General features: G+C 44.9%; 3 protein-coding genes across 9 annotated transcripts; all 3 read right to left on the reverse strand.

The window, feature by feature from the left end:
- Positions 1–1,353: 1,353 nt before the first annotated feature.
- Positions 1,354–17,443, reverse strand: Leprot (leptin receptor overlapping transcript). 2 transcript variants are annotated; one of them, XM_057784371.1, is made up of 5 exons: positions 17,339–17,421; positions 8,457–8,532; positions 4,706–4,892; positions 2,959–3,120; positions 1,354–1,815 (listed from the first exon to the last, which is right to left on the reverse strand). In XM_057784371.1, the coding sequence occupies exons 1-4, from the start codon at positions 17,352–17,354 to the stop codon at positions 3,004–3,006; spliced, it is 396 nt and encodes a 131-aa protein (XP_057640354.1). In that variant the 5' UTR covers positions 17,355–17,421; the 3' UTR covers positions 1,354–1,815; positions 2,959–3,003. The 2 variants fall into 2 exon arrangements, with proteins under 2 accessions (XP_057640354.1, XP_057640352.1); XM_057784369.1 differs by having other exon boundaries at positions 1,355–3,120; positions 17,339–17,443.
- A 6,086-nt stretch (positions 17,444–23,529) lies between these two features.
- Positions 23,530–174,992, reverse strand: Dnajc6 (DnaJ heat shock protein family (Hsp40) member C6). Of its 5 annotated transcripts, none has more exons than XM_057784115.1 (20): positions 164,080–164,413; positions 141,321–141,408; positions 73,835–73,985; positions 72,779–72,828; positions 72,536–72,684; positions 62,111–62,233; positions 58,379–58,512; positions 56,556–56,750; positions 55,338–55,455; positions 53,802–53,881; positions 52,604–52,797; positions 52,415–52,495; positions 49,763–50,194; positions 45,110–45,244; positions 42,664–42,732; positions 40,826–40,945; positions 32,610–32,873; positions 30,416–30,558; positions 26,671–26,847; positions 23,530–25,872 (listed from the first exon to the last, which is right to left on the reverse strand). In XM_057784115.1, exons 3-20 carry the CDS (start codon positions 73,966–73,968, stop codon positions 25,771–25,773), a joined length of 2,700 nt encoding a protein of 899 aa, XP_057640098.1. In that variant the 5' UTR covers positions 73,969–73,985; positions 141,321–141,408; positions 164,080–164,413; the 3' UTR covers positions 23,530–25,770. The 5 variants fall into 5 exon arrangements, with proteins under 5 accessions (XP_057640098.1, XP_057640096.1, XP_057640094.1 ...); XM_057784113.1 differs by having other exon boundaries at positions 140,997–141,408; positions 164,080–164,411; XM_057784111.1 differs by lacking the exons at positions 141,321–141,408; positions 164,080–164,413 and adding an exon at positions 174,814–174,992.
- Positions 174,993–188,065: 13,073 nt separating this feature from the next.
- Positions 188,066–241,481, reverse strand: Ak4 (adenylate kinase 4). Of its 2 annotated transcripts, none has more exons than XM_057785285.1 (5): positions 241,224–241,481; positions 209,405–209,521; positions 195,548–195,720; positions 192,781–192,899; positions 188,066–192,233 (listed from the first exon to the last, which is right to left on the reverse strand). In XM_057785285.1, the coding sequence occupies exons 1-5, from the start codon at positions 241,366–241,368 to the stop codon at positions 192,119–192,121; spliced, it is 669 nt and encodes a 222-aa protein (XP_057641268.1). In that variant the 5' UTR covers positions 241,369–241,481; the 3' UTR covers positions 188,066–192,118. The 2 variants fall into 2 exon arrangements, with proteins under 2 accessions (XP_057641268.1, XP_057641267.1); XM_057785284.1 differs by having other exon boundaries at positions 209,405–209,524; positions 241,224–241,480.
- Positions 241,482–288,358: the final 46,877 nt, after the last annotated feature.

A 288,358-nucleotide genomic window follows, 5' to 3' on the forward strand; every position in this document is an offset into this window, starting at 1 on the left:
AGCACTCTACCCCGGCGGCCTGGCCATTTGAAAGCAAATCATAATTCATGAGTGTGGACTTTTACAAAGGCATTTTTGTGGCAAAAATGGAGAAAACAGAAATACACAGGTTACATTCATCCACAGGATACTGTGTCCAGGCTCTAATTGACTATGCCTGGGAAACGCTGGTATCATAAACATTTTGGTTTTATTAGGATACAAAATTTAATCTAGTAAACTATGAGAAAGTACATTTTGTGGCATCATCTGAGCACTTCTTTATAGAGTATCAGGGGTGTTATTAACATAACAAAACAGTTTAGCTTCTAGAGAAGTCCTCAGCAAGGAGATAACTAAGAGGTAGATTTCGGGAGATTTCGAAGAAACACACGGGGTTTCTTGAGTGGGGTCAGATAAGCCCCCGTGAATGTGAAACACCTGAGGACCTGGGCCTCAAGAGGGGAGGAGTTGCCCCGTCCCAAACACTCCCATGCTTCTCCACATGGCTGGACTGCTTGTCCGTTTTCCTGTGACTGAGCAGGGGTCAGGAGGTCGGGGGCATTCTCACAAGCATGTGGCTGCAGCTGGCGGGGTGCAGTTGGTACTGACACCAGCTTCAGAAGCGGGAGGACAATAGACAGCATCCATTCCTGCTGTGAAGAAACTGCACCAGACGACTTTCAACAGCAAGGGATTATCAGCTGAAGCTGATTAGTGGAAGATGGCGGGTGTGTGTGTGTGTGTGTGTGTGTGTGTGTGTGTGTGTGTAAGTGCCCACAGAGCTACAAGGCACTGGGTCCTCTGGAATTACTGTTGTAAGTCAGTTGGTGTAGGCACCGGAAACTGAACCCAGGTCCTCTACAAGACCAGCAAGCACTCTTAACCACTAAGCCATCTCTCCAGCCTCTCAAATACTCTTTAACAGGTACCTTTCATCATTCTGGAAATCAAATCCAGAGACAATTCTTAAGCCACGTGTGGTGTACATGCTTGTCATCACAACACTCACTCGGGAGGGTGAAGCAGGGGTATCAATGAGCTTGAGAGCCGCGTGGGCTACTGAGTAAGACCCCATCTTAAAAAGAGAAAGGGGAGGGAAAAAGTAACGCTTTAAGCTTCTACATTAAAGTCATGGTGGTTACTTGAGATGTGTATAAACAGCCAATACCCTTCTGAAAAAGAAGGATAAGTTGATGGCTATTGCCTGCCATCTGAGGGAAAGAGCAGTTACTGCAGCCAACTGGACACTGAAGGCAGCATCACAGAAATCACAGCAACTATTCTAAGAGCATTACTGCTCAAAAGTGCCCTTTCCAAAACATCAAGAAATCCTCACTCGTCTTTTAAGCAAAGTAACAAGAGATGAAAGACAAGAAATTCAACTCTCCGTCAGTGTTTAGAGTCCAATTTATTACAATAGCAAGTGTCATGATTAAAAATGCTGGTTAAAATGATCAAGTATCTAAATAATTTTTCTAATGTAAATACTAGAAATGACAACAATTCTATAAGTGCACAAACTATTGAAAACGTAATATCATGCACAAGGCCAGAAGGTAACATTGCACGCTGTCCGCTGTCTGTCTGTCTGCTGGTCGGAGTGTCGCACCACCTGGAGACGGTGTGTTGAGTCCTCAGACCACAAGCCACAAGGGTCTAGAGCTCTGGACACTCGCCAGCTACCAACACTAATGCTGCAGCTCCGCTGACCGCTGTTGGCGTCCTCAGGAGGTGGCTGTTTTCGCTTCCTTCTCCCGATAGGTCGCAGATAAAAAAAGGATGGGCTAGAAAAATGGTTTATAAGATCCAACTTGAAGTGGATCCCCGTGTTTCCTGTGGAGGCGAAGTCAAGTTCGACACAAAGGACAAAAAGTGCACCAACATAAACCCAAAGAAGCTCTCACCCTCTGCTTGCTCGTGACTCTCACACACCTCCAGGACAGACCAGAGCCAGCAAGCACAAGTGGGAATGGTGAAGGGGGTGGGGACAGGAGACACCTGAAAGGGACAGGGAAGTACAAAGTTTAAAAGGAAATTTCAAAGAATTGTCTGTGTTCTCCTCCACTTAAAGCAGGAACGGGTTCCAGTCCAGCTTCCCTCCCTGCACCCCAGAGGGGCTTTTGGGTTATTTTGTAACTTATTCTGTGCACACAGCTATTGCCCTTTAAATGATGTGAGGACCTGATTGTTCCCTCCTAAAAAGAGATTCCCCCAATGTTTTGTTGTTGCTTGATTTTGGTTTTGTTTTTATTTTCTGTCTTTTGTTTGTTTGTTTTTTGAGACAGGGTTTCTCTGTGTAGCCTTGGCTGTCCTGGAATTCATTTTGTAGCCCAGGCTGACCTCAAATTCACAGAGATCCGCCTGCTTCTGCCTCCTGAGTGCTGGGATTAGAGGCATGCACGCCACCACACCCTACCCAGGTCCCCCAAAATTTGAGGAACATCACAGATATTATAGGTTTAGACATTTTAGAAACACCAAGAGTCTGAACTTGTTAACAAGGGGCAGGATTTTTTTTTTTTTTTTTTTTTTTTTTTTTTTTTTTGCAAATGAGCATGAAACCCCCAGAGATGACATAGTTGTGTCAAGGAGAAGACGGGGAGCTGGATATGATGCTTACTCCTCTGGGACAACATGCATGTGACAAGGTGGAGTCCCATCAAATGCACCTGGTCTAATGTGGGCTTCAGATCCCTCATCCCCGATAAGCTCCTGGCAGATGTTGATGCTCTGTGTGGATGAGACTTCGAGATTAGCCTACAGTGTATACGAGAATGCCAGTTCTCCTGGGCTTTAACACATCTGCCCCAGCACATCCCGAGAAAAATCGGAGTCGATGGAGTGATCTGTTTGCTACAAATAAACCTCATCTTTCGTTTACAGCATCTTCCCTAGGATGATCATGACATAAAGGTATAAAAAACTCAGCGTATTAAAATCCGTAAGAAAACACCACATGTGCACACGTATACGTACAGTACAAATACTAAGAGACTCAATGCTTTCCATCAGAATAAAGTGCTACCACTGTTCCCAACTGAAATCATCTCCTCTTCCGAAGACGAGGAAAAAGCCTTGAATTGTGAGGAAAATGACAGCATTGCCAGCCAGCACAAGGCCACAGGCTCCCCACTTGATCTGAAATGTAAGAGAAAGGGTAAGTCGTCTTCAGACTGGACTCTTCGTAAGTCTCTCATTCTCTGCACCAGAAACCCCCACAGAAACGCCACACAAGGCTGAGTCACATCATGGGTGGAGGACAGGGAACTTCTCAGACATTAGTTAATTGGGTCCATGATGCTTTTTAATTAAGTCTAGTATCCTCCTTAACACTGTCCCTGTAAAAAGGTCTCTGCTTCTTGGTTTAAGCTGACAATAACTGCCTCAAGCAAAACACATGTAAGCAAGATGACTGATGATCAACTCCAACATCAGGTGCAAACGCTCGGCATGCCTCAGCCCCTTTCACAGAGAACGGGAACCAGAAAGTCCCGCATGTTTGCTGCTTTCCTAGGCAAGGACACTTTACACAATGATCTGCATTCATACGAAAGCATTCTAGCTGGGCATGTCAGTTGATGGAAGCATAGCTGGGGACGAGAGTACCCTCTAGTGGGCATTTTTTTTTCTTTTGGCTTCAAATTAACCGACAGAAACATCAATGAAAGTTTCTTCACAACCATGGTGCTGAAAGCGCAAACAGGAATCCTTTGGCTGAAGAGTGAGAACAGGGCCAACGTGTGTTCAGAGCTTCAGAGGCTGCATGGCTTGAGTAAGTTCAGGCTGAGGCAGCATTAGGGGCTCTGGCTCAGTGGCCTCAGTGACATTTCTGGCCTTACTCTCAGGGCCTCCTCTCTGCCCCATCACATCTCACTGTTCTTTATTCCACACGCTGCATTTTCACACTTGGGGGCCACCCCGACAGCCTTCTCTACTTTAATCAAAACCCTATTTGGCTCTAGAGGCCCAAATCAAGCAGCGACCGGCATTTCTCTCTTCCTGGTACTTACTGTATTATGAGTTTCCCTCCCTATATGTAGTATCCTTTAGCACACATCCTCACCAGGACATGGCTGCGCTCTATGAGAGCCGACAGTTCGGACGTCATTAATCCTGGCATTTCATAAATGGTATTTAGTGCTGAATGCATAAACAAGATTTGTATATATCTGTACTGTTTGATAGCCAATGTGGTTGGCAGAATAAAAACAAAGAGTAGGAGAACTGGAGAACATCAAGAAACTGAATAAATTATACCCACGGTGTTTGTTTTACATGCCAAAAGAATTTTTAAAAAAAGCCTACAATGGTTGTGGTGATGTCAGTCACTAGAGATTCCTCAGTATGTCCCAGAGTACTGAGAATAAGTTCCTGGTTCCAATTTGATGTGACCTTCACTTTCTGTCTGTCTTAGCAGTGTTTCTATGGTCTCTATGGATCACCCTGCGGTATAAGAGGCAGGAATCTAAGAATGATTGAAAAGAATGGCTTAATGTGGAAAAAGCAAGAAATCACATGATTTGACTAAAAGTAGTAAGAGAAATAAAGAAAGCATTTTGAAAATTTGATCACGACACTGATGAATCTTAAGTAGGAGAGATGAACTCAAACTACATCTGGCTTCACGGAGAGTCGGAGTAATGGTAATGAACTTGAGGTCTCAGACACAGGCCTTTGAAACAAACCCTGACTGCCGAGTAAAACAATAGAAAACAGAACTCACCACAGACACGCGAGCAAGAATAACAGGAAATCCAAAAGCAGAAACAACAATCCCAGTCGTGAAGAAATACGCCAGCTCCCGACAGGCACTGCTGGTCGCATCGGAGTCATATGTGACTCGCTTGGCAATGAAGTAGGGGATGGGCGAGATGACGTAGAAAATCAAGACGAACAGAGGCCAGTAAACGCTGTCATCAGTGGGACCAAGATGAAACCCAAGAAATGTTACATCTTAACTCACAGCATACTGTTGTTTTAATATCATTTTATAGATCTAAGTAAAAACACTAATCAACTATGAATATTATAACATGAAAATATTTCTATCAGGCATAGAAATAGTTAGAAAAAATATTACTTATTCACTAATACATATGTAGCTTATATTAAGAAACAACTATAGGGTGTTATATTACAAATCTATAGTTTTTTGCAGTACAGGGGACTGAGCCCAAGACTCTGGATAAGCTAGGGAAGAACTCTATCACTGACCTTTATAGCCGGCCATGACCAGCAACTCCAAGGACAGGATCTTTAAAAGCCACCTCCACTTTCCCTACAGAACACAGTCCAGTGGTTTACATATACTAATTTCATGAAGATCTTTTGAGGGCATACAGGCACGAAGGCATCCAATGATTTAAAATGAAACCCAAATCGCACTTCATATCCATTGCTTTCCATTACTTCTATTCATCCTGAACCAGCCCACCCTCATTCTCTTAGCCTGCAGCCACCACAGCCTCCTCCCTGCTCCTAGCACACTCGGGTCTCATGCTTGCCTTGGGCTCTTCTCACCACAGTGCAGTCTAAGCTGGGAGATCCCTTCCTGGAGGTGACCCCAGTGATCCTTGCCTACAACGCCCCTTCCTAGCTTTCTGCACAGCACCACTTGGTATCTTTGCACTCATTAGAACAGAGATGTGATTTGTCTTAGTCGACCTCCACTTGTTAAATAGGTTGGGGGAAAAACAAAAGATGTTAGTAATGAAGGAACAAAAATGCACATTTGTTCACTAGATGTACCCAGCCCTACCTTCTATTACAGTAGATTACAAGTGTAATCCCACACAAAGGAGCAAAACCACCCATTAAGAATAGCCATAGCCACTGAATTTCCCATTGTTTTCCCTGTAAATACTTCCAAAATAATCTATCACCCTTGTCGCCTTTGGTTAGATACCTATTAAAGAACAACATACCAGCCAGTCATTATCATAAACACATGGCACAATAACACACACCATTGCCAACTGGTAATCATACAGATCCACCCACACAGCAAAGCACCCCTGGGGTGAAGTCACAGATGCAGGAAGTCGGGGTGATAACCAGGAAGCAAGAAGGGAGTGTCCTTCAGCAGGCAGACTCGGAATGGAAACAAGAATGCGGGCTCCTCATTTGAAACTACAGAGGTGATTAGAACATATTCCAGAAATCACCGGAAAGGACTGCTAGGTAACAGCAGGACCAAGACAAGAGGAGCAGGGACCTAAGTGCCACCTACAGTCTCCCAGGAATACTGTGACAGTTTTCTGAGGCACAGTCTAAGAGACTGTCCCCTGCAGAGCAATCCTCTGGCAAGGGAACATCTCGTGTGGAAGCAGCCTTTTCATATGTAAAATTTAACATGAATATAACATGATTCACTAAACAGGAAGCCCCAAAACTAGCAAACCCTTTTCCATAAAAGACCAAATAGAGAACACGCGTGGCCAGGCAATTGCAGGTCTCTGTCACCTCTACACTCTGCCACTGGGGAGCAAAAGTGGTGACGGTGGTCCCAACAAGGCCTTACCCACAGAAGTGGGCAGCGGCTATACAGGCCAGTGTGCCAACTTCTCATGCAGATGAAAATCCCACGTTACTGTCACAAACGAGTCTCTTTGTGGCAGCAGTGATATGTGCTGCTCTCATCCCACGGAGACATGCCACATTACAGAGAATCCAAACACCGGGACTCGGTTAGTCATGGAATGACACACAGTGCCAGGGCCGAGAGGCAGGGCAGAGTGCCACATCACCCATTTACCACTGTACAACCAGCAAGGCTTTCACTATGCTGGGCTTTGGCTTCCCAGGCAGGAAAGGGAACGACATTACCCCTCTACAAGAATACAGTGATAGCCGTGAAAACTCCAAACAAATGTTCCTGCTTACATCATGTTTCAATAATGTGTGTGATCACTTCTAACTCCATGGTAGATTTGAATCAGTAATGTTTTCCTGGTTAGTTTTTTGTTTTGTTTTGTTTTGTTTTGTTTTTGCCAACTTGACACAAGCTAGAGTCACTTGAGAAGAGAGAACCCCACTTGAGAAGAGAGAACCCCACTTGAGAAAACACCTCCATGAGACTGGCCTATAGTCTTGCCTGTGGGGCATTTTCACGATTTATGATTGATGAGGAAGGCGCAGTCCACTGTGTGTGGTACCACCCTGTGGTGCCACCCTGAGCAAGTGGTCCTGGGGATATAAGAAAGCCAGCCATGAGGAGCAAGTCAGCAACCCGCATACTCGAGACCTCTGCTTCAGCTCCTGCCTAGACTGTCGCCCCTGACTTCCCTTCCTGAAGAACTACAACTATAGACTGAAATAAACCCTTTCTCCCTAAGATGCTTTTGGTCATGGTGTTTTATCCCAGCAATAGAAAACCTAAGACAGAGGTCACAAAAACTGGTCCCAGCTGGTCTCAGCAGCAAATTTTTAGGTCAAGGCATCCAAGCCACTCACCACTCATTCGAGCTCACAGGAACTTGCTTGAGCCCCAACACCAGTGAATAAAGACTCCTGCCACCTACACAGTCCATTTCCTTCCATTTCTACTGCCCTGGGCCCCAGTTTTGCTCTAGCTCTGGTAGGGGCCCCTTAGGCTCCTCCTGGACTACAGTCTCAGCACAGTCCTAGCCTCATGGAAGGCTTTCCCAGCTCTAACCTCCTCCGTGGGACATACAAGGTGGCTCTACGTGCTGGATTAATCCTCCCTGAGTGGGTTGTAGGATAAAGGCTACTTACTGACTGTTCCCTGTGTCTGGGATGCAGAGAAACTCTGGTTCATCCACTAAGTCTCCGCTCAGGAGAACTGTGCAGGTCTGTCACCTGCTCCCCCTGTCTCTACACTCTTGTTACCTCAATTAATTGTCTCCCCCGCCCCCACACTTCACCCGCAAGCTCCTGAGGGCAGAACTCATTCTCACATCCCCATGCTCCAGGCTCAGAGCTAAACAACAGTTTATTAAAGGAACACATCCGTTTTTTAAAAAAAAAAAACAGCTTTCTCCACATAACTACACTGGTGCCTGAAGGCGCTGAATTCCTAATCTGGACCTCACCAACTTGTGCATTACAGCAGGAGCCACACTGATCAGACTCTGATAGGAACAGTAACAGAGACAAAGAGAAGACTCTTCGAGAGCCGAGGAAACAGCTCAGTAGGCAAGGTGCTTGCTCTGCAAGCATAAAGATGGGAGTTCAAGCCCTAGTATTTATGTAAAAAGCCCGATGCAGTGGTGTGCATCAGTAAACCCAGCCCCCAAGGGGGGGAGGGGAGATGGTGGTGTAGAGACAGGAGGATCTGCATAGCTTGCTGGCCAGTCTAGCCAAACGAGAAAGTTCCAGGTTCACTTAGAGACCCTGTCTCAAAAAAAAAAAAAACTGTAGAGACTGGAAGACATATCACCTCCACACTACATACGCTCCCTGTGTGCGCACACACACACACACACACAGAGCAATTTCTTTTCCAAACAACTTACCCATAGTCCTCCAAGGCACATCCCAGCATAAGAAAAGTCAGTCCAATAGCCCCGCTGAAGGACAGTGCCACGAGAGCTGTGGAAAACACAGGTAAAGGTTAAAGGGTCTACCATGGTTAATTACGGGCGATGGGTCCAGAAGCCACTAACAGGTACAGTGTTTTGTTTAAAAGATGGCAAATGTCATAATCAATAGAATACAAGAGATAGAAGAAAGAATCTCAGATTCTGAGGACACCATAGAGAAAATAAATGCACTGATCAAAGAAAACAGCAAAGCCAACAAATTCTCATCACAAAACATTCAGGAAATATGGGACACAATAAAAAAAACAAACCTAAGAATAATAGGGATAGAAGAAGGAGAAGAGTCACAGCTCAAAGGCCCAGAAAATATTTTTAACAAAATTATGGAAGAAAACTTTCCCAACATAAAGAAAGATATTCCTTTGAATATTCAAGAAGCATACAGAACACTAAATAGACTGGATCAAAAAAAAACATCCCCTCGCCATATAATAATCAAAACACAAGATATACAGATTAAAGAAAGAATATTAAGAGCTGCAAAGGAAAAAGGTCAAGTAACTTATAAAGGTAAACCGATCAGACTTACACCTGACTTCTCGATGGAAACCATGAAAGCCAGAATGTCCTGGATAGAGGTACTGCAGAAACTAAGAGACCATGGATACAAGCCCAAACTACTATACCCAGCCAGGCTATCATTCACTATCAATGGAGAAAACAAAACATTCCAGGATAAGAACAAATTTAAACAATACATAGCTACAAATCCAGCCTTACAGAAAGTAATAGAAGGAAAATCACAACCCAAGGAATCCAACATTGCCAACACTGCCTACAATAACTCAGGCATCTAGCAACCCTTCACCAGCACAACTCAAAGAAGGGAGACACACAAACTCTACTACCAAAAACAATAAGAATAACCAGAGTAAACAACCACTGGTCATTAATATCACTTAATATTAATGGTCTCAATTCACTTATAAAAAGGCACAGGCTAAGAGATTGGATATGAAAACAGGATCCAACATTCTGCTGTTTACAAGAAACACATCTCAACCACAAAGATAGGCATCTACTCAGAGTAAAGGGTTGGGAAAAGGTTTTTCAAGCAAATGGTCCTAAGAAAAAAGCAGGTGTGGCCATACTAATTTCTAACAAAACTGACTTCAAACTAAAATCAATCAGAAGAGATCGAGATGGAGACTTTATACTCATAACAGGAACAATTCATCAGGATGAACTCTCAATCCTGAATATCTATGCCCCTAATATAAAAGCACCCACTTATGTAAAAGAAATATTACTAGAACTCAAGGCAGACATCAAACCACACACACTAGTAGTAGGAGACTTCAACATACCTCTCTCACCAATGGACAGGTCAATCAGACAGAAACCTAATAGAGACTTAAGAGAATTGTTGGAGGTAATGAAGCAAATGAACTTAACAGACATCTATAGAACAGACATCTATCCACCCAAATAGGAAAGAATATACCTTCTTCTCTGCAGCTCATGGAACCTTCTTGAAAATTGACCACATACTCGGTAACAAAGGAAACCTCCACAGATACAAAAAAATATCAGTGTCCACCTGTGTCTTATCAGATCACCACAGATTAAAGTTAGAAGGCAACAACAATGCTACCCCCAGAAAGTCGACAAACTCATGGAAACTGAACAGTCAACTATTGAACCACACCTGGGTCAAGGAAGAAATTAAGAAAGAAATTAAAGTCTTCCTTGAATTTAATGAAAATAAAGAGACAACATACTCAAACCTATGGGACACGATGAAAGCAGTGCTAAGAGGAAAGTTCATAGCACTAAGTGCCCACTTAAAGAAAACGGAGAAAGCACACATTGGGGACTTAACAGCACACCTGAAAGCTCTAGAAAAAAAAAGAAGCAGATGCGCCCAGGAGGAGTAGAAGACTGGAAATAATCAAACTGAGGGCAGAAATCAACAAAATAGAAACACAAAAAACAGTCCAAAAAATCAACAAAACAAAAAATTGGTTCTTGGAGAAAATCAACAAGATCGACAAACCCCTATCCAAACTAATTAAACGACAGAGAGAGAACACGCAAATAAATAAGATCAGAAATGAAAAGGGGGATATAACTACAGACACAGAGGAAATTCAGAGAATCATTAGATCTTACTACAAAAGCCTGTATGCCACAAAACTGGAAAATGCAAAAGAAATGAACATTTTTTTAGATAAGTACCATATACCAAAGTTAAACCAAGATCAGGTGAACAATCTAAATAGACCTGTTAGTCGCAAAGAATTAGAAACTGTTATCAAAAATCTCCCTTCCAAAAAAAGCCCAGGACCAGATGGTTTCAATGCAGAATTCTACCAAGAAGAGCTAATACCTATACTCCTTAATGTATTTCACAATATAGAAACAGAAGAGTCATTGCCAAATTCCTTTTATGAAGCTACAGTTACCCTGATACCGAAACCACACAAAGACCCAACCAAGAAAGAGAATTACAGGCCTATCTCACTCATGAACATCGACGCAAAAATTCTCAATAAAATACTGGCAAACCGAATCCAAGAACACATTAGAAAAATTATCCATTATGATCAAGTAGGCTTCATCCCAGAGATGCAGGGCTGGTTCAACATACGAAAATCTATCAATGTAATCCACCATATAAATAAACTGAAAAAAAAAAACCATATGATCATTTCATTAGATGCTAAAAAAGCATTCGACAAAATTCAACACCCCTTTATGATAAAGGTCTTGGAGAGATTAGGGATACAAGGGTCATATCTAAATATAATAAAAGCTATTTACAGCAAGCCGACAGCTAACATTAAATTAAACGGAGAAAAACTCAAAGCCATCCCACTAAAATCAGGAACACGACAAGGCTGTCCACTCTCTCCATACCTCTTCAATATAGTGCTTGAAGTTCTAGCAATAGCAATAAGACAACATAAGGGGATCGAGGGGATTCGTATTGGAAAGGAAGAAGTTAAGCTTTCGTTATTTGCAGATGATATGATAGTATACATAAGCGACCCCAAAAAGTCTACCAAAGAATTCCTACAGCTGATAAACACCTTTAGTAATGTGGCAGGATACAAGATCAACTCCAAAAAATCAGTTGCCTTCCTATACACTAAGGATAAGGAAGCAGAGAGGGAAATCAGAGAAGCATCACCTTTCACGATAGCCACAAATAGCATAAAATATCTTAGGGTAACTCTGACCATGTAAGTGAAAGATCTATTTGACAAGAACTTTAAGTCTTTGAAGAAAGAAATTGAAGAGAACACCAGAAAATGGAAGGATCTCCCTTGCTCTTGGATTGGGAGGATCAACATAGTAAAAATGGCAATTCTACCAAAAGCAATCTATAGATTCAATGCAATCCCCATCAAAATCCCATCAAAATTCTTCACAGACCTGGAGAAGACAATAATCAACTTTATATGGAAAAACAAAAAACCCAGGATAGCCAAAACAATCTTATACAATAAAGGATCGTCTGGAGGCATTACCATCCCTGACTTCAAACTCTATTACAGAACTACAGTATTGAAAACAGCTTGGTATTGGCATAAAAACAGAGAAGTCGACCAATAGACTTTAACCCACAAACCTATGAACACCTGATTTTCGATAAAGGAGCTAAAAGTATACAATGTAAAAAAAGAGAGCATCTTCAACAAATGGTGCTGGCAGAACTGGATGTCAATCTGTAGAAGAATGAAAATAGATCCATATCTATCACCATGCACAAAACTCAAGTCCAAATGGATTAAAGACCTCAATATCAGTCCGAACACACTGAACCTGATAGAAGAGAAAGTGGGAAGTACTCTACAACACATGGGCACGGGAGAACACTTCCTACGTACAACCCCAGCAGCACAGACATTAAGGGCAACATTGAATAAATGTGACCTCCTGAAACTGAGAAGCTTCTGTAAAGCAAAGGACACTATCACTAAGACAGAAAGGCAACCCACTGACTGGGAGTTTGTGGTATCTGAATATATCTCTATAACACATTTTCTCTTCAAAGGAAGCACAGGGGGCTGACAGGATGGCTCAAGAGATAAAGGCGACTGCAGCCAAGCCCAACAACCTGAGTTCAATCTCCAGGACCCACACTCTGGAAGAAAACCAACTCTTTCTCACCCCACAGGTGTGCTATGATATGTGCACACCCACAGACATTTTTTAAATGAAATTTAAGGAGAGCTTTTAAGCAAATTTAAGAAATGTAGCAATGTGCTTACGTCATTAATTGATGTTATATCTGACTATCCAATGAGTACTACCATGTGACTGAAGGTCTATGTACCTTCTAAATTCACATATTTGAAATCGTAATTCCTGGTGAAATGGCTTTAAGAAGTGAAGCCTTGGGCTGGAGAGATGGCTCAGTGGTTAAGAGCATTGCCTGCTATTCCAAAGGTCCTGAGTTCAATTCCCGGCAACCACATGGTGGCTGACAACCATCTGGAATGAGGTCTGGTGCCCTCTTCTGGCCTGCAGACATACACAGACAGAATATTGTATACATAATAAAGAAATAAATATTTAAAAAAAAAAAGAAGTGAAGCCTTTGGGTTTGCTTTCTTTAAAACAATGCAGTCCAAGCTGGCTTCCAACAGGAAATCCTCCTGCCTCTACCACTCAGGAGCTGGGATAACAGGCATGCACAGCCATGCATTTAGAAAGTCAATCTATTTAGATGAGCACATGACGGTAGAGTTGACAGGATCAGTATCCTTGTCACAAGAGGAAGAAACTACAGTTCCCTTTTTGACTCTGTCTGCTCCTGGATCTTGGACTTCCTGTCCCCCAGTACTCAGGATTAAGCCATTTAAACTACCCAGTTTGTGGGTGCTTTGGTGCAATAGCCCAAACTGAGAACAACAACTGCCTGCGTCCACCCCTTTAAAACCAAAGGTGAAAGGTCTCTGGCCACTCCAGCAACCTGCCCCTACTTCCTGCCTGCCACATGGGTTCTCTCTACACTTGCCAGCTTAAGACAGTCAGGCTTGTCACCACCCATGGGGAGCTCACAACACAGCTTCAGAGGAGACCGTCCCCAGCTAATGGCCATTACAGAAATCCCCACAAGCACTGGAAACTCACATCAGAGCATCCAGACCTTTCCATTTTTCTATGTGACTGCCCTCGGGTTAACTCTCAGATACCAAATGGGTCATTCAGACATCAATTATGCAACCAGATGGTTGTATGACCTTAGGCAGCTGGAACTCTCTGCGCCTAGTTTCTTACCTGTAAAATGGCTACTTCATTTGAGTTTATGGAAATTAAATTAAATAAATAAATTAAATCATACACATTGCTTGACAAAGGGGACTCAGCTGACGCTGGCTATGGCAGGTCTCCACTCACCTAATTATGCTATTTGATAAAATAACAAATCAAAAGCACAAGACACTGAATCATCCAAATTTCCTTCCTAAAATCCCTAATTAGTCACTGACTAATGAAGATTTATTTGGAGAGACGGTTCAATAGAAAGATACCATTATGCTTTCCAGGAAACCCGGATAAATACAGACGTCAGGGGATGAGGAAGGATTTCTATCTCAGTTTCTACCTTTTCTATTAATACGGTATTGTTCATGGACAAATGTCTGTGAGTTTAAAAGTTGCCTGGCCTTTTCCTTGCAGCCTTGTCCTGCTCCTCAGTGACAAACGGCCTGCAATGTTCTCTCTTCCGGGAACCTACAGCATGTGAACCACAGACCTACTTCTTCTTTCTGTTCCCAAACCATCTCAAAGTGCACAACCGTATTTCTGCTCAATGCCTTTAAGCTCTCTGTGTGTGTGTGTGTGTGTGTGTGTGTGTGTGTGTGTGTGTGTGTTCAGGAACTGCATTTTCTGCCTATTCCCTCTCTTTTTAAATCATGTGTAAGAATGATGTGTGTATGGAGGGGGATATATGTGTCACAGCACATGTGAGGACAACCTGTGAAGTCAGTGCTCTCCTTCCCCCTTCCCATGGGTTGCTGGGATTGAACTGAGATCACTCAGCTTGCACAGCAAGCACCCTTACCTGCAGAGTCGTCTTGTCACAGTTTCTTAATTTCCGTTGGAGCTAACCAACAACTCAAGTCCATTCCTTTTGACTTTACACTTGACTGTCAAAAAGTTAAGGCCAACTCAAAGTTCTCAGAACAAGGTTATAGAGCCCAGCTATAACCAAAGCTCCGGTCCACAGCAGATCCTAAGGACTCCACTTCTCATCTGGACTACTGTGCCCACAGAGCCAAAGCCAACAAGGACCTCAAATTCAACAAGTAAAATGACCTCCCATGCCTACCCCATCTCCACCCTTCCAAACACATGCTTCTTCTCCTGAAGACCAGTCTTTGAGGGCTGAAACCACAGCTGTGCTCTCCAGCAAATTAAAATAACTCACTTTACCCAGCCCTCAGTCAACACTACCGTCTTCTCTTGAACGCTTTGCTACTGCGTCAGGGCGGCCCCTATGCTCTCCCACTGCTGCCAACTGAACCTCTTCCTATCATCCTCCCCCCAGATGACCAGGTGCCCACGTGTCACCCTTTGCATTCTGGTCACAGGCTGCAAGTTGTTTTATCACTAGAGGCTCACTATAATCTGACCCCTAACTTCTCCAGCGTCAATCCTCAAACACCCCCCACCCCTGTCACCACCAAGTTCCTGAGGACAAGAAAAGATGTGTTCTTTCACGACCTCTGCCCTGGCCATATGTTGTGCTCTCCAGTTGGAATATATTCCGGTCTCAACTCACCCCTTACAGAGCCCTATACATCCCTGAAGTACTCCTTCTAGCACCTTCCCCCACGGTGGAGCTTCACAGTGGAGTACCACAAACGGGGTGACTGATAATTCTCCTAGTCCTGGAGCCAAAGGTGTTGGCTGGGCCATTCTCCTTCTGAAGGCTGAGGGAACAAGCTGCCTTCCTAACTAACGCCCAGCACGGCTGGAGTCCATACTACTGTTTGGCTTGCAGCGACACCACCCCAATTTCTATTATTGCTTTTGTTTTAATTTTTAAAATTATTTATTTAGGTTTATCTAATTATGGGAATGTGCCATTGTGCATACACACGTGTGGAGGTCAGAGGTCAACTTGTAAGAGTTGGTTCTCTCCCTTCACCATGTGGGTCCCAGGAATCAAACTCAGGTCTTAAGGCATGACAGAAAGTGCCAGTAGTTCCCAACCTGTGGGTCATGACCCCTTTGGAAGACCAAAGACCCTTTCACAGGGTCACCTAAGATCATTAGAAAGCAGATGTTTACATTACAATTCACAACAGTAGCAACATTACACTTATGAAGTAACAACGAAAATAATTTTATGGTTGAAGGTCATCACAACATGGGGAACTGTATTAAAGGGTCGCAGCATCAGGAAGGTTGAGGACCACTACCTTGTAGCCCTCAGCTTCCATCCTTATGTGGTGCTTTCCCTGTGAGTCTTCGCATACAAATTTCTCTCTTATCTGAAGGACATCATGCAAGGCAGGACTACCTTGGGTTGGGAACATCTGTTGTTTGCAAATAAGGTCACACCCTTATTTGACATTAGGGAGTTACAACTTGAACATATCTTTAGAGGGACATGATTCACCCCAACATATTATCTCTATGCCCCAACTGTCTCCGAGCATACCTCATCTACTTACCCAGCAATAGAATTAGCTGCAGTTGTCAACTCAGTAAAAAAATTCTCACTTATCTTTTATCCTAAGTCTCCAATATAATCTTTCAATAACAGTTGAATTACCTGCAAAATTTTTTACTTTGCTTAGTTTGTGTCCACTTCATAGCCTGTGTTCCTTTTCACTACTTGATCTCTAGCACACACACACACACACACACACACACACACACAAACTGCTACTGTTTTGTACTTTCTGGCCATGACCAAACACTATAGCGGTGAGACACCATTTTTCCTGTTTTCAGCACTTCCTTCATATGGATATATTATATAGTGGACGCTGCCCAAGTAAACCACTGTCACTAAGATAGCTTCTCACAAGATACATTCGTAGTGCACCCAAAGCTCACACATGCGTATACACTGTGTTCATCTGTCCACATGTTGGTAAGTGGGAAGGTCTTAGTGGACACTTTTCAAAGAAAGGAAGTCCAATACAGAGACGAGTTAGTCTACTCCGTGCAGATGATCAGAAACCCAAATAGCAGGAAGCCTTCCAATAACTACGTTCCCACTCGGGATCCCCATTGCTCTTCATTCATCGGGATGGTAATCTGGGCACGCCCTTTTATCACTACTCAAAAACACAAAACAGCACACCCTCTGCTTTGTCTGTTCACAGTCGAGTTAAAGAAAACACTCAAGAAAGTACGAAAGTCTTGTTAAAAATCCCACCTAATCACAGCCCCAAGGTTGCGACGAATAGAGTATTTCTGGTTACTTTTCACTGTCAAACGCCTGGAATTAATTCTGCCCATCTAGAAAATCTTAAGAAACAACAGACCCAAGTTTCCAACACCCAGCCTGGAGACAAAGGCTTCTCTGTAAGCCACAGGAAACTGCGGAGGAGCAGGAAGGTGAGGTTGTGGGACCCTGGTGAGACCCGCGGGGATCTGACAAGCCTAGGAGGCGACAGGGGAATGCACATCCCACAGGGGAAGACCCCACTTGGGGTCTGGCGGGCGTGGGCACGACCGTTTATAGGGTCCGCGAAACACCGCTGCAGCGCACCCGGGAAGCCGGGGCCTGCAAGAACCCGCACGCTCACAGCACGCTGCTCGCTGCACAGCTCGGAGCCGAAGCGACCCCAACCACCAGCCGCGAGCGGGGGGTCGCGGTGTACCTTTAACGCCCGCCATGTCTCCGGAGCTGAGGCCGTCGCTGCTTCCGGCTTCCTCCAAAAGCCGCCCCAACCCAGACTAGCAAGGGCTGGCGTGCGAGTCCTGAGCCCGCCCCACCCCGCAGGGTCCCCCCCCCATGACATTATCCTCGCCCCAGACAATCGGGCCCCGCCCCTTTCTACAGGACCCGCCTCCTCTTGCTTTAGGCTCCCACCCCCCCGCGGTGTAGCCACGCCCACGAGGCTAAAGCCCACCCCTCCAAATAGGTCCCGCACCCTGATTTTTGGGGTTCCATCCTCAGCTCGCAAATTCCCGCCCCCATGGGACAGAGCCCGCCCCACGATGCAGAACCTGATTCCTACTGGGCTTGAATTCTGCCACTCATAACCTCACTCCTAGTTGCACCAGATCCTGCCCTACAGGCACTCAGCACCTCCTGTGGTGGTCCGGCCCACGGAGAACCTCCCGCGGCGTCTCCCCACACTTGGCGGATCTATAACTCCTCCCCCAGTTCTCAGAGCCCCGCCCGGACCTACGACTCCACCCCCAGTTTTCAGAGCCCCGCCCGGACCTACGACTCCTCCCCCAGTTCTCAGAGCCCCGCCCGAACCTACGACTCCTCCCCCAGTTCTCAGAGCCCCGCCCGGACCTACGACTCCGCCCCCAGTTCTCAGAGCCCCGCCCGGACCTACGACTCCTCCCCCAGTTCTCAGAGCCCCGCCCGAACCTACGACTCCGCCCCCAGTTCTCAGAGCCCCGCCCGAACCTACGACTCCGCCCCCAGTTCTCAGAGCCCCGCCCGGACCTACGACTCCGCCCCCAGTTCTCAGAGCCCCGCCCAGACTTACGACTCCTCCCCCAGCTCTCAGAGCCCCGCCCGGGACATACGACTCCTCCCCCAGTTCTCAGAGCCCCGCCCGGACCTACAACTTTGCCTCCAGTTTTCAGAGCCCCGCCCGGACCTACGACTCCTCCCCCAGCGCTCAGAGCCCCGCCCGGACCTACGACTCCTCCCCTCAGTTCTCAGAGCCCCGCCCGGACATACGACTCCGCCCCCAGTTCTCAGAGCCCCGCCCGGACATACGACTCCGCCCCCAGTTCTCAGAGCCCGGCTCCTACCACGCTGATCCTGCTCCGTCTTGCAGAACCCCGCCTCCGTTGGACTGTTAGTGACTCTGCCACTCAGAGTCCAGACACTACTGGTCCTAATTCCTGCCACTCAAACTTCCTTTACGTAGTCGCCAAGTCCCGGCACAGAACTCGGATCATAGTCTCAGCACCCCTCCCACTTTCACTACATCAGAGTAACCTCTTAATTTTAACTTCAGGGATTCTAGAAATCCTGAGACGTCCCAGCCCTGCTCCTCAATCTGAGGACCAAACCTCCCTCACAGTGGTGAATTCGGATCCAGATGCTGCCTCAGGATATTCTAGATGCTTTAACATTTTGTATAAACTAGTGTGTCCGTCTATCTCCTTCCTTCTTGCTTATTTGTAGCGATAAGTACCATACAGACTCTTTCGGTCCGAAGTTCTCCTGAATCCTTAAATAAAGAGCTATTATTTTTGTAATGCGAATTTGCAAGTAATTAAGGCCAATTTTCATTCCCCCAGAGCCACTTTTTTCTTAACCTCCATCACCGGAATCTTCATCTTAGAAACCATCTAGTCGAAAACCTCTCCAGAAAGGGGTTCATAAAGGATAGGAACTGTGCCGAACAGCTCCTTAGATAAGGTTAGAAAGACAAAAACCACAAACACATTTTTGAGAGACACATTTGCATAGCATATTACAATATAACCTTTTCTAATTTATACTGTTAATCATAATGTAACCATTACAAGTGAAGTCATTGTGCCACTGTATGTATAGGATAAACAGTGTACATAGGGTCTGGTACTCTCTGCAGTGTCAGGCATCTGCCAGCATCGTGGACAATACAGCTGGTGACAAGGAGGCATTGTGGCACCCGGGAAAACACTCAGGAAGTTGCTCAGTCGAAACTGTTTTTAATTCCTCCATTATAACCACTGAGCCACTTTACTGAGGAGCTAGGATATTTTCCCACTTTAAATGATTAGGATACATTCTCCTCCCATCCTCAACCATCCAGTTTGTCCCCGAAAGGCCACATAGAGGGGTTTGCCAGAGACTTCTATGCCAGCTTGCATCTAATCCCATGATTCGAGAGAAACTGACGTCAGAGATACAGTGTAGTGTGAATGCCCAAGGCTTGGAAAGAAAATACTGGAAAATGGTAAGAAGAAGGAAAAAGAAGAGGAGGGGGAGAAAGAAAGAAAGAAAGAAAGAAAGAAAGAAAGAAAGAAAGAAAGAAAGAAAGAAAGAAAGAAAGAAAGATAGAGGAAAGGAAAGGAAAGGAAAGGAAAGGAAAGGAAAGGAAAGAAAAGAAAAGAAAAGAAAAGAAAAGAAAAGAAAAGAAAAGAAAAGAAAAGAAAAGAAAGTTATTGGCCCCTGGGTCGCATTTGGAATAGAACAATTCTGAGACAGTGGGTGTTTATCTCCAACTGCTTTCTGCCACACCAACTTTCAGTTCACTGAGCACCTTGCCAGAGGCTTTGAGCATCACCTGAGAAATCAAACTGTTCTTTTGCCAGACATTATACTGCAAAGCCATTGTGCTCACCCATTCATTCCACATTTCCACAAGAACTGCCAAAACCTGCATTTCACCCCAACCAGTCATTCCTATGTTGTTACTTAACTGTCGCTTACAAGACCTGAACCTCTGTCTCCCTGCCTACCACTAGAGCACTTAGGATGAATATTAAGGTTTCTTCCTTGAGTTCAAGTTTCAAACGCAATGAACTTGATTTTATTATCTCCATTTTATAGCCAGTAAAACCAAGGCTCACATGGTGGCCAGGGAACAGGAAAGCTGAGATCAACCCCTGAAACACTCAATTTAGCCACTCACAACTGTTCTCTTCTTACAGTAGATCTTATGCTCAGAGGAGGCAGGAGTTGATAATAATACCTTACATGTAAGAGGGTTTTCAAAGCAATTCATTGATTTCATATCAATCTGCATATTTACTAGTGTCTTGCCTGGGGTATATACCAAAGGTCGGCCCTATTAACTGTGGGGGAGCAAAAAAAGGTGTGATCCCTTTAACATTCATGAAGTTTGATGACCAATGCCACCATACCAAAACACAGGTTACAACAGAAAAATCTCAACAAATTTATTTGATCGTAGTTTTAAATGACACAGGGAGCCTGCAGGTTGAAGAATCAAGGAGTCTGTGCATGCTATGCATTCTTACGTTTAGGTTTGAAAACACTGACAGCCACGTAGAAATATGATCAGTCGAATAGAATCTGGTCTAACAGTGAAGACTGCGGGGAAACCTGTCTATTCACATTCTTCTCAGATGCTCCGTGCAGCACTCCTCCTTCCAGAGACAGTACAGGGACCCTTCCTGGGCTAGTGAGCGTAGGATCTAAAATCAAAGAAGATGAAAGAACTTCCAATAGTTAACTCTTACAGCAAAAGGGAGGAGAATGAAGGTTTTATGCTGTGGGATAATGCTCCTGTCCATTGTAAAGATTTGTCACTCATATTGGTTTAATAAAATCCTAATAGGCCGGTAGCCAGGCAGGAAGAATATGTGGGGCAACCAGACTAGGAGAATTCTGGGAAGAGGAAAGGCAGAGGCACAGTCATCAGCCAGATGCTGAGGAAGTAATATGAGAATGCCTTACTGAGAAAAGGTACCAAGCCAAGTGGCTAAACATAGGTAAGAATTATGGGTTAATTTAAGCTGTAAGAGCTAGTTAGTAATAAGCCTGAGCAATAGGTCAATTAGTTTATAATTAATATAATCCTCTGTGTGTTTATTTGGGACTGAATGGTTGTGGAACCATGCAGGACAGAAACTTCCATCTCCAGTTTTATATCTGGCTTTAAAGAAAGGGCATGAGTTCTATGACCTGGCTAGGCAAAAGTGAATTCTAATCTCTATTATCTGCCTAGTAAAGAAAGATGGGAAATCAGAGAAATTTGTCTTCTGAGGTATTCAGTTTGTAGTCACTTTCTGAGCCCTGACATAGCAAATATTAGTAAGTTTACTATGAAGAGTAGAGCTTCTCCCTATCTCATAGAAAATACCATTTTCAAACCTCAACTCTTACATGACCATACCCATAAGATCACCACAAGGTATCATATGTGCCCTACAGCAGGCTCTAAGGTCAGTGTATCAGTTAAATGGAAGCATGCTATAACGCTAACAGAAACCAATAAACAGATTTGTCTTCCTTGCCCACAGCTATCCCATCTACAGAACCTACTAGCATCTGCCATTTTCCACATCCAGATCATACCCAAACCCCACCCCAAGAAGACAGGAAGAAGTGTTGGGGAGGAGGAGTTTCCAGAAGACTTTCCTGCTGTGGGACAATGCTCTGTACCCTGTCACTTGTATTTTAAATAAACGCTGATTGGCCAGTAGCCAGGCAGGAAGTATAGTTGGGGTGACCAGGTAGGAAGTAGAGATGGGGTGATGAGAATTTGGGGAAGAGGAAATGGTCAGTCTGTAGTCATCACCTAGAAAAAAAAGAGGAAACCAGACAGAGAAAACAAGATGTGACTGCCTCACTGAAAATGGTACCAAGCCACGAGGCTAACACAGACAAGAATTATGGGCTACTATAAGTTACAAGAGTTAATAAAAAGCCTGAGCTACTAGGTCAACCAGTTTATAATTAATGTAAGCCTCTGTGTGTTTATTTGGGACTAAACGGCTGTTGGACCTGGTGGGACAGAAACCTCAGTCAACACTTTCCTACTCCTTTGCCCATTTCTCAAACTTGAGGGCTCCCTGTAGTTCCAGCTTTAATACTATCAGTGCTACCCTGTCTTATCTATCTGTCATGAACAGTAGCAATATTATTGGTTAGGATCCATGTGATAACAATTTACATACACAGTCTCTAATTCTTCCACAGAGGAGCTGTGAAGAATCTATTTTACAAATGATAAAATCAGGACTCAGAGAGTATAAAGTATTTGTCAATAGAACAGATATTAAGTAGAAAAAAAATCAGGATTCAAAGCTATTCTTTTAGTTTCAAACCCATACGTAGCACTGTGCTACAAACTGTATGCCTTATTTTTAAGATAATAAAAACCTCTTGATTTGACCTACATTTTCTGGTCTGGTGCTTCCAGTATGGGAACTGACCTGTACTATGAAAACTTGCTCTGGAATTCAACTTTCATGATTTCTTACCAGGTGGTCTTACCAGTGGCACTGGTATTGACTTGAGCCTCTGAATCTAGACGCACAGACACAGTAGTGGCTCAAGTACTCTGGTACAGCATATCTACAAATGTTTCTGTCCTGTGGTAAAGTCCCAAATTATAGATCAGTCTCTATGACTCAACACACACACACACACACACAGAGCTGAAAATGTATTCATATTCTGGTGATGAGAATGGGATTTCTATGTTGATTCCTTTTTGCAACACAGTATCATTAGGCATGACCTCTGTGTATGTGTGTGTGTGTGTGTGTGTGTGTCTGTCTGTCTGTCTGTCTGTCATTTTGTCTCAGGGAATAAATGATACTGGGAGATGGAAGTGTAACTGTAGAATCTTGTCAGGTTACATTTTGATGGAAATGTATTCTGCACTTTTCTCATTCTTTATTTACCCTTACTGGTCCTTAAAAGCAAATCAGGTCAGCCGGTGGCTCTCAAGTTTGTCACTGCACTCCTTATCTCACTTGTTTGTTTCATTTTTTTAAAAGATTTCTTTTATTTTTAATCAGGCGTATGGGGGAGGTGGTGTGTGCACATCAGCAAAAGGGCCTGTGGAGACCAAATGAGGGCGTCAGATCTCTCCACAGCTGGAAAAGCCAAGACAGGTCCTGTGCAAGAGAAGAGTAAGAGGCACCTTTAACCACTGAGTCATCTCTCTAGCCCAGCAGTTCTCAACCTGTGGGGTCACAGCCCCTTTGGCAAACCTTTATCTCCAAAAACATGTGCATAATGATTCATAATGGTAGCAAAATTACAGTTATGCAGTAGCAACAAAAATAATTTTATGGTTGGGGGTCACCACAACATGAGGAACTGTACTAAAGGGTCAGAGCATTAGGAAGGTTGAGGACCACTGTTCCTAGCGTCTTATATCCCAGGTACAAAAATAACGTATATTTCCACAAGTATTTTTTATCCTTTTTAATATACATTACAAATATTTTAGAACAATGACATTTTGTGTTTACCGTATTTACAAAACAAAAATATATTACAATAAATATGGATGAGACAGTGGGTCCGACCAACAACAAGCTGTCACAACCAGGTATTTAAAAGGCATGCAGAACCTACCGGTCTGCACGTGTTAAAAGTTCTGAGACAGACAGGCGTCCAGACTCATAATGCATCTGGGAAAAAGAGGTGGGAAACCCCCAGGCTTAAGGAGGGGTTCTTTCTCATTGCTAATTGCATAACATTTAGTTGTATTGGAACCATGAACATTAATGAGCTATGCAAACATAATACAAAGCTAATATAGTTCTATTGTCTCAAAATGTACGTGACAGCCACATAATATCCTCTTAATTATTGTCATTATATACTGTAGTTCACACAATATCTACAAATGTGAATGAAGGAAAAAACAAAAACAAAAAGCTCAAAAAAAAAAAAAAAACAAAACAGGTCACAGCAACATTGTCTCACATTCCAATCTTAAATAGGACAAGCACATACTGGGTAAGACATCATTGTATACTACGTTAATAAATAACACCTAGGTTGTTATGGTTACTCTGAACAGTTTACAGCTGTATATTTATAAGACAGCATTTTTTTTTAAGAATTTCACATTATCAGTAAAAGGTAAAATAAAAAGAAGAACTTTTATAATTTAAAAAATAAAAGAGAAAGGAGAGAGATCTATACAGGACAAAAGTATTTCCGACATGCTGCCTTTCTGGTTCCGTTTGTCACAAGAATATTAAAACAGAAACAAACAAACAAAATGATTGTCTTCGAAAAACAACTCTTGGAAAGCTTTTCACAACAGTGAGTGTGACCTTTTTAAGATTAGAACGAATGTCCTTGGACCGCCTGCTCTGTGACTGTGCACAGTCTACATCTACATATGCATGTATGGACAGACAGATGCTGCACATGTGCTCACCAGGAGACCTAGTGAAGTCCCAGCTGTCCAAGCTGCTTACCCTGCAGAGCGGGAAGCACTGAACACAGGGCTGAAACGTGACCAGCTGTAGCTCTGAAAAAGCTTCATTCTTGCATATTCCCCCCTACAGGCATCCAACAGCAAACCCAGCGGATATAATCCAGGGAGGAGGGGGGATTCAGATTCACTGGATGGGTGGGAATCTGGTTCCCCAAACTGGCAAGCTATCCGACTGGATCTGAAGGCACACGCAGCTCTCTCCCCAAGGGAACCCTTCCCCTGCTAGTACTCAGCGTTGTCCTCTCTGCTTTACCCATAGCTCGTTACAAACCCCCAGAACACCAGATCCATCCAACTGTGAATGGGCCAAACCCGCCTTACAAACGGTCGCCCATGAAGAAGGTTTTCTTGATTAAGCAAAAGAAAGAACACTAAGCCAGGTGGCAGCCATTAGAAGGGGCTTTCAAACCAGTTTGGAGTTGTGGCGATGGTGGAAGTGTCCGAAGGTTTGTCTTTAGTCAACCACGGATTTTTTTTTTTTTTTTTTTTTTTAAGGGAAAGGGAGCCAGCAGCCCAACATCTGTGATGGGAAGTTGAACTTTGACATCTGAAGGCTCCTGGTTTCTTTAGCTATCCCGTGCTTGGGTTTGCAGCTCATCCAGGAAAAGTCAGGGGTAATGCCTAGACCTGCGAGATCACATTCCACCATTTAACCACTTCTTTCATTGTTAACTCTCTAGAGCAAAATACACACTCTAAAAGAGGTAGGGGCTCTAGTGAATTTCCATTGAGAAATGCTCGGTTGGTGATATCCATTGTTCACATTACATCTTTTAAAAACAAAACGCAAACAAAAATATCCCTAAATTAATTCCTTTAAACCATTACGTAGTCCAATCATCAAAACGTCCACTCATAAATCGTAATCTCGGACAATGAGAAGGATGTCATGCCTTCACCTTGGGTGGCCTCTGCCCCATTTCCCCAGGCAAAATGCTGAGGAGGCTTCCCAGAGGGCAAGCAGGAACGTCCTAACTCTGCAAGGTCAGCTTGCCAGAATTCCTCTCGGTGCTATGGACTTTAAGAAACCAAACTTTCACATTTCTGACCATGAGAAATGAATTCGTGAGGAACTTAACAGTTTAGGACTGGAAATACATTACTGGAATTTTTGGTTCATCTGTGAAAATCTCAGAACTGTGATACACATTAAGCATTAACACAGGGCTGCAGCCAGCATAGAAAAAGCTCACAGATTAATACAAGGGCTTCTGGCCTTGGTTTTCAAATTCAGACCAGGCATCGTTTAGCTCCATGAAAATCATCTTTGCATATTGTTCATAGGGTTGCCCAGTAGCCTAAAGAAAACAGAAAGCACAATTAGATGTTTAGCATTAAACTTATACTAAATTCACTAAGAATGTGGATTGTAATTAAAAATGTTCTTCCATTAAGACATTTCTTTTTCCAGCCTTCCTATATGAAATTCATTGTCAAGCACTGCTCTGGAGACTCACAGAGACTAAGAGAAACCTACCAGTAAGGAGAAAACAGGGAGCTTGTTGGGCAGCAAAAAAAAAAAAAAAAAAAAAATACATCTCATCGTTAATGAAAGCCCTATCTCTAGTTGACTGTATTTCCAAGCCCCCTTTTTCCAATTTCTATAAAGTTAAGGTCTTTGAGACTCATAATAGGGCAGTTTGCCCATTTCTCTGGACTCCAATTTCTCTTCTGACTGATTGAAGTCCAAGTACTAATGCTGTTTCCCACGAATTATTGTGTTTGGTCATAAGGAGTGCCGAGAGATGGGAACTGAACACGATTTCAAACATGCCGTCCCAAAGGCACCACAGTCATGACTTCATGTCACGCATCTGCCACCGTTAACACGCCAGCAGCGTGGGGTGCTTCAGTCTGAGGTGAATTCAGCCCAGAGGGAGCTAAAGTTCTGACCCTGTGGAGCCCTTATATGCACTCAGAATTTATTCAAACCCTAAGTATCAATGGTCACACACACTGACATTTTAAAAATAGTAAGTTTTGTTCAAGAAATGTCTTTACTCAATCAGCAAACGGTGAGCATGCTATTTTACCCCATGCTTCTCAACCCCAAAACAAGGACCGGACAAGTCTCTGACAGGGCAGGCCCTACCCACCTTGTCGGGGTGCACCACCAGCACAGCCCTCCTGTACACTTTCTTCACTTGCTCTGGTGTCACCAGGTCGGCCATGCCCACCGGCTTCCACTTGGTCTCCCCGGCCCACAGCACCGTGTGCATTGTAGAGAGCAGGGCTCTGATGTTTCGCTCTTTGCCTTCTATCCACTCCAGGATCTGCAAGCAGGAAATACGAAAGGGTTAAGACAGTCAAATACTTCCTGTCTACCGGGACTCTGAAGATCTACCCTGTTTCAGTAGAACTGAACAAGCGCCCCCTTCTAGCTGGAACACTCCCCACCTCCCACCTCACCCTTCCGGTGTACATCACTGTTCAAAACCTGTTCATGGACCTCAGAGTTCACCTCTGTGCTTTGAACTCCTTTCTCTCTGACTTCCTACAGATAATTATACACTCCTAACATATGAACTTCATGAGGTCACACCCGGACCTCCTTTGTTCCACGAACTAAATAAACCCTCCTTGCATGCAGGCCAACATTGTGCGAGAATGTAGCTCAGTGGTACCCTGGGTTTGACTCCCACCACAAGGGGGAAAAAATGTCACCTGCCCTACCATAAGTGGGCCATATTTGTCACACTTTATTGAACTTGTATGTCCACCTTTTCCTGCAGTCACATGGAGTTGTTTACAGAAAGGTACTGTTTATTATCGCGGTAGACCAGGAACCAAACACCAGCATCTCGAAAAGTTTATTACGTGACTTATGCAAACTAACAACCTTCATGATGTGATAAAGGAAGTGATTTAATGGCAGGTGCGGTGGTTTGAGTGAGAACGGCTCCCATAATCTCATATATATACACACGAGTTCTTGATCCCCAGTTGGTGGAAATGCCTGGGGAGGATTAGGAAGTGTGGCCTTGTTAAGAGAAGGTGTGGTCACTGAGGGAGGGTGAGTCTTAATTTTTTGAGTGGAGCCTATGCCATTCCCAGTTAACTCCTTCATTCCCTATTTCACACTTGTGGATCTGAAGTAAGCTCTCAGCTACCAGTCCAGAGCCATGCCTGCCTGCTGTTGGGCTCGCTGCCATGATGATCATGGATTCCACCTAGCCCTCTGGAACTGTGAGGCCCAATACACGCTCTCTTATGAAAATTGCCTTGGTCACGGTGTCTCTTCACAGCAATAGAAAAGTAACTAAAACAGAAGGAATCACGAATTGGCATCAGCATTTGACACGTGCCAAGCTTCAGTGGGTGGTGTTGGTGGACAACCGGTTCAGCTGTGGTTACTAATGGCTACCTTCCTCAGCAATGAAAATCCCATGCCAACCAAACAATCAAGCAGGGCTTTACAGACAACATGCCTTTCTCTTACAGAAAACTGTCTCTGTTTGCCTAATGAGCAGTGGTAATGGAAGTAGACAGCAAGAGAAGCAAGCAAAACCACAGGTCCTTCACTGCATTCAAGAAGGTCTCGAAGGATCCTTTTATGTACAACTGGTATTTAAATTTGCCAAGACATGAAGCAAAAGCACTGTAGTCTGTTGTTCTGAAGAAAATGTGAGTAGTCGCCCTGGGAGATGGCTCAACCTAGAGACACTGTGTGATTTTCAGCATTTTTAATGTCCTACTGTGAATGATTCAAGCTCTCCAACAGAGATAAGCCTTAGAACACTGTTGTTTTTAACAAAATCTCAATCGTTTGATTTTATCAGTAAAGACTTTGGAAGCCAGATGCTGGGGTGAACGCCTGCTAGCTCAGAGAGGCAGAGAAAGCACCCAGCTGACCTTCCTCCTCACCTGGCAGCCCAGGAGCCTCCCACCTTCTCCACACTGTCTCAAACAAGACTCTTCAAACTGAGTGTACCTCCCATCTACTTCCTGTGTGCTCTCTGTCCGTCCTCCTGACTCCCTCTTACTCTCTATGGCTTTTTTCTTAATAAGCCCATGTTTACTTCTTGCCAACTGGTTGCTTGACCTATGGTTGATTTATTTAATCCTGTTTGTGATATTCAAGCGGAAAGATCTTGGATTAAATGTGTGTACTAGGGCTGAGCCACACCACTACTAGAAACAGGTTTGCTCCAGGAAATAACACAATCTTCGGGTTCAAAGGGTGCTCAGATGTCCTGCAACATAACTCATTGATCTTTATGTATTCATCAATAACCCCACCCCATTCATCTTCAGAACCACCTTCTGCCTCCAGGTTGATCTGCATCCAGTTGTCCACGCTACAGCCTCACCCGTGAAGAACTCCCTTATCAACGAGTTAAGGAACTGGATTCACTGAGTGACAAACCTCTATTTTAAAGTGCAAAAACAACAACAACAACAAAATCATTCTCCTTTCCCTCAAACGAATTCTCACCAGAACTTTAGAATCAAAAACAGATGTTTTGTTTTGTTTTTTGTTTTAAGAACTTCTTTAGCTTAAAAATGGGAGGAGGGTATAGCAGAGGTCACAGTCCTCACCATCATCAGCCTTCCTTTCCTCAGTCTATACAAATCTCATGCCTGATTGTCTCCAGAATGATAAATCCTGAGCACAGGAATATTCCTCTCCTGATCACCAGAGAACCGAAACCTGGTTTTAGTCCACCAAGAACAACAGAAAGTTCTCAAGGTGGCAGAAAACACAGGGTGAATTGTTCTTACCAAGCTCTAATGACCCATATTTACAATCTAAAGGCTTCTGAACTATATAAAGTCAAATATCATTGTTCATCTGGTGGGCAAATATAAGAAATCTGTATTACCAAACCACAGACTAAAATGTGTTTATTGAAGCAATTAAGCATCGTGCACAGACCTTCCCAAAGCTACTTTGCTACTGAAGATCAGGACTGTCTTCAAACCACAGCTTCAGAGACCTACAGTAATACAGTGACTGCCGGAAGGAAACACCCTTCATAGTTGATATGGTTGGTATCCCACTCTGGAGTCAATGTTGTGTTTTAACGCTCAAAGTAGTGCATGGCATTAGGAGGCAGGACCCTTATGGGTGTTAAGATTTAATTGTCCTCCCCAGGCTCTTGTTTTGAGCACCTGAGGTGTGGGAGGTCCTTCTGTCTATGTGTTGGTTTTATTGGCTAATGAATAAAGAAACTGTCTTGGCCTGTGATAGGGCAAAAGAATAGAGCTAGGTGGGGAAAACTAAACTGAAGACTGGGAGAAAGGAGGCAGAGTCAGAGAGAAGCCTTGGAGTCGCTGCCAGAGTCAGACATGCTGAAACCTTGCTGGTAGGACATGAGCCTCATGGTAAAATATGAAATAATGGAGATGGGTTAATTCTAGATTTAAGAACTAGTTAGCAATACACTTAAGTAATTGGCCAAGCAGTGATTTAAATAATATAGTTTCTGTGTGATTATTTTGGGAGTCTGGGCAGCCAGGAAACAAACACGCAGCCTCCTTACTACATACCTGTTCACCAGTGGATGGTCTTTGGGAGACTATGGAACCTGTAGAGGGCTTAGCTAGTAGAAGTAGCTCCCTAGGAGTGGGCCTTCAAAGGTTCTACCTGTTGCCCTCTTGCTTCAGTACTTCTCTCCGATCTTCCTGTCCACTTCCAAGTGAACAGTCACCCTGCACACTCCCACTGCCAGGCCTTTCCTGTCACCATAAACTGAAATCTCCATGAGGCAAAACAAGTTGTTTCTTTCAAGTATTTAGTCCCTAGTGACCAACACAAAGGCAACAAATACAGAGGTGAATGGACAGACATGACTTCGTTGCACATCTTTGTCCTATAGGATAACCAAGGGGCTCACTCACCTTTAATTTCTCAGGATCCATTTCCTTAGCCATTTCTTCCTTTCTCATCTCAGCTATTGTCCGAGGCCCCTTCTTGTCTTTGTGGGCATTGAACCCTTGACTAGAAAGCAGGTCTTCAAAGTCAGCAGCCTTTTGTTTCCCTTCTGTAACACAATGTGTGGAAACCATCACAACTTTCATTCTTAAACAGGTCAGACCCTCACTTCACGGGAGAACGGGGCTTCAAAGTAGCTTTTCATACTTCCATCCTCTTCCCACCTGCCTCGTGCAGAACACTAAAGGCTCTGTGTAACAAATGAGGAAAATGGAAGGCTAGGGAACCAAAAGAGCCTGTCCAGAATCACACAACATGTCCATGGAAAGCATAGGACTGGAGTCTGGAAATGCCTATTTCATCTCCAGTGTAACCTTGCAGACAAAGATACTCATGATTCTATCACAATTACAACAAACTGGTGTCAGAGATTAGACAAGAGCATAGATAGATTCAAGTCCTGGACATCCTCCCTGCTATCACTTCCCTGTCTCTACCCAGCTGATGACTTCACTGGGTCATAGTTCCCTTCCCCAGCAAGTCAGGTTGGGAACTAAATCTCTCTCGGTCTTTCCTGGAAACAATGCTACGTATCTGAAACCCAGCTATGACCAAAGGGGCACTGGAGATATCTATACCTCAGTTTCTTAGGTATAGATATCTTCTATACCTTCATTCTAGAGAATGAAGATGGTGTTAACAATACAGTGTTGTCATGAGAAAGAGCTAAATGCGTGCCTGGTTATCTCAGTGTTCATTTGAAAACAAAACTAAACAAAACCATAACAGCCCATGTAGTCAGTAGTAATCAACCCAAGGTATTTTTGTTCCCGGTTGGGAAAGTTCTGCCATCTATATTCTAAAGAAGCCACATTCACATGTGTGCACACCAAAATTAAATGCTCCTAGGAGACACTCACCCTCTAACTACTCAAAAACAAAATGAAGGGGATGCCATGCGGCTCAACAGAATTGCCCAGAGGATCTCCCTGCTAGCAAAAGGCTAAACATGATGTCATACATTCCCAGCACGTGCATTTCCGTCACAGCAGTGCTGTGAGCAACACTGGGGTTATGGGCAGCTGGAAGTGACAGCAGTGCCAAACGACTGGGAATCAAGTCCCAGCTCTCACAAGTTTCAAGAAACTGAGAAATTACTTTAGAGATCTACCTCACAGTTCCACGTCTGGAACAGAGGATTGGTTTTGAAGATACACATGGAACTGCCTGGGAAACCCCTGTACGTAGTACGCTCTCAATACATGTTAACCACTGTGAAGAAAGAGGGTCACCTTTATCCATGGTCCTCGAAGGGAATCATCAAATTAACTGAGATGCCAAGTGTACTGACACTATCTGACAAACTCAATTGTAATAGATACTATTTTTACCTCAATGACAAGAATCTCATCTAGTGGGGCTAGGGAGACAGCTCAGCAGTTAAGAGCATTTGCTGCCGTGACAGAGGACCTGGGTTCGATTCCCAGCACTTACAATGTGGTCCATAACCACCTATAACTCCAGTTCCAGGGAATCTGAAGCCCTTTCTGACTTCCTTGGACAACTGGCATGTACCTGGCATACATGCATACACATAACCGAATATCCATACATATAAAATACAATAAATCTTTAAAAATATGTTTTGCTTTTAATCCAATCTAGGACATCTTCCGGTCCTAGGCAGTGGCACCATCACAGGTACCCTCAAACTCAGGAATCTGCCAACCACCTTTCTCACAGAAATCCAAGAAGAAAACCGAATGCGATTTTGACAGGTTCCAATCTTTTTCTCCTAAGAATACTTTCTTTCTTCCAAAGGCTATAGTTCTCTGTTCCATTTATCCATTCAATCAACATGTATAAAGATTTACAATACAGCAAGTGCTATGCTAGGTTCAAAAACCTATGACAAATGTCTTCCTTCCTACTCCAGCATGGAGAAGGAAAGACCGAGTGAGCCACAGTCACATGACACCTACATGGGGTCATGTTAGACCCAGGTGCTCCACACACAGTACTGGGGGTGTGGATCACCTGATATCTCTTCAGCTCTTAAGACAGTCCCATAAACAATAGGATTGGTTTTGGTCTCTTTCAGACATAACGTCCCCATCACGGGCAGGTCACCAGACACCAGTTTCAGCTCTTCATCCTCACCTAAATTAGAAGATCCTTTCCCACGTTCGCTCTGTCCCGCAGGCATAGCTGAGAAGCTCACGTTGTAATTGGGTCGGTTCTGCGGGGAGGAGTGAGGCATACCGGATGGAGGCTTAGGCTGCGCCTGTTGCCAGTTATAGCCCGCAGGCTGCTGCCACCCTCCACCCATCGGCTGGGGGGATGCTTTCTGCGGTGAGCTGAGAGGTGGAAACCCTCCGCCTAGTCCAGTTGGTGTGGTAGGTTTGCTGGCAAAGGAAGAGCTACCTATGGAGGAAAAGGGAGAGAGGCGGTAAGGCTCTTTGCAGTAGCTTCAAACTCACATCACGAGGCATTGCTTGCAATGATATCAGTGGAAACGTCTTTGGGTGGTAACAGAATTCACCTCCCTAAGAGGTAAAGAAATCACAGGCGTGTCTGCATATCCATTATTTCCTTATTTAGCCCAGTGAGACTTTAAGGTAGTATCCTTGCCTCATTCATTTCTTCACATGAACAAAAAGCAACCAGGAAAACTTTAGTGGACTTTTTCTACAACAGCCAGCATACAGCAGAACACTCAAAATAGACCATTGAGTCCAAGCCAGAAGAGTCAGACTGTGTCACTCTGCTCAGCCTGCCCTGCTCTAAGCAAGTTTTATTTCTTTACTAGAGTCAAAACTACCAAGTGACAAGAACAGGGGATAAAACAAACGGCCTCTTTAAGGTTCTGCTTAAATGTCAGTTATGAGGATTATCATTTGCTATAAGGAAAAGCTGGGTTAGGACACAAGAGCAACACAAGTTGAAAATTTACAGCTAGGTTCCAATTTCACACTGCTTGCCTTCCTTTGCAGGAGGGCTGGCATTGGTGGAGGTCAAATGAGAACCTGAAATAACATGTTCTCCACTGATCCTTCAAAGAGCCGAAATCGTGATGATACTAAAACAATCAAGACTCACGGAGCTCTTCAGAGCACACAAGTGTCAGCCAGAAGTATCCCTGGATGGGTTCAAAGAAGAGGGACTCAAAGCTAAGGTTCGTGGGCAAGCTCGCGATCACACAGCTGGTTAATGGAATGCCCTGACCGCGGGCATCTTACCTCTGCGCCTCTGTACCCAGAGTCTCAAGTTCCTCTCAAGGCTCTGAGCTGCTACGAAACTCACCCCTTACTTTGTCTTCGTTCTACAGCTACGCCCTTTCATCTGGACCCTGAAACTGCTCTTCCCTTTCACGCTAGGATGCTGTGTTATAGCTACTGAACTTTGAGTCAATCTGTTGGAGTCCGGCAGTGGCACTGGTGTCCCATCCACTCTTGGACGCATGTATTCTGAGTCACCCACCAGCGGTTGTTGGATGGCTGCCACGTGCCAGGTACTGTCGGGAACTGGCGCTATCCACAAACAAGGCTCTCTGCTTTTCTAAAGCTAGATGAATTTCTTTTTATTTCTGTGAGCTTCCATTTTCTCAGCTACAAAATGACTACGTCTTTATCTGATGTACAGCATAAACATACAACCAGTTCCAGGAGTGCTTCACGGTCCCTGAATTAAGTAAACTCAGGTACACTACACGTCACAAAACAAGGTCAACCACATGTATGACACACTGTAAGGGACTCAATAAGCATTTGGCCATAGAACACAATATTTGCAGGCTGTTACGCTATCATATCACTGCCCCTGTCATTTTCTGTCACCACCCCATTTTCTGAGGCAAAAGCTTACTATGTAACCCTACATGGTCTAAAACTCCCTATGTATGCCAGGCTGGCCACCATCCTCCTGCCTCAACCTGGAACGCAGCCAACACCAGCAGGTTCTGCTTGCTGCTGTCATTTGACAACATACAACAAGAAGCCCTCTTCAGGGGCCCCCTGGACCCTCTTGTCCCTAGCACATCAACGCATATGTAAGGCTAGGCATTCATTCTGTATTGTGGCTTATTTTATATTTTAAGAATGCTCACTTGATTCTAAATACATCTGTTCATCATTTTAACATTTGATTTATCTCCTACACAAAGGAGGAAAAACACCCATGAACTAAAGGCATCTTCCAGATTCTCACTCCAGCCATCACTTGTCCGTTCATTTAGGAACCACTTTGAGCATCTTCTACACGCCAGGCTATGGACCCAGCAATGAAGTGGTGGGTGCTGATACCGCTCTCCTGGGGCCTGTCAATGTTGTGTGGCTTTGTAACACCTAACCTGGCAAAGTAAGTCATGCTTACATGCAACAACAATTCTATATCCTGATGCTATCAAAGCAGTGAGCTGCCTGAGACAGCATAGCTGCTGGGCCCAGATCACAGCCATCCCGCAAGAGCCGAAGAAGGCACAGCTTTCAACCTTGGCTGTGCATCACAATCATCTAGGAAATCTCTCATTCGATGTCTCACCTAGCACAGCACCTACACAGTGGTTATTCTATCTCTGATTAACGTTTCTCTGCCCTATCATACTGTAGGATTCCCTGGGAAGGAATGCTGTCTGCCACCAGTCAGCATTGCATCCAGAGTGCTTAGCGGAGGGCATATAATCACAAATACCCAGCAGATGAGGAAACTGAAGCTTATTGGTTGAAAATGGAGGTGGTCTCTCTCTCTCTCTAGGACCTCCTAGCAAGTCTGAGAGGATTAAAAATCCCCCATCTTTCATCTTCTCTTTTGACCCACCACCCACTTCTACTCGTTTCCTCTATGAAATGGCAAGTGGTTTCCACCATTACTGAATTCAGACTGTCTTCCTTAAAGACAAAACTAACTGCTTCCTGGATTTGCACACAAGGTACAGTAAAACAGTTCTGAAGTCTTTCTTGGGTGGGCCTTACCTTCCCAAACCCCACTTCTCCCACTCCTATCTCCACAGAGCCTTACCTTCCCAACCCCACTTCTCCCACCCCTATCTCCACAGAGCCCAGGCCATCTGACAAGCAGTCCTTTTAGATATTTAGATATTCCCTCCCCTCTGACCGGACGCCTTTCTCTGCCCACACTTAGAAGCCACCATTGTCACCCTCTCCCATTCTTGGACTCTGGCTTGAGTGATCTCAGATCAAAGGTGAACTTCTTCAGTCGCTAGCTCCTTTCAGAGAGCCACCGTGTACCCCAGAAGGGAGCTGCTGGACCTCACCAGGCTTCCTTCCTGACACAGCCGCGTGTAGGCCAGTTACATCGGAATACACAGTGAGGAGTCAGGCAATGATGTTTGCATTAGAACTGGTTCAGTCGAGGCCTCTGTCTTGTTTTTTTCTGAGTTAGTGCTGTATTTTTTGGATGCTTACTTCTTATTCTCAGAAAACTCTTCTAATGAGCCCAAATTTTAGCTTATAAATATTGCTGCATTTCCAAAGTAACAATGAACTCAAGCTGTGCGTGCAGGCTCCTTGTTGGTGGTGATACAGGTTTGCTACTCTGAAACTAGCAGTGCTGTCTAATTATAAACTGCAATCCGAGGAAATGCAAGGAGAACTAGGAGAAGGCAAGGAAGAACTCAGGGAGGTGGATTAACTGTATACACAGAGAGAGAGACACCCGCATATATGCACACACATGTGCACACACATAACAACAAACCTTTCTCCTGGAAGGGAAAGAAATAACAGGCCACCAATGATCATCCTTAGTACTCAGATCTTGGTTTCTAAATTTTATCCCCCAGAGGAATGAATACAGACACCTTACAAAAAGCTAGAGTTTGGTGTAGAAGCTCAGGAAATGCCTGAACATCCCTCTATTTCATTTAGGGGTGCCTCTGCCTTTCACTTGATAAAATTGAGTGAAAAAGACACAGAAGGCAAAGTATTCCTAAAAACAAACCAATGACAGGAAGACTGACAAAATAAATAATGTTAGAAGTGGCTGATAGCCCACTGAACCAAAAGAACCCATTAGTCTATCCTGACGATAGCGATGAGTGACAGAAATGATAGACAGATAAACAGAAAGTAAATGGGTGGAGACAGACAGACACATACATATGTACATACATACAAAGACAGACAGACAGAGAGACAGAAAGGATAAATAGATGGATGGGAAAGGGAGGAGGAGAGGAAAGAGGGAAGAAATAGGGAGAGAGAAAGAGGGAGGGAGCGAGATGGAGGAGGGCGGGATGGGGATGAGGAGGGAGGAAGAGGGAAGGAAAGGGAGAGAAAGAAGCAGAGGGATCCTTGCAGTAAAATGTCAGCTCATTAATACAATGAGAGAAGCTCACAATGGATGATACATGGTTTTTTCTTTTCTAGAAACTGCCACACCAACTTCCACAGTGACCACTAGTTTATATTCCCACCAGTGATGTCCAAAGTTCCCTTTTGTTCATATCCTCACCAGCATTTGCTTTTATTTGTCTTCTTCATGATCATCCTGCTTAGGATGCAATGTATGCCATTTTAGATTTAATTCCTCTGATGCCTCGTGGGATTGAACGTATTTCCATATCTTTCATTGGGTATTTTTACCTTATCTTTTGAAATCTGTTCATTTTTATTTGGTCCATTTACTGAGTCTGCTTTATTTTATGTATAGAGTTTTTTTAGTTCTTTGCATATTCAAGATATGAATCCTATGTCAGATATAAACCTAGCGAAATTGTTCAATTCTGTAGGCTGTGTCTTGATTCCACTAACTTTCCCTTTGATGTACAGAAGCTTGTCAATCTCTTAAGGCCCCACGGTAAAGTTTGGGTAATAGTCCCCAGCAACTGCAGTCTGGAGAAAGTCCTTATCCATGCAGATATCTTGAAAAGAAGTTTTTTTCTACTTTTTTCTCCTAATAGTGTCAGAGTTTCAGGACTTCTATGAAGGTCATTGACCCACTTGGAGTTGGTTTTTGTGGAACCTGAAATATAGGGATTTATTTTCCTTTTTGTATAGGTGGAGATCCTGTTTTCTTAGTACCATTTGTTCAAAACTCTGTCCTTGCCACAATATGCATCTTTGTCATCCTTGTCAAACAAAACCAAAACCCTGTGGCTGTAGCTCCGCGGACTCACTTCTTGGCACTCTACTTCACTGACTCACAGTCCCAGCTCTGTGTCCGCCCCAGGCTCTTTCTATTACTATGGCTATGCAATATAACATGAAATCAGGTATGGCTATATCTGCAGTAGTATTAGTGCTGTTCAAGATTTCTTTGGATATCTGTGTTCTTCTGTGTCTCCATATGTGTTTTATTTCTGTGAAGAGCGGCATTAGAATTTTGATTGGGGTTGCATTAAATCTATAGATTGCTTTTTGTAGGATGGCCATTTTTGCATTAGTTCTTTCCAGTCCATAGGCATGAGAGATCTTTTCATCTTCTCGTGTCTCCCTCAGTTTCTTTCACAAATAATTTAAGGTTTTCATTGTGGATATCTCTCACTTCCTTGATGAGTTTATTCCGAGGGTGTTTTGGGATTTTGTTGTTGCTCTTGGGGCACTGTGAGTGGGATCTGTTCCCTTTATTTTTGTCTCAGCAGGTGTGGTGGTCTGAAAGAAAACGGTCCCCAAAGGGAGCGGCACTATTAGGAGGTGTGGCCTTGGAGGAGACACGTCACTGTGGGGGTGGGGTTTGAGGTCTGTTTCGCTCAAATTTCCTTCAGTGTGATTGTCAGTCAACTTTCTGTTGCCTACAAGATGTAGGGCTTTTGGCTATTTTCCAAGCACATCTGTCTCCACACTGCCATGTTCCCCATCATGATGATAATGAACTGAACCTCTGAAACTGTAGGCGAGCCCTATTAAACGTTTTCCTCATAAGAGTTGCCATAGTCATAGTGTCTCTTCATAGGAATAGGAACCCTAACTAAGATAGCATGTATATTATTGGGATACAGGATGGATATTGACTTTATTTGGCATTTTTTTTATCCTGCTATTTTGATGAAAGTATTTATCAGCTCTAAGAGTTTTCTGGTGGCGTCTTTTTGGTCTCTAATATATAGAATATAACAAATAAGTATGCTTTGACTTCTTCCTTGTCTATTTATATCCCTTTTAACTCATTTTTCTGTCTTATTACTCTGGCTGAGACTTCAAGCACTATATTGAATAAGAGTGGAGAAATCAGACATCTTTGTCTTATTTTTGGTCTTAGGAGGAATGCTTTGAGTTTTTGCTCTATTTAGTACTGGCTACAGGTTTGTCATATAGACTATGTTAAGATATGATTCCCTCCCTTCTTAGCTCTTCAAACACTATATCATCAAAGGATGTTGGATTGTATCAAGAATCTGTAATTGAGTCCATTTATGTGAAGCATTATATTTATTGACTTACATATGTTGAACCATCCTTGCATTTCTGGAATGAAGTTAAATTGATCACAGTAAATGATCATTTTTATGTGAATTCAGTTTCCAAATATTTTACTAGAATTTTTTTCACCTAACTTCATCAGGGAGGTTGACCCATAATTTTCTTTTACTGTTGTTGTTGTGTTTTTATCTGATTTAGATAACAGGATAAAATTGGTTCCTGGGTGTGCACCTTTCTTTTAATTTCACAGAAAGCTCTGAGCAGAGTTTGCAGGTGTTACAGCCCTGGAGAGAAAGGTACGCTGACTATCAGAAGTCAGATTCTCCCCGCAGGTGCTAGAGATCTAGAGGGAAAGGTATCCTGACTCGTCAGGAAGTCAGGCTACCTAAAGCTGGGTTATTGTGGGAGATGGTCTCCCCACAGGATGTGGCAATCCTCCTCTCTGAGAGAGTCACTACAGCTGAGCTCTATCCCAGTCTGCTAAGAGAGTTTCCCAGCAGAGATTCTGATCTGCTCTGGGCAAAATAAGGTCTTCACCCAAAACTCTTTCAAGAGATTTGTTTGAGAGGAAGGAGTCCAGGAGAGTGGCTGCCTCTTCCAGGGTAGAGAAGGGTAGTTGCCAACTGAACAGGCACGGGATATATAGGGTTTCTTAGGGGTGGAATTTTTCCAGGGAGAAGATTTTCAGAAAGGGAATTGGTCAGATTTCAACCTTTTTGAGTTTGGACAAGCTAGATTGGTTAGATTTCTTGCTCACGGGTTAGTTGGTTTTCCTGCTCAGGAATTGGTTGGCTTCATGCTCAATTGGTTAGGAGCAGATTTGGCTCTGATTTCAGGGCCAAAATAAGTTTCTTTCATTGGCTCTAGTTTCATGATCATGATAGGTTTCTTTGGCTGGCCCTTTTATCCTACAGGGTTGGTACTACTTACTCTGCAATGATATACCGGTATAATGACATAATTTTGCCATGAATACATGTGGGCCTGAGTTTCTCAGTTGTAGATTGTTTGTTTTTGGATTACTGTTTCACTTTCCTTGCTTGTTAGAGAGCTGTTGAATTGCTTCTCATCTTTATTTAACTTTGTTAGGTCAAATCATCCAAAAACCATTTCTTTTAGGGTTTCCACTTTAGTGGAATACATGTTTTTAAAGTATGTCCTAACGAATTTATGAATTTCACTGATATCTGTTATAATTTCTTCCTTTTCATCTCTAACTTTACCAATATGAGTCTTCTCTTTCTCTAGTTTGGTGAATGTCTAACCAACTTATTGATCAATTCTTCTCTTCATTGATTCATTTCTTGTATTACTTTGCTCACTTCTATTTTCATTAATTTATGCCCAATCTTAATAATTTATTTCCATCCACTGCTTTTTTGTATTTGGCTTGTTTGGGGCTGAGAATGAAGAATTCTAACATAATATTTATTCAAAGCCTTTCTCTCTTCCCAGTGGTAAACCATCACTTTTCTATGAATCTCCCCAGAAAATCTCCTTTACAATAATAGTGTGTGCCCTAAACCCCTTGCATAGCACTAGTGGCTCCTGGTTTGTTTTTTGTTGTTGTTGTGTTGTGTTGTTTTTATCAAGCTCTAATCTCATCCAAAGTACCTCTTGAGCCACTCTATAACCTCATTAATTGAAAAGGAGGCAAAAAAGTTTCTAGCAACTCTTTGAGACAGAATGTGAAAGAAAGCCAGTCTATATGGCTAATGTTAAGACAGATGTGGCTCTACTTTGAGACTCCCACACCCATGCTCTCAAGCGCATCTTAATCTCGTCTTTGGTGCCTCCCTTTCTCTTAACACTGATGCTTAGACTCCAATTCTGCTTCGCACTGAGGCCAAGGATCCAGTTTTACCTGAAATAAAGTTCCGCAAAGGTTAAGGGAAGTCTCGCACTGCTATAGGAACAGTGTGGCGCTGTGGTGCTGTCCCTGCCACAGGTGACATTAGCATCAAATATTACTCAGATCTTAATCTGATAAGTTCATACCTAGTGTCCCCAGGTCAGCGAAGGGATCCAGAGTCTGCGGCTTGCTCTGATGGGTAGGGGTGCCATGTGATGAGCCTGTTGGGCTGGTTGCGGCTGATTTGCTTCCCATTCCAAAACCCCCTGGAAAGGAATGGAGACCATTGAAAATGAGTTAGCTCCCTGAGGCAGGATGCTGAGAGTTGGGGTTTCAGATCACCTGCTCGGCTAACCCTAAGACAAATTAGGATGGAGCGTGAAAATGTGTGCAAGGTCCCTAGATGCTGTTACTCTGATTGAGTGGTGACCCAAAGCGAGGTTAAGACATGGGTCAGGCACCTGCTCTTCTCTGGCCATGCATGTTATTTCCTTTAATTACCTCTCCCATCTTGACCTTCTCTTTCTTCAGAGAGCAGGAGTCAGGCTTTATCTGAACTACCCCGGCCGCCCTGAGATCTTGCTTATCATCTTCCAACTGTAAGATTTTTAACTTAAAATTTTTTAATGAGTATCTTATATTATGTGTGTGGATCTTTTGCCTGTAAATAAGTCTGTGCACCATGTGTCTGCAATACCACAGAGACCAGAAGAGGGCATCAGTCCCCTGGAACTAGAATTACAGACAGTTATGAGCCACCATGTGGGTGCCAGGAATCTAATCAGGGTCCACTGCAAGAGCAGACAGTGTTAAAAAACAATTCAAAGTCACGGGCAATAAAAGCAAAATGTAGACAAATTGAACTAGAAAAACCTATATGACAACCAAGAAACAAGTAAAGTATACAATGGGGGGACAATATTTGCTAACCATTATTCTGATAAGGAGCTTGATATATGTGTGTGTGTGTGTGTATGTATGTACGTACATACATATATATAAAACAACTTAATTATAAATTGACAAATAACTTGATTTAAAAATACGCCAAGGACTTCTTCTCTCTAAAAAAGACTTGCAAATGACCAGAACGCATAAAAAGATTCTCAACATTGCTGGTCTTAGTTACTTTTCTATTGCTGTGATGGGACACCAGGACCCAGGCAACATAGAAGAGAAACAGTTTACTGGGGCTCACAGTTCCAGAGGGTTAGAGTCCATGCCATCACTGTGAGGAGCATGCAGCAGGCAGGCACAGTGCTAAAGCAGTACCTGAGCGCTTACATATTATCCACAATCACGGGGCACAGAGAGCTAACTGGGAATGGGGTGACATTTGGAAACTTCAAGCCCACTCCCAGTGATACACCACCCCCTTCTCAAACAGTTCTGCCGACTGGGACCAACTACTCAAATAGAGGAGCCTACGGGGGTCATTCTTATTCAAATCACCACTGTCACTGATTATTAGGGGAAATGTGAATCATGGAAGCAATGAGATATTACCTTAGACCTGTCAGGATTGACATTTGTCAAAAACTAAGTATTTGAAGAAAAAAAAAACCAGGAGATTCTAAGTGGTAGGACTAATTCAGATCCATCTAATTATATTGTTGAGACAGATATAAAGTAGATGATCTTGTAAAGTTAAACCACATATATATATCTTTATTAGATACTATATATATTATACATTGTAAATTATTTATTTACAAGACTTATTGCAGTTGAATTTTATAAGTTAAATATATTACTATATGTAGTATATATAATATCTATTTATAAAAATATAATACATACTTTATATAATATATATCATGTCATCAAGTGCATTGGAAAAAGTGCTGGCTAGAATATAGATCATTAGGAATAATCAACTACACAGCAGACTATAATATCCCAAGTATCCACCTCAACTTGGGTGAAGGACCATGTATTTGCTACGTGGTCACTTGTGTACGAAAAATAACCTGCTGGCCCTTACCTGGTTTGGTATGCCAGTCCCAACCTCCAACAACATCTGGCTGGATGTTCACAGCAGGTGTGCTCGAAGCTGCAAATAGGGAGAAGATGAATGAGAACAGGACGGCTGGGAGCCCATGGGTCTGAGTTTGCACAGGACAAAGCTGTCTGCTCCAGCCTGCATGGCTTCACATGGCTTCTCAGTATCTAATGGATTCATTCCTCCTCCCGGGCATCTGCACATGCTCATGAGAGCTGGGTAGAAACCCTAGGTTTTCTCAGTTCGTTCTTTGGCTCACCTTCTGTTACCTCCATATCCACCCACTAGGAATTATAAGTGTGCATGTCTGTCCTCATTTAATGCTGAGTTCCTTGAATGCAAGAACTGTCTTATTCATCTTTGTGCACCCCACTAATATACTTAACATTCTGGGCCACGCAGAAAGAGGGAAAATATCCTTAAACTCAGCCCAGCTTAGCTTAGCCTTGACAAGGGCACCCAAGTATGGGCCACTCAGAACTGGGATCTTGTTTTTTCCTCGGCTGTGGCAGGGATTGAGAAGGAGGAGCATTCTGAACACTAACTGGGCAAACACAATGTATCTCCCACTATACTGGTGGCAGATACGTGTCTACTGTCACTCAAAAAGAAACCCATTAGAGCTTTAAGAGAGATCATTCTGACCGCTAAGAAGTTCTGAGCAGAGCTGAGATAAAATGTGCTGTGACATGAAAGGGTCCTCCCTACAACTTGGCCATAAACATCGGCAGGTAGACCTCAGTCACTAAACTAGCATTACAAGTGGGACTGGAAACACACACACACCCACACACCACACACATCACACCACACTACATACAGACAGACAAACACATCACATCACAAACACACACACTACACACATCACACTACATACACAGACACACATACTACACACCACACACATACCACACTCAGACACCACACACATCACACTACACTACATACATACTACACATACACCACACTACATATAAACACACACATCATACCACACACTCACACACACACACACATGCTACACACACCACACTACATATACAGACACACACACATCCCACTACACACATCACACACACAAACAAAGGACCCAAGGCACCAGGGTCAGCATCCAGGCTTCACAGTCATCTACTGTCAATAGCTCACGTACCTTCCCATCGGGTAATTAATTAAAAAGCACACACCATCATCAGTGACGGCAGCTCTTTCCTTTCTGCTTTCCCCTGCTCTGGCTCCATAGCAACCCATGAAAAAGGTCGAAAGTAGACAGCTTTGTCAACATTTGCTGTCTGGTTTTCTTAACATTTTATGTTTGTCTTGTATCCATCAGGATAAAAATGAGGCAGAGAAAGAGAGAGAGAGAGAGAGAAGAGAGAGAGAGAAAGAGAGAGAGAGAGACCCAAAGGGCTGGAATGAAGATAGTACAGAGGAACACTGGGAAATGAGGCCCCAGGCATGAGGATGGTACAACCTCATGGGTACACACAGCCATGAGCAGGGCACACAGTGCTGGCTCTTATGTTGGGTGAAATAAGGAGCCATTATGACTCATGGGTGGCCTGGATTACATGTAAAAGGGAAAATAGTGATAACATTAATCATCACCCCTGAATTTGAAATGTGGAAAAAACAGGATTCTTAAATAAGCAAAATATGATGTTAAGTTATTGAGCAGATAGCCCAGATGATAGGCTAATGATTGACTGCTATAAAAATACTAAGATTGCTTGTATTCTTTGATTGCGCAGTAAACTTTGGGATTTGTGTTTGCTTTATGCGTGGAGCACATTTCAAGTCGGAGTAACCATGTCTCGAGTGCTCTGTAGCCACGCACAGCTAGGAGCTGTCACATTAGACAGACGTGCCCCGATACATCCGGGTGGCGTGTCCCAAACTCTGCTCTGACAACTGATAACTTTATGGAATGCTAACATCATATTTTACTAACTTAAGAAGCCGACTTTCTTACATTTCAAAGAGATCTGTAACTAGGACACAATTTCCAAATGATTTGAAGTGGGAGCATTTTTTTTCTTTTTTACTGGTACACAAAATAATAACATATGTTATAATCAGTGATGCCTTATGAGTCTGGGTGTGCAGCTCTAGAGTAAAAATAAGCAGAAATCCACAGCCCAGTGCTTTCAGGACCATAGTGAAACCAAATCCACAGCCCAGTGCTTTCAGGACCATAGTGAAACCGAGTTAAATGTTAAATGAGTCTCTTTCCGGTAAGAGTTTTTAAATATGTTAATAAATTGTCAGTTTCTAAAGGCTTTACACACACACATACACACACATGTGCACGCATGAGCACACGCACACACACACCCCCACACACAGATGCATTTACATCTCAGTACTCTGCGTTGTCTTATGAAAAACCACTCTATTATTCCATTAAGTGCCATAGAAAACACTTTCCTACCATGCACTGTAGGGGAAGGACTTCTCGTGGGCTGTAGAAAAGGGTCGCTAGAAGCATTGGATGTGTTCAGAAAGGAGCCCAGCAAATCCTGACCTGGTGGCTTAGCAGGGGCACCAAAAGGGTCAAAGGTGGTACCTAGAAAACAAAGGGAAAAATGCGTTTCTTTATACTGCCAGCTCACTGCTGTATAGCTACCGAAGGGCTGCCGCTGCTACCTTGTCAAACACTTGAAAGACCAGGCTGAAGCTTGCCTCCTGACCTCTCTCACCCCTTCCTAGACTTAGAACTTCCTCCAGAACTAACAGTGGATCACAACACGACAGGAATCATCCCACCCATGTAGATGAAAGAGACTGGACTTATTTATTAGAAAAGTCATAACTTTAAATGAGGATCCAAGTAACTTTTATAAATCCTGTGTGTACACGTGCATGTGTGTGTGTGTATATGGCCAGGGGGTTAGGAGTGTGTGATGTATATTAGTGTGTGTGTGTATGTGTGTGTGTGTGTATTGTATGATGTGTATCATGTGGGGGTATATGGTGTATGTGGGGATGTATTGTCTGTGTATATGGTGTATATCGTGTGTGTGTGTGTGAGAGAGAGAGAGAGAGAGAGAGAAAGAGAGAGAGAGAGAAAGAGAGAGAGAGAGAGGAGAGAGAGAGAGAGAACACCAAACACACACACTCTCTCTCTCTCTCTCTCTGTGTGTGTGTGTGTATGCGTGCATGTGTACAGGACACCACAGAGTGCAGATATCTGTCCTCATCCTCTGCCTTGCTTGAGACTATCTTGTTTTCCTGCTGCATACATCAGGCTAGCCCGCCTGGAGCTTCTGGGGTTGTCTTCCTTTACTTCCCATCCCCTTGCAGAAGTGCTGGGATTACAGATGTTCATACAATATGTCCAGCTCTTATGTGGGTTCTGGGGGTTCAGACACAGGTTCTGTTTTGCTCAATTAGTCATCTCCTCAAGACAGATTTTGATAACATAAGAGCAGCAAATTATAGCTACAGACTAGCTAGAAGACAAGATCAACACAGATGAATCCATGAACTGCCCAAACTAGGTACAGGCTACAGGGGTTCGGTGATGAATGACTGTTCATGTAAAAGGAATTAATGGGAGAAAACAGGCAGGGGGCCCTGCTATAAAGACAAATAGCAGAAACCCCACTGACTGGACTAGGACTATAGCTCAGTTGGTAGAGTGCTGCCTACCACACATGAAGCTTTGGGTTTGATCCCCAGAACCACAAAAGACTAGGCAAGGTAGTACACGCCTGTAATCCCAGCATTTAGAAGGTGGAAGTGGGAAGATCAGAAGTTCAAGGTCATCTTGGGATACACAGGGAGTTCAAGCTCAGCCTGAGTTATGTAAGAGCCATGCCAAAAGAAAAGACCAACCCCACTAAGTAGGTCTTTCTTTAACTTTGTTCCTAAGTGACCTTCAGCTCACTTGAAAGCTAAAAACAGAACAAAATGAGAGCAGCGAGTGAAGCTGCATTCTCTTGAGTCCACAGGACACAAGCATTTCTAAAACACTGACTCAACAGCCCGCTAGCAGCTAGAGAAAGCTGGGTGGAAACTAGGAATGTTGAAGGCCTTGCTTGCCAGCAATAGTGAAGTTTCCTAGGGCTCTACTGTGTTATGGAGACCTTGGCGGGGGGAGGGGGGAGCTCAGTTTCTCCCTGTCACCTTCACTCAACCCTTGTGAAACTGAGGATCAGAAACTTGCCCTTGTTTAAGTCCCGGAAACACTATACTAGACCCACATTCAAATCTTCCGGCTCCAGGTAATCCCCACAGGCGTTAGTCATGAAATGAACAGGATGCCTGCCAAACACTGAGCTGCATGGAGACAACTGCTCTCTGATTTCTCACTGTTGAGCAAGAACCAAAACCTCCTTGAGCTACCTAAAGTGAGATGTCACTTCCAAATCGGTAGGCACCAAGCCGACGACAGTCTGCTTCGTGGAGCGGGGCTGACCCGTTCTAGAAATAGAACCTGAGGACCAAACCACTGAACAAACACTTCCCACTGTCACGACGTAGTGGGGCATGTGGCTCACAAGTTCACAGTTATGACGTCACTGGCATTATGCGCTCCCAACACCACGGGGCAGCAGATCAGCTTCTTGTGGCAGTACCTGCACCGTTTCGGACAGTGGAGCCCAAGACGCACACCCCTTGCTCTACTTAGTGTCATGAGACCTCATGCTCTCTGACACAAGAACACTGGAATTAGCAGGGTGACTGGAAGAGGACAATGGGTCAGCCCACCTGATTCTAGTTGATGCTAACCAGTGGAGAAGATAGGAAAGACTTCTTAGATTACCAGAGCACTTTTCATAATACCTTGTTCTAGAAATTCTCAGAACCAAAGATGAAAGGTGGATACCACAGCTAAAAACTCAAGAGTCAGTCTTTACCTTTATGCCCATGGGTACTGTCTCCAACTAAGCAAAGTAAGAGGGTTTTCGCTGTTTTATTTTTGAGACAGGGTCTTACTATGTAGTCCTGTCTGGCTTAGAACTCCCTATGTAGCCCAGGCTGGCCTGAAACTGCCTCTGCCTCCTAAATGCTGTGGTAAAGGTGTATGCCACCATACCTGGCCAAATTAATTTTTTGGGGGGGAGGCAATGTTTCAAGACAGGGTTTCTCTGTTTAACAGCCTCGCTGTCCTGGAACTCATTTTGTAGACCAGGCTGGCCTTGAATTCACAGAAATCAGCCTGCCTCTGCCTCCTGAGTGCTGGGATTAAATGTGTGCGCCACCACCGCCCAGCTCAAATTAAATTTTGAACAGGCTACCCAGATAGTTAAATGTTAGTTCTATGATTAATTCTAGACGTGGTGTTCTGTTTCTTTTTGGAGGGAAAGAATACTTACGTCTAGGTCTGCCATTACTAGCTGTATGCTCAGATAGCATTTCTATGATTTTGCAGACAGAATTAACTAATGTTGACGGTGCCTTCTAGCTCTGACATGAATACACTCAGCAGCATGGGACTATGAAGGGTTAGATTATCAAATATCCTTCAGATAGCTTGTCTTAAAACTTGGCATGGAACACTGCTGATTTCTATCTTGGGGTTTTGTTTCCCTGATGGACCTTTTATTCATCCTGATAAACTGGAACGGGATGGAAGAAAACAAAGCACAGAAGAGCCATGATGAAGGATGCCAGCTCCCAGGTTCCCATCCAGCCACCACCACTGGGAGCTCTGCACCTGAGCTCTGTAATCTGTTCCCCTTCTCACAAAAGAGGCATCCAGCAGAACTTCACAAGCCAAGACCAGCCCAGAGCCCAGAAAGGGTGAAGGATAGCATTCCCCAAGCCTAGGTGGGTACGATTCATCTCTTTACCCTTCCTAATGCAGTATCATCTTAACCGTCACAGTCATGGGGAGCTGGTGTGTGCTGGTTATTCTGAAGTCATAATGAATCTCTGGTACCCAGCTACATCCTCTTGCAAATGTTCATGCTTTGGCTGACCCGGAAAAGGAAGTCTGAGTATGTACGGTTCAGACTCCTTACGAAGACCAGCCGCACTTCTCTCCCCAGCCATGCTGCTAGCCTGAGCCCCTCAAGCATATCCTGACATGCTTCTCAGGACAGCCGGGGTATATCCAGAAAACTAGAGTTCCAAAAAGTGTTACTGGAGGCCTGAGGGCGAGCTCCGAGTCCACAGGTCAAGCTGGGACCCCATCCCCATCAATTCCCAGCTGTTTGAACAAATGCTGCTAATTCAACTGGAAGCTTCTATTTCCTCAACTACGAAGTAGAAACAATGATAGCATCTGTCTACAGATTTTTATAAGAACGGAGTCATGTTTAATCGTGTACTCTATATCTGGCAAGCGGCGAGTATCACACAACTATCAGCTGCTGTAGTAAATAACAGCTCATCCATCTCCATCTCCAAGCAGAAGTAACTAAAGTAGACTCGAGGCTCAAGTCTGGAGAAAAGGAAATTAAAAGGATGGAGTTAAGCCAGAGGATCGGGATGCCTGCTGCGAGACAGTGTCTTCTGGATGTTACAGGAAAGCCGCACCAGCGACATCTCAACAAAATGGCTGGTTAAACAAGACCTGCGCAGTGACAGACAGCACCAGGGGACACGCAGCACAGAGGAAATTTTACAAGGCTCCACCCCTAGGCAGGTGGAGAGCTACAGAAAATCACTGGCTGTGGAGCTAGGGGACTATTTTCCCCCAGGGATGAGCTCCCTGAGAGGTTAGCCAATTTCAGTACGTCAGTCCTGAGCACATATGAGCAACACTTAAAGGGCTCAGTAGGTTGAGACTGATGTAGCAATAATAATTAATAAAGGAGAAATTATGAATTTGAGAGGGGTATGGGAGGAGATGGAAGAGGGAGGGGAAAGGGGAAAATGATGCAAATATAGTACTCATGTACGAAGTTCTCAAAAAATAAAAAAATGTAAATAAAAAAAGAGTATGGGGTACAAATATATCCCTACACCTTTCTACCAAAATGGACAATTGTTGTATTTTCCGTATGCTCTCCCAAGGAACTTTCAAAGAAACCAGAAAAGTTCAGCTTACTAAAACATTTGAGTTCTATGTGCTTGGCCCGCCCAAAAGTTTATTCCCGAAGTCTGGGATAACAGAGAAATATGGGGAAATTACCTTCTCCCACTCTTAGGGTTGGCGACGCAGAGGCGGAGGTGGCAGCGCGGCGTGGTGTGGATTGCGCTGATGCGGGCCCGCTAGGATGAAAGACATCTTCTACCCCAGCCTGCCCTGCCTGGGCAGGACCTGTGGCACCTCCACCCCCAAACAGGTCACTCAGCAGTTCCGAATTGCTGGGAGGCGCTGCCAGCGGGGAGAAGTTCCTGCTCACATCGGACCCTTCCAGGCCCAGGAGGTCCACATCTTCCGGAGGAGGAGGGGCTGCTGGCTCCTGCTCCTTGCTGTGCTTCTTGGCTCCATGAGGCTTGTCACCATTGGCGTTGCCGTGGGGGCTCGAGAGGGTCAGGAGTTCATCATCCGACTGCTCACTTTCCTGATTCACCAGGGCAGCGTGGTCCTCCTCGCAGAACGACTTTTCTGATTTCTGATCTAAGAAAGGCCAATGTGCAGATAAATGATTGGATAACCAAAAGCAGGCGAGGTTTGCTACCATACCAGTACATTGTTCCAGAACGAGAATATAGACCAGCTCTGAGCAAACAGTGCTCTCAGACCCCTCCCAATGCAATAACTGTTTAATTTCAGGTCATTCTCAACTGTTTGTCCACCATCTGCAAGGCAAGATAACATAAGGACTAAGAGGGAAAGCAATCTGGCCGGCCAAGGATGGAACCCAGCTCCACCCCTCACTGGCTGTATAACACTGAGCAAGTAACTTTACTTCTCTGTGTTTTGGTTTCCTCCTCAGCAAGACAGGGATCATAAATACTACACACTGCATAGGCTGCTGTAAGAATTACATCCAATAATAACAAAAAGAACTCAGATCAATAGCACGTGGATTTCCAGACACTACGTGGGTGCTACAGAAAATGCCAGTAACACCTAGTCCTTTGCGGACACCTCTCACTGCCCTCTGTTTCTCCACACGACCTGAAGCAGAAGCAACACACCCTAAGAAGCAAATTCAAGGGCTCGGCCTCACAGTCCTCCCACCATCCTGCAAGGAGATATTTCCCCACCAAACGGACTTAGGAAAGGCGCTTCCGCTGGGAAGAAATGGAAGGCTTCTATGCGCCTTTTCAGGCCCTGCTCGAGAGCATCTTCCATAGATAGCACTTTGTTATCTCACACCAGACAGACCCACAATCTGAATGGGGGGCTGGTTCACACTTGTGAACCCCAACTCTGAAACATGCACATCTGTGGGAAAGGCTAGGTTGATCTAAGTTTGGTGGAGTGAGTTCAGCAGGAGAGCATGCTCAGAATGGGTAGATGAAGCTACCTGCAGGCTTCTGCTGCCTCACACAAGTCCCTATTTATTTATATGTCCCACTGTAGAAACATTCATGTTTGATTGCAGGTTGTCATCTGAGATGCCACCGCAATGTTAAATAATATGTTTAACATACCTTTGCAAAACGTAAAGGCCCCAAGCAAATAAGAGAGTGTACCTGTGCTAAAAACAGAGATTCTTTTAAAAAATATTTTACATGTGAGTGCCTGTCTATATGTCTGTGTATCATGTGTGCCTCCGGAGGCAAGAAGAGAACATCAGATCTCCTGCAATTGGAGTTACAGAGGGTCCTCTGCAGAAACATCAGGTGTTCTTAACTACTAAGTCATCTCTCCTGACGCATGCAGAAATTATTTCTACATATTAACATGGCAAAGGGAAGGTGAGAGTAATGTTTTATTAGAAGTGGTTACTGGGAGAAAGATGCAAGATAAGGACCAAGAAGGGGCTGACAATCCATCTGCAAGTCAGGTTCGGCTGGGCTTCCAAGTCTGAGAAGCTCTCATTGCCTTGTTCAAAAGGAAATTCCGTAAGCAAACCTTTAACCCAAAGGACCCAGATGAATATGTTTTAACTAACACTGAAAACGTCTACAGGATGTAGGAATACTGTGCTACGTTCACACATCAGAGGAAGGTCAATCAAGAAAACGTTGCCTAGGCCACCTCTGAAGCTGAATCCCCATTCCTTTCACACACAGTCTTGTCTGTTTGGTTCTGTACCTCAGTTTGTAGCTAAAACCTCTGCAAACTGCAAAGCAAGAATGGCCAGTATTCATAACTAGAATGCCCATGACTGTCTCCTCAAGACAGTAATGTAAAGTGCTAGGTTGTGAAGGGACCTGGAAATGTCTCCAGCTGTGGGGACAAAACCGCACAGTGGGAGATTCCTGTCTGGATTAATGATTGCTAAAGCAACTAGCTGAGATACGGGCCAGGTGACCGCCTTCACCATGCCAGGGCAAGACCCATCCTGCCTTGCTAGAGGTACGGTGCTTGAGATAGCACTCAACTTTATATCTGAAGGCAGGCAATTCTTTGTGAGTCTTTCTGAGTTGTCAACTGCCTAAGGAGAGATCTAAGAACATGTCACACTTCATCAGTCTTGGAAAATGTGCCTTGGAAACACTGTGCAAACCCAGGAGGTAGAATTTAGCCTACACTGACTTTCTGGTTTGTCTGAACGCTCATGAACGTGAAAGCAGGCAAGTTGCCTGATTTGAAAAACAAATGAAGGGAAAGGTCTGAAATAAGGCAGAAATTAAGATTGCTCCAAGAAGTGTCTTAATAAAACCACTAGACAACTTAGTCACTTAATCACCCAGTCATTCTAACTTAGAGGCTTTACCATACCTTGCCAACAGAGGGAAGCAAAGAAGCCACCTTGCCCGACATTCCTGGGATGGTCTGGAGGGAGATCTGCTGTAGCCTGACCTGCAAGACAAAAGGTCACACAGCGTCACCTTAACATGGGGAACAAAGTAAAGCAGTAAGCAACCCAGAGGCTTCATCCGGGAAACCCAAACCAACCGTGACTCATACCTCCTAAGGCCAGAGTGTCTTGATGTTCCTGCTGAGAGGAAAAGAGGATGCTGGGGTTCACATCTTTTGAGCAGTAGTGCTCCCATGGGGGAGTCAAGTCGATCACTTTGTCTTGGGGCTGCACTTCTATATCCAGTGTCACTTGGAACAGCTGAGGATATTTTTCTGGTACATCACATGCGTCCAACTCGGGTCTAATGGAAAGAAAGACACAGCGTGCACAGTGCCATCAGCAGGATGCTCAGCACGAGGCTGGGCCCACGCAGACGAGTCCAGCCTGAAACTCACTTCTGGATAGACTCAGCCAATAACCAGGTGTTCCTTTACTCTGCTATGCCTGAGTTTCCTCTCCAGAGAAAACCGAGTAACACTTGCCCAAATTGTTTGGCTGCTACCAAGCACACTAGTGAAAGTACTGTGAGAAGCAGGGTTGAGACATCTGGCCAGCACGCACTGGCCAGCTAAACGGGTCATCAAAATAATGAGATGGACCCAAAGCCACCTTTTCAGCCTGGACCCTTGAATCCTTCGTAGCTCCCTGTCTCCTGACTCCGGCAACCCCCACCCCCCCAGATTCAGTCACACCCTGAGATCCGTAACCACATTATGTTATAGCAACCGCAGGTCAATATTTGGTACAGCTGGGTTCCCCAAAACCTCTTTTACAGTGCTCTAGCCAGACAGCGCCTGATAAGGGACCACTGTTTATGCTATTCTATAAATTCAACTGCCATTCCTGTTGGACATAAGCATCCACAAACACAAAGGATAGAGAATTATGTTCCCTAACAGGGAACTTCAGGTCTTTCTAATTAACTCTGTGATCCATATGCACTTCTTTAAAAGAAAAAAAGAGATTTATTTATTTACCTTATGTATATGAGTGTTCTATCTGCATGTATGCCTTTATGCCAGAAGAGGCCATCAGATCCCACTATAGATGGTTGTGAGCTACCATGTGCTTGCTGGGAATTGAACTCAGGACCTCTGGAAAAGCAGCCAGGGCTCTTAACCACTGAGCCATCTCCCTAGTCCCCCCCACCCCCACCCCACACGCACTGCTTAAGATCAACTACACTCAACCAAAAGATTTCAAATGCTTGCAGCCTGTCTGCACTCAACAGTCCGCAGTGTGGGACTTTGGAGGTGGCAGCATGCCGCTATGCTGGTGAAGACGTCAGGTCCACAGGGCACTTACTTGGTGAACTTTAAAACTGTCGTGTCTAGTGGTATAAATCCAGAATGAAACTGGAGCTGGAATATCTGTGTGTTGGTCACCTGAAAAAAAAAAAACATGTGCAAGAAGCATGATTAGTAGGAGAAAAGGGAGTCTACACCAAAGACCGGGTTTGGGGAGCCAGTACCTTCCATTGTTTCTTTATCGGATGCTTTGTGAAATATGAATTTGTTTCCAGTTTCTCTTCTCCAGGAGAGCAGGCCAATTCCTTACCCACCAAGGTCCCATGTTCTTGTATATTCTGTCTTCCCAGGGTGTCCTCCTACCTGACAAACTCATCCTTCAGGGCCCGCCTCCATACTCTGCTTGGCCGCCACTGGCTAAAGCAAACTGTCCCAATGACAGTGCCCCAGTGATACAGCAGAGTGGATGTTCATACATGCTTGACCTGCCCCCCTCCTCAGATCAGTTTTGGAAAGCTAAAAATACAATATTGCTCTTGTTAATCTGAAACACCTAGGCAATGGGTATAATATGTGATCTTAGCAAATATTTGATTAATTAAGATATAGTTACTTGTGCCAGGCAGTGGTGGTGCACGCCTTTAATCCTAGCACTCGGGAGGCAGAGACAGGCGAATCTCTGTGAGTTCGAGGCCAGCCTGGTCTAGAAGAGCTAGTTCTAGGACAGGCTCCAAAGCTACAGAGAAACCCTGTCTCAATATATATATATTTACTTGCAACATCTTTCCTAATAACCAAAGAGTAGAAATAATCTAAACATGAAGAATCAATAAATGTGGTATATCCATTCATTGGAACATTACTTAACTATATGTTCCAATGAAATATTGATACATGCTAAAAACACAAATAAACCTCCAAGATATTACAATGGTGAGAAAAATCAGCCGGCATAGACGACATATTGTATGATTCCATTTATATAAAATGTTCCCAAATGAGAAAGTCTTCAGAAACAGAAAAAAAGGATTCACAGTGGTCAGAAGGCAAGCAGGGAAGGAGGGATGGGTTGTGACTGCTAGTCAAGGTTTCTTTTAGGGGTAAAGAAAACATTCTTAAATAAGAGAATTCTAACAGTAGCAATATCTTTTGAAAACACTAAAAATCACTGCTCTTGGGGGAGGCATTCTGAGACCCGAACTCAGGCCATCAGGCTTGGTGGCAACACTGTTTACCTACTGAGCCATCTCTCGCGGGGGGGGGGGGGGGGGAGGTCCTAACTATACACATGTTTAATTAAAATCTCTTGCTTCATAGTAATCCCCTAAAAGAAAGACTCGGGTTCTCGGGAACGTGCTTTGTTGAGGTTCTGGGGCTGTCTCCCCATGATTGTGTATAAGTCACAACCTGCCCTGGTCTCCATTCCCTCCCACAGTGATGGAGAAGATATTGAGAAGACATCAGCAGGTGTTAAGGGTCCTTCTCACTCTAAACTCACAAGGCAACCAAGCCCAAAATGCCAGAGAAAAGACCCAGTAGTACTCCCATTACAAATGCAAGCGGGCTCATAGTCTGAGTCCCCCTGAGCCCTTACCTTAGCCTGCAGCCGGCTCCCGATGGTTGACCGCAGGTGGTACATGGAAACAATGACATCGCCTTGGGCTGTGATGTTCAGGGGGATGAAGATTTTCCCATCTTGGACTCGGTATTCTCTTTAAATGGAGATCAGAAGAGACATGAAAGTGTCCAATCTGGTACTACCACAGACACAGGAATGCACCTCTGTGGCTCTAAGAGACATGTTTGTCCAGGCTTGGACCAAGGAATTACTTCCTGTCTTGTGCAAAGGTAGGAATGCAGCCAGTTCACACTGGCTGCAAACTTTCTGAGCTGGTAGAGCACTGATACAATGTAGGCCTTCTCTCTCTGTCTCATCTGGACTCCTGGACAGATCTTGCTTTCCTCAACTCACCCTGCCTTACACAGTAAAATCCAACCAAAGTCAGAATAGAGAAAGGAATGTTATACTCTCCCAGGGTCTAGAATTCTGACTCCTAAATTAACCTACTGCCAACTAAGTCTATGTTGTGTTACCAGTCACTCCCTAGTCTCCTAAACCCCAAGGACCTTCCACTGGTGCCTCTTCTTCTTATAGATCATATAAGTACTTTGAGTACATCATTATGGTGGTTTGAATGAGAATGGCCCCACTGGCCATATTTGAACAGTTGGTCCCAAGTTGGTGGAACAGTTTGGGAAGGATGACGTGTGACTTTAATGGAGGAGGTGCATAACTAGGGGTGGGTTTGAGGATTCAAAAGTCCACTCTATTCCCAGTTGGCTACATCTGCCTCTTGATTGTTGGGTCAAGATGTGAGGTCTCAGCACCATACCTGCCTGCCTGCCTGCCCCCATTCCCCCAGCATGATGAACTCACCACCTGAAACCATAAGCCCCCAATAAACTCATTTTCTATACGTTGTCTTGGTCATGGTGTCTTAGCACATCAATTTAAAGTAACTAGGATAATCATCTACCCAAATCACTGAGTCTCCTTTTAAAATATCCAGGTCCTCTGTGCCCACCCACCCCTATCATCTGGACACCCCAAGCACCGTCCTTCAGAACTCAGTACCACTGTGTATAAAGGAGAAAAATCCTTGGGTTCAATTGTGCTTATCTTTCATTACTATATGTTGGGCTTTAAAAAAAACAAACAAACAAACAAAAACTACTTGTCCCAGCAATAAGCAGGAAGAATCCAACTTACATGGGAATTCAGCATGCAAGAAGCAACAACATTGTGACTTACTTCATCCGTTCAAAATCCGTGCATGTGGAGTATATTTTAGTTTCCCCAATCAGTACATCACAGTAGGGGCGACACCCATTTCTCTGCTTATTGAAGAAGGGAATTGGGCTGACAGTGATTGCCTTGATCGTGAGTGGCTTGAAGTGAGGGCGGTAGGGCTTGTCTGCAAGAAGGTCACACATGTAGCCCAAATACCTGAAACAGAAGACCGCCGTCCTCTGAGCCCATCGTAACAGGATGATTAGACAACTTCTGCTGTGGAGTCTGTCTTTGTAAATTAAATTACAGTAGAAAGGTGCTCTACTTATTCCTTCACATTAGCCACCAAAGGGGGATGCAGACAATGAGGAAAGTTTGTGGATCAGAGCTGGAGCCAAGGCTCAGTGGTTAAGAGCACTTGCTGCTCTTACAGAGGACCCAGGTTTGGTTCCCAGCACCCATATTGTTGCTCACCCACTCTGTAATGTCAGGTCCAAGAGGATCTGCCACCCTCTTCTGCTCTCACAGGCACCAGGCATGTATGCATAGTACATATATACATGTAGGCAAAACACCCATATACATAACATAAAGATAAATAAGTCTTTTTTTAAAATGAGAGGAAGCTTGTTTCCATTGACATGCTGAACTGATAGAAGGGTGTTTGCTCAGTCTAAAACCTGGGGCAGTGCTATGCTAGCCCAATATTTGGACATATATTTCTGTTATATCTAGCAGATTAAGCATGTCAGCAAAAGGCAGATTTAGATAAGCTTTAGAATTTATTATCAGGAATTTTATCCAAAGAAGTGAGAAGATAAAATTTAAGTAAGAACAGAGAAACTAATTCCAACTCTAGGGAAGGCAATAAACCAGGTATCTAAAGAAGGGATTTCTTTAAAGTCATTTTCACATTATCTATTCTAACCTAGATCTATTTATTACATCCCCACATCTCAGTCATGAGAAAAATCAAGCTCTAAAGCACATACTCTCTCTGTATTGTTGCATTTTCACACAGTGATCACCAGTGTATCTCAATGAAGACCTAAAGCACAAATCGGAAGGCACTGGGAGATGGGACTGGAGAGAACGCTCGAGCTATGTCCAGTGGGTATTTTTAGACTGGTGCTTAGCACAGCCTTCTTGTCAGTCTCACTCATGCTTCCTCTCCTCTTAAAGGAGCAAAGCAGAATGTTAAGTCTCAAATCCTAGGACAAACGGCTGAGCTACCTATGTAACATATCCAAGCAGACCTGGCCACCAGGTTCTCCCAGGATCCCTCAGTCCCTACCTGTTACAAAATATGGCTGGCATACCCCACCTCTACCCCCTGAACCCTCCAGCCCAGGGGCACCAGACATTTTGGTTACCCCCCTCCCCTGTTTTGTACCTTTGCCCTCTTGACTGTTGCTCCCAGTTCCTCTCTCTCCTCTCTCCATACTCCTCCCCTTCTCCTCACATGGCCCAGCTCAATGTGGCCAGTTCACTCTGGATTCTCCCAGATGTCCCTGCCTCTGGCTGCGCTCTTCCTTTTATCAACAATAAACTCTCTCCTCCACCCTACCAAGAAGCAGTCATGATCTTCCTTTTTTATTTCCTTTTTTCATTCAGTAAACATTGACATTTTAAAAAGTTTTCTTTCCATTACAAAATCACAGACTTTCAAATGAAGATTCATGAATCTGCATGAAAACTCAACATTCTCATCCATCTTAACTGTCGTCATTGTTCAGGATAACACCAGATCAATTAGAAAAAGATTGAAAGAGAGCTCCCATGGGGCCAGCCTCCCGCAGTGCCAGGCACCACTTAAACCACACCCTGCACCTCCAACTCTGTACCTCCTATGGGACGGAGACAGTCCAATTCCTGGTCGTTTTGCATAGAGCAATCGAACAGCGGGGCCAGGAGTAGAGTAGAGATTGCAGAAAATGAACATAGCACCAACCAGAATTGATGACGCGGCCCGTCCATCCTGTCAAAGAAGACCCACAGACTTGTCAGAAACATCAGATCCGGGCAAAGCCCTCTTGCAGAGAAGAGAGAAAACAGAGGCACCTCCTAACTATCGGTGCCTTTCACTTCAGAATTGTTCATTTCAAGACCAAAAATCTGGCCCTGCTGTGAAATCAGACAGCAGCAAGGAAAGACTTTTCTCAGGATAAAACTGACTCGATGTTCACCAAGAAGCTCAGCAAAATAAACTCCAGTTGCATATACTTTCTGAGACCTAGACCAACTCTGGACTAGAGGCACTGTCATGAATAGTAAGCAAGTAACTAAAAGTAAAGAGCCTCAAGTTAGATGTCACCTCTGGAAGGTGCTATGTATGTACACCACTCACACTGTATGTTCATTAATACAAAAAACATCATTCATTTTACAAATCGATGTATTATAAACTGACTGTCTCCTCCTGAAATTCATGTATTGAAATGTTAATTCTTCATGTAAGGGCACCGGAACTGGAGGCTGGGGTTCTGGTATAGTTAGGTCATGAGCAAGAGGCCCTTATGGGTTCTTTCTCTTTCTCTGTCCCCCTCCCTTCCTGGGAGAGGACACCTATGTGCATGCCCCCTTGGAAGGAAGCAGACCTGCTAGATCTGCAAACAGCCTGAGCTCGGCTTACAACCTCCATATTCTCCATGAGAAACGAAATCTCTACCACTTAAGTCACCTAATCTATGATTGCCTTGTGACAACATCTGGCAACCCAGAGAGGAAGAAAACTAAGCCTCTCCTAGAACAAGTAAAAGGGAAATTGCTTCTATTCGAAGTGGCTCACACCAGTTTACAAACTGTTTCCTATTATGGGTGCTGAGTTAAAGTCTGCTCCTCCTCATTTTGTTTGTTTATCAGGCAGTCTCACCATGTAGCCCTCACTGGAGCTCCTTGGTAAACAGAAGAGGTAGCCTCAACTCAGAGATCCGCTTGCCTCTGCCCACCAAGTGCTAGCACTTAAAGGTGTGGGCCACCACACGCGACTTTTCCTCTACAACTTCTAGTCAACACCTTTTTTAATGTTTCCCTCCGTGAAGGGAGAAGCCCACTCCTTTTGCTCAGGCAGTCCTTCGCATATCTGACATGCCTTTCCAGTCCATCAGCCCTTCTGAGTCCAGATTGAAGCCAGATCAATCCCTGCCATTCTTCTTCCTTTGGATTCCATCCTAAAAGACGTTAACATGTGGAATGCACATCTCTGGACCTACCTAACATATCAGTCTTTGGTGTGCCCAGCCAGCAAGACATAGAATGAGCTCTGGTCAAACTGTCTTCATTTAAGCTCAGCCAGAAGTGGAAAAGATGATGGCTCTGCCTCCAAGAACAGCTGTTGATGCTGCCCAGAGAAGAATCTATGCCTTGGAGAGTCAGGAGTTCTGAACACTATAGCTACCCATAACAAGCCAGACTTCTGCCCAAGCCTTTCACAAGGGTGGCAGCCAGCCTGCACCTCCTCCAGGCACTCATCATAGGCCCTTGACACTCTTTTTTTTTTTTTTTTTTTTTTTTTTTTTTGCTTTTTCGAGACAGGGTTTCTCTGTGGTTTTGGAGCCTGTCCTGGAACTAGCTCTTGTAGACCAGGCTGGTCTCGAACTCACAGAGATCCGCCTGCCTCTGCCTCCCGAGTGCTGGGATTAAAGGCGTGCGCCACCACCACCCGGCTGGCCCCTGACACTCTTCATGGGGCTTCACCGTGATCACACGGGTCGGATGCTTAGAGCCTGAAGCTGCACCCAACTCCACCTTAGATAAGATATCCACTGAGCCATCTCTCCAGCCCCGTTTTATGTCATCCTTTTTTCTAATTTTTTTATGTGCATGGTTGTTTTGTCTGAATATATGTTCATGTACCACATGCATGCCTGGTACCTAAGATCAGAAGAGGGCATTGGATCCTCGGAGCTATAGTTACAAGCAGATGTGGGTCACCAGACATGGGTTCTGGGAACTGAACTTGGGTCCTCGGTAAGAAAAGCAGGGACTCTTAATCATTGAGACACTTCTCCCGCCCTCTTTCATGATTTTCTTGAACTTGCACATGGTTACAAGAAGCCAGGGACTACACAGGGGTGACTTAGGGTGACCAACAGTTCATGAGAAGTGTGCTCACCATCGTAACGTCTCAAATTGCATGTCAGTCTCTTTATTTTGGTCACTGTAATGACCATGGCAATCACATCCCCAGATGAATCCACAAAGTCTTGGATTTTTAATTCATTGTGATTGCATTATGAGAGCTGGGGAGCCTCTAGCCTCTCTTAAACTTTTGGAAAAAAATGTAAGTAAAAATCCTCAATGCACTTAAGACTGCCTAGGCCCTAAAAGTAACCTGCTCTTTGAGTGATCCATTGTAGCTCTAAAAGCCAAGCCCCATGGCCTCAGACATTAAATGCTTACAGACACCGAGCGTTTTGTATCGTTTGCCAAGGACTGGGGAGTTGAAACAGAAATATAAAAAGGTTCTTCAACTGGCTTCTCTTTTTCAGCCAGCTGGCTCCCACAGAGGTGAAAGTCATCCAGTAGCCTCAGCAAAACAAAACAACAAACAGCGTCACTACAAACCAATGGATGTTTGCAGGAGGAATAGACTATTTCCAGTGCTTATGCCCAGACTCACTGTGTTCATAGACACAGTCACTTGCTCAGATCTTCTGTGGCAAAGTTCAGAGAAAGTTTCTCCCCACAAGAGGACAGACCAGTGGGAAGTGGGCAGGGAACGGCCTGGGGTGATGCTATGTGTTAAATGTCATAGGTGATGTTTAGCTGCACAGTGGGAATGTCTGTGCTGTGAAAAACACCCAAGAATTAGAAAGGTTTTGCAGGAAGTTGAATTTTAAGAAACTGTTAAGAAGCCTGAGAGGAAGGACTAGTGAAAGGGGCTGGAGGAAACCCAAGCCAACAATCCCTTTGGGAATTATTTGGAAATGCAACTGGTCCATGAAATTACTCACAAGGGCATAAATGTCAATTTCTCTTATTTTTATTTTAACACAACTTGTTGAGAAAATTGAAACGGTTTATATCCATCATATCCATACAGAGCTGAGTGCACTTTTTTTTAACCCGTGTATCCACAACTCTTTTCCTACCTCTTTTAAGATACTCAGCACAGTTTAGAACCCCTGCATTATATACACTGTGAACTCAGACCTCTCTCACTCTCTCTCTCTCTCAAACATCAAGCCAAGAATAAAGTCAGGTTCTGTGGCAAACACCCGTAATCCCATCACTTGGGAAACTGAGAGGCGGGAGGATTGCCACGAATTCAGGACCTGTCTGGACTACTCAGTAGGAATTCATCTCAAAACAAAATAGGGCACCATCAAGAATAATAGATTCTTCCCTCAATTGTTTTACCTTTAGGGGGCTAGGGGAAGGGTCACAAATAAGAAAATAGGTTTTCAAAGTAATACATCATTTCTTCCCTCCCCTCATTTTTTAGCTGCCTGGCATTGCTCTACCTCCAAACAGAGGCTCAGTAAATGCTGTTGAGCTCAGAGGTCACAATTCTGGATACAGCTGCCCATATTTCACCAAAGCCTCACCAGGCAGAAGGACCAAAGAATACTCACCAAGCAGTGGACAACACAGACATTTTTGGGATTCTGTAGTAGCCAGTTGTACATATTCCGACACACAGCAAACAAGTTGTGTAGACTTGGGGCCTGCCTGATGGGCCAGCTGCATTCTGAGACCTGAAGAAATGGAGGAAGGAAATTAATTTTCCCGTCTCCATAAACACACATCACACACAACATCTGGAAGCAACATCCTGTCCTTTCTCTGTATATGAAACAGGGTCTAAATGCAGAACGACAGGCTTAATGCAATGATTTGTTAAGATCTCCATAGTCATGGGTTACACCACTGGAAGTCGCATTGTGGCATCTTTTGATGCAGACAGAGTTGGAAAAAAGGATCTAAATGCAGAAAGAGAAGCATCACACAGTCATTTTTATAATACAGGGTCTCAAGTACATAGCCCAGCTGACCTTGAATCCATCCATCACCCTCCTGCCTCAGCCTCCTGAGTAATAGGATTACAGGAGGGCTAACCTGATTTAATACAATAGTTTTTGGTTTTGTTTTAATTAAATAACTCTGTTTTACTAAAGATATTAAAACACATTTAGAAATATATTTTTAAGTCAACTAGGCAATTTATGCTAGCACTCTGATTTTTTTTTTATTTTTTTTATTGCCTTAGGTGGCACAGAATTCAGTTTCCAGTATCCTTCTTCTAGATGGTGCTCTTAGATCCTGTGGTCTCTACGGTCATCTAAGCTCTCCTCATAACATGAAGAGTCCTGCAGAGTGAGCCAGGGTGGCTTATGTGTCTTAGTTTTCTCCACAGGGGAACTATGTCCTATCTTCATTTAACATACATATTGGATGTGTTAGAGTCCTGCCTTGATGCTGCTTGGCCTGATCTGGAGGACAAAGAAGACATGTATTGATTAAATGCCAACTTTGTTGATGGGAAAATTGACTCTCAGAGGTGAGTTGTCTGCAGTCACACTGTTAAGCCCGGGTCTTTTGAGTATTATCCATCAGCTTCGGCAGCCCTGGCTAGATGACCAACTGCCTCACTGTGCAGGCACGTGCCCAGACTGACTGCATATTTCTAGTCTATCTAATATTAAGAAGTTTGGACTTGGGGAAACTTTACATCTTTAACCCTTTCTGTCCTCATACAATGTGCTGGATGGGACCTACTTCCACAGCCGTCGGTATTGTGGGAGAATCAACTGCCAGGGCTCAGTCTGTTGCTGACACGCACAAGTTGATCGATAAAGGTCAGCAATCATTATTATTTTACCAAGCCATTACCAATGCAAAGCTCTGGGATCGGACTGAAAACACTGAGCCTGTGAGGTAGGAGTGTAGGTGAAGGGCAGACCACAGGAGGCCTAAAGAAGAGGATTAGGGGATGGCTCAGTTGATAAAGGGTTTGCAGGCAAGAATGAAGACCAGAACTGGATCCTATCCCCAGAGCCCACAAAACCCCTGGGCCAGCTAGCTATGAGCTTCAGGTCTATCAAGAGAGACTCTGCCAAGAAATAAAGTGGAGGTCGATCTAGGTAGATACCCAGTGTCTCAGCCTCAGACTGCACCCATCCGTGTACACACACCTACATTCACACCAGGAGGAGGAGGGAGAGAAGGCTGTTTGAATAGACTTACTCTGGGATCTGCATTTTCCAACAGAAGGAGGCAAAAGAATCATTCAGGGGTCAGTAAGATGGTGGGAAGGTGAAGGAGAGGGTGGTGGTGGCTTAGCTCAGTGGCAGTGGGGTACAAACACACCTCAGCAACTCAGGAGACAGTCTCAGTAAGTGCTCATGGGGCTGCAGTGGCTGTGCACAGGAGTGCACTTAAGAGAGGTGACAAGGGGGACACCCATGCTTGTGGCTTTGAGTGGCCAGACAGAGGGAGGGAATCAACAAGGTATGCAACGTGGCATAGAAAAAACTGGCCTAAGAAAACTCAGACACTTCCAGCTCCCTGTGCTTGACACTGGGAAGGGAGGCGGGAGAAATCTCATTGACTGGCCCTTTCCTGGTCACCAGATAATACTCATAAAAATATAAATGAGAAATTATCTGTGCGTGCTGACCTTAAGAAACAAAGGTGGGAATTCCCTTTCTGGTCTGCCCAGACAGTCTGCTCTTTTTTGTTGACCTGTAGCCCTTTTGCTATACAATTATCGTGGGTGAAGAGGAGCTTCCACGTTACCCATTTTTCTACACCCTTGGCAATAACAGATGTGGCATGTTAAACCAAGCGTGTGAAACACTTCACATAACTACCCTAAGGTCCAGGAGATGAGATGCCAGCTCAGGTCTGTCAGCTTAAACTCCACAATGGCTAACCCCTTCTAACCAACACAGGTCAGAGCTCTCTGGCCCACTGTTTACTTCCTAAGGGCTCCCCGCTGATGACTTCTCAAGGAATAGAAATGACTTTCCAAATGAAACAGTTGAAAAATTAGAAGAATAAATGTTGTTGCCAGGGGGATTATAAAACACAGGTCTGCCGATCCTGTTTCCTGTCTGTGGTGTTTCTCATCCTTGGAAAACTTTAGTACCCCATTCAAAGCCCAAGTTCAGTGTCCTCTTATCTCTGACCCTCACAGCTACAATAATCACAGTTGTATCCATATCCTGGCCTGTGTTCATCTATTCCAGTTTTTATTAGTAGAACAGCACAGCTGCAGATTCAGGAGGGGTTTGCTCGTTGCAGTTCCCCTTGACCACCTGCGCTGACCGTCTCAGGCTTTCATTCTCGTGGGTGTTGGGTCTAACTCAGTATTTGAGGATCGTTGTGGGGATGCGGGAAAGTTTATTGTCATCTGTATTGAACCGACTGTTCTGTCTCCCTCCCTAGCTTCTGAGTTCCGTGAAAAGAGAAAGCATGACTTCTCCTCCTCTTGGTCACCTCACTGCCGGGTGTCTGTGTCTCAGATGGGTTGTTGCTGAGGGGATGGATGAATAAAAACTAAGGGAATAAGTCCTGCTTGGCAGTCTCTTTTTTTTGTAATAGAATTTGTCGAATATCATTTTTAAAGGATTTATCCCATTTTCATTTATATTATGTGCACACGTGTGTAGGTACACACAGGGGCCAGAAGAGGGCATAAGATGCCCTGGAGCTGGGGCTGGAAGAGGTTGTGAGCTGTCCCACCTGGGTGCTGAAAGATGAACTCCTCTACAAAACCAGCAAATGCTCTTAAACACTGAGCCACCTCTCCAGCCTCTACATGAATATCTTGAGAATGAACAGGTGGATCAAATTTGTTGGGTTTTTTTTTTTTTTTTAGACTACAACAGAGTGAAAATACAAGATTTCTTTTCCCCGAGGCAGTATTTTTATAGCTTTTAAAAACTGTACACTAACCACCCACACATCACCTGTCAATACCTGAAGTGAATCTCAGCTAAAAGCTGGCTAAACTGTTCTTAGCACAATAGGCCAACAGCTCTAGAATCATTAAATCAATCAAGCAAATAATATTAATTTAATGTGCTCCGTAATTATATCTTTACTTGATATATAATTACATAGCACTAGGCAAACACATAATTAGATTTTTTTTTAAAAGAAACATGTTCTCTGTCTAAAGTAGGAAAAACATTAAGACAGAAACACCTCCCCTCCAAATGAATTTGATCAGTGCCAGTTTTTCTGATTCTCCAGGTCACACTCAATACAGTAAGTCTGATCCTAGACTGCATGGCATTTCATTACACCGTCTTCAGCCTCCCTGGACACTCCTGGGGTCACTGAGCATCAGAGAATACCATGTCAGTTACAGGCCCACCGTGATACTAGAAGAAGAGGCTAAGGCAGCTGAAGGGCTGGAGCTAGGTGACACCCATCTTGAGCTAAACGGTGTGCTAAGCACAAGAGTCAACAGTGAAGCGGAGCGACAGACTGGCTCGCCCTTTCTGGTGTTTCCTGATTAGTTCATCATTTATGGATGAAACATTTACTACTGAAAGACAAGAGTATTTCAGTCACCAGTCGTGAAATTCTACTATTGCCAGTGTCAATCTTGGCCACCACTTATGAGTTACTTACTCCAGGCCAGGCACGCCTCATCAAATTTATTTCTTACAATAAGCACATGGTAAAAGACTGTGCAGATTAAGGATGGTATTCAGTTGGTAGAATGTTTGATTTCCCTACATGAGGCCCTGGGTTTGAGCCCCAACACTATAAAGAGAGGAAGAGGAAGGAGAAGGAAATGGGTGGATGAAGGAAAGGAGGAAGGAAGGCGGGTACAGGCAAAACCATGAGCACCCATTTAAAGGGGTATCAAGGATTTATCAGGATACACTCAGGGGTACACAACAAGGTAAACAGCCACCATGGTCTTTTGTTTTGCTCAGGGGTGAATGGAACCAGCTGCCCTATCTCTGACCACCACAGAAGAGAGTGAACAACTGTCTTTTCCTTCCCTTTTAAGAGGTCATGTCTACAGACAAGAAGCATCACCTTGCCACTCTCGGGCCAGACAGCCCAAGGTGATGGGCAAAGCAAATACCCACTACAGGAGGGTACTTGAGAGATGGGTACTGTTATTGTCATAATCACCTTTTTACAGGGGAAGGATTCGAGACAGGGTTTCTCTCTGTAGCCCTGGCTGCACTGGAACTATCTCTGGAACTAGACAGGCTGGCCTCGAACTCACAGAGATCTACTTGACTCTACCACTCAAATGCTAGGATTAAAGGCAAGCCCTGGCTGCACTGGAACTATCTCTGGAACTAGACAGGCTGGCCTCGAACTCACAGAGATCTACTTGACTCTACCACTCAAATGCTAGGATTAAAGGCAAGCACTACAACACTTGGCTATTGTAATCATTTTATACATAAAAGAACTGAGTCCAAGTAGCCATGAAAGGTTTCGTTCAGTAAAATGAACAATTGAGACATGAGCCTAAGGTAACTTTTAAAGCTTATAATTTGTGTATAATATAGGATTTCATCCCAATAAATATAATAAATTCCACTGTGACACCCTGCCTATAGTTTTTAGCAGTAGCTTCATAATGCATTTGTAAGGCAGTAGCTGCCCTTTCCCTAAGGGGAGACATTCAGTTCACCGAAGGTTGTGCAATTGCACTTTGTGAGCCTCTGGCCCCCAGTCCAGAGATCTGTTTCCTCCTTCCCATCTCCTGTTCAGACACTAATGTGTGCAGTCAAAGAGAGGAAGTGGTAAGTTCTCTCCGTGGCAGGGACGTCTTCGGTGGACTCTAGAAGGAAGGAGGGAAGACCCTGACTTGCAGTCAAGGGCCCTGTAAAAATCCAAGTCATTAACACACCTTCCAAAAACTGAGCTGTTTTCAAAGGCAAAAATATAAATCCTACAGGATTTGGAAATAACACACATGAACAAAGAACATAAAAGAACCAACTGGTTTCCGGTTGGTGACTGGTTTCTACACTACTAACAGGACCGTTTAACTACTAACTACTACTAACTATTAACCTAGTACCATCCTTCATAGGTGGACAGAGAAGGGTGGGCATGGGTGTGGTGGCGCAAATGAATGCAGACAGATTATATAGATATATACAGCTTTAATAAGGAAATAGACTTACAGGACCACAGGTTCCCGCGGAGCACAGCGGAGCAAAAGAAGAAAGGGGCTGCTGGGATCACGCCCGGCAGATTTATCCGTAAACATTAGCCCGAGACGAACACGCCCCCAATGGGTGGGGCTATATCCCTACACATGGGCAGCACTGAACGACATTCTCAGAACTTCAGAACACTGGGCAAAGTTAGACCTGATCTCTATTCATCCAGATTTTTAGTTTTTCCAACAGTATTGGCAAAAATGAGTGATGCAAAGATTCTTGATATTAAAGGGCCTAGCTACAAACCTGCGCAGACACCCAGACACACATACACACACACACACATACACGCTGAAAGAGAGCGGGAGGGAGGGGAGGGGAGAGAGAGGGAGGGAGAAAGAGAGAGGGAGAGAGAGAAAGAGAGATGGGAAGAAGGGAGGGGGGATGGGTACATTGTTAACAATGGGGATAATAAAAAGGGTTTAGATCTAGATAGCGGTGATGGTTATACAACATCGCTGAGTGCAATTAGTGAAACTGGATTACACACTTCAAGTGGTTAAAATGGCATCATTGCTATATACATTTTCCAGTAATGTTTTTAAAGTACAAGCGCCTGGTTAAAGCTCTCTACATCCCACCAACTGGTCTAAAGATACAGTGTATCTATTAGTGTTTGTCATTCAGGTTAAGAATATTTGTCTCAGGGCTAGAATTGGCTCAACATAACAGCATATACTGCTCTTCCAAGTGACTCGGGTTGAGTTCCCAGCACATATTTTGGGCAGCTCACAGTCATTTGGAACTCCAGTTCCAGGGGATCTGATGCCATCTTTTGACTTCCACAGGCACCTATACACATGTTATATAAAAACCCACACAGGTATATGAATTAACATAACAAAATAAATAATTTTCAAGAAGAGTATTTGCCTTAGCCAATTCATCTTATGCTTCCTCAAATGTCATCGACAGCATTGATACTTTTAATCCCCAAGGGTAAATATTTTCTATAAATAATAATAAAAAATTATACCTACTTGGCAATCCTGAATGGGCATTCTCGTGCCTTGATTTCAATATAAGTTTATTTGCCAATATTAGTTTTGTGTAAGCCCCTTTACTAACTTGAGACTACAAAATTCCTTTCTTATGTAACTGCATCCTGCCACTTCTGAAAATACTATAAAAATGTCATGTGATTTTCTCATATGATTTTCCTCACTTTATAATGCTTAAAACTATAAAAATGTCATGTGATTTTTCTCATATGATTTTCCTCACTTTATAATGCTTAAAATCATGGAAGTTCATCAAACCACAGGAGAAAAAAAAAACCCTCAGAAAAGTTAAAATTTTCCTGCTACCACCTGTCTCCACCACTGTGACCTCTACCCCAAAATTCAACCACGTAAGGGGATGTGACTGAGTTCAGGCTTCACACAGGCAGAGCTAGAATCTATGAGTCTATGAGTAACATCAGTCTTGCAGCATGTCATTTCCGATGATGCTTTATGGAAAAATATACCTACGTTTATTAAAACGAGGTTAAGGGGCAGACCTAGCCCTTCACTAAACTGGAAACAGGAGGGCATGACTCTAATCCTCACTGCCTGGAGGATAGGAACCACGGAGTCAGATTATCTAAGCATGTGTCAATGAGCTGCCAATCAACTCATAGAGTCAGTGCTGGGGGAGATGAGCAATGGCTTTGGAAAGAGATGAACCAAAAAGGTAGGGCTGAGGGGAAAACACAGATCTGGGGACCATCTTCCCGTAACTAAGGACTGAGAGACACAGGCCAGCAGGTCCAGTTCCCTTCTGACTAACCCTGCTGGGACTCTCGGGAAGGTTTATAGATGCCATGACATCCACGGTGTGGGAAAGAAGTGCAAAAGCCCGGGGTGTGTGACCTCTCCCCTTAGTGAAGAAAGACCAGCAAAGGAAAGGGTGGGGGCTCAGGCGGCTTTTAGGAAGAAGGCATAGTCCATGCAAAAGTACTGTGTGCAAGTGCACTGTGAGTGGTGAGAGTGTGTGAGTGTGTAAGTGTGTGTACATCACTTGTGCACCCCTGAGTGGCACACAGACTCCAGTAATGAAGGGCAGTGCATGACGAAGCTAGAGAAGCAAAGCCCTCATGACAAGAAGACACACTCTACCCCTGCTTAGAAGAGAAACAACACCACTTCTCCCACGTCTGCTGTGCGTCCCACTCTGGGACCGGCTGCACGCCTGCCTCCCAGCACTGAGCATCTCCATGGGCTCCACAGTTATTCACATTCACCTTTAGAACGCCGTGCATTCTCTTTTGAACCAGGCTTAAGTGCTTTGACAGCAAGAACCAAATATTTCTATTATCGCTCCAATGTTTAAGAATTCTTGGCACATCTGTTATTTTAGGAAACATTTATTAGGCATGCTGGGCGCTGTTCTGTAGTTCAAATTAAATAAACAAGGTCCTGCTCTCTCAGGGCACGTGAAAGCAACTCAAGGTAGATGTTCAGTATGTAATCCCTGCTCCAATTAAGACCAGTAGCAAGAGCTTGAGCTACACTATTAGGTGCCTTCATTTATAAATACCTTTATAGGGCTCAGCAGGGAAAGTGTTTCTCATGCAAGAATGAGAACATCTATAACCCCAGCACTGAGGAGAGGAGATGGCAGGTCTCAAGGGCTCACTGACCAGCCAGTCTAGCTGAGACAGCAAACTCTGGGTCCAGTGAAAGACCATGTCGCAAGAACTAAGGGGGAGAATCAATTAGAGAAGATGCCCTGATGTCAGCCCCTGGTGTCCATGTGTTCCTGCACACACACACACACACACACACACACACTACCAGAGTGATGAGGGGGCTTTTGAAAAAAAGATACTCAAGCATATCTTCACATATATAAATACTTCTGTGCCAATCTTACAAATTTACTTCTTTCAATAGAAAAGAGGCTGTCACAAATATATCAAAAACAAATAAAATTTCTATGAAATACTGTTTAGAATATTCCATTGTCCTTCAGTTGTGAAAATAATGGCATTCACTTAGTCTCCAAATGAGGAAAAAAAAAAACTCAGCCTCAAATATTTAAGCATAGTGCTGCATACTTGCAATCCTAGCACCCGAGAGCTAAAGAAGGAAGAGTGAAAATTCCAGACCAGTCTGGGCTATGCAGCAAGAACCTGCCTCGATAAACAAAAAAGATAACTGTGTTCCATTAGAACATCGGGGTCCATCAATGTTTGAAGTTCACTTGCTTAGAATTATATAATAGAGGAAATAACAATAGGACGGTTAGCTTATTGTGATAGATTTTAAAGAATTGCATACAAAACTCTTATCACAGAGTGGCTATTTCAATCCAACCACTTCGAGATGGTTTTTGTTTGTTTATCTGTCTGTTTCTGCTTGCCTGCATGCCTGTCTGTCTGACTGTCTGAGATAAAGTCTTGCTATTTATTTATCCCAGGCTATCCTTGAACCTGATGTGTAGCCCAAGTGAGCCATGAATTTGTTCTCCTCCTGCCTCTGCCTCCAGAGTGCTCAGACTACAGGTCATACCAGCTTCAAAACAGCCTTGGGAGGGCTTCTCAAAGAGAGATCCCCGCAGCAAGGGTAGGAGAAGTGCCCAGGACAGCAGGGATAGGAGAAGAGTCCCAGAAGTAGTTAGAAATGCAGACTCCTTGCCCCACCTTTATCTGCCTAAAGCAGAAGCCCTCTGAGCGGTTCTGATGCACTAAGGTTCAAGAGTGTTCTAAGATCAAGTCGAAAAGATCCTTAGCAAAACTTTCCTGTCTTGTTGATCGGTAGGGCAGAAGGGGATTTGGGAGAGCCCATGGAGCAAAGTTTTGTGTGTTGGACGGATGTGGAAACTAGACCCAGAGATTGTCAAGAGCGACCAGAACCTTAAGCAAAAACGTGGTCTAGCATAAAAGTGAGGGTCCATTGCTTTGCATAACCGAAATCAAAGTTCACTTTTTTTTTTTAACATTTACTCATTTATTTTGTGTATGTATGTGACCACATCTATGCCTTGGCACATGTGTAATAGTCAGAGGACAACTTGTGAAAGTCAGTTCCCTTCTTCTGTGGGTCCCAGGTACTGAGTTTAGGTCACCAAGTTTGGCAACTAACAAGCATCTTTATCCACTGAGCCATCCCCCCCCCCCAGTCCTAAACTTCTACTTCCTAAATGTCCATGCAAAAAAAAGTCACTCCTATTTTTAACAGATCCAGATGAAGTTATAGAACTAACCATATCTAAAGGATAAGCCACAAATATTTGAAGATAAGAGAAACAGGCAGGCAGGCAGGCAATAGACAGACAGAGAGCAGCAACGCCTTATTTCGGTAAGTCAATCAAGAACTCAGAAGTCAAAAGTATCAGGCATGATATCAGGTTTAAACCTAAGCAGGCTCCCACAGTGCCCTGCCTAGTTAGAAACTAAGAATATTCCTTTATCTTGTTCAAAAATCTTTTTTAAAGGCTAATTAAAATTGAAAAGATAATCTAGCTTTCCCAGTGTCAGCTCTCAGCCCAGGCTCATGATCAAAACCAGAAGCAGAAAGCCACTTGCTAGCTCGTGGTTTGGGGCACAACCCCTAATCTCTCTGGGCCTTTTTATTCTGCTGTGTATGGCGTCACATGTAAACTTCAGCGTGCCATGTAAATACTTTATAAATGTTGGTAGCTGATCTCTCCATTATGAATGTTTGAAATTATATTACCAAGGTGAGATGTGGAAGGGCAAGCATAAATATAATAATAATATATATATATATTACATATATATATAATATATATATATATCCAGAACTTGAGAGACAGAAACAACAGGATCTCAGCAAATTCAAGACCCCCAACCATACAAATAGTAATGCTACAGAACCCTTCCCCAGGGCGAAAACTCCTTACCCGACTGTGAAACTTGGCAGTTCGGTATGACTTGGGTGACAGGTTGTATACTGTGTAATGGTCAAGATGTCTGGAATCCAAAAAGCTCCGGATATCATCCACCTGATTCCTGAATCCTATGTCAACGTTGTCCAGAGGAAAGGACATCACTAGGAGAGGTCACACACAGAGAGAACAGGTTCAAACGATCTGCTGTCGGGGGGAACGGCACTAAAGAGCAGCTGATAAACACGAGACACTTACCGATAATTCTGGAGGTGACATAAGTGAAGTCTAGGTCTCCCTTTGTGTAGCTAAAAGTAAGACAGGAGGGGGCACTCATTAGAGCAACCTAACGTGACAATTTCTCTCTCCATTTAAACATCATGAACTGGAGCACTTGCGTAGTGGGCATATTTTTAACCTCTCTGCAATCTCTTCCCTCTACCAAGGAGGCATCGTTGAGAGAAGGCAGCCTACATCCTCTGGCTGCACCACCCACCTGTGCTTCCTGCCACCCTACACATGCTCCTTGATGTACCAGGTCAATCTTAGAATAAAACTGCTCTGTCTTCCCTAAAGCCAACAGTCCCAAAGTGTCTGACCCCCTGGAACTCTCTTTCCTAATTATGAACTGCTCAGGGGAGAGAAAGAAGAAGCTGAGAAAAAACAAAAGTCCCCTTCTCTCCTACCAACGTCTTAGATAAACAATAGAAGAAACAGGAAAAGTTTGCCTTTGAAGCAAGCTTAAAATGCCAATCAATATATTGGATTTGGTATTTGATTTCCGATTCAAAACTGAATATTGTAACCAAAGATAAATGAATAAATTTTTAATTATTAAGAATATAAAAGCTACTATATTATTTATATAAGAATTTTCATATAGGGGAAGAGAAATTAACTTCCTCTGCTAAGTAAATGTTGAGGGACCAGCAGGCTCCTAAAGTTCTGCTTCAGTTCCCATCCACAGACTGCTTGTGCATGACCTGATATAATCCCCAAGCCACTCAAAGACAAATCCTATCAGAGAATTTATTACCTTGCCTTACACCACATTGCTTATAAGCACAGATATTGTATTAGAACCCCCAGCATTTGTAAAGCTAAAGATGGTGACCATCCCATGCCGGCATACCAATGAGCTGAGTCCCACAGACTGTGCTTGTAGCCTCAAAGGGACTTAGCATTATGGTTTCAGTGCCATTTCCCTGTTGGTCAGCGTTGGCGATTATGTCACCAAGTTGACACTATGTGAATCCAGTAAGCAGTTGGCATGCAGCCGGATCCCTCTGGGAGCCCAGGTGCCACCAGCCTCACCTGCTAACAGACTGGATGACTCGAGAGGATGTGTCTTTGAGGGTGTCCTTCAAGTTGTCCTTCAGGTTACTGAATAGCCTCCCAGCACCACCTTTTACCATGTCAAAGAGGCCTCCCCCATAGCTGGGCTCCATGTCTGGAGAGGAGGCACCTGAGAAGGAGAAGCAGAAGGTTAAGCTTAAGACAACACTGAACCCCAGCCTCTCCTCGTCCCATAACACATGCATCGTCTCTAAGAGGCTGGGACTGTCCCAGCAATTATGTACGCCTCTCAGGATTTCCGAGTTTTAGCAATGCTGCTGGGCCCCAGAGAATACAAGCCAAGTTGTCATACATGGAGTCTTAGGAACAGGGACCTCCAGAGTTGTAATGCCCAATACCATGGCTGCTATCCAGAGGTACCAATTGAGCGCTTGAAAGACAACTGGCCACACTGAGTTGTTCTAATAAGAATACACAGAAAATTCCAAAAACTTGGCACAAAAAAAATAATAAGGCACCTCCATATTTTTACACTGATTACATTTGGAAATAATTCCATTTTAGAAATATTTAACTAAATATCTAATTTTGTCCGTCTCTTTTTATTTTATTTTATTTTATTTTTGGTTTTTTGAGACAGGGTTTCTCTGTGGTTTTGGAGCCTGTCCTGAAACTAGCTTTTGTAGACCAGGCTGTTCTCGAACTCACAGAGATCCGCCTTGCCTCTGCCTCCCAAGTGCTGGGATTAAAGGTGTGCGCCACCACCGCCTGGCCGGCCGTCTCTTTTTAATGTGAATAATAATGTTATGGGATAATGCTCTTGCACCTTGTAAAGATTTGTCACTCATGTTGGTTTAATAAAATGCTGATTGGTCAGTAGCCAGGCAAGAAATACAGGCATGGCAACCAGACTAGGAGAATTCTGGGAAGAGGAAAGGCAGAGAGACAGTCACCACCCAGATACAGAGGAAGCAAGATGAGAATGCCTTACTGAGAAAAGGTATCAAGCCATGTGGCTAAACATAGATAAGAATTATGGGTTAATTTAAGTTGTAAGAGTTAGTTAGTAATAAGCCTGAGCAATAGATCAGCCAGTTTATAGTTAATATAAGTGCCTTTGTGTTTCTTTGGAACTGAACAGCTACAGGACCAGGTGGAACAGAAACTTCCACGTACATACTAAAATTATATTTTATTGTATTTCATTTTATTTCAACTTTTTTTTTGAAACAAAGTGTTGTCATATAGAGCAGAGTAGCCTCCAGCTTGCTACCTCCCCACCTTAACCTCCTAAAGCGGGGTTACAGGTGTTCACCATCATACTTGGTTTGGAAAAGTTGAAAATTTTAAATTATCTATATAACCTGTATTATATTCATTGTTTGGGACTGACACAGAGAGACACCAGGAGGGAAAAAACATGCAGCTTAGGTTGGTTCATCCAGGGCCTGCTCTGGCCTTCAGTGGACCTGACTGCTAGATCCCTCGCAGCAACAGATCCTTCTGTCATGGCTGAGAGCTGCACAGTGACCACTGCTGTGACTTATCAGACACTTCCGTGTCTCTTCCCTCGTGACTACAGGAAATTGTACCCCTGTGACTAGCTCCCCTCAGCACTAATGATGTTTGGGTCAAGTACTTCTTTTTTGAGGGACCACCTGTACCATGGGGTGCTTAGTAGAATCCTTTGCCATCATAGAGTCTAGGACTATCTAGAGATCCAGGAATCCTCTGGGGACTTGGAACCTAGCCTCTGCCAATGCAAGGAAGATGATTTTATTTTATCATTTGTACTGAACTCTGATAAGGTAATTTCTTTGTGTTTTCTAGTCAGAAAGTTTCTGCTTTTAATTTCAAGTACCTCCTATCCTCTTACATGCTACTGGCATGTGTCTATAAATCCGTGTCTACTGCCACTTTCCATTCTTGATCACGAAAGCTGCGGATGCCCGAGGCATCATTAAGCATCTGTTTCCAAGTGGAACTCTATCAGAAATCACAGAGAACAGGGCATGCTGGGGAATACGGAAATGGACACGTGAACAAATGTCAACCGTGTCCTCCACTTCCAGGGCTTTCCCATCAGCATTGAACCTTTCATGGTGGTACAGTCCCTCATGGATGGAAACTGTTTATTATTCCTACTGAGAGGCAGTGAGGCAGGGTCTCAATCCAAGGCAGACCCAGAATTCACAGTGATCATCCTGCCTCAGTTTTTTACATGTTAGGATTATAGGCACAAGCTGGCCTATTACACGGATGTTTACACTAGGAGAGCAGGAGTCTCTAAGAAGAAGGCAGCTCATTGACAGCCTCAGTTAACTAGAAGAGCCAGCCGTTCACACCCATGTGTGCAGTTCTAAAGTCTAAATGAGAACCAGCCACATCACACTGTGCCCCAGGCCCATACCAATCCATGATTCTGCCAGCTGTGGTTAAGATGGTCCTTCTGTGTGTGTGTGTGTGTGTGTGTGTGTGTGTGTGTGTGTGTGAGAGAGAGAGAGAGAGAGAGAGAGAGAGACAGAGAGAGACAGAGAGAGACAGAGACAGAGACAGAGAGACAGAGACAGAGAGAGACAGAGACAGAGAGAGACTCTCCTCCCAGACAAGAAATAACCATTTGGGGGAGTTCAATTTCTCCTAATCCCAAAGGATCATCCCAGCTGAGTTTGTGGATTGTTTAGATTCTCTCTTGGAGGGTCTTGGAAAAGACCCTCACCTAAGTACTCGGCCTCCTACCTGTTACAGCACCTTTGCCTGGGGTATGGAAGAGAGTATAGAAGCAGGGAAGACTAGCGGAAGAGGTGCCATCTCTACAACCAGAGAGAAGCTCTCACCCCTGATGAGTACAGGCTTTCCAGGCGTGCCTGCTGGGGGACTCACAACCCTCACCTACACACTGTAAGGAAGCTCAATAAACTCCTTGGTTCTCTGCAGTGAACTTTGGAGCAATCAAGCTTCAGTTTGTTACTGGGGCCTCAGGAAGGGAGAATGGGTGTTGCTTATGTCCTCCTGAGAAGGAATTTTAGCAACTCTGCCTCGGATCCAGCCCCACTAACTGTTCCTTGATCTTCTCACCCTCCTACTGTGTGCATTTCACCTGGCAGGTCAGTGACGATGGCACTATTAGGACGTGTGGCCTTGTTGAGGTCTCTTTTGCTTGAGCTTCCCTCAATGTAGCTGTCAGTCAACTTCCTGTTGCCTCTGAGTCAAGATGGAGGACTCTCAGCTCCATCACCACATCTGCCTGCAGGCCACCAAGCTCCCTGCCATGATGATAATGGGCTGACCCTCTGAAACTGTAAGCAAGTCCCCCCAGTTAAAGGTTTGCATTTATATAGTTGCCGTGGTCATGGTGTCTTTTCGCAGTATTAAAAACCCAAACTAAAAAAAAAAAAAACCAAACTAAGACCCCAACCAAACTATAGCATTGTGTGGGCAGCCTGAGCGCTGATGACCCCTCTGCCCCGCAGCTGGAGCGAAATGCTGGCACCTGGTCTAACCACAGTGAAGATTAGTGCTACAAGCATAAGAAGGCTCTCTTGTGTTCTGTTTCCTATTGTGTTAGTTCCTTTTCTATTGCTGTGATAAAAACCACGATGACCAAGGCAACTCAGAGAAGGAATGGTTTATCTGGGCTTATAGTTCCAAAGGGTAAGAGTCCACCGTGGTGAGACATCAGGGCAGCAAGCAGCAGGTATGTGGGCTGAAGAAGCATCTGAGAGTTTATACCTCAAACTGAAAATTAGGAAACAGGGAGAGCTAACTACAAACAGCAAGAGTGGTTGGGCACCTCAAAAGCCTGCCCACAGTGACTTACTTCCTCCGGCGAGGCCAAGCCTCCTGATCTTTCACCAACAGTCAACCACTGAAAATCAACTATTCCAATGTCTGAGACCCGGGGGGAACATCTCATGCAAACCACTACACATGTGAAAGAGGGCAGATTATCTCCCTTTAAGAACACGTGTGTATAAAAAGTGGTATCCTGTTTTCGTGTTAAATATTTTGAGACTAGAGAAGCATAAAATGCACCCCCCCACACTTAGGCTCCAAAATACTCTGTCTAAACCCTCCTGATATACCACTTCTCAGCAGGAACATCAAGTTGATTATCTAGACATCTTGCTGACTCTCAGCTTCATGCTGGAGCAGAACACGGAGGCACGGGCCTATTAAAAGATGCGACTGCCTTTGATCATCTAAAACTTAGCCTCGCTCTGCTCGTTAAAAATGCTGCAGGAGCCAGGGTGACTCTCCAGAGCCATTTATAACACCCATGACACAAAAGGAGAAGGGGGGCACGGTGTGATTTTCCCCTAATGGCTCATTTGGGTGAGTGTGCCAGCTTTTCTTGGTGAGCCACACTAGGAGTCAAAAGTAAAGATTCTGCAAAAGGTATTCTTGCCGCAGCTAGTGAAAAGAAAGGGAGAGAGTTTCAAAATCTTACAGAGCAATAGCTGTACTCTGGCGGGACTGAATTCTGGCCTGTGACCCAGATCCAGTCACTTGTCTGTCTTTATATACTCTGAGATTTCAATGACTTTCCTGTGTTTTACCTGTTGGGGGGGGGTATCAAAAGACACTTGAGTTCATACTACATGCTAATTACATAAAGGCTGATTTCCAATGTCTCGAAGTAAATAAAATGTTATTGGAACACAGGGCAGCAGAGGTAGCTCAGTGGCGTATCACTTGCCTGGAATGCACAAGAAACAAAAGCAGAATGAGACTTTTGTGTTTATGTCTGGACTGTGGCTGCTTCTGTGCTGCTCGGGCAGAGCTGAAGAATTGTGAAACATGACAGTCCCAGAGCCTAAGCATTTGCCAGCTGGTACTTTAAGGGAGATTTCCCAACCTCCGCACTAGATTGTCCACCTTAAATGCTACCTGTAGGAACAGTGCTGACCAGGGTCCTTGGGGGATCTGAGGATCTAAGAGGCTGTCAAGGTCGGGACTGAAAGTGTGTAAGAGCACCATAGAATAAGAAACAGTCTCCGTCTGTGCTTCAGGCTCCAAGCAGACTCTTCTGGCATTTTGTCATTTTAGAACCTAACCCCCAGAAGGCAAATATCAGAACCGCACCCAGTCTCCCCACTAACCAGCCCTGTGTAATTCCCAAAAAAATGTCAGAAGTGAGTTTTCTTGGGGATTGTTAGCATTTGGAAGAGCATCCTAGCCCTCCCGTTATGAGACCAGCGCACTGGTTGCCCGACTAGTTCTCCTAATGCTGCTGACTGCCGCGAGCGCATCTGTCTCCCCACTGAACTGCTCACTGTCGGCTCCCTTGTCGGTATCCCCTTTTCAAGGGGGACTGGAGGCAATTCACAAGTCATTGGGAAGATGTCCAGGTGGGCCTAACTGCCTCACTGTGTGAGAAAGGCAGCAAGGACAGGTGAGGCTGCTCTTAATAGGCATCTTATCCACCTGTGATACCTGAGTCGAGACACTGAAAGGCGCTGAGGAAAGAGATGGAAAATATGGCAAGGACATCACAGCCCAACGTGAACACTGTCATCCCACCCATGCTCTCATGGCTCATACATCTGTCAAGGGCACCCTGGACTGCAGGCAGTGACTTTAAGACTCTAAGAAGGCACCCTCTCCCTTCCATTTGGTACTGTATCTCGCAAAGATTCAGTGAATAAAATAAATAAATAAAAAGAAAACCTACAGGGACAATTCTCATTCAGTTCACCACGGGATGTCATATGCATACCCAGGGCGGCCATAGTGGTCAACAGAGGACATTAGGTCACTGGAACTGTAGTTACAGATGGTTGTGAGCCATCATGTGAGTGCTGGGACTCAAACCCAGGTCCTCTGGAAGAACAGTCGATGATCATAATTGCTGATACATTTCTCCAGTCCCAAATGATGTATGTATGTAATGGCAAAGGAATTGGTTGAGTATTCCCAACTATGTTCTGTAGCAATTATAATTAGCTCACATATATACATATATATTTATACACATGTAATTAACAATTAAATTGCCTTGTAGAAGAATATAGACACTTATAGATACTTATGACTAAGGACAAAATGAAAATGAAAATATAAACATTGCATTGCATACTTATAAGAGAAAAACGTGGCAAGTAGAGAAAGAATTTGGAAGTGTTATATATTTTGGTGTTTTTTGAGACAGGATGTCATGTAATCCAGGAAGTCCTTGGGCTCTGTGTATAGCTGAAGATAAGGTTCTACCTCTCCAGCGCTGAGGTTATAGGCATGCACCACTACAGTTAGCTCAGAAACTATGATTAATATAAAAGAATAACTACACTAACCCAAGCTTACCGGATGTGTTCTATGTACCAGACACTGATCCAAATGCCTAGAGTGCAGTGATGTTTAATCTTCAAAGACAATTCCACTGTTCTTCCCATTCACATGGGAAGATGAAGATTCACAGGCCCACCAGGAACTCACTCAAGCTACCGCGGTAGATGCTGGGGTATGGAGCCAGTCAGAGTGTTCCAGAGCCCAGACTTTTATCCACTACATTTTCAAATGAGCTATAGCAATGACAATAATTATAAAATCATAAATGGTTTTTTTTCATTTTTTAATATGACTGCTTTTTCTAGATTTCCTACACCTCACAGCTTCACGGTTAAAAACACATATCAAATAAGGACAACAACCAGGTGCTGCACTGTAGCCGTCCAGGACATGATTGCTGGACGGCTGTGGGGCCCTCTCTCTTCTGCACATGGCAGTTCTCCAACACAGAAGCTTCTTGATGGCCTTTGAGAAGCAGCCATGTTTGCCACAACATTGGCACATCAGGGGCCATCAGCCTTCCTCGGTGGGCCCTCTATGCCTACACAAAGACACCTCCACAGAGTCTTCTGTCTCTCTTCTTTCCAGAAAGCCTCTATCCCCGGTCCTAATAACTGACTGCTACCATTCGGGGCCAGCCAGCTTAGGGTAAATCTGATGCTAACAGGTCATGTTCACACTCTTCTCCGCCAAAGGGCGTTTTCCTTCGTGTCTGTTTGTTTCCTAGGTGTCACCATGCTATACTGTTGCCTGGCATCTACCAAGTTGATGGGTGTAGGAGTGAAATCCTAGGCCTCAAAAGGCCTTGGCATGACTGCCAGCTCCTGCCCCAAGAACAAGAAAGACATGCCTTTGCCCAGAACTTGGCCAAAGGCAAAGAAAGCGATGTCATTACCAAGAAAGGCTTCCTTATCCCAAGGTAACGGATTTCCAGCTCTTGATTTCCCATCAATTAAACAAATAGATCATGCAGGCATAACTAGCTTCCTTATTAAAGAGCCCACTGCTTTGGCTTCCAGAATCATCTTTCCCCATTCAGCCCACTCCAGGGAATGTTCAAAGAGAGAAGACGGACTCTGGGGAAAGATGCCTTAGATATGAGGGTTGGGTTTCCTACTTAAAACCTACATAAGCTTGAGCAAATCCTTATATTCCTCTGTGACACCTGCTCTGCTTAGAATGGAACCAACTAGAAACAAAAGCTTTCCCGCGCGCCTCATGGGATCAACAGGATCAAAGGAGACCGTATATGAAGATGCTTTTTTAGGTGATAAGGCCTTTTTTTTTTTTTTTTTTTTTTTTTTTTTTTTTTTTTTTTTTTTTTTTTTTTTTTTAATGAGCAGGAGCTTTCATTTGCAGCCTTGGAAAATCAGCTCTCATAGTCGATGCTTCCAGGGAGGGCCCACAACACACGCCAGCGAGCGCTGGTGTCCAAGTGCACGAGATAAAAGTTTAAGCACACGCAAAAATAAATAAAATTAAGCAAAAAGTACTCAGCGCTCTATGCCCAACAAGAAGGCAGGGTCTAAATAAAGCTGGCGGTATTCAAACGCAGGCCGCTTATTAGTCAGAATGGCTTCGGATCCCAGAAGCACCCTCAGCCTACAGCAGCTGTCCACCAGTCTCCTGGTCCGCAGGAGGGAAGCGCCCACAGAATACATGCAGCTGTGGGAGGACCGAGAGAACTAAAGGTCTGCCATGCTCTTAGCATATGCCTGGCAGATTGGGAACACTTAGTAAGTGACAGTGAGCAGGGGCTGTGGAGAAAGCCAGGACCGATGCAGCCTGTATCACAAAGGACCACATTGTTCTGACTCATAGCTGGCCCAGCCAGACTGGAGAGGGGTAGAGTAAGCGAGGGATCCCTTTTCAGATCTTCTAGATGTCGTGTGTAAAGGTTTCGCTGTGGGGATGCAGAACTCTCAGTATCTCTGAGGCTCTGGTTTCCATCTTGTACAGCTCTGGATGTGGGCAACTATGACAAGCTATTGGCAGAACCATTATTAAGGTACACACGGATTTAAGGTCTATTTTTTAGTACTAAGGGATTTCTGGGTTATGTGGTCCATAGTGTGAGCTGTTACGTCACATTGCTCGACAGCATCCCTGACAGGTCCGGTGGCTGCTCCACAGACCCAGAGGACAGAAGCGGAGCTTGTGGTACACTGAGCCCAGGGCGGCAAGGGCCCAGAGCACCGGTGCTGATTCAAGTTTTGTGGGTTCAGGCTGTGCAGAAAGCGGGTATGAACAAGTGCAGAATGATTCCTGTAAGCCAGCCTAGCAGCAAATCAGTTCAATGAGAGACTTGCTACAAGGATCTGCTTCTGTTCTGTTTATTCAACCGCAGCCTCAAAACAGAGATAATTCAGCTGACAAGGAGATCAGTCTTGAAATTTTCCAAAATTCAACAAGAAAATATTGGAAGTTAGTGATAAACAATTCATGTTACATCACCTGACAAGTAGTTATAATGTGTATGTGTTTATTCTTTGTATTTTCACAGATTAAAAGGGGGCTATACTTTATAATGCATATGTTGAATCAACTGTTAAATATATCACTACAGACACTGTAATATCCACAGATACACGGGTCACATGGCAATTCTAGTTGTAGGTTTTAATGAAGCTTCACGTGTTCAAACTGTAAGATCCAACTACATAACCCTTCGTGAAGTTTACAAAATATGGCAAAGAAAAAGAACAAACCATCTTATCAAGTGTTTGCATGTCCTAAGGCATAAGTTTTACAAATTTCCAAAGTTCAAAACAGCACATATTTCCTGGTGTCTGCCCAGGCTCACTGAAATATCCGACGGCATAATAAGGGGGCCACGCTGCCCAACGTGAAGTCACAGGCAGAGCAAGCCACGTCCCTTTGCCATACCCTTAACTGGAGCCTAGACTGGCAAGGCAAACAAGCACATCAATCAACACAAAATGCCATACCTTGTCCCATAATCCTCTGCCTGACTGTTCTCTGTCAAGAATGCGCTGTACTGAAAACTAGGAGCCAAGGCCCAGGGCTTGAGGCAAGGCAGAGTGAATTGTTGTGTATCGTCAGTAGTACGCCACTGAGCTCAAAGCAGGAACTGTGGACGTGTACAGTAAAGAATTCTGGTATTTGGGAGATGGGAGTGTAACTGGTTAAGCAAACCTCCACCTATGCTAGTACAGGCATGCACATACACATGTGTGTGCACATGTGACCATGGAGTCGAGGAGAAGAAAAGAAAGAAGGTACAAGGCAGAGATGGAAACTTCAGGGTTGATTTTGATTTGTTTTTTGTGTTCATTTTTCTTTGCTTTTTGAGACAGGATCTCACTATGTAGACCAGCTGGTCTAGAATTCACAGAGATCCTCCTGCCTCTGACTCCAGATTGCTGGGATTAAATGTTTATGCCACCATGCCTGGCTAAACTCCAGGTTTTTTTGGGGAAAATAAAACAACTCTGTTGGTATTTTAGAAACAATATATCCTTTCATTCTTAGTCCTGGGTTTTTATATACAAACGTAGACAAATATTTGGGGATCCTATAGGTATACACATAGAAGTAATAGTACACTGTCTCGAACCTGCCAATTTTCTTACTTAACAATGAAAGTTAGCATCGAAAGTTATTAGTACTCAAGCATGATAGTGCATGCCTGTTCTCTGGACACTCAGGGAGATCACGACAAGAAGATTGAGAGTCTGAAGCCAACCTGGTCCACCTTGTGAGACCTATCTAACAAAAGAAAAGATGCCAAGCTGGGGTGATGTCTCAGGGGTAAAGTGCTCGCCACACCAGCGCCAGAACTTGAGCTTGGACCCCAGAAGTGACATAAAGATGGGTGCATTAGTAACCTACAGCAAAATGGGAGGTGGAGGCAGGAGAGTTCCCAGAACTCATGGGCAAACTAGTCGCAGCGCAAGCAAAAGGCAAGAGCACGAAAAGATACCCTGTCTCAAAAGGAGAGGGAAGGTGGGGGCTGACACCCAAAGGTCGTCCTCTGACCTCCACAAATGCACCATAGACAAATACACACAACCATTAGGTCTTTTCCTCTAATGTCTCTCACTGGGCTTCATTCTAATCATTAGCTTATTCCAGGATGTTCTGCTCACCAGATGCTCTCCATGTTACTATAGAAAGGACTAGAGAAGAGAGCTTTATCTAACAGAGGATACCTGAATGTCAACCTGAGTGAGGGTGGACTGGAAAGCTTTCCAGGCCAAGCCAGGAAACAAGCCAAGGTCGAGAGAACACAGCATCAAGGTGAGAGCCCTCATGTCAGAGCTGTCACAGCAGGGACCCTGCCAAGCTCCATCAACACTGAAGAGTGGGCATTCTGGTCCCTCCTGAACAGACGCAGAAGCAGGGGGTGGTTCCAAGACGGCAAACCTTATGCTCGGCTATCCACTGGCACCCCCTGCTATTTCCTCAGGGACCAAGAGGATGAAAAGGGCATGCTAGAGACGGTGACCTAACCCTGGAGGGCAAAGGAGTGTCCCTTTGGTTCCAGAAGACTTGGAAGTCAACCCGACAAGTGTGAATGTTTTACCAGACTCGCTGTGGAAATGCTTACAGAGCTCAGTCCTCATACTCACACACAAATGGCAAAAATACAGGGACCAGCAGATTTCCAAAGGGCTGTTCATAGAGCAGGTTGCTATGGTTCCGGCAAGGGGATTTCCGCAGGGACCGCACATCCTTTACTGTACATTTCAAAAGCCAGAATCCCACTGTAAGGCATCTGAAGGAAATTTCAAGGCAGTTTTTTTTTTTGTTTTTTTTTTTTGCATCTAATGCTCAGATAAATGTGGAAGTAGAACCCAGTAATAGTCTATGGTAACTTGTACAATGCATAAAAATATTCAAGTGGGCTCAGGGAGTCGCAGAAGCACATGCCCACGTACTGACTAAACGCGGAAGGTGAGATGTCAGAAGATGAATCTCGGGACGGAAAAAAACACACAGCAAACACTCGAAAGAAAATCAGCAACTTAACTACGAACAGAACTGGCCACAGAGCGGGTAAATGCACCGGCCACCAAGACTGCGGACAGAGTCCCCTCCTGGAAACCCACGTGATAGAAGGTAAGAACTGACTACTTCGAATTGTCCTGTCATGCGCTCCGTGACCTATGCATCCACACACATAAGTAAATGTAACTAAAAACATTTAAGGTAACCGGATACTGTTCCAGGTCACAGGTCTCAGTTGCAGAGAAAACCACCATTATCTCTGCCCAACTTTTGGCGTGGGTGCAGTTTATGGAGATAGTCTAATAAGTATAACCTCTTCTCCTCTATAAGGACACACCGTTTGCTGAGCAAATTCAGTCAGTGAGCAGGCTGGTGGGCTTCTATGCCTGGTCAGCCTGAGTAGACAGCCAGGTCTAAACTCCTCCCAGCAGCCAATGACACACCCTCACCTGCTGGATCACGAAAGGGTGGTTCCTACCTCCTCTCCGGGCCCCTCCCATGCAGAAATTACATTCTGTGGGGCCACTTTTCCAATGTCAGCTCCAATGACAGCTCCCTGAGAACCAGGAAAAGAGACAAGACATTTGCTACAAGGATAGGGATGACTGAGAGGGCCCAGGCCAGTGGGCTTGGGAGTACGGGCAGCTAGGGAAGCACTGGAGATGCTGGGGACATTGAGGAGTCGAAAGCGAGAGCCTGTGTTGAATTTAAAAAAGAGAGAGAGGAAGAATGAGAGAGAAGGAGAAAGGGAGGGAAAGGGGGAGAAAGAGAGAAAGAGATTTATAGAGAGGGGGAGGGGGAGAGGTTTTACACTGTGTGGATTTGAGAAGAGGAGCCACACACTCCAGAAATGGTCTTGAAGGAGGAATCCTTCTGTGATTCTCATCCTGCCAGCCCCGCTACCAATCGAGAATGGCGTCGCTTTCCCTGCTCTTGCTGTCAGCTAGCTCAACTGGTGCTCTTCCTTGTTTAATTATGCTCGGATAACCCTGACAAGGCTGGCTGAGCCTCGCTGTAGATCATGACAGTGGAAATCCTAAAATAAAAGCAAGATTAACGACATGACCTCAGTCTTGACAGGAAGGTCTATTAATTGGAAATCATCGCCGTAATTGAATTCCAGGCATAGCGTTGCCATCTGGATTAAATTTTCTGAAACCTGTTTCTTCACCTCTATCAAGATAACTGACATGTGCCAATGACAACTAAGCCAAGCAATGAGCTCTGCAGAGGGAGACAGGTAATTGATTACTTCCCTGGCATGCTAGTTACCCGAAGCATCGGATCAGTCTGAAGTCACGCTTTGAAGGGGCCATCACCATCGCTTGGACCACTCTCCTTTCTATATACTCAACCATGAGATGTAATCTCTCTGGACCTTTGTTTAAGATAGCAGGTATTAAAAGAATGAAACACACACATACAGAGAGAGAGAGAGAGAGAGAGAGAGAGAGAGAGAGAGAGAGCACTCAATAAGAATTTCCCATTATCACTCCATCTTCACTTTTTTTTAAAAATGGGGAAGGAGCTATGCGACCTGTTTTTGCTACAAGCTGCACCCTGATTGGCTACACAAAGTGATGCCACCAACAGAATAGAGGAATCAGTCCCACGCAGCACCTCCATGAGTTCAAGGCTTCATCTGTCTGTGGTTGACATTTGATTCGATGCCAATGTGTCTCTTCTGTTTCCTGCCGTCTGCCCGTGAGCTTGTGTCTGGCTTTGAGTCAAAGACACACATGCCAACACGGAGAAGTGAGGAAAGAGGAGGAAGGCTGGAGGGTCTCTGGGGATGCGGCACATGACCACAGCATATACTGAAGCCCAGACGTCACTGTTTCTTCTCAGAATTGGGCACACTGGGGCTGGAGAGATGGCTCAGCGGTTAAGAGCATTGCCTACTCTTCCAAAGGTCCTGAGTTCAATTCCAGGCAACCACATGGTGGCTCACAACCATCTGTAATGAGGTCTGGTGCCCTCTTCTGGCCTGCAGGCATACATACTGACAGAATATTGTATACATAATAAATAAATAAATAAATAAATATTTTTTTAAAAAAAGAATTGGGCACACTGGACATGGATTAGAAGCAGGGGAGCAGAAACTGGGAAATGCACAGGTTCTCAGGCCCTAGAAGCTACAAGGACAAATTGACCTTCAGGCAAGATAGTGTTTGGCACCATTGGGAAAGGTGTGGAGATGACATGGTTGAAGGCTTTAGGACAAACTGGAGAATTGGCAAGAGGGCAAGTGAGACCTGATGTATGTAAAGCATTCAGCACAACGCATCCCAGAATGAGCAGTATACAGGATATGAAACTGAACTGAACTGATGCTGTCGAGAAACCAGAGGCTCCAATTCACTCTTCTTTCTTCCATCCTTCCTTCCTTCCTTCTTTCCTTCCTTCCTTCCTTCCTTTCTCTCTCTCTTTCTTTCCTTCCTTTTTTCTTTTTTTCTTTTCTTTTTCTTTCTAACTTTCTTCCCTTTCTTCTCTTTCTTCCTTTCTTTCTTTCTTTCTTTCTTTCTAACTTTCTTCTTTCTTTCATTCTCTTTCTTTCTTTTGTGAGTGTATATGTGTCTGTTGTATATGTACATATCTGTATGGGAACAGGTACGTGTGGGAATACATCACACCTGACCTTAGGTGTCTTTCCCAATCATTCTCCACTGTTGTTAATTTTTATTTCACTTATTTGTTTGTTTGTCTGTTTATGTGAGGCGGGCATGTGTTTGTTACAGCGTATGTGACCAGGTTAGCAAACAATTTGGAAGAATCGGTTCTTCCTTCCACCGTGTAGGACCTGAAGACCAACAAGTCACCAGGCTTGTCCACAAACACCTTTATCTGATGAGCCATCTCACCAGCCTTGGTCTTTTTGAAACAGGATCCCTCACTGAACATGAAACTTGTTGATTGGCTAGGCTGGCTGACCAGTGAGCTCTAGGGATCTCCTTTCTCTACATCTTGCAGAACTGGGGTTACAGATGTTGACACTATGTCTGGCTTTTATATAGGCTCTGGGGATCTGAACTCAGGTCCCTGTGTTTACACGGCAGGTATTTTATCAAGTGAGCCATCTTCAATTTCTTTTCTTTCTTTTTTTTTTTTAAAGATATATTTATTGTGTATAGTGTTCTGCCTGCATGTATGCCTGCAGGCCAGAAGAGAGCACCAGATCTCATTATAGATGGTTGTGAGCCACACTATGTGGTAGCTGGGAATTGAACTCAGGACCTCTGGAAGAGCAGCCAGTGCTCTTAACCTCTGAGCTATCTCTCCAGCTCTCAATTAATTTTCAAACCAACCGCAGTCATGCTCAAGGGTAACTGTGTGCTAACAACATTGCCCATTGCTTATTCCCCACATTCTCAGACCTGGGGGTGTGGCCACAGGCCTAAATCCATCATCCATTATATTGTCAGGTACAGTCTTATCATTCCCTTTTATAGACCAGCAAACTGAGGACCTGTCTTGGTCTATTTAAGCTGCTATAACAAAATGCCATAAACTAGGTGGCTTACAAATAATAGATTTATATTCCTTGCAGTTCCGGGGCTGGGAAGTCGAGGATCAAGTGAGAACATATAGTGGCAGCGAAGGCCTTTCCCCTTTCCCCTGTGTCCTCACATGATGACTGAGCCCTCTAGAGCCTCTTTCTAAAAAAAAAATAAAAAATAAAAATAAAAAGTTTTTTATTTTTGTTTTGTTTTTCATTTGTTTGTTTTTTATGTGTGTGGGTGTTTCACCTACATCTATGTCTGCATACCACAAGCATGCCAAGCCTTCAAAGGGCATAGGAAGGAATCTGACCCTGTAGAGCTGAACTTACAGATGTCTATGGGTCATTATATAGATGCAGGTAATTGAACCCAGGATCTGGGGAAAGCAGCCAGTGCTCTTAACCACTGAGCCATCTTCGGCCCCAAGAAACTAATTCCACAGCTTTGTTGTCATGTTCCAATCACCTTCCAAATGTCCCATCACCATAGCCTACCAATTTCAACATACAACTTTTGAGTCAGGGAGCACAACTGTTCAGTCTGTAGCAAACAGGACATCAAACAGAAACCCAGGTCCCACAGCCACACCTCTCCCCCATGTCTGTCTCTAAAACCCATGTTCTTCTCATACCATCACAGCCGCCCTGTGTATTTGTTAAAGACCTGAAACACAAAGAGACAAAGGCAACCCGAGTGGTCTGCCAGCAAGGGGAGAAGCCCTGATGTCTGCCCTGAGAGTGATCCAAGAGTATTTCCAAGACCAGGCACCCAGCAGAGGGGACCTGCTGAGCAGCAGCAGCTGGAAAGGAAGACACAAATTAACAAAACTACCAGCTAGACCTTTAATAGAAGGAGAAGACAATGGGGGTGGGGGTCTAATCATTCCCCCCTCTTCAGGTTCACAGAGGGATAGAGAGCAGGGCAGGAAGCTTTTCCTAATGAATCTCCTTGAGCTGCATAGGCTAACCCCATGCACATGCGCGCACACACACGCTTGCACATCACACACACACACTCCAAACTGTCTTTAGGGTCTGCATCTATTCATTTTCAGTCTTGTGTTCACCAGACGCAAGCCTGAACGAGGCCAGTGTGGCAACAGAGCTCAAGACGGGAAGAGCGAGGACCCAGAGAGCAAGCCGCAACACACGACTCGTTCACCCCACAAGCAGGCTCTGGAAAGTGCTCACTGTCACACTTCTTTGAGGTAGAAAAGCACATTCTCACCGGGAAACCCAAGGTCAACATCACCTCAAAGGAAGGTGGTTGTGATTGAAAAAATTCCTAAGTCATTAGAGGAATCTGGTCCCCCTCTGTGTCCCTTAGATCTTAGACGATGTGGCCAGGATTCACAGGCTCTGAGGTTTCAAAGGCTGACACTAACGACTACAACAGGGGTCTGGGTAAAAGGGTGGACAGCGGGCACAGTTGAAAGCCTGTGCTTTTCCATTTTGCACAGAATGTCCTCTGCAAAGAACAGCGACTGTGGGTTGCCAAGCCTTACAAAGGCTTGGAGTCCTTCAACAAGAGAAAGTGAGATTTCTACAGAACCTTTGTGCACACTGAGAAGGGTGACTCAGCCCTTGCATTCAGGACCAAGCCTATGCATGACTATAACTATACACGGTCAAGCATGGCGGCCCTGGGGAAGCTAACCTTGCCTGGGCTCCTGCTAAGTGTCAGGTAGGACAGGAAGCTGCTCGCCCAGCATCTTCCTCCACCCTTTCAAAGGCCTGGGGGCAGTCCTAGTTTACAGGTGTGAAATCCAGGGCCTTGTAGAGCCTACCTAAGCTAAGAGGTCTGCAAGCAAAAGAGCAAGGCATTGCCAGGATCGAGGATCACACCTGACTCCAGATGGCCAGGCTTTGATGAAGCCAGGTCTCTATATCCAAGCAGCCAGAGTTCCAGCTAAACATGGGGGGGCTGAGGGAGCAGGGAGGTGCACTGCCATTCCAGCATTCAAGAGGCTGAGGCAAAAAGCGTTCAGTTGAGGCTACAGAGTAAGTTCAAAGCCAACCTGCACTACATAGTGAAATTCTGTTTCTAAATAAAATGTGTGTATGTGTGTGTGTGTGTGTGTGTGTTTCTGAATTAGAACAATGTCTGCTGCTGCTGCTGACCAGGGAGCATGATTACACAGCCTCAACTCTGTTATCTTACCTTACCAAGAATAGCCAGTCCTAAGTGCCGCCGGTCCAGTGGGAGCAAGGGAGAGCTACAGGGGAATTACCATTTACTCTGCACTTTCAGTCAGCCGGGTGCGTTAAATCACATTTAATCCTTACAATACCCTGCTGAGGCAGCTCTTCTGGCATCTGATATATGAGGAGGAAATTTAGGTTTAGTAAGGTTAAATAATTAGATAATACGTCGCACAACTAAGAAATACAAGGTCAGAACAGACCCAGGTCTGCCCAGCTCTAAAGCCCTTCTGCTATCATTCTGTTCGGCAGAGAGAGACGTGAACAGGCTTCCTATAGCCATCAGCTATGAATGGATGGCTGCAAAGAAGACTGCACACGGTGAATCACATCGTGGAAATGGCCGCGTGCTATAGGCATCCATCTCTCCCATCACCCAATAGCCAGCATCGCTGTTCTGACCCCAAGTAGCCCAGGGTCAGCACAACTGTGCAGCCCCAGCCTTCCTCCCAACACTTCCCATTAGATGTCCACCATTCCCAGGCCTGAGTCCAGACACTGGGGGTATACACCGTCTAACCCATGAGGGTAATGCACAGATCCGAACCCCAAATGCCGAGGTACCTGAAGTAAATGACTCCTTGGATTATCTGCTTACCATGTCCCCCTAATGCCCAGTCACCCTGTGATTCCCAAACTGTGTGGCCCAAGGAAATTGTGACTTAATCAACTACACAGCAAGCACGGGTAGGGTCATAGCTGGAATCTCCACAAATGGCAGCATTGTCTATGGAACAAGAACATTCATGGCTCCATGGTGGGTTGTTGTTCTCTCTGCTCTGGAAGCCCTGGCGACGACTATTATATAACGGGTTGGCCAGCTGCAAATGCCTTCTGTCCTTTCTCTGCACTTGGCGTTGACCTCAGCTGACTGCCTGCTGACTGACCGCTGCCCAAGGGCCCTGCTTGTAACCTTTAACCACAAACATCTTGTCTGTAACTCCTGGAAGAGGGGTAAGACGAACACAGTGCAAGGTGTGTGCACGGTGGTTGGACAGGCACGAGTACACTTCCCAGCCTCTTGAAAGGGAGCACCTGGGAAGCAGTCGGGCTGAGCAGCCTTGGCGTCAGGCAGTGTGTGCCCGAACTTCAGTTCAGCACTTTGCTAGCTGTTTCTTCCCCTCCCCCTCACTTTTTTGAAAATGTTTTTTTTTCTTACATGATATATCCTGATTATGGTCTCTCCTCTCTCTGCTCCTCCCAGATCCTTACCACCTCCTCACCCATCCAGACCACCCCCCCTTCTGTCTCTCAGAAGAAAACAAACAGGCTTCTAGGGATGATAATAATAACAAAATAAGATAAAATAAAAACTAACACATTAGAATTGGACAAAACAGACAGAAGGAAAAGAGCCCAAAAGAAGGCATGAGAAACAGAGACCCATTAGCTCTTACAGTCAGGAATCCCATAAGAACACCAAACTGAAAGCATAATATACATGCAAAGGACCTTAGGCTAAAAAGAAAAAATAGTGTATATATAATATATTTAATGTAATATACACAATAAAAATAAATTTTTAATGAAAAAACGTGACATGACATTATGATACAGGGAGCCTCTAAAGATGCCGTTGAGTCTGTTTTCTCTTGGCCATCTACTGCTGGCCGTGCAGCCCACCCTTAGTGAGGCTCCCCTGGAGGACACTAAATTTTCATTTGCAAGTGGTTATCAGTTGGAGTTTGCTTCTGAGTTAGGGATGGGAGCCTGTCTCTGTTTCTCATTTCAGTTAGCTTCTTCTTCAGATAAACTGCATAAACCTTGGGCTCATCACAGGGCCTGAAAGATGGGACGACATTAACTACCTCATGGGCTATTCTGAGGATCCGAGATGAGAACATGTCAGTGAAACCAGTGTTGGGCTGGGAAGGGAGCTCAGTGGGTGATGTAATCCTTATGCATCATGAGCTCCATCCCTGGAGCCCGTATGAAAAAGCCTCATGTGCTGGCACAGTCCTACAATACAGTTCTGGAGAGGTGGAAGCAGGAGGCTGGCCTGCTGAAAAGGGGACAAGCTAATGAGAGACCCTGTGGTGGCTTAAAAGGCCCATAGGGAGTGACCCTATCGGAAGGTGCGGTCTTACTGGAGAAGTTGTCACTGGGGGAAGACTTGGAGGTTTCAGAGTTCAAGCCAGGCTCAGTGTATCTGACTCTCTTTCTGCTGCCTGCTGATTCAGATGTAGAAATCATGACTACCTCTCCAGCATCACCCCTGCCTGTGTGCTGGGATGCTGCCCACCAAGATGACAATGGACCTCTGAACTGTAAGCCAGCCACAATGAAATGTTTTCCTCTGTAAGAGCTGTTGTGGTCATGGTGTCTCTTCACAGCAATAGAAACCTTAACTGAGACAGACCCTGCCTCAAAATACAAGTGGATGTTCCGTGAAGAGTGACATACCAGGGTCACCAGTGGCCTCTATATCCATGTACACATGCACCTGCACACATGTGTGCTCACATAAATGTGCACACACACACACACACAAAGAAAAATATCCCACTGCTCTACTTGTCTATTATTCGTTTGTATCACTGAACCCCTCCAATGTGGGAGGCCTTCGGTAGGAAACACAGAAGAATTCATGGCTGCTACCTTCAAGCTTGGCATAATCTAGCAACTGAGAAGCATAAACAAAAAAAGGTGTGCAATGCCATGTAGGGAGGACAGTGCTGTGCACAGCGTATCAGAGGAGCTCATCAGAGGGCACCGAGGACAAGGACAGATGAGTGGAAACATCAGGATGAGATAAAGAGGCGGACCAGGTTGTTCCATTCTCTCAATCAGTATGTACCGCTAGGTACCAACCTTGATCCTATTCTCATGTCTGGTACCCAACATTTCAGAAGATGCTGCCTGTTCCACTCTAAATGCTGGTCACAATCCAACTCCATACAGAAGTCTCCACTATCTAAAGAAAGCAGAGGAAATGGGGACTGACAGGTTCACATAGTAAAAAGACAGACTTAACTAAAATTAGCCACGCATGAGACAGGGACCAGGGTAGGGAGATGAAGCTACAAGTCAGGTTTCTTTTTAATACAATTGCTATACAATAGAAATCTGGATATATATATATATATATTCTGCATCTTTATAAATGTAAGGTTTAAAATAGCTACCCCAAAGTAAAAGAGACAGGAAACAAATGAACTAAGTGCATAGTGGATGATGTAACATTTCTCATGCAGAGAAATGATCTCAAATGACTTGATTAAATAACCAGCTAAAGTGAAATCCACTGATCCTCCCAGGGAGTATGAAGCGTTTTAAACTAGCTTGAGTTGAGCTGCTACTATAGTCTATGGCTGTGTATTACTGAATAAAAATATAAGTAGTTATGTAGCTTTTTAATAAGATGGGGGGCTGGAGAGATGACTCAGAAGTTAAGAGCACTGAATGCTCTTCCAGAGGACCTGAGTTCAATTTCCAGCACCCACACGGCAGCCACAGCTGTCTGTGACTTCAGTTCCAGGGGACCTGACACCCGTGGCAAAATACCAACGCACATAGAATAAAAATAAATAAATTTAAAAAATATTTGGGATACAGGGCATACGAGAGAGCTGTATCATTAGGATCCAGGAGGTATTCTATCTTTTAAAAAGTTATTTGTTGTACTGTCCACTAAGAAGATCTAGACACTGCCGCCCAGGAGCAGTGAGCACCCCTCCATAGAGACTGCGAACACAAAACACCACCTCCCTCTAAAAGGAAAGATGACTCTTTGAAAACATGGTTAATCCGGAACATTGTGAAGGAATTTGGAGCCAGCAGAAGGGGCTCTGACTGGCCAAGGGTGAGTATTTTTGAGTATCAATGAAGTGCTAACTGCCATTAAAATATAGGCTCATAATAATTGTAAGATAAAGAAACTCTCAGTCACCATCAGAAAAGACAAAAGAATCTGTTTTTAATTTTTGAAAATGTAAAGAGAAAAAAAATCAAGCCTTTTTCCTGTCTTTGCTAAATAAATTGCTCAAATATCTGATAAGGAAGAATTTCTCCTTATGGAAATATTCCGTCTGTTCTAGTTTTGTTTCTGTTGCTGTGATAAACTACCCCAACAAAGAACAGCTTTCGGGGAGACAAGGTTTATTTTAGCTCACAATCACGTGCCCATTGTTGCTGGAAGTCACAGGCGGCAGCAGGCTGCTCACATTCACCGTCGGGAGCAGAGAGAAAGGAACGCAAACATGCTCACTTGCTGCCTGCTCACGGCACGGCATCATTTCTCCAACCTCACAGTTCAGGATCCCTACCCCTGCCTAGGGGACAATGCCACCCACAGTGGTCTGGATCTTTGTATAACAATTATCTCCCACAGACACACCATAGGCGAGGGCAATGGTGGGAGAGATGCTTAGGAAAGAGTCAGTTTCAGAACTAAAGACTTGCTCTTGGGTAGCAGTGAGCCACCTCCCTGTGAACTATGGGCCAGAGCAGCTCCTGGAGCTCACACAACAATGCAAGCTATTGCCACTGCTGGCAGCTGCCAAGTAGACTGCTAAGATTATTGCTAAAGACACCGCACACTGGTTGCGCAACATAGAAAAAGATCAAGCAGAAACTGGGCTAGAAGCTTCCTGTCTGCTGACTGGCCTTCGTAGCACCAGAAGCTGCTGCACAGGGTACTGAAGGAAAAGTCTTTACCAACCTTCTTCCTTGTTGATCCCACAAGTTGCTTTGTTGACCAGCTAGGCCAGAAGGCCTGTTGGTGCAATAGTAGCAAGAGTATTATGGGGGAAACTAAATTCTTTCTGACTGGATGTGAGAAGTGCTCCATAGGAAGGAAAACACATCTGGTACAGTAAGCGCAGTCCAAAACCTCCGGCTAGGGAAGTCACAGACCTGAGGGAGAACCTGCTACTGCTGTTTTGTCTGCTAGACACAATGAGCCTGCCAAACGGGCTTTAAATATTTTGTGTACATCCATGGTGTCATTGCCAGCTTTGCTCAGAGGTTTGTTGTTACTGCGGAGACTCGACTTATCAAAGGGCTGAGAATAACTGATTGTTGAAAGCTGGTCCCTAAGATGAATCTGTATAGCCCTCCCACGGCTCAGATAGCATCATGAAGAGGAGACGGAAAGAATGCAAGAGTTGGAAGAGTTGCAGAGGAAAGCTTTCTTCAGGACAAGATACGGCCACTGCATTCCTCAACCCTCAGCAGCTCTGATATGGGTACAAGGTCTATACAAGATCAGGCCTGTCAACACGGTCACAGAGCGAGAGGGAGTCATGCGGACTCATCACTCTCGGAGGCTGTAATACAGTTAATGGTAGCTAGGCAAGGAAGAGACATTTTCTTCAGTTGTGTGGCTGATAAGGTGCTCCTGAAAGATAACCCCTCACCCATGCTCCTGGAAGGGAGGGGATGGGGGAGGGAGGAGAGAGAGAAAGAGAGAGGCAGGGATGTTGAGGAATAGAATATCTGTTTAAACTACGTAAAGATGTATTACATTTGTTTGTGTTGCAGAATAATTGTTTAACTATGCAAAGATGTATTGCATTTGTTTATGCTGCATTTAATGATGTAAAGGTGTGTTTCTTTTTTGTTTATGCTGCATTTGTTTAACTATGTGAAAGTATGTTGCTGTTTCTTTGCCTGCCTAGGGCACCTGATTGGTCTAATAAAAATGTTGAATGGCCAATAGCTAGGCAAGGGGAGGGATAGGCGGGGCTGGTGAGCAGAGAGAAAAGGGGAGCCAGCCAGGGGCCAGCCAGCTGGTGGCCAGACAGACAGACAGGGAGAAAGCGGGAAAGCAGACTGGACAGTACGTAGATGAGGGGGAAAAAATAATCAGGGCAGCACATAGATTCATAGAAATGAGTTAATTTAAGTTTGAAAAAAAAAAGCTAGCTAGAAACAAACCTAAGCTAAATCCCAACTCACTTTTTTTTTTTGTATGCTGCATACTCACTACTAACTAGAACCTCAGCCCAGGCCACTGCCCTTTCTTTATGCCTACTACCTCACTCTAAGCCCTCTCTATGTCTATAGACCCAAACACTCAGTACTTCGGTGCCATTCCATACATACCCACTCCCAATTAGAACCTTAGTTCCATCCATTTCCATCCCTAGCCTCTGATTGGCCAGCTAACCGGCCCCTCCACCAATCACTTCCCAGAAAATTCCAAGGGCCTATCATCCTTCAGCCCTTTGCTTTAACCCCAGGAAACCGCGCAGAAATGTCCCCCATACTCTCCCTTTCTTCAAGAACAGCAGTTCCCAACCTGTGGGGTCACAACCCCTTTGAGGGATTAAACGATTCTTTCACAAGGGTCACTTATCAGATGCCCTGAATATTGGACATGTATACTACGATTAATAAAGTAGCAAAACGACAGCTATGAAGTAGGATTGAAATAATGTTACAGTTGGGGTCACCACATGAGGAACTGTATTAAAGGGCTGCAACATTCGGAGGATTGAGAACCATTGCTCTAGAACCTTTCACTTGCTCAAGTGCTCTCCATGGTGACAGGAGCATCACGCAGCATCCTCTGCAGCAGCAGTTCTGCAGGTAGCATGCCTCGCATTCCATGCTCTGCCCAAAAGAGGCATGAAAGAACTCACGCTCCTCGGCCTTGCCAAAGACTGTCAAGATTAAAGGTTTTTTCAGCCTGTGTTCTGACTCCACTGCTAAATGTGGTTATATCTACTATTTGCAGTCTTCATGTTCGCCTTAAATATTTTGTGAGAACAATACTGCCTTAGAAATTTCCTTTTCTTTTGACATGGCTTTGCTATTGTGCTCTTCCAAAGACGTGACAGTTGCGTATCCTAATAACAAACAACATCGCCCCATTTTTCCCAATTACGTTGTCTGAGAAATTCAAAATTATCTTGATGGGATGAGTTGGTAATTTTGTATAATGCTTTTGGTTATTTCTCTTCATAAGGATGCTTCTCATTTGAAAAGGTCATAGCAAACAATCCATAATGATTTTTTAGGCTCTACCTTTAACATGATATACTCCGGCACAAGATAACATTGACTAATAAAGCCTGTGGGAAAACATCAAATAATCCCAAGGTGTTCTGGTTTGTAGGACATTCTGGAAAGGGTAAGGGTGGAACGAAATTTGTAGTTTTTTTCCTTGAATGTTTAAAATAATACTGATGGAGAAAATGACCCCAAGCCATTACTGTAATGATGACTATGGTGCTTCGGCAGATGTTAAACTGCTGTTTCTCAGTAGTACCAGCCACCTGCACAGTGCATCTGGATAGGACCACTGATCCAGTCACCCGCTCTGCTATGACCTTGGGTAGGTCACTTAACCCTGGGAAACTTGGTCTCTCTGCCCACCAAATGAATACAATCATACACTGCTCACGCACCAGCTAGAAAGTTGATGGGGAATGATGTCCATCATTTTATAAACCAAAATCAGGGCATGGGTAGTGTTTTTATTGTGATCACTGCCGAACAGTAATGCAATCAGGAGACAACGCTCTCCCAGGCTTCAGCATTCTACCTGAGAGTCTGTTCATCCTACCCAGCTGGTGTTTCCATTGGGCTGGGAAACACATCAAAAGGCTCTCTGCGGATCCCCTGGCAAGGAGCAAGTCCAGAATGTACTTTCAAATTCTTACTGTTAATTTTAGGCTTGTGTTCTTTTTGCTTGTTTTTAAAGAGCCTGTTGATTTGTTAAAAATCCTTAATGTGAACAGCTGAATTAACATTAGATTAAAAACCCGAGTGCCCAAACTGAAACAATGTCCCAATCTGCCAGTTATTGGTGGCCAACAGCCAGCCAGGCACATCTGGGAGGCTGCAGCATTGAAAGTGAAAGAATCTGCCATTGTTTTCAGAACAGCTCAGCTCCTCTGTCAACAGAACACTTAGGGTTTTCTATAAATTCTAGGTTTAGAATTCTGATGCGATCCTTTAATTTCCAACCTAATAACTCTTTAAATGGCTTTTAAGTGGAAATAAGAATCCAAATATTTGTGTAAAACATTACTAATAGTGAAAACACCACATCTTTTTTATAGTCAGAGACCCTCGTGGTCCCTAAAGAAGTCCCGAAGGAACATTGTTGAGTCAGTCACACCCAAGGTGAATGTAGTTAAGTGAAAGAGACCAGCCCTTCATCAAGACAGCTGATGAGCATTCTTCCAATGCGCCCAAATGGGATGATCTAGACAAGTGTGACAGCGTTTACTCCCAGTTACACTGAGGCCCTAAACATCCGCCGATGCTCAGAAATGGACGGCACAGTCGGCAACGTGCCTCGCCTTCCGCTCTGCTGCAAATGAGCTCTAGGATCCAAGTCTCAAACCTGTAGTGAATTACTTGTCTCTTTCCCATCTCCTAGGAACCTGTGTTTGCTATTCCTTTCAGGGTCCTCTTTCTCACTTTTTGCATAATCAAATCCTTCCTGATCTCCAGCAGCCGATCCCCTGTAAATGCCACCACTCCCAAAGGGTAGCACTTCACACACACACACACACACACACACGCACGCACGCACGCACGCACGCATGCACATACACACACACCAGTTACCCCAGACTTTTGTTATTCTGAAATATCTAGGTTTCCAGTGCCCCTCCTGGAGACTACCTAATCCTGATTTGGGTTGGAAAATCCAGTTTTCCATAGCAAAGTATTTTCTTCATAGAGTGTCCCCACTCTTGATTTTGGATGCATAACCCGTCGGCCATGCAAGTAAAGAAAAGGATGCAAAATTTTAAAAGTAAAGCTGTCATCAAATAAAAGTCTAGAAAAGTCCATGAACAATCAGAGTCTATGATCTCTAACCAGCGCAGCAAAGCCAACACAGATCTGATACCTGGTCCCAGGACACGCTGAGAGGCTTGTTCATAAGGCCATCCCCACTGACGTTATGGACGTGAGGCATCAAGCAAAGTAATGCTGTGTGATATTCTGATCGCATTCTGACAGTAAAGTTTGCTTTGAATCAGAGGGTAGAGATACCCACTAGCTGACCAAAATTAACTATAATGGTTTTGGAAGACTGAGGACAGACAGAGAGACAGGAAGTAGTAAGGTGGGGCTTAGAGAAGATCTTAGCCCTTTTAGATGGAGGCACAGAAGAGATAGGAAGTTGCTTCTCCACTGCTTCTCTGACCTTTCATTCAGGTTCTTACTCCGATATCTGACTCCCAATTTTTTATTGCTAAAGAATAATTAGATAAATGCATCAAAGTAAGACTTCCAACATGGCATGACACCGTGTGGCCAAATCCCAACTATAGTCATGTAACTATGACATGCCTGAACCCCAGTTTCCTCACGTTCACAAAAAGAAGTATCTCAGTCTGGCAAGGTGTTTCAGTGAGTGAAGTAAAGATTACCTAGGTCACCAAGCCTGACCACCCTAGTTCTACTCCCAGAACTCACATGATTGGAGGAGAGAAACAGCTCCGAAGAGTTGTCCTCTGACCTCCACGTATCATGGCACGCACACACGCACACGCACACACACACATATCACCCACATAAATAAAATATAATTTTAAACATTTTTATAAAGAAATATCCCAAGGAACAGTGTACACAAGGTAGAACAGAGAAATGATACACCGTTTGCCAACCTGGTCTTATTTCATTTGATCTAAACTCACACCCTGCAAACAGGACACAAGATATGACCTTTCAACTTGGGCTCATGAACTATTTAAACAACACCTCCTGTTCACGTTATAATTGAGCGGATCTAATTATTGTGGGTACACAAGAAGGCTTTTTGAAGTGTTAAGGAGCAATTCTGAGTTATCTGGCATCAAAGTAAGTGAGCAGAGCCCTCAGGCTCCTTTCATCAACACGGAGCAGTTTCTTCACGCCCCTGGTCAGTGAACTTGGGAAGTTTATCTCTCAGGGAAATTTGGTCTGTAAGTTAAGGGTTAAAAATGGCAACTACCCTTTAGGATCCCCCCTAACATAGACATCTTAAGTATTAAACAAACCCAGTAAATAAATAGTAAGCCCTAAATAAATTACAGGTGTTCTTAACACAGCAACCCCCTCACAAATTATTCTGAGTTCTTATCTTTTGTAGAATTCTGAAAGTTTCTGGAAGGCCCTGCTTTGTACTTTTTCTAGAATTCTGTAAGACTGAAATTGGGTTCTTCTATCAATCAACCAGGGTGTGTGTTCCCAGAACTGACATAAAAAGGATATAGAGGAGACATCTCTACCAACCCACATCCATTCTTGTCAGGTGCCTTCCGACAATAAAGGACTACATTTCCCAGGCTTCCTTTTGGCTTGTTGTGGCCATTGTAATTAAGTTTTAGCCAATGAAATGTAAACTTTCAATTTGCGAGCTGTTTCTATGTGAGAGGAGGTGTACCCTCCCCTGTGTCCTCACACTGGCTGGATAACAAACACGTTGGCTGCCCATCCTAGATAAAGATAAAGAAAGTAACAATTTCTGGGTCAAAAAGTGTCAAGACAGGAATCTGGGACCCTTCCTGCTTCATAGCTGGTAGAGCATCTATTCAGACCAGACATTTGCATAAGCAAGAAACAAACTTACTTTTGTTCCAGCTACAATCCTGATGGCTTTTGCTACATGCCGTCATACCTACAGCATGGCCAACACAGTGGACAATGTGGAAAAGGGCAAAGCGTGGGAGACGGTTACGACACCGCCTTGGCACGAAGTAGGAGCTGGTAATATGTGCAGATGTTCTATATGACTCCCGGCCACCAGCCCAAATTTGGATAATTGAGGTCAGTTCCAAAGGCTGGAAAGTAACGACAGAATGACTAGGGTGACAAAAGGTCAAAAAAACCCATGTCGCAGAGGAGGACTGGAGAGACGCGGGGAGGTAAGCTGGGACGGCGTGATAAGGTTGCAAGTCACCCAAGGGTGGTAAGTTGAACAGGGCTCCTCTCTGCACTCAAATTTCCTCATCTGAGATAAATAGGTAAAACAAGCGGGAGGGGTGGAATCCCTTTTAGGTATACTAGGAAGGATCAATAAACACAGAGAAATTGGTTTTAACAAAGACTTGAACAACTGGCCTGGATACCACACTGAGTGTGTGTAGGGTGGATTTCCACTAAACACCTAAAATCAGGCTGGGTCAGGAGCTGAGTGTGGGTTCAGGCCCCCTGAGCCAGTGTTGAATATTAAAAGTTCAATGGAATTAAGACATTTCCAGAGAACCAGCTCCTTTATGCAGACAAGGCAGGGTAGTGACTAGGGAATGGCATTCCTGAACTTGGATCTGTCAATTTCCTGGCTCTGTGATCCTGAACAAGGGCTCGCCTTTTTATCCCCCAGTCTGAATTTCCTCATTTTAAAAGTAGGGTTAATAAAGTAAAATGTGAAGTAAAAAGATAACTCATGTCAAGCGCACAGCACAGTGAAAGGCTCATGGTTACTCAAAGCACTCATCATGGTCTTACTACCTTTGCTAATGGAGAAACATGTGATTGACTCAAAAGATAAGATTCGGGCATTCTGCTAGATGTATGAGCAGGTACAGAGCTGGAATTTCTGGACTAAGTCAGTAGTTGTAGCCAGAATAAGTCAGAGCCTACCACAAACATGCCTTGGTAGAGGAGCAGGCACAAAGGATGGGAGATGTAGTTCAGCCATAATAGGTTTGCCTAGCAAGCTTGAGGCCCTGGGTTCAATCCCCACTATGAGACACAGAGTGAGACACAGACAGACAGACAGACAGACAGACAGACAGACAGACAGACAGACGAAGATCAAAAACTACTCACATTAGGAAGGAGAGGAAGAGCTAGCAGTTTCAGGCACACGTGGGGAGGATGGATGGGCAAGAGCCACAAGTGCCATGGTATTCGTGGGAAGAGGACAAACTTGGTTGTGGTCCTCACCCTCCACCTTGTTTGAGACAGAGTCTTGTGAATTTGGCGATGCTAAACTGAGGTCCTCAAGAACTTTATCCACTGAGCCATTCCCAGTCTAGTGTTTTATCTATTAGCCATCTCTAAATGAAGGATGCACCGCAATAAGGAAGATATGGAGTATAAGCAGGGCACCTGACCTAGACTGAGGGGATCAGAGAAGGACTTCTAGGGGAGGTGTGGGTACAAAACTCAGGCTGGTGTGTTTCTGGGTAACAGTGGGTTCTATTCACTTTAAAACTTTCCCATCCTAAGTGACCACTGAGATTTCAAATCCTTTCCCTACTCTAAGGTTCTAGAATTTTTGGCTTCAGATGAAAAGCTAAAATAAAGTGCCCGATGTATCAGTATTGAGGATGAAAAATAATAAAAGAGAGAATGTAGGGGTGTGGGTATGGTTAGAAAAGAGCAAGCCGAGGTTTCTTGTGGTTTGGGGAATATTTAATATTGATCGTGGTGGCAGGCTTTGGAATCCTCAAATGAGATATAATATAGGACTTAACATACACTCAAATCAAGTAAAACCAGGAGAATCTGGTGTCAGACAAATCAGTGTCAATGTCCCAATACGGCCTTATACTACAGATTTGTAAACTGTCACAGCTGGCAGAAAGAGGCAGAGCTTACAGGGTCTCTGTGCTGTTCTGTGGAACTGTAAGTGAATGGGTAAACATTTCAATAAAAAACTCCATTTGCACAATTAACTGTACCAAAACACAACTGCATACAATTTTGTAGTATAAAATATAATTTCACTGTTGAAATAAGCAAAACACATACACAAAGTTTCCCTTACTGGTAAAACCCAAATATGCTTTTAGAATATTTTGAACTACTTTCATCATTTTTTAAAATCAGAGATGTACTTTTACAATGATATTTTTACAATGACTTATATGTGTATGGTTGGATTTAATATATAAAGTTTGTTTCTGTATTATATTTGGAGATTTTATTAGTTACAACTTGCTTAAGTAATTATTATAATGGCTATTTAATAAGATTCTGTAAGTATATTTTAATTTTTTAATCACTCTCCTTTTGTAGAAATGTTAGACTGCTCTAAATGTTCCTATTGTAAATGATTCTGCAACGAATTACATATAGCTGCTTCCCAACATAACTGGAATGAATGATAACAAATCCAACCTTGATACAAAAGTAAGAACGGAGCTTAGCGTCTGACCAAATGTTTCCCCTAAAACAAGCATGTGCCCCCACACAAATAATTCTGTAGTCGCAGAAATTGCATGTCTGTTCTCATTGCCAGGAGAGCAGATTCAAGCCTGAGCGCCGACCTTACTTGGGGCTATAGTTGACCTTGTGAAACCAAACAAGGAAGACAGAAATGAAGGAAACAGTAGGAAAAACTGTTTAGAACTTTGGAAGATAAACAGGGTTTCTATTCCCACTTTCTAAATTGGAGAAGTGATTTAACTATTTCGATCCTGTTTTCATCTATAAACATAGGACCCATTACTAGGCCTTCAGTAAGTGCCTATCATCTAAAGAAATTCATGAATGCCTGGCATGTGCAATGCCACTGTCCCTCAACACTCAGTGCTCTTCGAGTTGCCATTCTCCCCATCCACTTTCCCACTAGAATCTCCTGCCTACACTTCAAAGTGAATGCTCCTGCTGTCTTCAGGACACCTCCATCAACCCCTTCATTACTTCTTGCCCATATTATCCATCTCATACTTGGTCACATCCACACAAGCATCTGTCTCAACCATTTTTTTCAAAGGAACAACTTGAGGGTCAATATGTTCCATTTTCAATTTTGACGAGTGCTCTGCCAACCACTGACGTCCCAAGAGAGGCTCTACACCCCTGCTACTCCAGCTACAACTACTGGGAAATAAATATACAAACACTGCCTAAAAGCCCATCAGATCCCTTTCTTCTGGGACAGGCAGGTGATCAGGAAGGACTGGTTGCAACATACAAGCGAGGATCACTGGGGCAGCCACATATACAGAGAAGAAAAGAAAGTCCACAGAAAGAACAGAGGACGTAGCAAACGTGAGGCGAGGGAAGACAGGAGCCATGAGGCATGCCAGCAGGCTCTTTGCTCCGGCCATCAGATCCACCTGATGCCAGGCTCCATGCTCTCTCCGCCTCTGGGATTCCATTACAACTCTCCTCCTTTGGTTTAGAATTAAGACGGCTCAAATACTTGTTACTTGCCCCCAAAGATGATTTCCTAAGACATGGAAAAGACTCCGTGGCTTTTTTTTCTTCTACCTTGCCATTCTATCCCTTCCTCTTAAAATATTCTTTCCAACTTTATCAGAAGTATTCTCACTCAGTGCTTCAACTGACCCCAGTAAAAGCATAGCCAGAATGGGCTCTGACTGTCAAGTTCCTCCGAGAGCACCGTGTCTGTGCTTAACGACTGCTCACTGGCTATTCTTGGACTTGCCTTTTCATCCCAGCCTCAGCTCCCCATTCTAATCCACTCAAACAAATCCACTACCTTACATGACCTAGATCTTATAAAAACAATGATGGATGAAAAAATAAACAGAGACGGGAACACAATACATAGTCCATGCTGGCTTAAGAAAAACAAGCACTACCCTGTCACTCTTATATTAGACACCACTTTCCCTTTCTCCTACACAGGACCTGGCTTCAAAGGCAGTGGGTTAAAAGGGTGGTGGTCAAACTGGATCCAACCAAACCCTGAAATTTTAGAGCCATACACTAAATACTGTTGAGGAGAGTAGGTCCATGCCCCAAGAGCAGTGTCTAGCCCCACACCTATTTTTTTGTTTTGTTTTTTTTTTTTTTTTTTTTTTTTTTTTTTTTTTTTGGTTTTTCGAGACAGGGTTTCTCTGTGGTTTTGGAGCCTGTCCTGGAACTAGCTCTTGTAGACCAGGCTGGTCTCAAACTCACAGAGATCCGCCTGCCTCTGCCTTCCGAGTGCTGGGATTAAAGGCGTGCGCCACCACCGCCCGGCCCCACACCTATTTTGTCAACCAGAGTCACTCAGTTTTCATAGACTGTTTACATGCAAAGGCTGGGCAAGGCTTCACTGAGAAAAAGAATCGATTAGCAACCAATCAAATTTGAAGACCCTAGACAATCCATGAGACCTCAGGGCAGCAAGAGCAATGCAATAGATAGATAGATAGATAGATAGATAGATAGATAGATAGATAGATAGATAGATAGATAGATAGATGGATACATGGATGGATGCGTAGATAGAAAGGTAGGTAGATAGAAATGAATAGATATATGAATAATAAATCCGGAATTGTATATATTTGTTTTTATCATAAAAGCAAGTAGACTTGAGGATCTGTCTCAGTGGTGACCCCTTGTCTAGCATAAGTAAGGGGATACATTCTACCCTCAGATCTAAACAGACTAACCAAAAGGCCCTGACTCCAGAGAACACAGATCCACCTATGAACTCCTGAGCCCCTTTGGGGCAGACAGTTTGGGTTTTGCTTTGTTTTTTGTTTGTTTAATCACTGTGTAGCATTTGGGATTTTATACTTATGTTTGCTAAATGAATGAATTTGTAAGTGGAATTTGTAAGGAGGAGTCCATCCTGGGTCTCATAGAAGCCATGAGCTTGAAGCTCCAGAATCAAAGCTGCCTCCAAGTGAGAGCCCAAGCCAACAGGACTGAAATCTTTTTCTACATGAGCTCTGTACAAAGAAAGAGACCATCTTGAAGCCTCAAAGAAATTCTTTGTGAGTAGGTTTTAATGGGCAGTCCCGTTGACTTGATACATCCAAGGACACACCCTTCACCAGGGTCCTTACCTTCAATTCATAATCACCCCTTTCCTCTTCTGGGGGTTTCCAGACAGAGTCGGTGGTTTGAACAGACTCTCTTCTATGAGAAGCTTCATCAGTTACCAGAGAATGTTTACTAAATCTCAGTCTCTCACGTAGCACATGCTGGCTACAGTGCCCCCACTATTATAATGACCAAAAGTGTTTTCAGCTATTTCCAAACATCTCAGGGAGAAGGAGAAAAAACAGAAACGCCCCCTCCCTGAAAAGCACATAGTCTCAGTATATAATCCAAGCTGATTTAAATGTGTCCTCACAGGTCGCTCACATGCTAGGTTACGGGTATGTATCTAGCAATAAAAGGAGAGGGTTGTAATATCCAGCCATACTTAAAATAGATGTTAATTTCCTTTGTTGTTGTTGTTGTTGTTGAGTTGTTGTTATTTTTTCTCCAAGACAGGGTTTCCCTATGGCTGTCCTGGAACTCACTCTGTAGACCAGGCTGGCCTCTGCCTCCCAAATGCTGAGATTAAAGGCATGAACCACCACATTTGGCTAATTTCCCTTTCTTCTGGAAAGTTTCTGACTTCTACCTTCAAATTTTCCCCTCAGCTATGCCATGCTGAACACCCCATGACATAGCAAGCATTATTACTGGTTGAATGCCTAAGTCTACCTTGGCTACCTATTGACTTCTTCAGGCGAGGGTAAGTATGCTTCAAATTTATAGCAACCCAGGGTATTTGTAAAGTTCCCCAAAGTTTACAAATAACCTCAGAATGACCATAACAAAGAAAAGACTCGTGTCCTTAGAGTAAAGCAGCCCTGGAAACCCTTGGAAGAGCAAATATTCCCCACCCTGCTGAAGTTCGCTTCCACCTCTTGCTCAGTTAGCATTTACCAGTGTCTTGCACGGGGCAAGGAATTCACTGGGTCTTTTTTCACTTGAACTTTCTGGCAATCTAAACAGTGGTCATATGTCCTTTATGGAGTAGGAAGGAGCAACTCAGATGTAAAAATTAATCCCCAAAGCACAGGACAAATGCCAAACACAGTCACCATGGAAAGCCCAACTGTGCCTGTCTGCATTTTCTAATCTACCTTCCGTGACTATGCAAACTTGTGAAAATCCACACAGATGTACACAGATTCCCTCATGTCACATATGTATGTACATCTATCCACTCACGTGTGATTTACTAACACAGTAACTAGCAATCATAAACAACAAAAATATTTCCTGGAAATACCGACATCGGATGACAGTTTGAAGCTAACCATTATGACTCACCACAGACTGGTGGAGATTAAGAAGTTTGGGGACACTCAACTCTGAGAGGGATGTGGGAAGGCAAACATCCTCTTTAGAGTTGCTATTGGGTTCTCAGCAATATAGGAAGCCTGTGTTCTTCTGGTTTGCAATTCCGTTTTCAAGAATTGCCACAGGTACAGTGTGCAGAGGCGAGTGATATGTCAGCTCCACAGATCCCATTGTCAATTGTATATGAGTATTCCAATGTCATACTACACTCCATAAATATATAGAATAATTGTATAGAAATTTAAAACATTTTTTAAGTATTTCTGTCCAAAGATACTTGCCTCCCACCCACAGAGATCAGAGAAGTTACTAGAGAAAGCAGGGCACATCCTTAGGTCCTAATATGGAAAATTTCCCACAACATTAAATGAAGCAAAATATGAACTTTTATAGCAACACATATGAATTCCAGAACACACACGAGTGAATGGAATTATGCACATACATAGACGTGAGGGAATCTGCAGTGTTTGTGGGCTCGCACACTTTTGTAAATGCATGGAAAATTTTCTAATTGAATGCAGAAACTAGTAATATTGGGAGCAGAGCTGGGGAGAAAGAAAATGGGTTTTTATTTCCACTTTTACATAATTTTCTGGATTGTTTTAAATTTCCCTTTCATGAACATGCATGTGTCATACAATAAAGCAAACCGGGCTTGTTGGGGGCTGCAGGAGGGAGTTGCGTGCCAAAAGGCTTGGTTCCTGTGCACCCGCATACGGTATAAAAACAAAGCCAAACATCAAACCGAGTGCATGTCTTTTACAACTGCTCACAAAACAAGACAGTGTGTGAAGTCCCCAGCCTCTGCGTGCCTGTCTCCTGGCATATTCAGAGACAAAGCCAGACTCCCGTCGTGCTTGGGGGGTTTGGTGGCTCCATTTTAAGATCAGGAAATACAGTGAATATTCAACTATACTTTCTGGACAACCTACCAATTTCCCTGGCAGTTAGAACCCCATTTTCTATGCCTCTAGCTGATACATCATAGCTGCAGGGTGCCCGGGATCTTGACTCTCCTTGGCAGACCTCTGTCAGAGCTCATTATGTCCTAGGACCCAGGCTTCCTCCTCTTACATTATGCCCACACCACTTCGTCCACTTCCCTACGGTAAGAGCCAAACATGACAGCTCACAAACCTGGTGCTGATGAGAGTAGAGATCCTGCTAATGGGGGTTGCTACACACACGGTGGGGGCGGGAACTGGGTGGGACGTCTCTGTATCACCCTCTCAATTATGTAGTAAATATGAAACTGCCCTAGAACAAGTCAGCCTTAAAGTTATATCTGTGCATAAGGAGAACAATGGATGGAGATAAAATAAAGGCAAAGGATAATGACATTTATGGATGAAGATGCCACAATCCCATTTCTTTATAAGCCAAACTAAACAATTCTAACCCTAAAGGCTGTTATTACAGAACATAGCTCTGATCCCAGCATTCAGGGGAGTGAGGCAGAAGGATCGTGAAGCTAGCCTGAGCTACACAGTGAGACCCTGACTCAACAACATTACTTCAGTCCAACTTCTTTTTTTTTTAAATTATTATTTCTTTTTAAGTCCAACTTCTAAATGTGAATTTGTGTAAGTTACTGGCTGTCTGCAAACCCACAAGTTTGTTAGTCAATCAGCCAACACACCCAGAGCCTCACGTATTGGCATCTCTCCCTAGCTCACCAAGTATCAGCTACTCTGCCATATGCTCCTCCCTGAAAGCCGTGTTGTCCTCCAGATCACGCATTCACTGTCATATACAACAGTCGTGAGCCACGTACTGGACTCTGGGTAGCAACAAGCCAGATCTACGACAGTAGCCTCAAAAAATCATACACCTCATGACCATCTTAGCTTGGGTAAGCACATTATGATATTCACAGTGAGGAATCTGCCTAACAATGCATCTCCCAAATTGCACACATAAAGCACAGGGCAGCCACTGATTCCCCTCCTCCTGCTATTTTTCTTCCAGCCAGTTTCTTTATCAGTTAGTCCAAAGTTTGTCTCCTCAGAATGGGCCTTCCCTCCTCCCCAAACTGAGTTCTTCCAGGGAACACCATATACCCAGCCCAAGAAAAGCCTGTAAAGCCACAGTCTTATCTGTCTCAGCCTCTTCTGTATCTTTAGCTTCTCCATGGCAAATGGGAAGCCAGGGGATTTCTAGGGATGGGCAAATGAGGAAGCACTCGCCGTAGATGAGCTCATGAGCACGTTTTACATCCGCACGTTCACCTCACCAGCGGCACACAGGTCAGTACAAGAGCCCTTCAGTGAATGAACTGCCCAAGGGGATTGCTTGTAAACGGCAAAGCCGGAACTTAAATTGGGAGTTTCTGACTCAGAACACACTGGTGTATCCCTTCCTGTGTAAACATCACTAACACACACACACACACACACACACGTACCCACGGCATTCACATATCTGAAGTTTAAGAAACTTGAAAATCCAGAAAATCCAGGCCTTGGCCATGAGGGAAGGGAAGACAAAGGTTTGTTTTCTTGCAGAGATGAGGAAAGGGAAAGGAAGGGAAAGTGGGCAGCTGTGCTCTTGCACGCCTTCTTGGAATGAGTAAGTACATTTTTTCCCCTTCCTCTGATTCAACACACCAGCCTCTGGGACACTTATGAAATTGTTCTTCCCCAGGTCGTAATGTGGAACATTTTGCTAATGGAAGCAAGGGAAACAGTAGGGAGGCTAGATGCAGTTCCCCAAATTGGAAAGAGATGCTCACGTTCACACTTATCAGGCCACGAGCAGCAGGCTGGGAGCTAAGTCTGTCCGTCCGTCCGTCTGTCCGTCCGTCTGTATCTCTCTCTCTCTCACACACACACATGACTGCAGCCATTCATACACCATCCCATGCAGTAAGTCTCAAACACGCTGACTCAGGAGGAGACACAGATAGGAGGAGGGGAGGGGAGGGGAGGGGAGCGGAGGAGAGGAGAGGAGAGGAGAGGAGGGGAGGGGAGGGGAGGGGAGGGGAGGGGAGGGGAGGGGAGGGGAGGGGAGGGGAGGGGAGGGGAGGGGAGGGGAGGGGAGGGGAGGGGAGGGGAGGGGAGGGGAGGGGAGAGGAGAGGAGAGGAGAGGAGAGGAGAGGAGAGGAGAGGAGAGGAGAGGAGAGGAGAGGAGAGGAGAGGAGAGGAGAGGAGGAGTAGAGATGCAGGGGAGAGGAATGAAGAAGTCAAAGATGGAGGATGGAGAAGGAGGAAGGAAAAAATGGAGAGTGAAGGGCTGTAGAATATGGAGAGACAGAAAGAAGAATTCAAGGAAAGAGAAATAAGAACAACTGCCCGACTAAGATTTTGCTACAAAGCTTCAGTAGCCAAATACTGATTGTACAGGCAGTCCTTGACAATCTCTAGGGCCAGGGTCTGTTTCCACGGAGATCAAGCATCCTTATTCCCCAATTATCATCTTCCATGTTTTTCTGGTGTTTGACCTTTCTTGCTGTGACTCCATCACCAGGCAAGGAAGCAGAGCCCCGAGAACAAACAAGGGACAGCCAGCCACCCTGCACCTGCCCGGCTTCAGTCAGTGCCACAAAACTCAACTCTGGCATCCCTGCCTAGGAGTCCCAGGCCCAGGGATTCTCAGTTAGTGGGCAGGGTGAGCAGAGGTGCTCTGGAAGGTGAGAGACCTGTCAAGGAGCAGGTTAGATGAGGGCTGAACTCCCAAGCCAGGGCAGTGCCAGCTGGCCTAGGAAAAAGAGGCAAGACCTACAGTCATAGCACAGGAGAACAGATACTGATGACCAGGTTGATGGGGAGTTGTGAGGGCTCAGGAAAGGCAACAACTCCAGCTGGCCTGGCGGCAGGAGACAGGGTAGCTTCTGGTCTGGGTGTTCCTTGCCTTCTTCACCCACTGATGTATGCTTCGGCTGTCACCTTCAGCTGCGGCCCTGGCTAGCCCTTCTCTTAAACGGTGCGTCTTTCTTTGGCATTTCTTGGGCAAGTCTACGACTCTACCACATATTCCCCTCCCAATTCTTATGTAAAGTCAGGAGGCGGCGCCATCTGCACCAAGCACTCCTGTCAGCTCCCAGATGCTCTACCCTGTGAAGCACCAACAGTCAGTCTCTGCAAGTGCAACCCTACTCCGCCCTGGCCATAAGCAGTCTGGTTATGTCCTTGGCAGTGGCCGTCATATTGTTAACACTACATAGGTTGAATTTTCATTTAGTTTCTATCTCTCATGCTTTTTAAAATTATATCTAGATTACTGCCTGTGATATAGGGCAATTAGAGGCGGGCGAATGCGCCAGATCCCATGACACAAGTTATGAACTCTCCTAATTCCTTAGACCTTGAAGTTTGTACTCCACAGAGACTGAGTTCCCCCATCAAACTCTCCAGGAAGTCTCAGCAAGAGTGGGTTCATATAAAATAATGGGCATTCAGTTTCTACCTAACTTTAAAATATCGCAGCAAAGAAAGGCATGATCTTATCTCCAGGATTCTTTCATTTATTTCAAAGTCACAGTTTTTCTCAAGAAAAAAAAAAAGAAGGAAGGAAGGATAGAAGAGCAGCTGTAGAGGTGGTACAGACTGTAAAACAGTAAGTCGAATCTCACTTTGATGGGAAACAGGGATATGCAGAACTTCTAACAGGAAATGTGAAAATGGCCAAGACGTAAAGTCTGTGCTAATGGCTAAGACATATTCCAATCTGTGGATAAAAGTCCTCTGGTTATGAAAGAAAGTTAAAAGGGAGGGGGCAGGGAGGGAGGGAGGAAGTAGGAACAGGGGATGGAGAGAGGGTGGGAGAGAGGGAGGGTATTTTGAGTTGCTATTTTTCTGTTAAAAAGAAAAAGTCACTTGCCAGGTGGTAGTGACACATGCCTTTAATCCCAGCTCTGGGGAGACAGAGACAGGTGGATTTCTGTGAGTCCAGCCTGGTCTACAGAGCGAGTTCCAGGACAGGCTCCAAAGCTACAGAGAAATCCTGTCTCAAAAAAACAAAACAAAACAATGCCACCTTTAGGATAAGTCAAGCAATAGGCTGCAATTTGTAATTTTTTGGCCAAGAAAACAGTCTTCAGATGTAGCAAAAATAATTTAAGAAAAAAATCCAGAGACAGATATTGGGGTTCAACCTGAATATCAGAAAAGGCAAAGCAGCCAGTCACTGGGTCTTACCTCTACCTCAGAGCTAAAATGGGTAAGATCCTTTCTCCATGAATCCTAAAGACTCTACACCCCACACTCCACTGAGTTCCTGTCTCTTCCCCTTATATTCCTCTCTCGGTCCAGCCATATCACTCCTGTCTCCATCTCTCTGGTGCTGGGATTAAAGGATCCAAAGTGCTCTGATCACCTTTATGTGAACTCTGTTTCTCTTTCAGTCAGATTCAATCCTGTGTAGCCCAGAGTGGCCTTGAACTAACAGAGATCCATCTGACTCTGTCTCCCAAATCCTGAGATTAAAGATGTGTGCCACCACTCCCTGGCCTGTATGGCTGACTAGTATGGCTGCTTTGCCCTAGATCTTCAGGCAAGCTTTATTTATTAAAATACAAATAATATATCAACTATATTCAGATAAACTATTTACTTCCCTTTCTGCATTAAGAGGCTCTTGAGAGTCAGGGTGCATCTTAGCTATCTCCCCTCTCTGGAACACTTGCACATAAAAAATGTTCATTATTGAATTGATTGAGCTTTCTGCCACAGTTTCATTTAAGCCTGGCCTCATTTCTGATCAAATCTAGCCATATACTTATTTTTAGGTTTGGCTGGGCACTTTCCATTATAAATGCCCTTTTTAAAAATTCAGAATCTGTTCAAGCTTTCTTTTATTCAACAAGTATTTGTCAGGCTGCTAATAAATGCCAAGCAGTGAAAAGAACACAGAGGTGACTAAGACTAAGCCGCACTCAGAACTTTAATCTACAGCCCAACAGGCAGCGTACCCCAGCTCAGTATGACGAGAGCCAGGCTGATGAGGAGCTGCGACCATTACCACCACAGGCAGCCCCGGGGCGAGGAGCACCCAAAGAGTAGCAGGGGTGCCAGAAAAGAGCATCCAGGTGGCTCTGCACTAAGATGCTCCAAGCTGAGGGGGAAGATGCTTGCAAAAGCACAGAAGAGGAGGGAGGCATCCCCTGGTCTAGAACAACAGCAACTGCCGCTGTGCCGGTGTTCAGAGGCCTCACACTGGGCTGCTGGAGTCAGTTCAGAAGATCCTGGCCTTCATCCCAGGAGCACTAGGGATCCATTTTCCTTGGCAAGAGGTTATTCCATAAATTTTAGGAACCCGCACCAATTACACTGTTCCCAAAGTGCCGTTTCAAAGCTTAATCAGCCTTATTCCACACTGCTCCGGCTCTGACGCCCTTGCTGCTGCATTTTAAGAATTCTTTATGTTATATAGAAATAAGGACGACATGTCTGTCACGTTGGAGGAGATTCAAAATGAGAAACAGCTACATTCACTCCGGTTCCTTCAGTCACTCGTATTCCACCTCGCCTCCGAGAAAGAGGCAGACAAAGAGAATCCACCGCAAGCCTTCCTTTGCAATTTGAAGGGCCTTCCTCTACAGTGTTCTGCTCTCTAAGAGAATAGGTGAAGCCTGTGTAGCCAGAGACAAGTAGTTTAACCTCTCTGCACCTCGTTTTCAAATGCAGGAAAAGGAGGTAACTATTGTATTCTACATTAAGCTTTTTTATTTTATTTATTTATTTTGGTTTTTCGAGACAGGGTTTCTCTGTAGCTTTGGAGCCTAAGCAGTTTTTTTTTTTTTTAATGCATTTTTTTCCACTAGCTATTTTGTGAGCAAATGGTGTTCTCTGTGACATTTCCATACAAACATACTATACTTTGTTCTTATTCCCTGCTCCAGTGCCCCATCTTGCTAGTTCCCCTGCCCCACACAGTTCCCTCACTGGCTCCACAGATGTAGTAGCTGCCATGCTCTCTATTACCCATCAGGCATTCCTTTAGACACCTTTGTTTCCCATCATAGTCTACCTTGTCCTTCCACGTCCTGCAGCTATAGAAGAAAAACATGCAAGATTTGCCTGAATCGGACTCTTTTTTGCTTAACAAAATGATCTTCAGTTCCATCCATTAAGCTGTAATAAAATCTCCCTGTAAAATTGACAACTTTATTCTTCTTTACAACTAAATAATATTATATTTTGTATATATTTGTGTGTGATGTGTTATCTATGTATATATACATATATGCATATATATACATACATATACATGATGGAGGTGGGTCATTTTTCTATCTGTTTCATTGGTTAAGTAATAAAGAAAACTGCTTGGCCCTGATAGGACAGAAAATTAGATAGGCGGAGTAAACAGAACAGAATGCTGGGAGAAAGAAGCCAAGTCAGGGAGTCGCCATGATTCTCCCACTCCAGACAGACGCAGGTTAAGATCTTTCCTGGTAAGCCAGCTTATGGTACTACACAAAATATTAGAAATGGGTTAGATCAATATGTAAGAGCTAGCCAATAAGAGGCTGGAACTAATGGGCCAGGCAGTGATTAAAAGAATACAGTTTCCGTGTAATTATTTCGGGGCATAAGCTAGCCATGCGGGCAGCCGGGTGCCGGGGATGCAGCCCCGCCGCTCATATTACAACATATACATATATACATATATGTATATAGTAAAGTGCTTGCTTTACAAGCATAAGGACTTGAATTCAAATCCCCACAACCCCCTTTTTAAAAAAAGCTGGGCAGAGCGGTACATGCAATGGCAAGGTAGCTAATGTCACTCACTGTCCTGGAGTTTGACTAAGTTCTTATTAGTTGTTTGATCAGCAAACACAGAAATAAATTTCACTGTGACACTTTCATACCTACATATTATACCTTATTCTTCTTTCCCTCATCACCGCCCTGCCCCCAAGACTCCTCTCCCTCTCTTGCTAGTTCCCTTACCGCCCCCAGATAGTTCCCTGAAACTTAGTCAAGAGCTAGGGCAGTGAGAGATCCGGCCGCAAAAGGTGGAAGGCATCTGAGGAATGACATCCAAGGCTGTTCTTTGGCCACAACATAAACATGCACACATGTACAGTACATGTGCACCCATCCATGCACAGCCACACGAGACGAGTGCAGCCATAACATGGCTATGCAAACATCTCTGTGACCGGCTGATGTATAGTCTACACCCAGGAGTGACATATCTGGGTCATGTGGTAGTTTTGCTGTTAGGTTTTTGAGGAACCTCCATACTGATGTCCATAGGAACGACTCCAGTTTTCATCCCTGCCATGTGGTTATAAAGGCTTCCTCTTTCTCCATTCTTGGCAGCGTTTATTGTCTTTTCCCCCTTACATAATTCTTATGACGATTAAGAAATACCACATGGACAGTCTTTAGCATGACACTTGCAGGGATCGCATCCATTTTATTATTAAGCATTATTGAAGACACATGTAACAGGAATAAAATGTGAATTCGCATTTATTACGATTTTAATATGCATAAATACATGCATAGTATATATTTTATGCAAACATACATTATATGTTGAATGTCCCTTCAGAAACCTCTAATTTTAACTGTGTGTGTGTACGTGTGCATGTGTGTGTGTGAGTACAGGAATGTGTGTGCCATAGCATGTATGTGGAGGTCATAAGACAACCTTGAGGATTTGGGTCTCTCTTTCCACCTTGATTCTGCCATATTGCATACTCCAGGCTACCTGGCCTGCGTCCCAAATGCTGTGTTTACAGATGTGTGCTACCAAATTTGGTCTCTTTACCTGGGTCCTGGGGATTAAACTCAGCTCATCAATCAGAGTGGTGTGGCAAGAACTCTCACCCCCTGAGCTACCTCGCTAGACACCCCCAGACACATTCCATAGGGGTTATTTCTGAGATGAGAGCCGAAGGCACCGGAGAGGACAGGCTATTTTCCATTCCATTTTCTTCTTCTCTCTATTCTTTAAATCTTTGTTTGACCAAGAACGCCAGAACCTTTTATAATAAAAACTGATAAAAAAAAAAAAAAAAACCTGTTGCGGAAGATCAGAACTGTGAATTATTCTCCAATCTTAGAATAATAACATGAAAATGACCAGAAATCAAATGGAAAATATAAAGGTAAAGAAAGTACTTTGGCCCAGAAGAGACCAGGCCGAGAGAAGTCTCTGCTCTCAAACTGTCCAACGTAGCCATGCTAAAGAAGGATTGAATGTGTTTGTAGCTAAAGAACAGAAAGGTTACTTTTGCCCCCAACACAGAAAGGACTCTGTTGACACTTCCTCTGAAGGTAGGGAGCTTTCTATTGGGGCTACAGGGCTATGGTCGGAAAGTCTAGTTCCTTGAGAACCTGTTTGGGGGTTCCACCAGAAGCATGCTCTTACTTACACATCCTTGACCCTGACGGAAGACAGGTCCTCCTCTATCAGGGAAAGCCACCCTCTTTGACTGAGCATGTCACTTGGAGAAGGATGTACATGGAGAGGTGAAGGAGGATGGGGGCGCCCGTCTAGCCAGTCAGATGGGATCAATCAACCACAGCGATCAACTGGGTGGAAGATGTCACAGTCAGATCACATCCACAGTCTAGTTCCTAGGATTCTCCTTCCAAGTTCACGAGGTCTGGCATCCTCAGCACTGGAAATCTGAATGTATTTTGGTCGTTACCTACTCCATAACCAGTGTGTACTTAGCCACAAATTAAATAAGTTACAGAGGTGAAATTTGCCTCCAAACTATAAAATCCCTAAATGGAATTAAACAGGAAAGGGTTGTTCCATGTACATTTATTTCTGTGAAGCATAAAGTTACCCAAATCAATGTCTCATGCCACTAAAACACAGTTCAAGATGTGAATACTACATTTAAACACTCTTAACATTGTATTTTCCAAAGATAGTTCTTATTTCCAAACACATTCTCATACTCAATTTAAAAATGATTTTATCATTCTTCCTGGGGCAACCATTCTGTGTCACCATGACCAAAGATCTGATAGAAACTACTTCAAAGGAAAAAAGTTCACCTGGGCTCATGAGCTCATAGCTTTCAGCCTGTCCTAGCAAGGAGGACGTGGTAGAATAGAGCCCCTTCCCCGTGGCAATCAGGAAGCAGAGAGGGGGAGACAGAAGGCCCAGGTGAGACACCAGAGGCAGGAACATGAAAGGCACCTTGGTGACCCACTTCCCCCATACAGGCTGTGCCTCCTGAAGCTGCCCCCCACGCTCCCACAGAAGTGTCAAACACATGAGTCTGTGAGAAACATTTCATATTCAAGTCATAAAACTTATTATCCTTATTCCTTTCAATTTCATTAAGATTGTCCAGATTTCAAATGGCCTGTCTGTATAAACTTGGCAAAGTAGCCTTAGATCTAAGGAGTCTGAACTTTTGTGTGTTTCATGAATTCAACCCTCCCTGGAAAGCAGACTATACACAAGAAAAATAAGAAGTGTGCTGGGATAGCCCAGTACTTCGGACGTGATGGGATAACTCTTAAATGTCAGCCCTTTCTAGGCAATAATCTGAATGAGGCAAAAGCCCCCACCCGCCAGCCAAAGCAGAGAGTTCTCTAAGACACATCTGGCTAGGAAACGGCTCTGGACTCCACACTCCGAAAACTGTTCTGTTAGAAAGTTATTACCGTCCTCAGAACAGCTGTCCCTCTTTCCTTTGAAATCCGATGGGAAACCTACTTTGATAAGATGGTTTGATTTCAACAATCAGCTGACACAGTGCCTACACATAAAGTCATTTTAGTTCAAGGAAGGAAAACTCAGCCCATGAGGACAGAAGACTGAATGGGTGTGATGCCACACGCTTGGAAGCTCAACACGAGGCTGGGGCCAGAGGATCACTGCAAGTTCAAGATCAGCCTGGTCTACACAGTGACTTCTAGACCAACCATGGCTATATATGGAGGCCCTATCTCCAAACTAAACAGGATCAGCAAGACGGGGCAGGAGGTAAAGACGCTTGCTACGAAGTCTCAGGACCTGAGCTTGATCCCTGGGACCCACATGGTAGAAGGAAAGAACTGACTCTTGAGAGCTGTTTTCTGACATCCACATATGGAGTGCATGGACACATATACACATGCACACACACGTGCATGCACACACATGCGCACACACATGCACGCACACACATACACATATACACACATTTATTCATACACAAAAAAATTAAATAAATGCAATAACTGCAGGACAGAAAAAAGAAGAGCAGAGTCTGGCTATCCCGAAGTCACTCCTTTTCACTAGACAAGTCTCTAACAACATCATCCTCTTCCTCCTCAGGCCAAAATTGGGGGGGGCGGGGGGGACAGCAGAGTAAGGGAAATTTACAACCTCAACCTCACATTGCTTTGAGCCTCTGCTAAAGCTCCATGCTGGGAGCTCCTTCTGAAGTGAGGGGTGGGCTTAAACCCTAGGGTTTCCAACTGGTAACAAGGGTCCTGAGGTTCCATCCCCCAGTCTCAGAGCATGCAGGCACAGGCTGCTACCTTGCTCTTTCATAGCATTCTAGAGACTGAGATAAGGGAAGTGTCCAAGAGCTCTATATAAACTGTCACACATGTGTAGGGCACTTAAACTTCCCATTTTCTACAACGATGAACGCATGGTTCCAATTCAAAACCATTCCTGCTCGAACAAAGCCCCATGAGCCTCCTATCCAGTCCACCACATCATACACAGTCAGCTGGATAAATGGGCAGATGACTATCACATTAGAAATGATCTACGAGTTTAATTAAATATTCTAACAAGTGGGTATGTTTACACAGCACGGGCCACACTTTGAATCTCTCAGAAGAAAGACTCTAATTAGGCAAGACATACAGTTGCACGAGGAAACCAATACGGTTCTCGGAATCTAATCCCTCATCCAAACCAAACATTATCACCCTAAACTATGTTCCCAATTGAAAATATGCATCAAGTCGTCAGTTGTACCAGCCTGCTGCAGCCCAGCCATAGCATTCCCCTAAGCAGATGCAGGAGGGAACAGACAGGGATGGCATGGGGGCAGGGAGCTGCAAGGAGGGATGGGGCTTTTGAAACAGCACTAGTTTGATGAAGTTGAAGAATCAGCTCCTGGCAACAGCACTTTAGAGATAGCTGTACCTCCCTTCCCACCTCCACACTTTAACAAGGCAATTCATTGTTCTTACCACCTCCAGAAAAACCTCATTTAATGGGGGAGAAAACGCCAGTCCTCAAGGGTCCAGGACCTAACTAGGCCTTCTGTGTTAGAATGGCTGTCCCTATCAAATGACAACCCACCAGAGGCCCAACAGGCTGCATTCTCAATTAAATTCTCCCACAAAGTTTAAGCTTGTAAAGTTGGATACCACTGGACCCAGGAAATATATATTTTTCTATTAAAAAAAAGACTGTGGTTTTCCCTATAATGTAATGTACTTTAAAAAGCAAAATCCCACTCCTACAAAGCTTGTTATGAAAAAAGAGAAAGAAAATGCATGAACTCATTTTTCCTGTCCCTGAAGTGAGGCTTCTCCACACTCGTTTGGAAATGTGCTCATTTCAATTATTTCCCCAAATGACTATAGGTCTGAGTGCAAGAATCTGTTAATGATTGAAGGAGGGCCGCGTCCAGTCAAAAGATGAATAATTTCCATGTAGAAAAGCGCAGCTCCAATCACCAAACACAGCATCACTCCCCAAACCCGGAAAACGGCCTCCCCTAAGGAACAATGACAGCCATGTGTAAGTCTGAGAGGACCTCCCACAGCACCCTCTTCAGTTTAACCCAGAGCTTATAGTCAACTCTCTTTCCTCCAGCATGGCTGACCATCTGTGTGTGGAGAGCATTTCATGTCACTTTCGGGATGAGGGAAGTGGGAGATGACAGCCCCCGGAGAGACACTACACAATTAAAATCCACAAGCAATTCTTTAGAAAGTGAAGAAATAGAATCCAACTTGGTTTCATCCCAGTGTGGCTCCCAGCAGCCTCAGTTGCCCAGTACTAAAGTCACAAAGGTAGATCCAGCCCCCTGTGGTTCCCATCCTGGAAAAGTAAACAAACAGCGCTTCCACAAGTCTTTGGCCAGCAGGGATTCCTGGATGACTGTTTTGATACACACATCGCTAACTCTCACCGCGTCTAAGGGGTCTCTAACTCATCACAACACTTTCTGAGACTTGCAAACACAGATAAGAAAGTTTAGAAGCCTTTCCTTCCCCCTGTCTGAGAAGCCTTAGAAACTATCAGCGTGCCAGCGGATAAGATCAAAGCCAACAAACAGAGCAAACACATTGCATTTTCAAAGCATAAGAGCTGTGTTGTTTAACAGGACTCTTGATCCCAGGTAAAGCCTTCCGTGGGCGAAAGAAACCATTAACCCTAGCAGATCGTTTAGAGGTAGCAGAGCTTTACATAATTAGAAATAACAGCAGCATCAAGAGAACAGCTGGAATAAACGCGGTCTGCAAGCTGCGAAAGCACCAGGCAGGCTCCACTCCTTCACCTCGGCCCCTGTAGCTGGGCGGAGAAAGCAGTCGGCTTGCCTGCCTCGCGGAGCAACCCTCCCCTGGCTCCCTCCCCTCCCCTGGTCTCCCCGCCCCCAGCCGGTGTATTCAGCAGCCTAGGGAGATTAAGAGGTGCTTGCTAATGTCACCGAGCCTCCAGACGGATCTAACGTTTCTTAGCTCCCTGGACCAAAGAAATTAGAGACGTTACACCCTGTGGTATTAGATGGCGTGGCCTACAACCCAGCCTCTCCCAGCCTGGGCCGGGGACCCATGGGGGGCCCGGAAGACTGCGCCACCGGGGCTGCTACCTGAGCTGTCCGTGGTGCTGGCGCGGTGCGGAGGATGCCGGGCGGGACTGCGCGCCGCACCCGCGGTCACCCTCTGCGTGCCAGCCGCCGCGCCCCGCGTACTCGAGTCCCCGTGACTGTCCACCAGCTGCAAAGATTCATAACCATCGCTGCTGGTTTTTTTCCGGTAGCTCCCGAGGAGGCTCATGGGCAAGTCCGGAGAAGAAGGGGAAGAAAAAAATAACCTGGGAAAGGAAAGGGGGAGGGGAAGGCGGGACAGAGAGGGATGCAAAAATAATAATAATAATCAAGTGCCCGACATGACGCGAAGAGGAGGGGAAGGAGGGAGCGGCCACCGGGAAGGGCTCTGCAGCCGCCGCCCCGGGCACAGCGTGCGTAGCCGGCTGGGCCACCCGTAGGCTGGACAGCGCCCGAGGAAGTGTAGGTGTAGCCAGGCAGCGGCGGGGCAGCTCCTGGAGTGGCTGGAGGGGGAGGGAATAAACAGAAGCGAGTAAAGGAGGGGAGAGTCGAAGGGAGGGAGGCTGAAAGCGGAAAACGGGGCGGGGCTGAATGGGGAGGGGACCGCGACAACGCGGAGGGAGGGGTGTGTCAGCGCGCGCGCTTGCTTCAGAAAAATAAAAGGGGGGGAAGGTGTCTCAGGCCTGGTGAGCCTTGGAGACTGGGCACTGTTGGGGAGAGCCAGGCACGCCCATTTCATGTAACTCAGCTTGTCTTTGTTGGAGAATTCGGCAAGGGAAAACCGCCTGGATGGTGGTCAACCTGGTAGATTGGCTGGTAACTCCAGTAGGAGGGGGGAAAGAATCGTGTTGATGGCAGACCATTTGTGTACTCAGAGCAGAGCGGCCTCTCTGCACGTTCCTGGCACGGGATGAGCTGAGGACATGAGAGAGCTAGCTGTGAATGTGGCAAGAAGCTAGGGCCAGATCTGTCCAGCAACTATTTGTTGAGGGGATAGTCGGGAAGGGTGTGTTAAGTCATGGGCGCTTCTAGGTCTGTTACTCTTTAACTTGGAACGGAGGGAGAGAAAAGACTCAGCTGACTTGAGGGATTTCTGGGAAGGAAAATATACCAGATTTCCTTTCCATCCCGTAACCTTGTTTTTCTTTCATAGTTGTAGACAAGGGGGAAATGGCATTGTCAGCAGGGATCTGACACAAAGTTAATTAAGGTGGAGGAAGGCTCTACAAGGCTATATAAATGTCCACGTGTGATTTTTGTATTCTTCAAGAGGCCCCCAGCATCATGGGAGTTTCGGATCTCCACGATCTAGATAGGAACTCTGTTCAGTCTCAAGATACAATCTCCCACTGTTTGTTTTCACCTGATAGTGTTTCAGAGGACTCCCGCCTCAGCTCAGGTGAAAGTCTAGATAAAAATGTTGACTTAAGAGTATTATTTTTCTCTCCTGGTACTTGGATAAAGTGAAATGAAATCCTTTTTAAAAATCACTTTGACTGTTTCCCGTGATACAAGAAAAAAAAGTGCATGTGTGTGCAATGTGTTGTGCCATGGGCTCAAAGCCAACTTGACTCGTTTTCTTGGATTACGTAGGTTTCTCTTGCCGTTACTATTTTGATCACGTCTGTACACAAAAATCAAACAACAGCAACCCAGAGTCTTCCATCCAGACCCTCTGATACCTGAAGTCCCTGGACATGCCCGCTTCTCATAGACCCAAACACAATAAATTAACTGGCTTGACAGGCAACTCTTGATTAAAGATACACAGCCACACATCCTGTGGGTAGAGGAGTCAGGGAAGGTCCAGGAAGCTGAATGCTAGATCTCTTCATTTTTTTTTTCCACTCGCTGTCCAGTGTGTCCCTTCTGCTGAGGTGGAGTATGACCAGAAACTGTATCCATAGCTAATGCTTGCTTATAACAACTTTGAATGGTGGCAGGAAAAGCTGAAAAAATGAGTTTCGACACAAATGTTTTACTTTCAAACTTGCAAGTCTGTAAGCTTGAGCTATTTTGGTTACTTCACTGAAGCAATAACTTTTAAAATCTAGTAACAAAGTAGTTCTCGATGGCATTTAATAATCTCTTCCTGCACTTTCTCAATTCATTACTGACCCGCAGGGAGAAGAGAAATCTCATGTTCATCGTGTGTGTTGGCAGATGCTGGCTTTATAGTCACTAAATTTAGAGAACTCAGAGATGGCCGTTTCTGAGAGTGAAAACTATTATTTTCAAAAGGAGCACTTTGGGATATTTTTGCTATGCTTCAGAATTGCAAACACACTGGTGAAAGAAAACTGAGACATATGCCTTTGTATTTTTGGGTATCTATCGCCCAAGTTTGAAATTTTAAAGAAAGACATGAATGGGCTAGACAGTATCTTTTTTTTTCTTTTCTGGAATGGAACCCAGAATCTCAAATATGGTAAGTAAAGGATGCACCACTGAGCTACACTCTGAGCCAGATCATGCTAATTTTTTTTAGCTTTGTAATTAACACAGACTAAATCAATCGGAATAACTATTAATATTTCTCCAAAACTGGGACACAATGAACACAGTAGGACCACACTATCTAGATTAACTGCCAGCAGCCTGAAGTCTAAACGTTGAAGACTAACTTGGAATAGGCACCAGCTTAACCCTAACAGATTCCTAAAGAGCTCACTTCCCCCATGGAGATCTTTCTGCCCTGCGCTACCAAGTGTGCAGGATACGACTAGCATGATGTAGCTGAAGAAATAGTTAAATAGCGTCTAGCATTTCTACACTAAGCATATCTATACTAAGCACATAAACGCTTCCTGTTGTTATACACAGTTCTGTCTTCACGAATGGTTCTCTCCTGTGCTTTTGCCATCCGAGTTCCTCCCATGAGCACAGCCAAAAGGAAACTAAGTGTTCTTTTCCTGAGAAGTACTGGCTAGAAAGTTGCCTGTGCTGCTAGTGAGAACTTGGTGAGGGGTGGGGGATGGAGAGATGGTTCCACTGGTAAAGGTTTCCTCCTGAGCATGACCACCTACATTTGAGACCTAGCTCCAGAGTGGGGTGGGGAGGGAGTTAGGCATTCAGATGTGGTGATTCAAATTTATAACCCCAAAACCAAAGAAGTGGAGAAAGGAGGAAACCCGAGACTCCATGCCAATGAGAAACCCTGTCTAAATAAAAACAAAAAATTGGGTGGATCACACTTAAGAAAACACAGCGGAAATCAAAATCAACTACTGATCGCACATACGCGCACGCACACACACACACACACACAATAACGATGAGAACCTGGACTTCATAGAGGGAGGTAGTACTGGTGAAAGCCAAGGTGAACATGTGCACCTACTCTGCTGGTTTCCAAGATCAAGGCTGATGTTTAGAGGCTGGCCACACAGCTTAACGCTCAAGAGAACTTGATACTCTTTCAGAGCACTGGAGTTTCCTTCCCAGCATCCATGTGGGCAGAAAACAACAGTCTATAACTCCAACTCCAGGAGATCAGATGCTGCCCACTTCTGGCCTACACAAACACCACACACACGTGATAGATAGATAGATAGATAGATAGATAGATAGATAGATAGATAGATAGATAGATAGATAGAGATATAAATATACAATTGCCAAATGTGGTTGCACACACCTTTAATTCCAACATTTGGGAGGAAGAGGCAAGTGGATCTCTGTTAGTGTAAGGCCAACCTGGTCTACATAGTGAGTTTCAGGCCAATTAGGGCTACACAGTGATAGCATACCTTGATATAAATAAATAAATATTTAATGAAAAAGTAACAGCTTGCTCCATAACCTATTTTATCTCAAGAATAAAATATCTTATATAGGGGACAGATGCAAAGGACTGGCTGCCCCCTCAGTGTGACTCTTCAGTTGATCTTACTCATTCATGACGAGTGTCCATACTGAGAGATCCTCTCTCTTCCCCCATACTCCCAACCAAAGTTCTCTCCTCAGCAAAATCACCCACATTTGACAGTGAAGTTACCAAGTGAAGGTAAGCTATGGCCATAACACCCTTTCACTTCTGAGAACAATGGTGAAGAATGAGGTTCTGGAACCAAACCTCTAAGCAATGAGTTCGAGGTACCCAGGCTCTAGCCAAATCACTTAATCCGTTTTACTTTTCCCATGGAAAAGGAACACACTACCATTATAACTAGGTTGAAGCGAGAGTTAAATAGATTTTAAAAGGTTTTTTTATGTGGGTATATGTGTAGATGCCATGTGAGGTCAGAAGAGAACCACAGGTTCCTTGGTGCTGGAATGGGTTTAAGCTTCCCAGTATGGAGCTGAAAACCAAACTTGGGGCCCCTAGAAGACCAGCAAGCTCCCTTAACCAGTGAGTCATTTCTCCAGCCCTTAAATAAATTCTTTCCACATAGAAATGCTTAACAAATACTATTATCATTACCTATTATTTCTACTACTACTATAATATTATGACTTATAGCTATTATTTCCAACTATTACTGCATTTTATGTCTCATTAAATCACTTTTTCAAAGACGCAAATAATTTCCTATCTTTAAGATTAAGCTAAAACCTGCCGCACCTTAGAGATTTGTTATCATTATGATAGATGATAATATAAAAAGCATTTTGTACAGTGCAAAGTGATTTTCAGCCTTGGGTTTTTTCATGTTTGCATGCCTCTTTTTCCAATTATATTTGAAGTATTTATGAAGGAAAGTCCATATTTTCCCTGTGTTCCATGACGTTCAGAGAGCACCCGAACAGTTAATAAACGAATAAGGCCCTGGGTTCAATCTCCAATACCACTGAAACAAACAGACTAATAAAAAAAAAAAATAGCGAGCAAATGCTTACTAAATTAACCAATTACTGACCATGCAAAAATAATGTACCATCACCTTCCTTTTTGCATCTGTGTGTGTAGTGTGCTCGTGCATGTGTTTGCATACATGTGGGCACAGATGTGTAGGGTGTACATGCAGAGATGCAAGGCTGACGTCAGGAATCATCCCAGCTCACTCTTCCATGCAATTGGTTGATGCAGGGTCCCTCAACCAAACCCAGAGCTCACAAATACAGCTAGTTTTGCTAGCCGCGTTGTTCTGGGGATCCTCCATCTCTGTCACAGAGGCTGGGATCACAAGGGCGCTGCCTTTCCCACTGGGCATTTTGTGTGGGTTTTGGAGATACAAATTCAGGCAAGTATTTTAACCACTGAGCCGTATCCCTGGCCCGAGTCCAATGATATCTTTTAAAAAAACAAAAACTATTCATATTGTGGCCTAGTGATAGATTGTAAAATAAACAGTAGTTCACGCTATTATTTTCACCAATGGGAAATAAGTTTTAAGAAATTAGTTTTTGGAATGTGGGAAATGATGTCTCTTAAAATACTGTTTAAGGTGGTGTGTGTGTGTTTGTACACTCCGTAATGATACAGATGCACTCCTCACCATAGGCTCTGATGGCAAATGTCTGTCTGTCCCTCTGATGACCACAACCTCTACTGCTGAGCAGTGCCGGTGTTCCTAACTCTGACAACGGTGACACTGTGACATCTGGGTTCTTCTGAACAACTGGATAGCAAAGAATTCTTAGAAAATGGAGGGTAAATGGGGGTCGCGTTCCTGGTGTGCTCTTTATGTTATACAGTCGGGTCTCTGAAACCCGGCCCCTTGGTTTTCTGCTGCGACCAACGTAAATCAATGAACAGCACTAAAGCTTCGCGGCAGCACAGCTCAGAGTCTTAAGCAGGCTGTCTCCTTACGGGACCTGACCTGTGAACACACACAACTGAAGCACTGAGCTGGGCAGGTCCTAGCTGTATCCTAGACGCGTTTGGTTTGTCTGGACTTTAGAAAAGAGAACCTTTCAGTTTATGTGGCTTCTCAGAAGGCTCCCAGGATCTAGTTTGAGTGCCACATCCCACCACCATTCCCAGCCTACTGTCCTAGTTCCCGCCAGCCCTCACTGGCATTTGGACCTGAGACCTGTAGTGTCAAAGTCTCACCTGAAGGACCAAGACCAATGACAAAATCTACATCTTTGAGCGAACCACAGCCAAGAAGAAAAGGGACCAGGCTGGGAATCTTTCCTCTCTGTTCTTCGACATCAAGGTGGACCCAATTCATTCTCCTTCTGGCAGTAAAACCGAAGGTTCAGATTTTCAGGGGATACTTGTGTTCAAATTTCCTATCTTCTCACAACTTGACTTGACATTTCCCTCTCCTCCTCCAAGCGATGTCCAGAGGGGAAATTCCAATCATTCAAGCGTTCCCATTTGCTATGCCCCAGAAGATCAAGGTTCCAGCAAAGAATCACAGGTGTGACTCAGAGCAGCTGCCGAGAGTTACATACGACAACACACAAGAGCAAGCAGGCAGAGTGCTGGAAAACTGTGAGGGCACCATAGCATCACCAATCCAAGGAAATTCTTACATAACATTACTTTGATGTGGGATTCCCCTCTGTATGCTGTGAATACCATGGGTTAATAAAGAAACTGGCTTGGCCTGATACGGTAGAGTAGCTCTACTCTACCTAGGTGGGGAAAACTAAACTGAATGCTGTGAGAAAGGAGGTGGAGTCAAGGAGAGGCCATATAGCCCTGCTGAATGAACAGACTTCACCCAGTAAGCCACAGCCATGTGGCGGTACACAGAATAATGGAGATGGGTTAAATTACGATGTAAGAGTTAGCTAGCAATATGCTTAAGCTATTGGCCAAACAGTATTGCAAATAATATAGTTTCTGTGTGATTATTTCTGGGGACTGAGCAGGCGGGAAACAAACAAGCAACCTCCCCCAACATTACTTGGGAGTGAAGATGTCTGCTTTTGGTGCCTGACCAAGAGCTGGGTCTCCTGGAAAACAAGATCAATTTTTCAAGTAGGGCATTTTTTTCCCAAGACAACTCATTCTGAAACCTGTGCTCCCTTCAAGATCTAGTGTGAATAAAGGTAACTCATTAGTTATTTCCCATTTTTAGGTTCCCTTCCTTGCTCAACTCTCACACACCAGACAACCCTGCAAATGCTAGCTCACTTTTAAGCAAACTCGGAGTTCCTATGTCTCTCACCTAAGTTCACACAGATATCAGGACTCAAATGTCAAATTTTCTGGTCACATTTGGCCACTGCACAAGACTACAGTGGCAACTCCACTCTAAGTGTGATACTTCAAGCCAATGGGGTCACCACACTTATCTGGCGTTCCTTTCTCAGGGTGACTAGTGAACAAGGAATTGCCCTGGCTTTCCTGTCCATGTGGCTGCCTCTGCTCAGTGAAGCCTGAAATGTTCTGATTGATACAGCTTCCCCATCTGCACGCTTGCTTTATAAACGACTGGTTCAAAGAATGCTTTGGCTCATACACCTAAAAACTGATGCTTGGTTACCCTTTAGTTCAATTCAAAATTCATTAGAAGAACTACATGGTGATGGTGCATGCCTTTGATCCCAGTGCTGTGGAGGCAGAGGCAAGCAAATCTGAGTTGGAGGCCGGTGTGTTCTACAAAGCCAGGTCCAGGACAGTCTGGGCAACAGAGAGGAACTCTCTCAAAAACCCAAATGGGGAAGGAGATGACTAGAAGGGAAATGCTTTTATTCTCATCAAAAGCAAACTCCTAGCCCACCCCATACTCTCTTGGTCATTGTAAATTAAAACTACTTAAAATAAAGATTATTTTTTGTAAAGTAAATGGGGTATGGTGGCCCACACTCAGAATGCCAGCACATAAAAGGCTGGGACAGGATAGAAAGGTCAAAGCTGGGCTAGGTGACTTTATTTCAGATAAATAAATTTTTAAAAATAAAAAGCAGGGCTGGAGCAATGGCTCAGAGGTTAAGAGCACTGACTGCTCTTCTAGAAGTCCTGAATTCAATTCCCAGCAACCACATGGTGGCTCACAGCCATCTGTAATGAGATCTGGTGCCCTCTTCTGGCCTGCAGGCATATTTGGAGACAGAATGTAGTATACATAATAAATATTTAAAAAAATAAAATTAAAAAAAATAAAAAGTAAAGCTTGAGACAGGCTTGGTGGTGCATGCCTGTTTCTCCAGCACATAGGACACAGATGCAGGAAGATGGCGACAAGTTTGAAACCACAGAGATTAAAGAGACATGGAGAAAAGCCATTGACTTGAAGGAACCTGTGCTTGAGGGCTGTCCAAACGTACATATATACAAGTTTTCTATGACCTGGCGTGGACTCTCGGCCACACTCTTTTTCCTCTCACAGGATGAGACAAGTCAGATGCAAGAAATTAGGCATTGGGACAATTGCCACCAAGCCTGACGACCTGAGTTCCGTCCCCAGAACCCACATGGAAGAAGGAAAGAACAGACTCCCGTTGAGTCGCTCTCTGACATCACACACCCCTACCCCACGGGCACAGACAAATAAGCCTAACTTTAAAGACCCTGAAAGACGCATGAAAGCACATAATTAAGAGGAAGCCTTCCACACGTTGCATTTTATCAAAGCTAAGAAGCCATGTGAAGTCACAGCATCCAGAAGGAAAGCATGCTACAGACGCAAATATGGCCTGTCAGTTTTAAGATGCTTTGAGATTTTATACATGTTTATATGTTAAAATGCCCTAGAATTTTCATAGCATTCTTAACTATGTATTAGCCTGATACTGTCAAGGCCTCATGCAAGTATTTTATGCAACTCTGACAGTTACATATAGACAATCACATTTTACCAAGCCCTGTATGGTGCCTGCTACATATTAAGTAAATGAAAAGGCAAAACATTATTTGGGGATTATCTTTAGCCTGCAGAACAATACACCCTGTATTTCCTTAATGAGCTCACTTATTTAACACATAGTTACCAACATCTCTTCCTAGTATTTATCCATTTTGTTTTGGTTTGGGTTTTGTTTTTGACAGGGTCTTAATTTATATTGCGGGGGCCCACAGAAGCGGGTCCACTCCAACTTGACTGAAGGTCAGAGGATTTAGGCCTGCTCTTGCTCTTTCAAAGTTATTAACAAGAAGTCTGACCTAGGGTGTTGTTACTTGGTGTTTTGGATATTAAGACGGCCCATACAGGTGAATCCACCCCCAAAGGTCAGAGAATTCAAGCCTCTTCCTGCTCCTTCAAGGATAAGACAGGTGCTTTGACCCAGGGAGTGACTACTTAAAGCATATTTGGTCTAAGGTATTGTCGCTGCATGTCCTGCCTAAAACACCAGAATGCTATTCTGGAAATAGTGGCTTGATGTCTCAGGTATTGAAGCAAGTAATTGTTCTATTTATCCTTTGGGTCATGTTAAAGTAGCCTTCTGCCTTCTTTCCCCCACCCCCCACTTTTTTGGATTAGGGTATATAAGGTATATGGAAAATAAACATGGGTGGATTGGGTATTCAGGATTCACGAGGCTGCCCTCCCGGTACTATTCTATGTCTCTGTGTTTCTTTCTTATCTCTGTTCTCCTTGCCTAGCATTTCTAACCCACACACCCCTACCCTGGAACATATGAACCTATCAAGGTTGGACCCCGACAGCTGTCACCCCAACATGTAGCTATAACATCATATAACTGGCTGGCCTGGATATTTGGCATGTCTTCGACTTTCCAAGAAAATGTTCATGGCATGACAATACGTCTGTGTTACCATTGCAGTAGTAATCCGTGGGGATCAAGATTCAGAACCACATGGTGAAACCAGCGGTCTAAGAAAGTGTTGTATGCAAAAGAAGGATTGAAACATAAGAGCTAGCGATAGAGAAAATGATGCCGTTAAAAAGCAGGAAGCAATTCTGAAAGAGTCCTGGACGATGAGTGCAGCGTGCCAGCACAGGTTGGAGGCTATGTCTACACCTGTCTTCAGTAGATATTAGAGTGTGAAGAAGACTCAGAAGAAGCTGAGGATAGAAAGAAACACAATTCAATTCTAGATTCAGTGTCTAACCAACCGTCTAGTATAGAGAACGTATGTTTCATTTGCCTCTCATGGTTTGGACCTGCCTCATGTAGCTCTCTTCAATCTGCTAGACGTACGCACAGAGCTAAGCCGTAGCCTCTGTAATATAGAAAGAAGCCATGTGAAGAGTTTCTGGCATTGGTCCTTAAAAACTAATGAAGGCATAGCATCCTGCTTCTTATCTTTTGCTTTTCCTTCTGGTTGGACACTTAAGCTTCCACAGGCGTCTTAAACCATGACGTGGGTTTTAGGATAAAAGGCTTTGTGAAACAAAAGACATAAGGACCCTGAGCCCCAGCAATCCATGGCAGTCATGTGATAATTATCTCCAGATTAATTAAAGGAAAGAAAGAAAGAAATCACCTGTAGTGAACCACTCGTTTGCTTTGTCCCGCTACATGCAACCGTTCTAGTCCCCAAAGGGATGTAACGTTCCACCAAACCGCTGACTCTCAATGCTTCATTCACAACAGTTACTGGGAATTTCAAATCCATATGGTCAGAGACAAGTTTTATAACTTAAGACTCTGTTAGCTCACTCATAAAATCGTTTTATCTAAGTAATAAAGCAGCTATTCAAATTGTGTGACATCAAGGACATAAAGAGCTTTGACATCAAGGAAACAAAGGACACCATAGTTGGTGCCTGGCTGTGGCGTTATCTGCTGCACTTCAGCAAGTACACAGCTGTGTCTACTACACCTGACTCCAAGGCCAGTGATTCATGTGTTACCCAAAGACTCCTTCAGGACAGAACTGCAGGCCTGGTTCATGTCACCAGCGCCTCCCCTAGTCGGTGCCCTTCCTTTGTACAGAATTATATTTCTTTGATCTACCTATGTAATTTCAGTGTAGTCTAGAACACTTGAAGCCGTGCATGTGGATAATGTAACTTAAAATAGTTTGCTGCTGTTTACAGAAAAATAGTTTAAAAACTATCTGGCCAAGTCAAAGTCTGATTCATTCTCTATTTGTATAAAAAAAATAGATAAATAAATGAGAAATTTAGGTAATTGAGAGGGACACATTTCTATTTTACTATTTTATTTTTCACATTTTATTATAGAAGTTATCAAGCACACATAAAAGTTGATTAAATTATGTAGTCAATTCCTTTGTACCCACAACTCAACACTGCCAATACCAAGACATAATCTTCTCTCATCTGTGTAACCCAACTTTATCCATCACGCATTCATTTGTATACTTTGCCTTCTACTTGCAAGGCTGGGAATCAATCCCCAGCCTCACGTACGCTAGGCCACTAAGCTGTAGCCCCACCCCACCCCTCCAGAATAATTTAAAGTACATTTCAGGCTTCATATTATCTATCATTAAATACTTCAGCACACAGTATTTTACACTTAACCCATGCCAGAAGCGGAGCTAGATGTACTCCACCTGCTTCTCAAGAGGCTAAAGCTACCCACCGGCTCCTTGTCCGGTGACTCATGGAGACACCTGCCACCTTCCCATTGACTAACTTCTAGTGGGAAAGATACAGCATCCATTCAGCTTCTTGTCCCTGTCCACTCCCGTCCCCACACCACATGCGCCCATCCCCACCCTGGTTAGAGATCTGGAAGCTAGCATGCGTTTAAGGTTTCTACAGCCACAGACGACGTGTGCAGAATGGTAAAGGAGGAAGGAGCTGCGGAGGGCAGGAGATCCCTTTCAATCTAGAGATAAGAGAATGAGTCAGAAGAGTGAGCAAATTGGTTCACATCTAAAATGCAAATCCAATTATAAGACTGTGCTGGCTGGTTTCTGTGTCAACTTGACACAAGCTAGGGTCATTTGAAAAGAAGGAATCTCAATTGAGAAAATACCTCCATATGACTGACCTGTGAAAGTCCACAGGGCATTTTCTTGATTAGGGATTGACGTGGGAGGGCTTAGCTCACTGTCGGGGCTGCCACCCCTGGGTAGGTGGCCCTGGATGGTATAAGAAAACAAACTGAGCAGGCCAGGGGGATCAAGCCAGTAAGCACACTCCCCCAAGATGAAATAAACCCTTTCCTCCCTGTGGTGACTTGAAAGATAATGGCCACTATAGGCTCATATATCTGAATGCTTAGTCCCCAGCTGGTAGACCTGTTTAGGAAGGACTAGGAGGCATGGCCTTTCTGTAGGAGATGAGTCATTGGGATTGAGCTTTGAAGTTTCAAAAGTCCACATCAGGCTCAAACACCCCCCCCCACCTCTCTCTTTCTCTCTCTCTCTCTCTGTGCCTGCTGACTACAAATCAGGATATAACCTCTTAGCTACTTCTCCAGTACCATTCCTGACTGCCTGCCACCATGCTCCCTGCCATGGTGATCATGGACTAACCCTCTGAAACTGTAAGCAAACCCCAATAAATATGTTTTCTTTTATAAGTTGCCTGGCCTTGGTGTCTCTTTACCACAGTGTGATGCGTCCATCACAGCAAAAAAAAAAAAAAAAAAAAAAGACAAGGACTCAGCCCTCTATCTAGATCAGCAGTTCTCAACCTATGGGATTGTGACCCCTTTGGAGGCCCAATGACCCTTTCACAGAGGTCACCTAAGACCACCAGAAAACACAGATATTCACATTATGATTCATAACAGTATCAAAATTACAGTTAAGAATGAGCAATGAAAATAATTTTATGGTTGGGGTCACCACACCAGGAGGAACTGTTAAAGGGTCACAGCGTTAGGAAGACTGAGAACCACTGCTCCAGGTATTTAACACAGTGTGCACCTAACACTCCAGGACCTGCGGCTTCCGCCTCTGAACTCGGACTTCTTCCTTCACCTTGCTGCCATCTTTTTATTATTGTTATTACATTTTATTGCTTGTGTGTGTGTGAGTGTGTGTGTGTGTGTGCATACAACTTAAGGAAGTTGTTTCTTTCCTTCTACCATGTGGGCCCAAAGATTGGACCCAAGTCAGTAAGCTTGGCCCCAAAGTGCCTTTACCCTAAGTCACCTCGCAAGTATCTCTACCTCAGTCCTTAAGTCCAGACATTTGACATCCCTAGATCTCCCACTAGCCCAAGTCCAGCCTGCTCTTCAAGTCTCTGCATGGACAGCCCTTCCCCAGGGAATCCTTAAGATCCCAGAGCTAGAATACAGAGAATCCCCTGAGGTCCCATAGAACACTGTGCATCTTCTAACAAATCCCAGCACACCACACTGAAACTGCCGGTCTACGTGTGCACCTGCCCATTGCAGACTGCTTACTCTGCCATGGCAGGGCCACGTTAGTACACTTGTCTGACCCGGGAAATAAGTGAACAACTTCCAAGGGAAGTCAGTGAAGCATCTTTAGGAAAAGCTCTGATTTAGTACCTCACAGCCACGGCCTTCATCCTGTACTGGTGAAGACCATGGAGCTATGTACAGAGGGAGGCTTTCCTGAGAAGTTTCAGGTCAGACTCAGCATTTTTACAAAGGATTCACCCAACAAAGCCGCCACGTACTGTAATCTTGTATTTCTCTGGGATGGAAGAAAACAGATTTTTTTTTGCCTTTTTAAATCATATTAGTTTGAATTTTGTTTTTATTTTTGACCAGAAAGGGAGCTTCATGTCCTCCAGACTCTCCCTTTTGAGTGATGTATGAGCCAGCACTCTACAAGAATTTCCCTTTAGACCACATATTGTTTGTGGAGGACAGAATATGATGCTTACCTCTGTTGCTACAACTACCATGCCTGTGAACTGTGGACCACAGGGAACCATGTGATGGTGGAAATCGTACATACACATACATATATGTAGTTCTAGCAACATCTGAAGCTCAGCAGTTGAAATACAATAACTGATTACTTGCCCATTTCCTCCCAGGCTTTGGCTACAAGGTTGCAGGGCCCAGTGGTACCCAGTCCCAGTCCCGCTGTTACCAGGGGCCAGTTCCTTCATCTGCAGTCCCACCATCAGGTTCAATGGGAAGTAATCTAATGGGGGTGGGGCAAGAGCTAACTCCATCAAATTCAAGCCAACACAACCCAATTTACTAGAGTTCTCTTGGCATATTAGTTTAAAATCTGGGCTTTAAAGAGACCTGAGCATCAAAGTCTAGAAGTTTGAACCTGGGCAGAACACAGAACTCCTTTGAGCCATCATTTGCTCTTGTCTGAATGAAGTTTTCCAGTGGACTTTTTGGCTGTGCGTGTTCGCTACCACTGTGGTCCTGGCATGTTTTATGTTGCCATAATAAAGGATGTGGGTTGAGGTCCTTTTAAAGAGGTTATAAGGCTTACAATTCTGGTGACCAGAAGGACCAAACAGTACGGTACAGTTGGCGAAGGCTCCATGCTACATTACAGCATGGAAGATAAGTGTTAAGGAACCAGAACACAAAAGGGACGTTAGCTTGACAGGGAACCAGGAAAGTCAAGGCCTGATCTTGATAACGCCTTACAGGAATAAACCTACCTTTTGTGTTATGGGAATTAAACCTAGGGTTACTGTATCATAAAACTGTATCCCTAGCCATCTTTTTATTTTATTTTATTTTATTTTTATTTTGAAAAAGTATCTTGCTAAGCTATTCAGGCTAACTTTGAACTCACTCTGTAACCAAGGCAGGCCTTGAACTTGGGATCTTCTTGTCCAAGCTTCCTGAGTAACTAGGATAATAGACTTATACCAACAGGCCCAGCATGAGTTCACACCCAGGAGCCACTACCAAAAAACGTTAATCCATTCAAGAGCTTGGAACCCTCACGGCCTAGTTTCTTTACACTAAGCCCACTTCTTAAACGGTCCACTGCTCTCCTGGTGCAATACTGGGGACCAGTCTTTCGGCACACAAACCTTTGGAGACAAGTCACAGCTGAAACAGTAGACACAGTTCACATTTTCTTTAAGCGTTCAAAAGCACTCTCTGTGGCTGGAGTTGGAGCTGCCCCAGCCCTGCTCAGACCATTATCTAAAATGAAGCTAGGCCAACAGGTGCTCTGAAAACCAGAAAGTAAGTCAGACTGAATCCTGGCATACAGCAAAGAAGACAGACAGCAGGCCAAAGTCCTGTGTTTCTGACACATGGGGACAGGAGATCTGAGAAGAAAATTTTGCCAACAAGAAAGATGTAAGTTTGAGAGAAAGAGAGCGATAGGAAGACAGCGTTCCAAGTGCGGCAATTCAGGAAACCCACTACCTTTCCATACTCATAAGACGCCTAGTTTTCTAACTGAATTGATTTGCACTCTATCTGTGGTGGATAGCCAGAAGAATTCTGCTCTACTGCAGGACACAGTGCTCGCATCACTGTGATTCGGTACACTCAAGTTTGTTCCACGTAAATGAATTCTTTCTCCCCTACTATACATCAGGAGGAAAACACCAAGATGTCCACAGAAATTCTTACATTAAAAATGTAGTGAATGTTAATAAACTTTAGGTGAAAACAGAATCCCAACCTACGCAATGACATCTTCTACACATGTCCAGGCTAGAACTAACACTTATACAATGCTTCATGGTCACAAAGCATAGCACTGGTCTGTGGAAATGGGGTGCAAGCCACTGATGAGCACTACTGTGTGTTGTTTAGTCTTCTGTCAACTTGACACAAGCTAGGATCATCTGAGAAGAAGGAATCTCAAATGAGAAAATGCCTCTGTCACATTGGTCTATAGGCAAGTCTGTGGGGTGGTTTGTTGTTGTTTTTGTCTTGTTTTGTTTTTTGCTTAATGGTTGATATGAGAAGGCCCAGGCCACTGTGGGCAGTGTCACCCCTAGGCAGATAGTCCTGGGGTGTTTAAGAACAATCTCGGTGGATCAAGCCATCAGGCAGCACTCCTTCATGGTATCTGCTTCAGTTCCTGCCTCTAGGTTCCGCCATGAGCTCCTGCCCTGGCTTCCCTCAGTGATGGAGTGTGAACTGGAAGTTATAAGATGAAGTAAACCCTTCCCTCCCTATGCTGTTTTTGGTCAGTGTTTATCACAGCAACAGAAACTAACATAGGAAAAAAACCCATAATGTTCAAATGTCTCGTGGCCACATTAAAACTAAACGGAAACAAAAAAAAATCAGTTTTGTAGTGCCTCTCGTTTATCCCATAGACACAAAGTATTGTTACACTTCAATGAGGAGCCAGTAAGATTTTCTTCCTGCTACATACTTGACAGGCTCGGCATTTTATATTTACAGTGTATCTCATTTTGCACTAGCCTTTTAGAGTGAGCAGCCACTGTGTGGTCCAGCAAGCACAGATATAAAATGTTTCCTTTGTCCTAGCAACCTGAGAAGACAAGCTTTTTGTAGTTGTAGAGAGAAAAAAAAACTAAAACTCAAAGACATAAACATTTTCTCCAACAACAGCTAATGAGTGCACAGCCTAGACTCCAACCTCGGCCTCTGGCCTCCGCTTCTGAAGCTCTGCACCTCACTCTGCAGTCTGCGGAGGAAGACGTGTTCAACATGATTCTGAAATACAGTCACATCAAAGGAAGGCATGCACCAAGACCTCACCCATACAACGACATGACATAGATATGTCAGCTCTATTTTTTCTCAAATCATAGAGAGCCTTTAATGAAAATAATCTCCAAGTCCACACTTCTCTGTGAGTGTGTATTTCTGAGTGGGGTTAATTACTGTCAGTAACATGTGCCTTCCCTCCATCACATATTCTCTAGCCTGCAAGGCACCCTGTATGTTCACAAAACCAAATGTATGTGTGCATGCATATATACAGTATACATACACCCACATACCCACACAAATACACGGAGTTTCCATGGCTCTTACTAGCCCCAAAGTAGCTAGTAAGTTAAAGTGTTTGGTCTTTAGTTTCTAAAGCAGGTTTAAAGCCATAGAGGATAGAAAGTGCTTTTGTTATGATGCTGAGGCAACTTATGCTTCAGAGAGAACCTCTCTCTCATCTTCCATTCTCCTTTTCTCTGCTCCCTCCTCTCCTGAAGGCACACTGTAGTAACTAAGATCGCTCTTCCCCAAGTCAGATTACTAAAACCAAAAGCATAGTATAACCTTCTCCTGCTTTTCCTGTCTTACATCTTACCAGGAAGACAGCCTTGGCCTACCTTATCCAATAATAGATCTGAAGGCCTTCATTCCACACAAATTCCTGCCCTGTACCAGAAAGGAAGGCACACTGGACAACAGGGCCATGAAGAATCTGAACAGACAGGGTGTGCTGGATGTCCCTGTCTCTGAGCGTTAGATGAGACCCTTCTGTCTAGTCACAGCCGCCCATGCTTCGGTCATATCTATGCACTGAAGTCTCCATAAAATCCCAGGGGAAGAGTTTGGAGAGCTTCTGGGTAGCCGAAACCTGCAGAGACTGAGAAAGGTGAGGAGGAACTGATCCACATCCCCGGAGCAGCCAAGCCCCTGCCGGAGAGTTCTTCCATGTGTGTCTTCATCCAGATCCTTCTTTGTGCCCTTACAATAAACCAACAAATGTGTTCCCCTGGGTTCTGTGAGTCACCCTAGCAAATGAACAAACGGGAGAGCTGTAAGGAGCTGCCTGTAGTCAGGGGTCAGAAGCCTGAAGCCTGGACTCCAGACTGATGCCTAAATAGTTCTGTGCAACTGAGCCCTTGGCATTTGAGAACCCACAAGCAGGCAAGGGCAGAATTAAATTCTACTCTAGACCTGATTGCTTGCTAACTGATGGCAAGACATAACCATGCACTTTGAGAGCTCGGAAGTGATGCATGACAGAAGGAAAGCACACAGTACAGTCACGGAAATGGGGTTTGCCTTGCCTCACTGCCATGGGACCTCTCGGAGTGCTCAGGTTAAAGCCCTAACCCCCTAATATGTATATATTAAAGATGGGGACCTACAGGAAGTCCTTGGGTTAAGATGAGGTCACGTAGGATGAATGCTCAGCCCAAGCAAGACATTTATACTGTCCCATCTAAGGCTTAAAGGAAAATGCAGCGGGGGTGGGGGATGTAAGAGCCAGAAGATAGGGAGAGGAGCTTCAAATCAACCACTGCAGGCATGCACTCAGAGCAGCTGCAGTTGCCTGCACTGAGCCAGCAGAATCACCCTGTTAGCCATCAGGCAGGGATGCAGGAGGACTCAGGGGCCTCTACCACCCGCTACTGTACTGCTTGCTAGTAATAAGGTTCAGGAGGAGTGGGAACCATTTCCTTCAATTTTGTGCCCACTGATACCCCCACCAAGTTCCAGTGGATAGTGTCAATCCAATGGTCAAAGAGATGACCTCTAAGCAGATGCCAAGACAAAACCAAAAGTCAAAAATCCAGGAAGGGGACTGCAAGGGAGGAGGCGGAGTGGATGGGAATGGGAAGGAGATAAGAGAGGATGTGGAGAGAGATAATCAGGATACATTCTAAGTGTGTATGAAATTATAATTAAAAAATCAGTCCATCTTTAAAGTACTATTTTATAATAGCGAGGTCATGAGGGCAGGAGCCTTGTGAAAGGGTTAGTAACTGTAAAAGAGCAAAGAGATTAGAACTTTGCATGAGAGGACATAGAGAAGGTAGCTTCCTTCAAGACACAAGAGGGTGGGTACCAGGTACTAAGTCAGTCAGCGTCTTGACCTTGGCCTCCACGTGCTTAAAACTACCAGAAATAGACACCATTGTTTGTGCCGCCCAGTCTTTGTTTTAGCGGCTTGAGCTAAGACATTGCAAGTGTACTGGACTGTCTCTGTGTTTGAACCACAGAGCTCCATGGACTTCCATCGGCTTCCTTGGCTCCTCTTCTCCTCCAGAAGCATGAGCCCAGGCTAGCCAGCTGTGAGGTGGTAGCCCCTTGGAGAAGTTGACCTCAGCATCTCAGCTGACACCCCAGGCATGAGAACAGCTGAGTGTCGCCCAACTCAACACCGCCGAGCTGATGCACCTAATTCCTGCCAGAAGTGTGAACTACGCGTATGCTGTCTCGAGTCACCCCGTTCAAATTGTTCCTTATACAGCAAAACCTGAGTGACAGACACATGAACATGCTTCAGGATAGAGGCGATAAAAAGTGTAATACTTAGGGCGAGAACGTGGGCTGAACACTGCCTTCCTATGTCTCGGTAAGGATGGGTGGCAGGCACTTTTAATCCCAGCACTCAGACGGCAGAGGCGGCAGGATCTGTGTGAGTCCAGGATCTGTACGTACCTAGACTACATAGTGAGTTGCAGGCCAGCCAAGACTACATAGTGAGATCCTGTCTCAAAGAGAGAAAGAAAAGATACATTCTGTTTCATAGAAAGTAAGGACGAACTTGAGGAATTCACGGAAGGAATGAAAAGATAGCTGGAAAATGCAGAGATAGAGAAAGGAAGCGGCTGGAAAAGGAGAGGAGGGGAGTGGGAAAGAAACAATAGAGATCTGAGTTCAAATCCTAACTGCAAATGCCTAACTGTTCAAATCCAGTAGCTGTGTTAGTTAAATCACCCGAAGCTGATCAAACTTACACCTTTCTCCCAAAACACCCTTAAAAATGTTTACACTACCCAGCAGAGCAACCGCCCTGTAGTGGGCACTCGGTGCATCTCAGATCCCTTCTTCACCTTCTCTTGTACCTAGCAAGGCCTATGTAATTACGCTCAGTTTTCGTCATATTATATACAGTACCATCGCTACGCATTATTCTTAATTTGTTCGCAGTTCCTTTCCCATACTGAACAAGTCAAGTGACTGAAAATTATCCACTTGATGACGTTATTAAATACCTTGTGAAGACTGCGCTGTGGCTCAGTCCAAGCCCTAAGGCCTCAGAACAAGGGAAGCAACGGTACCACTCTCAATGGGCGATCAACGTCCTGAGGGCAGTAGGCTTCTGGCGTTAAGTCCTGAAGTCAAAACTTGGAGTGTTGATGCCCAGGAAGGAAGAGTTGTGAACCCCAGATCCAAGAGGCAAAGACCTAAAATCCTCCAATCATTCTGTATTGTCTGCTTGCCTTTGGCTGAGCGGATGGCACCTGCCTACATTGAGGGCAGAGCTCCCGTGCTCAGTCAGTGAGTCAAATGCCAGGCTCCTCGGGACACAGACATACCCCCACAAGAGAGCTTTCTTTACCAGATCTCCGGGCAATCCTCACTCCAGCCAAGTTGACACCATCTCAGAGATGAAAGATCTTTACACTGAAAAGAAATTGGAGAAGACACAAATAAATGGAAATAAATCCTGTGCTTTAATGCTGTTAAAGTGTCCACCAATCAAAGCAAACCACAAACTGTAATCACCATCAAAAAACCAGTAACATTAACCACAAAAAGAGAAAAATAGTCCTAAAATTTATGTGAAATCATGAAAGACCTCTAAATAGACAAAGCAATTGTAAGCAAACAGAACAAAGTCAGAGACGTCACACTATTTAATTTCAAAACACACTACAGAGCTACAGTGACAAACCACACGAAACTGACAGGAAGATCAACAGGACAGACTAGAGAGCCAGACATAAACCTGTACAGTCAGACCCTCCTGACTGTCAAGCAGAGTACCAAGAACACACAGTGAGGAAAGAGGAAGGAAACAAATGACCAGTTAAAAAGAGACATTTCTCAAAAGAAGACATACAAATGACCAACAGATATATGAAAAGGTGTTCAATATCTCTCATCATCAGGGTAGGACAAATCAAATCCACAGTGAGCTCATCTCATCCTGAGGATAGCGTCTACCCAAACAACACAAAAGGTACATATTGACAGGGATGTAAAAAAAGGACATACAAACACACACACACACACACACAATACCCTGTGGGTGAGAATATGTTAATGTAGCTATTGTGGAAAACTTTTAGAAGTTCCTCAAAATTAAAATTACAACAACTACATGACCCAGAAAACCCCTGACTTGGTGGTATGCACTCAAAAGAAATGGAATCAACGTCAAATAAATACCGTCACTCCCATATTTACAGAAGTATTGATTACAATAGCTAAGATACTGAATCAAACAAAGTGTCCGTCATTATAAAACTTGAAGAAGAAAATGCGGTATGCATATGCAACAGAATACGACTTAGCCATGGAAGGAGGAAATCCCACGATTCGGGACAACACAGATGAACCTGGATGATGTTAAGTGAGCCAAACCAGGCACAGAAAGACAAATGCCACATGTCCTCACAATCTGGCATTTATACAGGTGATGCAAACAGAGAGTAAAATGGTAACCGCCATGGACTGGCTGGTGTGGAGAAATGTTAGTCAAAGGGGCACAGTGATAGGGATAAGCTTAAGAAGCCGACCGAAAGGCACCATCACCGTAGTCAATGGCGGCTTATTATGCTATATGCTTGAAAAATATAGAAACAGTAAATTTGTGTTCTTGTCAGAGAGTAATAACCATGTGAGGCATTCACCTGTTAATTAGCTAGATCTGACTGTCCCACAGCACAGACACACGTGTAAATATATATTTTTAATATATTACAAATATATAAATAAATGTAAACATATAGCTCAAAATGTCACGTTGTACTATATATATATAAACACATATCTGTAAATTTCAAAAGTAATAAAAGAACGTAGAGATGTATCTTAATGGCAACGCATTTGTTTAGCACATGTGAGTTCCTGGGTTCAGTCACTGGCACCAAACCCACTTTTCATGCATGCGTAGCAAAGCCATTATTCAAGTCTTCCTAAGTGTTTATTTTCAACAGATCAAATTCACTAAAAATTTTAAAAATCGAGTCAGAGGCCAGCCTGGTCTACAGCATAAGTTTCAGGATAACCAAGGCTACAATGAGGAACCCTGTCTCAAAAAAATAAACAAAAAAAAATTAAAATCAACATATTCTAAAACAAAGCTTTAAGAAGAAAGTATAAAATAATATCTTTATGACATTGAGGAAACTAGAATTTGCCAAACAGAATTCAGAAAGCAGGAATCAAAGTGCAAAATTAGCAGACAGCATTCAAGACTGTTATGAACCTGACGTTGCTGGGCACAGAGCACATACACACACAGCAGGCATGAGACCTTAGGTGCAATCCCCAGAAACCCTGGCCCAAAGAAACTTGCTTTTGTTCTTCCATAAAAGGCATCATTAAGAAGCTGGATATCATTGTACATTCCTATAATCTAATATTCATGAGGCTGAGGCAGGAGTATCACAAATTTAGCCTAGCCCAGCTGAAAATCTATTTGGAAAAAAAATCCTTAAGAGAATAAAAATGTAAGTCCAAGCCATATGTATATATGTATGTATATAATCTATAAATCAGGGCTGGTGAGATGGTCTAGCAGGTAAAAATCCCTTAACAGTCTCTCAGCTCTGGCAGCCTATCACTATGCCTCCCTCACCATTATGGACTCTTCCTCTAGAACTGTAAGGCAAAATAAGCTTCTTTAATTTGCTTTTGATTATGAAATTTTTATCACAACATGAAAGTAACTGATACAGCAATAGAGATTATTTTCATGTAGTATCAGATGAGAATAAGGATTCTATTGGGAATTGGGCTAAAAGCCATTCCTGTTTCCATTTTGGCAAAGAACTTGGATCACATTTTATCCAGGACCTGCATCTTGCCAGGAGGCTGGGTATAAAGATGATAAACTAACCAATCTGATTGAGGAAATTTCAAGTTAATCCAGAATTTATTCTGTGGCATGATTATTGCTGGTTTCTTCTAGCCAAGTTTACAGTGAGAATAGGAAGCAAAATGCAGAGTAGGAAAGACCTGGGAAAATTCACAATTCGGTCATAAAGGACAGTGCAAATCAGAGCCAAGAAAGATTTGGTTTCTAAAGGAACTAGGGTCATTTAAAAGAAGTCAGGTCAGTTGCATCAGAGAAAATGTGTCTTTGTATGCTTCCGAGAACTAGCTAGAACTCACTCGTGGCAGACACAAGAATGTGAAATACAGAACACCTCTGAGTACAGAACACCTTTGAGTCACGCAGCTCACACAAGCCCACCTAGAAATCGTTTCCCCGGGACTCTATGGTTCTGCAATCCAGGCACACGAACCTCAAGCTGCAGCACAACTTGGCATCTGCCGCCTGATGCCACATTCGCAGGTATGCAGAAAATAAAAACGACAGGGTTATGAATACTTCCACATAGACTTCAAAGGGAGACCTGGGAGGCCAAGTAATGTGTGACAGCATCAAGACCACTGTAGGCAGCCCCCCCCGGGGGGGGGGCAATGTGTGAAACTGGGAGCACAGAAAGGCAAAGGCACAAGGGTGAACACAAGAGGTTAGCAATGCTAATGCCAGGAACTTGGAATGCCTGCCGAGGAAAAGCTCAGGCAGCAAGCAGAGGTAACACAAGAAAGAAACCATGTGGGCTCTGGCCAGCAAGGTCATAGGGATGGTGCTCCCTAAGCCACTGAGAGCTTATATTACCACACAGTGTGCTCAGACACCAAATACCAGAAGGTGCTGCAGGGTTTATGTTGGCCCTGATGCGTTTGGGTCTTGCTTTGGCCCCATCCCTTCTTTTTGTACCACCATCTACCCCGTTTGGGATGGAATGTGTATCCTGTGCCACTGGATATTGAAAGTATGGGATTTCTTTTTCCATTTTAGAAGGTTCTCATTACTCAAGAGTTTCTCTTCCGTCTTGGGAAACTTTGGATTAGAACTTTGGAACAATGTTGCAGATGTTACTACGGGAATTCTTGGAGATGGACTGAATGCATTTTGCATTATGAGACATACATAAGCCTTTGGGGGCCAAGGATGAATGTTGTGGTTTAGTGTGTGTGTGTGTGTGTGTGTGTGTGTGTGTGTGTATGCATGACGAATGTGTGGACATACATGGCACAAGGTACAAGTTCAAGTCAAAGAACAACTTTATGGAGTTGGTTCTTTCCTTCTACCTCTATGTGGGTTCCAGCATTAAACTCAGACGGCCAGGTTTGCACCACCTGCTGAGTTTTCTAGGAGTAATGGGTTGGTTTTATAAATAATCATTACTTTTATTTATTTTGTGTTTATATGTGTGTACACATGCTCCACATGTTAGAGCATGCATGTGGAGAGCAGAGGACAACTTTTAAGAGTCAGTCTTCAGGGGCTGGAGAGATGGCTCAGTGGTTAAGAGCATTGCCTGCTCTTCCAAAGGTCCTGAGTTCAATTCCCAGCAACCACATGGTGGCTCACAACCATCTGTAATAAGGTCTGGTGCCCTCTTCTGGCCTGCAGGAATACATGTAGACAAAATATTGTATACTAAATAAATAAATATTTTAAAAAAAAAAAAAGAGTCAGTCTTCATTTGTCACCTGGAGGGATCAAGTCACCAGGCAGGCTGGGGAGTTTTTTTACCCATTGGGTCATCTCACAAGTTTAATACTTACTCTTGATTATTACCTTCACTGGATTGAGGAATACCTAGAATAATAAAGGGTACGTCTGTGTATGTCTGCAAAGGTGTTTCCAGAGAGTATTAACAAAGGGGAGAAAATGTCCTGAAATGTGGGCAGCAACCATCCCATAGGTTAGGGATCTCGACAGAACAGAAAGGATATGGGAGCCAGGGATATGCATAAAATGGTACAGCTCTTTCCTCACACGTAGAATGCCCTGAGTTTGATGCCCAGCAGTCTATAAATCCAGGCATGGTGGTACAGCCTGTAAGTCCAACCCCCAGGAGGTGGAGGCATAAGGATCAAAAGTGGAATATTATCTTGGCTTTATAGGAAATCAAAAGCCAGCCTGGGCTACATAAGACTCTGTCTCAAAAATAACTAAAGAAAATAAAATAAGCAAAGAGAGAAGACCAGGCATTCTCTCTCTCTCTCTCTCTCTCTCTCTCCCTTCCTCCCTCCCTCCCACTATTCCCTGTCTCACAGAAGGTGGGCACCTCTGCCAGGGGCTCCTGTTGCCATGGTGTTTGCTTCTTCCTATAGATCCAAGAACACGGAATAAAACCTCTGAAACCATGAGCCAAAACAAATACGTTTTCCTTCGGGTTGTTCCTCACAGCGACAAAAGCTAACATACTCTATGAACTAGCAATTACACTCTTAAGTATTTAATACACAGAGATGCATCCATGGGCGGGACCAACGATGCATGTGTGTATGTTCAGAGCAGACCAAAGCAGCGTATCACCAGAGCACTTGTGAGCACTTGTCCAAATACTGCAGTCGTGTGTTCACTTCAGAGAGCCGTGTGGGAATGAGAATGGGGGTTCCACACACTGCCGACGGATCTCACAAGCAGAGCTGAGTGAAAGAAACTGGAGCAAATGACACACCGGATCATTTCCTCCACACAACACTCAAAACCACGGCACTAATTTACAGCGAGATCCCTCAGACCTGGAGTTAGGCTGTGCATATGGGAGACAGTGAGGACTCAAAGGGGATCTCAATGTCACTTGGCTTAGAGTCAAATTACATAAGAACAAAACAATTCATCAACCTGCATGCTCAGAAGGTATATGTACTTTTTTTTTTTTTTTTTTTTTTTTTGGATTTTCGAGACAGGGTTTCTCTGTGGTTTTGGTTCCTGTCCTGGAACTAGCTCTTGTAGACCAGGCTGGCCTCGAACTCACAGAGATTTGCCTGCCTCTGCCTCCCGAGTGCTGGGATTAAAGGCATGCACCATCACCGCCCGGCTGGTATATGTACTTTTCAACGCTGAATTATTATAAAGTTTGCTTTAAAGGCCAATTTTCCTTTGGCATCAACACACTCAAAAATCATTACAAAAAAGTTTCCAAAACCAAAGTTTGGCAGTTTGCCTCCCAAGAAGACTCTGGCTGGGCCCATTTCCACGGTGCTCTTAGTCACTGGTGCCTGCCACCTGTACTGTCTCCAGATGCTATCAGGAGGCACGATCTGTGATGGCCACTTTTTCGCCAACTCGACACAAGCTATAGTCATCTCAGAGAAGGGCGCCTCAGTTTAGAAGATGCCTCCAGAAGATTGGGCTCTAAGCAGACAAGCTTGCGGGGTATTTTCTTAATTAGTGACCCATAGGGGAAGAAGGCCCAGCCTATTATGGGTGGGGCCGCCCCTGTGCTGGTGTTCCTGGGTTAGCAAGCTATGTGGGTAAATAGCACTTCTCCACGGTTTCCACATCAGCTCCTGTCTCCAGGTTCCAGCTCAGTTTGGATTCCTGCCTTGGTTTCCCTCTCTGGACTATGATCCAGGATAAGTGAGCCAAATTAACCCTTTTCTCCCCGAGTTGCTTTTGGTCACATTGTTTCATCGCAGCAACGGTAACCCTAAGACAGAATCTCACACCGGAAATGAACTTTTTGGTTCTGCCTTTCCTTCTACTGTATCTTCAAAGGTAAGCAGAAATAAATTTTAGAGGAGAAAACCAGACTAAAGGAAGCTAATTCCTGACCTGGAATCCTCTAAGGACTCAGGATTTGACAGCACAGTGCCTTTCTGTTGGTGGTTCTTAACCTGTGGGTCGTGACCCCTTTGGGAGGTTGAATGACCCTTTCACAGGGGTTACCCAAGACCATGAAAAACTACAGATATTTATATTATGATACATAATAGTAGAAAAATTACACTTATGAAGTAGCCACAAAAATAATTTTATGGTTGGGGTCACCACACCATGAAGAACTGTATTAAAGGGCTGCAGCATTAAGAAGGCTGAGAACCACTGCTCTGTGTGAGGAGTGAGTTAGGGTTGGCTGGAAGTCTACTTAAGAAATGGTGAGATCTGGGGGGAAGAAAGGAAGGAAGAAAGGAAGGAAAGAAGGAAGGAAGGAAGGAAGGAAGGACATTGAGCAGAGAGGAGGAGAGAGAAAGGGTGGGGAGGGGGAAGGAAAAAAAGAAAAGAAGGAAAGGAAAGAAAAGGAAGGGAAAGGAAAGGAGAAAAAGAAAGAGAAAGAGGAAAAGCTGAATTGGGGCCCACAGGTTCCGACGTTTCCATTCTTGTCAAGTCAGCTCTATTGCTTTGGGGCTTGCAGTGAGGTCATGGTGAAGGGCATTGGTCAAGCAAAGTTGTTATGTCGTACCAACTTGGAAGCAGAAAGAAAAGACGAACCAGGGTTCCCAAACTCCCTTTAGGAGCATACTGCCAATGACCACCTCCCTTCCACTTGGCTTCCCCTCCTAATGTTTCCACCATCCGCTGGAGACCAAGTCTTCAAGGCATGAGCTTTGGGGGACAGTTGGTATGACCTACCTACGAGCTGTCTGACTTTAGGCAGGTTAGGTCTCAGCGCTAATCTTCAATGCCTCCGTCGACAGAATAGATATACTAATACCTACTTCTCTGTGGCAAAACATTATTATAAAAATGTCTCTTACATTCTAAGAGGCTGGAAATTTTACTGGACCTCACAGCCAGAGTTAATAATACACCTTGAGGTCATTTATGACTTAAGATTGCTATCCTGGTGTGTATTCCACCTGTTTGTTTAACCTGCTTTTCAAAGAACAATGTGACAGCCAACCTTACTTGCCTTGGGGTCCCATGTAATCAACTTTTACAACCTAAGCTAATGCATAGCTTTAATCTTAAATTATATACTCTTCCACATTCTGACCCATGGGTAGTGTGTGTGTGTGTGTGTGTGTGTGTGTTATAATAAACACTGGAAACAGCAAATAAATTGAAAACAACCTTACAAAGCAAATATCCACCATAAATGTTGGAAAAGACATAGACACAGACCCAAGGGAGAGACAAGATAGCATTCAGGCAGGCATAGATACAGACTCAAACAACAGGCAGGAGTTGATGGACAGGGAGAAATGAGTAGAGAATTCAAATATGGGCTCACTCTTGGTTAAATTATTCAAGGGGAAATTTTTTCATTTCTTTTCTAGAATGCAACAGACACACCTTGGGTACTCTGAGGTTATTACTAATGTGTTTAAACCATTAGTTTGGGGGTTACCTCTAGGTTTAAATGTGAAATCACACATATGTTAGTTTCTGTTCTCATTAGACAATATCTGACCAAAGCAATGCAAGGGAGAAGGGTTTATCTTGCTTCATAATTTGGGAACACAGTTCATCAGGCATGGAAAACATGGTGGTGGGAGCATGGGGCAGCCATCACATTGAATTCACAGTCACCAAGCAGAGGGAAGATGAACATTTATGCTTAACTTGTTCTCTCGTTTTTATTCAGTCTGGGACCCCATCTATAGAACAGAACTACTTGTGTTACTTGTGACTTTATATCTTTCTTGAAATGCCCTCACAGACATACCTGTGGTATTTTTCCACAATGATTCTAAAGGCGGCCAAGCTCAGGCAGTCGGGTAACCATCCCAATAGGCTGAGAACTCAGCGTGTAAACCAGCAGCCAGCAGCAACTTTGTTTCAATGCACTAGCCTACTCTGTAACATTTTTATATCAAATGCATCCTCAAAGAAGTTACACGAAAACCACACGTCCTTCCTGCCATTTCTCTTGTGGAGACTTGCAACTATCAAGCAAGATGAAGCAGTCCGTGGACTTTTTAGTCCTAAGAAGTGATGGATACTATAAATGATCAAAGGAGAAAACCAAAATTATCCCCATTCTTGGTAACTGAGAATTCCGCTAGTCCAGTAACCCCAACACCCATAATCAATTGGCCCTTCCACAAAAGAGAAGGGCGTAGGATGAGATGGAAGATGTGGAAGGCTGTGGTGTAAAGACACTGAGGTGCTTCAGGCTGAATGGTCTTGACCTTGTTCATGGATGGAGAGAGCACCTGAAAGAAGAGGGCTTGATGATGGGGGGTGCACATTTGGAGCAGGACTTCCCAGAAATGGAAGGGAGACACCGAGGTAGCAGGGACAGGTGTATAGGAATTGTAACGCTCCAATCCTGGCAAGAACTCAGCTTTGTTACTTTCCCCAGGAATTAGGAAGGTGGAGGGCTTGCAACAGACCCTGGGACTCAGGTTCTGAGGGAAGACACCTAAGGCAGGAAGCAGAGTTAGGAAACAGTTTGGAAACCACTGAAGAGGCTTCCTGAGAGCCGGAAAGCTGAGTTCAGAACCCCTAAGTTTGTTTGGTGGAAGAAGGGACAATGGGTCATTTGCGTATCACTCCACACCCATGGTAGTGGCTAGATGAGGCATAGTTATGACGGCACACACTCACAGGAGTGGAAAATGGTACACACTTTGGTCAACAGCCTGGCAATGCCTTTTAGAATTAAAAGAACGTCTTTACCATATAATCCAGCAAATACGGCCTTGAGCTCTTTTTCACGTAGAAATGAAATCTTAGTTTCACACAGGAAGTTGGTTCCCTATAGGCAGGACCTGGAAAGGACTCACACATCTTTAAACAAGTCGTGGTGTGGGCGTACCATGGACTATTGGTCCACACCACCTCCATTATCCTCAAGGAAACCAGACTGAGGGGAAAAAGGCTAGCAGACTTCATGACTTCATTTTGTAAAACTTACAAAGTAACAATTATGAAGATGAAGAACAAATAGATTTAGGTACTCTAGACTAAAGGAAAGGGGTGGCTATGAAGAAATAACACAGGGACGTCTATAGTCATGATTTAATTGACTGTCTTGAGTGAAGTGGTGGTTACTCAAGATCACAAGTATGCTAAAACCTGCACAAAGCTATACACACTCACACATGGATGAGTTCATGTGTGATTCATACAATGTAACTAAGACAGTGATGTACAAGTGTCAGTTTCCTCTCTCTGACACAGTACTAGAGTGGCATAGGAGGTTTAATGGAGCCAAGAATAAGGTTCAAGGAGACAGGAGGACCTGAGGGCGGGCTGGCTACCTATACTATCCAAGTTGGGAGTTCTGGGCTCAGCAAGATATCCCGCCTCAATAAATAAGCTGGAACACAATCAAACAAGACATCTGACATCAATTTCAGGCCTGCACACAAGCATACAGATGCACAGGCTCACGTGTGCAGATAAATAATAAAGTTCTACATGGAGGGAACAGGAAGGATGTCCAGGACTTGACTATGCATTTCTGAAATATCCGGCAACTCTATAATTTATTGATTTTTGTTGTTGTTGTTGCTATTGTTGTTGGAGGTGGTTTTCATCTGTTCGTGTGTGTCTTTTTAGCTGTGTAGTGAAGCAGACTTGAGCTCACCACTCACCTGCTCAGGCACTGTGGGTAGGTATTGTGATGTGAGCTGGTTGGGTCTTGTTGCCCTTTCCTTGTTTAAGTCAACAGCACAATAAGCTGCACATGAGTTATTTAGCAAAGACTCATGGAATAATTCGTGTGTGCTAGGTTCCATATGAACCAACAGGGATGTAACTGTGATGAGATAAAATGACCTCAAAGAGTTTGTAATTCCCATGGAGTCTGATCCTGACAAAGTCTCTTAGGAATGGGGAAGACAACATCCACCTGGTCTGCCGGCTCATTGCCTGTAACCATGGCTGCTTTCCTCAGACTTGCTTGGAGATAATGGGATAAAAAATCAGGGGGCTCTGTCCCCAGAGCCAAATGGATAAGGTCCACTAGTCCTTCCATCTCTTCTTGTCTTATGACATTTAACACAGTTTCTCCCTGGCAGCCCAGCCTAAGCTCTTATCACTACTTCCTTCATCCCAGGATGAGGACAACTGGCCCTAGTCCTCTCCTTAGATCCAGAGGAGAAACATGGGACCAGCCAATTGGTGTACTGCTTTCCTGGCTTTAAAAGCCTCCACATGCAGTAAACACAATATTTTGCTTAAAAAAAAAAATCAAAGGAACTAAAATCGTTTTACATATATGCTGCGGGAGCTCCTTCTGCTCCTTCAGCCAATAGCCTTAAGATACCAGCCCACTTAGGCGTGGTCTCTTTTGCTTTAAAAAGCAGAGGTAGCATGTGTGCTCTTTTGGCTCTACTTCCAACTACTAGACTCTGTTCCTGGTCACACAGAGGGTTGTTGTCGAGGAAAGTGATCTGTAAGTTTTCCCCTTAAATAAATAACCCTTTTATTAATCATAATTCCAAACTGGTGTGGGATTGTTTTGTGACTTACGTCTACACATATGTATAGAAACAAAACATATCCCTACAATGGGACTCTAGTCTGGTCAACTTTTTATCTAAACATATAAAACAAAATATTTCCTAAAATACTTAAAGAAAGAATAATAAGCATGGTGGCTTATGCCTATAACCCCAACTTTGAGAGGCTTAGTCAGTACAATACCAAATTCAAGGTCAGTCTGGGCAAGATTCTATCTCAAAACAATACCATGCATACATACCAAAACAAAAAAGAAGAAAGAATTTATATATACATGCTACAATATGGGTGAAATTTGAGAGTTTTGCATTAAATAAAAGCAGCCAGATGTGAAAAATTATATTCTATGATTATATTTATGCAAAATGTCTAGGCCAGGCATACTTTATAGGGTGTATTTTCAGGTATCTGAAGTCTATCTCAATTTCTTAAAGTACAATGATATTTCATTCATAAAATTTCAAATCTAATTTTTCTTTTGTCATCTATTTTTCTTTTTTTGTGATGAATCAAACGTAGGCCTTGTGCACGCTAAGCAAGTGCTTGACTCAGCCGTGAGACATACTAGTACAAAAATCACCTCCACAGAACTCTAAAACTCACATGAACCCAGTGTGAAGACCTCTATCACAAAACAGAGCAGAATATGAAGCGGCTGAGTCAGTGGTCAGAAAGTGAGCAAAAACTGCAGCTTCCTCACTTCCAGGTGGATAGATGGCTCTTCTACCTAGATGTTTTATTTCTTTAAAGATCAAAAATAACCCTCTCATCCACTGAAGGGATGGGGAGAGAAAGGACGGGGGTTGTGGAGAAAGCTGGCCTATCTGGATCATGTGCACCATCTTGTTTACTGGCAATTTGAACTATCTCCCTAACTCACACAGTATCCTGTTGGACTTCAGAGGATACAGTATCGGTTTATAAATCTCCTTTCCATGAGTGAAGATGTAGCAAACAAGATGCTGTAAGCAAGAATACAGTAACAGGCACATGAGCAGAGACAGAAAGGGACACTGGGACCTCTGCAGCCATTATCTCCAAGACACAGGACCACCAATGACAGGTTTCCTCTGTACTTTCCTGGATTGTCATAAATCCTTTTGGGAGCATATATGCTTTTACCTACTCACTACCAGGTCCCGTGTTTGGCGTATCCAATGTACTATATAACAATTTTGTAAGTACTACTATTTCCTTTTCAAAACCAAAGACACTAGGGCCAGAGAGATGGCTCAGGGGGTAAAACCCTGCTGACCTTGAGTTCCTTCCCTAGAACCCACTTATTAGAGAGACCCAGCCCCACACATAGATTGTTCTCTAGCCTTCATATATTTCCATGGCATGCACATGCCGAAGTACGTACACAAAATTCATAAATAAAAACACTTTAAAATTTTTTTAAAAAAAATAAGTTAAATTGTCAAGAGTGGAGGTACATACCTAAAATCCCAGAATTCAGTGGGCGGGGGGGCTAAAGCAGGAGAATTGCTGCAAGTGCAAGGCCGGCCTGGACTATCTAGTCAAAGTTTCTCTCTCTCTCTCTCTCTCTCTCTCTCTCTCTCTCTCTCTCTCTCTCTCTCACACACACACACACACACACACACACACACAGAAATGAGGCTCCAGGAAAGTAAGGGACTTGTCCACTTAAGTTTTCTCCCTCTGTTTCCTTACCTTCTTTTCCTCTTTCTCCATCCCACACCCCTGAAAACAGGTACTAAGGGCCTAAGGTGTGTTCAGATTTTACACAGCAATTAAAACATAAAAGTCATGCAAGAGAAAATGCAGAAGGCCCTGGGAGTAAGTTGTGGGCCAGACCTGGAGTCAGAGAGAGCCCTTGAGACAACTCCACTGCTAAAATGAGAAGGACCCAGAGCCAAGCTGACAGGGGAGGGGGAGATATTGATCAAGCAGAAGGAATAGCATGTGGGAAACACACAATCTAGCCTGATGGCTACCAATTCCAAGCTGAGCATGTGTGTGCGCGCGCACACACACACATATATGTACACACAGGTGCATGTAGATATGTGTTATGGTTTGGATATTAAGCCTCACCCAAAGATCTATATGCTAAAAGCCTTGGGAGGTGGCAAAATCCTTGGGAGAAGAAGGGTTTTGTAGAAAGAAGTTGGGCAACCGAGGCATGCCTTTGAAGGAAATATTGGGATCCTGGGTCCTGTTTCTCTCTGTGTATCTGCTCCCCCTCTTTCTCCTTGACTGCCATGTTAATAGGCTTTACCCATAACATGGTCCCATCATCCCAACATGATACACTGTGTCAACAAAGCCCCATAGCAGTAAGGCCAATGATCAAGGACTAAATTCTCCAGCTGTTAGCCAAAATAACCTCCCTTCCTATAAGGTATTCTCAGGTATCTTATCACAGTGACAGAAAGCTAACAGTACAAGGGCTGGAGAGATGGCTCAGAGGTTAAGAACACTGGCTGCTGTTCTAGAGGTCCTGAGTTCAAATTCCCAGCAACCACATGGTGGCTCACAACCATCTGTAATGAGATCTGGTGCCCTCTTCTGGCCTGCAAGTATACATGCAAGCAGAACACTGTATATGTAATAAATAAATATATTTTTTAAAAAAGAAAGCTAACAATACATGATATATGGATATGTATGTGTGCATATATATATATATATACATAACTGCATATTTTAATACCTTGAGGTTAATATTAAGGATAGTAACAGTGTTGATTGCTAACATCTTAGTAATCATTAATACTTGTTGGTTAATTTTGAAAGATTTATAGTTTAATTTTAACATCTGGGTTCCCAAGCTAAAGATCCTGTCACTATGTCCTCGACAGGCTATGTCTCACAGGGGAGAGAGAAAGAGAGCTACCACTGTCTTTCTTCTCTTACCCTACTCTTTTCAGAGTGGGGGGTGTCGTTTGTTTGTAAGATAAGGTTTTCTCTGTGTAGCCCTGACTGTCCTGGAGCCTGCTATGTGTACCAGCCTGGCCTCGAACTCACAGGCCCACCTGTCTGTACCTCCTGAGTGCCACCAAACCTAGCTCTTTATCCTACTGTTGTGGCATTAAGGCAAGTGCCTTCCTCAGGGGCCCCTCTCCTCCTAACACCTTCCCAGATTTTCCCAATTTATCCTGCAGCAGCAGGAGTCACAGCCGGTTCAAACCTGCAAACTACAACCACCCCTCAACTTCGAAGAACAACACAACACCAAACTAAAAACGGCCCAGAGAAGATCAGCCATACCTTAGAGCAGGTTCTTGTCATGTTTCACAGGCACAAAGTCTCCCTCTCTCTGTCTCTGTCTCTGTCTCTCTCTCACACATATGTGACCAAATGATTCTTAGGTGATAATTTAAAAAGGAAGAAGCAGCTCCACGTTTGTAGTCTGAAATAAGTGTCTGTTTTTAAATGGCTGGAAAAAGAATGAGGACAAGAGAGAAAAGCAGAAAGGGGGAAGTGCTGACTCATGCAGGATGCATTAGGGGTATGAGAGCATCCTCCGGTCCCCACGTTGTGCTGGCTATCAGTGAGTTTAAAACTATGAAAGAGCACGAATCAGAAGGCCTGACCATGGGTTCTGAGACATCCACAGCTTCCAGGTAATATCCCCCTTCCCAGTGACCTCATTCATAAAAATTAAGCTGACCTAGAGTGGTCCTTGAGCTTTTCTTGTTGTTTGACAACATCGGGGAATGCTGGCTCATTTTTTGTAATCACAGTACTCAAGAGGCAGAGACCCAAGGATGGCTGCAAGCTCACCTGGTGAACAGATCTAAGCTCAAGGCCAGCCAAAACTAAATAATGAAAACCTTCCTCAAAATCAAAATTAAAAAAAAAAAGACATTTCCCATCAAAGCATCCACTTTGACAATTTTTATTTAGGTGTGTAACACATGCACGGAAGAGGGAACGGAGTGCACGTTCAGCTCAGCGTGTTTCCACGAACTGATCGCACTTAAACCCTCAGTCAGATAACTGACAGCACAGGGCGACACCCCAGGCCCCCTGAGTGCCACATCTTCCATGCTAGCAGCGGAGTGGAGAAGATCATCAAGAGAAACAGAAGGGGAGTGCCAGTTTGTTTCTTGGTCTAATTTTAATAGAAAACATGAAACCCTTTCCACAGTACCCACGACCACGCACCATCGATCACATTGCCTTCCAGATCTAGGTCACGTGAGCAGGGAGAGCGCTTTAATCTCCTGATGACTCAAGAGCCACCATAATGTGTATTGGTGAAGAGAGGGGTCCTAGGTGCATAAACGATCAAAGAAGGAGCCAAGTCAATGGCCAGACAGGACAGGAAGCTCCTGACTCCAATTAATACAGCACACGGCGCTGAAACCATGGAGGAAACCCACGCAATGCGTTTTAGGTTCTGGCAAAGGTTTGGAGCAAGCCTAAAACAACTTCTATCTTGACTGTTTAAACCTTTTAAGCCCTACTGCTATGCACAATGTCTATATGTCAATAAAAACTCAAAATGTTCATTTGTTTTAACATTTAAATACTGAATAGGAACATCTGTCCACTCAGGTTTTTGTTGGTGGTTTGGTTTGGGGATTAGGCTGGGGGGTTGTTTTGAGACAGGGTCTCACTATTTCCCAGGCCAGCCTTGAACTTCTGGGCTCAAATAACCCTCCCAACTCAGCCTCCACGGTACATGCCACCTTCTCGGCTTCTCCCAGAATTACATATACCCAGTGGCACTTACATACCCTTCAAAAGGCAAAGGTGACCTGGGAGTGGTGGCTCCCAACTGTTATCTTAACACCCAGGAGGCAGAGGCAAGAGAACTGGTACAACATCAAGGCCAGCCTGCTCTATACAGCAAAAGGCAGGCCAGGCTCTGTCGCTACACCAGAAAAGGAAAACGAAGTGCCAAGGCCAGCAGGGCTAGGTGGCTCACACCTACAATCCCAGCTTGAAAGGCTGAGTCAGAACAGCTGCTGTGATTTCAAGGCCAGCCTGGGCTGCAGAATGAGACCCTATCTGAAGAAGGTAAAGTACTCTGGAGATGCGGTTCAGGGTTAAAAGTACATTCTGCCCTTCCAAAAACACAAGTGCACTTCCCAGCGCCCACATAAGCTCACAGACCTTGAACTCCAGCTCCAGGAGAGCTGACGTCCTCCTGACACCTGGATACACACAGCATTCACTCACGCAGACCACAAACACACACATACACAAAGACAGAAAATAAAAAAAAAACTCTGTAAGAAAAAATGAAATAATCAACATACCTAAAACATAGAACCAAGCAACTTTAGTAACCACATATTTTAAAGTCCATATATAATAACATTATAAATGTTATTTATATAAACATACATAAGTCAACCATATGCAAGACCTCTCGAATTTTTTCTAAGAACTAATATATCCACAGTCCTCTCACTATAGTAGAAGTAGACAAGAAGTCAATAGCAAAGAAGTAACTAGACAGAACAGTAACTAGAATTCCCTAGTAATGACACATGTGACTCTCTAGGGGGAAAAAACTTGTAATTGAAATTAAAATAGTTTATAGTAACTAATTATGACACAAAATTGGCAGGATTTACAAAACAGCCATGCTCAAAGAAAAATCTACAGCCTCAAACGAAAGCATCTTCTCTCCTTCTGCCATGTGGGTCCGAGGAACCACACTCAGGCCATCCGGCTTGGCAGCAAGAGCTTTTCCACTAAGCCACCATGTCAGCCTCTATTCATCATTTGAAGAGAGAGCCTAGCTAATGCCTAAGTAAGAAAAGGTTTAAAAATGTGTAAGAACTGGAAACGAGGAAATAAAACTGTCTTAATTATAGAAAAATGTCAACATAGGAAATCCTTCTAAATCTAAAAACTGTTCAAGTTAATAAGTGCATTTAGTGAGATCACCGGAACAAAGCCAGCACATAAAAATGCATCGCATTTCTGTATCCCAGGAGCAACTCAAAGCAACTCCTGTAGCACGGAGGAGAATCAGCAACCAGTGGCATCACTGTCCAGCAATTTACATCCCTGATGTCCCAGTGTCTCCACTGGACATGACGGCGCTTTGCTCATCACCTTAGTACTCAGGAGACTGAGGCAGACGATCAGGTCAAAGGCCAGCCAGGGAGGAACCAAGTTCAAAGTCAGTGTGAGCTGCTGCAGACACGGCAAGATCTTGTCTCAAAAGTTAAAGAAAAGGGAAAATAGTGTCGTTTCTGCTCAGCTCAAATTCAATCACAAACAGTGCTTTACTGTTTCCATCTGTTTTAAAGGCACCAAAATTACAGAATGGCTAAATACTGTTCTGAAGTTTTAATGTGGACTCAAACTCTTGTAAAGCAGGAGGGTAAAGAATGAGAGGTAGACAAAAGTGTTTGCTTCACATGCACAAGGCCCGGAGTTTGATCCCCAGCACTGCACAAAAACAAACCTAAACAAAAAGAGGAAGGGAGTCAAAACCAAACCATTTTGCATATAAATATTAAAATGTTTAACTGGGTGGTGGTGGTGCACACCTTTAATCCCAGCACTTGGGAGTCCTAAGCAGAGGCAAGTGAATCTCTGTGAGTTCGAGGCCAGCCTCGTCTACAGAGCTAGTTCTAGGACAGCCAAGGCTACCCAAAGAAATCCTGTCTCAAAACAAAAACAAGCAAGCAAACAAAAAGTTTCTTAGAATTAAGTGACATCTAAATTATCTAAATTGAGACATGGGAAGAGGGAGAAAGAAGGAGAGAACATGCTCCAGTGTTCCAGGACTGCCAAGGCTACACAGGGAAACCCTGTATCCAAAAAATAAAAATAAAAAATTAGCAAGAACGGAAAAATACTTGATGGGTAGGGGCACTTGCTCTGAAAGCTTAAGGATCTGTGTTCAAATTGCAATCAGCTATGCAAAAAAAAAAAAAAAAAAACACTGACAGGGTGCTGGGGGAGCTGGAGATAAGAGAAGACTGGCCAGTCAGCTTAGCAAAAACGGTTCAACGAGCGACCCTAGCTCAGAGCAGTAAGACAAAGAGGAATGGAGGAAGACACCTGGCATCCTGTTTTGGCCTCTACATGTATGCCCACACATGCTCATGCTTCAAGCAGAAAACAAATAGCACATTAATAATAAAATATATGCATTGCAATGTGTAGGCACTCAAGCAAAACTATGTTACAATGTAGCCATGCACGTGCATAAAGCAGAAATTAAATAACACTTCAGTCATAAAATATATGCATTGCAACATGTAAGCACTCAGGCAGAACCATGTTACAATATAGCCAGGTCCTGGTACCTGTATGTAGACTGAATGAGAAAGATAAATTATGTTGCAATTTTTTTCCATTGTCTTCCAAAACGTGCAACATTGCTTTAGGTGGGTTTTTCTGGAACTAAATTAAGTATTATAAACTTCTTAGATTTGATAGTACTTTTAATCCTGGAAAATTTCACTATGTGTATAAGACCAACATATATTTTATGCTCAGCAACTATAACAGGTTTCACGTCTCTTCAGCAAAACATTTGAAAGTTACAGATCACACAGGCTAACTCAAACAGTTCCGTTCCTGCCACTGAATGCTACCCAATGAAAAACTTAGCAGCTTTCCAATGTGAATCCTACTTCCATTGATAACTGTTGGCATGGGCAAATTTTCAATCTGCCTTAACACATGCCCTGGACCCCTGAGAAATCATGTGATATTTATAGGTCCTTCCTATAAAAATATCCTTTCACCAGCCCAACCAGGCAAAAGCGGCCATGACAAAAAGCCCTTGGAAGAAAGTGTGTTTTCTTGGAAGATATCAAAGGGGTCATGATGGCTAAGGAAAATAAAAACTCACCTGTCTTTATATTTTTTTGATGGAAGAGTAGGGACCATATTTAATATGTGAGGCCTAAAGTCTGGATCTGACCTTGTTCAGCTCCCAGTCTGATTCTGCAGTATCTTCAGTGAGAGCATCCAGGTCCCTGTCCCCTGAGAGTGCTCAAATTTTAGTCTCAGCACATTTAAATGTTAGGCGCATCTTCATTTGCTCGTAGAAGATCGTGTTTGTTAATATTAAATAATATCCCTCAAAATACAGAAACATTGGAGGAGAAATATTTTCTCTGCCTTTTGTATAAAAAAATCTACTCCGCTTTTTTCAAATCGTGCTCTTTTTCTTTCATGTCTCTTCTAAGACCTTAGTGATGAGTTCACAGACTTTAATGTGTCTATTTTTCAAACAAACTAGAAAATTAATCAAAAGCCATTATTATACTTTCTAGGGTTCATATTTCCTTTCTTTATACAAGGTAAATTAATTCTAATATGCCTATAGGCAAATTTATCTTCTCTATACTTTTGTTATTATTTATGTAAACATGTGTGTGTGAGTGTATGTGTGTGTGAGTGTGTGTGTGTGCCTGAGGAAGTGAGAGGAGCATCAGATCCCTTAGAGCTTGAGTAATAAGCAGCTACGAGTTGCCCGATGTGGGTGCTTGGAATCAAACTCAGGTCCTCTGCAAAAACAATACATACATTCAACTGCTGAGTCATCTCGCCAGCCCCTAAACAATTTTTAAGCTAATTTTTAAATTAGCTTTAATTTAAATTTACATTTTTAATTAAATTAAAATTAAAATTTTAACTTAAAATTTTTAAATTAAATTAAAATTTTAACTTTAAAATTTTAAATTAAATTAAAAATTTAACTTTAAATTTTTAAATTAAATTAAAAATTTAACTTTAAATTTTTAAAGCTAGTGGAGTGACTTGTCTGCAACCCCTACCTACCTGAGAAGCTTTGTGAGGTGAAAAGACCTGGGTTTAAATCCAGTTCTACCGCTTTCTGTCTTTATGCTGACAGAAGAATGTTAGTCCATTTCTTTAGGTGTCTACTGGGACGATATGTAAAGTACCTGGTTCACAAACGCATTGCTCATTACATAGGCTCTAGGATGTCTATTTCTAAAATCAGCGGCCGTGCCTGTCGATATCTACTTAGTTCACCTAGCTGTTTTAATTGTCTTATACATATGATATTTCGTGGCTGGCAAAGCATTTTGAGATGACGTTCTAAAAAGGCCTAAGTTCTAAAAGGCCTCCATAGTTAAAAACCTCGCTGGGCTGTCTGAGATGTACTGAGAACAGATAAAGGAAGGAAGGCAGTTATTAAACCACAATCCCACACTTCCCGAACGGCAGTCATGTGACCGGAGCTCTTTAAAGTTCAAGTTCTGTTTGCCAACATACTAAACATGTAGGCTCCAGCTACCTCCTGCAGTTTTACCTGGGTCCTCTGTTCGTCTTTACGAGGAGAAGTGGCTTCTAAACCATTTCTACATTTTGGTTCTTTTCCAGGGATCCTTCTCAGCATGAAGACTCTACATGTTTAGTAGATTGATTTCAGATTCAGGTCAACAACTGGTACTTTGCTTCCCAAAAATAGTTTTCCTGGTCTGCTGGACGTATTCATACCCTCTCTCAATGATTCTGTGTAAGCACGTCTGTGTGTGTGTATGTGTCTGTGTGTGTGTGTGTCTGTGTGTGTGTGTGTCTGTGTGTGTCTGTGTGCATACACATACTCACCTCCATACACTCTCTCATACACACTCAAATCCAGTCTTCAACACAGACCCATCTCGCAGAAAGAAACTGACCTGAAAGGCCCTTGGGGAGACCCTAGACACACATTAACTCATGACCTGTTTTGGGGTCTTAGACACCTTTGCAAACCAGAGGGAGATTGCTGACTCTTCCTCTCTAGACAATTAGCAGCCTTGCGCACGTGCGATTGCATTTTACAGACTCTGAAAATGAAATTTAAGTTTCATCATTCTCCGGTGTGTTTTGGTGAGGACTCAAAGAACACAGACATGACAACAGAATACAACCGCCTGTCTGCACACACAAACATAACTACCTGAAACAGAAGCTTCCAAAAACAGGTTAGTCACATAGTGCGATAGTTTCTAAGATAAATTTATTCTATGTGCCTGCCTAAAATGTTGCTCAGTTGTTACCCAATCCCCCACACACTGGAAACAAAAATATATTAACATCATCTAACTAACATCTTTCTTCTTGGGAGATAAAGAAACTAAGACCCAAGGAAACCGGGAGTCTGGACCCCATCTTTATTGAGAGACAGCTGAACAAGCCACAACATGTCTATTTGGATCGTCAGCCCAAGCTCGCTCTAATATTGTAACACAAAAATTCCAAATACCAGCTCCCATCAAAAAGGGCGGAAGAGAGACCTCAGGCTTCAAGCATGCTGATGCTCTGAGGTGTCTGTTTCCAAACGCTGGCAAATGCTGGGCTGGGCCTGAGCCTCTGATTCAGACAGCTTTCTTTCAAGTCATGTCCATGGCCTAGCATGACTTGACAAATAGGCAAATCTTTCCCTTTCTCCATTTCTCCAGCCACTGCAACTAGCAAAGAAGAGTCCTCTCTTGGAACAGATTTTGAATACTTAGATCACACAGGCATTATTTGTCCACGAGTGGCAGCTGGCCGGGAAACAGGAGTGAACTGTCCTCTTCGCTTTCACCCGGGCCTCACACAGCTGTTTCTTCCTCCCTGGGACTGCTTAATTAAAATTTAAACATCAAAACCACATGGATCAATGCGTGAATGAGAAGGGTCCAAAGCCTTTAAGCCGCCGCTGCCAACAACCTCAGGCCCCACCCGTCACTTTTAAAGCCAGGAGAAGCCAGGATCCATTAAGACGCTGCCTTGCCTTTGGTAGATTGGAAAGCTAGCCCTGCCCCTGGCATCCATCACATGTAACCGACCCACGGTCTATTTGCTTGGGAGTTCTCCTGTATGTGAGTGTGCATATACCACTGCTCATCACGAGATGGGAATCTTTTAACAAGCAGAGGTCAGACACCTGCGTGGGGCGGGAAGGAGCACACGGACTACCCGAGCAAGTAGGCAGGCGGGGGACGGGGCGAGTGGTCACCTGGCGCCAGCCTGCCTGCACCTGCACACACGCCTAGCCAAGGGCAAAGCGCGTGGTCCCGGGCAGTTTCGGGCGTGCGGGCACTCAGAGCAGCTGCGGAAAAGCGAAGCTGGTGAACCCCAACATGAGCGCCGGGTCACGGAGATGGCGGCCTATCCCCGGGCTCGCGAGGCCCCTCTTCGGGCACCAGGATCTGGGGAACCAAGGATGCAGAAGGAAGTGCGGACCCTAAACCACGTGTACTGTGGGACGAACCGGGGGCCGTTGCTCCTCCCCTCCCCCCTCCCGCTGCGGCAGAAATTTGCCCGGGCCTCGGCCTTGAACCTCCCGCCCCCATCCTCCAGAGTCCTTGTTGCGGGGGTGGGGTGGAGGGGGTCTTTCAGTTAAATCTGTTTCTGTCCTTGCCCTCCCCTCCAACAGAATTCTTGTACTGGTGTTTCTGTTTTTTGTTTTTTCTTTTTTGGAGGCGGTGCGGGGGGGCAGGGAATAGGGGGAGTTTGCATCTGAACATCCCTGAGCAAGGTAAACAGTTCTGAAGGTCAGCGACGACTCCCCGCTGGTCCCTCCCAAAAAAGATGAACGTTCTTCTGGAGATCGTCTAGAAAACCCGAACTGTTTAAGCACCAAGTTCTCCTGCTATTCCATTAATTGGCTGAAAACCTGCATCTTAATGATTAACAATTGTAAACACTCCCCCAAAAATAAAAGTATCAAAATTCTGGAAGCGATTATAAAGAAAGCTGTGAAATAGGTTCTCGGTCAAGATTAATTCAAGAATGCAAAAAAATACATATATTTAGTGCTGCAAAAATAGAAAACTGAAGGAAATGGTATTTAGAAAACAGTCATTTAAAGAGGACATATATTACATAACTAAAAATTACCAATAGACCTCAGTAATCAAATCAGCCATCAGCACAAACTAAACAGGTCCATATTGTGACACCCCCCCCCCCGGCATCTTTTAGTCGCCCCTCTGCTGTCAACCCCTTACCTTTATTTTCAGAATCTTTCATTCTCTGTTCTCTCCCTCTGCTGCAAGAAAGTAGAGAAGTCCAGCTGTCTGTGCAACCCTGACTTGGGATTTGTCATTCACGGACAGTCAGCGGTCCCGGGGGCGAAGTCCCTCAACGCAGAAGCACCCAAGCTATGATAATGGCATGCAAGTCAGTGTGCAGGGTTATAATTTTGCTTATGCTGGAGCGGAAGGGATGAGGATGAAGGCAGACGTAAACACGACTTCCAAAACATGGCATGGAACCGGATCTGGAGCCTAGGTTTGCCCTTCTCCCTTCCCTGGAGTTAGTGCCTCTTCGCCTCCAGAGAGACTCGGTTCGGTGTTGAATGTGGAAGGTCTGTGCAGCGGTGGAGACTTATTTCAAATGACTTTGGAGGGGGGGCTTAAGAGCCCCAGCTTCCTCTTCTATACTCATTTGCTGCTTCCTTCATTTATTTAACAAACACTTCTGGGTGGGTCAGGCACAATTCTTAGCCCTGTAGACACAGCAGTGTGCAGGACCAAACCCTAGCTCTGCTCTCAATATAGAAGCAGTGGGTACCATACGGTGACCTGTGCCTGCTGCAAAGACATGATTCCTAAAGCCGCTTCACTGGGATCTAAATCAATGGGCATGGAAGCTTTGCAAACCAGCCAGTCAGTGACTCAACCTGAGCCCGAGGAAGCCAGACCAGGAGATTCCTCTACCAAAAGGCAAAGAAGCTTCCAGCAAACGTTCTAGCCATTCAGACCACACTGGGTTTTGTCTCGTTCTACAACTCAGGTACATCCCTCCTTTCCTCTGTTCCACCTGTTAGGGTTTCAGAGGCTTTATGAAGCAGGCTCGTCTCTGCCCTGGTAGCAGTTTTTACCTTCCGGTGAGAGAATTCGGACAAGCAATAAAAAAAACCATAAGTGGGGAATAACGGAACGTGGCAATGAAGTGACAAGTGCCATTTTTAGACAGTGTGGCCAAGTGAGAGGGTGTTTAGCTTATGAAAAGTGGGGCAGCATTATCACAGTCTTCCAAACATCTCTACTTCAAAATGGGGCCGGGCGTGGCATTCAATGGCACAATATTTGCCTGGCATTTGCAGGGCATTGGATTTGAGCCGTAGCATTGCCTTACAGCCCTCCTTGCCCCCGCCCCAAACAAAAGGAAAACAAGTTTAAAGCTGCTTTTTCAAGGCTAGTAAGATGACTCATTGTGTAAAGATGCTTGCCACCAAGCCTGACTCATGACCTAAATTTAATCCCTGGGCTCTACATAGTGGAAGGAGAGACCCACTCCCCCAAATTGTCTTCTGACCTCCACACATGTAGCACAACACACATGCCCACACATATGAATGCAAAATCAACGACTGTCAAAATTTTTAAGTAAATAAACCTTTAAAATAAAATGAATAGGGGATGGAAAGATGGCTCAAAGGTTAAGGGCACTGGCTGCTGTTCCTGAGGACCCAGGTTGGATCCCCACCAACCACCCCACAGCTCAGGGATCTAGTGCCCTCCTTGGGTACCAGGCATGTACATGATACACACACACACACACACACACACACATCTTGCTTATATATAAGCAAAACACCCATACACATAAAAATAAGTAACTTTTTAGTTAAAAATAGTTTTTTTCTAGTTCTGAACCTTCACAAACCTCCTTCCTCTACTACATGTTGCCTCACTGGTGTCTGATTTTGTGTGATTTTTTTTTCCCATTACGGATTGGAAAGACTGATGCCCAGAGAGATTAACTGATGAAGTACAGGACCCATGTTTAGAGAAAACCAACAGAACAAAATCCATCTGTTACTCTCATCCTCAGAACTTCCTGGTAAATACAGTCTTGACAAAGATGTTCCGGTGGACGAGGGGGCTGAAGACCCTTCTGCCATTATCAACTGAGTGGCGAGGGCAGATGACTTAACCTCCCAGCATCATCTCCTCACTGATAAATAGGAGCTCATCCCACCTGCTCTGGTAAGCTGCTAGGAAGATCAAGGGAGAGAAGAGATGCAGAGTTTGGTAAACAAAGCATTCTGTCAATGTGAGGAGTCATTACCAGCTGCTTGGGCAACATTTAAGATGACTAATAAGCGTTTACTTGCATATGGCTATAGCCATGAGTCAAGTATGGCCACGGAGCAGAAGCTGTCTTGGTCACTAGGAGCCCCTGGGTTGATTTCTAGCTGTTTACATTTGAAGACTCCCTGTAAAGTTGGAAATGTTTAAGCATTTGGTTTTGGTTTCCATTACCCCTTGGCAATGTATGATGGCTTTCTGCTGTTCTTTAGAAGGTTAGGGGCCAGTGAGGGGAACGCGCTGAGACAGTTGCATCTTGAATGTCTCCCAGAAGCCCATGCAATAAAGTCTTGGTCTAAAGGCACAGCTATTTGAAGGATGGTAACCCTTTAAGAGGTAGGGTCCACAGGGGGATCTTTAGGCCACTGGGAATACAGTCTCAAAGTGGACTATGGGACCACAGCACCTTCCCCTTTCTCTTTCCTGGCATGGGATAAACTGTTTTTGCTTTGCCATGGGGTTCCCATAATAATATGTTGCTTTACCACCGACTCAAAGCAATTGGTCAAACCTATCAGGGACTGAAGTAGATAAACCTTTCCTGAGGCCAGTGAAACGGCTCCGGGGGCGAGGACACTTGTTGTCAAACCAGAGGACCTGAGTTCAATCTCTGGAAGCCACATGCTGGAAGGAGAGAACTGACTCCCAAAAGTTGTCTCTGAACTTCACATGCATATATGCATCCATGAACAAAAAATGTAAAAAAAAAAAATGTTTAGAACAACCTGTTCCTCTGTAATTCATCTCACATATTTTGTTATAGAGATGGAAAGCTGAATATCATAATTGTGTTCATTATAACTCCTTCATATCCATCTTCTGAGCCTCGGGCCCGTACATCACATCGAAGAACTAGGCATCTTCTCCTTCGAGAATTGTCAAACTACGCTGGGTAGGAGCATTCAGGGGGCTGAGATGCTGTAGACCCCATGCCCTCTCTTCCCTCGGCAATACTAGTCATGTTAGGAACTCTGCTACACGTAAGGGAGATGCAGCGCTGAACCAACGTTCTGTCTTGGGGAGCTTGTGGCCTCCAGTTGAGGGGTTCCTAAGTCGGGCAAACAGATGCCAGGCCTGGGTTTGAACATTAGGGGGCAAAAGGGCTTTGAGGCAGAATAGACTGCGTCCAAACATGGACTGTGCCATTTACTTGCCCCTAGAGAAAGTTAGGGTGCGTTCTGGAGCCTCTCTAAAGTTTCCGTTCTAACCATATGGGTTGAAGACAGTAATGGGACCATCTCCTAAGGCTGGATGAAGCACAGTGACCTCAAACATGAAAAGGTACGGCACAATGCCACGAGGGAAGGTCACGGTCAGTGCTGGAAGATTAATAGTATGACCTGAGTCAGCCCTCTGAGCCTTAGCTTTCCTCATAAACTAAGGAAAGCAGCAATTAGTTTGTAGGGTTTTATTGTGAGAATTCCACCCCAGGATGGAGGTAAAGCCTGTGGTATAAAAGAGCAGGGACCCACAGGCTAGCTCACTCAAGTTGCTTTTGCATCAGAGAAGGAATACCAGGATTTGAAGTAAGGGGAGGGAGGAAGGAGGGCTGCCATTTATATTTCAAAGGAAGTAGCATGTTCTTAAGTGTGACCTTCTCTGTGGATACCTGCTTTTTCCCAAATGCTGTTTCTGCAAGGTTTCAAGCATACAAAGGAGTTGAAAAGGATTGCACAGTGAGCCCCATAACATATGCATGGTTGTATCTGTGCATGTTTTTAACCTGTTCTTGGCTGCTCCTTGGTTTATCATGTGCTGGAGAGAGAACATGAGAGACAGAGACAGAGAGACAGAGGGTGCATGCCACGACATGTGGTCATAGAGAGGTGAGAGAATGGCTCTGTGTAGTCTATTCTCATCTGCCACCTTTACATGGCTCCCAAGGATGGAACTCAGGGTTAGGCTTGCCCAGCAAGTGCCTTTGCCTGTTGAGCTATGTCACCTGCCCCATCTTATTATATTTTTGAGACAAAGTCTCGCTATATTCCCAGGCTGACCTCAAACTTATGATCCTCCTGTTTCTGCCAAGAAAGTGCTGGGACCCACAGCCACACCCATATTTCATCTCCTCCTCTTTTTTAAAGATGGGGCCCAAGATTCAGCAGCCCTTCCATCTTGGGACTATAGGCCTGGGCCACTGTATATGAGTAACTGAATATCTCTTTCTCCTTTTTAAAGTCAGGTTGAATGAGATTTGAAGGTCTTATTAAATGGAAAGGGGCTTCCCCTCATTAATTCCCCTCATGACACAATACACCTTAGATCTCTGATCCTCAGGCCATTCCAGCCAGGGTCAGACAAGCTCTCCAAAGTTGTGTCCTGCCCTGCAGTTAGCCTCAAGGCCATGCCTCAATCAGGAACAAGAACAGATCCAAGCCTTGGATTGAGTCTTTCCACCAAGAGGTGCCTCTGACCCCAAGCTTAGGATAGAACCATAACAAAAGCAATTCTAAATAGCCAGTCATGGCATGATGCTCTGTCTCAATAACTAGGTTTAGGGAATGCCTCCAGCAACTCCACTAACCACTGAGTCCCTTGGCATTTCTGCACAGTCCCTTTCTTGTTAGAAGCCACTTCTGAGTCACTCGTGAGTCACAAGCATGATGGAGAAAAGAGATGGCTTTCCTGGAAGTACCACACTTGGTCTTTCTCCACCCAGCTGAATCTCTGTTTGGTTTGCTCCAAGCACCCAAATGGCAGTTAGAAAGGTAAAATGGAGAGAGAAAACTCACTACCAAGCAATGGGGATGTGTAGCTGAGCATGCCTGAGGGCAGGTGGCATGGTTCCAAGGAGGGCAGAGACACCAGGAAGTCAAGCTACCAAACAAGAGGAAGGACGTTAACCCGCAGAATGCCTACCACTTGCCAGGCAGTTCATTTTTATTGTCATTTGTATGTTTACCGGAGAACTCATTTACCAAGTAGTGGTTTTAATGCAAGGCTGCTCTCATCAAGCCTCCTCGGTTCAAACCCCAGGGTAGCAACTATATCCCTGTGGGAGCATTATCCAACCTTGTTCTCCTTTGGCCCTTTTCTTTTTTTTTTTAATATTTATTTATTATGTATACAATATTCTGTCTGTGTGTATGCCCGAAGGCCAGAAGAGGGCACCAGACCCCATTACAGATGCTGGTGAGCCACCATGTGGTTGCTGGGAATTGAACTCAGGACCTTTGGAAGAGCAGGCAATGTTCTTAACCTCTGAGCCATCTCTCAAGCCCCCTTTGGCCCTTTTCTTATTCATAAAATGGAGACTGTAAACCAAGGGTGTTCAGGCCAGGAAGATGGCTCAGTGGGAAGGGGCTCTGGCAGCACTAGCTTTGATGGCCGAGTCTGATCCCCTAAACCCACAAGAAGCCAGACTCAGTGGCCTCCATCAGTAATCCCAGCTCTCCTACAGGGCCAGAGGCAGGACCGGCTCCTAGAACACAGCACAGTGACAGAAACAATAGAGACCTCAACAAAGTGGGAAGGGAGAACCGATGCCTAAAAGTCCTTCTCGGACATCTGTGCACACACACAAACAATTGAAAAGTATGTATTGTGTGTATGTACATATATACACACACATACAAAACCGTATACTCCCATATATGTGTGTGTGTGTGTGTGTGTGTGTAGGCACTCTTTAGCTGGCATACAACACTACACACATGTTACTATCCCAAATCTTAGATGAGAAAAATGACGGCGAGTGAGAGGTGAGATGACATGCCACAAGCCACACAGACAAGAAGCAGCGGGCCAGGATGCTCCACATCATTCACAACTCACAGCAGCTCCGGGAGGGAAGGGCAGCATCCAATCATCCTCCTGTATCGCTGTGAGTCTGGTACCCCAAGAAATACTGGCAACTCACTCATGCCACAAGTAGCAAATGGAAGAACTGAGACTCAGACCCACACTTGACAAAAGCCCCCATCTATCTCATAGGACAGTTTCACAAATTTTAGGTTGTACTGGGGTTACTTCAGGGCTTAGTAAAGGACAGGTTTCTGGGCTCTGTCCCCAGAGCTTCTGATTTTGTGACTCTAAAGCAGTGTGGAGTATTAGTACCTCTGATTTGGAGGACCTCCCTCAACAGTTATGCACCTATAGACATAATAGGTGTTAGGGAAGGAATTGGGCCCCAGACTGTCAGCAATGAAGCTCTGCCACTCAGAGTGGTGACTACTTGCCAGGGCTTAACTATCTTGTATTTTCTGTGCATGTGTGTGAGTGTGTGTGTTAGTGTGTGTGTGTTACCTATACAAGCACACGCTGGTGTGCTCAGGAACAAGGGTGACAGATACGATCGGTCACGCCCAGCTCTAACATGGTCGCTCAGGATCTAAAGTGGGGTCCTTGTTTATTCAGCAAGGGCTCTCCTCACTGAGCCATCTGCTCACCCCCTAACTCCCTTGACTCCTTTGAAATATGATCTCATTTGATTCCAGTAACCATGATCTCTATTTGATGTTATTTAAAAGAGAAAAAGACACACTGTTAGAAACAAGGAGTGAAGCTGGCTGACATGTGTTCTGCTGTCCTCTTGTCCTAGAAAAGAGTATGAGCTGGCACAGACTGAGCTGGTTCTAGCTGTGTCTTCCCAGGAAATAGCATATTTCAGGACCCAACAGGGTGAGATGATCTCTAGTGAGAGGAACTCAGGGATGATTAACATAATCCAAGGGCTGGAGCCCTCTCCTGGCAACAGAAACACACCAACTCTCTGGACAGTCCCTTTTCTACACCTAGTAGCCTTGAGGTGTGATTAAAGAGCCATCCTCTGAGAAGGGTGGATTATTGGAAGGGTTAATTTCTACTCCACACAGCTTGATCATATCCCCTTTCATGGAAAAGTCTTGAATTTGATCCCAGAAGTGGAAGAAGACAACACTACATCATTAAACTGAAATCAAGTAATTTATTAGAACCCAGAATATCTAAAGAGTTCCTATAAAGAGAGAGAAAAGAAAACAACGTACCAAGTAAGTGCGGGAAAGGTCAGCATCAGGCTTTTCCCAGAGGCCTGTGTGAGTGGCCAATGTTAGTGAAAAGATACTTAGATTCACTATCTATCAAAGGTATTCAATTCTCCGGAAAAGACAAATGACCGTGGTGGTCATGGTTGTCATGATCATGCATGTTTATTGGGAGCATGCCTAAGCATAGCATTTGGAAGATGGAGGTAGCAGGTCAAGGCCAGCCTGAGATGCCTGAGACCATCTCCAAAAAACACAAAGCAATAAAGGGACCACAACATCATTTTATACATATCAAGTAGGCACACACTGAAATGTCTAACACTATCAGACTGCACTATATACTTGTATGAAATTGTGGAAAGATAAACTTACCTAATTTTAAACAAAAAGCCTAGCAGAACACAGAAAGAAATTAAACAAAAAGCCTAGCAGAACACCAGAAACAAATTAGCATAAATTAGCATAAATCTTCAGCGGTCTATGTGGTAAGATCCTTTAAGAGCAGTAACAACAAAAACTTTATTACCTTTTATCCAGTAACTGTCCCTCTAAGTATTTCCATTGTATAAATAGTCAAGTGCATGTTTTAAGATTGTATTTGTATTAAATGTATATGTGGGGATGAAGGTGGGTGTCCACGGAGGCTAAAAGTTGTTATTGGATCCCCTGGAACTGGAGTTACAACCAGTCAGGTCGTGGGTGCTGGGAACCACACTCCAGTTCTCTGGAAGAGCAGCATGCACCAAAAGATGCCAGGAGCCCTCAAAGCTATGTGCTTTCTTTCTCACCTATGACTTGTGGGGCAGGCTGGGAGAGAGCTGAATGCTGCTACCAAAGGCCTCGCTGTCCCAGAAGATTCAGCTACCCGAAGAGACTCAAGTTACCGTCTTCCCCACAACTCACTAAACTTTTCAGTCCCATGACTACCCAGATGCGAGGTATAAGATCTGTACTGATATTTATAAAAATAAATTAGCCTTTTCTGAGCCTCTATGAGCTACGCAAACATTAACCAGCACAGCTACAGGATGCCATGGGAATTAGCATCCCCATCTTGCAAATGATAAATGGCTGCGTTTTAGGAAGATTAAGGGCCCCTGGCTAAGAACATGTTGTCTAATTTTGGGCCACTCATTAGCAGCAGACTAAAAGTATAGTCTTTCTGCCATCAGAGAACATGGCCCCAGGTGTTCAAGCGATAGCAACGTCATCATGAAGAAAACTCTAGAGCCCCTTTTACAGGACCGATAAAGCCGGGCTATGGGTTTCTTTCATCACGTGACAGTTCATCTTAACTTCCGTGAATACATGGGGATCTGTTCGTGGTGTGGTGGCAGATATGGCTGAAAGGGTGAGTTAGCCAGTTACCTGCTGTGAGTCCTCAGGCAAGGCATTCAGTATCCCCTGATTTTTCCTCTCAAGTACAAAATGGAGGGGGTAAATAATATCCACCCTTCTTCCTCCCAGGCCTGTTTTCAAGATCTGACCAAGGCTGGGTACAGTGGCACTCAGGAAGGAGAAGAGGCGGGACCTCTGTGAGCCCTGGTCTGGAGAGCTCCAGGCCAGCCAAAGCTACATAGTGAAACAATGTCTCAGAAAAAAGAAATGACAAAAAGGATAAAAACCTGAGCAAGCTCTTGTTTGGATTAATCTACTAGGTATCGATTAATTCCTTCTTGCTCCTCTCTTGCTCTGTCTGCCTCTCCCGTGTCCCCCCTCCGAGGCAGCCTTTCACTGATTCCCTCTCCCCCACTCACCCCTCCCCCAATAAACCTCTTGTGCACATACAAAAAAAGTATCATTTCATAGCCATATCATAATAGTCTTATCCCCAGGATGTCTAGGGAACAAAAAGAGGAATGTATAGGCATGTGTAGCCTAAAAAGCTGTGGCTGGACCGTAAAATAGGAACCAGGAACAGAAGCAAAGGCAGAGGATGCTGTGTGTTCAGGATCGAACTGTATTTGTTTGTTTTGTTTTTCTCCAGGCAGGATCTCACAATATAACCCTGGGTGTCATGGAGCTCACTCTGTAGACCAGGCTGCCTTCAAAACTCACAGAGATCGCCCTGCCTCTACCTCCCAAGTGCTGAGATCAAAGGTGAGGCTAGAACTGTAAAATTCTAAAATTCTCCATTCCTTCCTTCCCAGAATCAGGTGATGCATACCATTGTCTCTGAAGGAGTAGCTAGTGCTATCCCAGGACCCAACAACCTAGAGGAAGAAGCTGATCATCCCTAGCCCCATTGACTGTCAGTAGCAGATCTTGGTAGCCATAAGGAGGAAGTTTTATTTGCATATTAATTAAAGTAGGAAGACAAACTTTAGAAGCCAGCAAGGTGCTGAGTGATGACGGGCTCAAGGGTCTCTTTTCCGACCACCAAAAAGCTCTTGTCTATGGCAATAAATATTTTCAAGACCTTCATCAGGTTTTATACTCCCTACTCTGCATCAACACCTTACAGCTATTAACTCTTCATAATCAATCATTTATTTGATCCTTAAAGCAACGGGGTAAGGGTGGCTATGTCACCATAGGGCTCTGTTGGCATCTGGCTCAGGGCTGGATCTGTCGGCCATTTTAAATCAGGGCATGTCAGCCTCACAGAGGAAAGATCTTTAGAAGACAAAACAGACAAAAAGAAGGAGACCAGACCCACTCAAGTACCGAACGCACACTTCAACTGGAGGGAAGGGTAAAGAGGACTGGGGAAGGTGTGAGCTGTTATACCAGCCGGCCGGGCCGTCGGTCACAAAGACCCTTCAGGGGTTGAAATTCTAAAGAAGAGGTTACAGGTGGCAGGCAAGGCTTCGGGAGGGAGGGACCGCGTTTTGAGTGGCAGTCATGGCCACTGCCGGCTGAGAAACCGTGAGCCCATAGACCACGTTGTTTCCTACTCAGAAGCCTTTCTTCTCAGTGATATAAAATGTCGACTCTTCCTCCCCGGCCTCAACTCTCACTTTGCCCTCGCTGAGCTCCTGGGAGCCCTGCGGCTGTTTTCCCTGAGGGTAGACCGCTTTGCCAGCTGCTTACTGGAGTAACTCAACAGGTCTGAGGCTTCCTTTTGGCTCTGCCTCGGGCCTCCTCCGCACACCGGCGTCTCCCAGCCCAGTTCCCAGGAATGGGTGGCTTTAGGAGTTTAGTAATGTCGGTCTCCCTCTCTAGAAATGGTGTCATGCGCAGGACTTTGCCTATCATGCTCCCTCCGGGTCCTTGCAGAGAGAGGGGCTGGATAAAAATGAACGGAATGATGAGTAGCTATGAGTTGAGGCCCTGAAGAGGACAGAATGGCCTGCGCCTGGAAAGCAATTGCTTGTGGCGGTGCTTCTGGGTAACCTGGAGTCTCCGAGCGCCTACAGGTTGGAAAGGCTGGATGAAGATGGGGAGAACCCGGAAGGGAGCCTGGGGGTATCGTATCAACGCCCCAACGGTACCGCACTGCAGGGGCTGGGCCAGGTGTGGGATCCACGAGGGGAGCCAACCTGCGTGAGATTCTGTCGCGTGCCACCCACAAATCCCCAAGTGCAGAGCCAAGCCCGAAGACAAGACGCGGGGCGGGGGAGGGGGAGCACACCGGGACCCGCCCCTGCCCTGCAGAAGCCTGGGAACCTCGGGCCTGGCCCCCGCCGGACCTCCCAGTGCCCGCCGCCGCCCCGTTATCCGCGGGGCGTACACTCACCCCGCTCCGCCCGGGGAGCCGTTCGCGTCCTCCGCAGCCGCCGGCTCGCACGCCACCGCCGCAGCGCGGACAGCAGCCACGGGCTCTTAGTGCCTCCGGCCTCGGACGCGCCCATAGGTGCTCCCGCCCCTTCCCGCCGCTGCCTGGGCCCCCAGGGTAGCCGCCGCTGTCGCAGCAGCGCGTCTACTTGTGCCCGGGCCACTGCCGGGTAGACGCGGCCACGGGGGAGGAGCTTGCGGCGGGGTGATCCAAGTCCGTGCGTGGCGGCCGGCGTCGCGGGACCCCGACCACGAACAGGTGTGCGCGGCCACAAACACACGCTCTTTGCTGCAGAGAAATCTGTGCGTGTTCTGCAGTAGCCTGGCATCCTAGACTAACGCCGGGAACCCCAGGAGAGCCTCGATCCTATCTCACGTCACAGAGCGAGCATAAGATCGAAGCCCTCAGCGACAAGTCTTCTGTCGTAGCGCTCTGAAAGGATGGTTTCTATGTCCTGATCCCTAAATCTGCCTCACTGAATGAACGTGTTAGAAATGAAACATGCATCTCTATATGCCCGCCAAATTGCAAAACTGCCATTTTTGCAGTCATATGAATATTAGACAAGGGTTTCACCAGGTGATCAAAATTAAAATCACCAGTAGCGGCAGATGAAAACTGCATGTCTCTGAACTTGATGTGCTCAGGAATCCAGACTTGTCTGTCTTGTGCTCTGTACAAAAAAAAAAAAAAAGCACAAACAGAATCTGACGTCAGGAAACACCAAATAAACCCAAAATGAAAACAAGAGTCCTAAGATGGGTCCTGTTTTCTCCAGAGATGCCGATGCCATAAAAGTCTATGTTCAAGATCAGAGGAGGCAGAGAAGAGTCACAGCTACTAAACACAATTGTGCTCCTTGACTGGACCCTGAGGTGGAGGTATTTCACGTTTTTTTGTTGTGTTTAAGGCTCTAAAGTGCAAGGCCAGCCAAGTGCAAGGCCAGCCTGGGTTACAAAGAAAGATGTAGTGATATTTTGTTTATGTTTTAACAAATAAAGCTTGCCTGAAGATCAGAGTGCAGAGCTAAGCCACTAGAGGCTAGGGAATAGTGGCATGCACCTTGAATCCCAGGACTCCTGAGACAGAGACAGAGAGATCTCTGTTAGCCAAGGCCACCCTGGGCTGTGGAAAACTGATCCAGTCTAAAAGAGAAACAGAGCTCACACGAAGGTGATTCCAGCACTTGGGATCATAAACCTTTAATTCTAACCCTAGAGGGGTGGAGACAGGAGTGATATGGCTCGGTGGAGAGAGGAATATAAGGCAGAAGGAGACAGGAGCTCAGAGCTGTCCGAGGTTTGGTGGAGACAGTTGCACTCTGAGGTTTGGTGGAGACAGAAGGAGTCTGGAGATGAAATCTGAGGACAGGATCGCCCTTCGTTCTGGGCATTGGTAGAGGTAAAAGAACTCTAGTGGCTGGCCTCTCTGCTTCTCTGATCTTCAGCTTTTAACCCATATATCTGACGCTGGGATTTTATTATTACGACCAACTATTATTCGCGCTACAGGACAACCTTGTCTCAGAAGAGCAGTAGCGATACTAAGAAGAAAGGAATATATACAGGTAAAGGCCTAAAATGTATCTGGGCTGAGCAGGCAAAAGCACTTGCCACACAAGTTTGACAACCCAAATTTGATCTCCAGAACCAACAAAAAGCTGGGTGTTGCCATGGCTGAAATCTGTAACCCAACACTCCTACTGGGAGATGAAAAGCAGCAGAAAGCAGAGGATCAGCCAGAAGTTCCCAGCCCAGCTAGACAACAATGCAAAGAGAGGCAGAAACAAGAAAACAAAACAAAACAAAAACAAAAAACAAAAAACCCTGTTCTGCCTCAACAAGGTCGAAGAAGAAACTCCCAACAGTTGTCCTCTGGCTTCCTTGTGTACACTATGTCATACACAAGCCTATAAATCTTTTTTTTTTTTTTTTGAGACAAGGTCTCTCTATGTAGTTAGTCATAGTTATCCTGGAACTTGCTATGTAGATCAGACTGGCCTTGAACTCACAGAGATTCTCGTGCCTCTGCCTCCTCAGTGCTTTGATTAAAGGCATATCTGAATTTCAGATAGTTCAATCCAGTATATAAAATGTGGTTGAGCCACCAGGCTCATGTTTCCATGGCTACGTTTGACTTACTCATCACCCTTACTCCCTTAAGGAAGCCAGCAGCCATCTAAGGCCTGAGGGCTCTGAGAAGTTACAAGGGCAAGGTCCTAGGCTCCCTGATATCGAAGAGGCCCTTGGTTGTCTAGACAATCAACCCTGTATAAGCAATTATAGGGCAGCCCTATTTGATTAATTTTCAATGTAGAAAATGAGGATATAGATACAAAATGAAAGATGAGTAGGAGAGACTGGGAAGCAGATCCCTCTCTCTCTCTCTCTCTCTCTCTCTCTCTCTCTCTCTCTGTCTCCAGTAAACAGATTTCTTTCATACCAGCTTTCAGGTTTCATGGATTCCAAACCGAAGACACTGGCCCTTTGAACAAATCATCTACTTTACAGAGCTATTCAGGAATAGGGGTCACATGGAACCTACTAATTCCCTAGACAAGTTTCCTCCTGTTCCTGTGACTTCTTAACCCGGGGCATTGAAAGTCTTGGAGTTAGAATACATAGTATCTAATTTTTGTTAGCCAAACCATCTGTGAAATATAGTTATTTTAAACATCAACCAGTATAGCCATTCTCATTAAAGAAAGGAGTATAACCAGACGGCCTAGACAGCCTTTTGCTAGGTACCCTACCACACTAACCTATATGTGCTGAATCCTACCAACTAGTTCTGAAATACTATCCCAGCCCAGTGGGCCTGGCAAGACACCCCTTGGCATCGATTGTCTGTATCCAGGGTCTGATCTGCACCTGGAGTGCCGAGTAGATATAACTCCACACTTGGCAAGTAGAGGGAGGATTACAAACACAAGCCCTGCCCAGACTACAGAGTGAGATCCTGCCTCAGACAGAAGCAGTCAGCTTGCAAGCAGAAAGATTTTATTGGTCTGGAAAAGACCAGAGGGACTTATTTTTCCCTTTTCTTCCAAACATCATGTGATTTCATGACATCCTTCCAGCTCAGAATTGGAATGAGGTCAGAAGTTTCTGGTTCCCACAGTTAAAATGAGCCTCAGATAGATGGGGGAGGGGTTGGGAGACTCTCTTCAACAAACCCTGGAAGCCCATGAGATGAGAACTCAGTCTGAATGAAAAGGTCCCAAGTGCATATTCAGGAGGTTAGGCACAAGAATTTCCTTTCAAAGGCCAAAAATGTGGACTGAAAACACAGTAAGGCGAAGAAAGAAAGAAAAATGTGGGCTAGTGAGATGGCTTATCAGGTACAGGCCTTGTTCTGTCAAGACTCACATAGTAGGAAAAGAGAACTGATTCCTTCAAACTGTCCTCTGACCTGCTGCACACCCCCCCACATACATATAGACACACATACATACACATATACCCACACACACCATACACACACTACACATACCACACACATATATACACACCACACCACATACCACAAACACACCACATATACATACACACACGCCACACACACACCACACCACATACCACAAACATACCACATATATACATGCACACCACATACACACACATATATACACACCACACACACCACACCACATACCACAAACATACCACATATACATGCACACCACATACACACACATATATACACACCACACACACCACACCACATACCACAAACATACCACATATACATGCACACCACATACACACACATATATACACACCACACACACCACACCACATACCACAAACATACCACATATACATGCACACCACATACACACACATATATACACACCACACACACCACACCACATACTACAAACACCACATACACACACACCACACCACATACCACAAACACACTGCATATACACACCATACACACACTACACATACCACACACATATATAAACACCAAACCACATATACACACACACCACACCACATACCACAAACACACCACATACACACACACCACATGCCACAAACACATACACACACCATACCACATACCACAAACATACCACATATACCTACACACACCCTACACATATAAATACTGCACACATACACATCATATACTACACTGTAATGTGAATTCTAATTGATCTCAATAAAATCCCAGAGTTAAAGATGTAATGATATTTCAGTTGTGTTTCAATAAATAAAGTTTGCCTGAAGATCAGAGAGTAAAAGAGCCCCACTGGTCAGCCTTACAGACCAGGCATTAGTGACACGCACCTTTAATCCCAGTAGCCACACTAGTTTGCCATAGAAACCAGATGGTAGTGATGCATGCCTTTAATCCTAGCACTAGAGAGGACTATAAGATGGGAGGAGACAGCTCTCAGACACAGTCTCATTCCTGGAGGCAGGATCAACATTTCAGACTGAGGTACAAGTAAGAGCTAGCGACTGGCTGTTTTGCAACTGGCCTTCAGGTTGAACCTCAATATCTGTCTCTAGGTTTTTTGTGCTACAGTCAGAGAAGTAAAGGAGTCAACCACTAGAGGGACTTACCTCTACCGAATCCTCAAACCAAATGGGTAAGGTCCTGTCTCTACGAATCCTTAAACTGAATAGGGCTGAGCTCCTGTCTCCTCCCGCCTTATATTCCTCTCTTCCCAGTCATATCACGTCCCATCTCCGCCTCCCATGTGCTGGGCTTAAAGATGTATGCCAACACTGCCTGGCCTCTATCGTTAACCAGTGGCTAGCTCCACTGTCTGATCTCCAGGCAAGCTTTGTTAGAGCACAAACAAAATATCACCACACACACATGCACACCACATACACACACATCGTACACATACCACACACACATATATACCACACACATCACACACATGCACAACACCACACACAAACACACAAATGAACAAGTAAATGTAGTTTAAGAATTCAAATGTGAAAAATGCAAACCAAATAAACCCACTTAATTCTAAATTTGTTCACGGTGCAAGCAGAGAAAAAAATAACTGAATCCCACTCATGTCATTCAGTTTACAAAGCTAGTATCAGGAGTAAGAAATGCTAACGTTTCCGTCCTCAAAGTCGATGAGATTTAAAGAACGCATATGCCCGTGTATATGTGTATCTCTGTATGTGTGTGTGTTGTTGCAGTTTATAATAAAATAGTCCCACCCTAGCCCAGAATGGAGTATAATAAGGGTTTACTTAATAGGGGGTGAACTCACAGAAAGGTAGCTGTCTGCAGTCTTCTGCATGCACTGGGAACTGGAACAGAATCCAGCAGCCATGAGACCCATGCATGCTTTACATCTGCATTATAGTACACGAGATCATGCCCAAAGTGGGCTGGTATCTTAAAGACTTTTGGTTGAAGGAGTTATCTGAAGCACCATTATTTTGACAGAAAAGGGAAAATAGTGTGGGAAGTCCTTCTGTATGTGTGTTGCTTTTATTGGTTAATGAACAAAGAATCTTCTTTGGGCCTAGGGCAGGCAAAATTAAGCCAGGGGAGAAATCCAAACAGAGATAGAGAGAGAAAATAGGCGGAGTCAAGGAGATGCCATATAGCTGCCCAAGGAGAAAGACACAAGCCACAAACCCCCAGCTGGAACTTTACCCAGTAAGCCGCAGCCTTGTGGGGATACACAGAATAACAGAAATGTTAGTAAGAATCCTAAGCTAATAGGCCAAGCAGTGTTGTAATTCATACAGTTTCTGTGTTATTATTCGGGTCTGGGCAGCCAGGAAATAAATGCAACCTTTGTCTTTTGGGAGCAGCATGATCCTAGCCACCCCTGCCTACCTGCTCAACCTCTGCTTCCTCATCTGTGAAGTAAAAGTAGTGAGAAGTTCTTGTAGTAATTTGCTGCACTAGATGTACTGGATCAAATGGGCTCAGATTTATAACAGTAGCCTTTTATAATGCCATGAAGCAGTGGTAGCCTTTATGCCATCTTTCGTTTTCAATTAATAAATAAATTCTGTGTGTGTGTGTGTGTGTGTGTGTGTGTGTGTGTGTGTGTGTATGTGGTTGTGATCACAGAGACATGGGAAGGCCTAGATCTGGGATAAGGGTCACATTCTCCAAGCTCCATCCTTTCTTCTATTATGCCTAAACATCGCCATTACCACCACCCCCTTCCAGAAGATTCTAGCACAAATAATAAAAACCCAGAGACAGATATTGGGGTTCAACCTGAAAATCAGAAAAGCAAAGCAACTAACCACTGGCTCTTACCTCTACCTCAGACTGAAAATGGGCAACCCTGCCTCCACAAATCCTCAGATTGAGACTGCAAGTGAGGCCTGTTTTTCTCTCTAGTTCTGGGGTAAAAAGTATGCACTACCACTGCCCAGCTTCTGTGGCTAATAAGTACGGCTGCTGGAATTTAAGATATATGCTACCATTGCCTGGCCTGTATGACTGACTAGTGTGTCTTCTGAGATTAAAGGTGTGTGCTACCACTGCTTGACCTGTGTGGCTTACTAGTGTGTCTGTTTTGCACTGATCTTCAGGCAAGCTTTATGTATTAAAATACAAACAATATACCATTCTAGAGGATTCCGGGATAAGAACTATAACCTAGTGTCATTGTCACTCACTGCCAGTGCCTCTGAAGTCACTGGGATCAATGGTGTCACATCTTCTGGATGAATGGTAATGCCAGTAGGGAACTGTAAGAAATAAGCTGAATATAATCCCACCCAAATCTGCTTTTCAAGCTGAAGGTCTCCAAGTTCACAAGATTAAAGGGTGTGGTGAATTGAATGAGAATGACCTCCATACACTCATATATTTGAATGCTTGATCACCCTATCCACCCACCCGTTCCCTCACAGTTAGTGGAACTGTTTGGGAAGGATTGGGAGGTGTGGCCTTGTTGGAAGAGGTGTGCCACTGGGGTGCTCTTTGAGATTTCAAAAGTGATGTGGGATGGCCTTCTGTATGTATTTTGCTTTTATTGGTTGATGTTTTGGACTATGCCAGGGCAGAATATAGCCAGGCTGGAGGAGATAGAGATAGAGAGTAGGTGCAGTCAAAGAGATGCCATGTAGCTGCTGAAGGAGGCAAGTACCCTGAAGCTGCCCAAGAAACAAGAGGTAACAATCCACAAGTTTCATGGTAACATATAAAATAATAAAAATGGGTTAATTTAAGATGTAAGAGTTACTTAATAAGAAACATGAGCTAATAGGCCAAAAGGTATTATAATTAATATAGTTTCTGTGTGATTATTCAGGTCTGAGCAGAAAGGAACCAAGTGAGTGGTCTCTTACTACACAAAAGACTCACACCATCCCCAGTTAGCTCTTTCTCTACATCTCTGACTCATGATTGTTATCTCAACATGTAAACTCTCAGCTACTACTCCAAAACTATGCCTGTCTGCCTGCCTGCCTGCCTGCCTGCCTGACATCATATTCCAGCACTTGGAAAGGAGAGGTAGGCGAACCTCTGTGATTTTTTAGGCCATCCTGGTCTACAAAGTGACTTCAAAATAGCCAAGACTGTTACACAGAGAAACCTTGCCTCAAAAACAAAACAAAACAAAACAAAAAAAAAAACAGCATAGATTTGCTTTTTAAAATGTCTACCCTGTATCAAGAAACACAACAAAGGTGCTTAATCTAGAAAGGGGACAACATGATCAAATTCCATCCTAGCTTGATCTTTTCTTTGTCTAAATAAGTCAGAAAACAGGAGTTTATTTTCAATTTTGGACTTGTAAATTTTTTTTTCAAAATAGAGCATATTCACAGTGATGCCTGTAAATAAACAGAAGCATTTGCAACTTAAAAGATGCTGACCCTATAAATTTGACGCTGGATAGACTTCCATGTTGCTGCATAGGTATTTCCTATGCGACCTTCCTCTGGGTAGTGGGAGTCACTTCAGGTGTCCCTCTTTATGAAGCCCAGCACTTTGGGGCCTCAATCCACTTCCATATATCAAAATGGCAAGCCTAATTTCTTACTGCTTTCACTGTCCTTGTATACTCTGCCCGTGTTTCAGAATTATTTTAGTTGCAACTGCTGTATACCTGGGTTTTTGTTTTTGTTTTTTGAGACAGGGTTTCTCTGTAGCTTTGGACCTTGTTTAGACTTCTTTTTTATAGTTTCAGAAACTTTTCCTGTCCCCCCGCCACTTTCCAAATTTCTCTTCGGAAGCACTTTCAGAATTGGAACACTGAGGATCCCTTGGGTTCTCTGAATCACCAATGACGATGAAGATTGTGTCTGTCTGTGGCCTATCTTTTCTTAACTTTAGATTTGGTGAGTAGCTCCCCACACACAAGTCACATCTTGGCAAATGGTTTGCTAGCTGCATCTATCTCTGCTCTTGACTCTCACACAGCTTCTTGATCACTTGCTCAAAGCCAACATGGTGCTCATCACGCTGAGAGGCTCGTTCCTTGTGAAGAACCAGGAGCCATTATATTCATACCTCCACTAGCCTCTGAGAAAAATTCTGCAATTAACAGCAAAACTCTCATCTTTAAAATGAGAGGGGAAAGAAATCTCCACCATGACGCCTGATTTTCCTTCCCTTTGCTTCCACACTGACACAGTTTTGTCTTTTCTAGGTCTGGTCCCACTAACTGTCTCCCTTGCCCACAAACCATCCTGGCACAAAGGGAGCTGATTCTCTTGTCTTTCACTTAGGCATGAACTAGTTGATCTTTGTCAGTTTTGAACAAAACCCATCACTTCCACCTACTTGCTATACACTTAGATTGTTCTCCTATTGTGCTTCTTTCTTCAGTTTTTTTTCTTTCCCACACCATTTCTACTGGTCTGTGACTGCTTTCCTTTTGTCTCTTCAATTAAAGAAACTGTGTATACAGCACAGTTCTTGCTGTACTCCCTCCATTCAGCTCCCAGCTTCGCTGATGCTTATCATCGGGTAGTAACAGAGTCCCAAGTGAGGACTTAGTGTGAGTTGCTTGTCTGAAGACTACTTATCCATATCCCTGACTACTGAAGATCAGCGGGCTGGTGTTTCTGTTCTTCAGTACTATTCCACTGCTGTTTTGCCTGTGTATGAATTGCTTGGACTGTCTGCACAGGACCCCAGAAATTTCTGTTTCTTGAAGGATGTTTTAACACTAAGCATTCTGAGTTAAAGTGATATATAGGCTCAGGGTTTTTAAACCTATTTTTTTTCTAAAAGATATATTTATTATATATACAGTGTTTTGCTTGTATTCCTGCAGGTCAGAAGAGGGCACCAGATCTCAATTCAGATGGTTGTGAGCCACCATGTGGTTGCTGGGAATTGAACTCAGGACCTCTGGAAGAGCAACCAGTGCTCTTAACCTGTGAGCCATCTCTCCAGCCCAGTTTCGTTTTTCAAGACAGAATTTCTTTGTGTAACAGTCCTGGCTGTCCCACAACTCACTTTGTAGACCAGGCTGGCCTCTTACTCAGAGATCCGCCTGCCTGTCTCCCAAGTGCTGGGATTAAAGGTGTGCGCCACCACAGCCCATTATGAATTTGAATGTTAAGTTTTGATTCATGGGTTTTTCTTCTTCTGGAGGATTCGATTATAAGTGTGTTGGGTCTTCTCCATCCCCTATGGTTTTTTTTTTTCTGAACATTTCACCTTTTTATTATTTTAATCCTATGAGTTTTCATTTTCCATGTCCATGTCTTCTTTGTATGTCTTGATGAATTTGGACTCCCTTGTACCCCTTGTAAGTTACTTCTTAGGACCTTTGTCTCACTTTGTGTTCCTGTATCATCTCTCATTTACAGCTTCTTTATCGTGTCCTGCTCAGGACTGCATTTCTGATTTGTGGTGCTTTTGTCTGTTGTTGCTTCCCTGGTTGGTTCGTTATTGGAGTGGTGGAGTACAATTCCCTTTCTGCTCTCAAGTTGGGTCTTGGATGGTCTTTATTTATTTTTTTTTTTCGAGACAGGGTTTCTCTGTGGTTTTGGAGCCTGTCCTGGAACTAGCTCTTGTAGACCAGGCTGGTCTCGAACTCACAGAGATCCGCCTGCCTCTGCCTCCCAAGTGCTGGGATTAAAGGCGTGCGCCACCACCGGCTGGCTTTGGATGGTCTTTATAAGCTATCGAATCCTATTTTAGACTCCCAATTTATTTCCTCTTAAAAATAATTTTGTAGAGTCTTGGAAAGATGGCTCAGAGGTAAAGACAACACTTGCTGCCAAGCTCAAGTTTGATTTCAATCACCCACATGATAGAATAAGAGAACTCTAAGACAATTTTGCAGACTTGTCTTCAGACTTCTACATTTGAACAGAGGCACCTACACACACACACACACACACACACACACACATTCATTTTAATGTGTGGCTAGTGGATATTTTTTCTGCTTGTTCAAAATGTTGGGCTTTCCTGCACCAGGTGTTTCTACTGTAAGGATGAACCTTACTCAACAGCACCCTCTCCTGTTGGTGCACTGAAATATTTTTTATAGTACTGTTCATTAACTTCAGATCTAACTATGTGGTATCAGATCCTTGAACATGCTATGGAAACAAAGCTACAAAGCTACATCCCTGGGTCCCTCAAATACACTTCTTAATGAACAGTACCTTTGGGTGTAATGTTAGGGAAAGTTTGGTGTCTTAGATTCCATGGAACCTTTGTTCTATGGGTTTTTATATAAATTCTATCTGTTTCTACAAGGGCTCCAGAACTGGTACTGATCTCCGATATTTATTTCCCCATCCAAATAAAAATTTGCAGTATTGTGCCCTAGCTATCTATGAGTTAAATACAATTTTATCATGCTTTTGTTGGCCTTGTTTTTTTAAGGATGTATGGACTCAGATTTAAGTAGCTATTGTTTTCAGAGTCCTCATTTTCTTGCCCAAACTTGTACATACCAATATTAATTTTTAGGCAAGACTTTCATGTGGAAATTACATAACAGGTCTAGTTTATTGGGGTTCAAACTAAAGAAACTATTTTTTTTTCTTCAGATAAGACATGGGTCAGTGAGATGGCTCAGACAGTAAAGGTGCTTGTTACCAAGTGAGTTTGATCTTTGGAAACACAAATGGTGGTGGCTGGGGGGAGACCAACTCCACTCACAATACACATAATGGTGTGTGTGTGCTATGTGTGTTTGTAGGGGAAAAGATCAAAACAAGTAAATGAGAAAATAAGGGGAAATTTAAATAGAGAAAATGGTTTTCTCAGGTCTAAGCAATTTTATCCTTTCTTCTTCTCACTCAGAGTATTGTGGAAAGGACCCACGTATCCACAGTTATGTTTGTCCTGCAGTCAGTATGAGTCATCTGAAATGGTATAGTTAACGGTGTTACAATCAATGGATCTACACTGTTGGTCTATAGAGACAACCTCCAGAGACAATCAATGGATCTACACTGTTGGTCTATAGAGACAATCTCCAGAGACAATCAGTGGATCTACACTGTTGGTCTATAGAGACAATCTCCAGAGGCAATCAATGGATCTACACTGTTGGTCTACAGAGACAATCTCCAGAGACAATCAATGGATCTACACTGTTCATCTATAGAGACAATTTCCAGAGACAGTGGCTGCTCTGGCTTCACAGAGCTGCATTGGGCATCCATCCCTATTCCTGATTACTCCTTGTCAGGAAATTGTGTTCTCTCCAGAACCATGACCTTAGATGGTGGGATAGAGAATGTCAGCACCTGATCAGACATGAGAATCTCTCCATGGGAGGCTTTCCTGGCTTGTTAAAGGGACTACCCCCAGGACCCTGGCCAGAAGAGAAGCCTGACAAAGAACCTAATTGTTTAGTTCCTCGTCAGTTGATTTCTTACCATCTTGACCAGGACCCAGAGTACCAGGATAATGGGAGTCAGAAAGAGGAAGAAGAGCTGAGTGGTGGTCAGTGAAGTCCTTTAAACCACTGACTTACCGAGTGGACAGGCCTGACCAAATCCACCAGTCTCGGGTCATCATGAGTAACTGCTGTGTGGCCCACTGCCTGGCATCAGACAGCCCATCATATCTCCCATGGTGTCCACACCTATACTCACACTTAACTAGTCACCAAGACGACTCTCGCTCCTTTATCATCCTCTCTAAAGTCTCAAATTGGCCCACGAGGATCTGCCACTTGGCCAAGTTAAAATCTGAAATGGCAAAGATGCACGAACCACAGGTCTGTCTGAGGAAAGCGAACAAGTGGGCAAGAATAAGCCACCGGAAGGCAGTGGCAGCAACAGGTAAGCAGCAGTGACTCCCTTTTGTCAGAGGTCATTCTACTTTGTCTTATGCTCACCCCCATTTACTCACCTTGCTCCTCTCTTCCTCCTGGGAGTGGTTTCCTTTTTCTGCTCCTCTTACTCTAATCATCCCCTTAACTGAAGTCTCTTCTCAGTTCAGATCTGCTGCGGGGTGACTGCCATGCAAATTGGACATCATTTCTGGCAGGCATTCTTACACTGTTTCTCACCAGCAAAGTGCAAGGCCTTCCCCAGCCAGCCTCACCTGTCTCGCAGGTGGTTTCTGCCTGTCGTGCACACCCAAACCTCCCTGCACACTCTACCGCATCTGGCAAAACTCAGCTCAAACATTAACCGTCCCTGGGCTTCTCTTTAGCTAAGAGTTTTCTCAATGAATGGGTTAATTGTAATAGTTATAATCACTCATGTTCTCCAGACAACTGGGAGAGTCAGGGGTGAAAATCTATTTACATTTGTATCCTTAGAATCTAATGAAGTTTGACAAATCCGTAACAACTGGATGGCGGATCACACTCCTGGGCCCAGCTCCCTTAGTCCTCTTAGGTTATGCCATCCTGCAGTAATAAACCCAACCCAGAGCCAGCAAAATGGCTCAAAAGGCAGAAGTGCTTGCTATCAAACCTCACTGCCCAAGTCTGATCCCTAGGACCCACATTGCAAGGGAGAACTGGCTCTCACACATTGTCCTCTAACATCACTGCAATGCAACGAGTATTTTAGAAACTAAATTAAAGGGGCTGGAGAGATGATGGCTCAGAGGTTCTTCCAAAGGTCCTGAGTTCAATTCCCAGCAACCACATGGTGGCTCACAACCATCTGTAATAGGGTCTAGTGTCCTCTTCTGGCCTGCAGGCATACACACAGAATATTGTATACATAATAAATAAATATTAAAAAAAAAGAAACTAAAGTCTCATAGCTTTTAAAAACCAATTTTATTTTCAGATACTACTCGCCCAGTTTGGAAGGGGTGCATCTTTGCTCTGAGTTTTCCCTTTTAAGAGTCCCAAGGCATTGTTCACCTCATTAAGATTTCTGACTCTTCCATTGTCAGCTCTGAAGTGGCACAATTTGTCTACCCTTACTTCAGTGACATCAGCGAGGCAAGTGTTCAAGTATGAAGAAGCCCAGAGAGAAGGGCTGTGAACTCCTCCACCAATGAGGGAGCGTGGGTGTCTCAGCCATCTGACAACCTGCCACATAGCCATTCCATCCAGATGGCCTTCCTCTGCCCTTCCTAAGGACATGCATAGGTTTAGAACTTGTTCCAGCTGGTTTCAGCTACTGGAAGGCCCCCCAGAGGAGAAGGCCATACCAGGGTTGCGAAAAGCCAGTAGGTACTTTTTTCATGGCCCAAGCTCCCCAGGCAACATTACAAAGGGCTCTGGCTCCAGCTTCTGTAAAAACAAAACTAACGAGTAAAGGGCAGGGCAAACAAGGAACATGAGGGAACATTAACAAGCCAACAGCAGGAAAGCGAACAGGACAAGAAGCATAGCTTGCCACCACTACTTGGTTTAGGTTACATTCACTGTTTGACTCGTTTACACAGTAGGTGTCAACTGTGGCTAACGGAAAAGCCATCACGAACGTAAACAACCAAGGGCAAACTCCTGAAAACTTTAGTGTATAAACAGCCACAAACACTAAATGAACTGATTGCATCAAGCAGAAAAACGTTTATTTCTATCAAATTGAATACAAATCGATCTTCAAGTGAGACAACAACAACAAAAAAAGCCAATTAATACAATGAAGTTAGGATAGCATACACAGAACACGTTCAGACACTCTGAATTAAGTATATATGCCAAAGTCAGGAACACCAACTGTCACACTAAAGAAAAACAGGCCTGTCGGCTCCTGGAAAACGTAAGCCATTTTTCACAGGCCACTGAACTGAAGACAGGAGGCACTGGGTTAGAAGATTACCTTGAACTTTGGGAGATCACAGTGAAATGCCATCATAGCGCAACATATTCCCCCAGAGATCTGTCCCCCTCAAAAACAATTCAGTAGTACAAATTCTCATAAAACTAGAAAAGCCTTAAGCCCTAACATCGCTTGCAGTTTCCACAAAGACAAAATTTTTCTCCCTTCTCTCTAATCCCAGAGAGATAATGACCCTTTCAAAAGTTCGAAACAAGGATCTTTTATTGCAAGACATGTGTGCTTCCTGTTTTCTGTCACTAGAGATACAGTCTGTATGAATGCTATCTGGGCCAATAGCATAGCCTGTCTCCTTCGCACTCAACTACATACAGAATGGCCAAACCGTAACGTGCCTAGGCACAGGTGATGACATTTATTCTGCCAAGAACTGTGCAGTTTACCACACCAAAAATAAGGAATAGCATGTAAGGTTTTAACAGATGGCAGGTTTTCTTCATATGGGATGCATGGCTTCTGATACCTGAATTGAGGCCAGTCAGCCTGGGTCCAAACCCAGTCTTGTAATTAGAGGACTCTTCTGGCAAGTTCCTTTGCCTAAGCCACTCCAATGATGTCCCACTCTTTCTGAGCCCACAAGCAGAAGTGGGGAGGGGGGGGGTTTGCTTAGAGCGAGACAGACAGCTAACATCCAATAAAAGCCTGTGGTTTCTGAAGCAGGAAAACCTGGGAGTGGGTCATAGCTGTACTGTTCACTTGTATCAAGAGCCTGGGCAAGACTTCCTAAACTGGACTCCTTGTTCATAGGAAGAATTGGTTGTGTCTACCTTATGGGATGCTGGGAAGAGTCATCAAGATGTTTATGGTGGTCCTGAGAGCACACAATCCACTCAGAAGGCCTCCTTCGTGGCACCTTTTTGTCATAATACTAGAGGAAAAAGCAAAAGGGTGGTGGGAGGCAAACTGAACAAAGAACTGGATGGAGCCTGTGAATTAAGGTCAGTGTGGAATCTCAGAAACCACCCAGACTCTTGGCTTCCATCTGAGGGACAGGAAGGCATGGAAGGGAAGGACAAGATGCTTCTTTCATTCTACCTGTCAAGGAATTTTCGGCATTAACGCTCTTTTGACAAAGTCATTTTAAAAAAAGAACAGGCAAGTCTGGTGTGGAAAACCAGATGTCCTTTTTTTGGCCAATGAACGTGAAAATCAGCAAAGACCTTGGAAAAGACATTTTTGCCTCTTCCTGGTCTCACCAGCAGCAGACAGACACTCCTGACCCCTAGTGCCCCAGTGCCTAGCTACCATAGACTACTGAGCTTGAAATGCAAACAGAAAAAGATGGAAAAACAGAGTGTGCAGGCAGCGACCTGGTCACACCTCAATCTTTAAAAGAGGTGAAGAAATAAGTTGGAAGTTATCCCCCCCCCCAGTTACCCCAAATTCCTTTAAGTTTCTACTTCCCTTGATTTATGGAAATAATCTCAGGTTGATCCTCCTCTAGACAGCAGTTTCCCATGCCTGGCCTGCCTCCCCTGGACTTTTATGTCTCTCCTGACCCCTACCAAGTGACATCCAAATGCAAGCTTCCAAAGTAGTCGGCATCAACATGACAGTGCCCACGTGGTCACAGGCCTGAGCCAGGCGTCTCCACTGAGAGCATGCGGAGGGATGCTGCTCTGCACTGCCTTTAAGGCAGCTGAAGAACATGCACAGGGGAGGACACTGAGAGGAGCCACAGAGTCCAGGCAGTACAGTAAGGAAGACAGCCTCTCATCACCACACAGAACAGACCGCAGATCCACAGACACCTTCCAAATGCAATGTGTCAACACCACTAAAGTGCTACGCCCACCCCACACCCTGCCCCCACAGTAAGAAAGGAGACTCCCTGGGGGACAGGCAGGTGCAGGGCACCTTAAGGCAGCAAGAAGAAATGTCACCTCTCTTCCCAGAGAAGAGTAAGAATTATACAAGGTGGCCAACAAGTCTGGACACCAGGGAAGTCTTTTAACAAAAGTTTTATTGACATGATGATTGACAAAATATTAGCCTTTGTGGCCACCTATAGACTGCATCTTTGGAATAGGAAGAAAACAAAGATTCTGCGTCCCCACAGCGGTAAAGCAGGTGCAATGTACAGCTAGTGCAAGACGCTCTAAGCCCACAGGCTCGCTCCCTTTACCGACTTCTTGCCATCTGCTTGGATCACTCACAAAAAACATTGTCAGCATTAATATTTAGCAGCACGTTCAATATTCACCTTGCTTTGAATAAAGAAGTCGAAACCATCTCATTAGTCCAGTGATTTCCACATGATCACTACTTCTATGCAGAAGAGACGATCATCCCACATTTCCTTAAGTGAACATTTCCCTTGTTTTTTTTTTTCTTTGAGAAGTCCCAAAAACTTTAGGGAATCGTTTTTAAACAACAGAAGGTACAGAGTGGGTTCAAGACAGTCAGAGCAGCCGTTTCACAAAGTGAGCTCTCTGCCTGGCTCAGTTCCCCTGGTTCTCAGTCTGTAGAGAGAGGAGGTTAGAGGGATAAAGGCAGAGACTATCGTGTTACCGAACAGCTTATGAGGAGAGCGAGCAGATGAGACAGGACACGTCAGCAGAAACTAGGATGTCTGAGATCAGAGGGTGGAACAGTCGCCGTGGAGAAGCAGTGGCTGAGAGCGCAATTAGCATCAATTCAATTATCATCAAGGAGGGTATGGCAGAGGACAAGCCAGGACCACAGCTCTCCAAGTTCTCAGGCTGGCAGTGCTGTGGTTCAGTAGCCTGTGGAAGGTGGCACGAAATCAGAGATTCCACCACCATCACGTGCAAGAAGATTTCGATAGCAGCACATGACTGCAACCCATCTAGAGTATGGGCTCCACACTGGTGGAAATCCAGTCTGGGCTTCTGCCCCTGCAGCGCTCTGCGTTCTTTTCGAAGGCAGGAGGAGGGTTTCTTCATGGATGCTTTCTACCCACTAGTTTTCCTCATTACTTCATTCACTTAAACTAGAGAAGATGCTGCAAGCTATCTCAGCTAGCTTCTAATTTGGCCAGGGCACCAGGACTACACGCATGATTGAGAGAACGACCACGTCTTCTTGGCTCTTCAAGGGCAGGCTCAGTTTGCTTCTTTGGACTGAATAGGTGCAATCTTGTTTGAGAAAAGTGTGTAAACGTAGGGCCATATTTTGTTCGTCTCCGTCCCGGAGAACTGGTGGAGCACTCCGCGGCTCCTGGAAGACAATCCAAGTAAAACATCGTTTAGGTTGTCTAACATCACAGGACAGGCAGAGAGCCGAGGTTAAAGCGGGCACCATCCCCTGGTCTGTTTATAGTTTGACAGTCACCCTAGTCTACCTGAATCACGTATTTACATGAAAGCATGTCAAAGTATCTAAGGCAATTAAATAAGATAATGAGGGATGGAATGGGGGGTGCGTTGGAGCACAAAGATGGAAAACCTGCATAGTATTCATAAAGCCTCATCTCCATCTGCCAAAATCCCCCAACCCCCCTCACCCCCACAGCAAAAATCCAGACATAGTACAGACAAAGATAACTGGGTTTAAGCCCTCATGTTCTAACAGGTTCCTGAATAAAGATGCTGGACCTTACCTCCCACATACCCACTCCACTACTTCCTCACCTTTTGGGAAGTGTGGACCTTCTTCAGGCGCATCTAGCTGGAAGAAGCATTACCTAGCTCAGCCCAGAAATCCTCCCATCAGGCCCTATGACTTTCTGGGAGGGCCCTTCCACGAACACACTAGGCATACTCACTTGTACAGTTCGATGACGGGTTTTGCTGCATCCTTGTACCGTCGTAGTTTGGCAGCAACTGCTTCGGGTTTATCATCTTCTTGTTGAACAAGTGGCTCACCAGTGATGTCATCAACCCCCTAAAACATCAGAGGAGCCAGTTAACAGGGCCAACCAGTGGACATTTCCAAGGTCAGAACTTTCTTGTACCGGACCACATGATCAAAGTGAACTCCAATCACATCCACAAACCCAAGCCTGGGGGGGCTTCGCTATGCTGGCCTCATGTCCTGAGAAGGGCACTAAATCTTCCTTGATTATTCACATCTTTATAAACACGTGCCAGTGCTATGGCTAAATGGTACTTTCAAGCCTGTCTGAATTCTGGGAATCCTCCCTAAACAACATACCTACATAATGTCATGTTGGTCCCACTAAATAGCCCCCAAACTGCCTTTTTCTTCTGAATTCTGGTTTCTTTCTTTCTTTCTTTTGCTCCAGAAGAGCCAGGGATACACAAGCAAATTTCCTTTTTGGTACTTTGAATCCCATAGGAAGCACAGCGACCGACACACAGCACAGTAGTAGCATCAGAATCCTACTCCCAAGCCCACGCCGTCCTCTCTAGGGAAAGCTGCAGAGTAAATCTGTCAAAAGACAGGCTAGGGAGGATCTACAACACTCCGGCAACTCACATGGACCATGAGAAGCTGCCAGGGAATTTAAAACACACCATAATCCTGCTGCAGCCGGGGGCCACACTGATGACACGTGACAATACACACCATTATCACGGGTAGAGTGTCAAGCATGCAGAAACGCAGAGGCCGTGACTGATCTGTTTTACCGATGGCCACAATGCTTAAAGTACCAGCAAACAGTGCTGCTTCCAGAAGAAAGAGAAGGACACCCGGGCAGCAACCTCACTCTACCCTGGGAGACACCAGTGGCTGGTGGAGCTGCTCTGGAAACAGCGTCCACTGTAACCGGGGGTTCTTTCAGGTAGAGTTGGGCTTTGGAAAGTAACACTAGTAAGTAAAGCTTTTCAGATATTGTAAGAATTGATGAACATGTCTGAATAAGGCCAGGGGAGCCTTTGAGCTTTCAAAGTCCTTTCTTCTCTTCCCTTTTATTTTCCTATCGCCATATCTTGGGTTACACTTCAATGGCACCCTGTCTACCCAGCCACTAAGAAGATTAGGACCAGCCTAGTCAAAACAATGAACCTGGGTCTATGGAATAAGTGAAAGACTGAGTGAGCAAACCAGTTAGCCAGGGTGGGGTCCTCTAATGCTCATCACAAATGAACTGGCACCATTAAGGGCAATATTGGCACAATGGCAACCAGCAGTGGTGATAGCACCTTAAAGTAGCTTTCACTGTTTCCATCTACATTCAAGGCTTTTTCAATATAAAGATTTGATACCGCCGGGCGGTGGTGGCACACGCCTTTAATCCCAGCACTCGGGAGGCAGAGGCAGGCGGATCTCTGTGAGTTCGAGACCAGCCTGGTCTACAAGAGCTAGTTCCAGGACAGGCTCCAAAACCACAGAGAAACCCTGTCTCGAAAAAACAAAACAAACAAAACAAAACAAAAAAACAAAGATTTGATACCATGCTACCTATTCCAGTCCAGAGATAACAGGCAGAATTCATGCATTAGTTCAATCAGCCATTATCAGGGAGTCAAGAGAAAAAAAAAAATCAATAGAAAGATAATCACAGGTAGCCTGAACCAGACATGGGATACACACCCAGAATCTCTCAGGCCTTTGGAAGACCAAGGCTAGAGAACTTTGAGTTAGAAGCAGCCTGGGCTACCTATGGGGGGGGTGGGGGGTGGGAGGATTAATCAGGAAATGGAGGTGTACCTCTGTGGTAGGATTCTTTTTTTTTTATTAAAATATTTATTTATTTTATTGTGTATACAATATTCTGTTTGTGTGTATGCCCAAAGGCCAGAAGAGGGCACCAGACCCCATTACAGATGGTTGTGAGCCATCATGTGGTTGCTGGGAATTGAACTCAGGACCTTTGGAAGAACAGGCAGTGCTCTTAACCTTTGAGCCATCTCTCCAGCCCCCTGTGGTAGGATTCTTAATAAGCATACACAATGGGGCTCAGGGGTTCTGACCCCCAACACGGAAGGGCAGAGAAAACTCCATAGTTATTCTTTTGACCAATTCTGTAACCTAAGACCAGACCACGCAGACACAGTCCTACAGATGAATATTCCTTTTATTTGCTTTTGGGGCACTGTAAACACTGAAACAAGCGCCATTCTCACAAACATATATTGTCATGTGGCTCTACAAGAGATTGCCCCAGCACTGGGTCTGAGGTCAGTCTAGTCTACATAGTGAGATCCAGGACAGCCAGACCTACATAACAAAGACCCTGTCTCAATCAATCAATCAATCAATCAATCAATCAACCAACCAACCAACCAATGGCGATCAATAGCTAGGTGTAGGAGCACACCTTTAATCCCAGCACTCAGAAGGCAGAAGCTAGCAGATCTCTGTATGTTCCAGGACAGCCACGACTGTTACACAGAGCACTGTCTCAAAAAGCTCCACCCCCAAAAGATAAACAAATAAATGTCAATTGTTTAATAAAAGTCATGAAACAAAAAGGAGGAGCCACTTTCCCCAGGTCGCCAGCGAGGCTGCCTTGCTAAGCCTTTAGTCCTAGCTCTCCCCTTTGACTAGGACTGAATCTCAACTTTGTCTATGCTTCTTGGCTATATAGATTTTATCTTCCCTGAACAGCACGCAGTCTATCTTACCAGCACTTGTGGAGGGTTGAAGTCCAAGTTATAGACTCTCCCGCTAGAAGGGTGAATCCATCTTCGGCTCAGACGATCTTTAAGTGTCTCAAAAGGGATATTCAGACTAATCACTAGGTCCACATCACAGATTCTGTCCAAGGCTTCTGCCTGTACTAACGTCCTCGGGAACCCTAAGGGCCAAAGCAAAAGATCAATTGCCAGACACCGTCCGTTGAGTATGGGGAATAAAATCTACACAATCCAAAAGGAGCTAATAATTTGTAACTACCTCTCTAAATATGTCCTTTCATAGCCCAGATCACATGCATGGTCTAGGAGTCATATGATTCAGAGTAGACTGCACTGAACTGAATGAAAGCCACTAGCCCAGCTGGGGCCAAGCTTTGCCTTGAACGACCCCATATGCTGCTGAGCAAGTTGTACTTTGTGTCTTCTTCTGCCATAGGGGGAGTACAGACCTTGTAGCTTGCAGTCTGTTACCACAAGTAACTGCAGGCCTGTCTTTGAAACCTTGAATCAACAGGCACCTTTACCCAGGTAATCACCTGGCACTTTATGTACCATGTAAACTAACAATTCTATATGACGCTCTTGAAACATGCCAGGAAAATGGTTGCAAACTCTCACGATTCCAGTATTTGGGAGGCTACACCAAGAGGGTTGTGAATTCCAGGCCAGTTTGGGAAATAAGTGAGACCTGTCTCAAAAAGAAAAGTTTTTTTTCCTAAAATATCTAAGCCTGACTAAACATGGTAGTAACACACCTTTAAACCCAATACTGGGGGCCCGGGCGATGGTGGCGCACGTCTTTAATCCCAGCACTCGGGAGGCAGAGGCAGGCGGATCTCTGTGAGTTCGAGACCAGCCTGGTCTACAGAGCTAGTTCCAGGACAGGCTCCAAAGTCACAGAGAAACCCTGTCTCGAAAAACCAAAAAAAAAAAAAAAAAAAAAAAAACCAATACTGGGATTGGCAGAACTTCGAGGGTGGCATGGTCCTATACCAAGTTTCAGGCCAGCCAAGGCTTTATAGGGAGATGATCTTTAGCTAAGCTGATTGCAAAAATAACTAGTCCTTTGAAAATGACTTATTTGCTGCCAAAATTATAAATCTGTCTACTTCTCTAAGTGTGGAAAAATAACAAAATATAAATCTGGGCTCATGGGCATTGTCTTTTTGTTTTTAATAATAAAGTATGAGTCTCAGTCACAGTGTTGGCAGTGGCTATGGGACAGGGAAGGCTAGCTTGCCCACTAACAGTGGTTAGAAGGGGCAGACCTTGAAGAGACTCATCAGGACAAGTGTAGTATCCTAGACCAAAGGTCCTGGAAATAATCTGTGCCTCCACAGACATCTGGGCTTCTGTCACGGGTACTGGAGAGCAGGCTGTCGCTTTGAGTAGACGTAAAGGCAAGGCTTTGAAAAGGCTGTTTAACTACTTCCAAGATTTTCAAAATGGAATTCTTAGCCTCAGCTTTATATTCAGTTTTATGGTTCAGACCTAGACAGGAATGCGGACTAGGGTCTTAGGGCCTGGAGGTGATAGGTGGTAGGTGGTGCCTTCTTCAAGCTGGTCTGAGCACAGCAAGTCATTTGGATGTAATTCTAACATCGCAAGCTGCCAAGAGAACACCACGAGGGAAAGCACGGTGAACCTGGCTCTTTAACCACTGGCAGTCAAGTTTCCGGCCAGCATATGAATGCTTGTCCAGCGGGTCTCCAGGTGAGGCAAAAGCCCAAGTACAGGGACAGTCTCAGTGGCCTTCGGGACAGCACAGAACACTGCTGGGACCATGCAGCCTGCGTGTTCTCTCCTCTCTTGTAATATTGATGATTCTCTTGCTGTTGTAGTGGCATTTTGTCAATCATGCATGGAACAAATATGATCATTTCTGGAAACCCCGGTTTTTTCTCAAACATTTTCCCTAAAATTCTTTGGGAGCTGACGTTTCTCGGATTTCTTTTTTCTTTTTTTTTTTGCTTTTTCGAGACATGGTTTCTCTGTGGTCTTTGGAGCCTGGAACTAGCTCTAGTAGACCAGGCTGGTCTCGAACTCAGAGATCCGCCTGCCTCTGCCTCCCAAGTGCTGGGATTAAAGGTGTGCGCCACCACCGCCCGGCGTTTCTCGGGTTTCTTGTCTGGGGGTGCCAGCTGTCTCTTCAGACCCCGGGAGCTGTTCTGATTCAGTGCTGACAGGATCGGAAGCAGATCACCCCTATTTCTGTAAATATGTTTTGAATGATATTGTTCTTGAAAATGTGTGCCTATGTTTACCACCCTTAGTTTTGTAAAGACAGGATGTACCTGGTTCAGTGTTGGGCCAGGCTAGCAAAATGACGAGTGTTGTTCTGGGTTTAAAGATGTTTTGATGGAAAAGCTGGGGAAAACATATGTGGCTTGTTTTTGCCAGAGGTTAATGCTGAGAGGTGTGTGTGTGTGGGGGGGGGGGGGGGGGCGTGTTTATTAGTATGGAAAAATATGCTTGTTTCTGATATGTAAGTAAAGATGGCTGGAGCTATTCGGGGCCAGTCGCTTGTGTGAAACCCATCTGTAACATGAAGGGAAAGGCCTGCTTGTTGTTGGGGTTTTTGTCCTTCCCAGAATTCTCCTGTTCTCATTATATCATTTCTACTTCCTGTCTGGTTTTCCCGCCTATATTTCCTGCCTGGCCAATCAGCGTTTATTCAAAACATGATTGACAGAATACAGACAATTCTCCCGCACCACCCATCTGGTGGAAAGACACTCCACTTCTTCACCAACACCCCTTCCCCAGCTCAGGATCTGAACCCAGGCTGCACCTGGACCACAGCAGATGGGGGGGGGGGGGTTTAAAGAAATGTATCCATTTTGTTTCTCTGGTCTATATAGCTAGCATTTGATATTTATTTGACCCCAGTTCCCTTCTAGAGATTGACTCTGGGAACTGAATGAGACTCAAATTCCTGGAACAATGACTGAATTGTTAGGATATTGGCTTGTGAAAAGACCCCCTATATAAATTCCAAGTTAAAATATGATCCGTGAAAAATCTTCAAATAGAAAAATCCGTATTAGTCAGGTGGTGGTAATTCATGCTTTTAATAAGCAGGCAGATCTGTGTCAGTTCTAGGATAACCAGGAGTGTTACACAGAGAAACCCTGTCTGGGGTGGGGGGAAGCAGAGAGGAGAGAGGGAAGGAGAAAAACCCATATTTAAGAGAAGACATTTCTGGGGGTGTAGAGAGCAACTCAGCAAGAGAGAGGCTGTGAGATCCTGGACTCAAAACTTGTGTTTGCACACGCATACACATACAAGGGAGAAAGTGATGGGAGAAACAGAAGGAAGGAGAAAGGGAGAGGAGGGCAAGACAGACAGGCAGAAAATATGAATCTGACTGAACAGGCTACTACTCACGATGGTGAGCCCAGAGAACCGCGGACCCAGTGTGGTACTTACCCCAGTAAACTCAGTTGCTGACAGACCCTATGAGACCTGGGTAGTGCCTATTTCTGAAGTGCCCAGAACTCAGGAGATGCCACCTGGGCAGGATGGTGAATGTGGATGGGCTGCACGTGCACACTTGGTCAACAGGTGGCAGCATTTACAACTTTTCCATGCATAGAGAATTACAACTGGGCGGGGAGGGAGGGAAGCTGACCCTGTAGTCAACATTTGGGAGAAGCTGAGGCAGGGAGGCTTGATGTGATTCTCAGGTCAGTTTGGCGATAGAATAAGGCCCAGCCTCAGAGACAGTAACCGGGAAAGGGAGAGAAAATTACCTGTGAATGTTTGGGGGACAGGATGCTAGCTGCCTTGTGTCTGATTACACAGCAAAAGAAAGACCATGCTAGCGCCTGGTGCTTGCCTCCCATGCATGGCTTCACGGCTTACAGGACTGTCTTCCTCATTCTCCCACACCTATCACCACTTGCCCCTTACTTAACCGAGCCTAAAAAACATGCTCTTACCCAGGCCAAACAGCTGCTCAAGATGGCAAGCTTGGAACTGCTACACTGCACCAACAGGCCTGTCCCTCAAACACTCAAGGATCTGTGCGGGACAGTGACAAGTGGCTAGATTCCTTCTGGCCGCTGGGATTTGGCACCTGGTACCCCTAACTATGCCACAAGCCTGGGGAGGGCAGCTGGAGCAGGATGCCACGGCAGCAGCTAGGGGCAGAGGCGAGGGCAATGGAATCAGGCTGCATCTGTTTTTCTAACTTGGAGTGCAGTGACAGGGAGGTGCAGAGCCAGGCTCTACGGCCATTCTCAGGAAAAAAACAGGACCTCTGCCTGGTGGAAGCAGCTGGGCAGGTCTGCAAGGCCACTGGATGTAGCAATCCTGTTCCTCTCTGAGAGAACCATCACAGCTGGGCTCAATTCCATTCTTCTAAGAGAGTTTCTCAGCAGAAATGTATGTCAACCAACATCTGCCCGGGCTGGCTGGCACCTTGAAAACAATTCGTTCCCCACCCCCACCTATCATGTCTATAGTTACTTCTGCCCATCCCAACAGGGGGAGGGGGGCTACTCCCAGTTATGAGCCACAGGGACCAGCTATGGCAGGAGGCAGGTGGCATTCTCCCAGTCTTACCTAGCAGGGAGTGTAAACTGTTCACACTAAGCCCAGAAATCCTTAGGAAGACAGTGAAGCTTATGTCACAGAGGGGGCCTTTTCTCCTCCCCTTGTGTGACTATCCCGTGTTTACCTATGCAACCTCTGGAGCCCTTCTCATTCCACCCTTAGGAATAGTAGGTTAGAAAGCCAGCAAAAGGGCTGTGGGCTTTGCTGTGCCAAGCACTCGAGAACCGCACCTCCTCCCCTGCCCCCCACTCCCAGCTCACTGCAAGGGTCCTGGGAGACACGGAGAACTCTGGGCTAACAGTTCCCACCCTGCAGGTCTGATATTTACATGATGATTCATAACAGTAGCAAGGTTACAGTTATGAAGTAGTGACTAGGGCTGGGGTCACCACAGGAGGAACTGTATTAGAGGGTCACAGCCCGAGGAAGGCTGAGAAGCACTGCTCTAGAACCTGAAATACTGGGATGCAAGAGATGTGCAAGAGATGTGCACTAAGGGGTCCTGCCCTTAAGAGCTTATGAGGAAATGGCTGAGGAAAGAAGTGAGAGAGACTGATGCTGGAGTGTGTTGGGGGGGGGGGGCACTTTCAAATTCAGAAACTGTGAGCTAGACAGCACAAACCTATATCCCAGCCCATGAGAGGGTCCTGGTTCACGTTTGGAAGCAACTTAGGATGGAGAGGATTTATCATTTGGTTTACATGTTCCCAATATTAGAGGCAGGAGAATCTCTGAGTTTGAGGCCAGCCTGGTCTACAGAGAAAGTTTCAGGGCAGCTAGGGCTACACAGACAAACCCTGTGTGTGTGGTGGTGGCGGTGGTAGTATTAAATAAAAGAAAAAAAAAGAGCCCATTATTGAGAGATGCCAGGGCAGGAATCATGGAAAGATGCTTACTGACTTGCTCCCAGGCCTACATTCAGCCGTCTTTCCTAGACTTCCCAGAACCACCTGCCCACAGAATCAACAGCCGTGAAATTCCCACACAGACATTGTCCTAGGCCAGGCTGAGGGAGGCCGTGACTCAGATGGGATCCCCTTCTCAGCCATTGTGTCAGGCTAACAAATGAACCAGCACACAGAAGCAGGAGGACCAGAGTTGTATGTCATGAAGCCAGCCTGGTTATGAGACCCTCAGAGAGTCTGCCTCTTCAAAGGGACCTTGTCATAGAAAGGCGAATTCCTAGAAACTGAGATCTCCTGAGATCCTCTGGGAAAAGTCTCTGCAGTATAATCAAGTCCTTGGTCATTGCTTCTATCTATAAGCACGTTGGTTTGCCAGGATATATGTATGTATATATGCTTGGCGGGTGCCTGCAGAGGCCATAAAAGCTCTTGGATACCCTCGAGTTAAGAGATGGCTGTGAGCTGTCTTGTGGGCGTTGGATACTGAATTCAAGTCTTCTGCTCTTAACCACAGAGCCATCTATCCAGCCCCAAATCTTTGTTCTTAAACCAGTTACTCTAATACTGAACCCCCTCTCCTCAAGGAAAGATGCCCCTGCGAGGAAGCAGGAGCGACCATCTGCAAACGCTCGTATAAAGGCTCCTCTGTTTAAGAACCCTCTGTTCTCTGTGCACAGACAAGTTGGGGACAAATTGGTCCCACTGTATCTCAAGACAAAGGGACAAAAGGTTTCACCACAGGCCCATTCATTCCCGCACTTAGGAAACGAGCTGGCCGGACATCCCATGAGGCCACAGTCACTGGCTGCAGGTGAGGTCTTTCTGAGACAGAATGTTCAGAAGCCTTTGCCATGTAGAGTACAACTGTAATGCTGACGACCCCTCTGTGAACACAGACACAGGGTACGCCTACACTGTGGAGGAAGGGCAGGGAGCTGGGAAAACAAACAGGCAAATAAACATGATGCCACGTGATTCTGACAAGAAGGAACCAGACATAGACAATCCGATAATCCCAGCTATCAGGAGGTGGAAGCAAGAGTAGGAGTTTAAAGTCACCCTTGGCTACATGAGAAAATCCGAAGCCAGTCTGGGCTACACGAGACTGAGCCTCTCAAAAAAATCTGAGTGTGTGTGTGTGTGGGGGGGGGAAGAACCAGAGTACAAATAATATTAATAACATTAACACATGTCTACAATTTAACCAAACGTATGTCCAGAACCCCTCAAGAGTTCCATGCTTGTGGGCCAAGTGTGCTTGTACATGGCAGCACACGTCTTTAATCCTAGCACTTGGGGAGGCAGAGGCGAGCGGATACTCTTGGGTCTACAAATCAAGTTCTGGGATAGCCATGGCTGTTACAGAAAAACCCTGTCTCAAACAAACAAATTATTTCCATTCTTGTAACCAATGTTTATAAAACCTATACCAAAAGCAGGCCTCTTTTATGGATGGGGAAAAAATAATTCAAAAGTAGGTTGGTTGTCAGATGGTGGTGGTGCACGCCTTTAATCCCAACGGGGGCAAAGGCAGGTGGATCTCTGTGAATTCGAGGCCAGCCTGGTCCTCAAAGTGAATTCCAGGGCAGCCAGGGATAAACAGAGAAACTCTTATCTCGAAAAACCAAGAGAAAGGGGGGAAGAGGAAAAAAAAAATATCAAACACACAGAGGTGCATTAGTTACTCGGAAGGCTGGCAATGGAGGCCAACCTAAGCAAGTTCACAAGTATTGGGGAAAGAGCATGTAGTTCAGTGGTATGGTATTTCCTGGGCATCATACAGATTGACTGTGATGAGAGTGACTGCGTGTGACAGGAACTGGAACCAAATCCAGCAGCCACAGGGACTGCACAAGCTTATAGAGATCATGCCGCAAGTAGACTGGTATCTTAAAGGATACCGGCTGAAAGGAGCTCCCACCACATCCAGATCACACTGCCATCATCAGGCCTTGAGTGCTTTCACCAATGGAGTCATCTCACCAGTCATAATCCTTCCTTTACTGTCCCCAGCCAAGGGAAGAATCAGTTACGTCTGTATGCATATATTTTAGAAATACGCAGAAGCGTCTTATAAACACATGGAAGTATTCATACACTTTCAAAGCGGGGCTGTCCTCTATTTACCCGACAGCACCTCCTCAGTAAGCACCTAACCACATTATCACACATCCAGAATTATACGCTATCACAAGGGTAAAGGAGAAACCTGCTCCAGGAACTCGCTAAAAAATGTGAGGAGACGGAGCGCACTGTTCATTCTCAGGAGGCATCTGCTGCCCAGCGGGGAATGGGGCAGAGGTCGGCCTCACACACACACACACACACACACAAAAAAAAAAAAAAAAAAAAAACCAGGAGCAGAAGAGGAGGTCCAAGTCGGTCTAATCTGCTAAAAACAACTCTGCCAAGGCAGGGCAGAACCATCCATCAGCCCCAGGACTCCTGCTCCGCTTTCTCTGCATGCTTCTCCTTCCAAGGCCTGAGTGGGTGGACAGGCATGCCGGGATGTCTCAGGTCTGAGATCACTCCCCAGGAACACAAGCAGTCATGGAAAGGCAGTGCACTCAAACAGCCTGTCTTTCTGGGCAGAAAAGTGAATGCATTAAAAACAGAATTCCCTTCGGAATAAGCGAGTTTGTACTGCTCACAAGGAAATACAGTCTGTTTAATACAACTTCAGCTTCTTAAAATTTGAGTCTCATCCCATATGTGGGGTTGCAAAAAAGTCTGGCAACAGAATAAGTTTCTGAATTCAAAGTCAAGTGTGTAAGGAACCAAGCAATGTGTGATCTCACTGCTGCCCTTCTCACTCTTCACACTGCACAGGCCAGGATGCTCAAGGCCAGCACCTGAAACACTCAGCTGTCAGATGCAGGGCTGCTGGAATGGGACTTAATCATCAGCTACGTAATGAGTTTGAGGTCAGCCTAAGCTACACGAGACGCTCTATCAAAAGACAGGGGAAGGGGAAAGAGCATTACTTTCAGATATCAAGTGTGCCACCACACCCAGCAAACTGCAGTGTTTTTAACCACACACACAGAGGGCTCCATTCTAAGGAACACGATGATGTTATTTGTGGTGCGACACACCTCTAGTCCTACCATGCAGGAGGCTCCCTGTGAGTTAGAGACCAGCCTGGTCTAGAGAGTTCCAGACCAACTAAGGCTACACAGACCCTGCCCCCCAAATAAACATACAAATGTATGATTATTACCAGCAAAAATTTGGTCTGTATACCTATTTTAGAATTTCATGCCCGTGGTGGTCAAAGGACAACTTAAATGATTTAGTTCTGTTCTCCACCGTTGGGTCCAAGGGATCAAACTCAAATAGCTAGCTAGCCTTTGTATCAGGGACCTATACCTGATAACAAACTCAAGAGCTTTGCACACCTATTTTACAAACTTACATGCCAAAGGGAATACAAAATCTCAAGCAAAAAGGTGTCAGTGAAAGATATTTAAGAAACCTTACAGCTATCTTTATCTTGAATTAAAAGACTTAAAAAAATTATTTTCCAAACTGCAAGAGTGTTTCTCTGGAAAAATAATGCTATGATTAGAATGAGCCGAGCACAGTACCCAAAAGGTCCGTGTCCTGAGACTTAGTAACCAGGAAGACAAGATGGGATCATGAAATGTTTTTAGAGGTACAGCTTGATGGGAAGACACGGGGTGTGTGTACCTTGGATGTGATTACCATGGTTCTTGAGGATTCCAGTTAATTCCCATGAGACTTGTACAACATCAAGGAGTGTATGTAGCACCCTACCAACTCTGGCTTCCTGAAGCACATTATGAAACCTCAGGCCTTGTGTGTGCTCTTACTGAGATGCAGTCCATCAGGATACGATACAGGTGAGGGGCCTTGCTACGCTGCTCCCCACGCCTCAGACACTGACATACTTAGTCCCCAGCTAGTGATGCTGTTTGAGGAGATGATACACGTGTATGCACGCACGCACACAACACACAGACAGAGAGAGAGAGAGAGAGAGAGAGAGAACCTTCTAACCCTTCCATTTTGCTGTCTTGCTTTGTGTCTTACTGCCTTACTGCTCAGGTCTTCCCTGTCATTGAGGACTCTGGAGCCCCAGCAAAAATTAACTCTTTCTTCCATGAACTGCTTTTGGTCATGGAACCTTATCACAGCAACAGAAACGTAACTAATGCACCCCCACATGCAACTTCAAACTAAAGAAAACCTTTTGTTTGCCCATTACTCATCTTAATCATTGCTTTATTAACTCATCAAAGCTGACCAATGCACCAAATAAAAGTCTTTTGAAAACCAACCCTGGTAGCTCATATCTGTAATCCCAGCATTTGGGAGGCTACAGAGAGGATTACCATGAGTTTGAAGTCATCTGAGCGACACAGTGAGACTCTGCTTCAAAGAGAAAAACAAAATGGGTGTTTCTTTTCCAAGCGCAGTGAAGGTAGAACGCTGAACATTTGCACAAGGATGGCACTGGCCAGGAAGAACACACACCATCCCCCACCCGACTTGGTGTTCCCTTGGCCTGCATCCACCGCCCCGATTTCCACCCACAGTTAGCAGGATGCCTCTCTGCAGCCATATGGACCAAGATGATGAATCATCTGTCATCCAGAATTCCTTCTAAGACAGGCCTGTACACATCCAATCACCTTTAGCACACTCAGCCAGCACATCTCGGCTAAGCACGACCATGTTCCTTGCAACATAAGGGGTCTAAAGTAGAACGTGGGGACCGGCAGCCCTTACGCCCGTGCTGTGCCAAATGGACAGATTCCAGAGCTTTGAAGAAAAATCAAAACTGAATACGACCAGATGGGTTTTCAGAAAGAAAGATGAAAACCGAACCAGCTGGGAGACTGACGCACTTCACTAAAAACAGGCCAGCGCTGTAAAGGGACCAGCTCTTCTCTGAGAGAACAGCTAAGACAAAAGCAAGCAGGAAGAGTCCGTAACTGACTGGACTTCGCAAATCTGCAAGGCGAAATTTTTAATGCTTTTTTTTTTTTTTTTTAATTTTTCACAGGGTTTCTGGCCTCCTTGAGATCCACCTGCCTCTGCCTCCCAGTACTGAGATCAGAGGCATGCACCACCACCATCACCAGCTTCAAGCTGTTTTTGAACTTCATACTTCATGTAGTAACCTACGAAAAAACCAGGCCCTGTAAACTAGCCACGGCAATTACTAATAAAACCTCACGGCATTTACTTAAATGCCACTCCTAAGCATTTTGCTTCCAGTTATTCATTTCATCCTTAAACTCTTTCCTAATCCATCTTCCACAACAAATCAAATGCACAGAAAAGTACAGTGACCCGGCCAAGGTGACACACTGCCAGGGAGGGGAAGAGCTGAGATTCAAGAGGAGCAGTCAGGCCCCGATGCCCTTTAGCTGCCTGAGAGGAGTTTAACAGACGTATGATCCCTAAAAGTACACGAATTTTATTTTACAAGGCATGAGGCCTTATGATTAAAGAAATTGAAATGAATTACCGACAGGTACCAGCAAAGCTAGAGCTCATCCCAAATACATAAAAACTGCTTGGGAAATGGGTATAGTGGTGCACCCCAAAGTGCCACTCAGCTGTGAACCCCACAAGACTTGCCAGGTGAATGACGCCAACTAATGCGATAGTTACGGGGATGAGAATCAGCTGCTTTCTGGTTGGCTCTGAGGTTTGATCTACAGGAAGGAATTCACGTCTGGCACCGTCGACTTGTTCAAAAGCCTAGTGGGGCAGTGACTGCTGCTTCGCTAAGTGGGCATGGTGTGTTTTGCCTGTCAAACTGACTCTTAATTATTGATGTTTAGGACCACAGGTTAGTGCTGTCATCAGGTTTGGTCAAAGAAGCTCCTGTTTGCCATGGGCGACAGCTAAAGTAGAAGCTGTGAACTGTGTGCTAAGAATAAGTGACTGTTTAGTATTCGCCCCTAAACAGGGCATCCGTGTTACCAGCCTACCCACACCCATAACCACATCCAGAGAGGCTCAGAAAACACCACAGAACTGCAGTGTGTCCTGGCTGCTTTTATGTCAACTTGACACAAGCTAGAACCGCCTGATTGGAAGGAACCTCAATTGAGAAAACGTATCCATACAGGCTGTAGGCAAGCCTGTAGGTCATCTTCTTAGTGATTGACACGAGGACACCCAGGCCATTGGCACGGTGCCATCCATGGTCTCTGCACCAGCTCCTGACTCCAGGTTCCTACCCTTGTTTCTGTGATGAACTGGGATGTGGACGTGTAAGCAAATTGCTTTTGATCATGGTGTTCAATCACAACAACGGAAACACTAATTAAAACGGGGTAAGAAGTGTAAGGGCGAGAAGAAAGGGCTGTGGATTGTGCTGTCTTCTAGGCATAACATGGCTTTTGCACCTTTGAACTCTTGGCGGTTGTTATTACTTACACAAGACCTGCCTAAAACTGGGCCTTTGGAACCTGTCCTGGAGAGGTTGACAAGGCTCCGTGACCCCCTGAGAACTCCCAGGCAGTGTAGTGGGACTGCTCTAGGGGAAAAGACATTTTTATTCCGTGGTGCAGCGGCTGGGAAGCTGCCCAGTCTCCTGTAAATAAGCCCTCACCCAAGTCCTTAATTAACTCTCTGGGGCACACACAAAAAATAAAACAGAAAAATCGAATGGGGACTCGCTGGGAAAGGGAAGATGGAGTGGGACAACGGATGAAGAGCAGATATGATCAAAACATATATTATGTATAAAATTTCATAATGAAACTTATGTAAATAATATATACCAATAAAGGTATTTCAATTCTCTCTCCTAATATTAAGATGCTTTTCTTGGTTATTTGGTCACAGTGACACACAATTTGAGTAACATTCACAAAATCAAAAGGACTTTGCCTATTTCTTGAAAGCTCAGAAAATCCTAGGCTAAGTCATGTCCCACTGACTCTGGAGTTACCCTCCAACATCCATCTTCTTCCTTATATCTTATGTGTAGGAATGTTCGCTTGCATATTCGCATGTACAAGCCTAGTGCCAAGAGGCCAGAAGTTACTAGATCCCCTAGGATTGGAGTTACAGGCTCCAGAGAGCTAGCTACCATGTGTATGCTGGGAACCAAACTTAGGTCCTTTGCAAGAGCAAATGCTCTTAACCACTGAGCCCTCTCCAGACACCCATTCACCTCCCAAAAAATTAACCATTCTTTCATCCTTGGAGAACCATAAAATACGTGTTTTCTCTTACAGTATTTGTAGCTTTTTTTTTTAATTGTTTCTTTATACAGCTTACTCCTTTCCTGAGACAGCTATTAGCACCTTTTTTTGTTTGTTTTAAAAAAAAAAAAGGGTGTCTTAAACTATTTACCAAAAGGGAGGTCAAATAAACATCCTTGAAGACACATCCCTGGGTAAAAATTCAGAATGGAATGTAGGTGGTTATTTTAATCTTTGCTCTTTGGGTGCCCACTACTCAGCTCCCAAATAAATTCACAGACACTTATTATTACTTATGAATGCCCAGCCTTAGCTTGGCTTGTTTCTGGCTAGTGTTTCTTAATTTAAGTTATCCCATCTATCTTTTGCCTCTGGGCTTTTACCATTCTTCACACTATATACCTTTCTTCTTACTCCTTAGCTAGCTGGGTGGCTGGCCCCTGGTGTTCTCACCTTCTCCCATCTTGTCTTACTTATTTTCTCCGCCTGCCAGCCCCACCTACTTATCCTGCCTAGCTATTGGCCGTTCAGCTCTTTAATAAACCAATCGGGTATTTTAGACAAAGTAACACAGCTTCAGAGTTACAAATGCAACAAAGAAAGCGACATATCTTTGCATCAAGAAGCAAATAATCTACAAATTAAGTGAATAACACATCTTTAATATTTCACAACAATTGAATGGCTGGACCATAAGAATACTATACTGCCTCACAAAGACCCCACTCTGTGATCCTGTGGCCTAGAACCTGTAAACCCAGAGTGGCTTACAACCTGCTGTAATCACCTGCCTCAGCCTTCCAAGTGCAGAGATAACAGGTATCCCCTGGCTAAGGCTACCAATTTTTTTTGGAGGGAGGTGGGTTTCAAGACAGGGTTTCTCTGTAGCCTATCCTGAAACTAGCTCTGTAGACCAGGCTGGCCTCAAACTCACAGAGATCCACCTGCATCTGACTCCCAAGTGCTGTAAGATGGTACCCAGTGTAACCTCGTCACGGACACCATGGAAGTAAGGCAATGGCAGCATGCTTCTCTCAAGTCAAAGCTTTCCAGCTAATGGTCACCAGGTAGAAAACTAAGGAGACATCACACTGGGTTCCCATGTTGTCAAATTATATATTATCATAAACTGTAAAAACTTACGAGAGTAATCAAGAGAGTGCTAAAGTCCAGCCTGCCCAGTACCCACTCACCGTCTAACAGCCAGTGTTCGGTGCTCCGGGTCTCCAATTCTGACACCATGAGGCGTGTGATCACATGATCTGGAACCAAAAGACCTTTTTCTAGGTACTGCTTTGCTGTGTCGCCAACTTCTGTTTAAAAGAGGGGATGAAAAAACAAACACTCAAGAAGGTTGTCAAGATGGGTGTATTGGCACGAGCCTGTAATCCCAGCACTTGGTAGAGGCAGGAGGGTCAGAAGTTCATTATCCCAGCACTTGGAAGGCAGAGGCAGGTGAGTTCCAGGACAGCCAGAACTGCACAGGAAGACACCATCTTGAAAGAAAGCCCAAAACCCACCCACCCTACCGGACCCCTCCCCCTCCAAACAGGTATTCATCAGGCAGTGTGGGAAGATTGAAGAAGGCTCAACCATCCCCTGGGGGACCAGAGGGAAAGAAACCATTTCAATTAGCATGTGACTTTATTCAGACACTGGGGAAATAGAGGCAGGTATATTTCTGAAAATGAGGCTGGTCTGTTCAACAAAGCAAATTCCAGGCCAGTTAGACCTGTCTCAAAACAACAACAACAAAACACATAGGAAGGCATGACAGTCCACACCTGTTATCCCAACACTCAGCAGACCAAGGTGGAAGGATCAAGGATTTAAAATGAGGCTACGTTAGAAAGATCCGTCTCCAGGACTTTAACGCACAACGTACACACATATAAACACACACACACACACACACACTCACGCATGCACGTGTTTCTTTTCCTGAGCCACAATAATCAGATGTTATCTAGTGACAACATAGATTGTCATGTAATGGTCATTTGGTGTTATTAGTGAACTGCCAACTTTGTAAAAGGATGTGAATCTTAAAAACATACTTCAGAGAAAAACAATTTCTTGTATATAGGAACCTGTATATAAGACTGGCAAAGGACGGGGTTAAACCTACCTATTTCTAAGAACTGAACATTCATTTCTACAAAAAATGAAGTCCTCTGCTGGGAGGGGATCTGAACCACTAAAAGCCACATATGCACAGGCATTAGGTTCTTACATAACCACAAAACCAGGTAGGTGACACGGCTAAAAGACACTCGCTGCCAAACCTGATTACCTGGGACTTCAACAACTTGGGACCCACGGGGTAGAGAGAACAGACACCAGCAAACTGCCTCCTCCCTCCACTCAAGCCATGGCACACACCGGCACACTAGGATGGATGGGCAGATGACTAGCAGGGGGGCAGGCAGGTATCTAAGAATATTAACAGTGGGGGGGGGTGCCAGGGAAGTATGGATAAACATATAAACAGAATGAGTGGAGTATCTCACAATATTATAGGAAAGTACCCGAGAAGCGTTTTAGCCCCATTCTCCCCTTGAATTTGCATAGATGCACTGCATCCCCAGCTTGAGTCTCTATTTCTATCCTCAAGTGAAGCACTGAACCACAGACTGTGGAAATCTCGATAATCACTCAATCCCTAATTTAGGGAAGCTAAAAATTCAGGTCCACATGAGCTATCCAGCCCCAACTGATACATCTACCACACAACCTCTCCACCTAAGGCTCAGGGAACATCCTGGAAGAGGGCAAAGAAAGATTAGAGCCACAGGACCAGAAATCTGCTATAAGATTGTGCCTTCCAACATGACAACTACAGCCACGTAATCAACAATATACCTGAACAGTAATGTCTCCAGCTAATCAACACAGACGGGGAAATCTCTTGGAGCACCACACATAGAGTTACAGACTGATGATGACTGATGAGAGAGAGAGAGAATGAATTAAATATTCTCCAACTATTTCTCCAACGCCAAGTGTTCAGCCCTAAAAGCAAACGAAAACAGACTCGATGGGTTCCATGTATATATGCACTCATTCTTTTCTTCTTCCCCCTTTAGAGACAGGCAGTCTCTATGTAGCCCTACCTGGCCATCCTGTAACTCGCTACAGAGCCCAAGTTGGCCTCAAACAGAACTCAGAGCTCCGCCTGCCTGCTTCCTGAAAGCACCACTACTCCTGACTATGTATTTGTGTGCACGGGTATATATGACAATAATAAAGAAGCCAGGAATTTGAGCGCGCGCGCGTGGGGGGGGGGGTGTTTGAATATAGGAGGTATTAGAGGTGAGAGAAGATGGAAGAAATGATTAAATCCTATTTTAATTAAAAATAAAACACAGGCCCAAACCAGATACGGTGGCATATGCCTAATCACAGCTGTTGGAGGGTTAAGGCGAGAAGGTCACAACTGGGAGGCTATCTGGGCTACAGAGACCCTGTCTAGAGACAACCAACTGCAGCACGGTCAAGGCATCCCAAGCCTGGAGGTCAGGTAACATGGCAGCAGAAGAACCTAGACTCAGCCGTACGCAAGGATGCACTTTCTAATGTTTGTAGCTACGGGCGCCTGAGACGGCTCAGTAGGTGAAGGTACTTGCTGCCAGGCTTAACCAGTAGAGGACCTGAGGGTCCCTAGGACCGAAATGGTGGGAGAAAAGAACTGATTCCCAAAGTTGTCCCCAGACACACCTCGCCGTGGTAGGTATACACATGTATGCACACGGACACAAATTTTGAAGGAATCATTCGTATAACTCAGAACTATGTGGTGGGTGATGCTTTGGGTATACAGCTGCGAGGAAGAGTGCCGGCTTACTGACAGCAATGGGGAAATTTATTTCCCAGAGAACAATGACACCCGTTAGCTGAGGACCTGACCACAACACTATGCTTCAGGTGGTCCCGTGCTGTCCTAAAGTCCTCACCAATGTCCTCACCTCCAGGTATTGGCATGATTCACACACCATAAAACTTCCACTTTATGGCAAACCACCCAGTGACTTTTAGTACACGCTAGTGTTGAACAACTGTTACCAGCGCCGAGCTAAGACTTTAGTTCCAGCTGTTACTGTTCTTTGCAACATACCCACGGCCTGTGTCTAAAAGGCAGCCCTCCACTGCCGGGGGACACTGCACCAGAGCCTAATTTCAGAAAGATCCTAATCCCAGAAACAAGTTCTATGCCCGTGAGCAACCCCAACTCCCTCCCTCCAAAGTAACTTCTTTCTGACTCTGTTTACACACTCACACGCACACAAGTGTGTGCACACAGTGAGAAGGAAGCAAGTGGGGGAGGAGGAGGAAGAAGCAGAAAGACAAAGCAGACAGACTGAGACTTGGTTCAATATTGTACTTTCAGGCCGGGCGGTGGTGGCGCACGCCTTTAATCCCAGCACTCGGGAGGCGGCAGAGGCAGGCGGATCTCTGTGAGTTCGAGGCCAACCTGGTCTACAAGAGCTAGTTCCAGGACAGGAACCAAAATCCAAAAAATTCCAAAAAATTCAAATATATATATATAGTACTTTCAGTGTTCATGAAAACTTGGTGCACGTTATGAATGAATGAAAAGTAAATTCTCTAGCAGAACGGAGCTACTAACCCACAGGCAAAGCTGAGGTAGGTGTATTCAAGGCCAGGGAGACAGTCTCAAGGCAGAGTAGTGCAGAGAATCACTGAAGAGAAGTTCAAGGTCATCCTTGGCTATACAAGGAATTGCAGGCCAGTCTGGGCTACTACATGAGACCCTCCCAAAGAGCTACTGTCACATATCCCAGATAGCAACTTGTTCAAAGGGGCTGAGGCACTAGGAATGATCAGCAGTTGGCTAGGTGACTGACATGTGTTAATACTGGCAGTGCTGGGGGTGAACCCAGAGCTTCACACACGCAGGCAAGTGCACAGTCACTGAGCAATCACTAACGAGAGGAAACAGAGCAGGCACATGGGGAGCAACACTGCAGGTGTTTGAGGCACCCGCCATACATGGAAATACTTCAGGCACTCATGATGGAGAGCAGACCAGCAAGATATGGGACCGCATGTAGGTGACTCTGAAGGGCATGGCATTTAAAGCAGCTTTAGAACAATCACTCCCAGACCAAAGGCCAGCTACTTTGATCGAGGGGCTTGGTGTTGGTAGGGCCCTCCATGGAAAACAAAGAACCTCAAGACGGCATGGGTAGTGCCTTCAACAGAGGTGTATGCCACGGAACAGGGCAACGTGACATTGGAATGGGAAGCTGTGAGAGCCCCAAGCCTAAGACAAAAACCTGACACAAGAAACAGAAGCAAGGGAAGCAAGGGAAGGAGCCCTTGAGTACCTTGGTTTGATCCAAAGGAAGCTTAAAATAACCCCCGTGGAAGACTTCCAGCACTCAGAGTCCGATATGTAACTGAGAGCAGCAAACTTTCCCAACTGTTTCAGACAGTTGTGGCCTCCCTCTGAAGCAGACCCGTAGCACATCCACTACCCTGACACAACACACAACTAAGACTCGCAACCACGGGATCCGGCCCACGAAGGAAGTGCACGAGAAGAGAGCATCTTGTCACAAGACACAGGTTACTCCAAGGACCGTCCCTGCACCTGCACTAGCCAGGGAAAGATAATGGCAACATGTTTAGATGAATTACAGCATTCATCCAATTTCCCAGGGACTCCAAACATTGCGCTCTCCCATCCCAGCCCCCTCCCTCCACTGTTTCTCCCTCTCCTTTATCCACACACTGGGTGGGGGGTGGGGATGCCAGCTAGAAGAAGGGGTACCTCTAAGTCACACAGACTGGCCTCTAACTAGAAACCCATGTGTGTCATTCAACCTCCCATGTGCTGGGATTCGAGATGTGTGTCACCTCCCTGGCACGTCTTTTTAGACTTAAAATCTACAGAGCTTAAGCCAAGTGGCTCATCCTTCCAAACTCATACTTCTAAGAAAGTTTCATCAGCTCCTAAGATCCCTGGTCATGGAGTTTTAACCACAGCGACAGAGAGGCGACCTAGGCAATGCTCATCTGTGATTTATTGGCAAGATTCCACCATAGGGAAGCCTTGTGTTCTTCTTCCTACAGAATCTGGCAGTAATACAAAAGTTAAAAATCACACAAAATTACTGTAAAGATGAGTTACATCTGGCAAAATTTTATGGGAAAATCAAGAATATAAGATACAGGGCAGTGGCTGGCAAGAGCAGGAGTGGAAAGGGACATTTAAAAGTTACCAGTAATGTTCTCTTTCTCAGGCTAGAAAACGCATTAACTGCCGTCTTCTCTCTGTGTGTATCTGTCTGTCTTTGTTCTGACCAAATGAGAGCAAGTTGGATTCAGAAGACAAGCTAGTCAAATGCCTACCATGCAGTAACTTCCCACGATGCTTGGCTGGGTCACTCAAGACAAACTTTCTGTGCCCATTCAATGCCTCTGAGAAAAAGACCTGGCAAGGAGCCAATTCCTTCCCAAGGCTGCACAGCCTGTGAGTACCAAACGCAACGTGGAAGGGACAAAATTGAGTCCCAAACTGTAGCTTTGTGATCCTAAAGACTAAGTTCTTTCTCTTTCCATGTGCAAGAATACTTAGGTACTTACTTGAAAAATACTGAGTCCTCCCTATAATCCTGCTGCTCACATAACAAACACATGACACCCACCCAAATCCATTGTCAACTTACAACAACTCCGAAGTTCAGAGATGCCTCATCTGCACACAAAGAATCAAACATTTTCTACATGACAAAGCTTTAAATGCTATCTTCCAACCCAATTCTCTGGCAAGCTCTGAGATTACTGATTTAAGCATTAAGTGCATTCTGTCGGTCTCACAAAGACTATTTTGGGTCTGTACAAACTGATGTGGCAACATCATCACCACAGGTTACACTGCCTCTTTGAAGTCTGATCACAAGGAGCTCTTCTTGGAGCTGACATCCTTCAACACCCACAAAATGTCTGTGTCCACTCTTAAAGATTTCAAACTCTTAGGACTCCTATGGATCATCCTAAAGAAACACCTACCACTCTCAAACTAACATGTAGTTGCTCAGGGTTCTATCCAACAGCACAGAGAAAATCCAGCTGCCTCTCTCCAGCCTGTGCCTGTGCCTCCCTTCTTAGTGTCTGCAAAACACACAGATAAGGTTTATCTACAAAACTCCAAGCCTGGTGACTCTCGAGCTTTCCTAAGGAACATGACAGAGGTAGATTTATAACTTACAATTTTTAAAACTTGGAACTCAAAAATTTAATCTTCTTCATTTTTATTTTAGGACATCATAAGTTGTCCTAAAGACCCCTGTGGGGCCAAGTCATGCCTCCACACCTCCTCATAGGCTTAGATGATATCATTTAGCTCTTTGAGAGATGGGGGTGGAAGGGGGAAGACCACTGGTTGGAACCTGTTTCCTGTGTGGTAAAATATTCAGTTATCTGAGTCTGTGTGACCATTTATGCAATGATAAAAGAAATTTTGTTTTTTAGCCTACATTTAAGCAAAATGTATGAAATCACTGTATCACTTAAGATGAAAAGGGAAAGAATTTGTGATTCACATCCCACCAATGTCTTTTCAAAGACTGGGATGGTTTACAATGACCAAAGAAGCATGTTGTGGATTATTATTTTAAGATGTGTTGCATCTGTTTGTGCTGTGGAACATTTGTTTAATGATGTAAAGATGTGTTGTACCTTTTAAGCTGCATGTGTTTAACTCTGTGAAACTGTGATTCTTTGCCTGTCTAAAACACCTGAATGGTCCAAAAAAACGGCTAACAGCAAGGCAGGAGAAAGAATAGGTGGGGCTTGCAGGCAGAGAAACAGGAGAAATCCGGGAGAAAGATAAGAGCAAGAGATCAAGGAAAGGAGGATGCTAGGGGCCAGCCACCCAGCCACATAGCCAGCCACGGAGTCAGCGTGAATTTAATATATACAGGAGTGGGGCTGGAGAGATGGCTCAGGTTAAGAGCACTGACTGCTCTTCCAGAGTTCCTGAGTTCAATTCCCAGCAACCGCATGGTGCTTTTAGTTCCAGCACTTGGGAGGCTGAGGCAGGAGTTCGAGGCCAGCCTGGTCTACAAGAGCTAATTCCAGGATAGGCCCCAAAGCCATAGAGAAACCCTGTCTCAAAAAAACAAAATAATAATAATAATAATAATCTGTGTGTCATTGTGGCAGTGGGTGGAGTTGGGTGGCAGGCCCCCAAAGAGTGAAAAAAGAATCAAAGAATAAAAAAACAACAGCTACAGAAGCAAACATGACCCAAGAGTCCTCGAAGTTGTCCAGCAGCTGAGAGCAGCAGGCATCTGGGTCCAGAATTCTGATTCCAACTCTGCCCCAACGACCCGAGTAGACCGTCACTCATCAGGCCTCAGATTCTCACGGCTGCCTGATGTGCTCATCATGGAAATTTAGACCCTTGGACGTCGTGTCAAAGTTGTAGGGTGACAATCCACTCTCACCCAAACACTCTTCAAACTACACCCGCTCTCTTTCATCCCGAGGTTCCCACGATGCAAGAAGGATGCTAATGGCTAAGAGTCTGTTTCTACGGGCAGATGAGGCACCAGCCACTGGAGCCTTCTGGATTAAAGGAGTGGAGTTAGAACTCAGGCAGGCAGCGGCACGCCTCACACAGTAACTGGTGTCAATTTCAGGTTCTTTCGATTGCACTTGGCCTGGAGAGTTTAGGGTCGGTGCTTTGCTTCCCCCTTCTCTCCAATCAGAATGGATATTTCATGCACTTGAAATCAGTATTTTGTAGTCTGGGCCCACAAATGTGTTGGCAAAGGGTCTGTTCCTCTAACAGCCAAGGCATGGGGACACAGGGACAACAGCCGTGATTCTGGACAGGGGAATGTGAGCATGGCAGAGGAAGGAACACCCACCACAGAGGATCTGCTGTGGAGCCCCCCCTGCAGCACATCAATCATCTGACCCCTCCCATGGACTCGGAAGAACTCAACAGTACAAGCCCTCATTTAAAAAAAAAAAAAAAAAAAAAAACTTAATAAATCATAAAGATGGTGGATTCCATAAGCCAGGCCAATGCAGACATCTACATGCTGAGGATTTTCTTGGCCCAGGATCAGAACATGTGAACTTCATGAAACACCCACACCACGTGTATCTGGGGCAGTCGGCACCACACACTGCAGCTCACACAGCCGAGAAAACCAGAGACAGCAGAAGATCACAAGGAAACAGACAGGGACGAGCACTCTGGAAGCCAGTCAGAACTTGAAGCCTACAGGCTCAGAGGATTGAAGCATCTTTTCAGGCTCAGGCCCTGGTACCCACCGTACCAGGCACAACAGTCCCGAGAACTGGGATTCTACTCCTTTCCTTCCTGGAGGGCTTGATTTTCTCGGCAAAAAAACAAAAACCAATCTCCTAGTAACCTGATCCCAGCCCAAGGACTGCCCCCCATTCAGAGGACAGAGAAGAATTTCATTTTTAATCTGACCCATTCCGTGGTAGTAGGCTGACGAACAGTTGGCGGGGCCACCTCCTGAGCGGGAAAGGATCTTGGCTGTGGATCAGCCAAAGGAGCCACTGTTCTCCACGCCATCTGCGCAGGTGGTACAAGCTGCCACACAGCTGCCAGCGCATGGCTTTGCCCCTTTCTGTTCCCCAGTGTTCTCATAATAACCTGATGGAGAACTAAAATCACAAGCCAAAGATGTGCCCAGCACATAGCCTCTCAAAGCAGGCTGGGAGGGCAGGCAAAAGCTGAGGTTGAGGACTTCCCAGAGCATTTCCTGGGCCACTGAGGGACACTGACAAGCCAACCTGCCCTCGGTCCTCAACAAAAGCACCTGGTAGCGAGAGCGACAGCAGTAGTCACTGGGCACTAAGTACCTGGCTGGAGAGGGAGGGCTCTGCAGTTAGGAGCTGCTGAGAGCTGCTGCTGCCCTTGCAGAAGACCGGGGTTCAGTTCCCAGCACGCATGTCAGACACCTCAAATAATTCCACCTCCAGGAAATCCGATGCCCTCTTCCGGCTTCTGTAGGTATTCACATACATGTGGCACACAGCCAAACAGATATACATACACATAGATAAAAGAAATGTAAAACCTTTCAAAATAAGTAAACTTAAAAAGAAAACACCAAGGACTGACCAGTGATTGTTCCTCTATAAGGAAGGCTATTATTTGATTTTTTCAAACTAAAAGATGTTAGCTGGGCATGGTGGCACACACAGGTAAGGCGGGTGGGTTACAACATGTTTGAGATCACCCTGGGCTACACAGCAAGATCTTATCCCTGAAAAAACGTTTTACATAAAAACGTATAAACTTTATATTATGCTTGATTTCCTTCCTTTTTTTCTTGTTTTGTTTTGCTTTGCTGAGACAGGTTCCCGATTGTACTGTGTAGCCCAGGAGGGTTTTGCGCCCTGTAGTTCATGACGTGTAGCATCAAACTCAGCCCGTCAAATGCTGACATCTTAGTTTCTAAGTGAAGCTTCTTCTATTAGGGGTAAGAACGTGATGCCTGGGCCATTCTGGGTTACAGACATGGTCTTATCTTTAAGAGTGTTTTCCTGTGGGGTGGTGGTGGTGTACGCCTTTAATCCCACCACTCAGGAGGCAGCTGCAGGTGCATCTTTGAGTTCGAGGCCAGCTTGATCTACAGAGTGGAGTTCCAGGACAGCCAGGGCTATAGAGAAAAAAACGGTTCAGGGGAGAAAAAAAAAAAACAGTTCCTACCCCTGGCTACAGTTTCCTTTTCTTCTTTGTGAGAGCTAGGCTGCCGTTACACTACTGCTCCTAGTTCACAGTTTCAAAAGTCAAGATGTTTCCCAACACTTGGCTTCCACATAATGGGATCCCAGAGTCCATACTGTGGACACGTCACTAGAGAGAAGCCTCCGAAGGCCTTCCCTGCCAACATCCTCATGCAACTAACACTCTCAGTTCCAGTCTGCAGTCTTGTTCACCCAAGCAACCCTTTCCTGTGCTAAGAGGAAGAGGTTCGTCTCAGGGAACCAGATGTCCCACCATGTTTTTTAGTTATTATTTTACGCGTGTGAGGGTTTTGCCTGTATATTACGTCCGTGCACAGTTTTTGTGCCTCGTGCCCAAAGAGGCTAGCAGAGAGCATGGGAGCTCCTGGAAACGAAGTGACAGTTGTGAGCCACGTGGGTGCCGCAAACTGAACCTGGGTTCTCTGCAAGTGCAGCCAGTGCTAACCACTGAGCCCCCTTTCCAGCCTCCATCATCTTTTTACAAAGCAAGACCTTGTATGTGCCCTAGGCTGGCAGAAAACTAGTTAGTGGTCCTCCTGCCTCAACCTCCCAAGTGCCAGAATAGGCACACGCCACCATGCCTGGCCTGGCAATTTTTTCCAATGGTAAAAATAAAGAGCAAGAAAAGGAAGCTAGAATGAGATGCACCAGTGGTGATGACGGTGCTGGTGAATATAACTAACAAGCCAAGATCTTCCTCCAGCAAGGAGAAAGGCAAGCTTTGGAGCTAGCAAATGTACCTGAAGGTAAAAGTGATTGACACCAAGGCTTACAACCTTAGATCTCTCTGGGACCCGCGGGGTAGAAGTAGAGGACTAGGTTTCACAATTCACACACACACACCACACACACACACACCACACACACACACACTAAATATAAAAACAAATGACAACCAAAAATGGTATTTATAATGGTCCTCCCTTTCTTAGAGATCCTTATGGGGAGGATAGCTCTATTCTAAAATTTTAATCAAGTTTTTAAAATACCAATTGTCCAAGCTCCTTCTACTTCCTCTAGTCTGGCTGTTCAAGGAACACAACCAGGTGGGCATTTGAACCAGCAGACAGAGGCAGGGTTTACCTGGGGAGTCAGAGAGGGAGAAAGGCTCTGGGTAAAAAAAGCAGCCAGTACTGGAAGCCTGGAAGTGGGACGCACAAAAGGCAGAGCCTCCAGCAGGGCAGAGCAAGACCTCTAGGGCAGGACAGATAACGTCTGGAGGGTGTACGGAGGCCGGGACAGTGGTGACTAATAACCTACGCCAGAGTGATGCTGCTAACAGGCTCAGACCCCCAGTGCCCCAACCCTCCTGTACAAGCACGTCACTATCAAGGTGCTTGAGGGAAGGAAGTTACGAGAACAGTGTCCGACACAGGATGAAGTCACGTAGTAAAGAAAGACTGGAAAGCAGAAGTGAATTTCCAGGCAAGCAGGAAATCTGAAGAAAGGGGGGACAGGGGGAGACTGGTTTTCAACCTTCCTGAAGCTGTGACCCTTTAACACAGCTCCATATGCTGTGCTCACCCCCAACCGGAACGTTTTTTGTTGCTACTTCCTAACTGTAATTTTGCTGCTGTCATGAATTATAGCACCTGTGTTTTCCGACGGCAACCCCTGTGAAAAGGTCCCCAAAGGGGTCTCGACCCATAGGACTAAAGCTCCCTCATAGGGAATGGGCCTGAGCCATGGGAGGACGGGTCTGGATCCTGTCTTTTCTTTGGGCTTCATGCTAAAGAATTCCTCGGTGGCTAATGCCTTTAATCCCAGCACTCAGGAGACAGAGGCAGGAGGATCTCTGTGAGTTTGAAGCCAGCCTGGTCTACAAAAGCTAGTTCCAAGACAGGCTCTAAAGCTACAGAAAAACCCTATTTCAAAAAAAAACAAAAAGAAAGAAAAGAGAATTCTTCCACAAGTTACATCCCTGACCTTCACTAAGTTGACGAGGTCAGTCTTATCTTTGAACTAGCTCAGCAGGCACGATAGGCCTTTAACGTGTTATCCTCCTGCCTCAGACACCCAAATAGCTGATATTAGTCATGTATCACCATGTTTTTTAAGATTTATTTCCAAGCCGGGCGGTGGTGGCGCACGCCTTTAATCCCAGCACTTGGGAGGCAGAGGCAGGTGGATCTCTGTGAGTTCGAGACCAGCCTGGTCTACAAGAGCTAGTTCCAGGACAGGCTCCAAAAGCCACAGAGAAACCCTGTCTCGAAAAACCAAAAAAAAAAAAAAGAGATTTATTTCCATTATTTTTTAATCATGTGAGGGATAATTTTAATTACGAGGAAGGGGTGTGCATGTGAGTGTCAGGTGTTAAATCTCCTAGAGCTGATAAAAGGATACAGGCAGGTGTGATCCACTCGCGGCGTTCCAGGGAACTGAACTCAGGTCCTGTGCTCTTAACCACGGAGTCAGCCTGACTTGCATCTTTTCTGTGTTAACAGACAGTGCTGAGGACCGGAGAATTAGTCAACTCTGTTAGGACCAGGCTGGGTACCAATTGCATCTACTCCCTTCGTAGCCTCCCCAGAATGACACAACACGTGACCAGGATTTGTATTGAGATTTAACAATCTCTCGAAAAATCTCAGGCTGCACTGGCCTAGGAGCACTGGTGCTCTTGCTGCGGGCACGGGTTTGATCCCAACACCCACAGTGGCTCACAAACACCTCAACGCCAGTTCCAAAGGAACCCAATGCCCTCTTCTGGCTTTCTCAGGCACCGGGCGTGCAAGTGGCACACAGACACACACGCATGCAGAGAAAACACCCATATGCATGAAATAAAATTAAACCAAAAAAGAAACAGTGAACATCCAGCCTGCTCTCTGGGGGGAACCCTCCGTTCTCATGGTTATTTCTATTCCAACAGGTTCTAGACATCCCAAGGTGATTCCCTCAGTGGCCTAGAGGGTCCCAGCCCCTCGACTTCAACCAGTGAGTTTAAACAAATCTCTGGTCTCCAAACCCGCATTGCTCTTTCAAACGGCACATACCTGAAGCTGAATGCGCTAGCAGGGAGCCTAATTTTAGAGACACTTCAGAATGTTCACACTTATTCCACTGCCAGAGAGAGGAGAAAAACAACGCAGGCGCACACATTCAGAACTGCCCGGGCTGCTCTCCAAAGGGTGCATAAAGAGAATGATGGATTTGCAACAATGACTTCCCTCCCTTTTTCCTTATTATAAACCAGGCCACCTAAGAGCCTCCAGAGCTGACTACAGCCCAGGCACTATACACTCCTCACCAGCCAAGGCGGCGATGGAATAAAGCAGCCAATAAAATTAAGTTCTTTTAAAGCCACTCCACTTCAAAGGTATAAATAGACTCCGCTGCTTTGCAGCTTAAAATATCAAACAAGGCCCACAGTTGTCCTCTGATCTCCACACACATGTTGTGGCATGCACATACATGTGCAAACATGCCGAGTTTTTTCAATCTATGAGGCTAAAGATAGGGCTCAATGATTAAGAGCACTGGTTGCTTTCCAGAGGATCTGGGTTCAATTCCCAGCATCCAGCTGGAAGCTAACAAACTTTTATAACTCCAGCTCTAGGGGATCCAATGGCTTCTTCTTGTCCCTAGGGCATCATGGCATACATGGTACAAATATACACAGGCAAAACACTCAGGCACATAAAACAAATGCTACCACTTTTTATGCCCATTTTGATGATTTTTTTTTTAGTCTATTTTTTCCTTGTCTTTTGTATGACCTTCTAAGGGCAACTACACTTACGTTGTGTAGATTATCAGTAAAATAAACCTGTGAAATAAACCTGAAAATTATCGAGTTGGGCACAGTAGTGCAATACCCACAATCCTAGCAACTTGGGGGAGGCTGAAGCAGAAGAGGAATGGGCTCTAGGCCAGCCTAGTCTACACAGCAAGAACTTATCTCAGAAGAGGACACTATATAGTGGTCACCATGAGACCACTAGAGCAGGGACCTGAGAGGGAGCAGCCATGATGGCGTCCTAAGGGCCACGCCGCCTAACACTCGGGCCTTTCCTAGAAGTTGTGGAGCTGGTTCAACACACCCTCTTACGGCCTCCCTTCAGTGGCCACTTGTTGCTAGACAGCCTGGATAGGGGAAGTAGACAAGATTGCGGGGCAAAAACTGGGAACTTGCGGGTGAGGTGGCAAGGCGCAAAGGGGAAATGGGATGAGAAACGTGAGAAGGGGAGGATGGGGAGAGCTCGGGGGATTGGGATGGTTGGGATATAGGAAGGGTGGATACGGGAGCAGCGAAGTATATATCCTAACTAAGGGAGCCATTTTAGGGTTGGCAAGAGACGACTCTAGAGGGGCTCGCAGATGACCAGGGAGATGTCCCCAGCTAGTACCTTGGGCAACTGAGGAGAGGGAACCTGAAATGACCCTATCCTATACTGATGAATATCTTACATATCACCTTAGAACCTTCATCTGGCAATGGATCGAGGTAGAGACAGAGACTCAATTTGGAGCAACGGTCTGAGCCCTTAAGGTCCAAATGAGGAGCAGAAGGAGGGAGAACATGAGCAAGGAAATCAGGACCACGAGGGGTGCACCCACCCACTGTGACAGTGGAACTGATTTATTGGGAGCCCACCAAGGCCAGCTGGTCTGGGACTGAATAAGCATGGGTTGAAACTGGACTCTCTGAGCATGGCGGACAATGAAGGCTGATGAGAAGCCAAGGACAATGGCACTAGGTTTTGATCCTAATACATGAACTGGCTTTGTGGGAGCTTAGCCTGTTTAGACGCTCACCTTCCTGGACGTAGATAGAAGACCTTCGTCTTCCCGCAGGGCAGGGAATTTGGACTGCTCTTCAGTATCGAGAGGGAGGGGGAATGGTGTGGGGGGAGGAGAAAAACAATAAGTAAACAAAAGCAGAACCAGAACCACAAAAAAAAAAAAAAATCCTACAGTCCAGAGACACATTTGCCAGCTCCAGTGAGCTCCTGGCCTTTGTCCTTAGAACGTCCTGCAGACGACAGCAGTTGCAGCTAGAGCTCAGCCACCACCTGCGACTGCCTTTCACCATCACCTCAGAGGGGGGAATGCAGTTGCAGGCAGCAGGCTGGGCTCGGCTCCTCTGCACATGGGCCGGGGTACACAGTGCTGCAACATGACATTCAAAACACCTCTAGCGCAAGACAAGGATTCACAGCCTCCTGCCTTAGCCCCCACTGGCCAGACAGATGGGGACGATGGCATATACTATAATTTTCCTCTGAGGTCTGGGTGACGAATTCACTCTCTAGCCCAGGCCGACCTTGAGTTCAGGTTTATCTCCAACTCCAGCAATCCTGAGCTTCCATCATAACTGGGCCCACTACAGATGCCAGATGCACACTCAGCAGGCCCACTGATGGAAATATTTCTCAGTACGAAAAAAAATGCCAAAAGCTAAAATAAAAAGCTCCCAAAATTGTAACTCAAAGCAGGGCTTAACCTTGCACTTCTTCAGCTCAGTTCTCAAGTTTGTTAGGTCTGCTCTTTACTTAAAAAGTTTAACTTGTGGAGTCTTTGAGGAGTTTCAGTGGATAAAGGTCCTTGCCCCCAGGTCCCACATGGAGTAAGGAGAGAAGAGACCTTCCAAAAGTTCTTCCCTGACCACCATACACGAGCTCATGCATGCTCCATAACCCAGGCTGTTCATTATCTCCCCATTTTCCTCTTGACTCAACCCCTCAAGTGCTAGGACCTCCTGACCTCAAACTGCCATTCTGAGCTGGATGCAATGTATGCACCTACAGAACCAGCTACCTGCCCCACGGGCTGATATGGAAGGATCTCTGGAGCCCTGAAGCTCAAAGGAGTTGTGTACTGTACTAACCTGTACCTACACTAGGTTCCAAGGGTGTCACTGGATCTGAAGAGCCTCCTACTTCCATGTGCCCTAGCCTGAGCATGGTAAAAAGACTCTCCCGGGCCGGGCGGTGGTGGCGCACGCCTTTAATCCCAGCACTTGGGAGGCAGAGACAGGCGGATCTCTGTGAGTTCGAGACCAGCCTGGTCTACAAGAGCTAGTTCCAGGACAGGCTCCAAAGCCACAGAGAAACCCTGTCTCGAAAAACCAAAAAAAAAAAAAAAGACTCTCCCGGGTGGTGGTAGTACATACATGCCTTTAATTCCAGCACTGAGGGAGGCAGAGGCAGGCAGATCTCTGTGAGTTCGAGACCAGCCTGCTCTACAGAGTCAGAGCTACACAGAGAAACTCTGTCTCAAATAATAACAATAATTAAATAAACAAAACTCTTGGTATTTTGCTCATTTGTTAAACTACTACCTATGTCACTGGAGGTTTTTTATTTATTTTTGAGATAAGGTAGTCCAAGCTGTCCTGAAATTTATTATATAAGCTAGGTTGGACTCTAACTCACAGCAATCCTCCTGCTTTGGCTTCCCAAGTGTTAGGACTGTAGGCATGAGCTACCAATCTGGGTTTAAAACAGAAACAAAAAAAAAAAAACAAAACCCGTTTCAAAGATGCTCAGCAGTTAAGAACAAGTACTGCTCTTACAGGACCCAAGTTCAGTTCCCAGCTCTCAACTCAGGCAGATCACAACTGCCTCTTAAAGGCAGTTTCAAAGGACCTCTTCTGGCCTTCTTGGGTGCCTGCACAGACATACATGTACACCTAATTTTTAAACAAATTGTTTTTTAAAAACCTTATTGGGGCCAGAGAGCTAGCTCGGTAGTTAAGAGCCTTTTCTAATCTAACAAAGATCAGATCTCAGGATCCACATCGGACAGTTCACAACTGCCTGTCCCACTAGATACATGGGAGCCAACACCTGCTCTTCCGACCTCTGCAGGCACCCACACATGCACATACAGACGAACATACATGCATGTGAGTGCAAGCACAAATTAAATATGAAATCTTAAAAAGAAAAGTATGGGACTGGAGAGATGGCGCTGTATTCTTGAGGATCAGGATTCAATTCCCAACACTTACACGGAAGCTGATTTCTCAGTATCCCCCACATCTCTATCAGCAGTGCCCAACTTGCCTCACTCTAGTCCGAGCCCTGCCAACACTTAAGAACTCCTCCAAGGTAGCTCTGCCATCCTGTATCTGTAGGTGAACACTCAAAGGTTGGCAGCCTCACCTAAGGTCACAGAGCTGGGGTGGGCGCCACTGGGAGCCCAAGGTGAGATGGAGGGGGTACCTACATCATAAACCTTTAGCTGAAACAAATACTGCTTCGGAATTTAGAGTTACCAATACAGGGCTGGGGAGATTTCCAGTAGTAAAGTGCTTGACAGATGAGCTTGAGAACAGGTCGATACAAAGTATCCACATTAAAAGAAAAAGTCACAAGGGTGGCTTGTGTTTGCAATCCCAGCAGTAGGGAGACAGGAGGACCCCTGGGGCTCTGTACCCAGTGAACTTAACTGACGAGTTTCAAGAAAGTGAGATACTCAAAAAGTGAGGAGGAGAGCTAGAGATGACTCAGTGGTTCACTGGTTGCTCCTGCAGAATGTGGGGTACCATTCCCAGCACCCACCCATATGGTGGTTCACTGCCTATGATTCATTACAGAACATCCAGCATCCTCGTCTGACCTCTAAGGGACCCAGGTGCACATGTGGTGCTCATACATACATGCAGGCAGGCAGGCAGGAACTCACTTATACTCACAAAATTAAACAGAGAAACCCTACATGGAAAAAAAACAAACAAAAGATGGATGAAGCCTGAAGTGGAGAATGACCCCCAAACACAATACATGGGTTCAAATTCACAAGCACATATACACATACCAAAAAGAGTTGGAAGGATTTCCAGCTCTGAAGAACAAAATGAGTACCCTGAGGAGTTGGGAGTTGGAGTCTGACATTTGGGTCTGATCACACACACACACACACAGGCACGCACTCAGATACTATGAGCTTTAGTGGGAAGAAAACGGCAGTTAGACAGTGCCTCACTATGGATCTCTTTGGAGCAGACCCGGGACTCACTTTGCAGACTAGAACTGGACTTGCATTCATTGATCCTTCTACTCCTGCTTCTTGAGTACAAGAATGCAGTTGTGAGCTACAACAACTGGTTATATATATCAGGAGCTTTTACAGGCTAAGCCGGCTAGGATCGTCTTCAGAATGCCTGAAATAACATGAAAATTGAGAGAAAGTGGAAGACAATAGGAAGCCCTCAACAGCTAAAACAGTTCCAATTTAGCTACTGGCAGCAGCTGGTAGTGGCCATCAAAATGGAGTCATGGCAAAAAAAAAAAAAAGAAAAAATTAAATGGTGGCTCACATTTCACATTTGCAATCCCAGCACTCGGTGTCAGGAGTTGTTCAAGGCCCTAGGCAGCATAAGGAGTCCCCAGTCTATAGAGGCAAACCATATGTCTCAGAAAAGGCAGGCCTTTAGTTGATGCCAGTCTGGTCTACATAGTGAGACCCTGTATTAAAAACCAAAAGAAAAATAACCTAGGAGCTAGGTAGATAAAATAACTCGGTCAGGAAGCGCTTGCCACAAGCATGAGGACTTCAGCTCAATCCCACTACACATAAAAAAAGTTGCATGATGACATATGCTTGCATTCACTGCTCTAGAGAGAGAGACAATGGGATTCCTGAGGCTCCCTGGCCAGCCAGCCTAACCAACTGGTGAGTCCCAGATCCCAGTGAGGCCCTATCTTAAAGAAAAACAAAAACAGCTGAATGGCTTCCGAGGAGCAACACCCGAATTTGACCCCTAGAAAGCAAACGCGCAAACGTGGACACATACAGACACAGGGATACTGGTAAACTGTCCTGTGCTGTGTGAGCTCACTGGGACAATAGCTCTGAAGAGAGGCTGTCCTCCCCTCCATTCCAGGCCCACTTTAAATCCAAGGCTCCTTTTCTAGGGATGATCTGGTCCCCCTAACTCTATACCAGGAAGGACAAGAACACCACAACAGCCCACAGGTAAAACCACCATGTGTGTTGAAAACAGCCAGAAGGCAAACCATTTCCACCATATGTTACTAGTGTCTAGTCCATGATAAAGTGGGCACAGTGGCCAAGGAGGTCAGCAGTTCAGTCATGGGAAGCTCAGCCATGGAGAGAAGGCTCAGTAGCAAACTCCAACCGACTGCCTCGGTTTCCTCAGTCGATCTCTGCTGGACGTTGGTGAGTCTCTGATTTGCTCAACTGGGCTACACCAGGCATCTCCACCGGAAAACGGGGTTTGAGCTCCAGATCTGATGTCTTGTTAGCTGTCTGTTACTTTTTTGTTCCTTGTTAGTTATTCTGTAGAATTCTTCAGGAATTCACTCATTCAAAATCAAAAGCAGTTTTTCTCCTGACTGCACAGAACACATAACCACTCCCACATACTACATATGTATACATGCACACACATACAAACACTCAGAAGAAAGGAAGGATGGATGAATGGATGGATGGATAGAATGGAAGGGAAGGAGGGAGGGGAAAGATGGGGGGGAAGGAGAGAGCGAGCAAGCGAGCTAGGTCAGTCCAGCTATAATCCCAGGAAAGTAGGACTCTTCTTCTCAGAGGTGCCTTGAAACTATTCAATATCTGAAGAGCCAGGGGATGTAATTTATGTGACACTGAAGACAGAAGCTGGACAAATGGATGGCAGCTTCCTGATGATCATTTCAAAAACTTGGCTTTCATCTCTGTATGAGGGTGGATAAAAGAAAAATCTCCCAACAATTAGACTTATGCAGCGATGGAAAAGCCACTCAATGCCTGGGGGCTGAGCTGTCAGCTGCCACAGAAGGGAGCAAGCTAAAATGGCCACTTGGGCAGAATGACCCAAAATCCCTTTCAATTCTAAGACATTTTAAGAAATTGAATACTTAAAACTTACCAAGTTCATTGCTATGCGTAACGTTTAGTCCCGAAGAACTCTGGAAAACCAAAACAGAACTCTGTGGAAAGAGATTTTGTCCTTCCTCCAAGCTGCAGTCATTTCCCTAAAACTAAGGGGCTGGAACTAACGCAAGTGAAAAACCAACCTTTCTTTTGGATAAAGAGAAAGCATGCCCTAAGATGTTATCCATAGTTACCATTTAAGGAAGAACCTGGAACTATATCACAGATTCTGTCTACACTGGCTGCTCTCTTTAAGACTAATATCAAAAATAAGAATGAACTGAATAAAAAGACCGATGAGCCCGTTTAACACGGAAGGGATTTGAATTGACAGTTTTCCAGTGAGGACAGACAGGTGTCAGCACAGGGACAGACATCCCACAAACGGGAACCACCTTACACCACTAGAGGAGCCAAAGCTCAAAGTCAGACAAAAGCTCCGACTTGCACAGTGGAGAGGATCCCTGCTGGTGGTAACAAGGTGAATGCAGCAACTCCAGTATTCGGGAGGCAGAGGCAAAAGATCCGAAGCCGGAGCCTACAAGCAGGACTCAAAGATCAGAGACTAGAAGGTGGGAGATGGGTACGAGCCACCTGCCAATGGGCACAGGGTCTCTCTGAGACTGGGAAACCTTTATGATTAGGTGAGAATAGTGGCTTTACCACTCCGTAAAATACACCGACTCCTATGTCTGTGGGAGTGCTGCTTTTCTTCGGGGTTCTTGTTGATTTGTTTTGTTTTCTGTTGTAGCAAATGTGGGTCTCATATAGTCATGCTGACCTTGAACCCATAATCTCCTCTTGCTTCAGCCTCCCAAAGGCTCAGATTACAGGTGTAGGATTCAGCGCTCAGCTGATCTGTGTGGACTGTTTGGTAGAGAGCAAACAGAGGGCCTAATGCGTGCTAGGCAAGCCCATTTAACTGAGCGATGCCCCCACCCTTTGATTTATTCTGAGTCTGAGAACTCCCCTTGTAGCCCAGGCTGGCCTTGGACTCACAATCCTTCTGCCTCCACCTCTGAAGAGGCTGGGGGATTGCGCCAATGCCATCACACTTAGCTTGATTTGTCCAGTTATTTTTGTTTCATGGTACTGGGTAACTAGAACACATGGCCTTGAAAGTGTGGATGTCAGAAGCTGGTTCTCTGCTTTCATCTCATTTTGAAGTAGGGTCTCTCTTGCTTCTTGTGCATATGTTACAGTCCTAAGAGCTTCCAAGTGAGTTTCCCACCTGTCTACACGAGGGCTGGGATTACAGGTGCATGCGGCTTTTTCACTTGGGTTGCTGGGTTTCTGGGAACTGAACTCAAATCATCAAACTTGCACGGCAAGCGCTTTGACCTGATGAGCCTTTTAAAGGGCCAAGTTTACTGCATGCAAATTTTATCTCAGTAAAGCTAGTTTACTACATATTAACAGCAACAGAAATGCATTTCTCCAGTAATAAATCTGATCACTCAAAAACCAAGACTACGGTTCTCCGCCCACATCATGAACAGAACAGACCAGATTCCTCTCTTTTCCACTTTAGGGTCACTCCCCCTGCACCCCAAAAAGGAACACCAGGTGGCTGCTCTGCCTGGAGCTCAGTTCAAACATCTCCTCAGAGAACTGCCTTCAGTCTGATCTCACTGTAGCTCTGTGGTAGAGTGCCTGCCCACCTCGCACGAAGGGGGCCTTCCAGTGACCAGTCATCACGGTGGAATACAACCTTCTTGATACACTTACACGGGACATAAAACCTAAGAAAAGTCACACTTCACCCTGCTGAGCTTATGTCCAAAGTCTCTGAACTCGACTGCCATTAATTAACTTTACTATTTAATTGGTGAGAGACTATGGCTGAAGTCATTAATAATCAAAGGGAACCCGTCACTGGGAGGAGAAAATGAACGCCCAACGGAAGGTACAGATGGTATCAAGAAGTCCCAGAAAAGAGCCACCCGCGGCGGGAACAGTGTGGATGAGCTTCAAAGGCAAGGCTGAAAACAGATCCAGAGAATGAAAGGCGCACCAGGGAAGGTTACATCTGAGCAATGGCCCCCGCCCACCTGGTCTCTGGCTTCAACGCTCCACCCACACACGCACACCTCAGGGGAACATCTTGAGAGCCACAACCTGAACCCTGAGCCCTAAGTGCCTCAAGGTCAGAACAAGCTTTGCGTGCGTGCACGCCTCCCCATGCCTAACCCTGGCACAGAGCTGTTGGCAAGTGCCTAATGAAAGAACACTGGGCTCCGGCAATACTCCAGGCCTCACACTGTCACAATGAAGCCTCATCGCTACCTCCTGGCCACCGCAGATGGTTTCTATTTCAGACCTTTTCGGTCCTTTTTGGGATTGGAGGCGGCATTTCCTTCTTCATGGATGTGTTGTTCAAAACTGTTTTGAGGGCAAACCTCTAGCCTAGCTAACTCGTTTCCTGTTAACCACCCAGCCTGGGCTGGAATTGTCAATCCTCCTGCCTCAGTTTCCTGAGTGCTAGTATTTGGAGTGTGTACTGCCCTGCCCTCCCAACTTCTATTGGCTTTTACACCTCAACACACCTGTGAAGAGCTGAGCTGCTAGGATTTTCTGCCACCTGCCATGCTTCTATCAAATGTGTCCGCTACACCTAAAGACTTAAGATAATTGCAATGGTAATAGCTCACGAGGCCACCTGATCTCCCTTGAGAATGGGGTTACTTCCCCTATGACAAAAGGCACAAAGCTGAGGGTATAGCTCGGTTATACTTTACAACATAGTTCATCGGCAGAGTTACAGCATCAGGGAGAGAAGCAACTTATGAGCTGGGCATAGTGACGAAGTCTGTAATCCCAGCACGCAGTGGGAAGCTGAGGCAGAAGGGAAAGCACTGGCTCAAGCTTACCTGGGGCTACCTGGTCAGACAACACGTCAAAAAACAAAGTGTAGGGGTGGTCAGCATGATGGCTCAGAAGGTGAAGACACTCGCTGCCAAGCCTGAGGACTTATGACTGCTCCATAACAGTCCCCACAGTAGAAGTGACACCCACAAATTGTCCTGTGAATGGCTGCACAACCACCCCCCGCATAAACATACATAACAAATGTTCAAACACAGAAGCAACGAAGTTTCACGCAGCACTTAACCCCCCACCCCCCACCCTGTTCATCCCGTTAGCACATGATCAGAGCTCAGGGAGCCAGCACAGAATCAAAGATCCTGAGGATGCCTCGAGCCTGGAAACCGCCAGTCTTCAGGAGTGTGCAAAATGACCAGGCAAGGTGGCATGCCCCTATGCCCCCGTGATTCCAGCATGTCAGGAGGCTGAGGCAGGAAGGTCAAATTCACAGTCAGTCTGGGCTACACACTGAATTACAGGCCAGGCCAGTCAATCAGGACTTCACAGACCCTGCTTCAAATGTCGAAAGGAATTCCTGTTGCTTTAAAGGGCAGTGTGAAATGCTTTGTGTCAGCAGGCAAACAGATACGCTATCTCAAAAGGCATTTCTAACCAGGTAAGAGGTAGAAGGATCTAATCTCCCCAAGTTCCAGGACAGCCTGGGCTACAGACAGTTTCAAACTTGCCCAGACGATGTGGCAAGACGGGGAACTTGAGGCAAACACGTGCTACTCGAAACTCCAGTGCCAGGAAGGCAACGTGACAGGATGAGTCCAGCTCAAGAGTCCCAGGTTTGAATGTCAGTTTATCTAGCCGTCTGACCTAGGGCAAATTGCTCAATCTCTGGGGCCATTTACTTATTTTAGAATTATACAGCAGGAACTACTACTGTGTAGACAGGCATGTGGTTTATAACTAATAGGAACAGAAGAGGCAATCCAGAGCCTGGCAGATGCTGCAAACCGAAGATCAAGGCCCCAGAATTACAAAGTGCCAGGCAGGGTCCCTGGTCAGTGATGCAAATCAAAAATTTAAGAAGCGATGTCTATTAAAGTGCTACGTGTAGAAAATAGTTAATCTTCAGCTGCTTTCGGACCTGATGATCAGGACTCACGATGCACTATTTCCACACGGGGCGAATGCTTGGTGCCCGGCCATTTCCTAAGTACGAAAGTTTCAGGCTTTGGAGGTGAGGCTGTTAAAATGTAACATCAACCATCCAAAATGAACTTTACAGTGCTAGAAAAATGAGACCTTTTGTACTGTGTCTGAAAGGCCAAACAAACTAAATGTCAATGCGCACCGGGAGGGGGAGTGTGTAAATACTCTTTAGCACCTACCTATGTTTGGGGGGGGGGGGGACTTAGTTTGCTAAAGTAAGCCCGTGTTCGAATGCCTGACGGCTGGAGAAAGCCCAAAAACTTCACAAGGAAAACATCGCTTCAACTTAGAAATCAGAGGGCCATACAAGCAGAATACAGCACCATTTTGGCAAAAAGATAGCCAGACTTTCATAAACTGTCTATTTCTAATAGTTTTAACCCCAGTTTACCAGCTTCATGATCATTAGCCATCACTTGAATTCTAGAAAGTTCATAAAGTTTCATAAACTACATTGTACTAGTTTTTAAAGTGTGAGTGTGTGTGTGTGCACGCGCGCTCGTGTGAGGAGCATGTCCCAATGGGAGGCAGGTGTCAGATCCCCTAGAGGTGAAATTAAAGCCAGTTGTGAACTACCCATGAATACTGTAGAATTCAACTCGGGTCCTCTACAAAAGTACTATGTGCTCCTAACTGCTGAGCCATCTCTCCAGACCCCGATACAATATTTTTGTGAGTATCTTAAAGCACAGGCGATGGGAGCTGGAGCAAGACGCATGGAGCAAATGCAACAGCCTCGCTTAAGACTTGGTGCAGTTCAGCAGCCATGCTTAGGTTTGGCCTGTGTGAAACACCATAAGGATAAAATAACCCTTTGCTTTGACAGTAGGGATGTTAACTCAGACTAAAATGATGCTCTACAAAGGTACGTCCACAAACTCCAGTCAACAGTTCTAGAGGGAGTCCCCAGCTATGTTATTAAGACCACCTCCTCGCCCGGTAACGGCTGTCATCTGTCAAATTCAGTTCACAAAACCTTGTGCTGGCTAGTGCAAAGTCAGCTTGACTTAGACTCATCTGAGCTAGAGTCACCGGAGAGGAGGGAGCCTCAACTGAGAAAATGCCTCCAGAAGATCTGGCTGTAGTCAAGCCTGTCGGGCATGTTCTTAATTAGTGATTGATGTGGGAGGGTCCAGTCCACTGTGGGTGGGACCACCCCAGGCTGGTGGTCCTGGGTTCTATGAGAAAGCAGACTAAGTAAGCCATAAGGAGCATGCCAGTAAGCAGCCCTCCTTCCTGCTGTTTGAGCTCCCTTCCTGACTTCCGTCAAGGCAGGATGATGAAAAGTGATGTGGAAGTTTAAGTCCAATAAACCCTTTCAGTCCCAAGGTGCTTTTGGTATTTCCCCCCAGCAATAGTAACCCTGACTAGGACCCACTTCCTCTAAAGTGCTCCCCAACAAGGGCTAGCAAGACAGCTCAGTGGGTACGGAGCTTGCCACACAAGCCTGACAATCTGAGTTTGAGCCCCAGAACCCACATAAACTTGGAGGGGAAAAAAAAAACAAATCATGAAAGCTGTCCTTTGACCCCCCCCTACACACACACACACACAGAGAGAGAGAGAGAGAGAGAGAGAATGAGAGAGAGAGAGAGAGAGAGAAAAGAGAGGGAGGAAGAGGGAGAGAGAACTAATAAGTAATTTTTAAAAGGAGTCCCAATACTCAAAAGATTAATGCAGCAACACGGGAGTCTGATACCATCCCAGACTACACTGTGAGAATAGGCCAGCCTGGGCTACAGAACAAGAAAGAGCCTGTTAAGGTGTCCCCCACCCCCAAGCCGTCCTTTCCCTGTGTCCTGCAGAGCCAGGCATGCACTCCTGCAACTAACTCTTCAGCTGCCTGCCTGCTTCTCTTGCAGCTGTGCAGCCCCTTCAGAGAATACACCTTATTTTACTAGTTTGTACTTCACAAGCCACACTGCCCAGATCCTAACACTTACTGCCAGACACTATAGTATTCAACGCTACCTGCTTGCCCACCAGGAGACTCTATAACCCCAATCGCCAATATCAGAAGACTAGTTATATCCACGGGTCTCAAAGTGCAGCCTGAGCATCTCTGAGCATCCAGGAGACGTTTCCAGGGGCCATGAGGTCCTCCATCAACTACTTACTGTGTGAAGTAAGCCTTCAGACACTGCAACACAAATTGAAAGAGTCAAAGACACTCTTGTGCTCTTCCATGAAGACATTAAAAACTGGAACTAGGTCTGGAAGCCAAGAATGATGGCACACACCTATAATCCCAGCCGAGAGAGATGAATCAACAATTCAAGGCCAGAATGGGCTACGTGAGCAGACCCTGTCTCAAAAAAACCAAAGTTGTGAAAGATTTGAGAAAATTATGGGCTACGTGAGCAGACCCTGTCTCACAAAAACACCAAAGTTGTGAAAGATTTGAGAAAATTAAGAAACTCAAAGGAAGAGGAAAAAAAAAAGAAAAAAGGAAACAACTGAGATTGCACAAGACAAAGAAGATTTAGTGACTCTATTAAATGTGTACTGTTAAACTGGATCTTAGAAAACACACTGGTGGATAAGCAAATGGCATTCAGAGAATATCAGAAAATTAGGTGATGACGTCAATGTTAATTCTACTGAGTTATTTGCTTAGAATAACCCATGGAAACAATTCAAACAATATACCTCAGCTGGTCCATAGCTTGCCTAGCTAGCATGCAGATGCCCTGGCTTCAATCCCAAGCAACATATAAACTGGGCAAGGAACTGAAGAGATGGCTCAGCAGTGAAGAGCACTGGCTGCTCTTCCAGAGGACCTGGGTTAATTTCCCAGCACCCACGTGGCAGTTCACACCTGTCTGGAACTCCAGTCCCAGAGCTTCTGACATCCTCACACAGACATGCATGCAGGCAAAACACCAATAAACATTAAAAAAGAAAAGCTTAAAAAAAAAAAAAAACTTAAAAAACCTGAGCATGGTGGCCTAAAATACCAGAACTGAGGAGGTTGCAGCAAGACCAGAAGTTCAGACTATGGGGTTTGGAAGAGGGCTCAGTGGGTCACCAAGTGCCTGCTGAGCTGAGGCACAAAAGCCTTGAGTTCAGACGTCCAGAACTCAATACACTAGACTCAATACACCACTGACTTTTCTGTTTACACAGAGCACAGGATCAAACCAAGGGCTTCCTGCATGCTAGGCAAGTTACCTACCAACTGAGCTAGATCTATAGCTAGATCTATAGAGAGACTGTCCGGCCCTTCATGACTTGGTCCTGTGTCTCACCAAATGGGGAAAGAAGAATGTTGCATACCCTAGAAATCTTGGGATGCACCAGGAAAAGTTAAACCATTTCAAGTTACTTTAGATGTAATACCGATCTGACTCAGGTCTCCAAAGCCATCCATCCTCAAGTCTCAGAGAATTTCACCCTTACATAAGCTGCACATTTATACTTAATGAGTACCCAAAAGCCTGAGCCCTTTGAACGAGGTCATCTTTTCACAGAGGATCAGCTCAGAGCCTCATTTGAAAAGCTAGTCCATCTGTAAAACCCTGGCAGGAGCTGCAGTTAATATTAATTAATAAGAACAGAAACAGGTTCCTTCTTGAACATCTTTTCTTTAGTCAAGTCCAAGATGCTTCCAAATGGAACTTCTCCAAATCTTTTACCCTTGAGATACTAGACTCCAATATTAAAAGGAGCCTGTTTGGTTTTTTTTAACACCACTATCTGAGCCTTAAAACAGGATCTTTATATCCTTTAGATAAAACCTAGCAAAGAAAGTTATCACAAAATATCAAGAGTTCTGGAGGGTTTTTTGTTGGTCCTTCTGAGACAGATTTTCCCCATGGGGCCCTAGCCCAGGTTAATCTGGACCTATGTACTTCAACCTTCTATATATATTACAGATGTGCACACCAGGCACGCACGGCGTTAGGACTCAAACCCACCAGTACTTTGTCAGTGAAGGACAAGCACATTCCCGCCGCAAATAGAATGTTTTGATGGGATTCATTCTATAGTGTACCAGCTTTGTATGTGCAAGCATGCATGTGTTTACACACACACACACACACACGCACGCGCGCGCGCGCGGTAGGGGAGGAGGGGGAGCTAACACTCCCCGTGAGAGAATGCAGGGTCCTTGCAACATAAGCCAAGCCTTTTCTGTTTCTTCAGTGTGTGCTAAGAAAATACAAGCTAAAGACCTGGAGGCGGGTCCTCAAATAAGGTATTTGATAAGCCTCAGCCTGCACAGCTCCAGGCAGTCCAGGGAAGGCGAAGGGAAAAGCTACTATCGCGAAAGATAATCTCAAGTCCTTTGTAGGCTTCACTCTTAACCACGATCCAAAACTCATCCAACTGCAGCAGCCTGTGTAAACTTCTGGTACAGCACATACAATCTTAGCACTGGACTTGTACCTTCAGTACAGACGGTATGAACCCTTTTTTGCTGCATCACAGCTTGCCAGACCCCAATTTCAGGGGTAAAACACATACTATCAGAAGAAGGTAGAGTAAGAGGCTCACACCATAAAGCTGCTCCAACTGGCACGTGCCTATAACCCTGGACCTGGTAGCTGGGTAGTTCAAGAGTTCAGCTTTGACCTAGGCTACTTGGGGAAGTTAAAGGCCAAGCCTTTGACATACACAGCCTCATCTCGATAGACAGATCGATGGATTGGAGGGGTGGTGGATGGACGGACGGACGGACGGACGGATAGATAACTTTTTAGGGAAAAGAAAGCTAAAGGTACATCATTTTCTTAAGCAATGTGATTACGCTCAGGCACACTACCCCAGTAGATAGGCGGCCAGTGGATGAAGCGGACAGCTACAGGCCTTCAGGACTCAACTAACAGCTGATACAATCAACATGGTACGTGCAGAGGAAGAAGATGGATCCTGCAGGCCAACGAGAAGAGCACTGAGGTCAGATAGGCCCTTTCCTGCAGGGCAGCGTTCTGCCAGCCAGACTGTGACTGCAGGAGGCAAGCCATGTAGGCAAGAGCCTGCCCAAATAAATCCAGGCTGAAGCAGATGGCCGGAGCTACTTTCCAACTGAAATCGCTACTGACTTCCTGGGCATCGCTGTGTTTCGTCATCATCTTCAGACTCCAACTATAAAATGTATATCCAGAAGGGTTCTTGGCTTCCCTGGGAGGTTAAAAGCAAGCAGCAGGTGGGTGGCAGGAAATAAAAATCCTGCATAATCCTGTTCTTACAAGACAGAGTGGCCCCTAAGACTCTCAAAGAGACTTCTAGAAAAGTGTGTGACATCATACACCTAGGAACAAGCCACTTTCAAAACAAATTGCAGTCTTTTATCACTTCTTTGCCTGGTCAAGTTTTTTAATTAGTTAATGGGAAGAGATTAAAAAGGGGGTGGGGCAGATGATTCTCCAAAACATTTAAGTCACTTTTACTATGTGAGAAAAGGGTGGAGGAATGAAGGCATTTAAAAGAATAGAAACTTGCAGGTAGTGCCTTTAATCCCAGCACTTGACACTTGAACAGTTGGATCTCTGAGTTCAAGGCCAGCCAGGTCGACACAGAGAAACCCTATGCGAGGGGGGGGATGGGACCCCCACTATAGAAATAAAACTTCAGAACAGAAGAAAATTAACTGGTATTTTAAAAACTGAGAACAGAGCAGAATATGGTGGAACACACCTTAATCCCAGTCTTAAACAGGCAGAGGTTGGTGGATCTGAGTTCTAAGCCAGTCTGGTCTACATAGTGAGACACTGTCTTAAAATTAAAATAAAAACTAAAAAATGATAAGGGATGGAGAGGTGGTTCAGTGGTTAAGAGCACTGGATGCTCGAGAGGACCTGCATCCGGTTTCCGGTATCCATACTATGTCTTAACTCTAGTTTCGGGGGACCTGATGCCCTTTTGACCGACGAAAGGACGAGACATGAAAATGGTTCACATACTGATGTAATATTCATACATATAATAACACTTTTTTTAAAGTGAGAAGACAAGACAGCCAAGTAAAAAGTTAGTAAAGAAAGAAAGATATCTCCTCTCTTAAAATTCTTCTTTAGTTTGTATGTTTTTCAACACAGAGTTTCTCTATAGTTCTGGATCCTGTCCTGGAACTAGCTCTTGTAGATGACTGGCCTTGAACTCAGAGAGCCAGCGGCCTCTGCCTCCCAAGTGTTGGAATTAAAGGTGTGCGCTGCCAGCACCACCACCCGGCTCGTCTTAAAGCTCTTTTTAAAAAGTGAAAAGGAGGTCAGGTGTGGAGGGAGGCACAGGCCTTTAAACTCAGCACTCAGGAGGTAGAGGTAGATGGATCTGTTAGAGGCTGGACTGTTCTCCATAGCTAGTTCCAGCATCTGGGCTATGCTAATACAGTGATCACATAGATCAGACTTAAGGCTGACAAGCCATCAGAAGTCTTTGTCCCCATGTGCATCAGCCAGGACAGCAGAGCCTGGGAGACAGAGCACCAGGAGGTTGCCTTCCTTCTCCACCCAGGGAGGAGCATCATCAAGGGATGCATCTCCTCAATCAGGCTGCCCTGATCAGCAAGGTGCCAGATTTCACCACCTGCCTCAGTATGAAGACCATCAACTATAGGCAGTAAATTGACTTTGAGATCAAGGGCATGGCCTTTTGAGTGAGGCCAGTCAGCCTAAAGCCACCAAAAAAGGTGGCTATCGCTACTGCCCATCTAAAAAAGAAAAAGGCCACTAGTCCTTCATTCCAGAGGTCCAGAGGATGCTATGACATTACGCTAGCCTTGTCTCAGCTAGCCTCTATAGCCTAATCTAGAAGTCCAATCCTACACACAAACCGTCAGGTTGCCCCCTCCCAAACTGTATTCCAAATTCTGAAAGAGTGCATTAGAAAAGAGGAGAGGAGCAAATACTGGAGTACATTAAACAAGGAACCCGGGAGGCTCGTAGCTCAGGAGTACAGTCTAGCTAGCATTCACATCCGGGTGACGTTCGATCCTTGGCGGGATGGGGTCTGCCCATAACCCCAGCTGAGACAGATAAACGCCTAGTAACTTAATAAGGCCCTATCGTAAATCTAAGGGCTCGGTGAGAAGGCTCCAAGTATAAAGGCGCTTGACACCTAGACTGAGGACCTAAGTGCCACAGGCACAATGGTAAAACCACACTCACAAACAAGTAAGATTTAAAATTTTAACTTAAAACGGGTTTTGAGTGTCGTTCAGGGGTGTGGTAACTACCTAGCCTATTCGAAGGCCTGAGTTCAATCAATCCTCAGTGATGGGGCCAAAGGGGGCCGCCCGCCAGGTAACAAAATACAAAGTGGTACACTATCTCAGACACAGGTTAAGAGGGAATGTGCCCCGAGAATCCAAACAAAGACTGGATGTTATAACCTGCTTCAGAGGAAGAATAAACAGCCTTCCAGATGCTTAAAGTGGTTCATTTCAGTCTGCTTTCCAGCCTTGTCCTCCACCCACCTGCTCATACTTACAGACGCTTCGGAAATGCAGATTCGGGAACAATTAGTCCATAAGGAGCAATAACCACTTGGACACAGGTGAGAACGGAGCTAGGGAAGGACTTCAGCTTCAGAAGGGAGTTGCTAATTACGCTCATCTGCATCCTAGAAGGGTAGGCGCCCCGCAGTTCCTCACTAGTGCTTGGTTTTCTCATGCTTATTCCTTTGGATCCGGGAGCCGAAGAAGAGGGGAGAGGGAGAATTTGAAAGACTGGGGAGAGATGGGGCAATCTAGATCGCCAACTTTACCGCACCCGCCGAGGGACGGTCTCAAAAGGCCATTGGCAGAAAGGCTGAACTCAAAAATGCAATTTATCAGAACGAGTCTCCGGGTCTCCAGGCGGCCAAGTAGAGCTTGAGGAGGAGGGGAGTTGGCGGGGACAGTTTGCCGCGGACGCCTGCAGCGACCACAGGCCTTTCACCGCCATGCAGCGCTTGGCTCCAGGCCAGAGCGCGCGCGGGGGGCCTTGGGGGTGCGCGCCGCGGAGTCCCAGAGCGCCGGCGGCCGCGACTCCCACAGGTGGGCGGCGCGCGCGGTCCCCAGCTCCTGGCGGCTCGGCAGGACCGCAACAGGGGACCCAGAGTCCCTGCACAGGGGAACCGGCGTGAGAGATCGGTGAGGGATCCCGCCGAGCGGCTCGCGTTCCCTCGGCCTGGAGCGCGAGGTCCTCCCCACGCACGAGCGACGGGTACAGTCAGAGGAGCTGCCGGCCAACCTCGGCCTCCTCCGGGCGCGGTTAAGCCGCGAGGGCGGGCGGCTGGCTGCATGCGCCGCGGCACGTACGAGCCCGCACGGGCACACGCGGGCGGGCGGGGGCAGGGCGCCGGCGCCGAGGGGGACCCGTGCCCGCGACCGCCCGGCTCCCGGCCCTACCACCCCGCCGAGCTCGTCTCCACCCTCGCCCCCCTGCCCCAGCCCCTCACCCGTGCTGGCCTTGAGGTTCTCCCGCAAGAAGTGGCCGCTGGAGAGATGCTGGAGGCCAAAGTTCTGGGCGATCCTCTGGCATACGGTGCCCTTACCCGAGCCTGGCGGCCCGAGGATAACCGCGCGCAGGAGTTTGGAAGCCATGGCTTTGGAGGGGAGGGGATGGCGTGGACGGCAGCCCGCGCACTTGGCCCAACAGCCCCTGCCTCAGTACCCTCCGTACGCGGGGATTTGCCTGCCACCCCTATAGGCGAAGGAGAGGCTTTTTAAGACAGCCCCGCCCCTCAGCCCCGCCCTCCGCCACCTCCTCGCCCCGGGCCACGCCGGTGCAGTGCTGCTGGGGCCCCCGCCCAGCGAGCTCGGCCCTCTGGGGTCAGAGGTCGGTTAGACCCACCCGGGTCCTTCCCTGACCTCAACCCAGGCGCGCGGTCCTGGGGAGACCCTCTCGAGGGGCCCCGCACGTGGGCTGAGCGCGAGCCGCTCGCCGACTGCATCTTGGTGACGGTCGCATCCCCAGAGTGGCCACCGCCTGAAACTAGGCAGGGGGGGACCTCCGCCCCAAGCAGCCGGAGAGAGACACACCTCGGCGGAAAGGAGCGCGGCCAGACTTAGGCAGGATCCCGCTGGGCGGCGCCGTCTCTGCCCGGCCGGCTGGCCGCGCGGGACTCGCTTCTTACGTAAGCCGGGAGCCGGCTTCCAGCTACAGCCACCGCGTCCCCTCCTCTCCCCTCCCGTTGCGTCCGGGGCCAGGCTGAGGCTGTGGGGGCGAACGGAGATGGAGACGCCCAGAGAGAAAGGAACTGCCTGGGGACCCAATCTATTGTCAAGGGGAATGAAAAACACAACTTGTTGAGCGCCTACTCTGGGTCCAGTACTAGGCTGTGTGATATTATTATGCAATCTTTGCAGGTACGGATGGAGAAAGGCTTGGAATACGAACCATTCATTCATATACTTTAGTAATGTTATACGTTTTAACCCATGTAGGGGAGTCGAACCCCCTGAGACTATCCCTTAAACCAGGGTATCTTACACCAGTATTCACAGCAGGTACTGTAAAGAGAATAAAAAGTTGTGGGCGGGCCTGAACTACATTTTGATACCGGGTCTTAAAAAAAGAGAAAACACTAAAACCTGGTGGCAACGGCGGCGCTCCCTACACTCAGGAGGCAGAGGCAGGCGGGGATCTCTGAGTTCAAAGCCAGCCTGGTCTACAGAGCGATTTCCAGGACAGCTAGGGCTACACAAAGAAACCCTGTCTAGAAAAACCAAAAAGACAAAGAGGGGGGTGAAAACACCCTCTTGTGCGCCTAACGTTGTTTTGTGTGTTTAGTATACAACAATGACAGTTCCTGCCCCCATAATTGCAGCCACAGTTCTGAACCCTTGGCGGACTCCAAAACCCAGCGCTCTGGAATGAGAAACAAAAGGATGCTTTTCGCTTGTGCTCTGACTTATAGCCAGATGATTCCAGGAGTTCTGTGCCCGGGATGCACTATTCCCAACTCTCACCGACTCAAACAGAGGCTTTCTTTTTCTCGCCCCTCACACATACAACTCATATAGCAGCTCGCCTCTGCCTTTGGTTTGAATCAGGGTTTCACTTTGTAGCCCAGGCTGGTCTTGAACTCACCATGCTATTACCACAGCTTTAACACCAGGATTACAGGAGATCACCAGGCCCTTCTGCCTCCTCAATCAATCTGTTTCCAAGTTACATTGTAGGACCCAGCAACGTCAAGCTCAATAGAGGCTGAGTCTCAGTAGTACCCTAAGGCAAAACCTGGTACCAGAAAGGAACACAAACTGAGACCACCCAGGCACCACCTAGAAATTCCTAACATTCCAACTATTGTAGATAGGATCACCTGACAGCACACACCCATCACTTTTCACCAGGATACCCCTAGACAAATGTTAGCCAACTAGGGGTCCTGAACCTTAGAAATACCTCACCCCCATCTTTGGGCTACTACAAAAACCCGACCCTAACTGAGTTGGGGCTCTCTGACCACTCCAATACGATGGACACACAAAGAATTCAAGTAGGCAAACTTGTGTAAGAATAAAGGCTCAGCTGGGCGGTGGTGGTGCACGCCTTTAATCCCAGTACTTGGGAGGCAGAGGCAGGCAGATCTCTGAGTTTGAGGTCAGCCTGGTCTACAAGAGCTAGTTCCAGGATAAGCTCCAACGCTTCAGAGAAACCCTAGTCTCAAAAAACCAAAAACAGGCCGGGCGGTGGTGGCGCACGCCTTTAATCCCAGCACTTGGAGGCAGAGGCAGGCGGATCTCTGTGAGTTCGAGACCAGCCTGGTCTACAAGAGCTAGTTCCAGGACAGGCTCCAAAACCACAGAGAAACCCTGTCTCAAAAAACAACAACAACAAAAAAAAAAAGAATAAAGGCTCTTTGCTTTTACATACAGGACTCTGTGATCTGGGCATAACATTATGAAAGCCCTCAGTTTCCACCCCAAGTACTGGGATGATCACCGGCAAACCTGTCTTCCGCACCCATCTACTTCCTCTGCAGTTACTAGAAACCCTGCTAAACTAAAGGCCCATTTCCGTTACTTGCCCACTTTGGTGGGTCACACCTCCCTTCCTAAGGCTCCGGCCTTCCTTGCAAGAATCCTTTGCTGAAGCCGGGCGGTGGTGGAGCACGCCTTTAATCCCAGCACTCGGGAGGCAGAGGCAGGTGGATCTCTGTGAGTTCGAGACCAGCCTGGTCTACAAGAGCTAGTTCCAGGACAGGCTCCAAAGCCACAGAGAAACCCTGTCTCGAAAAAACCAAAAAAAAAAAAAAAAAAAAAAAAATCCTTTGCCAAGTTCTCATCAGTGCTCTCGGTAACTCAGAGATGGTGAGGAGCAGCACCGTGGGGGACACCATGGGAAAGAGCCCATGATTCCTGACTGTTGTGTGTCTTCCTGGAGGCAGGAGACAGCATGAGGCGGCGTCTTGCCAACCCAGATCCCCTCATTGCCATTCCACACACAACCCTGGCAAGACAACGCACTCAGGCCACCAACCCTTCTGCCAACATTTGTTCCACAGACTCATTTCCCAGCGTGCTATAGGCCTTATTCTGAGAGCTCCTTCAGTGATCGTTTTGCTGAAGAACAAAGGAAAGCCCAAAGCTGGGCTGCGAGGGGGCTTAAATCTCTCATGTTCCTGCCATCTGCGCTGCTCCTTCTTTACGGGGATTGTCAGACCAGAGCGCGCATCAGAGCCACCGAGGGCCAGGGAAGTGGCCAGCTTATAAAGTGCTCGCCACAAAAGCACGAAGACCTGAATTCAGTCTCTAGCACCCTGGTATAAAAGGTTGGATACAGTGCTAGGAGGTGAAGACTGGGGGGTCCCTGGGGCTTATTGGCAAGTTGGTCTAGCTAGATTGGTGAGTTCCCGGTTCAATGAGTGACCCAATATGGGGGGGGGGAGCACCTTCCCTTGGTCCTCCATTCAACTCTGATAGTTAACACAGTGATACTAAAGCTGGTGGCGAGGAATTTAGCTGCCTGTCTCCAGGGAACCCTGAAAACACAACTGGCAAACAGAAGTGATTTTTGGAGAAAACAGTTTGAAGCTGTTCACCTTGACATGATTTTGAAGAAACACAAACCTGATTTTATCTCCTGGTGGCTCACAACTTTAATCCTAGCACTGGAAGAGGCAAGTGAATCTCTTGAGTTCAAGGCCACTCTGGTCTAGAGTGTCTTCTAGGACAGCCAAGGCTACATAGCAAGTCTCTCTCTCTCTCTCTCTCTCTCTCTCTCTCTCTCTCTCTCTCTCTTTCTCTCTCTCTCTCTCACACACACACACACACAAACACACACAAACACAGAGAGAGAGAAAGAGAGAGAGAGAGAGAGAGAGAGAGAGAGAGAGAGAGATACTAGTATAGGGTATGTCTCAGCAGCAGTTAAGAGTACTGGCAATGGGGCTGGAGAGATGGCTCAGCGGTTAAGAGCATTGCCTGCTCTTCCAAAGATCCTGAGTTCAATTCCCAGCAACCACATGGTGGCTCACAACCATCTGTAATGAGGTCTGGTGCCCTCTTCTGGCCTGCAAGCATATACACAGACAGAACATTGTATACGTTTTAAATAAATTAAATAGTGGTGGCGCACGCCTTTAATCCCAGCACTTGGGAGGCAGAGGCAGGCGGATCTCTGTGAGTTCGAGACCAGCCTGGTCTACAAGAGCTAGTTCCAGGACAGGCTCCAAAACCACAGAGAAACCTTGTCTCGTAAAACCAAAAAAAAAAAAAAAAAAAAAAAAAAAAAAAATTAATTAATTAATTAATTAAATATTTTTTTAAAAAACAAAAATACTGGCAGCTTTTTTCAGAGGACCCAGGTTCCATTCCCTACCCACATGGCAGCTCACAATCATCTATAACTCCAGTTCCAAGGGAGCTGGCCTCCTCAGACACCAGGAATGCATGTGGTACACAGACATACATGCAAGCAAAACACCCATCCATGTAAAGTTTAAATAAAACTGTAAAAACCCAATAGGAATTTTTTTTTTTTTTTTTGCAACAGAGTCTCTATATAGCCCTGGATAGCCTGGGCTAAGTATGTAGATCATGCTGGCATGAAACTCACAAAGATCCACCTGCTTCTGCTTCCAAGTGCTATGATAAATATTGGATTTGTGCTTATGTTGTTAAAGTTGAAGAGTGGGTAGGTATAGTGGTGCACCTTTATGCTGGCACCAGAGAGGCAAAGACATGCAGATCTCTGAGTTCATAGACAGCCAGGGGTATATAGAGAGACTCTTGTCTCCAAAACAAAGGAGGGAGGGTGGCAGGTAAAAATCTTTAAATTTTTTTTTAAATTTCATATGTATATGTATGTACATGTATGTATATGGAACATGTGTGCAGGTACCCTCAGATGCCAAAAGAGTGTATTGGATTCCCCAAAATTTAGAACTAAAGGCAATCGTGAGCCATCTGATGTGGGTGCTAGAAACCAAATCCAGGTCCTTTGTGTAATGGTTTGTCCTGTCCCTTTAGGAGACAAGCCCGCCCCCCACTGAAGCAAGCAGGTCTTCCTTGGCTTCCAGCCTGAGTTCCTTCCTTTCCATCTCTCTCCCAAAGGGGCAGCTTCTGCCTCTCTCCCTTCTCCCCATATCTCCCCTTCCCCTGCCTTGTTCTCTCTCTCTGCCTCTCTCTGCTCTTCTCCCTTCTCCCCATATCTCCCCTTCCCCTGCCTCTCTCTCTGCTCTTCTCCCTTCTCCCCTTCTCCCCTTTCCTTTTCCCCTCCATAACCCACTAAATAAATACCCACTTTCTCTGTATGGTGCATCTTTGTCTCTCACCTGCCTAAGGGCTCCCTGCCTGGGAGTGGCTGCCTTCATGGCCCACCATGGTCTCGGGACCCGCTGGCTGCTGCCACCACGTGGGAACCTGCAGCATTTTATTTTTACCATAACTTTTGGTGTTCATGACTTGGCCAGGTTCTCTCCACGTTCCCTCTGACCCACAGACAGGTCGGCTGAGGACATGTGGAACTCTGGGCTTGGGAACAAGGTTTCTTTACAACAGCTCTGTGTTCTATCTGCCTGAACACTGACCTCTACACCCACCAGCAGCTTTGGTGGTGAGTTTTCCCCTTCCAGTCCCCAGCCACAGCCTTCACAGCTTTGGTTGAGCCCTTCACTGACTTTCATCTCTGGTTGCTTTCCATAGCTAAAAATGTGATTGGTCAACCCAGGGCTGGTCCTCCCATGCTAGCACTGCACATGCTGTGGTGCATTCGATTTGGGGCCCAAGGTCCCTCGGATTATTCTTTCTCCTTTCTTTTTCTTTTCTTTTCTTTTGGACTACCCATAAGTGGTCCCTACCATGATAGAACACTCAGAGCAGCTTCTAGCCTCTTTGGCTTCTGAGTCACCCAGACCGAGGCCAGTCACACTTTAACACCCTGGCTCTAGAGAGGAGACGCCCTGTGGTATTCTTTCACAGTTTTCAAGTTTCCAGCCATGGTGTAAACCCTCAAGCTATCAGCCACCCACCTGTGAATCTCCGCTTTTCCTCAAACTATCCCTGACACGGCTACTGCAGGTTCCACAGAAACCAACAAGATTGGTCAGATCCGCAAGATGGCGGTTTTCAATTCCAGTGCTTTTGTTCCCTGTTGTGGCTTATGGTGTGGCAGCATGGCAGCATGACAGATCATGCCTCTAGGTCTCTCTTGTTATTATGTTTAAAACTTCCGTGGCTCAAAAGAATGTGGCTTTTCCATACAACATGTGACTGCTGCCACTTTAACTGAGGTCAGGTGACTTCACCACCATCTTAACTGAGAGCCAGGTCAGGTGACCAAGTCCCACCATCTTTACTGAGGTATTCCCTGACTCGTTCCCCGGTGCTGACTCTGTTAAGATGACAGCCAATACAGTCAAGTTTGGACCCAGCTCTCCAGGCAGATTCTGTAACTTATCTATACCCAGTAAACAGCCCTCAACTGCTCAGAGATCTGGGGAATATGGCATTTAAATATTTAAAAACCTTTTCATAATGAAGAGAGACAGGTTGGTTCCTAGCAGCGGCACTCTGTTTCCTCCAAAGAAGACAGAAGACAAATGGACACAAAACAACGTCCATCTGCAATCATTTCAACTGCCAAGCACCAATCACTGAGAAAAACTGCCTTTATCTAAACTGAAGATCTCCAGACAGTAGACAGAATCACTGGAATTGACAGCCTAGCTGCTCAGGTCAAGGTAGGCATGTCTTCCTAAAGATTTCTTGGCCCACAGGATTTTCTAGAGCCTGGCAGGCCCTATGCTAAACAGCAAAAGGCAAATACGACCCTCAGTGACCATGGAGGACCCTAAGGAGTAGTTCTGGGTGCCAACCAAGTAAGTTCTCTGTTGTTTTTAATCAATAATTCAAGTAAAATTTTATTCTTCTCAAAGAGCTCTGATGCAGTTTGACAGCTGAGACATTTTGTTGGTTTAAAAGGACAACCTCACCAAACAAATTTTAGCAAAATACAAATACAAGTTATTAAAGTGTGAGGACAAGTGCATGCTATCAAATTTTTCTCTCATGCTGCCTTTAATAGTCTTAAAAATTCCTTTTATTGGGGGCTGGAGAGATGGCTCAGAGGTTAAGAGCACTGGCTGATCTTCCAGAGGTCCTGAGTTCCAGCAACCATATGGTGGCTCACAACCATCTGTAATTTGATCTGGCTCCCTCTTCTGGCCTGCAGGCTGAACACTGTGTAATAATAAATAAATATTTTTGCCAGGCGGTGGTGGCGCACGCCTTTAATCCCAGCACTTGGGAGGCAGAGACAGGCGGATCTCTGTGAGTTCGAGACCAGCCTGGTCTACAAGAGCTAGTTCCAGGACAGGCTCCAAAACCACAGAGAAACCCTGTCTCGAAAAACCAAAATAAATAAATAGATAGATAGATAGATAGATAGATAAATATATTTTTAAAAAAAATACTTTTCATTGTGCAAAAAATATCTGCCACTTGCTTGTCATGGCTGGGTCCTACAGTAGCCGCTTGATTTTGAGGTTGTGTTGTGAGTCCTGGGGATACATCCTCATTTTCCTTTCTCTAACGTCATAGCTGAACTTTGCTGACTTTGAAACTAGAGAACAAGTTAGTAGGTCAAAGACACCCAAAGGAGAACATCCAGATTCCAGGTTGCCAGCTTTACATTAAAATTACCTTTCTGGAGAATACCTTCATTTGCCTGTCTTGTCAGGAACCGTATTTAGAAACTTACGGTTACCTTTCTCGCTCCAGAAGATGACGTCTTTCCACAGAAGATGCCTTGCTCTTCACTGTGCTGTCAACTTTCTCCCTCTAATCTCAACAGATGTGTCAGTCTTTTCCCCTCTAACACATTGAGCGGTGTCTGAAGCCACGGGCTGTGTCCTCTTGATTAATAAGATCTCAGTCTTGCCTTTTGTTTGGTTAAATCCACTGATGGTGAATAAGACTACTATCACAGTTTTTTTTTTTTTTTTGTTTGTTTTTTTGTTTTTTTTTTTTTTTTTTTGGTTTTTTGAGACAGGGTTTCTCTGTGGTTTTGGAGCCTGTCCTGGAACTAGCTCTTGTAGACCAGGCTGGTCTCGAACTCACAGAGATCCGCCTGCCTCTGCCTCCCGAGTGCTTATCACAGTTTAATGCCAAATTTGTAGCAAGCTTTCTCTGCCTAGATCCATACCCAAGTTCCTGGGAAATATCCCAGAATCAAGTATGGCAAGGGGTTAAGAAGGAAAACCCTTAACTCATTGCATTTCCCATTAGGTCCAACCAGGGGTAAGCATACACCCTGACATATTTCCTACCTGTGAACCTCCCACTCACTTGTGATCTTGTACATGCAGTATAGATGAGTCAAACAAACTTGTTTGGGTGGTGAAAACACGTGACTTGTTATCTCCCATAAACAACAGCCTCCAGCATTTTAGGAACTATTTGTCCTTGGGCAAGAGGCTTGCAGATCAGATCCTGTTTTATTTCATGGAACTTTAAGGCATAGTAATTAAAACTCAAAATATAACTTTGACTCTCACACTCCCCACTTTGAGTCATATCCTGAGTCAAATCCTTGACTTTGGTTTGGATACCTGTTTATATTGGGATATAAAAACCATTTGCTTAATGATACCCTGAGAGGAATCATCATTTAGTTAAGATATTAATGATGTAAAAGCCAATAGCAATTAACAGAAGCAAAAAGGCCCTTTGATGGCTGACAGAGTTACTATCTATAAAGAACCTGTAAATGAGAATGAGGTGGTGTGGAAGTCCTTCTGCCTATGTGTTGCTTTTACTGGTTACTGAATAAAGAACTGCTTTGAACCTATGGCAGGGAAGAAAAGAATTAGGCATGAAAAGCTAGGCTGTATGCTGGGAGAAAGAAGGGCGGAGTCAGAGAGAAGCCATGGAGTCCCCAGAGACAGATGCTGGGAATTTTACCCGGTAAGTCACAGCCATATGGTGATATACAGATTAATAGAAATGGGTTAAATTAATATAAGAGTTAGCCAATAAGAAGCTGAAACTAATGGGCCAAGCAGTGATTTAATTACTACAGTTTCTGTGTGATTATTTTGGGTCTAAGCTAACTGGGCACCTGGGAACCAACAAGCAGCCCTCCACAAACAGATTGGTGGCTCCTTACAATTGGTGTGCCAATGTGGTCAACTAAAACCCACATAAAACCTGAGAGAGTTTAAAAAGTAATTTTAGACACAAAAGAACAGAGTTAAGCATGGTTTGTTAGCAACATTTTCTTGGGTGGGCTCTGTTTGCTAGAAGAAAAGGTATGGCTCATTTAAGAGAAATTTTCCTGATTCATCAATAGCAAGAAAAAAGCTACGGTATTGAAATGCCTGCTTTCTGGGCCACACTGCCAGCACAAACTCTGACTCTTTCTGGAGGTCCAGATGTGGAGCACTTGAATGGGGTTTGTCCCCAGGTGCTGGTATGTCCACTTGGGAAATTATCTGAGACCATGCCTGCAGGTCAGCTCAGTGGGATCAGGACTGCTAGGAGTGCACAGGCAGGACAGCATGGTGGATTTCTGCCGCTACACACAGAGATATTTCCAGGCCACACAATGCTCTGCATAGCACGTTTAGCTATTACTCAGATAAAAAGGGTTTATCTGCTTCACGCTCATTCTCTGAGTTAAAGTGCTGAGTGCGGCTCCTATCTGGCAGCCCCAGAGCTGGCCCTAATGGTAATGGTACCTCTACCACTTTTAAAGTGGAGAGAGGTGGAGACAACATCCAGAGCAGCTGCAACCAAGCTGCTTACCATTTTAAAAGCTCTTCAAGACAATAAAGAATTACAGATAATTCGATAAGGACAGATTCAGACATAAAGAGCTCTAAATGGATCACAGTGTTGGATAAATGTAGGTAGGCTTGGGAGAGAGAAGAAAAAGAGTATAGAGAGTTGGAAAAGAAGTAAATCAATATCTTAAACAAAAATAAAAATATATATACAGTATCACAAAGTAACCTTAAATTTGTATCAATATACAAAAATCCATAGCAATGTGAAATATTTGAGACTAGTAGTTGTTTTTCAGATTAAAAGTAGATTCAACAATCTACCGTTTATTATATTAACCACCCCCCCCTTTATGGGAAAAAGATAATTGAATCTAACCTCCTTTGTTTAGTCCCCCCCCACATCACAACCAATCACAATTTGCAACCAACCCCCCTAAACAATGATAAATATTTACCAATTACGAGAAACCCAGAAACCACCCCCCCACCTCTTGGGAATGTGGGCACCATATTCTCTAGACTGCTTCCTGTTGTACAGAGGAAATGGCATCTCGGGGTAGGGGAGGCTGAGAAAATTGGGATAATGATCAAATTCTGGGAGAGTTAGTTGTGTAATTTTTTTAGTCTCTGTATGATGGAACAGTATAGAGCTTATCTGAAGTCTTTGCTGGAGTAGTCTGTGAGGCTGGACCATCTCAAATATCAGCTTTGGAAGTTTTTCTGGATGTAGATTTTTGAGGAAACTGTAACTGAGACATTCTGAGAAGCTGGATCATTTGGGCTAAATGTCTTTCTTCATGTCTGGTCTTGTTGTTCTGAAAACATACAAACTTTGTGAGACTGAGACAGGAAGGTTGGTGCACACCTAAAGGTGTTCTAGCATGGGTAAGACTGGGGCAGGAAAATGACACCAAGTTCAAGGCCAGCATGGTCTATAGAGCAAGTTACAGGTCAGCCAAGGCAGAGAGGCTGTTTGAAAAATCAATCAGCCGGGTGGTGGTGGCACACGCCTTTAATCCCAGCACTCGGGAGGCAGAGGCAGGCGGATCTCTGTGAGTTCGAGGCCAGCCTGGTCTACAAGAGCTAGTTCCAGGACAGGCTCCAAAAACCACAGAGAAACCCTGTCTCGAAAAACCAAAAAAGAAAAAAAAAAAAAGAAAAATCAATCAGAACAAATAAATCACTAGAGCCTGGAGAGATTGCTCAACAGTTAATAGTATTTGTAGTGATATTTTGTTTATGTTTTAACAAAGATCAGAGTGCAGAGCTAAACCACTAGAGGCCAGGGAGTAGTGGCATGAGCCGTTAATCCCAGGATTCCGAAAACAGAGGCAGACCACCCTGGGCTACACAAGATTGAATCTTCTAAAAGAGAAACAGCTCACACAAAGGTGATCCCAGCACTTGGGATCCCACACCTTTAATCCCAGCACTAGGGAGGTGGAGACAGGAGTGATATGGCTGGGTGGAGAGAGGAATATAAGGCAGAAGGTAGCAAGAGCTGAGTGTAGTATGAGGTTTGGTGGAAACAGTTGCAGTCTGAGGATCGCCCCTGCAGTCAGAGGACAAAGTCTGAGGAGACAGACTGAGGACAGGATAGCCCCTTTGGTCTGAGTGTTGGTAGAGGTAAAAGAACTCTCTAGTGGCTGGCCTCTCTGCTTCTCTGACATTCAGCATTAACTCCTATATCTGACTCTGGGTTTTTATTATTTTATTATTGGTTTTAGACCGACTAGAATTCACGCTACAAGTGTTGGCTGCTCATCCAGAAAATATGGACTTGGTTCCCAGAACCCACAATGTAGCTCACAACTGTTAAGATGTCTCCCCTCTATAGGCGGGGTGTGAATCGGCGGTGAATACCACAAGGGCTTGTAGGAGAGCATCCTCCTTCTACCGGCAGGATGCTAAAGCCTGACTGGCTCCGGTCAGGGCAGAGTTAGGGTCAGAACCCCTGGCAGCTCTAACAAGCAGGGCTGAGCCACCAGTCCTTGAAAGCTAATAAAAGGAGTGGAAAGCAAACTAATACTAAAAAACAGATTGAGATTTATTCAATGTGGCTACATCAGGAAGAGAGACAATGGGGGGTCCTAATATGTGGTTTAGGCTTAAGGTAGAAGGCAAGAGGTATGTATAACGAAGCAGTCATGGTTGTGCTGGGGCATTCACCAAAGAAGACTACTCAAACATGGGTTTAAGGCAACAGAAAGTCTTTATTAGCCAGTCAATGACTATACTGGAAGTTCAGAATCCCAGTGTAGACCACAGCCTTTCTCAGAGTGAGCTTTTAAGCACAAAAACCATGTCCTGAGTTGACACACTTCAGCTAACAAGAACAGTTAGCCAGAAGCAGAACTACAGAAGCCAGAAAGCAAGCTTAGTGCATTTATAGATGTTCCAGACTGTGGGCTTTGATGGATTAGGCCTTTGTTTTCATTTTGGCAGGTGGTTCTGTTTACATGCTGAGTTTTACAGCCTGAATGGCACTTCCAACATGGAGTCAGTCGTGCTAAGGTACTGTGACAGTGGTGTGTGGTCCTGCCTATCTCTGACCCACCATTACAGCTCCATTTTTCTGTAAGGTGGTTTGATAGGTTCAAATCTCTTTGAAGGAGAAAAGTTGCACTTCTGGTTGGCCCACGCTAAAGGTTTTTTCTTTCACAGGATGAGATTCCAAGGGGAATTTTAATGCCTTGGTGTCTATTATTTCAATAATCTGACAGTCAAATGGAGGCACACAGCTAGCTCTGTAGAGTACGCTCATTTCTGCTAGGCAGGGATGTTGGGGAATATTATTTTAAGGTGTGTTGCTTTTGTTTATGCTTCATTTGTTTAACTCTGTGAGGTTGTGTTTCTTTGCCCACCTAAAACACCTGGTTGTCTAATGAAGAGTTGAATGGCCAATAGCAAGGCAGGAGCAAGAATACTCTGGGGCTGGCAGGCAGAGAGTATAAGTAGGAGGAGAAATGAGGAAGAGGAGGAGCAAAAGAACAAGGAGAGGAGGACTTCAGGGGCCAGCCAGTCACAGAGTTAAGAGTGCAAGTAGGAAAGATAAAAGCCCAGAGGGGAAAGGGAGACAGGATAATTTATTTATTTATTTTATTTTATTTTTTATTTTTTTTGGTTTTTCGAGACAGGGTTTCTCTGTGGCTTTGGAGCCTGTCCTGGAACTAGCTCTTGTAGACCAGGCTGGTCTCGAACTCACAGAGATCCGCCTGCCTCTGCCTCCCAAGTGCTGGGATTAAAGGCGTGCGCCACCACCGCCCGGCAGGATAATTTAATATAAGAAAAGCGGGCAAGAAACAAGTCAAGCTAAGGCCGGGCATTTATCACTAAGAATGAGCCTCTGTGTGTGATTTATTGAGGAGCTGGGTGGTGGCCCCCCACCAAAAGCCAAAAGAGTAAAACATCACACAACACAGGGTTCTTATAGTGTCAGAGGTGCTGTTTACCGTCAATCAGAAACTGGTCCTTGCAGAGTTTACCCTTGAGATAATCTGGGGTCTGAAATCTTGCAAAATGCATTCTTTGATTTTATTTCTAAGTCCTCTAATAAAAAAATTAAAAACCAGATGTGGTGGGACACACTTTCAATTCCAGTATTCAGAGGGCAAATGTAGGAAGACCTCTATGAGTTCCAGGCCAGCTAGGGATGTACATGAACTGAGACACACAGTGAAACTCTCTCTTAAAAGCACACACACACAAAAATAAATGTAATAAAAACTTTGCCTGGACTACTGAATGAGTTCAAAATAAGTCTGAGTAAAATCCTATCTCCAAAAAGCAGAAGTGGGAGCAGGGGCTGCCTAGAATGGGAAATACCACAGCTTCAATCTCAAATCCAGGAAACAGAATGTAAGAACTCCACCTGTATCCAAGTTTGATATCAAAAGCCTGGATTCCTAGCACTTGGCAGGTGTAGGAGGGTGGTCAGGAATTCAAGGTCAGCCTGAACTTTGCAAAGCTTTGTAACAAATGTCAAACAAACAAACAAACCACCACCCAATAACAAAAAGAACTCCACCCCTTGAGAAGAAATCCTGTGAAGAAATCTGTTCAGCTTGGTAGACAGTAACCTGCTGTCCCATAGAACGGAGAGCAAAGTCTCACCCCTACCTCTTCTGTTTGACTTAGGAAGTTTGCTTAACCTTTCTAACCTTAGTTTCTTTACCTATAAAAAGCAGACAAATGGGGGGCTGGAGAGATGGCTCAGCGGTTAAGAGCACTGGCTGCTCTTCCAAACGTCCTAAGTTCAATTCCCAGCAACCATGTGTTGGCTCACAACCATCTGTAATGAGATTTGGCGCCTTCTTCTGGCGTGCGGACATACATGGAGGCAGAATGTTGTATACATAATAAATAAATCTTAAAAAAAAAAAAGCAGACAAATGTTCTCACCTCTCCCCACTTGGGACAGTGGGCCCCATGAAGAATCATGTTAAAGCCAGGAGGAGCAGTGTACTTATCAATTCAGAGCCATTGTGAGTTCCAGGCCAGCCTTAGCTACAAAGCAAAACCCTGTCCTGGAAAAAATAATAATAATAATCCTAGCAGTCCGGAGGCAGCAACAATAGGATCACTATGAATTCAACGGCAACCTCCGCTACTTACATGTGTTCTAGGCCAGCCTGGGCTACAAAGTGAGCAGCAGAGTCACGTTAACATCTAATGTTTACTGTGTGCTACCCACATGATAAGGTCAGAGTTAACCCCTTCGAAAGTCAACACACAATCCAATCAAAGTGCTGTGCTATCTCTGGTCACAGGGACAGATAAACAATCACTGGATTGTCAATGATTATACAGTGAGTCAAGAGAGGATCTAAGCCAAGCAGTCTGGCTCCAAGTTCCTTCTCTCATATCCTAGGAACCTAACTTCCTTGACATCCCACGTCCCAGGCCATTGATGAGGCTGACACATGACTGCCAAAAATAACTTGGATGAATGAATCAAAACCTTCTTAGGGAGGTATGTAGTTCAGTATTCGTCTAGCAGGCTCAAGACTAGAACGGGGCCAGCCAGGTGGCTCACTGGGTAAAGGTGCTCACCACCGAATCTGACCAACCCACTCTGATGCCCAAGGCTCACATGGTGGAAGAGGAGACTCTCAAAAATTGTCCTCTGATCTCCACATCACTACAGGGGCATAGACACTCTCCCCCCTCCCCTCAAATGAAATGAGTAAATAAATGAGAAAAAGGATGTTGCGCTAGGTGTGATGGTATATATACTCTGAAGACAGAAGCAGGTGGACCTCTGTGAGTTCAAGGCCAGCCTGGTTAACATGGCAAGTCCCAGGACAATGAGAAACTTGAGAAACTATATCTCCTCAAAGAGACTCTATTTCAAAAATCTAAAATTAATTCCCAGTTTAATAAAAAGTGCAAAGGACAGCAATACACAACTGTAAGTGATCTTCTGGTAAAATGCCCTGGGGTTATTTATTCCTTTTTGTTTGAGTCCAGGAGTTACCACAACTCCTGAGTCTATATACCCAAGGAGTCTGGACTGTTTGGCATAAAGTTCCATCCCAAGGCCCCTCTCCTGGGAGTTGCCACAGTCCAGACTCCACCTCTGGAAAAGCCTGCCAAATGGTGACCCCTCCCCAGAGAGGGTCAAGACCACTCCCACAAGCTATTTAAACTGCCCCCCAGAAAACAAACACATGGTCTTCCCAGTTCTCCTTTCCCCTCTCTGTGGTTTCACATTCTTCCTCCCTGGGGGCCTGAAGGGCTAGCGCTGGCATCCATTAAACCTGGGCCTTTTTCTAATTTGGCTTGATTTGGTCTGATTTGAATTATTGCATCATCAGAGAGGCTTATTGGACTGTAAAATCTTTACACTTGTATCTGCTTGGATGTAGCTAATCTCTTCAGATTAAATTTTTTTCCTTCTAGTGCCTTCTGTAGAGCTAATAGATATAAATTCCTTAAATTAGTTTTTATCATGAGCTTCAATTAAGGCTGATAGTTTTGCTGGGTATAGTAGTCTGGGCTGGCAATACATCATCCTTCAGAGCTTGTAGAATGTCCAGATTCTTCTGGCTTTCAGAATCTCCATTGAAAAGTCAGGTGTTATTCTAATGACTCTGTTTTTATATGTGTGACTTCATTTTTCCCAAGCTTTTTAATATCCTTTGTTCTGTACACATACGTGTCCAAGGGAGTTTCTTTTCTGATCTTGTCTATTTGGTGTTCTGTATTCTTCTTGCACCTTGATAGTAATTTTTAGGTTTGGGAAGTTTTTTTTTTTAAAAAAAAATTTATTTATTTATTTATTTATTTATTTATTACGTATACAATATTCTGTCTGTGTGTATGCCTACATGCCAGAAGAGGGCACCAGACCCCATTACAGATGGTTGTGAGCCACCATGTGGTTGCTGGGAATTGAACTCAGAACCTTTGGAAGAACAGGCAATGCTCTTAACCTCTGAGCCATCTCTCCAGCCCCGGGAAGTTTTATTCTATGACTTTGTTAAAGCTATTTTCTATAGCTTGACCTGGATTTCTTCTCCTTCCTCCACACCATAGGTTTGGTCTCTTCATAGTGTTGCAGATTTCCTGAATGGTTTTTGCCCCGATTTTTTGTTTATATTTAACATATCCTTTGACCAATTGATTAATGTCTTCTATTTTGCCTTCAAGACCTAATATTTTCCTTCTACTTCATTCAATCTGTTGGCGAGGCTTTGTCTCTAAGCTTTTTATGTGACTTCCTGCTTTATTCATTTCGAGTTTTACTGAAGTCTGACTTTTCTTTAGCCATTCTATCCCTCTGTAAAATTCTATCTTCATCAGTTGTTTGTGTTTTCATGGTCTTCATTCAGGCATTTTTTTCATAGCCTCTTTAAGGTCATTGAACATATTCATATTTGCTATTTTGAAGTCCTTGTCTTGAGTGTCAGTTAAACTGATCTCTCGGGGAATATTATAATAGGTATGGATTCTGGAGGAGGCATATTGTCTTCATTCTTTTTGATTTTTTTTTTTTTTTTTTGAGATAGGATCTTGGCATGGATAGCTGGTTTTGACTTGTTGAGTGTCAGGGACCAGTCTTAACAAAAATACCACTTTCCAGGGTAGGGGTGTGGGAATTTAGAGATATTAGTAAAGAATACAAAGATGCACTTAAAAATAATAAAACAGAAAAACATAAAATAGTATTGGGAGGGAGTTCCAGTGAATACTGAAATTGTTCACATTTAATTTCCAATTGCTTAAAATACTCCTGAATCCAAAGGTAGGAGTAAGACAAAAAATTGCATTAACATGATGCAAGGAAATGAGCAGACCAGTTGAAGGTCATGAACTACACCCATAGTTTAACATTCCTTTGCTAGAACAAAACAAGTCACACTCACACCCTAGACCAGAACATTCTGTAGGCAAACCACTCTCTGGGTGGAATCCAGTGTTATCTCCTTAAAGGAACTGGAACCTCAGTTGGATCCTTAGACTTTTGTTTGAGGTGGAAACACATCTACATCTCTATTCCTGAAATACAAGGTCTGGCTCTTAGCCACACTTGTTGATAATAACCTTGAGAGACCAGAACTCTCTAATCTGAATCTAGGTGGACCTTGGTTTGAGGTAGAAACACAATAACCGGCTGGACGGTGGTGGTGCACACCTTTAATCCCAGCACTTGGGAGGCAGAGGCAGGCGGATCTCTGTGAGTTCGAGACCAGCCTGGTCTACAAGAGCTAGTTCCAGGACAGGCTCCAAAACCACAGAGAAACCCTGTCTCGAAAAAGCAAAAAACAAACAAACAAACAAACAAAAAACCACAATAACCTTGAAGGAATAGAGATAAGTTCTAACTCTCTGACCTTTGGTCAACGTGGAAATAGGCTCACATTTTGGGGCCTCCACAGTTGAGAAGATGTTCAGGTCTTTGTTTGCTGTTACTGTTATGATTCAGCCACAGCATGGCTGATATTTCCAGGTTCTAGGGTCACGCATGTGCAGACAAGCCCTAAGGCAGAAGTGCCTAATGGTCCCAGCAATCTTAAAGGGCCCCGTGTGACCCACGTGCGGCATGCTTCATCATCTACGGTATGATGCAGCTGTGTGTGTCCTTGCATGTATGCATGAGCACCATCACTGCATAGGATGTAGCCACGTCATTCCCCTGTGCGCATGCGCTGGACAGCCTTTAAAAGCTGGACATGCCATCTTTAGCCCGCCCTCAGTCACCCCAATCTGTCAGGTTGTAGATCAGCTGAATGATGCTTGGCCTTCAATCTTGGGGACACTCTGGGTTTCGGGGTTCAAACTCCAAGTGGCTTCAGTAGGTAAGGTGGCTGAAGTTCTGCTTAGGACTCTGGGTTCAGACTCTAAGTAGTCTGAACCAGATTGACACTTTGGGAGGGGTTGGTAAAAGTGAGCTCCTGGGGGAAGGGGACTGACTATGGAGATCTCAAGTAGAGTTTGGGGGTCCAGCTCCATTTGGTTCTAGTTTCAGACCCAGTGGTTGTTGGGCTGGCTGGAAATATGAAGGTGTGGAAACTGCCTCTGTGGTTTTGGGTGAAACTCAAGGCTCAGGACCCCCCCTCCCTTAAAAAACAATAGGGTCTCACTACTTAGCCCTGGCTGGCCTAGAATTTATTACGTAGAATAGACTGGCCTCGAACTCACAGAGATCTACATGACTCTGGCTCCCCAGTGCTGAGATCACAGGCCTGCCCCACCACATTGGCTTTCATACTCTGTCACTATTCCCGTTTGTTTCATTTCCATGAAGTTCCTCTGCGCACACAAAGTGAACTGGTCCAGTACCAAGTGAACCTCATCCCGTCGGCTTTTCTTCTTCCATCTCCCTTCTCTGCTGTCTGCTTATGCACCCAGCTCAAAACTCTCACACCTTCCTTCCTTAGCCCAGGCCCTTCTAGAAAGAATTGTGTTCATTATCTCTTACCAATATGGCCATTGAGTCATTTAACCCATCACTACATTTATTGAAGGCCTTCTTGGTCCAGTCCTAGGAATATAGTCAGATAGTGCATTTTGGCAGGGGTAACAGACAATATTAAAAAATTAAAATATTAAAAAAATCAAGTATACTTTTATGTTCTGATGAGAAATGCACTTGAATAATGAGCTAGTAAGAGATTATTAGAGTGTTAACAAGACTCTCTCCGAACCAAAATCAACACGAACAACTGAAAGGGCGTGTGGTGTGCCATACCTGCAATCCCAGCCCTTGGGAGGCAGAGGAAGGTAGATCACTGCGGGCGTAAAGTCAGTCTGGTGCACATATCAAACTCCAGGCGAGATAGGGCTACCTAGTAAGACCTTCTCTCAAAAACAAAGCAAGCAAACAAAAAGGATACGTGGTGTTGTCAATCAGCAATCCTAGCACCCGAGAGGTAGAGGTGAGAAAAATCAGGAGTTCACTGTCATCCTTCAATAGTAGTGAGTTTGAGTTCAGCCTGGGTTACTGAGAACGTATTTCAAAACAAATAAATAAAAAGCAAACTGTAGAATGCACAGTGCACACATGGAAGATTGAGAAGTTCTCAACTGATGTGTTATGTCTAAAACCCATTCCAACACCCAGGATTCCCCTTCAGCCTCCCACAACGTTTCCCTGGTGACTTTGCTTCATCACACACCTAAAAGGGAAGGGGGAAGGAGGCTCCAGTCCTCTGCCTGGGCTGAAAAAAATCTCTGATACCAACAGGTCTGCAGTGGAAGCAGGAAAAGCCCAGGAGACCAAGCTCCGGAGCCCCACTCTGGGCCTCTGTGGTCCAGGAAGGGGAAAAGTGGGAAAAGTGACTCCTGTTATTTGGCTCTGAGCCAAAAGAGCTGCTAGTTGGGGTGGAATTTTTTTCATGGCAAAGGAAGAGGAAAAATCAGATCACATTTCCCACTGACAGAGCCTATTTGTTCAGGAAGATCTTGGGGCCCTAGTTGTTCCTAACAGGAGGGTATTCATTAAGTTATGCCTTGATTAGGACTGCTGAAGTACTGCCCCCAACACTCCTGTTTCTCTTCCCATCATGGTGCAGCGTCTCAACGAGCTGGGCAAGCCTTCCATCCCAACCACACCCCAGCTCTTCTTTCTTCACTTCGCCTTCAAGTTTGAAGTCATTTTTCTCAAAATTGCAAATGCCCCGGGGGAGCTCTGGGTATGGCCATCATGGGACGAAGTGAAGAACCCTTGATTCAGCAAGGAAAGTTATTCCTTGTAGAAGAATTGGATGTTCCTCTTACACTTCATAAAACCCTGCAGCTTCTGGGGAAGGGGACTTGAGGACCCATAGAAGCTATCCTGCTATCCTCTACCAAGACATTTGGATAGGAATAATCCATGTAAAATGGATTCAAAGAGGCTTAATATAAAAACACAGAATCATATACTTGAATGGGTGTAAAAGTCACATACCCCAGCTCCATGGGAGTGGCTGATAATACTGAACTCGTGGCTCTATCATCTCATCCCTCAGAGGGAGGGGCTGCATTTCTCCTGGTTACAGATGAAGAAATGGGCATAATAACTTGCCTGAGGTCAGCCTGGGAGTAAGTTATTATGACCAGGCCATCAAGCCTGAGCCCCCATGCTTCTTGTCCCGGCTCCACAGTCTCTCTGAATAGCCTCCCTGAAATGTGAGCGTAGTCTCTGCTTGGACACCTGCAGCAATGAGAACCTACAGCTTTGAGAGGTAGTCTGTTGACTGGTAGTTATGAGAACAATTTCCATAAATGCTGGTTGTTTTCTGCCATTGAGCACATTCACAACTTTAAATGACAAGTGTGTCTAATACCTAGGTCTCTGTTACCATGCTTCTGCCTTTCAGCTGGCCCTTCCAACATTTTCACCTCCTACTCCCCTTTCTTGTTAAGCTATCCTGTTTGTCAAAAACCCAATTCAATCGCTTTGGCTAGAACTTCAAACAACACCTCTTCAGATGTGAACTCTGTGAGAGCAGAGGCAGTGACTGTCCAGGCCACCAAACTCTTAGTCCCGGCATAAAGTATGGACTTGAAGCATTTGATGAATGTGTGATTACATCTAGATGAAGAAGGGTCAGTAGGGAACACAGCGACCCTGCCCCCTCCCCACTCAGGATGCTGTCACAGTTGGCTGATGCTCTCTTGCTCAGTGATAGATTTATGGATGGCCCGACGCTGACAGCTCACTGCCAAATCAGCAGGTACAGTGGGAAGAGTGACAAACAGGATGATAGATAGATATCAACTTCAGGCCTCTGCACGCTCAAGCACACTTGGGTGCCCAGACACACCCAGAACAAACATGCATATTTGCACACTTGCATATGACACATCCATACACATGAAAATGGAAACGAACAAATAATAGTGACCCACAGACAGGCAGGTCCTCCTCATCCTGATGTTGAAAAGGGGACCGTTTCCATCTTTCTGCTGTAGAGGCAGTGTGCACAGGAGAATGAGTATAATCCTAGGCCAGTATGTACCAGGGCAAGGATCTCAGCTTTAGTACATACACACTGGCTGTGTAGTCTTTCACCAATCACCTTGCTCCCTTTTCATTGTCAGTATCTGTAGAGTAGGGATAAAAACACCTTTGCCCCTGAGATGCTTTGAGGTTTAAAAGAGATAATGGGAGCTGGGGAGATGACTCAGGCCTGAGGACCCGAGTTTAGATCCTAAGCACCCACACAAAATATGGGTTTGGGGGCATGTCTGTAACCCTGGTACTGGGAGTGTAGGGCAGAATGAGGAGGAGCCAGAGGCTTGATGGACAGTCACCCTAGCTAGTCAGTGAGCTCTGGCCTCAGTAAGGATGTTAAAAATAAGGTAGAGAGTAATCAAGAAAGGTACCCTACATCAACCTCTGGTCTTCGCACTAATGTGTACACACACACACACACACACACACACACAAATGTACTCACACATATATTACACACACAAAATTGAGAGTGGATATGAGATTCCTAAAACATAAAAAACTCTTAATAAATTGTTAATTTATTCCAAGAAAATTAATTACTGCTGAGGCTAGCGAGATGGCTCAATGGATAAAGTGATTGCCAAGAAAGTCTAATCACCTAAGTTCAATTCCCAGAACCCATGTAAAGATGAAGAGAGAGAACCAACTCCACAGTTTTCCTCTGATTTCCACATACAAACTGCAACATGTGCACTGGCACACTTGTATCACACACACAACATAATAAACATAAATACAATAAATGGTTAAAATAAATATATGACTATCATCACAAGTTCATGCACACACAGATTAAGCAGTCAAGAGTACAACATGCAATCAGGTCCTTTGCAAGAGCAACAAGTGCTCTCAACCACAGAGCCATCTTCTCCAACTCCCTAAGTTTTGAAAAAGCATTTGCGATAAAGCCTAATTCATAATAAGCATTATTCACTAAGCACTTCTCTTGTCTATGAAGAAAACATATAGAAAAATAGCTGGAAGATGACTGAGGAAGAGCAACAGTGCCAGGGGCAGAGCACACAGCACACAGCACACAGTCTTCCACTAACCTGATGCCACAGAGAGACTCAAGCAAGGTAGGTACCAAGGTGATGGCTCCGGCCAGGCTCCCTCTGGGTTTCAGAAAGACACCTCCAAAGCAACAAAACACTAGCAATCAGAGATTACACCCATCCGCTCACTCAGTAAGCACTGGGAACACGTCACATATTCCAGGGACTGTGATAAGACCCTGCCAGTACAGCTAAGAGAGACACAGTGGCTGCCCAGGAGCTGTTCACAGTCCAGAAGAGAAAGGTGTGAAGGCAAATATTAACAAGACAGTGGGACCAGGGCACAAATAGTATGTACAAAACATAGTGGAGGGCCGGTGTGATGGCCCAACAGGTTCAGTCCTTGATAAAAAAAGCCCAGAGACCTGAATGTGATTCCTGGAAACCATGTGAAAGGTGAAAGGAAAGAACTGATTGCACAAAGTTGTTCTCTGGTTTCTACATATGTACCCCTCCTCCACATCAAGCTCCCATCAATGAAAGAGGATAGAGAGATGATGGGTGGATAGGCCAACAGATAGATAGATAGATAGATAGATAGATAGATAGATAGATAGATAGATAGATAGATACAAAGGATGGGAGAATTTAACAAAGTAATTAATCTCTTGACTTTAAAGACATATTTGAATAATAAGCAAGATATTAGCCTAAAAAGCAATGAGCTGGAGCCAGGGAGATGACTGAGTAGTTATGCGTGCTTGAAGCTCTTTGCTGTTTACTTGTTCATTTTTTTGAGACAGCTCCTAATGCTAGCCCTGGCTATCCTGGAACTTGATTTTTATCAGGCTAGCATAAAATTCATAGAGATTCTCCTGCCTCTGTTTCTACCTCTAGAGTGTTAGGATTAAAGATGTGTGTCACTATGCTCACCATTATAGTGCCAACTGCTTGTGGTGGTTTGAAAGAAAATGAACCCCAATGGGAGTGGCACTAATGGGAGGTGTGGTCTTGTTGGAGTAGCTGTGTCCTTGTTGGAGAAAGTGTGTCACTGTGGGGATGGGCTTTGAGGTCTCTTATGCTCAAGCTACATCCAGTGAGACAGAGACAGACCATTTCCTGTTGTCTTTGAGTCAAGATGTAGGACTCTTAGCTACTTCTCCAGCACCATGTCTTCCTATACATACCACTATGTTGCACCATGATGATAATGGACTAAACCTCTGAAACTATAAGCCATCCAATTAAAAGTTTTCCTTTATAAGAGTTGCTGTGGTCATTGTGTCTCTTCACAGCAATAGAGCCCCTAAGAATTTGGTACCAGAAGTGGAGAATTACTATGATAGGCCTGACCATGTTTTTGTTTGGAGGAATATGGACTTTGGTGCTTGGGTTTAGAAAGCAGTTGAATGCTTTAAGTACTGCTTAATGGGTTATACTAGTAGGAGCATGGAAGACAATTGTATTGAGAGTGATTTGAACTATGGGGGGCTGGCTCAAGAGGCTTCAAATGAGAATAATTTTAGTATATGGTCTAGAAATCATTCTTTGGATATTTTGGTGAAGAATGTGGTTGCTTTTTGCGCTTGTCCAAAGAGTCTGCCTGAGGCTAAAGTGAAGAGTTTTGTATTAATCCCTTGGCAAAGAAAATCTCAAAACGACCTAGTATAGACTCTGTCGTGTGCTTACTAGTGTTCATACTTATAAGGATTTATAATGAACAGGAGCAAATTGAGGAGTAAAGGCTTGTAGCCGTATCATAATGCAAAAATACATTCAGGTTAACTGTCCCCATAGACTATAACAGAATATAAATGCTTATAAGCATGAACACTAGCAAGCACATAACAGAGTCTATACTAGGCTGTTTTCAAATTTCTTCTGCAAAGAAATTAGTCCGGTCTCTTTACTTTAGCCTCAGGCAGACTCTTTAGACAAGGGCAAAAGGCAGCCACATTACCCACCCAAATATCACAAAACTGATCTTTAGACCATATACTAATATTCTCCTCCTTTGAAACCTCTTGATCCACAGTTCAAATCACACTCAGCACCACTGTCTTCCATGCTCCTATTAGGATGGCCCATTAAGCAGCAGTTAAAGTAGTCAACTGCTTTTCTAATCCATAATCCCCAGATCTGGATTCCTTTAAACAACAGTATGGTCAGGTGTTGGGGATATTCAGTCACACTGTGAAGCCTGAGTTTGCATTTGTATTAATTCAATAAAATTAACCTTGGGTCAGGAGACTGAGTTAGCAACTAGTTGACAGAGAGTAATCATAGAGCATCAGAGGGCATCCAGGAGAGATGGAGAGACACAAGAAGTAGTAGGGAGGGATTTGGAGTGGTGCAGCTTTTTCTAGTTTGGCGGAGCAGAATCATGGGTCTTTTGGAGATGCCAACAAGGAGACAGAGTTTCTACCCAGCTTCTCTGAGCTAGCAGGTTTTCACCCCAGCCTTTGAATCTTGGGTCTTATTTATAAACAGAATGATAGAGATTTAGTTAAAGTTACCTTTAGTGGCATTGACAGAGCTGGGGCCTAAGGGAACATAATTTCAGCCAGGCTGCTTCCTGAGCAGCCAGGCCCCTGCTAGAGAAACAGATCAGTAACTGTGGAGTTGCAATTGTTGACTGAAATACCAGTAGATTAAAGTGTAGCCACAGTGCTGAAGTTAAAACAGCAGTCAGGCTTATTACAGCAATACCCCACTCCTGGTACCAACTTCTGTCTTAGGGTTTCTATTGCTGTGAAGAGACACCATGACCACAGTAACTCTTATAAAGGAAAACATTTAATTGAGGAAACAACTTACAGTTTCAGAGTTTTATCCATTATTATGGTAGGGAGCATGGTAGCTCGGAGTGCGGTGGCATGCAGGCAGACATGGTGCTAGAGAATTGTACATCTTCATCCAAAGGTAACAGGAACTGTCTCACTGGGCATGGCTTGAGCATACATGAGACTTCAAAGCCTGCCTCCACAGTGACACACTTCCTCCAACAAGACCATGTCTACTCCAACAGACCACACCTCCCAATAGTGGCATTTCCTTTGGGTCTATTTTCCTTCACACCACAACAGTATGCCTTTGTTGTCCTACCTACTGCCATGAAAGGAGGTTGCACCAGTGCTATGCCCTTGAATTTCTTTTTCGCAGAACTGTGGGACAAAAGAAATCTCCTGTCCTAATTGTCCAGTCACAGACATTTTCTTATAACAACAAAAGAAGACAAATACAAGAGTTTTGTAAAGGTGACTGTAAAAGTATTTGCAATAAAGGCTGCAAAGGTGGCTCAGTGGATAAAGGTGCTTGCTGCCAAGTCGGACAGCCTGGGTTCCATCCCCAGGATCCATATGATAAAAGAACTGATACAAGTTGCCCTCTGACTTTCACATGTATGACACAGGCACTATAGTATATATCTGCCCACCCCTCATACACTCCCACAAAATGAATAAATAAGTATAAAGCTTTAAAAATATTTATTATTTTATTTTCTATGTGAATGCTTTGCCTGAAGATAGGTATGTGCACTCTGTACCCACAGAGCTCAGAAGAGGGAGTTAGACCCCCTGGAACTGGAGATTGGATGGTTGTGAGCCACCAGGTGGGTGCTGGGTGCTGCACCAGGATCTTCACTACCACCCATCACTCCAGACCCCTAAAACACTTTTAAGGCATTTTAAATAAAACCTAATTCTCAATAAGCACTATAGTATAAGCACATCTGGACTTTTTTTTCAACTGTCTACTTTAAGCCTTCAGTGAAAGAAGCGAAAAGATTTCCTCAGAATCCAAAAGAACCTTCAGGAACTCTTGCATGATCAGCCGATGCTCCCCACCATCCTCATTTCTGCACTCACCTGCCTACACTCGGGGGGGGGGGGCAGAGTTAATGTGAGAGCGGCTGCAGCTATCTGCCCAGCACCCTTCCTCTCCCCATCCCTCTGCATCTTCACCCTGCCAGCATCCCACTACTGCAGCCTCTTTACAGTCTCTCCCCGCCCTGCAAAACCATATTGCATGGCTCACACTCTAGTGACTCCTTTGTGTTTACTTGGGGAATTCCTAGTTTATACAAAGTTATTTAAAAGATGCAGTTTTTAAATATATCTTTGGTTTTCCTTATAAAATGACTCAATGAGTCATAAAGCAGTAGGCTGGGGAAAACAGCTAATTACACATGAAAGGAACAAATTCATTCTTAAAACAAACATTTCTCTTTCCTTTTTTTTTTTTTTTTTTTTTTTGCTTTTGTTTTTATTTTGAGTCGGGGCTGCTCTATGAAGGCCTAGCGGCTATCCCGGGAACTCACTATGTAGACCAGGCTGGCCTAACCTTAAACTCAGAGATCCACTGATCTCTGCCACAGGGTACAGGATTAAAGGTGTTGTGCCACCATACCTAGAACCCCAATATCTGTCTCTAGGTTTTTATTATTCATGCTACATGCAGGAAGTCTATCCCATTCAGCCAATGAAGTAAAGAAGGTTAACCAGAAACAGTGACATACAATTCTGTCTCACTTTTTTGTTTTGTTTGTTTGTTTATTTTTTGAGACAGGGTTTCTCTGTAGCTTTGGAGCCTATCCTGGAACTAGCTCTTGTAGACCAGACTGCTCTTGTACATTGTTAAATGAGTTGCATAGGTTTATTACTTTAAAGTAGACTAGAAACATTATATAGTATAACAAAAATAACCTTAAATTTGTATATATATAAATTCATACCAACATAAAATATTTGAGACTAGTAGTTGTTTTTATTTTAAAAGTAGATTCAATAATCTACCCTTTCCTATACACCTACTTTTTTGGGGAAAAAGATCCCTGAATCTAACCTCCTTCATTTGGTTTCTTTCCTCACCATTACCAATAACAACTTGTAACCAACCCCCCTAAACAATGAAAGACATCCATAACCCACCAAATGACCAAAAACTACCCACCTCTTGGGAATGTGGGCTTCATGTTCTCTAGATTGCGTCCTGTTGTCTGGGGATGATGGCATCTTTAGGAGACCCTAAGGAAATTGTGATAATGATCAAGTCCTGGGAGAGCTAGCTGTATTATTTTTTTAAATCTCTGTGTGATAGGAAGGTGTAGAGCTTATATAAAATCTTGGCTCGATATTTTGTGAGGCTGGACCATCCTAGCTAGCAGGTTTGATGTTGCTCTGGATGCAGAATTTTGAGGAAACTGTAACAAATGCACAGAGGCTGTATCACTTGGACTACTTGTCTTTATTGGTGCCTAGTGCCTGGTTATTTTTTTCTGAAAACACATAAATGTTTAAAGCTAACACACACACAGATTATATATAAATATATATATATAATGTATATATATATATATATATGTATCAACACATTTATGGACTGTGTGGTGTTCACAAGTCAGCTAAAGATGACTTTTTTATGTTTGAGCAGGTAAACTGCATCTGTAAACTTTATGAGTTTGCTTGGACTGTATAACCAAACCTCTATCCATGCCATATGATATGAGTCAGGAGGACTCAGCAGCCAACAAGATTCATCCAAGTCTCAGAGCTGCTCTAAGGGGTTAGCACATACATCACCTGTCCTGTAGTCTTCCTTGGATTCTTTTCTCATGTCTGTAACCAAGATTTTCAGGAGGCCCCCTGAATCAAATCTGATCTTCATTCATCTTCAAGAGAACAATAATTTTTTGTTTCCTGTGGGGGGGAAAGGCATAATCTCTTCCCCAATGCAACATATTTCTTGACTTCCATCTGAAGTTAGGACATTTTTAAAATATATAGGTTAGTTTAATTCAACAATCCCCCCCCCACAATCCAATATCTCTCAGCATTTGTCAGTTTTTGTTGATTAGCACTTAAAGAGATTCAAAGCCCACAAAGCACCATACAGCATCCAGATGTATTTCCCATCCTTATGTTGCTTATTCTTTTTATATTACTTTATTTTTTCTTTAAATCCTTTATTATTTTTAAATTATGTATTTTTCTTTTTTAATTTTTTTGAAGATTTATTTATTTATTATGTATATAGTATTCTTAGTACTCTGCTTGCAGGCCAGAAGAGGGCACCAGATCTCATTACAGATGTTTGTGAGCCACCATGTGGTTGCTGGGAATTGAACTCAGGACCTTTGGAAGAGCAGGCAGTGCTCTTAACCACTGAGCCATCTCTCCAGCCCCCGAAATTATGTATTTTTCTATGATTATCTATACCCATTTTCTTTTTCTCTTCAGCATCTAAGCTCATTTTTAAGCATATTATATCTGTTCAGAGGTTTTTCCATCTGAATCTGACTTTCGTGTGTCTGCAGCCTCCTCAGACCATGTGAGACAAATCTTAAACTGCTATGCTACCACCAGGCGGCTCTACTGAGCATATGACACTGGCGGCTGACTCCACCCTCCTTGGTTCCCTGAGAGCCTCATGCCAGTTGGTACTCGCCCTGGGGCCACATTTACCCACCCCACCCTAGCACTGGGAATTGTGTCCACCTGTAGCAGGCATCTGTACGCAGTGCCAGCTGCTGAAGTGCTCAGCTGCACAGCAGGGCTCTTAAAAGAGCCACACCCCTGCCAAGCCTACCAAGAGACCAAGGTCACCAGGAAGCCACATGTTCAGAATTCTTTTTATTTCTTCTAGCTTTCTCAGGCCTTATGTGAATATATATGGCTGGATGTTGGGTACCATATGTAATAATGAGTTTTTTCTGTTCTGCCAGCCAGCTCCCAAATAATGACACAGAGACTTATCAATTATGAAAGCTTGACCTATAGCTTAGGCTTGTCCCACTAGCTCTTATAACTTATTAACCCATTTATACTAATCTGCGTTCTATCATGTGGTGTTACCTCTCTTCCATCTTGCACCTCCTCTTTCCTCTCTGTGTTTCCTGGTGTCTCCCAGGTTCACCTAGATTTCTATTCCTCTCTCTCTCTGCCCAGAAGTCCCACCTATACCTTCTGTCTAGATTTGCCATTCAGCTTTTTATCACACCAATCACAACAATACACCTTCACATAGTGTACAAATACCCCACAATAGTCTGTAATTCCAGTCCAGGGGATCAGACACTCTCTTCTGGCCTTCATGAGCACTGCATGCGTATGGTATAAAGACATGCATACACAGGCAAAATGCCTATACATATAATAAATTTTAAAAATGAATAACAAAGAAAGCATATGGGCTAAGGAGGAGGCTCAGTGGGTGAAGCCCTTGAAGCATGGAAACCGAGGTTCAGATCCCAAAAGCTATGAAAAGTTGACACAGTGGCCTGTCTCTATAATTCCAGTACTTTTATGAAGAGATGGGAGATGGAGACAGGAGAACCCCCAGAGGCTTATGGGTTGGTTAGCCTAGTGTATGACATGGTAAGCAATGAGACATCCTATTTCAATAAGCTGAAAAGTAAGCAGTGACACCTGAGGCTTTCCTCTGACCTCCACGTGTATGCCGTGAAACATACACCCCCACACATCCACAACGTACATCCAAGGGGGGAGGGGAGGAGAAAAGAGAAAGACAGCTCTATATGAATTAGGAACTTTAGAGTCAAACCAATCCATACTAAAAGTCCTCAATGTAGTAACTCTCAGCTTACAGCCTTTGGCTGGCAGTTACCACCAGAGGCCTGAAGACCTGCACTGAGTTCCAGCGCTGCAGACTGACGAAAAGTCATACCCCCTGGTAGGAAGAGCTCTGTGGGTCAGGTCCCAGCGCACACCTTAACACATTGATTCTGCAGGTGGACCATCTGCAGGTGACTCTGTGCTCCAACATCATTGCTCTGTGCTCATAGGCAAAATACTTTCTGTGTCTCCACCCCACTACAAGTGACATGAGGACAATACCTGTACGGTCCTGCTGTCACAGGATTGGGAGAACTGATATCTATCTGCCCCTTAGCAAGCAGAGAGGCACTGGAGGGTATCTACATATCAGATATCTACGTTGCTGCAGAACTGGAGTGAAGTGGGTCCACAGTTTTGGTGGATATAGGCATGCCCCTTACTTGTTAGCCACCTCCCCCTGCTCAGGAATCTAGCTTGGCTCATTGTTTACTCAGTCAAACAGCTTCCCTATCTCATAACTGACATTTAGTCTCTCCAGAAGGTGCATTCTAAACAAGGACAATATCACCCCCAAGGAGGCAGATACTGTTGGGGACTGTGGACCCCCAGACCCTGAATTTCCTGTGACCCCCTTGCCTGTCGGTGTAAACAGCTTGCTGTGCTTGTAGCTGCTCTGAGCAAAACAACTTGTTTTTCTGTTTGCACCTGCTCTGAGCACGAGACCTTCAGGAGTTCCTGATGGCAGAGGATTGGTTTCTGGTGGGTTTGGTGGGGCCTGGCTATCAGTTAAGGATCCCTACATAAGCAAGCTGCCCCTGAACATAATAAAGGGGGCATTTTTGGCATTTTTGTTTCAAGGATGACCCATGTGTCTATCTGTCTCTGTGTGTGTATGTGTTTAAATCTCCAGGCTCCTTTCCTGGCTCATGAACGAACTGCCCACAGTGCAGGTGCTACAAGAAGTTGAAAAAAGAATACATATATAGATACATATATTTAAATTATTTTATGAATACAGCGCCTAAACAGCTCTATCCCATATAAGTGAGATTCAGTACAACTTGGCATTGAGACATCACCATAAGAGAGTCATGAGGAGTTCAGTCTGAAGTCTCCTGAGCCCAGAAATGGCCATGAAGAGAAGTGTAAGAAACCCAACCTACCAATAGTTCCCTCAAAAGGAAGAACATGGTGGCTTATGCCTGAAGTTCCAGGACTCGGGAGGCTGAGGCAAGCAGATTGCTGTTAGTTGAGATCCAGCCTGAGCTACAAAATGAATTGACCAGCCTGGACTACACAGTGAAACCTTGTCTCGGAAAAACAAAAAACAAATAAACAAACAAACAAAAAAGGAAGACAGGGTGAGCTAGCACTCCCAGCAAATCAGAAGGAGGCTTACTTTGTCTTTCCCAGTCTCCCGTGTGTTTCCTGAGAAATAAAATAAATGGGATTAGCCATGTCTGTAAGGCCCTTTTCAGTTCTGGCAGTAGAACTCACCAGCACTTGGGAACTCTCTAAGAATACACACAGGTACCTAGAGAGCCTTTGATTCATCTATAGGCAAACTTCATTCACACTTTTTTTGTGTCCCAGGGTTTGGTGCTCTGCACTTCAGGCCCCTTTTTAGTTTTCTGTCTGTTCATTTATTTGTGTGTGTGTGTGTGTGTGTGTGTGTGTGTGTGTGTGTTTCATAGGCTCTCACTAAATTGCACAGGCTGGTCTTGCACTACAGAGTGAATTCCAAACTTTCAATCCTCCTGCATCAGCCTCCTGAGGAGCTGGGATAACAGACTGCTCCACCAGCCCAGTGTCCTCACTAGTCTTCACTTGCCCCTCCTCCTCCACCTAGAGGTGTATGCTGACATATGCTAGCTAAGACTCGAGTGATGGCTGATTCTTCAGTGATGTGGGATGTGCTTGTTGCGGGAGGTCCTTCCGCTCCTCCAGCCAATAGCCGCTGAGATACCATCCCATTGGGGCGTGGTCTCTTTCCCTTTAAAAAAGCGGTTACTTCCCTCCTCGCTCTCTTTACTTTCTGCTCCGGTTCGGCGACTAGACTTCTTCCTAATTGCGCAGAGGGCTGTTGTCTGGGACGGTGATCTGTAAGTTTTTTCCCCTTTAAATAAATACCACCCTATTAATCATAATTCCAAACTGGTGTGGGATTGTTTATGACTTACGCCTTCATGTGCTTCTGTATAAGTGTTGCTTTTATTGGTTAGTGAATAAAGCTGTTTTGGTCAATGACTTAGCAGAGTAAAACCAGGCAGGAAATAGAGAGTAGGTGGAGTTAGGATGATACCATGTAGCTGCTGAAGGAGAAAGACACTGCCAGAACCTTTCCAGTAAACCACAGCCTCATGGTGACATACAGATTTATTAAAATGGGTTAATTTAAGATGTAAGATCTAGCTGGGAATACGCTTGAGCCATTGGCCAAGCAGTGTTGTAATTAATATAGTTTCTGTTTGATTATTCAGGTCTGGGTGGCTGGGAAATGAATGAGAAGTCTCGGTTTACACCTTAGAGCCAGGGAGAGGAAGCCATGTGTTTTGTGACTACAGGAAGAATGTATGAATGAAAAAACAAACTCCATTTCCAGGCTGTAATGGATTAAGTAAAATGCTGCAGGTCTCTAAGTGGTGGCAGTGGGTCCCCAAAGTGGTGGCAGGCAGTGGGCATCAGGTCCTGAGACCACGGCAGGCCACAAAGGTAGCCAGGTCCCAGGCAGCAAGCCATGTGGCGGGTAAGAGACCAAGATGGATAGGCATGCCATGCAGAGTGAAGTTGGATATTTATTTAGTGGGTTATGGAAGAGAAGGGGAGAAGGGGGAAGAACAGAGAGAGAGGTGGGGGAAGAAGGGAGAGACAGAAGCTGCCTCTGAGAGAGAGAGGGAGACAGACAGACAGACGGACAGACAGGCATACAGACAGACAGGCAGAAAAGAAAAGAAAGGACTCAGGCTAGAAGCTGAAGATCAGCGTGCCTTGGCATACAGAATAGGGAGTAGGCACGGCTTGTATCTTAAAGGGACAGAGCAGACCATTACATAGGCCCCCTACCCCTTTCCTCTACAGCTGATTACACAGTGTCTGGATCAGGAAAAACCTCCTTAGGTGGAGAGGGACTGGTCACTTTTGGGGTTCCCCACAAGCAAACTTTCATATGAAGAATGCAATGGTAGTTATATATATTTGGGAATCAGCCCCGGAGATCCTAATAGTGAAGAGCAGACTCAAGTCAGAGCCATGGGGAACCAGACCTTGGCTCTACTGAGGAACTCTGGAAGTAGTGTAGCTATCCCACAGAAGAGAGAGAAGCTGGAGGACTTAGCCATCAAAACCCATTAGAGGAGTCACTCTCTCAGGGCTCATTTACAGCCTGAAGCACTCAGTAAAGACACTGTGGCCAGAGAATGCCCTGAGGTCAAAAGAGCCAGATGACCTGGCACACAGTACAAGAGGGAGAGAGGTGAGCATCGAGGCAGAAAGAACATTCAGGACTCTTCCTTCTCACCTTTCCCAGGACCTAAAGCCCACAAGGCACAACCAGAGCTAGCACCACCCTGAAGACCCATGCAGTTCTGAGAACCCGAGGTCAGGAACCACAGCTAAGGCTAGCAAGGAGCCCTCAATTCTCCATAGCTCCTGAACTGGAGATCAAAGGCCAGAAAGAAATTCCCCCGAAAACTGACAAGCCACTTGCCTCTGATTCCCACTTGCCTTATCTATGACATGATTCAGCCAAGATAAGAGATGACAAAATGTTTGGTTAGTGCTGTGAAAATAGAAGATCACATCCTTGTATTGTCTGCCTTCCCTGAGCCCCAGGCAGCTTCGGTCAGTGCGCTCCTTGTTTGTCTTCCCACACTCAGCACTGTGCTGGCTCAAAGACAGCCCTCAATACCAGGCTTGCTGCGTGAATGAGGGATAATGAGAAGGTGCACCCTCAAGGTACAAGCAAGCCATTGGAGAACAGAGAGGATGCTAGGCTCAACATTATCCTTCTCATCAACATTGAGAAACCATGTACCAGTCGTATTAAACGATATTCCTTGAGTATAACCTAATTTAGAGCATTTATTTCCACAAGACTAGGAGTACATGCCCCCAAGTTTGAGGCATATTCCAGACCAATAATGTCTACAATTGCAATGTCTACCAATGCCCAGATATCAGTGGGACTCAAGACACTGCCGTGCACTTGGGCTCCCCTCCAGCTAATGCTGCATCTCTGCTGGCTGGCTGGTTCTTCCCTGGCCACCCAGTAACCACTGATAGGCCTAGAGTTTTCACTGTCTACCTAGATGACGTCATGTAGCCTTGGTGTTCTCGCTATGGCACATACTGTGGCAATCAGGAGCCTTAGAAATTCTGCTTTAGACCTTAAGACTTGCGGTCGATCCCAGATCCTTAAGTAACCCTCCTTTTTTCACCTATCAAATGGGAATAATATTTCACAAAATTATTCTACATATACAAAAAAGCTAAACACTCTCTCATTAGAGAATAAACCAGTCTCCTGGGCATAAAAAAGCTGGATAACATTTTTTTTACTTCATTTTATGGATCAGAAGTTATGACCTAGAAGAGGTAAATAAACAATAAATATCAATATCAAATTGATAAATAATCACTATCAAATCACTGATCTGATAAACACGTGTGTGTGTCTGTGTGTGTGCACGTACACATATTCACATATGCACATTCATGTGCACAGCATCTATGTTAAAGTCACAGGACAACTTGCAGGAATCAGGTCTTTCCGTTTGCTGTGAGGGTCCTTGGGATTGAAGTCAGGTCATCGAGCTTGGTTGCAAGCAGCTTCACCCACTGAGCCATCTTGACTGCCCCAAAGTCAGGGGTTTTTGTTTGTTTGTTTTTACTTTTTTGCTTGTTTGGTTTGGTTTGGTTTTTGGAGACATGGTTTCTCTGTAGCTTTGGAGCCTGTTCTGGAACTCCCTCTGTAGACCAGACTGGCCTCAGACTCACAGAGATCTGCCTGTCTCTATCTCCTGAGGGCAGGATTAAAGGCATGCACCACCACTGCCCAACCAAGTTTAAACTCTTACATTTCCATTTTAAATCCAAGGTTGTTTCTTTTCTCCAAGTAATGAGTTTATAACAATCTCTTCCTAACTCACCGTGGAAGTACTTCTTCCTAGACAACAGAAAGATCCCTCAGATGGTGACTCACCAAGTGAGGAGCAGCAGATACAGCCAGGCACAGTGGTAAACACCAGATCCCAGCACTGAGAGGCAGAGGAATGAGGAATGCCGGGAGTTTGAGGTCAGCTTGCCCTGCAGTGTGATTCAGGCCTGTCTAGGCTATAATGTGAAAACCAAAGGTAGGAGGCAAGATGGTAGAGAAATATATATCCATATATGCATACATACATACATATACACACATGCATATTGGGGTTTTTTTTGTTTTTTTTTTTTGAGACAAGGTCTCACTATGTAGCTCTGGCTGTTCTGGAACAGCTTCACTCTGTAGATCACGCTGACCTCTAACTTACAGAAATCTACCTGCCTCTACCTCTGAAGTGCTGGGATTAAAAGCCTGTGCCACCATACCTTGCTAATATAATTTTAAAATATTCATGTTTTATTTTAGAGGTATGAATGTTTTATCTGTATATATGTCTGTGTACCACATGTGTGCTTGGAGCCCCCAGAGGCCAGGCCAGATGGTTGTGAGCCACTATGTGAGTGGTTAGAAACCAAACTCAGGTCCTCTGCTGGAGCCGCCAATGCTCTTAATCACTGAGCCATCTCTCCAGCCCTGAGTAGTAAATATTTGAAAAAGAAGCTTAAAGTTGAGACGCTGATACCAATCTCTTTGGATCTCAAAAAACAAAACCTATTTCCTCAACTTCTGGGCCAGCAAACTGGGGGTAGGGTTTCAGTATTCTTTGGAAGAGGAAGAGATTATTCAGCCCATAACAGCTTGTATCCCTTAACTGTTTTATTTCAAATCTGAAATTTCTTGGAGTACCAGGGTTAAAGGCTCGTGCCATCACACCTTGGCATGAGGCTTAGCACTTTCCCGTGGGCTGTGGAATCAGTTTAGGCCATCAGGTTTGTGCAGCAAGCACTTCGGTAAAATCAGACAAGCCATCTTTCCCATTTTAAATATGTTTTCTGGTCTGTTTTTTAAGATTTAAAATTTTTATTTATGTATATGGTATGCAGATGCCCAAAGATGCCTGAAGAAGTCAGATGGATATTGTCTAGGAGGACGGGCATGGGTCCATTTTCTCTGCCAATTAAAGAATTAAGAGGAAGGAAAGAAACATTACCAAGAGTCTCGGGGAGTCCCGGTAGAGCCATTGTATGATAGCTGGGAAATCAGAACCCTCTCTGGGGGTTCATTAGTCAAATAATTTAAGAACATGAAAACGGAAGCTCCAGGACAGACAGCAGACTCGAGAGAAGCTTGGGGACCATTTGTTAGTGTTTAGGAGGAAAACCCAGGACCAGCAAGGTGTAACTCCCAAGGCTGCCTGTAAAGAAGGAGACTGGAGAAGAGAAGGAACCACAGCCGTGCTGCTTGGGATAAGAGGCATGGAAGTCAGCCACCTGGCAGCAGGCATCTACACAGCTCGGAGGGGACCTCAGAAAAAGAGTAAGGAAGCCCAGAGTCTCAGCTGGAGAGTTTAAAGCATCATTAGGTTTTGGCCAGCATCTGAAAGAAGGCAGAAAAGAAGAAAAAGAAGTGTGCTTTTCTGAGTCAGGCCTCACAAAGATGGGCAGACCTGGCCAAACACTCTCTAGAGCCCTGACCTGCTCCAGTGGATTAGCCGTTAAGGGAGGAGGCAAGGACATGTGCCCACCTAGAGGTTGATCCTCTGCTTTACAGGATCCTCAGGAGCTAGGGTTGGGGGTGGGGCATGTTGTGAGACATCTGACATGGTTTTGGGGAACTACACCCCAGTCTTCTGGAAGAACAGCAAGTGCCTTAACCACTGAGTCAACTTTCCAGATCCCTTACATATTTTTTGTTGCTGTTTGCTTTATGTTTTTGACACAGGGTCTCGATACCTATCTCTGGCTGGCCTGGAACTGGCTACGTAGACCAGGCTGGCCTCAAACTCTCGAAGATCCACTGCCTCTACCTCCCAAGTGCTGGGATTAAAGGTGTGCGCCACCACACCTGGCATGTCTGATTTCCTTTTTTCTTTCTTTTTTTTGTTTTGTTTTGTTTTTCGAGACAGGGTTTCTCTGTGGTTTTTGGAGCCTGTCCTGGAACTAGCTCTTGTAGACCAGGCTGGTCTCGAACTCACAGAGATCCGCCTGCCTCTGCCTCCCAAGTGCTGGGATTAAAGGCGTGCGCCACCACCGCCCGGCCTCATGTTTGATTTCTTAAGAGTACTTTAAAGCTATACATTTTAGAAAGATTTAAAGAGGGCTTTTAACTTTGGTTGGTTTGGTCAGGTTTGGTTTGGTTCTTTGAGACATAGTCTCACTCTCTAGGCCCAGCTGGTCTCCCATCTCAGCCTCTTACATGCTAAGATTACAGGCATGAGCCACCACATCCAGACATAGAAGTATTATACATTAAATTATTTGACTGAGTTTTATACTTCACTGGTAAATTTTCTTAGAGAAGACTAAGAATACGGTACTACGACTCATTGGAGTAAGTGGCTTGAGAGAATGAGTGTCATGGAGGATCTCTCTGGACTCAGCGACGCTGCCAGGTATCAAACAATATATCCAGAGTCATTACCAACAAGACTGTGACCCAAGCCTGGGAGATGGCTCAGCAAATAGAAGGCACCTGCCAACAGACCCAGGTCTGAGTCCTAACACCCACACCATGATGGAGAGGGCCAACTCTGGTCTCCACACCGTGCCGTGGTGCATGCACACCTACACACTAAATAAATAAACCGAAGATAAAAAGACTGTGGTATAGTAGGAAGCACAGCACTGTCTCACTTTGTGCCCCTCCCCACCTCCACAACTTGGCATCTAATACACAACTTGGCATCTAATAGATGCTCAACCGATGTGGGTGTCTCAATGCCACCCAAAAGTCATGCCACGCCTGTTTTGGGCTTCGTTGCACATCCTTCTCTGTTCTAAGCAGCTGTCTTGGATTCTCTCTCAGCCTGGGTACCAACATATTTTTCATCTCTTGACTTACATTCTTTTTTTTTTTTTTTTTTTTTTTTTGGTTTTTCGAGATAGGGTTTCTCTGTGGTTTTGGAGCCTGTCCTGGAACTAGCTCTTGTAGACCAGGCTGGTCTCAAACTCACAGAGATCCGCCTGCCTCTGCCTCCCGAGTGCTGGGATTGACTTACATTCTTGATGGCAGCCACACAATATCACCTTTATGATCGCCACACTTGACTCTACAGACCAGTTTTTCTTTCTTACTAGACTTCAGAACACCTACGGACAAAAAAAAAAAAAAAAAAGTTCACCGCACAGCAGGGATTGAAAGAGTGTTGCCTTCAAACTGTGTCTCCCATTCATACCCTCAGCCTGACCCCCAGTCAGAGAGAACAGACAATCCTGTCATGATAGGCTCTGCCCACAAAGAGCGCCACATAAAACACAGCTTGACCGGCTAGAAAGATGGCTCACAGAGATCCACCTGTCTCTGCCTCCCCAGACCCTGTGCCGCCCTTGCCTGCCGGAGTAAACAACTCTTTATGCTTGCAGCTGCTCTGGGCACGAGACCCTCGGGAGTTCCTGATGGCAGGGTAGTGGTTTCTGGTGGCTTGCAGCTGAAGGATCCCGAGAGCTAGGACGTGGCCATTGGTCAGGGAAGGCACTATATAAGCTGCCCTGCAACACAATAAAGTTGGCGTTCTTGGGGAATTCAAGGATGACCCGTGTCTCTATCTATGTGTCTCTGCATGTTTCAATCTCCAGCCCCTTGCCTGGCTCGCGAACTATACAGTACCGTAGTGTGCATAGCACGTAGCATAGCATAGTAGAGCAGACATAGTAGTACAAACAAGTACACCCAAGGGCTCAGATTAAAGGTGTGTATCACCAGGCCCAGCCAGGAGTTGGTTCTTGCTTTCCACCTTATTGAGCCAGGGTCCCTCATTGTTCTTGCTGCTTCTGGTGTTTTCTCAGTTTGGGCACTAACGGGAGGCCTGCAGATTTAACAGCGGTAGTAGTCACTGAGTTCAGAAACAATAGACTGAAGCCATAGTTGCAAGAAAGCTCACATTAGCAAGCCTGTAACACACATTGAAGCTTTGTTCAGATTGTACATGTAGCTACAGAATCACAGTCAGCAACGGCAGAGACAGCAGAGGAAAAAAAAAAAAAAAACAAGAACAGCAGAGGAGCCCATGCTCTGCATCACGGTAGCTGGATTCTCTAAGAAACTCTGAAAGGCTGGCTACATAATCACCTTGGGAAGTTCAGGACAAGAAGGAAGTTGGGGTACACATTAATTTTTTCTGGATCACTTTTTTTTTTTTTTTTCGAGACAGGGTTTCTCTGTGGCTTTAGTATGAACTTAGCCTGTCCTGGAACTAGCTCTGTAGACCAGGCTGGTCTCGAACTCACAGAGATCCGCCTGCCTCTGCCTCCCAAGTGCTGGGATTAAAGGCGTGTGCCACCATCGCCCGGCTCTGGATCACTTTTATTTTTTATTTATTTATTTATTTATTTATTTATTTATTTATTTATTTATTTATTTATTTATTTTTTGGTTTTTTGAGACAGGGTTCCTCTGTGGTTTTTGGAACCTGTCCTGGAACTAGCTCTTGTAGACCAGGCTGGTCTCGAACTCACAGAGATCCGCCTGCCTCTGCCTCCCAAGTGCTGGGATTAAAGGTGTGCGCCACTACCACCCGGCTTCTGGATCACTTTTAAAAGGTCTTGAATGGTACCTAATTTTAACCAGCCTCCTTTTCATGTGTGCGTGTGTGCGCATGTGTGATTTTTTTGTGCTGTTGGGGATTCTACCTAGGGTCTTAGCATATTCTCAGGAAGTTTTCTTTCACTGAACCATCTTTCCAGTCACACACCTGAGAGAAAGAGAGAGAGAGAGAGAGAGAGAGAGAGAGAGAGAGAGAGAGAGAGAGAGAGAGAGAGAGAGAACATGAGAGAATTAAAAACAGCTAGACCTGGTGGCACCCCTCCCCCTTTGATTCTAGTGCTTGGAAGGCAAAGGCAAACAGATCTCTGTGAGTTCAAGGAAGGTCTGACCTACATAAAAATTTCCAAGACATCCAGGCCGGCACACAGAGACCCTGCCTCAAAGACCTCAAACAATAACAGCAAAACAGTGCTAAGTCAGCAGGATGGCTTAGTGGGTGAAGCGCTTGCCACATAATGCCATACAGCTGGATGAAGAACCTGGTGTCCCCAGTGTAAAGGCAGAAGAGATCCAACTCCACGAATTGCCCTCTGACCTCCCCTGGCTCGCTGTGGCATGTGTGCACTGGTGTATGCTCAATAATGATAAGCAAAAGCTATTTGAAATGAGAGATGAAGGCAGACAACAGGTGCCCACTGAGTGCTCACCATACGCTAATAGTTCTGCACTTGGCATTTCTGTGCCTGGAGAGGTGGTTCAGGAGTTAACAGCACTGGCTGCTCTTTGCTCTTCCCGGGGATCTGGGTTTGGTTTCCAGCACACACATGGCAGCTGACAGCGGTCTGTAACTCCAGTTCAACAGGATCCATTGCCTTCTTCTGACTTCCAAGGGTTCTACAAACATGTACACAGAACATGCCGGCAAAGCACCCAGACACATAAAAATAAATGAATCTAAATAATCATAGTAAAATTCAGGCATTTCAACCTGTGACCTGCAGACCACATAGTTCCAGAATACCGATAAATACAGCAGCCTCATTCATTCGTAGTTGTAACGTCATACCACAGTGACAAGACATTGAACGCCCCTGGAATCATTGGAATAATCCTTTCAGTAATTATTTCCATTTTGGAAAAAGAATCAAAGGAAACTTTTTTTTTCTTTTAAATAAGGTCATGTGGGCCAGGCAGATGGCTCAGGAGGTAAAGGTACTTTCTCCAAGCCTGATAACCCGAGTTCAGCTCCTGGATCTTCCTGGTGGAAGGAGAGAACCAATTCCCTAAAGTTGTCCTTTGGCCTGAACATGAACATCATGACATACAAACACAGAAACACACACTAAATACATGTACAACTTGTTGCTGTTGTTTGAGACAGGGTTTCACTGTATAGCCTTGGCTGTCCTGGGACTCACTCTGTAAACCAGGCTGGCCTCAAGCTCACAGAGATCCTCCCGTCTCTGCCTCCCAAGTGTTGGAATTAGAAGTGTGCACCACCACCTCCTGGCACATGTACAAATTTTGAAATTTAGATAATGTGTCTTTCAGATTTTGTTGTTTGTTGTCTTTTGAGACAAGAGTCCCTTGTAGCCTAGTCTGGCCACAAACTCATTACACAGCAGAGGATGACTTTGAACTCCCGAGTCTCTGCCTCTACCTCCCAAGGGCTAGGTTTATAGGGGGCCACCACACACAGCTGTCCAGGGATTTTTAACTGCAGATGAACGGAGAATAAGAGCCAGGTGTTGCAAGGCTTTTTAACATCTGCACGCGTGCCAACACTTAGGAAATCTGACACATGGTACTTAGTATGAACGACTTCAAGAAATCAAGCCCCAAAAAGAAGAATCTAAGCCTTGAGTTTGAGGTGTTATTAAGCTCTTGTTTTTGAATTGCACAGGCTACAAAAATCATACACTCAGGATTCTGGATAGCTTCTCCTTCACATGTAAGGAGTACTGTGATTGGACAAGCCCTATCTGGCTACCACCACCATGCGTCCTAGATCCTCGTGGTGGCTAATCACAAAGGAGCAGACAATTTTCCCACAGAAACAGCTTCGTCATTGGTCACTGCATGCCTGAGCAACAGTCTTGGCAAAGTGTAAATCAAAGGGGAAAAAAAAGCAGCGATAAGAGCAAGTTCTCACCTGCAGAGTTATTCTGCAAACCCGAGCCACACATCCTAATCTATAAAGAAACACAGCTTGCCGAGAGTTGCGACACAATGCAGCCAAGCAGTTAAAGTGATGGATTGCTCAGTCAGTCTCTGACGCACTCACGATGTCTACATACTCAGTATACAAATCTAGATGTCTAAGACGCTATAAAGTCAGTCCACCCACAGACATGCAAGCACATAAGCAAAATAATAATAATAAAAATCCTTTAAGCGTTAGGAAGGTTGGAGTTGGAATGAGAGGTTCCTAGGGAAGAGTGTTTGCTGGGCAAACATGAAGACCTGAGTTCAGGTCTCAGCAGCCACACAAAGAACGGGGCATGGCTGCACACACCTTTGTGGAGTGGAAACAGGAAGATCACTGGGGCTTGCGGGCAGCCAGCCTCACTCTACGGTGTATGAGAAATCCCGTCTCCGAGGAGTAAAGCCAGGAGTGATAGTGCAAAGACACCCAATGTCTTCCTCTGGCCTCCATACATGCCCACATGCACACACGTGCTTGTGCGCCGTACACACATGCACAGAGTCGTGAAGTATCAAGCTGTCTATAGTATAACCGTCGGAATGGATGCCAATAAGGGACTCACTAGATATCCATCTCTGTTCTTGTACAAGTACTCGTTGTTTTGAGGCACGGTGTCACCATGTAACTCTGATGGAATGGAAACTTGCTATGTAGACCAGGCCAGTCCCAAACTCATGGAGATCCACCTGCGTCTGCCTCCAGAGCGCTGGAATTAAAGGTGTGTGTACCATGACATCTAGCGATAGGCATCTTCTAAGAAATATTTTTGATGGGCTGGTGAAATTAAGTCATGTGTGTGCTCATGTGCCGCCGCATACAAGTGAAGGTCAGAGAATGACTTGCTGGAGTTGTTTTTCTTCCTCTACACTGTGGGTCCCCAGGATTGAACTCAGGTTACCAGGCTTGGCTACAAGTGCCTTTGCCCACTTAGCCAGTCTGCAGGGAAATCATTCATAAACACAAAACCAAATAAATCTTTAAAATAAACAACCTAATCTTCTTTTGTCTTTTTTGTGTTTTGCTTTTAAACTGGCCACACTCTGTAGACTTGCCTGGTCTGGGACTCGTTACTGTCTATAGCAGCCTTGGCTTCGTTGACTCTAACCCATTACTAATTTTACAGCTTAACGTTCGAAGGATGTTCTTAGTTTCAATTTCCAGAAGATAAATGTGCACAGCCAGTTGTGGGGGCAGTGGGAGGTCAGGAGCTGCAGAGAGAGCCGAACAATAGCATGGATTACGTGAGACCAACTAAAAGAATCTAAACAAGGGGGCTGGAGAGATGGCTCAGAGGTTGAGAGCACTGACTGCTCTTCCACAGGTCCTGAGTTCAATTCCCAACAACCGCGTGGTGACTCACTGTTGGGGGGTGCAGACCCCTGGCCCCTTAACTTTCTTTTCCTGTCTCAGACCCTTTGCCTGCAGGAGTGAATGGCTTGTTTTCCTGTGCCTGCAGCTGCTCTGAGCTCGAGACCCTCATGAGTTCCTGATGGCAGGGGAGTGAATTCTGGTGGGTTTTACAGCTGGAAATCCCAAGAGCTGGGGCGTGGCTATCAGTTAAGGATCCCTATATCAGCTTCCCTGGAGCACAATAAAGTTGGCATTTTTGTTTCAAGGATGACCCATGTCCCCATGTCTCTGTCTGTGTGTTTTTGTGTTGTTAAGTCTCCAGCCTAGTTCCCGGTTCGCATATTGTCTAGCAGTACAGACGTTACAACTCACAACAATCTGTAATGATATCTGGTGCCCTCTTATGGTGGACAGGCATATGTGCAGGCAGAACACTGTATATAAAAAAAACCTTTATCCCAAGAGCCGGGCGGTGGTGGCGCACGCCTTTAATCCCAGCACTTGGGAGGCAGAGGTAGGCGGATCTCTGTGAGTTCGAGACCAGCCTGGTCTACAAGAGCTAGTTCCAGGACAGGCTCCATAGCCACAGAGAAACCCTGTCTCGAAAAACCAAAAAAAAAAAAAAGAAAAAAAAAGAAAAAAAGAAGAAGAAGAATCTAAGTAAGGGAGCCAGAGAAATGGCTCAGTGTTTGCGCATACATATCGCTCATCCGGCAGTTTACAACTGCCTGCAGCTGAGCTTCATGAACACCTGCAGTAAAGAGCACATATCCATGCACACATGCGAAATTTAAAAACAGTCATGCTGGGTGGGGGGGCGGTGAGCATCTTTAATCCCTACACTCGGGAGTCAGAGGCAGGTGGGTCTCTCTGAGTTTGAGGCCACCCTGGTGTACAGAGCAAGTTCCAGGACAGTCAGGGCTATACAGAGAAACCCTATCTTCACCACCCCCAAAAACACACACACAAAAAGCTAATGTACTAATGCACACAAGAAAAGTAAAATGCAATAAAAATGTAAAAGCTCATGTGGGGCTGGGAAGAGGGCTCAGCAGTTAAGGTGACTGCTGTTTCAGAGGACCTGGCTGGGTCCCCAGCCCCTCCGTGGCTGTATATGAGTGAATGACAGTCCCGGGGCAGCAAACACCCTCTTTCCGTCCCTGTGGGCTCCAGGCAAAGTATCTGTGCATGTAAAATAAAAATAAACAAATCTTTTAAAAAGCTAATGTGATTCTCAGATAACATAACCTTGTATGTAAGAAACTATAAATAATCTATGAAAAAGGGTCTAGGAGCAGCTAAGTGATAGGACATCTGAAGAGCGTGCACAAGGTCCTGGGTTCAAACCCAATACCACTCCACCAACACACACAAAACCCCAAACATACCAAAAATAAACCTGTTAGAACTAAGAAGTATGTTTCATGAAGTTGTAAGATACCAAATTGCCAATTGCCAAGATATCCACCTCCTGAGCGGGTGTGACTCCAATTGCAAGCCACTGTGCCCAACTTGTTTGGCACTTTCAAAAAACTTAAACCCACATTTATCGCACTTAGCGATTCAACTTCTAGATATATCTCTGAGATTAAAAAAAAAAAAAAAGCTGTATGTCCACATAAAGGCTTGCTTTAAAACACTTTCAGCAGAATTCTTCATTGTAACCCACAAACGAGAAGGAATCTCTGTCGAGTTGATGAAAACCGTGTATAGCTCTGAGGAGGCTATTATCACAATACAGCCTTGTAAAGGCTGGGAAGAGTCAGGGCCTGTGAGATGGTGCAGCAGATAGGGCACTTGCCACAAAACCTGGCAACCTGAGTGCATCCCCGGAGCTCACATGGTGGAAGCAAAGAGCTGACCCTGTCTGTGGGTTGTCCTCTGACCTTCATATACACACCATGGCCGGTCGGTGGTGGCGCACGCCTTTAATCCCAGCACTTGGGCAGGCGGATCTCTGTGAGTTCGAGACCAGCCTGGTCTACAAGAGCTAGTTCCAGGACAGGCTCCAAAACCACAGAGAAACCCTGTCTCGAAACACCAAAACAAAAACAAAAACAAAAACAAAAAACACACCATGATAGGCACACACACATACACACACACACACACACACACACTAACTAAATGTTAAAATAAAATGGAAAGAATCAGGCATAAAAAACTATGTGCTTTCTGGACCCATTTCTATGACAACTCTAGGTAGGAAGGGCTAACTTTGTAGAGACAGTCAGCTCTTATCTTGTGCGCTAAGCAGTTGCTGTTGCTCTATCCACGGAGCAATATTCCCATGATGTTCATTGCTCTCTTATCAAATATTCTGATCTTTACCATGGTAAGTGTGGTGGCTGCAGAACAATGAATACTGCTGACTGGTCCTTTTTGTTGTTGTTGTTGTTGTTGTTTGTTTTGTTTTGTTTTGTTTGCTGAGACAGGGTTTCTCTGTAGCTTTGGGGCCTGTCCTGGAACTAGTTCTTATAGCTCAGGCTGGCATTAAACTCATAGAGATCCGCCTGCCTCTGCCTCCCAAGTGCTGGGATTAAATGCATATGCCACCCCCCAGCTTTTTAAAACTTTTAAATTTTATATACTAGCCCAAGTTTCCCCTTCCTCCCTTCTCCCATCCCCACACCTCCCTCATTCCACTTCCCATCTACTCCTCAGAGGAGGTAAGGCCCCCCCCTTGGGGAGTCAATGAAGTCTGATATACCAAGTCGAGACAGGACCAAGCCCCTTCCCTCTGCATCAAGACTGAACTACGTATCCCACCATAAGAAATGGGCTCCAAGCACGGGGATGGGGGTGGGGTGAAGGTAAGGGGAGATGGGGAGAGAGAAGGGAGAAGGGGAGGATTGGGGAGACCTTGGGGGAATGGGATGGTTGAGATGGAGGAAGGGTGGATATGGGAGCAGAGAAGTAGATATCTTAATTAAGGGGGCCATTTTAGGATTGGCAAGAGACTTGACTCTAGAGGGGTTTCCAGGTGTCCAAGGAGATGTCCCCAGCTTGTTCCTTGGGCAGCAGAGGAGAGGGTGCCTGAACTGGCCTTATCTGATAGCCACACTGATGAATATCTTACATATCACCATAGAACCTTCATCTGGCGATGGATGGAAATAGAGACAGAGACCCACATTGGAGCACTGGACTGAGCTCCCAAGGTCCAAATGAAGAGCAGAAGGCGGGAGAACACATGAGCAAGGAAGTCAGGACCACGAGGGGTGCGTCCACCCAATGAGACGGTGGGACTGATCTAATGGGAGATCACCAAAGCCAGCTGGACTGGGACTGAACAAGCATGTGATCAAACTGGACTCTGAACGTGGCTGACAATGAGGGCTGACTGAGAAGCCAAGGACAATGGCACTGGGTTTTGATTCTACTGCATGGACTGGCTTTGTGGGAGCCTAGTCTGTTTAGATGCTCACCTTCCTGGACCTGGATGGAGTGGGGAGGACCTTGGACTTCCCACAGGGCAGAGAACCCTGAATGCTCTTTGGACTGGAGAGGGAGGGGGAGAGGGAGTAGGGGGGAGGGGGAGGTAAATGGGAAGAGGTGGAAACTTTTAATAAATAAATAAATAGGGCTCCAAAAAGTCAGTTCATGCACACAGGATCTCTGGTCCCACTGCCAGGGCAAGCCACACAACTGTCACCCACATTCAGAGGGCTTAGTTCAGTCCCATGCAGGATCCCCAGCTTTTAGTTCAGAGTCCGTGAGCTCCCACTAGCTCGGGTCAGCTGTCTCTGTGGTTTTCCTAATTATTATCTTGACACCCCCCCTTGTGAAGTTTCTGTTCTTGCAGCATGAAGCAAACTACAGATGGATGGCTAGATGGGTGGATGGACAGAAGAATGGATGGATACAAAGAGAATGGATGGATGAATCAGTGGATGGATTGGTGGATTGAGATATGGGTGGATGGGTGAATGGATGAACACGCAAACAGATGATTGAGAGAGAGAGAGAAAGTAATAGATAGACA

This window comes from Chionomys nivalis, chromosome 11 (genome assembly GCF_950005125.1).
Source record: "Chionomys nivalis chromosome 11, mChiNiv1.1, whole genome shotgun sequence".
NCBI classification, from domain to species: domain Eukaryota; kingdom Metazoa; phylum Chordata; class Mammalia; order Rodentia; family Cricetidae; genus Chionomys; species Chionomys nivalis.

What these genes read in the sequence shown, in the direction of transcription:
- Ak4 (XM_057785284.1), bottom strand. Translation starts at nt 241,368, where the DNA reads ATGGCTTCCAAACTCCTGCGCGCGGTTATCCTCGGGCCGCCAGGCTCG. An exon ending in CGAACACTGGCTGTTAGACG is followed by an intron (nt 195,721 to 209,404) that starts GTGAGTGGGTAC and finishes TTTGGCCCTTAG; the next exon opens with GGTTCCCGAGGACGTTAGTA. An exon ending in CCCGTCATCGAACTGTACAA is followed by an intron (nt 192,234 to 192,780) that starts GTGAGTATGCCT and finishes ATTGTCTTCCAG; the next exon opens with GAGCCGCGGAGTGCTCCACC.
- Leprot (XM_057784371.1), bottom strand. An exon ending in TGTGCCTTGGAGGACTATGG is followed by an intron (nt 4,893 to 8,456) that starts GTAAGTTGTTTG and finishes CACTGATGACAG; the next exon opens with CGTTTACTGGCCTCTGTTCG. An exon ending in TTCTTGCTCGCGTGTCTGTG is followed by an intron (nt 3,121 to 4,705) that starts GTGAGTTCTGTT and finishes CTTACATTTCAG; the next exon opens with ATCAAGTGGGGAGCCTGTGG.
- Dnajc6 (XM_057784110.1), bottom strand. Translation starts at nt 121,660, where the DNA reads ATGAGCCTCCTCGGGAGCTACCGGAAAAAAACCAGCAGCGATGGTTAT. An exon ending in CAGCACCACGGACAGCTCAG is followed by an intron (nt 73,986 to 121,473) that starts GTAGCAGCCCCG and finishes TCTCCTTCTCAG; the next exon opens with GTGCCTCCTCTCCAGACATG. An exon ending in TCCTTCCCCTACAGTGCATG is followed by an intron (nt 42,733 to 45,109) that starts GTAGGAAAGTGT and finishes CCCTATTTGCAG; the next exon opens with CTTCGAGCACACCTGCTGTG.